Consider the following 288,358-nt stretch of genomic DNA (forward strand, 5'->3'; position numbering starts at 1 on the left):
GAAAATATAAATTCTGTGATGTTTTCCCCTACATCTTGTGACATATTTAATTAAAGGAAATACGAAAAGACCAGCTTCAAAATTAATGAGATGGATCCTCTCCCTCTTACTGTTAATAATTTAAAATATCTTAGGATTTTGCTCCTTTAAAAATGTCAGAACGGAAAGGAATAAAAACATTTCTCTCAAATTCTTTTCTTTCTGTACCACTTATTTACTGCATTATGTTGCTACATATTATGCATCTCATTTCTATCCAAACTCATGGAGATAGATAATCTAGTATTTGCATCTTCGAAATCCTCTAGGCTTTTAAGATGGTGGACGCATGAATGAATGAATGACGAAATGGGGAATTGGTTCAGAGCTTGCAATGGATATTGCGAAGTTAGTGTGCGGTGCGACCACTGCCTCGACTCCAACACGTAAAGACTATTAACTTAAAGTCATGAATTAAAAAATAGGAGTTATGAATTTTTCAATGGAGGAATGAGGACAAGTTCATAATTCTGGCATTGGCATCTGGAGGTAGGCTACACGTTCTAACAAGCACGTTGATTTCATACTGGGAAAGATTATGTAGAACGTGATTTACAGGGAGCTCTATGGTACTAACTGCCTTGACGTTAGGAAACCACAGATGACACAGGCTTTGGAGGGATGCATTTGTTTTGTTTTTGGTGACGGGCGTGAAGGGCGGCTGGAGGGGCGGGAGTTCGCGGCAGCGCCCTAGACGAAGATTTCCATCCGCCAGAGGGTGTGCGTTGGACCAGAGGCAGCAGGAGGCGGATGACGCTCGGCTCCAGTACTCGGTTTCCTTGCACGTGACCCGCGCCTCCGCCGGCCTGACCCGCCCCGGCTTCCGGGTGGGTATCGGCCGGAAGTGGGGGGAGAAAAGGAGGGAGGAGTAAAAGCCATCCGCCTCGCGGTGGTGGGTGGAGGAAGAGAAGAAGCCGAGGGAGGAGTTGCCCCCGCCGCCCCCGCCGCCCCACCTCCCCGCTAGCCGCCCCTGCCCTGACTTCTCGTGTGTGACTGGAGCCTGCTCGCGTGGATTTGTCGCTGCCACGGGCTGCGTAGGGCTGGAGGTTTAACCGTAGGATAAAAGAGCCAGGTAAATCCTCTCGGCTTCCCGTCATCCCCTCTTACTGGAGAGGTGTTCTGTCCTGTCAGTCTGTACCGCCGAGCGTGGCGAAAAGGTGGTGGTAACCTGGGGGCAGTCTTCAGGCTCTCACTTCTTCATAAATGAGGTTATTTACCACGCTCATGGGCATAGGGGAGGGGAGATGAGCTCCTGACAGTGTCACTTTCTTGTACCCTCCTGGGGACGTGTCCTGATCATCCGTGGCCTGTAATTAATTGAAAATACAAGGTTTGTGTCCGGTATTGGAAGTCACATGGACTGATCAGGTCACCATTAGTAAAGAAATAACGTAAAACAATTAGATATTTTGCTTCTTGCTTCTCTGTGGGAGCGTAAGCTAAACTGAGAGCGAACACTCTTGTTTCCATTTCATTTTGTTCATCTGTCCCCTTCCCAGTGAAGTTACTCTTCATACTTGCCGTATTTTGTGGCATCTTTACCTTTAACACTTTTTGTTGTAGACGCTGAGGTTATCCTAAGCACCGACAACTCTTTCATTGTTGTATAAGTTAATATTTTTCAGAATCTTATCTTTGTTTTAATTACAGCCTCTTCAGGACTGCAGTGGTATGGCCTTGTACTGACACTTAATGTGTGCAGAACATTGAATTAGGTGGTACTGAAGTGTGGGGAGTGGTAGGAGGTATACACAAGAAATAGGAGAGTCCCTGGCCTCACGAGAGTTTAAGTCTTGTTGAGTTCAAGTAAGTTCTAGCAGCCCCACTGACTGAATAACTAGGGTGCTTATCTCATGCTTTTAGGATGTTTTGAACTGAGATTTTATTTTTTATCTTTCAAACCTGTGCCTACAGTCATGACAGGGTTTGTGTGTGTGTGTGTGTGTGTGTGTGTGTGTGTGTGATGTTCTCACAATGTAACAGGAAAGATAGATACACCCTTTTAATCTAAGTAACGTTGTGTATTAGAAACAAAGTGTTATGAGAGTGCAGGAACGGGAGCATTTGAGCCTTGGAAAATGGCTAGGATTTAGCTCTGCAGGAATGGTGGTAGGGGAGGGCAGCCCAGGTAGAAGAAATTATGTGAGCAAAGGTTTGTGGTACTGGAAAGATGCAGGACATCCAACAACACTGTATGTCAACATACCTATTTCTAACACAGCCACATCTTCCAAGATGTCACTGGTGAAATTAAAAAATACATAGAATACAAAGTTGGCAAGCTTACAAACATATCCAACTATCTTCTAGCCAATAAAAAAGCTTGTATAGAGAAAAAAATGCATAAATAACAAAAACTGTTAATGCATAAGATTGAATTCTGATGTAAAGTCATATCTAAAAGAGAATGAAGTACAGCTGGTTATACTTTAATTCTGATTGAGTGTTGTGTCTTAAATATAATTTGGAATCATTTTTTAAATTGCGAGGAACAATAACAACATAGTCTAAAGCCAGAAGCTGGTCCAGGTTTTCCACAAGGAATTTCTTCATTTCCTCTTCTCCTCCAAATTGATTTTTCTACTGGTGCTCGTTAAACCTGATAGAAATTACTTTCTATCCAATCAAAGTCTTAGAAATACATTGATTATTGGCCTCTAGGTAGGGTTAAACATTAGTCCTTCTAAAGGATAGGTTAACATCTCTGGTCTCTAATGTCGAAGGTTGTTTTTCTTTGAACGCAAGCAGAAGAGATGAAATTTGTTTGAAAATGAGAGGAAGAGAGTGAACAAAAATAACCCCAACTAACACATTAGTCTTCTGTGAAGTCTCAAAGGCCATACATTCCTTTCTGTAAATTACACATTAGAAGTGCTTCTATATATATTTAAATGCTCCACAAACTTTAATCAAGACTTTTAACACCCCAATGAGTGAAAATAATCTTCATTTGCCACTTGGGAAAGTAAATCGTGAGGGGAGATTTTTTTGTGTGTGTATGTGTTCACCGATTTATATTATTTATTTATTTATTTTTATTTTGGTATCATTAATCTACAATTACATGAAGAACACTATGTTTACTAGGCTCCCCCCTTCACCAAGTCCTCCCCCGACATACCCCTTCACAGTCACTGTCCATCTGCATAGTAAGATGCCGTAAAATCACTACTTGTCTTCTCCGTGCTGCACAGCCCTCCCCGTGCCCCCTCACACTATACATGCTAATCATAATGCCCCCTTTCTTTTTCCCCGCCCTTATCCCTCCCCTCCCACCCATCCTCCCCAGTCCCTTTCCCTTTGCTAACTGTTAGTCCATTCTTGGGTTCTGTGATTCTGCTGCTGTTTTGTTCCTTCAGTTTTCCTTTTTTCTTATATTCCACATATGACTGAAATCATTTGGTACTTGTCTTTCTCTGCCTGGCTTATTTCACTGAGCATAATACCCTCTAGCTCCATCCATGCTGTTGCAAATGGTAGGATCTGTTTTTTTCTTATAGCTGAGTAATATTCCATTGTGTATATGTACCACATCTACTTTATCCATTCATCTACTAATGGGCACTTAGGTTGCTTCCATATCTTGGCTATTGTAAATAGTGCAGCGATAAACATAGGGGTGCATCTGTCTTTTTCAAACTGGAGTGCAGCATTCTGAGGGTAAATTCCTAGGAGTGGAATTCCTGGGTCAAATGGTATTTCTATTTTGAGCATTTTGAGGAACCTCCATACTGCTTTCCACAGTAGTTGAACTAATTTACATTTCCACCAGCAGTGTAGGAGGGTTCTCCTTTCTCCACAACCTTGCCAACATTTGTTGTTGTTTGTCTTTTGGATGGTAGCCATCATTACTGGTGTGAGGTGATATCTCATTGTGGTTTTAATTTGCATTTCTCTGATGACAAGCGATGTGGAGCATCTTTTCAGGTGTCTGTTGGCCATCTGAATTTCTTCTTTAGAGAACTGTCTATTCAGCTCCTCTGCCCATTTTTAATTGGATTATTTGTTTTTTGTTTGTTGAGGTGTGTGAGCTCTTTATATATTTTGGATGTCAACCCTTTATCGGATCTGTCATTTATGAATATATTCTCCCATACTGCAGGGTACCTTTTTGTTCTATTGATGGTGTCTTTTGCTGTGCAGAAGCTTTTCAGCTTGATATAGTCCCACTTGTTCATTTTTGCTTTTGATTCCCTTGCCCAGTGAGATATGTTCATGAAGAAGTCACTCATGTATATGTCCATGCCATTTTTGCCTATGTTTTTTTCTAAGAGTTTTATGGTTTCATGACTTACATTCAAGTCTTTGATCCATTTCGAATTTACTTTTGTGTATGGGGTTAGACAGTGATCCACTTTCATTCTCTTACATGTAGCTGTCCAGTTTTGCCAGCACCATCTGTTGAAGAGACTGTCATTTCCCCATTGTATGTCCATGGCCCCTTTATCGAATATTAGTTGTCCATATCTGTTTGGGTTAATGTTTGGAGTCTCTATTCTGTTCCATTGGTCTGTGGCTCTGTTCTTGTACCAGGACCAAATTGTCTTGATTACTGTGGCTTTGTAGTAGAGCTTGAAGTTGGGGAGTGAGATCCCCCATACTTTATTATTCCTTCTCAGGATTGCTTTCGCTATTTGGGGTCTTTGGTGTTTCCATATGAATTTTTGAACTATTTGTTCCAGTTCATTGAAGAATGCTGTTGGTAATTTGATAGGGATTGCATCGAATATATATATTGTTTTGGGCAGGATGGCCATTTTGACGATATTAATTCTTCCTAGCCAGGAGCATGGGATAGGTTTCCATTTGTTAGTGACCTCTTTAATTTCTCTTAAGAGTGTCTTATAGTTTTCAGTGTATAGGTCTTTCACTTCCTTGGTAAGATTTATTCCTCGGTATTTTATTCTTTTTGATGCAGTTGTGAATGGAATTGTTTTCTTGATTTCTCTTTCTATTAGTTCATTGTTAGTGTATAGGAAAGCCACAGATTTCTGTGTGTTAATTTTGTATCCTGCAACTTTGCTGAATTCCTATATTAGTTCTAGTAGTTTTGGAGTGGAGTCTTTAGGGTTTTTTATGTACAGTATCATGTCATCTGCAAATAGTGACAGTTTGACTTCTTCTTTACCAATCTGGATTCCTTGTATTTCTTTGTTTTGTCTGATTGCCATGGCTAGGACCTCCTGTACTATGTTGAATAACAGTGGGGAGAGTGGGCATCCCTGTCTTGTTCCCAGTCTCAGAGGAAAAGCTTTCCGCCTCCAGCTGTTCAGTATGATGTTGGCTGCGGGTTTATCATATCTGGCCTATATTATGTAGAGATACTTGCCCTCTATGCCCATTTTGTTGAGAGTTTTTATCATGAGTGGATGTTGAATGTTGTCAAATGCTTTTTCAGCATCTATGGAGATAATCATGTGTTTTTTGTCCTTCTTTTTGTTGATGTGGATGATGTTGATGGATTTTCGAATGTTGTACCATCCTTGCATCCCTGGGATGAATCCCACTTGGTCATGGTGTATGATCCTTTTTGTGTATTTTTGAATTCGGTTTGCTAATATTTTGTTGAGTTTTTTTGCATGTACGTTCATCAGGGATATTGGTCTGTAGTTTTCTCTTTTGGTGGGGTCTTTGCCTGGTTTTGGTATTAGAGTGATGTTGGCTTTGTAGAATGAGTTTGGGAGTATTCCCTCGTCTTCTATTTTTTGGAAAACTAAGCAGAATGGGTATTATGTCTTTTCTGTATTTCTGATAAAATTCCGAGGTAAATCCATCTGTCCCGGGGGTTTTGTTCTTGGGTAGTTTTTTGATTACTGTTTCAATTTCACTGCTGGTAATTGGTCTGTTTAGATTTTCTGTTTCTTTCTGGGTCAGTCTTGGAAGGTTGTATTTTTGTTGTCCATTTCTTGGAATTTCTTTCTGGGTCATTCTTGGAAGGTTGTATTTTTGTTGCCCATTTCTTGGAAGTTGTCCATTTCTCCTAGGTTTTCCAGCTTGTTAGCATATAGGTTTTCATAGTATTCTCTAATAATTCTTTGTATTTCTGTGGGGTCCATTGTGATTTTTCCTTTCTCATTTCTGATTCTGTTGATGTGTGTTGACTCTCTTTTTCTCTTCATAAGTCTGGCAAGAGGCTTATCTACTTTGTTTATTTTCTTGAAGAACCTGCTCTTGGTTTCATTGATTTTTTCTTTTGTTTTATTCTTCTCAATTTTATTTATTTCTTCTCTGATCTTTATTATGTCCCTCGGTCTGCTGACCTTAGGCCTCATTTGTTCTTCTTTTTCCAGTTTTGATAATTGTGACATTAGACTATTCATTTGGGATTGTTCTTCCTTCTTGAAATATGCCTGGATTGCTATATGCTTTCCTCTTAAGACTGCTTTCGCTGTGTCCCACAGTAGTTGGGGCTTTGTGTTGTTGTCATTTGTTTCCATATATTGCTGGATCTCCATTTTAATTTGGTCATCGATCCATTGATTATTTAGGAGTATGTTGTTAAGCCTCCATATGTTTATGGGCCTTTTTGCGTTCTTTGTACAATTTATTTCTAGTTTTATACCTTTGTGGTCTGAAAAGTTGGTTGGTAGGATTTCATTCTTTTGGAATTTACTGAGGCTCTTTTTGTGGCCTAGTATGTGGTCTATTCTGGAGAATGTTCCATGTGCACTTGAGAAGAATGTGTATCCTGTTGCTTTTGGATGTAGAGTTCTATATATGTCTATTAGGTCCATCTGTTCAGTGCCTCTGTGTCCTAACTTATTTTCTGTCTGGTGGATCTGTCCTTTGGAGTGAGTGGCGTGTTAAAGTCTCCCAAAATGAATGCATTGCATTCTATTTCCTCCTTTAATTCTGTTAGTATTTGTTTCACATATGTTGGTGCTCCTGTATTGGGTGCATATATGTTTATAATGGTTATATCCTTTTGTTGGACTGAGCCCTTTATCATTATGTAATGTTTTTCTTTATGTCTTGTTACTTTCTTTGTTTTGAAGTCTCTTTCGTCTGATACTAGTATTGCAATACCTGCTTTTTTCTCGCTGTTGTTTGCATGAAATATCTCTTTCCATCCCTTGACTTTTAATCTGTGCATGTCTTTGGGTTTGAGGTGAGTCTCTTGTAAGCAACATATAGATGGGTCTTGCTTTTTTATCCATTCTATTACTCTGTGTCTTTTGATTGCTGGATTTAGTACATTTACATTTAGGGTGATTATTGAAAGGTATGTACTTATTGCCATTGCAGGCTTTAAGTTTGTGGTTACCAAAGGTTCAAGGTTAGCTTCTTTACTATCTTACTGTCTAATTTAACTCACTTATTGAGCTATTATAAACACTGATGATTCTTTATTTCTCTTCCTTCTTATTCCTCCTTCTTCATTCTTCATGTGTTGGGTGTTTTGTTCTGTGCTCTTTTCAGGAGTGTTCCCTTCTAGAGCAGTCCCTCTAAGATACCTGTAAACACTTGTAGAGGTGGTTTGTGGGAGGCAAATTCCCTCTACTTTTGCTTGTCTGGGAATTGTTTAATCCCTCTTTCATATTTAAATGGTAATAGTGCTGGATACAGTATTCTTGGTTCAAGGCCCTTCTGTTTCATTGCATTAAATATATCATGCCATTCTCTTCTGGACTGTAAGGTTTCCGTTGAGAAGTCTGATGATGGCCTAATGGGTTTTCCTTTGTAGGTAACCGACCTTGTTTCTCTCTGGCTGCCTTTAATACTCTGTCCTTGTCTTTGATCTTTCCCAGTTTAATTTTTATGTGAGTTGGTGTTGCCCTCCTTGGGCTCCTTGTCATGAGAGTTCTGTGTGTTTCTGTGGTCTGAGAGGCCATTTCCTCCCCTAGTTTGGGGAAGTTTTCAGCAATTATTTCTTCAAAAACACTTTCTATCCCTTTTTCTCTCTCTTCTCTGGTACTCTTATGATGCGAATGTTGTTCCTTTTCGATTGGTCACACAGTTATCTTAATATTGTTTCATTCCTGGAGATCCTTTTATCTCTCTCTGCATCAGCTTCTCTGCGTTCTTTTCTCTGTTTTCTAGTCCATTAATGGTATCTTGTATCTCGTCCTTTCTGCTTTGAAGTCCTTCCAGAGATTGTTTTATTTCTGTATTCTCCCTCCTTAGTTCTTGCATATTTCTCTGCAAGTCCATCAGCATGGTTATGACTTTTGTTTTTAATTGTTTTTTCAGGAAGATTGGTTAAATCTACCTCCCCAGATTCCTTCTCAGGAGAGGATGTTGAAGGTGTCTGGGTTTGCCTGGTCTGGATCAAATTTTTTTGACTTTTCATGTTGATAGATGCAGTGGTGTGCTATTGACTCGTCTGTCAGCTGGGACAGCCAAGACCTTTTCCACTTGCTCCTGGCCTTTCTTTACTGGAACAACGGTGACCCCTAGCGGCTTGTGTTGTGCAATTGCGTGTAGACTGGGTCTTTCTTGCCCAGCCGCTATTGAGGAAGCTCCCGTGCTGTGGGCATGGCCAGCCTCAGGCTGCTGCTCTGCTATGGCTGGAAGCTGTAGTGGGAACAGACGGGGGTGCAGTTTATTGCCATGAGGGGTCTCAGAGCTGCTGCCCAGGGGGTTTGGGTGCCCGGAGTTTCCCTGGATTCCCAGCTGCTGGGCTAAGTGTCCCAGGACGCTTCCGTCCATCTGTGGGGTCCCTGTCCCTTTAAGACTTTCAGAAAGCACTTGCTTTTCTTTGTCCCAGAGGCACCGACTGTGGGGACCTCCTCACAGGTGTTACTGTCCTGTTTCCCTAGTATCCAGCACCCCACGCCTGGGTGCGGATGGCTAGGGTTGGCTGTTTAGCAGTCCTGGGATCCCTCTCCCTCCCTGCTCCAACTCCTCTCCTCCTGCTGGGAGCTGGGGTGAGAGGCGCTTGGGTCCCAACAGGCCTCGGCTTGTATCTTACCCCCTTTGTCAGGCACTGGGTTCTCGTGGGTGTGGATGTGGTCTGGCTGTTGTCCTGTATCTTCTGGTCTCTCTTTTAAGGATAGTTGTATTTGTTGTATTTTCAAAAATATATATGTTTTTGGGAGGAGATTCCCACTGTCCTACTCACGCTGCCATTTTGGTTCCGCCCCCGTGAGGGGAGATATGTCTGAGGTAATATAGGCACTGGCTTAGATGAGAATAATATTTGGGAGTTTCATCTCAAAATTCCCTTTACTTGTCTTTGTTAAAGGCAGCAGAGTGTTTAAAGATTTTACAGAGTTTTGTTTTTAAACAGTAATCTTTTCTTAGGACATAAATCAAGATGGGGTGGAGGAGTTGGGTGGGGGAGACAGGCAACAGTTAGGCGGTCTATGTCAGTTCAATCTACCATCCCAGCAATCATTTTTTTCACTTATGATTTAAATCTCAGCCTTCATGGTGATTTAATGTGATATAACTTGCTTACTTTCTTGCTGAGATAGTATGGTAGGAAAAGTATCACAGTACCTTTAGAGTGTGTTTCCTAAAAGTGAAAGGGTAAGATGTTTCTGTTTCATAAATATGTTCCTAGTTTCTCCAGCACTGTTAAAAAACTGAAATGATTTCTTCATTTCTTTGGGCTCAAATGTGTGGGATATTGGTAGATTACATCACTTTCCAGATAACTTCTTTCCCTGAAGGAAATGAGGATAAAATATCCCTGTTTTGAGCCAATTAGTTGCACTTTGTCCCATGTTTTCTGTTCACAGAATTATACAGCTATGGCTCAAGGGTTTAATTTCTTTTTACTTATTTTTACTTTATAATTCTCTGGTATAGAAGGCCAGTTTTCCAGACCTATAATCAGGAGTACATTTTAACAATTTACTAATTGAAATAACTGGGTATTCTTAGGTAATCACATCTTAGGAAAATTTTTTTAGCCTGATCATTTACCTTAGCTGATTTTGTTTGTAAAAAATTGTTTTATGTTGTCATTGCTGCTGATCCTGCTTGTACATTTGATGTCTGAACCAAAGTAGATAGGGAGGGAATAATACTGGGATTACCTCCCTTCCCTACTCCCACCTGAGTTTGTAGAGCACTGTGTACTTTGAATTGTGATGAAAATGGTTACTGCTGCCTTGAATGTTCACCTGAAGCTTGCTACCTGCTACCCAGGAGAAGGTAGCATTAAGAAGTCTCTGTTAAGACCTGAAAAACTGTCAATAGAGATATAAAAACAGAGAAAACATTTCCACAATGGAGAGTCCTCTAAAGAAAATTCTCAGGACAATTTAGGATAAATTTGTATTTAACCTCTGGTGTCATGAAGACAGTTAAGAGTTGATGCTTGACAGAGAAGACAAGTAGGGACTCTGTGGCATCTTACTACACTGATGGACAGTGACTCCAATGGGGTATAGAGGGGACTCAATAATATGGGTGAATGCAGTAACTACATTGTTTTTCATGTGAAACCTTCATAAGAGTGTATATCAATGATACCTTAATTAAAAAAAAAGAGCTGCTGCTTAAACTAACAAAAGCCTATAAAGAGTTTAGTTGTTTAGAGTTCTAAGTGTAATCTTCTTTGTTGATCCTTGCACTTACATGGTAGGAAAAGAAGGTATAATTTTTTTGGTGATGATAAGATTATGTGCTCTAAGAATTCTAATTGAGTCATCAAGTTAATTATTAATCTAATAGTATTAAATATTACTAATCTAATAGCATTAAGTTAATATATACTATATTTATTAATAAATATTTTCATTATGTGATTGAAACACTAATATTAAGTTATTGTATACACCTGGTTTCATTTGGGACAATAAATACTTTTTCTTATTTTACCAATTCTAAATAACACTTTTTAGTTCAGATATATATCCACAAAACCCTGGTATTAATTTCTAATCACAACTGTAAATGCATTTTTATATATTAGTAGATTGGTGTCATATGTCTTCAAGCATTGTCCATCTAAAGCCAAATGTTTTGTCTAGCTCATTTTTTTCTAACTAGGTGATGACAATGTTAATTTTAATCATAAAAGGCTAGGTAGTCTTCAGATAGTTTTAAAGCCTTAAATTCATTGTATGATGATGGATAAAGGAATTATTTATTTAGTACAGTATGTTATTTGACCTTGAGTGTCAGGGTATGATTAGGATTACCTAAGAGTTTTATTACAAAAATTATCATTTATTACAAATTACTACAAAAGCAACCCACAAATTCCTGTTTCTTAACTTTATGGAAAGTGGTAAGTCATGGCATCTTGAATCTTTCACTATTATTTTTTTGTAGTGCTTCTAAGTGAAGGACACCAGAACTGTTCCTGTCTGTAGTGAAAAAACAAATCTGGTATTGTCTGTTGTTTGCACTTTGGTGAGAGTTGACATATTCCTTCTAGGACCAAATTTTATTCCTAGACCTAGCAAGTGGCTACGCTGAGATTTAAAGCCAGTTAGTCTGGCTTTCGAATCTGTGCTCTTACCTAACATAAGGGAACTGTATTTTTTAAAAGTAATACACATTTGAGCAAAATTAGGTTTGTTGGAATTAAGTTCCTTATGTGTCCTAAAGAGAGGAACACTCATTTATCTTCTTTGAAAGGGTCAATGGGAAAATTGATTTGATGATTAAAAATTGAAGTATTGGCCGATCAAAATTTCCTTGGTACTTTCAAACTAAATTCAAAAGTAAGCACCCATACTTTTATTTTTAGCTTAATTACATTATATAAAGATATGCTAAGGGACTTAATGTTTAAAATGGTGTTGGTCTTAGCTTATTTGTGTTCTCAGTCTCCCAGGGAGAGAAAAGACATGGTCCACGTGTGTTTTTTTATCTTGGCAGTAAACATATCTATGAACTTGGCTAGACTTTGAGATTTATAACAGGTTTAGAATTTAAACCATACTAAAAGAACATATAGTAAAAGTTGATAAGCGAGTGTAAATTGGAACATTGCTGGTTACATTTTCTGGACTACTGGATATCATTCTCTTGATAATTTCAAGATATCCTAACTTCACCATTGTGTTGTAATGTACAGTTTTGGGGAGGCAGTATAATGTAGTTTTAAGAGTGTGAACTCTGGTGTCATACTGGCTGGGTTTGAATCCCAGCTCCTCTACTTACTACTTGTATGATTCTGTGCAGATTTCTTACCTTTGTGCTTCAGCTCCTTCAGATTCCTAAAATGAGGAGCATAACAGTACCTACCTTACAGAACTGTCAATGAGTTAATACATATACAACCCTAAGAGCAGTGCCTGGCAGGTAGTAAACATACAATAAAGTTTGATTAATTTATTCTTTTAATATATTATTTACTGTGAAAGTAGTTTTAGCAACCTATATAATACTGTAAATTATAGTTTTGCTGTACTATAAATTTAGTATAGCAAATTTATAAATGTACTATAAAATTACTACAGAGGAATATACAAATCAATCAGTTCCTGCAAGGAATATTTAATTTCTAAACTGCACCACAGTAAATGGAAGACTCAGATTGGGAGATAGCCTACAGCACACCTATAGTATGCTAATATCACATCTCAGAACTATGAGAACTATGATAGCTAGCAAGTCAAATCACCCTGATGTACTCATTCTTCTTCTCTGCCAAGAAAACTTATAACAGTCTGCGTGCATAATTTGTGAGCCACAGACTCTGGCCATTGAGATTTTCTGGATTATTTTTAGTTGCCAAATGCTGAACCATACTTGTTTCTGAAATATACAGTGTAGGCAATGGAAAAGGCTTTGTGCATGTCTGACCAACCATCAAAATAGTGGCATTCTTACAAAGTTGTATGTAAATTGAATTTTCATAAATTACATTAGCCACTCCAATTAATAATTGTATATCTACTATTTACATAGGCCCTGTAAGATATACAGAGAAGCATAAGGCATATGATCCAATGTCTAGCCAGAGAAAGAAGACTCATGCCAAACAATTACAGAGAAATTGAGTACTAATCTATGATGCTGATTCTATGGATTTTCAGAATTCAAAAAGAAAGTGGGTCTGAGTATTTGACATTATTTTTCTTGGAGGGGGTGGGACTTGGTTTCATTTACTCACTCAGCAATTATTTGAGTAGCTGTCATGTACATGCATGGCCCTGGGGAAATGATAGTCAATACAACAAATGTGGTGCTGCTTTTGTGGAGTTTACAGATGAGTGGGGTGATAGGATTTAACTATGTGGAAGAGAACATTCTAGGTGAGGGGACTAGTCTAAACAAAGGCATAGAAAGAAATGGCAAGCAGGGGCTGAATGGCAGTAAGAGCACTTGCCTGATGGTAGTAGAGATTTTATGTTGGGGAGGAGTATTGAAAGTGTTAGTTGTGGGCCATCTTTCGAATGCCTTGAACAGCTATTTAAGTCTGTGAGAAGTAGGGTGGCAACAGTATTGTGAGACTGAGCCCTTCCTCTGTGGAATCTTGACCACATCTCCAGGGAGATAATGTCAGAATTGAGTTGAATTGTAGGACGCTCAGCTGGTAGCACTGAGAATTGCTTGGTGGTGGAAACCACCCCCCACACATTTGGTGTCAGAAGTATTGTGAGTGTAATGGAAGAACAACAGAGGGAGGACTGGGTTTTCCAATTCAGCCATTTTTTGAATGCTTTGAACAGCTATGTAATCTGTGGTAAATTCCTTTGTATACGCTGTTTTGGAGAGGGTTAAGAGCATGGGCTTTGGAATCACACTGCCTAAATTTCATCCCGTCTCCACTCTAATTTGTTTCCTGAGTAGTTTAAATTTTGTAGTAAGTTTTCTTAGTGACACAACTATACAGACAGTTAAATGATATTTACGCGGAGTAGCTGGGGTCAGTAACCCTAGTAGCTTGAAGTAACTCTAGAGAGCAATGTGCACATCAATTTGCAGTGGGAAGTCTAAGGAGAAGTTGGGAGATGTAGAAGGGGGTTAGGCAAGGGAAGAGAAAGAAATATATTTTGTGATTGTTGGTAGAATGCCATCAGAGATGTCTTCAAGCAAAGCAGAGTACATTTGCCTAGCCTTTGTTTTCAGTTGTGTTTCTGTAAGAATAGTGTGTTTCCTTTGTTGAAATATGAGGCAGGGACCCTTAACTGCAGTTATTTGACATGGTCATTTGAGGACTACGAGTGCTAGTTTTAGGTCCTGTTCTACAGTTGAAGCATCTAATCAGTTTTAGATTATCTTCTTTATTTGAAACATCTGCATAGACCATTTGTGTCCTAGTTTTGTGTTGTACCAAAACACAATTTGCTCAGAAATTTATGTAGTAAATTTTGTTTGTAATCTGTTAGTATTCTGTTAATTTGATTTAATGCATGAATGGATTGCCAAATGAATACCTGTTATGACCTGCCTTTTTACTCTTGTTACATTTATAGTTAATGTGAGTATTATCATGTTCTAAGAAGGTTTAACAGGATTATCCTGGCACTTTTTAGAATTTTTGTCCACTATGCAAGTAGAAATGGACACATGAGACCATTTTTGTCTCCTCCCAATCCTTTATTATGGTGATCTCCAACTTTATCATATGGAGGACCTTCAGTTAATCTGAGTCTTAAGATCAGGACAGCTACAGTAGTCCCTGAGCAGTAGTTTCTGGCTGTTCTTTTTCCTCTTTACTCTGGGAATATCAGCTGAAACATGTGGCAGAAAGCGGGTATAGCAGAGAGGAGAAGACATTATTGGGAATCAGCTTGGTTAGACGTCCATGAGGCGAGGTTCTAGATCTACCAGTAGATCCTGATCTATGGGTTGTTGACTCCTACTTTATTTAAAATTCCTACTTTATTTTATACAACTCCAGGGGGCAGCAATCCTACTGTTAGCCTGTAAAAATTATGACATGTAGTTATGCAATTTGGTAGCCCTGAAACTTACCCAGACCACCTCTATTTCTACCCCTTTTCTCCCCTCAATATCTATTATGTTCAACCATCCCAAATCCATCACTTGAGTCTCACTTCCCACCTTAAGGCCCTCCTTTAATCCAACAGATGAAAATTAGATATTTGTCTGAGGATCTTAAGTAGTTGTATTAATTTTCTTACTCTAAGTGTACTCATTGGTCAAGTGATAATGATGCCTGCCTGTCCTGTCTAACTCATAGGTTGTTAAGAATACTGAGTGAAATAATGTATGTAAAAGCCCTTTGTAAATTATAGAGTGCTATACAAATATAAGATATTATTCTTTCTTGATGTGTTGTGTTGTAGTGGAAAGAGTACCTAAGTTGAACAAGGAGTCTGATGTTCAAGTTTCAATTCTGCTTATTACAGTCTATGACTTTGGACAAATTACTTTGTATTTCTGGGCCATCCTTTTATGTATAAAAGAAACTAATAATGCCATTCCTCTCTATCCAGAAACTCAGGTTTTACTTTTTCCTTATCCCATTTTCAGTCAATCACCAAGTCTATTTTGCAATTTCCTTTTATTTATTAAGGTATCATTGATACACTCCTTAAGAAGGTTTCACATGAAAAACATTGTGGTTACTACATTCACCCATATTATCAAGTCACCCCCATATCCCATTGAAGTCATTGTTCATCAGTGTAGTAAGATGCCACACAGACACTACTTGTTTTCTCTGTGCTGCACTTTCCCGTGACCTGCCCACACCATGTGTACTGATCATAATACCCCTCAATCCCCTTCTCACTCCCACCCAAGCCACCTTCCCCCATCCTTTCCCTTTGTTAACTTCTAATCCCTTCTTGAAGTCTGTGAGTCTGCTGCTGTTTTGTTCCTTCAGTTTTACTTCCTTGTTATACTCCACAAATGAGGGAAATCATTTGGTATTTGTCTTTTTCCGCCTGGCTTGTTTCACTGAGCATAATACCCTCTAGCTCCATCCATGTTGTTGCAAATGGTGGAATTTGTTTTCTTTTTATGGCTGAATAGTATTCCATTGTGTATATATACCATATCTTCTTTGTCCATTCATCTACTGATGGACACTTAGGTTGCTTCCATTTCTTGGCTATTGTAAATAGTGCTGTGATAAACATAGGGGTGCATCTGTCTTTTTCAAATTTGGCTGCTGCATTCTTAGGGTAAATTCCTAGAAGTGGAATTCCTGGATCAAATGGTATTTCTATTTTGAGTTTTATGAGGAACCTCCATACTGCTTTTCAGAATGGTGAAACTAGTTTACATTCCCACCAGCAGTAGGGTTCCCCTTTCTCTGCATCCTTGCCAGCATTTGTTGTTCCTAGTCTTTTCGATGTTGGCCTTACTAACTGGTGTTAGGTGATATCTCATTGTGGTTTTAATATACATTTCCATGATGACTAGTGATGTGGAGCATCTTTTCATGTGCCTGTTGGCCATCTGAATTTCTTCTTTGGAGAAGTGTCTGTTCATATCCTCCACCCATTTTTTAATTGGGTTATTTGCTTTTTGGGTGTTGAGGCATGTGAGTTCTTTATATATTGTGGATGTTAACCCTTTATTGGATATGTCATTTATGAATATATTCTCCCATACTGTAGGATGCCTTTGTTTTCTACTGATGGTGTCCTTTGCTGTTCAGAAGCTTTTTAGCTTGGTGTAGTCCTATTTGTTCATTTTTACTTTTGTTTCTCTTGCCCAAGGAGATGCGTTCAGGAAAAAGTTGCTCATATTTATATTCAAGAGATGTTTGCCTATGTTTTCTTCTAAGAGTTTTATGGCTTCATGGATTACATTTAGGTGTTTGATCCATTTCAAGTTTACTTTTGTGTATGGGGTTAGACAGTAATCCAGTTTCATTCTTACACGTAGCTGTCCAGTTTTCCCAGCACCAGTTGTTGAAGAGGCTGTCTTTTCCCCATTGTATATGAATGGCTCCTTTATTGTATATTACTTGACCATATTTGCTTGGGTTTATATCTGGGCTCTCTATTCTGTTTCATTGATCAATGGGTCTATTCTTGTGTCAACACCAAATTGTTTTGATTACTTTGGCTGTGTAGTAGAGCTTGAAGTCAGGGAGCATAATCCCCCAACTTTGTTCTTCTTTCTCAGGATTGTTTTGGCTATTCAGGGTCTTTTGTGGCTCCATATGAATTTTAGAACAATTTGTTCTGGTTCATTGAAGAATGCTGTTAGTATTTTGATAGGGATTGCATTGAATCTCTAAATTCCTTGGGGCAGGATGACCATCTTGACAATATTAATTCTTCCTGTCCGTGAGTACAAGATAGATTTTAATTTTTTGGTGTCCTCTTTAATTTCTCTCATGAGTGTCTTGTAGTTTTCAGAGTAAAGGTCTTTCACTGCCTTGGTTAGGTTTATTCCTAGGTATTTTATTCTTTTTGATGCAATTGTAGATGAAGTTGTTTTCCTGATTTCTCTTTCTGCTGGTTCATGTTAGGATATAGGAATGCAACAGATTTCTGTGTATTAATTTTGTATCCTGCAACTTTGCTGAATTCAGTTATTAGTTCTTGTAGTTTTGGAGTAGATTGTTTAGGGTTTTCTATATATAGTATCATGTCATCTTCAAATAGTAAGAGTTTAATATCTTCCTTACCAATTTGGATACCTTTTATTTCTTTGTATTGTCTTATTGCTGTGGCTCTTAGCCTGTTTTTTAAAAAATTTTTTATTAAGGTATTATTGATTACACTCTTATGAAGGATTCACATGAAAAAACAATGTGATTACCACATTTACCCATATTATCAAGTCCCCACCCATACCCCAGTGGAGTCACTGTACATCAGTGTAGTAAGATGCCACAGATTCACTATTTGCCATCTCTGTGCTACACTGTTTTCCCCGTGATCCCCAACACCATGTGTACTAAACATAAGACACCTCAATCCCCTTCTCCCTCCCTCCCCACCCACCCTCCCACACCCCTCCCCTTTGGTAACCGCTAGTCCCTTCTTGGAGTCTGTGAGTCTGCTGCTATTTTGTTCCTTCAGTTTTGCTTTGTTGTTATACTCCACAAATGAGGGAAATCATTTGGCACTTGTCTTTCTCCACCTGGCTTATTTCACTGAGCATAATGTCCTCCAGCTCCATCCATGTTGTTGCAAATGGTAGGAATTGTTTCTTTCTTATGGCTGAATAGCATTGTGTATATATACCACTTCTTCTTTATCCATTCATCTACTGATGGACACTTAGGTTGCTTCCATATCTTGGCTATTGTAAAAAATGCTGCGATAAACATAGGGGTGCATGTGTCTTTTTGAATCTGAGAAGTTGTATTCTTTGGGTAAATTCCAAGCAGTGGGATTTCTGGGTCAAATGGTATTTCTATTTTTAGTTTTTTGAGGAACTTCCATATTGCTTTCCGTAATGGTTGAACTAGCTTACATTCCCACCAGCAGTGTAGGAGGGTTCCCCTTTCTCTGCATCCTCGCCAGCATTTGTTCTTAGTCTTTTAGATGCTGGCCATCATAACTCATGTGAGTTGATGGCTCATTGTGGTTTCATTAATTTTTTTATTTTTATTTATTTTGGTATTTTGTTATCATTAATCTATAATTACATGAAGAACATTATGTTTACTAGGCTCCCCCTTCAGCAAGTCACCCCCACAAACCCCATTGCAGTCACTGTCCATCAGCGTAGTAAGATGCTGTAGAATCACTACTTGTCTTCACTGTGATGCACAACCCTCCCATGCCCCCCCTATATTATACATGCTAATCGTAAGGCCCCGTTTCTTTTTCCCTGCCCTTATCCCTCCCTTCCCACCCATCCTCTGCAGTCCCTTTCCCTTTGATAACTGTTAGTCCATTTGAGGGTTCTGTGATTCTGCTGCTGTTTTGTTCCTTCAGTTTTTCTTTGTTCTTATACTCCACATATTAGTGAAATCATTTGATACTTGTCTTTCTCCGCCTGGCTTATTTCACTGAGCATAATACCCTCTAGCTCCATGCATGTTGTTGCAAATGGTAGGATTTGTTTTCTTCTTATGGCTGAATAATATTCCATTGTGTATATGTACCACATCTTCTTTATCCATTCATCTACTGATGGACACTTAGGTTGCTTTCATTTCTTCGCTATTGTAAATAGTGCTCCAATAAAACTAGGGGTGCATCTGTCTTTTTCAAACAGGGTTGCTGCATTCTTAGAGTAAATTCCTAGAAGTGGAATTCCTGGGTCAAATGGTATGTCTATTTTGAGCTTTTTGAGGAACATCCATATTGCTTTCCACAATGGTTGAACTAATTTACATTCCCATCAGCAGTGTAGGAGGGTACCCCTTTCTCCAAAATGTCGCCAACATTTGTTATTGTTTGTCTTTTGTATGGTGGCGATCCTTACTGGTGTGAGGTGATATCTCATTGTGGTTTTAATTTGCATTTCTCTGATGACAAGCGATGTGGAGCATCTTTTCATGTGTCTGTTGGTCATCTGAATTTCTTCTTTGGAGAACTGTCTGCTCAGATCCTCTGCCCATTTTTTAATTGGATTATTTGCTTTTTGTTTGTTGAGGTGCATGAGCTCTTTATATATTTTGGATGTCAACCTTTTATTGGGTCTGTCATTTATGAATATATTCTCCCATACTGTAGGGTACCTTTTTGTTCTATTGATGGTTTCCTTTGCTGTACAGAAGCTTTTCAGCTTGATATAGTCCCACTTGTTCATTTTTGCTTTTGTTTCCTTTACCTGGGGAGATATGTTCATGAAGAAGTCGTTCATGTTAATGTCAAAGAGATTTTTGCCTATGTTTTTTTCGAGGAGTTATATGATTCATGACTTACATTCAGGTCTTTGATCCATTTCGAATTTACTTTTGTGTATGGGGTTAGACAGTGATCCAGTTTCATTCTCCTACATGTAGCTGTCCAGTTTTTCCAGCACCATGTGTTGAAGAGACTGTCATTTCCCCATTGTATGTCCGTGGCTCCTTTATCATATATTAATTGACCATATGCATTTGGGTTAATGTCTGGAGTCTCTATTCTGTTCCACTGGTCTGTGGCTCTGTTCTTGTGCTAGTACCAAACTGTCTTGAGTACCATGGCTTTGTAGTAGAGCTTGAAGTTGGGGAGTGAGATCCCCCCCACTTTATTCTTCCTTCTCAGGATTGTTTTGGCTATTTGGGGACTTTGTTTCCATACATATTTTTGAGCTATTTGTTCCAGTTCATTGAAGAGTGTTGTTGGTAATTTGATAGGGATTGCGTCAAATCTGTATATTGCTTTGGGCAGGATGGCCATTTTGACGATATTAATTCTTCCTAGTCAAGAGCATGGGATGAGTTTCCATTTGTTAGTGTCCTCTTTAATTTCTCCTAAGAGTGTCTTATAGTTTTCGGGGTATAGGTCTTTCACTTCCTTGGTAAGATTTATTCCTCGGTATTTTATTCTTTTTGATGCAGTTGTGAATGGAATTGTTTTCCTGATTTCTCTTTCTATTAGTTCATTGTTAGTGTGTAGGAAAGCAACAGATTTCTGTGTTTTAATTTTGTATCCTGCAACTTTGCTGAATTCCTATATTAGTTCTAGTAGTTTTGGAGTGGAGTCTTTAGGGTTTTTTATGTACAGTATCATGTCATCTGCAAAGAGTGACAGTTTGACTTCTTCTTTACCAATCTGGATTCCTTGTATTTCTTTGTTTTGTCTGATTGCCATGGCTAGGACCTCCTGTACTATGTTGAATAACAGTGGGGAGAGTGGGCATCCCTGTCTTGTTCCCAGTCTCAGAGGAAAAGCTTTCAGCCTCCAGCTGTTCAGTATGATGTTGGCTGCGGGTTTATCATATCTGGCCTATATTATGTAGAGATACTTGCCCTCTATGCCCATTTTGTTGAGAGTTTTTATCATGAGTAGATGTTGAATATTGTCAAATGCTTTTTCAGCATCTATGGAGATAATCATGTGTTTTTTGTCCTTCTTTTTGTTGATGTGGATGATGTTGATGGATTTTCGAATGTTGTACCATCCTTGCATCCCTGGGATGAATCCCACTTGGTCATGGTGTATGATCCTTTTGATGTATTTTTGAATTTGGTTTGCTAATATTTTTTTGAGTATTTTTGCATCTACGTTCATCAGGGATATTGGTCTGTAGTTTTATTTTTTGGACGGGTCTTTGCCTGGTTTTGGTATTAAGGTGATGTTGGCTTCCTAGAATGAGATTGGGAGTATTCCCTCCTCTTCTGTTTTTTTGGAAAAGTTTAAGGAGGATGAGTATTATGTCTTTCCTATATGTCTGATAAAATTCCGAGGTACATCCATCTGTCCCCGCGGGTTTTGTTCTTGGGTAGTTTTTTGATTACTGTTTCAATTCCGTTGCTGTTAATTGGTCTGTTTAGATTTTCTGTTTCTTTCTGGGTCAGTCCTGGAAGGTTGTATTTTTGTAGGAAGTTGTCCATTTCTCCTAGGTTGTCCAGCTTGTTAGCATATATGTTTTCATAGTATTCTCTAATAATTCTTTGTATTTCTGTGGGGTCTGTCTTGATTTTTCCTTTCTCGTTTCTGATTCTGTTGATGTGTATTAACTCTCTTTTTCTTTTAATAAGTCTGACTAGAGGCTTATATATTTTGTTTATTTTCTTGAAGAACCAGCTCTTGGTTTCATTGATTTTTTTCTATTGTTTTATTCTTCTCAATTTTATTTATTTCTTCTCTGATCTTTATTATGTCCCTCTGTCTGCTGACCTTAGGTGTCATTTGTTCTTCTTTTCCCAATTTTGATAATTGTGACATTAGACTATTCATTTGGCATTGTTCTTCCTTCTTTAAATATTCCTGGATTGCTATATACTTTCCTTGTAAGAGTGGTTTTGCTGCATCCCACAGAAGTTGGGGCTTTGTGTTGTTGTTGTCATTTGTATCCATATGTTGCTGGAACTCCATTTTAATTTGGTCATTGATCCATTGATTATTTAGGATCATGTTGTTAAGCCTCCATGTGTTTATGAGCCTTTTTGATTTCTTTGTACAATTTATTTCTAGTTTTATGCCTTTGTGTTCTGCGAAGTTGTTTGGTAGGATTTCATTCTTTTGGAATTTACTGAGGCTCTTTTTGTGGCCCAGTATGTGGTTTATTCTGGAGAATGTTCCATGTGCACTTGAGAAGAATGTGTATCCTGTTGCTTTTGGATGTAGAGTTCTAAAGATGTCTATTAGGTCCATCTGTTCTAGTGTGTTGTTCAGTGCCTCTGTGTCCTTACTTATTTACTGTCTGGTGGATCTGTCCTTTGGAGTGAGTGGTGTGTTAAAGTCTCCCAAAATGAATTCATTGCATTCTATTTCCTCCTTTAATTCTGTTAGTATTTGTTTCACATATATTGGTGCTTCAGTATTGGGTGCATGTATGTTTATAATGGTTATGTCCTGTTGTTGGACTGACCCCTTCTTCTTATGGAGTGTCCTTCTTTATCTCTTGTTATTTTCTTTGTTTTGAAGTCTATTTTGTATGATACCAGTATGCAACACCTGCTTTTTTCGCCCTGTTGTTTGCATGGAATATCTTTTTCCATCCCTTGACTTTTAGTCTGTGCATGTGTTTGGGTTTGTGGTGGGTCTCTTGAAACAGCGTATGGGTGGGTCTTGCTTTTTTATCCATTCTATTACTCTGTGTCTTTTGATTGGTGCATTAAGTCCATTTACATTTAGGGTGATTATTGTAAGATGTGTACTTATTGCCATTGCTGTCTTTAGATTTGTGGTTAACAAACGTTCAAGGTTAGCTTCTTTAGTATCTTACTGCCTAACTTAACTCACTTATTGAGCTATTACAGACACTGTCTGGTGATTCTTTATTTTTCTCCCTTCTTATTCCTCTTCCTCCATTCTTTATATGTTTGGTATTTTATTCTGTGCTCTTTTGTGTTTCCTTTAACTGCTTTTGTGGTTAGTTGATTTTATTTTTTGCCTTTCGTTAGTATTTACTTGGTCTGCTTTCTTTGCTGTGATTTGATTTTCTCTGTTGGCAACTGTTTTGCCTTAGGAGTGCTCCCATCTAGTGCAGTCCCTCTAAAATACCCTGTAGAGGTTGTTTGTGGGAGGCCAATTCCCTCAGCTTTTGCTTGTCTGGGAACTGTTTATTCCCTCCTTCATATTTAAATGATAATCATGCTGGATACAGTATTCTTGGTTCAAGGCCCTTCTGTGTCATTGCATTAAATATATCATGGCGTTCTCTTCTGGCCTGTAAGGTTTCTATTGAGAAGTCTGATGATAGCCTGATGGGTTTTCCTTTGTAGGTGACCTTTTTCCTCTTTCTAGGTGCCTTTGAAACTCTGTCCTTGTCCTTGATCTTTGTCATTTTAGTTATTATGTGTCTTGGTGTTGTCCTCCTTGGTTCCCTTCTGTTGGGAGTTCTGTGTACTTCCGTGGTCTGAACGATTATTTCCTCCCCCAGTTTAGGGAAGTTTTCAGCAATTATTCCTTCAAAGACACTTTCTATGCCGTTTTCTCTCTTCTACTTCTTCTGGTACCCCTATAATGCAGATATTGTTCCTTTTGGATTGGTCCCACAGTTCTCTTAATATTGTTTTAATCCTGGAGATCTTTTTGTCTCTCTTTGGGTCCGCTTCTATGCATTCCTGTTCTCTGATTTCTATTCGATCAAATGCCTCTTGTATCTTTTTTTATTTTTTGTTTATTTTTATTTTTTATTTTTTTAAATTTTGGTATCATTAATCTACCATTTCATGAAGAACATTATGTTTACTAGGCTCCCCCCTTCACCAAGTCCCACCCACATTCCCCTTCACAGTCACTGTCCATCAGCGTAGTAAGATGCTGTAAAATCACTACTTGTCTTCTCTGTGTTGTACAGCCTTCCCTGTGCCCCACACACACTATACATGCTGAGCCTGTTTCATCTTATCCATTCTGCTTATAAATCCTTCCAGAGATTGTTTCATTTCTGTAATCCTCTTCTCGACTTCATCCCTTAGCTCTTGCATATTTCTCCACAAGTCCATCAGCATGGTTATGTCCTTTATTTTGAATTCTTTTTCAGGGAGATTGGTTAGGTCTATTGCCCCAGATTCCTTCTCAGGGGAGGATGTCTGGCTTAGTCTTGTCTGTATCAAATTCTTCTGCCTTTTCATAGTGATAGAGGTAGTTGTGGAGAGATGGTGCATGTGTTGGCTGGGACAACGTCCTTTCTTTCTGGTTTGTGGCCTTCCTCTCCTGGGAGAATGGCGACCCTTTGCAGCTCGTGCTGGGTAGATGTGTGCAGACAGGGTCTCTGATTCTTGCCTGGCCGCTCTGGAGTTAAGCTTTGTGGTTGCTGTCGGCTTGACCTGCCTCAGGCTGCTGCTCCACCATGGCGAAGCAGCGTTGGAGTGAAACTGCTGAGAGGCTGTTTATCTCTGTGAGGGGCCTCCGAGCTGCGCTGCCGCCCAGGGGGTTAGGGCGCCCGGAGTTCCCCGGGATTCCCAGCCGCTGGGCTAAGTGTCCCAGGATGTTTCTGTCCACCTATGTGGTCTCTGTCCCTTTAAGTCTTTCAAAAAGCCCTCACTTCTCTTTGTCCCAGGGTCACTGGCTGAGGGCACCCACTCGCAGGTTTTACTGTCCCGTTTCCCTAGTATGCAGCACCCCATGCACTGTGTGTCTGTGCTCCAGTGTGGGTGGCTAGGGCTGGGTGTTTAGCAGTCCTGGGCTCCCTCTCCCTCCCCGCTCCGACTCTTCTCCTCCCGCTGGGAGGTGAGGTGAGGGGCACTCGGGTCCCGCTGGGCCACGGCTTGTATCTTACCCCCTTCGTGAGGTGCTGTGTTCTCCTAGGTGTAGATGTAGTCTGGCTGTTGTCCTGTATCTTCTGGTCTCTCTTTTAGGGATAGTTGTATTTGTTGTAGTTTCAAAAATATATATGGTTTTGGGAGGAGATTTCCGCTGCTCTACTCATGCCACCATCTTGTGTCTACCTCCATTATCCTTTTTTTATTGTGGTAAAAATATACATGATATAGTATTTACCTGTTAAACTATTGTAAGTGTAAAATTTAGTGGCATTAAGTACATTCACAATGTTGTGTAGTTGATACCACTGTTCATTTTCCAGAACTTTTTCATCATCCCAAGCAAAACTCTGTACCAGTGTAGCAATAGTTCCTCAGTTCCCTCTCCTCCACTCCTGGTAACCTTTATTTTACTTTCTTTCTCTATGAATTTACCTCTCCTAGGTACCTCTTATAAGTGAAATCATACAATATTTGTCATTTTGTATCTGGTTCACTTCACATTATGTCTTTAGGATTCATCCATGATGCTGTTATATGTGAGAATTTCAATTCCTTTTTATGGCTGAGTAATTTTCCATTGTTGGGCAATAGGCTTTTAACTTTCTTCCTGACTCTAGTCTTGCCCCTTTCAAATCTATCCTTTGTATTATGACTTTACTTATCTTTACAACCTCCATCTTATCCACGCATGCCATGCCAGTCGTCAAAAGCACTCCTTCTAATGTGCATGTTGTTAAGCCTCCATGTGTTTGTGAGATCTTTTACTTTCTTTGCCTAATTTATTTCTAGTTTCCTACCATTGTGGTCTGAGAAGCTAGTTGGTACAATTTCAATCTTTTTGAATTTACTGAGGCTCTTTTTGTGGTTTAATATATGATCAGTTCTTGTAAATGTTCCATGTGCACTTGAGAAGAATGTGTATGCTGCTGCTTTTGTGTGGAGTGTTCTGTAGATGTCTGTTAGGTCCATGTGTTTTAATGTGTTGTTCAGTGCCTCTGTGTCCTTACTTATTTTCTGTCTGGTGGATCTGTCCTTTGGAGTGAGTGGCGTGTTGAAGTCTCCTAGAATGAATGCATTGCATTCTATTTCCTCCTTTAATTCTGTTAGTATTTGTTTAACATATGTAGGTGCTTCTGTATTGGGTGCATTGATATTTATAATGGTGATATCCTCTTGTGGGACTGAGCCCTTTATCATTATGTAATGTCCTTCTTTGTCCCTTGTTACTTTCTTTGTTTTGAAGTCTATTTTGTCTGATACCAGTACTGTAACTCCTGCTTTTTTCTTCCTATTATTTGCATGAAATATATTTTTCCATCCCTTCACTTTTAGTCTGTGTATGTCTTTGGGTTTGAAGTCAGTCTCTTGTAGGCAGCATATAGATGGGTTTTTTGTATTTTTATCCATTTAGTGACTCTATGTCTTTTGATTGGTGCATTGAGTTTATTTGCATTCAGGGTGATTATCAATAGCTATGTACTTATTCCTATTGTAGGGTTTAGATTCATGGTTACCAAAGGTTCAAGGGTAACTTCCTTACTATCTAACAGTCTAATTTAACTCACTTAGTATCCTATTGCAAACACAATCTAAAGGTTGTTTTTTTTCCCTCCTTTTCCTTTCTCCTCCATGCTTTATATATCAGGTATCATATTCTGTACTCTTCCTCTATCCTTTGAGTGACTTTGGGACTAGTTGATTTGATTTTGCATCTGCTTAGTAATTAATTGTTCTACTTTCTTTACTGTGGTTTTATTTCCCCTGGTGATAGCTATTTAGCCTTGGGAACACTTCTATCTATAGCAGTCCCTCCAAAATACACTGTAGAGATGGTTTGTGGGAGGTAAACTCTCTCATGTTTTGCTTATCTGGAAATTGTTTTAATTACTCCTTCAATTTAAATGATAATCTTGTTGGGTAGAGTACTGTTGGTTCGAGCCCCTTCTGTTTCATTGCATTAAGTATATCATGCCACTCCCTTCTGGCATGTAAAGTTTCTGCTGAGAAGTCTGATGATAGCCTGATGGGTTTTCTTTGGTATGTGATCTTTTTCCTCTCTCTGGCTGCTCTTAATATTCTGTCCTTATCCTTGATTTTTGCCATTTTAATTATTTTATGTCTTGGTATTGTCTTCCTTGGGTCCCTTGTTTTTGGAGATATGTGTACCTCCATGGCCTGAGAGGCTATCTCCTTCCCTAGATTGGGGAAGTTCTCAGCAATTACCTCCTCAAAGACACTTTCCATCCCTTTTTCTCTCAATTCTTTTTCTGGTATCCCTGTAATACAAATATTGTTCTGTTTGGATTGGTCACACAGATCTCTCAATATTCTTTCATTCCTAGAGATCCTTTATTCTCTCTGTGTCTCAGCTTCTTTGTATTCTTCTTCTCTAATTTCTATTCCATTTACCCTCTCCTCTACTTAATCTAATCTGATTTTAAATACTTCCATTGTATGTTTCATTTCAGACACCTAATTTTTCAACATTTGTGTCTCATTCCTTAATTCTTGAGTTCTTGTGTATTTTTCTGTCGCTCCATGAGCCTGTTTATATGATTTCTAGTTTGAAACCTCTTTCAGGAAGATTGATGAGTTCAGTTTCACTTGGCCCTCTTTCTGGTGTTTGTGGGATTTTGGTTTGAACCAGGCTCCTTTGAAATTTCATATTTGCATGTGGCGCCCTCTAGCGCCCAGAAGCTCCTCTTTTTGGAGCTGCTTTGGCCCTGGAGCGATGTCGGGCTTTGCAGGGGCTTGGCGCTGGTGCCCTGTTCTGTGAGGTCTGTTCTTTTTTCCAGTTGTATGTAGTCTGGCACAGCCTTCTTTCCTGTTGCTCTTTTAGGATTAGTTGTAATAGCTATTTGTATTATATGTGGTTTTGGGAGGGGGCCTCTGTCTTATCTCTCACGCAGACATCTTTAAGCCTTCTAGCTGTATGATAATTTATCTGACCAAGTCCATATTGATATTTAGGTTGTTCCCAGTTTTTTAATCATATAAAAGAATGTTGTGATAAGCACCCTTAGCTATACTTCTTAGTACAGTTGTCTGTACCCTTCTCTGGATGTCGAATTGTTGGGTTAAAGGCATGCACATTTTAAGGCTTTTGATAAATATTGCCAAGTTGTCTTTTAGATACCTTGTAGGATTTGTTTTAGTTTATACTCCCATCATCAGTGTATCAGAATTCATTCACTGAAAACTATTTTTATATGAAAGTTTTTATATAAAAGACATTACAAAATACATCAAGTATTTCATTCAGCACTTTATTGCTTTCCTTAGCAGAATACCAGTACTTGGTTTAATTATCTGTGAAAGACCAGACATGACCTCCAATGGTTATTGCTGTCTGTTCTTGAGTTGAGGACAGGCAGCACTTAACCCCTACCAGTAAGTGCCTCCATGAGGCAAAGAAGTCTATTCTCGAGCTGGCAATGTGAACAGGAAATGTGTCTTTTGGTATCTTGATATCTTAATTGGAACTCACTTTTCATTTTCCCATAAGAAATAGTGTTAAAGTTCTGTTAATATATAGTATTTGTATAAACTTCTGAAGGCCAATCTGAATCTCACCAGCATGTATAATCTTTCTATAAGAAATCATGTTTCATCTTCAGAATCACCTGGGAACTACTGTTCTAGGAATCCATTTTTAAGTCAAAGGTATTCATTCAATAAATATCTATCGAGGACCTACTGTATGTATGCAGAGCAAAGATATATACTAGGCACTCAGCAGTTATTTCTTTCCTTGATAATGCAGTGTTAAGGCCTAGTCACCACTTGTTTTGGTCAGGGCAGGACAACCAGTTGCAATTAGAACTCAGGGAAGTGTGTTTGTGCTAGGCAGGGGACTAGGGAGTGGGGGCATTCTGCAGAGCTTTGGGTGCCAGGATCAAAAGAATGGCTATCCAGAAGAGGTAGAAGAAAAAACCATGTACGAAATGGTAAGGAAGTGGGAGAATAGGAAAATTTGTGTTTGTTTTAGATAAGGGAGGAGAGGATACCTTTTGAAGATCTCAGAATGAGTGAGGATAGACATTTGGGTTGAATTGCATCTGTTACCAAATTGCCATGCATATGAATATTAGTATTTGCATGTATCTGTACAGAATTGCTTGTCAGTGTTCTGTTTATGCTTGAAAACAGTGTCACACTACTGCTATAGTACATCCAAAGAATCTTGAATCCACCCTCTATTCCAACTTTAATGACTGTTAACTTAGTTCAGGTCCTTATCTTATGCCTGAACTGTTCTTACAAGACAACATAAAGTAAAGGAAAGAACATACTTTCTGGATTCTAAGAGGCATGAGTTAGAATGAGACTATACCATTCATTAACTATTTCCCATTAGGCAAAGAAGCTCTCATTACGTCTCTGAACTTGAATTTCATCTTTTCTAAAAGGAGGACTGTTTGACATTGTTGTTAGGGTTAAAGTGTTTTAAAATGCCTGGCATATGATGGGAACTTGATAAGTCTTAATTCCTCTTCCCTATTATTTTCATACCTTTCATTCCATATTTCTGCCTACTACCAGCATCATCTATTTTTTCTTAATTTGAAAAAAAATCATTTTAAAAGTAGTATATGGGTTTAAACACAGCCACCTGACCATACGTGTTGATCTCTTGTCCTCCTCAACTTCACTAATACAACAGTGAAGAAATTTTCAAACGCTTAAACCTGTAAGGACAAAGATAGCAGGAGAGAGGGATATCAGCAGAAGAGTGATTTGAACACATCATTGGAAAGTAGGCAGAGGAAGAGGGGGAACCTGCCTGCAGAGCAGAGGGGTCTATCAAGAGACGTGAGTTCTCTTATCTCACATTACCCATGTGAGGCTCAGAACTTGAAGGTAAGTGGTTTTCCCTGAAAGGTGAGGAGGTGACTCAGGGCTGAAAAGAGGGGAAATGTTTTAAAAACCAATAGAATGGGGTTGGACCCCTCAGGGCTCTTCCCTTTCCTGCTGAAGTAAGGTGATCCCCCTACCTGCCCCACTGCCACCATCTTACCTGCTCTGGGGGTTAGGAGACCAGGAGGAGAGTCTTTGGCCTAAGTGAACCTGAAAGGCTCTAAGCTCAGACTGTGGGCAGAGTGGAGGGCATTGAAACTCAGTGCTGAGAACAAGGATATTCAGCGGAAGTCTGCAGACTGAATGGTGAACCTTTTCCTCTCAACTTGCTCCAAATGTAGCTAGCAGCCTGATATATGCTTTTCAGGTAGGACACTGGAAAATTCTTCTCTTAAAAAACAAATGACCTCAGAGTAAAGAATTACAGATAATAACATGTCAGGGTTCCACAGTGAAAAAGACAGCTAGCTGCCTTTTACCCTATGCTGAAATGCATAGTGGTTAAAAGCATGGGCTTTAAAACTAGATTTCTTGAGTTTGAGTTCAGACTTAGCTACTTACTAGCTATGTTACATTGAGCCAGTTACTTAATCTATTCATGCCTCAGTGTTCTTGTTTATAAGATGGGGGTAATTGTAGTGTTTGCCTCAAGGTTGCTGTAAGAGTTACATTATTTAATACATGCAAAGTATTACTCATAGTAATCTTTTGATAAATGTTATTGGAGGAAGGAGGTGGTACCCAGGTACTGCCCTGGCTGTCAAAGGCGGCTCTAGAATATAGATCATGTTCCTTGGTGACCAGCAGCCTTTTCCACATAGGGTGGAAGATTGGTCTGAACAGAGACTCTGACCCCATAAAAGGCACCTTTTCCCAGTCCCTCTCCCTTGTTCCCAGATCTGTCTTTTAGGAGTGTTCTTGAACTGTAAGACTGACTCCAAATGGGGCATGGAGGTCTTAATCATTTATGCAACAAATGTTTATTGAGTGCCTGCTCTGTGCCAAGGACTGTTCAAGCTGCTGGAACAGTGGTGGTGAACCAGGTCAATCATAATACTAACATTTATTGAGTGCTTACTGTGTGCTGGGTTTCACTATGTGCTTTATATATATTATCATTTAATTCTCATAATAACCATATGAAAGAGATGCAGTTATTATCCCTGTTTTACAGACAAGAAAACTAAGACACGGAGCTTAAGCAACATGCCCAAGGTCACATAGCTAGCAAGCAGCAGAGAGGAATCAAGCCCAGTCATCTGGCTCTTAAGTCCATGTTTTTAACTGTTGTACTTCCTGCTCTCATGGAGCTTACACTTTGGAAGGGGGATACAGACAGTAATTAAGTAAAAAAAAATAGATATCAAGTAGTGATAAGTGGCATGATAAAATATGAAACAGGAATATTGTGATACAGAGTGACTAGCAGAGAGTAGCTTTCGATGGAGTGGTTAATGTTTATGAGCACCAGGGAAGATAAGTTATAGTTCTTTAAGAAGTGATTACTTAGCGTATTGCTGTCTCTGCAGATTTTCAAAATGAACTTTCTGTGATTTGATTTCTAATGTTATTCACACATTTTAATATTGCCAATAAAAAACACACCAGTTCATGTGCATTTGATGACTTATGCTCTATTAAAGGACTGTACTAAGCAATTTGTATAGGTTGTCACATTTTAACTTCACAGCAATGCTGTAATTATTCTTATTTTTCAGCCATAGAAAACTGAAGTTTAAAGAAACAAAGTGACAGGCCTAATGCTTTAAATTCAGTAAGTGACAGAGCCAGGATTCAAACAAAGGTAGAAGCCCTGATTCCAGAGCCATTCTTTTTTTTTTGGTATCATTAATCTACAATTACATGAAGAACATTATGTTTACTAGGCTCCCCCCTTCACCAAGTCCCCCCCACAAACCCCATTACAGTCACTGTCCATCAGCGTAGTAAGATGCTGTAGACTCACTACTTGTCTTCTGTGTTGCACAGCCCTCCCCGAGCCCCCCTCCCCACATTATACATGCTAATCGTAATGCCCCCTTTCTTTTTCCCCGCCCTTATCCCTGCCTTCCCATCCATCCTCCCCCATCCCTTTCCCTTTGGTAACTGTTAGTCCATTCTTGGGTTCTGTGATTCTGCTGCTATTTTGTTCCTTCAGTTTTTCTTTGTTCTTATACTCCACATATGAGTGAAATCATTTGGTTCTTGTCTTTCTCTGCCTGGCTTATTTCACTGAGCATGATACCCTCTAGCTCCATCCATGTTGTTGCAAATGGTAGGATTTGTTTTCTCAGAGCCGTTATTCTTAAATGCTTATTTTATAGATGAAGTGATTTGTCCAAGGTAATTATTTTTATAAACAGTAATAGCTAACTTTATTATAGAGATTGAAAAATATTCTAAGCATTACTGGGTCTGTACAGTATCAGTGAGTCTTACCTATATTTTGGAGCTTCAAGATAGGATAAGCAACATATTTGAATAAACAGACTTCTAGTGCTATATGATTTCATCACCCCAAATTGGATATTCTTTTTGTGTGAACTAAAATGTGTAAGTTATTTCAGCCTGAAGCCAGAGCCAGGATTTAACATCAGGCCATTTGTCTTCAGATACAGAGCTGTTAACCACTCTATTGCAAAGTAAAAGATACTGTGTAACTTATCTTTGTTCAGTATAGTATGGGAAACCAATCTAGTGAAATGACATTTTACAATCACCCAAGAATGTTTGTTAAATTATTTGTAGATTGGCAAAACTTTTACACTTCTCAAAAGCTGAACAAAAATTTTTTTCCCAGATTTGGAGACAGTACAAGGAATGATGCTGAGTGAGAGCTCTGGGGTCAGATTGTCTGGTGGCTTCCTCCTTGATTTACTGATTTAAGAATGACCTTCAGTAGGCAACTCTGCCCTCCAAGCCTTAGTTCCCTGAATTATGAAAGAAGCATAGTATAGTATCTTCCTCATAAGATGAGTAAGAGGACTAAATGAGACAACCTTTCTTGGAAATGGACCCTCATTCATCATAATGGATCCCAAGTGAAGCTTTGGCTCCGTGGCCTTGCTTTCACCACTGCCTGAAGTGTTCTAACACTTGAATTTTAGAACGAAGACTACCTTGACGTACTGTTGTTCTGTGGCAGTTTTATCCTTTTATGTGATAAAATTATATAATAGAACTTAGCATTTTAACAATTTAAGTGTATAGTTCAGTAGCAGTAAGTGCATTCACATTGTATGCAACTGTCATCACCAACCATCTCCAGAACTTTTTTCATCTTCCCAAACTGAAACTCTGTACCCATTTAACAATACTCTTGGCAGTTTTATAGAAATCTTTCTCAGCTTTGTGACTGAAGTTGCTAGTTAGGAGAATGATTAGTCTATATGAAGAAAGACATGAACAAAGAAATGTGATTAGAAATCTGTATTATCCCAAAAGCACAATCCATAAAAGAAATGGACACATTGGACTTTATTAAAATGAAAACTTTTGTTCTCTGAAATAAAATGAAAACACAAGTCACAGACTGGAGAAAATATTTACAAATCACATTTCTGACAAAATGTATCCAGAATAAAATTTGAAAACCCTCAAATTTTGACACTCAGGAAATAAACAACCCAGCAACAAAATGGGCAAAAGATATAGATACTTCCCCTAGAAGATAAACAAATAACAAATAAAGGAAATGCAAATTAGGTAGATGCAAATTAAAACCATTAGAGAAATGTAAATTAAAATCACAGCATTATTTTCATGATGTACATACATCATGATGTAATGAATGTACCAATCTAATTCCAGGTGTTGGTAGTGAGGGAGGTAGTGCATGTGGAGGGGCAATGGGTAAATGAGAAATCTCTGTATTTTCTGTTCAGTTTTGCTGTGAACCTAAAAGTGTTCTAAAAAACAAAGTAAGGTATCACAGTGCAATACCACTATTGCTATTAGGATGTCAAAACAAAATAAAACAAAACTGGCAATACTAAGTGTAAATAACAGGCAGAGCAACTGGAACTTTGCTACAATGCTGGTGGGAATGAAAAATGATACATCCTCTTTGGAAGACAGTTTGCTAATTTCTTATGAAATTAAACATACATCTACCATATTACTCAGAAGTCCTACTTACAAGTATTTATCCTAGAGAAATGAAAACTTATGTTCACACAAAAGCCTATATATTAGTATTTATAGCAGCATTATTCAGCATTAATCACCGAAAACTGGAAAAAACCCAGTTATTTCAACTGATGAATAGATAAACAGATTGTTGTATATCCATACCATGGAATATTATTCCATGACAAAACAGGAACTACCTGTTGACTCATATAATAACATAGGTGAATTTTAAAATTCATTTAACTAAGTGAAAGAAGCCAGACTCAAAAGGCTACATAATGTATGATCCCATTTATATGACAATCTGAAAAAGCAAAACTATAGGGAAGAAAGCATCAGTGGGTGCCAGGGTTTTGGGGTATAGAAAAGTGCTGGTTATAAAGGGGTTGCACGAGGGAAGTTTTGAAGTGATGAGATGGTTCTCTCTCCCCACCTTGCCAACTGTTACTAAACTAATAGGCATGTGGTTAGTGTTAATATATGTTCTGATCTGTCAGCTCTCACAAGTAGAGATAAAGGCACTAATTATTTTCCTCCAAATCGTATTATCAATTTGGTAGCATGTAAATAAAGTGCAATTAAATTAATGAAAATAAATGTAATCTTATTAACCCTTATGTCATATGAAAAGTCATAGAAATCCTTTTTTCTGTTAAAAAATGGGAATCATGTATTAAAAAAAGCATAAACACCCTTAGTCATTTCACTGGAATTTGCTGGTCATACCAGATAAACTTAAAACAATTTTTAAAAATTTTATTCAGGTATCATTGATATACACTTTTCTGAAAGGTTTCACATGAAAAACACTGTGGTTACTACATTCACCCATATTATCAAGTCCCCCCCATACCCCTTACAGTTACTGTCCATCAGTGTACTAAGATGCCAGAGAGTCATTACTTGTCTTCTCTGTGCTACACTCTTTTCCCCATGATCTCCCCACACCATGTGCACTAATCATAATACCCATCAATCCCCTTCTCCCTCCATCCCCACCCACCTTCCCCCACCCCTCCCTTTTGGTAACTGCTAGTCCCTTCTTGGAGTCTGTGAGTCTGCTGCACTAGATAAACTTTTATTGCTACTTGAGCATTCAGTAGGCTGTTTGTGTAAGTTAATGATAAATTTTGTACTGTAATACTTACTTGAGTTCTTCGGACTCTGTTACAGAAAAACATTTATCTTGCAGTCCAGGCAGCCCAGAATAGAAGTGCTAATGAAGGTAAATGCTTTCCTTTTACAAATATCTCAAAATTTTAAATGTTACAGGGAACAAGATTTTAACATAAATTTTCAGAAAGTGTATTTGGTTTTAGTGCCTTTTTCTAAAAAATTTTAATCCTCTTGAAAACATCACGTATCATATGACCTTTTGGAAACAGCCTGCTAGAACTAGATGTAATCCAGGATTCTTACAGGATTGGGTTAACCAAAGTGGGATCTGAACTTGCTTGAGAAATATACATGGGCAATAAGCTAAATTGTGTAATTCTGGGATTTATGGGTTTAACCCCACATGGGTTTCAGTAAACAGTATGTTCATTGTAGAAAACTTGATGAAATTTTCTCAAAAAGGCCAGCAGAAAATCAAAACACAACTACCACAATGACTACTCTCCAAAGTAACTAGTCTTCTGAACTTTTTCCTGTGCAAACATACACACTTGTGTCTGTGTGTGTCTCTGTTTAAAAAAAAGGACTTATTATTCAGCATATTACTATCTTCGTATGTTAGAAAATTTAAATTTAACAGCCATCTAGTATTCCATTGAATATATGGGCCGTCATTTATTTTACCAATCCTCATTTACTTAGTCATTTAACTTGTATCCAATATTTTGTGATGAATATTCTTATATTTGTATCTTTAGTATCTCTCTGTTTATTTCCTTAAGATATATCCTGAAAGCAGTACTGCAAGGTCAGAGAGTGGTACTTTTGCTAAGCTTATTTTTTATACCAAAAGTAATATATATGTTCCGGGTAATAGAGTCACAAGGTAGAAAATGGCATGTAAGTAAAAAGCAGTATGCTCTGACTTCCCAGGCCCCTTCTCAGAGAAATTGTTAGCAGTTTCTTGTGTGTTCTTCCAGCAATTTTCAGTGCATTTTCAGGCCTATGTAATACCTATCTCCCTTCATTTTTTCTCTACCCACATGGGATCGTATTTTTTATATGTATATATACATATACTATTATGAGCCTTACATCAGATCCTTATGAGCATATCTTTTATTTTTAAATTTCTTTATTGTATCTTTAGAATTCATTGTACACCATTAAAATACCTTTATCATACTTGCTTATAAAATTTTCTCTTCTTTTAACTGCTTGTTTTCCATATTTACTTTATATGGGTGCAGTTTTCTTTTTGCAGTCATATTCCTTCTGCCTGAAGAACTTTTAATATTTTCTGTAGCATTGGTTCATTGATTATAAATTCTTGCACTTTTATATGTTCTTTATTCTCCTTTATTTTATTTTATTTTGATATTGTTAATGTACAATTACTTGAACAACATTATGGTTACTAGACTCCCCTTATTATCAAGTTTTTCTCCCTTATTTTTTAATGCATTTGCTTTTGTTATTTTTGGTTATTTTGGTTATTGTTTTGTTACTAATAACTTAAATTTTGATTGATATAATTAATTCAGATAATTAGTAGATTTTTATTAGATTCACATGCAGTTATAAATAGTAGAGAGAAAGGATCTGTATCCCTTGCCCACTTTGCCCCAGTGGTAACATTTGGCAAGGCTGTAGTGTAATATCCATCCATGTTGTTGCACATGGCTTTCATTCCTTTGTATATCTGAGTAATATTACATAATATATATGCCACATCTATGTATTTTATATATATATATATATAATATGTATATATTTCCCATCTTTATCTGTTTATCAGCAGGTATCTAGTTTGTTCCCATTATCTTGGCTATTGTAAATAATGCTGCAGCAAACATTTGGGCACATATTATATATCTTTTCAATTTAGTGTTTTTGTTTTCTTGGGGTAAATACCCAGAAATGGCATTAATGGGTGGTATGGCATTCAGTTTGGCATTTGTATTTTTTAATTTTTTGAGGAACCTCCGTATTGTTTTCCGTAGTGGCTGCACCATTTTACATTCTCCCCAATGGTGCATGAGGGATCACTTTGAGCAGGTCTTTTAGGTGGAATTGCTACATCAGAGGGTATGTACATTATAAATTTTGTTAAATAGTTGCAAACTGCTCTCCAGAATAGTTGTACAAATTTGTACTACCACTAACAGCATATAAAAGTGGTTAGTACTTTTTTTTTTCCCTAACAACTACTACGCTGAGGACATTTCCTTTCCTTATTTGCCACCCAGATATCCTCCTTGCTGAAGAATCTGTTCAAACCCTTTGCCTATGTTTAAATTGGTTTTTTTTTCGGATTTTTAAAAAATTCATTTTATTATCATTAATCTACAAGTACATGAAGAACATTATGGTTACTAGACTCCCCCTTCACCAAGTCCCTCCCCACAAACCCCATTATAGTCACTGTCTATCAGCGTAGTAAGATGCTGTAGACTCACTACTTGTCTTCTCTGTGTTGCACATCCCTCCTTATGCCCCCCCGACATTATACATGCTAATCGTAATGCCCCCTTTCTTTTTCCCTGCCCTTATCCCTCCCTTCTCACCCATCCTCCCCAGTCCCTTTCCCTTTGGTAACCGTTAGTCCATTCTTGGGTTCTGTGATTCTGCTGCTGTTTTGTTCCTTCAGTTTTTCTTTGTGCTTATACTCCACATATGAGTGAAATCATTTGGTACTTGTCTTTCTCTGCCTGGCTTATTTCACTGAGCATAATACCCTCTAGCTCTATCCATGTTGTTGCAAATGGTAGGATTTGTTTTCTTCTTATGGCTGAATAATATTCCATTGTGTATATGTACCACATCTTCTTTATCCATTCATCTATTGATGGACACTTAGCTTGCTTACATTTCTTGGCTATTGTCAATAATGCTGTGATAAACATAGGGGTGCATCTGTCTTTTTCAAACTGGGCTGCTGCATTCTTAGGGTAAATTCCTAGAAGTGGAATTCCTGGGTCAAATGGTATTTCTATTTTGAGCTATTTGAGGAACCTCCATACTGCTTTCCACAATGGTTGAACTAATTTGCATTCCCACCAGCAGTGAAGGAGGGTTCCCCTTTCTCTACAACCTCACCAACATTTGTTATTGTTTGTCTTTTGTATGGTGGTGATCCTTACTGGTGTGAGGTGATATCTCATTGTGGTTTTAATTTGCATTTCTCTGATGACAAGCGATGTGGAGCATCTTTTCATGTGTCTGTTGGCCATCTGAATTTCTTCTTTGGAGAACTGTCTGTTCAGCTCCTCTGCCCATTTTTTAATTGGATTATTTGCTCCCATTTTTTTTAATGATGTTTAGAGACCAAGATCTAGGAACTGGGTGCTCATTTTTTCCTTTTTATTTATTTATTTTATCTTTTCTGTATCATTAATATACACTTACATGAACAACACTGTGGTTACTAGATTCCCCCCATTATTAAGTCCCCACCACATACCCCATTACAGTCACTGTTGATCGGCGTAGTAAGATGCTATAGAATCACTACTTGTCTTCTCTGTATTATACTGCCTTCCCCATGCCACCCCCCCTACATTATGTGTGCTAATCCTCTGTCCATTTTTTAATCAGATTATTTGCTTTTTGTTTGTTGAGGTGCTTGAGCTCTTTATATATTTTGGGTGTTAACCCCTTATTGAATATGTCATTTATGAATATAATCTCCAATACTGTAGGATGCCTTTTTGTTCTACTGATGGTGTCCTTTGCTGTACAGAAGCTTTTTAGTTTGATATAGTCCCACTGTTCATTTTTGCTTTTGTTTCCCTTGCTGTGGAGATATGTTCATAAAGAAGTTGTTCATGTTTATATTCAAGTAAGTTTTCCCTATGTTTTCTTCTAAGAGTTTTATGGTTTCATGACTTATATTCAGGTCTTTGATCCATTTGGAGTTTACTTTTGGGTATGGGGTTAGACAGTAATCCAGTGTCATTCTCTTACATGTAGCTGTCCAGTCAGTCTTGCCAGAACCAGCTGTTGAAGAGGGTCATTTCCCCATTGTATATTCATGGCTCCTTTATCATATATTAATTGACCACATATGTTTGGGTTAATATTTGGACTCTCTATTCTGTTCCACTCGTCTGTGGGTCTGTTCTTGTGCCAGTACCAAATTGTCTTGATTACTGTGGCTTTATAATAGAGCTTGAAGTTGGGAAGCGAGATCCCCCCTGCTTTATTCTTCCTTCTCAGGATTTCTTTGGCTATTCGGGGTCTTTGGTGGTTCCATATGAATTTTAAAACTATTTGCTCCAGTTCGTTGAAGAATGCTTTTAGTATTTTGATAGGGATTGCATTGAATCTGTAGATTGCTTTAGACAGGATGGCCATTTTGAGAATATTAATTCTTCCTACCCAAGAGTATGGAATGAATTTCCATTTATTAGTGTCCTCTTTAATTTCTCTTTAGAGTGTCTTGTAGTTTTCAGGATATAGGTCTTTCACTTCCTTGGTTAGGTTTATTCCTAGATATTTTATTCTTTTTGATGCAATTGTGAATGGAATTGTTTTCCTGATATCTCTTTCTGCTAGTTCATAGTTAGTGTATAGGAATGCAACAGATTTCTCTGTATTAATTCTGTATCCTGCAACTTTGCTGAATGCCGATATTAGATCTTGTAGTTTTGGAGTGGATACTTTAGGGTTTTTTATGTACAATATCATGTCATCTGCAAACAGTGACAACTTCTTCCTTGCCAATCTGAATGCCTTTTATTTCTTTGTGTTGTCTGATTGCCGTGGCTAAGACTTTCAGTACTATGTTAAGTAGAAGTGGAGAGAGTGGGCATCCTTGTCTTCTCTATCTTAAAGGAAAAGCTTTCAGCTTCTCTCTGTTAAGTATGATGTTGACTGTGGGTTTGTCATATATGGTGTTTATTATGTTTAAGTACTTGCTCTCTATACCCATTTTGTTGAAAATTTTTATCATGAGTGGACACTGAATGTTGTCAAATGCTTTTTCAGCACCTGTGGAGATGATCATATGGTTTTTGTCATTTTTTATTGATGTGGTGGATGATGTTGATGGATTTTTGAATATCATACCATCCTTGCATCCCTAGAAGAAATTCTATTTGATCATTATGGATAATCTACTTGATGTACTTTTGGATTTGATTTGATAATATTTTGTTGAGTATTTTTGCATCAATGTTCATCAGGTATATTGGTCTGTAATTTTCATTTTTTGTGGTGTCCTCTCCTGGTTTTTGGTATTAGAGTGATGCTGGCCTTGTAGAATGAGTTTGGAAGTATTCCCTCTTCTTCTACTTTTTGGAAAACATTAAGGAGAATGGGTATTAGGTCTTCACTAAATTTTTGATCAAATTCAGTGGTGAAGCCATCAGGTCCAGGTATTTTCTTCTTAGGTAGTTTTTTGATTACCAATTCAATTTTGTTGCTGGTAATTGGTTGTTCAGATTTTTTGTTTTTTTTCTGGGTCAGCCTTGGAAGTTTGTATTTTTCTAGAAAGTTGTGCATTTCTTCTAGGTTATCCAGTTTGTTAGCATATAATTTTTCATAGTATTCTCTAATAATTCTTTGTATTTCTTTGGTGTCCATAGTGATTTTTCCTTTCTCATTTCTGATTCTGTTTATGTGTGTAGACTCTCTTTTTTTCTTGATAAGTCTGGCTAGGGGTTTATCAGTTTTGTTTATTTTCTTGAGGAACCAGCTCTTGCTTTCATTGATTCTTTTTTTAATGTTTTTTTATTTTTTATTTTTTATTTTGGTATCATTAGTATACAGTCACATGAACAACATTATGGTTACTAGGCTCCCCCCATCATCAAGTCCCCACCACATACCCCATTATAGTCATTGTCCATCAGTGTAGTAAGATGCTATAGAATCACTACTTGTCTTCTCTGTGTTGTACAGCCCTCCCTGTGCCCACCCCCTAAATTATGTCTACTAATCGTAATGCCCCTTTCCCCCCCTTGTCCCTCCTTTTCCACCCATCGTCCACAGTCCCTTTCCCTTTGGTAACTGTTGGTCCATTCTTGGGTTCTGTGAGTCTGCTGCTGTTTTGTTCCTTCACTATTTTTCTTTGTTCTTATACTACACATAAGAGTGAAATCATTTGATACTTGCTTTTTTCAGCCTGGGTTTTTGTTTGTTGTGGTGTGTGAGCTCTTTATATATATTTTGGATGCGAATCCTTTATCAGATATGTCATTTATGAATATATTCTCCCATACTATAGGATGTCTTTTTCTTCTATTGATGGTGTCCTTTGTCGTACAGAAGCTTTTCTGTGTGAAATAGTCCCACTTGTTCATTTTTGCTTTTGTTTCCCTTGCCCGGGAAGATATCATATGTTCATGAAGAAGTTGCTCATGTTTATGTCCAAGAGATTTTTGCCTATGTTTTTTTCTATGAGTTTTATGATTTCTAAAACAGATACAACAAGCAAGTTGTTCAGGGTGATAGAATCATATGTTCCTGATTCTGGATATTGCTCACATCACCTTTACTGGTCAGTCTTCTTTTTTGTAGTAATTATGGGTCATATAACTTCATTATTACTTGGTTATTCATTTACAATGTTGAATGCACAATATTCTACCCTTTAGTATACTATACCCGTTTAGTTCTCTCATTATCTTCAGGAAAAAGCTTAGAGAAATGTGTCTGAATCTGAATGCCAGGTTTCTGAAGAACTGGTGTAAATGAAGTTCACAACATTTCCTTTTTTATATACAGTTTAAAAATAAGCACATCCTGAGCCAGGAACACTTACTAATGATCTGGTGATGCACCTAATCTGAATCTCTTTGAACTCATTCCAAGTTATTGTATAAAACTATAAAGTTAGTTATTCATAAAGTAGGGCTCAAAGCAATAATACTTCACATTTAAAGTGCATATTGTAACTGGTTCTTGCCAGAAAATCAGTATATAGGGAAAAATTTCAGGAAATATTAGATTATACTGTAAATGAAATAAAATAACAATGAAATGACTGATAATGAAGGGTCATAGCCTTTCATCTGTTTCATATTTTAGTTTTGATTCTCTAATACTTTGTTGAAATTTCTGACGTATAAAAAAGGAAGTGTGTTACTACTTCATACCAAAAGGGATAGCTAGTATTAAAAAAAGCACACAAAATAAAAACAAGTGTTGGCGAGGATGTAAAGATATTAGAACTCTTGTGCATTGCTGGTGGGGATGTAAAATGGTGCAGCCATTGTGGAAGACACTTACTCCAAAAAAAGTTTAGAATTACTTCATTATCCCACAGTTCCAAATCTGAGTTTATATCCAAAGAAATTGTAAGCAGGGACTTGATCGGGTAATTGTCCAACAGTGTTCATAGCAGCATTATTCACAATAGCCCAAAGGCAGAAAAAACCCAAATGTCTATCAGCAGATGAGTGGCTAAGCAGAATATGGTATAGACACACAATGCAATGTTATTGAGCCTTAAAAAGGAATGAAATGCTGACATGTGATACAACATGGGTAATCCTGGGGATAAAGGGGCACAAAAATTCTCAATTGTAATACAAGTTGGTCATGGTGATAGTACAGCGTGGAGAATATAGTCAATGATTCTGTAAGATCTATGTTGACAAATAGTAACTGCACTAGTGGGGGTGAGGATTTAATAATATGGGTAACTGTTGAACCACTGTGTTGTATATTTGGAACTAATATGAAATTGTGTATCAATTATATTTCAATAAAAAAGGCAATTACATTATCAAAAAATAAAGTTGTTTAATGGTTTTAAAAAAGATACTATGCTAAGTCAAACAGGCCAGACAAAAAAGGACAAATGTTGTATGATTCTACCTGTATGAAGGACCTACATTAATCAAATTCATAGAGGCAGAAAGTAGAATGGTGGTTACCAGGGGCTGGGGGGAGGAGGAATGGAAGAATTATTTTTTAATGGGTACAGTTCCAGTTTAGGAAGATGAGCAAGTTCTGGAGATGGATGGTTCGTGATGGTTACAGCACAGTGTAAATGTACTTAATGCCACTAAACTGTACACTTAACAATGGTTAAAATGGTTAATTTTATGTGTATTTTACCACAATTAAAAAAACTTTATAGGAAATTATAATTTTGCTATAGCCCATAAATTTTTTTTATTGAAATGTCATTGATATACAGTCTTATATTGGTTTCAAATGTACAACACGGTGGTTCAACGGTTGTCTATATTATTAAGTCCTCACCCCCTCTAGTGTGGTTACTGTCTGTCATCAGAAAAAGATGTTACAGAATCATTGACTATATTATCCATTCTGTACTGTCATTCCTGTACTAACTTATGCTGTGATTGTGAGTTATTGTGCCCCTTTATCCCCCTCATCTTCCCCATCACCCACCCCAACCCCTCCCCCTTGGTAACCACTGGTCATTTCTTAGTGTTAATGAGTGTACTGCTGTTTTGTTCCTTCTGTTTTGCTTTGTTTTATATTCCATAAATAAGTGAAATCATATGGTATTTGTCTTTCTCTGCCTGGCTTATATCATTGAGCATAATACCCTCTAGATCCATTCATGGTGTTGCAAATGGGAGGATTTCTTTTCTTTTCATGGCTCAGTAATATTCCTTTGCGTATATGTATCACCTCTGCTTTATCCATTCATCTACTGATGGACACTTAGGTTGCTTCCATATCTTGACTATTGGAAACAGTGCAGCTATAAACATAGGGGTACATATATCTCTTTGAATCAGGGATTTTGTTTTCTTCAGGTAAATTCCTAGGTGTGGAATTACTGGGTCAAATGATATTTCTATTTTTAGTTTCTTGAGGAACCTCCATATGATTTCCACAGCAGTTGAACCAATTGGCAGTCCCACCAGCAGTGTAGGAGGGTTCCTATTTCTCTGTACCCTTGCCAGCATTTGTTATTTCTTGTCTTTTGGGTACTGGCCATCCTAACTGGTGTGAGGTGATATCTCATTGTGTTTTGATTTGCATTTCCCTGATGATTAGTGATGTGGAGCATCTTTTCATGTGCCTGTTGGACATTTGTATTTCTTCTTTGTAGAAGTGTCTTTTCAGGTCCTCTGCCCATTTTTTGATTGGGTTATTTTTTTTTTTGGGTGTTGAGGCATATGAATTCTTTATATATTTTGATGTTAACCCTTTATCAGATGAGTTGTTTATGAATATATTCTTCCATACTGTAGGATGCCTTTTTCTGCTGATGGCATCCTTTGCTGTACAGTTTGATGTACGTTTGGTCTGATATAGTTCCACCTGTTCATTTATCATTTTGTTTCCCTTGCTCAAGGAGACGTGTTCAGGAAAAAATTGCTCATGCTTATGTTCAAGACATTTTTGCCTGTGTTTTCTTCTAAGAGTTGTATGGTGTCATGACTTTCATTCAGGTATTTGATCCATTTCAAGTTTACTTTTGTGTATGGGGTTAGACAGTAATCCAGTTTCATTGTCTTACATGTAGCTGTCCAGTTTTCCAACACCAGTTATTAAAGAGGCTGTCTTTTCATTCTGTGTTCATGGCTCCTTTATCATACATTAATTGACAATATATCTGTGGGTTTATGTCTGTATAACCCATAAATATTTTTAGAGAAAAAACGAGTGTCATGTAAGATTTATGTGAGGAAAATCTTCTCTAACTTCCACTGAGGATTGAATGGCAACAACTTAAAAAATTGCAGCATACCATATTGGATATAGCCATTATACAGGCCATTGCATTTCATGGCTTTGTAGGACAAAGGAAATTCAATGATGGGAAGAAGGTTCTTCAAAGTCTGGATTTTAGCAATGTCTTTGTTAAGATTGCACCTTCTCAATCCTGCCTTATTATTCACCTGTTTGTATAAGCTGGCATATGACTGGTTTTAGTCAAGGCTGAAAATGTAAATTTCTAGGGCCCTTTTAAAAGAAAATGGAACCAGGTTTTTCTCCCCTTTGTTCTGTGGTATTTTCCAGAGTCTTCCATCACAGAAGATGGAAATGTGGTAGAAACCCCCCTAACTGTCCAGTGGTTGGTCAGTTGAAGAGAGGAACCATAAAAACGATGTATATGGATGGAGCTAGAGGGTATTATGCTTAGTGAAATAATCCAGGTGGAGAAAGACAAGTACCAAATAATTTCACTCATTTGTGGAGTATAATAACAAAGCAAAACCGAAGGAGTAAAAGAGCAGCAGGCTCAGACTCCAAGAAGGGACTAGCAGTTACCAAAAGTAAAGGGGGTTGGGGAGGGAGGGATAAGGGGATAAAGGGGTATTATAATTAGTACACATAATGTAGGGGGGTCAAGGGGAAGGCAGATAGCATAAAGAAGACAAATAGTGACTCCATAGCATCTCAATATGCTGATAGACAGTGACTGCAATGGGGTGTGTGTGGGGGGCTCGATAATATGGGTGAATGTAGTAACCACAATGTTGCTTATGTGAAACCTTCAGAAGATTGTATATCAATGATACCTTAATAAAAACAAAAAACTATATATATATATATTCTATTAATTTTTTTAAAAAACCTTAAACATATATTTATTCATTCTCCAATAGTTATATGTGGGGCCAAGGCCTTTTCTTTGCATATGGCTCCTCTGGAATTTTCTTTCTTGATTAAACCACATCCATATTGTTTCATTCCAGATTTCCAGATACTCTTGTTTGGTTTTGTAAAGGTAGAAAACAAAATTATTTTAGAGTTTATTGACTTTCTGTCCAATCTCTTAAAGTTGCTTCATGTACAGCTGTTCTAGCAGTTTACTGCTCATCTTTATTGAGTGTTTCTAAAGCATTCACTGTCATTTTCATACAAAGGACAACTCTCTTTTATACTCATTTAATCAGTTTACATAATATTTAATTAAATCACATGATTATAAGAAGCTCAGTGGGCATAAATAGGCCTGGGAGCAAACATAGCTGAATCTAAGTGTGCCAACATACTACTGGTAGGACAAGGATTGCATGTAAGCATGCTGTGGACATCTGAATGTTTTTGTAATAGAAAGGAGACCATATGTTAAATCCATTGGAAGTTGGTTAAGAGAACTTTTTGCAGAGTGAAAATTTTCTTTTTCTAAATGAAGCCTTACATTTTTCCTGTCTGTAAATGCAGATCTACATCATTGTTTTTAATGGCCACATTGTATTTATTATACATGTATTAGGCTGAGTTCTTGCTTGCAAACAACATGAAGCAGTTCTGACTTGCTTAACTAAAGAATTTATTGGTAGGCTATTAAGATTGCTTGTAGAGTCAACAGGGAAGATGGTCAGCCATGCTTGGAAAATGGGCAGGAACCCAGTGAGGCTAAAACAGGCCAAGGTCATGCTCCAGGAAGTGTCTGGTAAGGACCTCTCCAGTGGCACTGCCTTTCTCAGGACTTTTGCCACCACTACTGCTAGCATCTTGACTTGGCTGCTGCAACTATTGTGAATTCTCTATCACTGTTTACTGGTGTAAATTCCTCAGGATTCAAAACCTGGGTAGAAGCATCTGCCCATCTGGGTCTAAAGTCACTTAGCAGCATCTCAGCTTCAAGGATGAAGGACAAGGTAATATTCCCCACCTCCCACTTTGGCTCTAATAATGGGGGCAGGGTCCTGTTGCCCATTGCCAAGACGCTCACTCACAGGAGGGAATTTCCTTAACCTAGGATGTGTGTTTGGATTCTGGGTAGCCAAAAATATGACAACTATCTGTAATAGTATGGATACACTAGAGTTTGTTTAATTAATGTCCTACTGTATAAAAATTAAGTTGCTTCCTATTTTTTTCTGTTTTGAGGTACCTGGTTTAATACACACATTTTCCTAATCTAGAAGGGGGAAAATATTGTATCATAGTTGTTTTAATTTATAATTTTTAAATGTAAATTTTTATGTGTTTATTGGCATTTTTGATTTATTTATTTTGTCAATTGATATGTTGGGTTTTTTAAAGATATAATTTGCATACCATAAAATTCACTCTATTGAAGTATATAGTTCAGTGGTTTTAGTATATGATTTAGTATATGATTTAGTATATGATTATATGAGTATATGATTATATACTAAAACCATTATCACTATCTAATTCCAGAACATTTCATAACCTCAAAAAGAAACTCCATGTGTATATGTTTTTGTAGTTTGTTTACATGTTCTTTTTGCCACATGAAATTTTTAAATGCCGTATAATTGAGTTTTAAGATCTTTTCCTTTATAGTTTCTGCTTTTGGCACATGCTTATTAAAGGCCTTTTGCATCCCAAATTTTGTCATTGCTCTTGTTAATTAATATTCACTTTTATATCTTTGTAGCATTTTTTATTTTCTTTTTACATTTTAGTCGGACTTACTTTGGTATTACATACTTTTGGGATCTAAAAGTATTTACCTCACATGGTTAGCCAACACCACTTATTGATTTCCCCATTGATTTGAAATGTCCATATTATATACTGAATTCTTATATATACACATATACACTTTCTGTTTGTTGGAAGGATCTGTCTATTTGACATTAGTACAAGACTTTTGAATAATTAAAAAGTTTAGAGACATTTTGATGTCTGGTAGGGTAATTGGCATCATTATTCTTTCAGTGATGGTTTTTGTAAAATTAATAATGTACTTGAAAAGTCTGGTCAAACTGATTTGTCATTTTCAGCTTCACCAAACTTCTATCATTTATTTTATAGTTTACATGTTCTTAATCAATTATAACAAATATAAAAGAAGTACTTTTTAAACTTATTCTCTACAATAATTAAATACTGACAGTTGTTTTTTAGTTTTCATAGGTATTTAATGTGTTTTCATCATTGGTTTGGGGGCACTATTTTATCTTAGAACTAAGGTTATAAGGTGGATTTTATCTTATGAAGAAAGTTATAGCATTACAAACAATCTGTGATTCACCTACAGATTGTATCTGACAAGCCTGAATCAAATGATTGTTTTGATGGGAGGAAAAAAAGCATGCCAACTACCAAACGATCTTGGAACTTAAGATAGACTACTTCACCAAGACCATATTGAACCCATAGTATGGTTGGAAAGTAGCTGACACATTTTAATGTCAAGTAGTTGAATGCTACTTCCCACTTACTTTTTTAATTTTTGCCAGGATCAATGTCTTTTTATCAATGTTTGTTTTATCTTTATCCAGAGATAAAAATGGCCTTGTCTGAGGCAAGAAAAAGTTTTCACCCATATTAAAAACATGTTTTTTTCCTCTAGTCTATTATATTGACATGGTGGCAGATGCTCATATAATGTCTATTATATTACCCAGGTGGAAAGGCACCTGGTAATTTGAGCACTATTTCTTACTTTTTAAGTAATCTCTCCCCACCTGTCTTCATTGCAGGACACCAATAATTTTTCAAGACACCAATAATTTTTCAAGCATTTTCCCCACCTTTGGCTGTTTTTATTTTATGCCTTTTGCAAACATTGCCCTATTAAATTCACCTCTTTGAGGCTATTGTTAGCTGTGGACTCCAGCGTAATTGGCTATATGAGTGTGGGTGAGTCCGAGTGTTAGCTTCCTTAATTTTCAAAGGAGGCTATTACCTTATTTACATTGCAGAAATTCATGTATATGAAAGTTTTATCAACTATGCAATGCTTTAGGAATCTGAAATTTCTGTATTGTTTTCACAAGGGCAATAGATTAGCTCAGGACTCAAAAAATGGCCAGCAAAGCATGTTGCTTTTTCTTAATTTGAATGTTCTGTTCTTTTTTGACCTTACAAATATGTCTTAAATATTGACTTCTAATCTTTTGGGAATAGTCAAATGAAAAGAACAATCATGCTTTAAAAAATATACACTTGTGTGCTCCATCTGTTTCATCTGGAATCTTAGTTCTCTGTTTATATAGTGACAATTGTCTGATGAAAGAAATTAGGCACTCAGTATTTTAAAAACAGGTTAAGGAGTAAGACCAATTTTCATTTTAAAGGCTTAACACAATTGAATGAAAGAGGTGCATTATATAACATAATAGAGAAGCTAATGCTTTTCCCTTTTGTTTTCAATTTAGAGGTGAAAGTGAGTTTAAATAAAATCAAATGGGTGGGAAAAAAATGACTTGGAATAATTATATAGATACCCTTAAGGCAACTAGTTCTATGTTGTTTGCTTAGCTAGAAATCATTAATTTATTTAACAAAATGGTTGTTTTTATAGCCCTGTTATAATAGACTGGGTGATTTTGACTGTCTATATATATGTTTGAGTTTATCATTGGTCTCACTGAATTATTTCAATTTTAGTAACTTTTCTTTTAATTTCTAAACATTTCCTATTTTTTCTTATTTCACCCTAAAATGGGCTGTTTTTTTTTAAGTGAAGTACAGTTGATATACAGTATTATTTTGGTTTCAAGTACACAATACAGTAATTCAGTAGTTACCTACATTATTAAATCCTCACCCCTGCTAGTGCAATTACTATCTGTCAACATAGAAAGATGTTGCAGTCACTGACTATATTCTCCATGTTGCACTTCCCTCCTTGTGACCACCTTACATTATGATGAGATTTTTCTGCCTCTTTATCCCCCTCACCCATCCTACCCACCCACTCCAATCCCTCTCCCATGGTAACCATCACTTCGTCTGTTCTTTAAAAATCTTTTTTTCCTCTAGCTTTATTGAGGCATGATTGAAAAATATAAATGTATGTATTTAAGGTGTACAATGTGATGTTTATGATCACCACAATCAAGCTAATTAACATATCAATCACCTCACAGTTACCATTTTTTTGTTGTTGAGAACAATTAAGATCTCAGCAAATTTCAGGTATAAAATATTAACTGTAGTCACCATGCTGTACATTAGCTCTCCAGTGCTTATTCACCCCACATGACTGAAACTTTGTTCCCTTTGATCAACATTTCCCCATTTCCTCCATCCCCCAGCCACTGGTAATCATTGTAGTCCCTGCTTCTAAGAGTTCAACTTTTTTAGATTCCACATATAAGTGAGATCATGCAGTTTTTGCCTTTCTGTGTCTGGTTTATTTCACTTAGCATAATGTCCTCCAGGTTCATTTCCTTTTAAAATTCTTATGAAATAATTTAGGCCTATAAAGATTATAGGGAACCCTATAACATACTTGTGTATCTGCTACCCAACTAAGACATTAAACATTGAATATATATTTGAAGTTCCCCTTTGTGCTCCAAGCATATCCCATCTTCCTTCTGCAAATTCCTGAATTTGGAGTTCCTCATCCTGTGGACATTTTTATATTTTGACTAACACTACTACATATGTGTACATAAAAATCTATGTGGTTATTGTTTTATATTTGTAGACCTTTGTATCCTTCTGATACTTTTTTTATTTCCTCAACTATGTTAATGAGATTTATCCATGTTGCTATTTGTAGCTCTGGTTCAGAGTTTCTCGACCTCTACTCTTTTGACATTTGGGGCCAGCTAATTCTTTGTTGTGAGGGACTTTCTTGTCCATCATAGGATGGTAAGCAGTATCCCTGGCCTTTACCCACTAGATCCAGTAGCATGTCCCCCAACCCTGCAGGTATAAAAAACAAAACTGTCTCCAAACATTGCTGACTCTGCCATTGGTGGTGAAATCTCTCCTCCCAGTGAGAACTACTATTCTAGTTCATTCATTTTAACTACAGCATCATGCTCCTCTATATATATACCACCACCTATTTTTCATTTTCTGGTTGATAGACATTTAGGTTATTTCCAAAGCTTTAACTATTTGGAGCACTATTGGAATGAGCATTCATGTTCATGTTTCCTGGTGCATATGTGTGAGACTTTCTCTATGGTAATATGCCTGGGAGTGAAAATGTTGAGTTCTAGTATATGCATATCTTCCACTCTACGAGATATTGCCAAGAGCATGTTCCATAATAGTTGTGCTACTTTACATTCTCACCAGCTGAATAGGAAAGATCCTGTAGCTCCACATCCTCTTCAATGCTTGGTTTTGTCAGATTTTGGAATTTTTGTCTACCTGATGGGTGTAAATAATATTCATTGTGAATTCATAGAGCTGTACACTTTGTGCATTTTATTGTACATACTTCAGTTTAAAAAATAAATACAAAAATAAAAACAAAGAAAAACAAGGTGCTTCAGGGATGCTGATAAATCTTATGTCCAAAATCCAGAGCTGAAAACTGAAACAGCTATTGGCTTGGTGGCCTTAATTCTGTTTGAATAAGTATCTCAATCTCTATAGTTTTCCAATTAATATATAACAATGCAAATCCAAACTATTGGAGCTAGAGAGTGATTTAAGTGTAAATTGTCAATCCCTACTATCCCACTAGTTGCTTTTATTTGTTTTTTTCATGTTGCAACCTCAGTGTAGCCTAAGCATGGATTCAGCCAAATTAGAATGTGTGTCTGTGTACAAGCAAATCATGTGTTGGTGTAGTGAGACTTGTGTAGTTTCACTCTTGGAATTGTTAATTGAGTTTGAATTTGGAGTAAAAATAGATGAAAAGAACCTTTGTTAATTACATGTGGGCACTGTCTGGAAGTTGTTAAATAGGTAGAGGCAAATATGAATTTTAAAACATCAAAATGAAGATCCCTGGAGAATTAGTATTAAGGTAGACATGATTTATTTTAAAAAGTAGTTGGGAAACTTTCAAGGTAAATTCAAATGCCTGTGCCACAAAAAAGTTATAGTAAAAATGATAAATAATTTTAAAAAATTCATTGTTTTAGTTTTCATTATCTTGATTACCATAGTGATTAAAAGTTATCTGGGTTGAACTGTATCAAAAAAGTAATTGAATTTTACTGTATAATTTATTAAGAATCCAGAAACTTTTCCCAAATTATGAGGACTAATTATTTTAGAGGGATTTTGAAGTAGTGTTTGAGCTTCTGTGATCAGCTTTAAGAAGTGGTTTGAGCAGACTTCATCTGTGTCATGTTTGTACTCAACTTCTGCAGTTTCTGTTTTCAAACTAGACATGATCTAGTCATAATGCCTTTCTTCCTCTTAGAAAATGTTGTTACTGATGGTGACTGCCATCTGTGTTTAGGGAGTAGCTCAGAATACTTTGATAATTAGAAGTTATTTCCCTCAGTTTCATTGGATGCTTTTGTTCTCAGAGTCACCTCATGACTAATAGCTGCATGCCAAATTTGTTTATTTGATACTGTGATCTCCCAGAAGCATACATGTTTTTCCATACCATATAACATTGTTTATTCTCTTACTGTTCCCTGAGCATTTTGCTAAATGCAGTGGGAGGTTACGAAAGATGTTCCTGACTTTGTACCTATCTTTGAGACATTTAAAATTCAAGAGATCGACATAATATATATTACAAAATCAATTAGAGTTGTGCATGTATGTATAGGAGAGTAGTCATGAGGGAGATAGAATTCCTCTAAGACTTTGTGTGTAAAGTCCAATTTAAGTAGAGTTTTGAAGAAAAAAGTACAGGTAAAACAATGAAGGCAGAAAGAAATACATATTACTCATGGATGATTTGATATGCTTAAATCAGAATGTAGTACGAAATGTGGCTGTATAAATGTGATTTTCGTTTGTGCTCAGAAATTCTTTCCTCCTCAATACATACTTCCAGGGTGAATTATCCAGTTACTTTAAAAGTGCCTTTGTGCTCAACTAGTCTCTTTCAGTTCCTCAGTAAGCCTGAGAGATACTCCAGGTCTGAGGCATACCTCATAGTAAATCTGTATTTCAATTTTACTGTCTAAATGACTGGGTAAACTAGTCTTGCTCTGCTGAGGGTATTGTATTCCAAGTTTTTTGCCAGTTCTGTTGTTGTGATTTGGCATTTTCCCATGAAACAGTTTAGTCAGTTTTGGTAATATACTTAGATCAGCCCTCAAAAACCCTATTTGACCCATAACACATCTGAGTTATATTGTACTGAGTCTGAGTGTTCTGTCTTGGAGGTTCTGTTTATGGTATCCTTTGCTGTACAGAAGCTTTTAAGTTTGATGTAGTGCTGCTTGTTCATTTTTTATTTTGTTTTCCTTGCCTGAGGAGATGTGTTCAGGAAAAAACTGCTCGTGCTTATAGTCAAGAGATATTTGCCTATGTTTTCTTCTAAGAGTTTTATGGTTTCATGTCTTACATTCAGGTCTTTGATCCATTTTGAGTTTACTTTTGTTTATGGAGTTAGACAGTAATCCAGTTTCATTCTCTTGCATGTAGCTGTCCATTTCCCAACCCCAGTTATTGAAGAGGCTGTTTTTTCCTCTTTGTATATTCATGGCCTCTTTATTGTATATTAATTGACCATGTATGTGTAAGTTTATGTCTGGGCTCTCTATTCTGTTCCATTGATCTGTGGGTCTTGTGCAGTGACAGCTTATTTTTACATATAGATTGTTTATAAGTCATAGATTACCAGATGTGAAAATCTTTGGCAGTGTCATTCACTAGTGATCATGAATTTTTGACCTTGAATAAAGGCTGCTTCAAGTCATTAAAAGCAAAATTTAGAAAAAATGTGTTCTTCTATATTGAATAGATATTGTAAGTCTTTATGTAAAAATAGGTAACAGTTTAACACTAATTTATCAGAAAAATCAGTGGACATAACTGAATTGTTAACTGTTGTATCTGGAATAGCTTTAGCTGTAACTTTAAAAGTAAGTAACAATTAAACTAATTACTATGAATCTTTTTCAGATCACGTGATGCTATAAATTATAATTATTCCAGCATCAGTTGAAATTAAGACTGAAAATGGTGGGCCTAGGGATGAATTTTTCTGTCAGCTTTATTTAAGGTTAAATTTTTTTTTAAAGTTGGATTAAAGTTGATATATACTATTATATTGGTTTCAGATGTACAACATACTGACTTGATAATTGCATACATTAATAGGTGCTTGCCATGGTAAGTCTAGCTCCAGCTTCTGTAAGATCTTTATATTTTAAAAATGAATAGATATGGAAAACAGTGTGGAGGTTCCTCAAAAAATTAAAAATAAACTACCATATGATCCAGCAATTCCACTTCTGGATGCTTATCTGAAGGAAATGAAATCTACCTTCTATCTCTATGGATTTGCCTATACTGGTTGGTCATTTTGTTAAAATGCATTCAATATGTGGCTTTTTGTATCTTGCATTTTTTCACTTAGCATAATACATTCAAGGTTTAGCAATATATGGAATGCATTCATACTTCATTGTTTTCATCTTCCATCCTTTAATGCAAAAAACTTTTAATTTACAGGAACCCAAGTTATACATTTTTTTCTTTTGTTGCTTGTGTTCTTGGTGTCATATCTAAGAAACCACTGCCACATCGAAAGCCATAAAGATTTTAGTTCTGTTTTCTTCTAAGAGTTTGGTATTTTCAGCTCTTATATTTAGGTCTTTAAATCCATTTTGAGTTAATTGTTGTATGTGGTATGTGAAGGATGCAGCTTATTACATTATTTTACATGTGGATGTCTAGTTTTCACAGCAGCATTTTAAAAACAGCTTTATTAAAATGTATTTCATGTATCATATAGTTCACGTATTTAAGGTGTAGAATTCAGTAAGTGTTAATATATTTACAGATATATTGTTAATGTAGGACTCTCTCCACTGTCAATTTTGCAACATTTCCATCACCTCAAAAAGAAACCCCATGCCCTTTTGCTATTACCCTCCCACCTCTTAAGTCCCCACCCGAAGCTGAGCAGACATCTGGAAGAAGAAAGCCCAACATCAAGGGAATAGCTAAAAAGCAAATGCCCTGAGATGGGAGTAAAATAAGGTGAGAGGAAAGAATGCTGACCATGTTTTACTAGCAGTATATTTTCTGTTGGGGAGGTGGGGGGATAATTGAGGAAGGATTATTTCCATGGCTGAAATTAATGGGTTCACTGTTTCTAATAGGAATGTAAAGAAGAAGTCAAAATGGATTCAAGTATGGGTGTGAATTCTGTCACCATTTCTGTTGAGGGGATGACATGTAGTTCCTGTGTTTGCACCATTGAGCAACAGATTGGAAAACTAAATGGTATACATCACATTAAAGTAAGTTACTCTTTGGAAATGTCAAGTCAAATGCTATTGACTGGAATTTTTCTAGGAAATTACTTTTAACACTGAGATAGAAGCAGACATACTGACACATTTTCAGTAAAGACTAATAAGTCTAATAGGACTAATACATTTTCTTTGCCCCTTTAATTTCTTTTTTTATTAAAAAAATTAAATATTCAATTTAAAAATATCTGAAGGTGGACTCTTGACAATGGTGGCTGTATGTTTATAGATATATAAATATATAGATGCTGATATACTTTTTATTACTCTGAATCTCATACTGAACTGAATATATATTCTGAGAGAAAGGGTTGTGGTTTCTCTTATATAACGTGACAGTTATTAATGTTAAGTAATCATGTAGTCTTCCTTAAGCACATGCATACAAGCTTTAAGGGTAATTTTCTAAACATTTTCACTTTAATTTTTAATTGCAAAAGTAAAACAGGCTTTTGTTAGACCTTAACATATTCCTGCTATATTTCATTTCAGAATCTTATTTAATGAAAAGGATTATTTTATGTGTGTATTCCAATTTTTCTGCAAGGAACATGACTTATTAATATAATTATTATAGATAAATAAGAAAAGCTAAACAGCTTCGTTCAGTACCTTCTAAATATAAGACTCAAAAGTACCAAAGTCAACACAAGACTACCCCAAAGGGAATATAATAATACCATCCTCCCTCATCCTGTAAAAAATATATTTGAATGTTCCCTGTGCTCATTTTTTGCCATAGACGTAGTATATTAAAGGTTCAAGGGGTCCTAGGTATGACTTAAATAGTCTTACCCTCTCATTTTATAGATCAGTAGGCTGAAGTCCCAATAATGAAGTGACTTACGCTAAATTATAAATTACCCAGGTACCTAATACCGAAGCAAAACTAGAATTCAGGTTCCATGATTCCTGGGCCAGTGTGTTTTCTGGTCATACAGTGTCTACAGATGCATTTTAATTTGCATACAGTTCTCATACTTGTCACCTCCAGTTTTTTCTTTCACATAACTTTTGGAAAAGCAACCTGGTATTTCATCATAAAGGTGCCTTCTACTACCAAATTACTGTTTAGCTCTGCATCAAATCTCTAAGTTCTCCTTAGAATAATTCTAGTATTTTTAGTATGAGAAACCTTGAATTATGTTTTTTTCATTCCCTTTTTAATCTTTTCATTTTCATGTTCATTAAAAATGTATTTCTTTAAAGCCTTTAGTGTAAAAAGTGTTTTGGTTAATTTTTAAAGAATAGTGCAGATTTCTCAGCCTCAGCCCTATGGACATTCTGAGCTGGGTAAACCTTTGTTGTCCAGGCTGTTCTGTGCTTTGCAGCATGTTTAACAGCCTACCTGGCCTCTGCCCATCACATACCACTAGCCTCTTGTACTTGTGACAACCAGAATGTCTGCAGACACTGCCAAGTCACGGTTGTAAGTCCTTCCTCTGAGAACCCATACACACCCTTTGGCTATCCAATTAATAATTGATGATGGTGAATTGATTTATCCGACAGGCTCATGTGCCCCTTTCTCTTGATACTAGCTTCTTTCTCATGGTTCTTTTTTGCCAGTGACAGGTATACTGAGCATGAGAATCACCTGGAGGACTTGTTTGAACAGAAATTGCTAGGCCCCATTCCCAGAGATTCTGTTGTAGTAGGTCTGGATGGGGCCTGAGAATTTCTGTTTCTAGCAAGTAACCAGGTAACTCTAACAGTGTTGGTTCAGGGACCACAGTTTGAGAACCGTTGTATTGCTGAGATATACTAAAAATTAAGATTATCTGAAATTTAAATTTGACTGGGTATCTTGTGGTTTTTTTTGCTAAATCTAGTAACCCTACTTTGAAGTCATCCTTCTCCCTTAATTTTTCCCACCATTATTTTTGTCCCTGTAAGTTTTACTTTTTAAAGACTGCCATATAAATGGAATTAAACAGTATATAGCCTTTTGAATCTAGCTTCCTTCACTTAGCATTATGCATTTGAGATCCACCCGTGTTGTTGTATTTATCATTGATTCTTTCGTTTTTGGTGCTGAGGAGTACTCCATTGTGTGGAACGACCACAGTTTGTTTAACCATTCACTTTTTGAGAGATGTTTGGATTGTTTCCACTTTTTTTGTGATGGTGAAAAACAATAGTCTGAATGTTTACGTACAAGCCATTGTATAGACCTATGTTTTGATTTCTCTTAGGCAGATTCCTAGGATTGAATTTGTTCCATCATATGGTAAGTATGTGTTTGTTTTTTTGAGACAATGGCAAATGATTTACCACAGTAGCTGTACTATTTTATCTTCCCATCAGCAGTGTTTGAGGATTCTGCTTTTTCCACATTTTCGTATGCTTATTAGGCATTTATATACCTTCTTTGATGAAATGTCAGTCAAACCTTTTATCAAATTTTTAGCTGGTTTTTTTGTTTTTTTTCTTACTCAATTTTGATTGTTTTTTATATATTCTGAATATAAGTCTCTGAGACACATGTTTTCAACATAGTTTTTCCAGTCTGTGGCTTGTCTTTTCATTCTTAGAGGTGTCTTTCCTAGAGTGGAAGGTTTTGCTTTTGATGAATTCTAATTTATCCACATTTTTCCTTTCTGGATTATGCTTTTGGTGCCTTATCTAAGAAATCTTGGTCTCACCCAAGGTCACAAAGATTTTTCTCCTATGTATTCTTCTAAAATTTTTATCATTTTAGGTTTTACTTTTAGAACAATGATCTAATTTGAGTTAATATGTATACATTATGAATTATGGGTTGAGGTTAATTTTTTTGTATGGATGTCCAGTTTTCCCAAGCTCCACCATTTGTTGAAAAGTCTATTCTTTCTCTATTGAATTACCTTTGCATCTTTGTTGAAAATCAACTGAACATGTATTTGTGGGTATGTTTCTGTATGCTCTGTTCTGTTCCATTGGTTATTGTAACTTTATAATCTTAAAATCAGGTAGTGTGATTCCTTAACTTTGTTCTTTTTCAGAATTGTTTTGGTGATTCTGGGTCCTTTCCCTTTCCATATAAATTTTAGAATCAGTTTATAAGTTTCTATAAAAATATCTGCTGGGATTTTGATTTGGATGTGTTGATTCTTTTGATCTATTTGGATTGAAATAACATCTCAACAATACTGGGTTTTCTCATGATATATCTCTTCATTTATTTAGGTATTCCTTGATTTCTTTTATCAGGGACCTATGTTTTCAGCAAACAGATCCTGCACATATTTTGTCAGATTTGTCTTTAAATAAATAAATTTATTTTGGTATCATTAATATACAGTTATATGAGCAACATTGTGGTTACTAGATTCCCCCAATTATCAAGTCCCCACCACATACCCCATTACAGTCACTGTCCATCAGTGTAACAAGATGCTACAGAGTCACTACTTGTCTTCTCTGTGCTATACTGCCTTCCCCTACATCATGTGTGCTAATTGTAATGCCCCTTTTCCCCCTTCTCCCTCCCTTCCCACCCACCACCCACACCCAGTCCCTTTCCCTTTGGCAACTATTAGTCCATTTTTGGGTTCTGTGAGTCTGCTGCTGTTTTGTTCCTTCAGTTTTTGCATGGTTCTTATGCGCTACAGATGAGTGAAATCATTTGGTACTTTCTTTCTCCACCTGGCTTATTTCACTGAGCATAATACTCTATAGCTCAATCCATGTTGTTGCAAATGGTAGGATTTGTTTTCTTCTTATGGCTTAATAATATTCCACTGTATATGTACCACATCTTCCTTATCCATTCATCTACTGATGGACACTTAGGTTGCTTCCATTTCTTGGTTATTGTAAATAGCACTGTGATAAACATAGGGGTGCATCTTTTTTCAAACTGGGCTGCTACATTCTTAGGGTAAATTCCTAGGAGTGGAATTCCTGGTTCAAATGGTATTTCTATTTTGAGTTTTTTGAGGAACCTCCGTATTGCTTTCCACAATGGTTGAACTAGCTTACATTCCCACCAGCAGTGTAGGAGGGTTCTCCTTTCTCCACATCTTCGCCAGCATTTGTTGTTGCTTGTCTTTTGGATGTTGGCCATCCTAACTGGTGTGAGGTGATATCTCATTGTGGTTTTAATTTGCATTTCTCTGATGACAAGTGATGTGGAGCATCTTTTCATGTGTCTGTTGGCCATCTGAATTTCTTCTTTAGAGAACTGCCTATTCCTCTCTTCCCATTTTTTAATTGGATTATTTGCTTTTTGGTTGTTGAGGTGTGTGAGATCTTTATAAATTTTGGATGTCAACCCCTTATCAGATATGTCATTTATGAATATATTCTTGCATACTGTTGGATGTCTTTTTGTTCTACTGATGGTGTCCTCTGCTGTACAGATGCTCTTTAGTTTGATATGGTCCCACTTGTTCATTTTTGCTTTTGTTTCCCTTGCCTGAGGAGATATGTTCATGAAAAAGTTGCTCAGGTTTATATTCAACAGAGTTTTGTCTATGTTCTCTTCTAAGAGTTTTATGGTTTCATGACTTACAGTCAGGTAGGTCTTGGCTCCATTTCGAGTTTACTTTTGTGTATGCAGTTAGTATAATCCAGTTTCATTCTCTTACATGTAGCTGTCCAGTTTTGCCAACACCAGCTGTTGAAAAGGCTGCCATTTCCCTCTTGTCTGTCCATGCCTCCTTTATCATATATTAATTGGTATACATGTGTGGGTTTATATCTGGGGTCTCTATTCTATTCCATTGATCAATGGATCTGTTCTTGAGCCTGTACCAAATTGTCTTGATTACTGTGGCTTTGTAGTAGAGCATGAAGTTTAGAAATATAATCCCTGTTGCTTTTTACTTCCTTCTCAGGGCTGCTTTGTCTATTCAGGGTCTTTTGTCGTTCCATATGAATTTTAGAACTATTGGTTCTAGTTCATTGAGGAGTACTATCGGTATTTTGATAGGGATTGTATTGAATCTGTAGATTGCTTTATGCAAGATTTTGACAATATTAAGTTTTCCTACCCAGGAACATGGGATGTATTTCCGTTTCTTAGTGTCCTCTTTAATTTCTCTCATTAGTGTCTTGCTTTTGTTTCCCTTGCCTGAGGAGATATGTTCATGAAAATGTTCGTTTCATGATATAGTTCTTTCACTTCCTTGGTTAGGTTTTTTTGTAGGTATATTGTTCTTTTTTTCCCCCCCAGTTTTCACTGATTATTTATTTATTTTATCTGTCTGTCTTTTTTTTTTTATTAAGGTGTGATTGATATACACTCTTATGAAGGCTCCACATGAAAAAACAATGTGGTTATGACATTTACCCATATTATCAAGTCCCCACCCATACCCCAATGCAGTCACTGTCCATCAGTGCAGCAAGTTGCCAGAGATCCACTATGTCCCTTCTCTGTGATACACTCTTCTTCCCATAATCCCCCATACCATGTGTCCTAAACATAATACCCCTCGGTCCCCTTCTCCCTCCCTCCCCACCTGCACTCCCACACCCCTCCCCTTTGGTAACCACTAGTTCATTCTTGGAGTCTCTGAGTCTGCTGCCATTTTGTTCCTTCAGTTTTGCTTCATTGTTATGCTCCACAAATTAGGGAAATCATTTGGCATTTGTCTTTCTTCACCTGGCTTATTTCACTGAGCATAATGTCCTCCAGCTCCATCCATGTTGTTGCAAATGATAGGATTTATTTCTTTCTTATGACTGAATAGTATTCCATTGTGTATATGTGCCACATCTTTATCCACTCATCTACTGATGGACACTTAGATTGCTTCTGTATCTTGGCTATTGTAAAAAGTGCTGCGATAAACATACGGGTGCATATGTCTTTCTGAATCTGAGAAGTTGTATTCCTTGGGTATATTCCAAGGAGTGGGATTCCAGGGTCAAATGGTATTTCTATTTTTAGTTTTTTGAGGAACCTCCATATTTCTTTCTACAATGGTTGAACTAGCTTACATTCCCACCAGCGGTGTAGGAGGGTTCCCCTTTCTCTGCATCCTCGTCAGCATTTGTTGTTCTCAGTCTTTTCGATGCTGGCCATCCTTACTGGTGTGAGGTGATATCTCATTGTGGTTTTAATTTGCATTTCCCTGTTGATTAGTGATGTGGAGCATCTTTTCATGTGTCTGCTGGCTATCTGAATTTCTTCCTTGGAGAACTGTCTCTTCATATCCTCTGCCCATTTGTTAATTGGGTTAATTAGTTGCTTTTTGGGTGTTGAGGTGTGTAAGTTCTTTATATATTTTGGATGTTAACCCCTTGTTGGATATGTCATTTAAAAATATATTCTCCCATGCTTTAGGATGGCTTTTTGTTCTGTTGATGGTGTCCTTTGCTGTACAGAAACTTTTTAGTCTGATGTATCCCCATGAGTTCACTTTTTCTTTTGTTTCCCTTTCTTGAGGAGATGGGTTCAGGAAGAATTCTCTCATGCTTTTATTCAGGAGATGTTTGCCTATGTTGTCTTCTAAGAGTTTTATGGTTTCATGACTTACATTCAAGCCTTTAATCCATTTCAAGTTTACTTTTGTGTATGGGGTTAAAGAATAATCCAGTTTCATTGTCTTGCATGTAGCTGTCCAGTTTTGCTAACACCAGCTGCTGAAGAGGCTGTCATTTCCCCATTGTATGTCCATGGCTCCTTGATCATATATTAATTGGCCATATATGGTTGGGTTTATATGAGGGCTCTCTAGTCTGTTCCATTGGTCTGTGGGTCTGTTCTTGTGCCAGTACCACATTGTCTTGATTACTGTGGCTTTGTAGTAGAGCTTGAAGTTGAGGAACGTAATTCCCCCTTCTTTATTCTACTCAGGATTGCTTTGGCTATTGGGGGTCTTTTGTGGTTCCATATGAATTGTAGGACGATTTTCTCTAGTTCGTTGAAGAATGTTATTGGTATTTTGATAGGAATTGCTTTGAATCTGTAGATTGCTTTAGGCAGGATGGCCATTTTGACATTATTAATTCTTCCTATCCATGAACCCGGGATGTGTTTCCATTTATTGGTATCTTCTTTAATTTCTCTCTTGAGTGTCTTGTAGTTTTCAGAGTATAGGTGTTTCGCTTCCTTGGTTTGGTTTATTCTGAGGTATTCTAGGTATTTTATTCTTTTTGATGCAATTGTGAATGGAATTATTTTCCTGATTTCTCTCTCTGCTAGTTCATTGTTAGTGTATAGGAATGCCACAGTTGTCTGTGTATTAATTTTGTATCCAGCAACTTTGCTGAATTCAGATATTAGATCTAGTAGTTTTGGAGTAGATTCTTTAGAGGTTTTTATGTACAATATCATGTCATCTGCAAACAGTGACAGTGTAACTTCTTCCATGCCAATCTGGATGCCTTTTATTTCTTTGTGTTGTCTGATTGCCATGTCTCAGACCTCCAGTATATGTTGAATAAAAGTGGGGAGAGTGGGCATCCTTGTCTTGTTCCTGATCTTAGAGGGAAAGCTTTCTGCTTCTCGCTGTTAAGTATGGTGTTGGCTGTGGGTTTGTCATATATGGCCTTTATTATGTTGAGGTACTTGCCTTCTATACTCATTTTGTTGAGAGTTTCAGTCATGAATGGGTATTGAATTTTGAATTTTGTCAAATGATTTTTCAGCATCTATGGAGATGATCATTTGATTTTTGTCCTTATTTTTGTGATGTACTGGATAGTGTTGATAGATTTTTGAATGTTGTGCCGTCCTTTCATCCCTGGAATGAATCCAACTTGATGATGATGTATGCTCGTTTTGGTGTATTTTTTAATGTGATTTGCTAATATTTTGTTGAGTATTTTTAATCTATGTTCTTCAGGGATATTGGCCTGTAATTTTCTTATTTGGTGGTGTGTGTGCCTGCTCTTGATATTAGAGTGATGCTGGCTTCAATAGAATGCATTTGGAAGTCTTCCCTCCTCTTCTACTTTTTGGAAAACTTTAAGGAGGGTGGGTATTAGGCCTTCTCTAAATGTCTGATAAAATTTAACAGTGAATCCATCTGGTATGGAGGTTTTGTTGTTAGGTAGTCTTTTGATTACTGATTCAATTTCATTGCCTGTAATTGGTCTATTCAGGTTTTTGTTTCTTCCTTGGTCAGTCTTGTAGGGTTGTATTTTTCTAGAAAGTTTTCCATTTCTTATAGGTTATCCAGTTGTTAGCATGCAATTTTTCATAGTATTTTCTGGTGATTCTTTGTATATCTGTGGTGTCTGTAGTGATTTTTCATTTCTCATTTCACTTTCTGCTTATGTTTGCAAATTCTCTTCTTTTCATGATAAGTCTGGCTAGGGGTTTATAATCTCAAAGAAGCAGCTCTTGATTGCATTAATTCTTTCTATTGTTTTATTTTTCTCAGTTTTTTTTATTCCTTCTCTGATCTTTTTTATGTCCCTACTTCTACTGACTTTGGGCCTCATTTGTTCTTCTTTTTCCAGCTTCTTTAATTGTGAATTTAGACTCTTCGTTTGAGATTGTTGTTCCTTCTTTAAATAGGACTGAATTGCTATATACTTTCCTTTTAGAACTGCCTTTGCTGCATCTCACAGAAATTGTTGCATTGTGCTGTTGTTTTCATTTGTCTCCATATATTGCTTGATCTCTGTTTTAACTTGGTCATTGATCCGTTGATTATTTAGGAGCATGTTGTTAAGCCTCCATGTGTTTGTGAGTGTTTTTGGTTTTTTTTGTATAATTTAGTTTCATATCTTTGTGATTTGAGAAGTTGATTGGTACATTTTCAATCTTTTTGAATTTTCTGAGTCTCTTTTTTTGGCCTAGTGTGTGATCTACTCAGGAATATGTTCCATGTGCACTTGAGAAGAATGTGTATCCTGCTGCTTTTGTGTGAAGTGCTCTTTTGATGTCTGTTTGGTTCTTCTCTTCTATTGTGTTGTTCAGTGCCTTTGTCTCCTTACTTATTTTCTGTCTGGTTGATATGTGATTTGGAGTGAGTGGTGTGTTGAAGTCTCCTAAAATGAATGCATTTCATTCTGTTTCCTTCTTCAATTCTGTTAATATTCGTTGTACATATTTGGGTGCTCCTGTGTTGGGTGCATAGATATTTGTAATGGTTATATCCTCTTGTTGGACTGACCCCTTTACCATTATGTAATGTCATTCTTTGTCTCTTGTTACTTTATTTGTTTTGAAGTCTATTTTATGTCATACAATTATTGGAACTCCTGCTTATTTCTCCCTGTTATTTGCATGAAATATGTTTGTCCATCCCTTCACCTTTAGTCTGTGTATGTCCTTGTGTTTAAAGTGAGTCTCTTGTAGGCAGCATGTAGATGGGTCTTGCTGTTTTATCCATTCTGTAACTCTATGTCTTTTGATTGGTGTGCTCAGTCCATTTACATTTAAGGTGAATATTGATAGATATGTACTTAATTGCCTTTGCGGTCTTTAGATTTTTGTTTACCAAAGGTTCAGGGACAGCTTCTTTACTATCTATCAGTCTTAACTTAACTTGCTTATTACACTATTTTAAACACAATCTGAGGATTCTTTTTTATCCCTTCTTTTTCTTCCTCCTGCACTCCTTAAATGTTAGGTGTCATATTCTGTACTCTTTGTGTCTCCCTTGACTGACTTTGTTGGTTGCTGATTTAATTTTGCATTTGATTAGTAATTAATTAGTATACTTCTTTTAATGTGATTTTATTTTCTTTGGTGACAGTTATTTAGCCTTAGGAGCACTTCCACCTAGAGCAGTCTCTCTAAAATACACTATAGAGATGGTTTCTGATAGGTAAATTCCCTCAATTTCTGATTATCCAGGAATTGTTTAATCCCTTCTTGGAATTTAAATGATAATCTTGCTGGATAGAGTATTCTCAGTTTGAGGCCCTTCTCTTTCATTGCATTGAACACATCATGCCACTCCCTTCTGGCCTGTAAGGTTTTTACTGAGACGTCTGAAAGCCTGATGGGTTTTCCTTTGTAGGTGATCTTTTTACTCTTTCTGCCTGCTTTTAATACTCTGTCCTGGTCCTTGATCTTTGCCATTACAATTATTATATGTTTTGGTGTTGTCTTCTTTGCATCCCTTGTGTTGGGATGTGTGTGCATTTTGTAGGCCTGAGAGAGTATTTATTTCCCCAGTTTGGGGAAATTTTCAGCAATTATTTCTTCAGAGACACTTTTTGTACCTTATTTTCTCTCCTCTTCGTCTGGTATGCCTATAAGGCAAATATTTTTCCGCTTGGACTGGGCCCACAGTTCTCTTAATATTCTTTCATATTTTTTTTCTCTCTTTTCCTCAGCTTCTTTGTATTCCTGTTCTCTAATTTCTATTTCATTCACTGCCTCCACTACCTCATCTAATCTGATATTAAATCCATCCATTTTATGTTTCATTTCAGCTACTGTATTTTTTTCATTTTTATTTTGCTATCATCCATGTACAATCACACGAACATCATTATTGTTACTAGACTCCCCCTATTATAAAGTCCCCACCACATACCCCGTCACTTTCCATCAGCATAGTAAGATGCTGCAGAATGATTACTTGTCTTCTCTGTGTTATACTGCCTGCCCTGTGTCCCCCACCCCTACATTATACGTGCTAATCATAATGACCCTTTTTCCCCCTTATCCCTCCCTTCCCACCCATCCTCCTCACTCCCTTTCTCTTTGGTAACTGTTAGTCCATTCTTGGGTTCTGTGAGTCTGCTGCTGTTTTGTTTCTTCAGTTTTTTCTTTGTTCTTATACTCCACAGGTGAGTGAAATCATTTGATACTTGTCTCTATCTGCCTGCCTTATTTCACTGAGTATAATACCCTCTAGCTCCATCCATATTGTTGCAAATGGTAGGATTTGTTTTCTTCTTATGGCTGAACAATATTCCATTGTGTATGTGTACCACATCTTCTTTATCCATTCATCTACTGATGTACACTGAGGTTGCTTCCATTTCTTGGCTATTGTAAATAGTGCTGCAATAAATATAGGGGTACATCTGTCTTCTTCAAACTGTGCTGCTGCATTCTTAGGGTAAATTCCTAGAAGTGGGATTCTTGGGTCAAATGGTATTTCTATTTTGAGTTTTTTGAGGAACCTCCATACTGCTTTCCACAGTGGTTGAACTATTTTACATTCCCACCAGCAGTGTAGGAGGGTTCCCCTTTCTCCACATCCTCACCAACATTTGTTGTTTGTCTTTTGGATGATGGCCATCTTAACTGGTGTGAGGTGATATCTCATTGTGGTTTTAATTTGCATTTCTCTGATGACAAGTGATGTCTAGCATCTTTTCGTGTGCCTGTTGGCCATCTGAATTTCTTATTTGGAGAAGTGTCTGTTCAGCTCCTCTGCCCATTTTTTAATTGGATTATTTACATTTTATTTGTTGAGGTGCATGAGCTCTTTATATAATTTGGATGTCAACCTCTCATCAGATATGACATTTATGAATATATTCTCCCATACTGTAGGGTACCTTTTTGTTCTATTGATGGTTTCCTTTGCTGTACAGAAGCTTTTCAGCTTGATATAGTCCCACTTGTTCATTTTTGCTTTTGTTTCCCTTGCATGGGGAGATACGTTCATGAAGAAGTCGCTCATGTTTCTGTCTAAGAGATTTTTGCCTACGTTTTTTTTAAGCGTTTTATGGTTTCATGACTTACATTCAGGTCTTTGATCCTTTGTGAGTTTACTTTTGTGTATGGGGTAAAAAATAATCCAGTTTCATTCTCTCACAGGTAGCTGTCCAGTTTTGTGAATACCAGCTGTTGAAGAGGCTGTCATTTCCCCATTGTATATCCATGGCTCCTTTGTCATATATTAATTGACCATATATGGTTGTGTTTATATCAGGGCTCTCTAGTCTGTTCCATTCATCTGTAGGTTTTATTCTTGTGCCAATACCAAATTGTCTTGATTATTGTTGCTTTGTAGTATAGCTTGAAGTCAGGGAGTGTAACTCCCCCTGCATTATTCTTCCTTTTCATGATTGCTTTGACTGTTTGTGGTCTTTTGTGGTTCCATATGAAGTTTATTTTTTTTAAGTGGCTTTCTTTTTTTATTATTAAAAAAATTTTTTGTAAAGGTATTATTGATATACACTCTTATGAAGGTTTCACGTGAAAAAACAATGTGGTTACTACATTTACCTCATTATCAAGTCCCCACCCACTCCCCTATGCAGTCATTGTCCATCAGTGCAGCAAGATGCCACAGATCCACTATGTGCCTTCTCCGTGCTACACTGTTCTCCCCATGATCCCCCACACCATGCATACTAAATATAACACCCGTCAATCCTCTTCTCCCTCTCTCCCCATCTGCCCTCCCACACCCCTCCCCTTTGGTAACCACAGTTCCATCTTGGAGTCTGTGAGTCTGCTGCTATTATGTTCCTTCAGTTTTGCTTCGTTGTTATCCTCCACAAATGACAGAAATCATTTGGCACATGTCTTTCTCCGCCTGGCTTATTTCACTGAGCATAATGTCCTCCAGCTCCATCCATGTTGTAACAAATGGTAGGATTTGTTTCTTTCTTATGGCTGAATAGTATTCCATTGTGTATATGTACCACTTCTTCTTTATCTATTCATCTACTGATGGACACTGAGGTTGCTTTCATTTCTTGGCTATTGTAAATAGTGCTGCAATAAACATAGGGGTGCATATGTCTTTCTCAAATTGGACTGCTTCATTCTTAGGGTCAATTCCTAGAAGTTGAATTCCAGGGTCAAATGGTATTTCTATTTTGAGTTTTTTGAGGTACCTCCATACTGCTTTCCTCAATGGTTGAACTAATTTACATTCCCACTGGCAGTGTAGGAGGGTTCCCCTTTCTCCACATCCTCACCAACAATTGTTGTTGTTTGTCTTTTGCATGGTGGCAATCCTTACTGGTGTGAGGTGATATCTCATTGTGGTTTTAATTTGCATTTCCCTGCTGATTAGTGATGTGGAGCATCTTTTCATGTGTCTGTTGGCCATCTGAATTCCTTCTTTTGAGAATTGTCCATTCATATCCTACACCCGTTTTTTAATTGGGGTATTTTCTTTTTTGGGTGTTGAGGTGTGTGAGTTCTTTATATATTTTGAATTTAATCCCTTTTCGGATATGTCATTTTCAAATATATTCTCCCATACTTTAGGACGCCTTTTTGTTTTGTTGATGGTGTCCTTTGCCGTACAGAAACTTTTTAGTCTGATGTAGTCCCATGAGTTCATTTTTGCTTTTGTTTCCCTTTCTTGAGGAGATGGGTTCAGGAAGAAGTCACTCATGCTTATATTCAGGAGATGTTTGCTTATGTTATCTTCTAAGAGTTTTATGGTTTCATGACTTACATTCAAGTCTTTGATCCATTTCGAGTTTACTTATAGGTATGGGGTTAAAGAATAATCCAGTTTCATTGTCTTGCATGTAGCTGTGCAGTTTTGCCAACACCAGCTGTTGAAGAGGCTGTCATTTCCCCATTGTATATCCATGGCTCTTTATCATATATTAGTTGACCATATATGGTTGGGTTTTTATCAGGGCTCTCTAAACTGTTCCATTGGTTTATGGGTCTGTTCTTGTGCCAGTACCACATTGTCTTGATTACTGTGTCTTTGTGGTAGAACTTGAAGTTGGGGAGCATAATCTCCCCAGCTTTATTCTTTCTTGTCAGGATTGCTTTGGCTATTTGGGGCTTTTGTGTTTCCATATGAATTTTAGACCGATTTTCTCTAGTTTGTTGCAGAATGTTGTTGGTATTTTGATAGGAATTGCACTGAATCTGTAGATTGCTTTAGGCAGGATGGCCATTTTCACAATATTAATTCTTCCTATACATGAGCATGGGATATGTTTCCATTTATTGCTGTCTTCTTTAATTTCTCTCATGAGTGTCTTGTAGTTTTTAGAGTACATGTATTTCACTTCCTTGCTTAGGTATATTCCTAGGTATTTTATTCTTTTTGCTGCTACTGTGAATGGAATTGTTTTTCTGATTTCTCTCTCTGCTAGTTCATTGTTAGTGTATAGGAATGCAACAGATTTCTGTGTATTAATTTTGTATTCTGCATCTTTGTTGAATTCAGATATTAATTCTAGTAGTTTTGGAGTGTATTCTTTAGAGTTTTTTTATGTGCAATATCATGTCATCTGCAAACAGTAAGAGTTTAACTTCTTCCTTGCCCATCTCAATCTCTTTTATTTCTTTGTATTGTCAGATTGCTGTGGCTTGGACCTCCAGAAGTATGTTGAATAAAAGTGGGGAGAGTGGGCATCCTTGTCTTGTTCCCGATTTTTAAGGAAAAGCTTTCAGCTTTTCGCTTTTAAGTATAATGTTGGTATGGGTTTGTCATATATGTCCTTTATTATGTTGAGGTACTTGTCCTATACCCATTTTATTAAGAGTTTTTATCATGAATGGATGTTGAGTTTTGTCAATGCTTTTTCAGCATCTATGGAGATGACTGTGTGGTCTTTCTCCTTCTTTTTGTTGATTTAGTGGATGATGTTGATGAATTTTCGAATGTTGTACCATCCTTTTTTCCCTGGTATGAATCCCACTTGGTCATGGTGGATGATCTTTTTGGTCGATTTTTGAATTCGGTTTGCTAATATTTTGTGGAGTGTTTTTGCGTCTATGTTCATCAGGGATATTGGTCTGTAATTTTCTTTTTTTGTGGTGTCTTTGCCTGTTTTTCGTATTAAGGTGATGTTGGCCTTGTAGAATGAGTTTGGGAGTATTCCCTCCTCTTCTACTTTTTTGAAAACTAAGGAGTATTAGTATTAGGTCTTCACTTCATGTTTGATAAAAATTCAACAGTGAAACCATCTGTTCCAGAGGTTTTGTTCTTAGGTAGTTTTTTTATTACCAGTTCAATTTCTTTGCTGTTAATTGGTCTATTCAGATTTTCTGTTTCTTCCTTGGTCAGCCTTGGTAGGTTGTGTTTTTTGAGGAAGTTGTTTATTTCTTCTAAGTTAACCATTTTGTTCCCATATAATTTTTCATAGTATTCTCTTGTAATTCTTTGTATTTCTCTTGTGTCTGTAGTGATTTTTCCTTTCTCATATGTGTATAGACTCTCTTTTTTTCTTGATAAGTCTGGCTAGGGGTTTATCTATTTTGTTTGTCTTGAAGAACCAGCTCCTGCTTTCTTTGATTCTTTCTACTGTTTTATTCTTTTTGATTTAATTTATTTCTGCTCTAATCTTTATTATGTCCCTACTTCTACTGACTTTGGGCCACCTTTTATCTCCCTTTTCTAGTTTCATTAATTGTGATTTTAGATTGTTCATTTGGGATTGTTCTTTTTTCCTGTGGTAGGCCTGTATTGCAATATATTTCCCTCTTAGCATGGCCTTTGCTGCATCCCACAGATTTTATGGTGTGGAATTATTGTGGTCATTCGTCTCCATATGTTGCTTGATCTGTTTTTATTAGGTTATTGTTCTGTTGATTATTTAGGAGCATGTTGTTAATCCTCCATGATTTTGTGGACTTTTTCATTTTCTTTTGTGTTTTATTTCTAGTTTCATATCTTTGTGATCTGAGAAGCTGGTTGGTACAATTTCAATCTTTTTGAATTTACTGCGGTTTTTTTGTTGCCTAGTATATGATCCATTCTTTAAAATATTCCATGTACCCTTGAGAAGAATGTGTCTCCTGTTGCTTTTGGATGGAGTGTTCTTTAGATGTCCGTTAGGTCCATCTGTTTTAATACATTTTTCAGTGTCTCTGTCTCTTTACTTTTTTTCTGTCTGGTTGATCTGCCCTTTGGAGTGAGTGGTGTTTTGAAGTCTCCTAAAAAGAATGCATTGCATTCTATTTCTCCCTTTAATTCTGTTAGTATTTGTTTCACATATATAGGTGATCCTGCATTGGGTGCATAGATATTTATAATAATTATATCCTTTGTTGGATTGACACTTTTATCATTATGTAATGTCCTTCTTTGTCTCTTGTTACTTTCTTTGTTTTGAAGTCTATTTTGTCTGATACAAGTACTGCAACTCCTGCTTTTTTCTCCCTATTAGTTGTATGAAATACCTTTTTCCATCCCATTACTTTCAGTCTGTGTACGTCTTTTGGTTTGAAGTGAGTCTCTTTTAGGCAGCACATAGATGGGTCTTGTTTTTTTATCCATTCAGTGACTCTATGTCTTTTGATTGGTGCTTTCAGACCATTTACATTTAGGGTGATTATCAATAGGTATGTACTTATTGCCATTGCAGGCTTCAGATTTGTGGTTACCAAAGGTAAAAGGGTAGTTCTCTTACTATCTGTCTAATTTAACTCCATATGGTATTATAAACACAACCTAAAGGTTCTTTTTTTTTCCTTCTTTTTCTTTTTCTTCCTCCTTCATTCTTTGTATGTTATAAATCATATTCTTTACTCTTTGTCTGTCTCTTGGGTGACATCTGTTTAGCCTTAGGAATACTTCCATCTATAGGAATCCCTCAAAAATGCACTGTAGAGGTTGTTTGTGGGAGGTAAATTCTCTCAGCTTTTGCTTATCTGAAAATTGTTTCATTCCTCCTTCAAACTTAAATGATAACCTTGCTGGGTAGAGTATTCTTGGTTCAAGGCCCTTCTGCTTCATTGCGTTAAATATATCATGCCACTCCCTTCTTGCTTGTAAGGTTTCCATTGGGAAATCTGATGATAGTCTGATGGGTTTTCCTTTGTATGTGATGTTTTCTCTCACTCTAGCTGCTCTTAAAAGTATGTCTTTATCCTTGGTCTTTGCCATTTTTATTATTATATGTCTTGATATTGTCTTCCTTGGGTCCCTTGTGTTGGGTGGTCTGTGCACTTCCATGGCTTGAGAGACTATCTCCTTCCCCAGACTGGGAAAGTTTTCAGCAGTTACTTTCTATCCCTTTTTCTCTCTTCTTCTTCTTCTGGTACCCCTATAATATGAATATTATTCTGTTTGGATTGGTCACACAGTTCTCTCAATATTATTTCATTCTTAGAGAATCTTTTTTCTCTCTGTGAGTCAGCTTCTTAGTATTACTCTTCTTTAATTTCTATTCCATTTACCGTGTCTTGTACTGCATGTAATCTTCTTTTAAATCCCTCCATTGAATGTTTCATTTCAGATATGAAATTTAATGGTTGAATCTCCATCTTAAATTCATTCCTGAGTTCTTGAATATTTTTTGTACCTCCATAAGCATGTTTATTTTTATTTTGAACTTTCTTTCAGGGAGATTGTTAAGTTTAGTTTCATTTGGCCCATTTTCTGGGGTTTGTGAGATTTTGTTCTGAATCAGGTTCTTTTGATGTTTCAGATTTCTGTGTGGTGCCCTCTTGTGCCCAGAACCTCCATTCTCTGGAGCTGCTCATACCCTAGAGTGAGGTTGGATGTTGTTGGGAGTGGCACTCATGCCTGGGGGGAGGAAAGAGCTGTTTCGTGATTCCCGGCTGTAGTGCCTGTCTCCAGTGCTAACAGCCTGTGGGCCAAGCACACAGGTGTTAGCCTCTGTGCTTGGCGTCTCTAGCTGTTGTTGGTGGGGCCTCCCTCTGGCTGGCCTGATGCCAGTGCAGTGACTGCTGGTTTGCGAGCCTGTGCTGGCAGGCCAGGAGGAAGGCTTGGCATGCTGCATGTCACAGTAGGGGGCCTTGGAGCTGAGCAGCCAGCCAGGGGGTGGAGCACCTGAAGCTTCTCAAAGATCCCTACTGGCTGGGCAGAGTGCACTCAGAGTACCTTGTCCAGCTCTGCCTTCTCCTGTGCAACAAACTCCGTTCACACCCCACCCCTTCAGCAGCCCTCTTGCTCCTAGGATGCCTGTCAAATCGCCTGCCTTTCCCCTGTCACAGAGTGGCCAGATGTGGATCCCATCCTCCACAGATGGCTGGAATGTTAGTCTCTCAGGCACTCCACCTGTCCCAGCTCCCCATCCTCCAGAGCACCACACAGTGTAGGTTTCTTCTCGCAAAGCAGATCTCCAGGGCTCAGTGTTCAGTATTCCCAGGCTTTCACCCACTACCCACTCCATTTCTCTTCCTCCTGCTGGTGAGCTTGGGTGTGGGAAGGGCTTGAGTCCCACCAGATCAAGGCTTAAGTATGTTACCCTGTTTCATGAGGCCTTCTCTGTTCATGATGTCTATGCAGTCTGGTTCAGCCTTCTTCCTGTTGTTGTTTTAGGGTTAGTTGTATTAATTAACTACATTTTTGTAGTATTTGTGGTTTTGGAAGGAGTTCCCTGTCTCACCACTCACGCCACCATCTTGAATCTCCTCAGCTACTGTATTTTTTAAGATGTCTGTCTGCCTCCTGAATTCATCCCTTAGCTCTTGAATATTTTTCTGTAGCTCCATTAGCATACTCATGCCTTTTGTTTTGTATTATTTTTCAGGAAGATTGGTGATTTCCATTTCCCTGAGCCCTCTTTCTGGTGTTGGAGGGATTTTGAATTAACAAGGTTCTTCTGCCTTTTCATAGTCCTATTGGATAGTGAGAAATATGTTTTGTGTAGCGCCCTCTAGTGCCCATATGCCCTGCTCTTTGGAGTTGCCCATTACTTGGAGTGATGGCATTGGTTGCAGGTGAGTGGTGCTGGTTCCTACCCTAAAGTGCGAGCCCTTTCCTGCTTCTTGGCCACAGTGTCTGTCTCCACTGTCAGTCCAGTGAGCATGCGCAGGGAGCAACCTCTGCGTTTAAGGCCCTAAGCTGCCATGGATGAGGCTGCCCTCTGGCTGGCCTGGGCGATGGTGGGGTTTGCTGGCAAGTGGTGCCAGTACCTTCCCAGAGGACAAAGCCTTTTCCTGCTTCCCTGCCACAGTGCCTGCCTTCGCTGTCAAGGCCAGTGAGCCACACCCAGGGAGTAGCCACTACTTTAATCCCTAAGCTGCTGTGGGCATGCCTACCCTCCAGCTGGCCTGGAGTGATGGCAGGTGTCACAGTCGAGAGGAGTGGGTGTCTGCCAGGAGGATAGAGCCCTTTCCTGCTTCCCGGCCACAGTGCCTGCCCCTGCTGTCAGGCCCAGTGAGCTGTGCGCAGGGAGCAGCTTGTGTTAAGCCATGTAGTTGTGTAGGTGGGGCTACCCTCCAGCTGGTCTGGAGCGATGGCGGGGGCAGTGGGTTTGTACACAAGTGCTGGCAGGTAGGAAAAAGCGTCCACCTGCTTATTGAGGTGGGGTGCTTGGGGCTGCATTGACACCGGGGTGGGGGTGGGGGGGAATCGAGCACCTGAAGCTCCTGAAAGTTCCCAACCTGCTGGGCTGAGTGTTCTGGGATGATTTTGTCCACCTGTTTCTTCTCCTGAACCCTTGCCCCTTTAGCAGCCCTCTCTCAGTGCTGAGAAGTCTTTCAAAGTGCCCGCCTTTCTTTTGTCCCCAGGCAGCTGGTTGTGGGAACCTGTTCACAGTCTCAGTCTCTGACTTTGGTTTTCACCCCCCGTAATGTCCAGAGCACCGTGCAATGTGGGTTTGTGCTCCAGAAGTAGATTTCTGGGGCTGGGTATTTAGCAGTCCTGAGCTTCTCCTCCCTCCTGGTCTGATTTTCTTCTTCTTGCCAGTGAACTGGGATGGGGGCAGTGCTTGGTCCCACCATTTTGTAGCTTTTTTTTTTTTTTTTTTGAGAGGGCATCTCTCATATTTATTGATCAAATGGTTGTTAACAACAATAAAATTCAGTACAGGGGGGTCAACGCTCAATGTACAATCATTAATCCATCTCAAGCCTAATTCTCGTCGGTCTCCAATCTTCTGAAGCATAACAAACAAGTTCTTACATGGTGAACGAATTCTTACATAGTGAATAAATTCTTACATGGTGAACAGTACAAGGGCATTCATCACAGAAACTTTCGGTTTTGATCATGCATTATGACCTATAAACAATCAGGTCAAATATGAATATTCGTTTGATTTTTGTACTTGATTTATATCTTGATCCCACATTTCTCCAATTATTATTATTATTTTTATTCTTAAAATGCTGAAGTGGTAGGTAGATGCAAGATAAAGGTAGGAAACATAGTTTAGTGCTGTAAGAAGGCAAATGTAGATGATCAGATGATCAGGTGTGTGCCTATGGACTAAGTATTAATCCAGGCTAGACAAGGGCATCCACGGATGCAGAAGATTTCTCTCAAAGCAGGGGGGGTGAGGTTCTGAGCCTCACCTCTGTTGATCCCCAAATTCTCACCTGATGGCCTCCCTGCGACTGTGCCTGTCTTAGGTTGTTCCTCCCTTGAGGAATCTTACCCGTCTCTGGCTAACCAGTCATCTTCCGGGGCCATACAGGGAAATGTAAAGTTGGTAAGTGAGAGAGAAGCCATATTGTTTGCAAAGGTTAGCTTTTTACTTCTTTGCAGATTTATGCCCTGTGGCTTCTATGCCCAGCACTTGTCTCGAGGTATCTTTACCACCTGGAGGAATTATGATACTCGGTAAATTCGATATGAGGCACGAATTCTATTTAAGGGTTGTAATTAGGAAGGAAGAAGAAAAGCTATAGATGTAGCATATGAAGGAAACATGGGAGGATTGATTATTTCTTTGACATATCTTCTTGTATAATACCTTAAGTATGTATAGGTTTTAAACTACTAATTTGCACACACATATTAACATAATAGGAATACGGTGACATAAACAAAGCAAATCTATAATTACCATCCATCTCCAGTGAAGCCAAGAAAACCATTTAGGCACTCTAGGCATTTGTGAAAATTTATCTATGATATGATTGATATTGTCCAACTGTACTTGAACCATCAGACAAATTTCTGGATCTGTTCACATCCCATATGTTCTTTTAACCATAGATAGTCTATAGTCATGAGATTTTGGAGTGCTACAACTTGCACCCCTCCCAACTCCTGGTTGAGTTCCAACAGTACAGATCCGGTCAAATTCGTTGTCTCACTGTATGCACATGCCAGCCTAGACATCTCCCTCCTCATTCCTATGGCAAGTCCAGGAGACGGTGGGCTGGATGCAGCCACAACCGCAGCATCGTCCGGATCCCTGTGGAGGCTTTTTGATGATCATCCCCCGGCACAAGTCCTCCAGAGAGTGCTGATGCCGGAAGCTCCTCCTCATATCATATCTTAGTTCATTTTCTGGGTATCCAAGCTAGGCCGTGATCTTCTGCATAGAAACAAACAGACCCTTTGCCCACACTTTGACATGCCCTCTATACCACTGTGCAGAACTCATTGGAGGTCAGCACACAGTAACCGCTTTTTTTTTTTTTTTTAATTAAGAGAAAGGAATATTATCAGAAAAGAGTACCTCCATAGCTGATCATCTGACACCCTTTAAGTGATCAACATTAAGGATATTTAAAGCATGCGTTGATCTTTGATTTACCAATAGTTTTATCCTGTTAAGGAGTAATCCCCCTTTTCTTTCTTTCTTTCTTTTTTTTTTTTTTTTAATTTTTAATCTACACTTACATCACTTACATGAAGAATACTATGTTTACTATGCTCCCCCCTATATCAGGTCCCCCCTAACGACCACATTATGGTTACTGTCCATCAGCTTAGCAAAATGTTGTAGAGTCACTACTTGTCCTCTCTGTGTTGTGCAGCCCACCCTCCCCTTTTTCCCTCTCCCCCATGTATGCTAATCTTAATACCCCCCTTCTTCTTCCCCCCCCTTTTCCCTCCCTGCCCACCCATCCTCCCCAGTTCCTTTCCCTTTGGTACCTGTTAGTCCATTTTTGGGTTCTCTAATTCCGCTGCTGTTTTGTTCCTTCAGTTTTTCCTTTGTTCCTATACTCCTCAGATGAGTGAAATCATTTAGTATTTCTCTTTCTCCGCTTGGCCTATTTCACTGAGCATAATACTCTCCAGCTCCATCCATGTTGCTGCAAATGGTTGGATTTTTCCACTTCTTATGGCTGAGTAGTATTCCATTGTGTATATGTACCACATCTTCTTTATCCATTCATCTACTGATGGACATTTAGGTTGCTTCCAATTCTTGGCTATTGAAAATAGTGCTGCGATAAACATAGGAGTGCATCTGTCTTTCTCAAACTTGATTGCTGCGTTCTTAGGGTAAATTCCTAGGAGTGGAATTCCTGGGTCAAATGGTAGGTCTGTTTTGAGCATTTTGATGCACCTCCATACTGCTTTCCACAATGGTTGAACTAATTTACATTCCCACCAGCAGTGTAGGAGGGTTCCCCTTTCTCCATAGCCTCGCTAACATTTGTTGTTGTTTGTCTTTTGGATGGCAGCTATCCTTACTGGTGTGAGGTGATACCTCATTGTAGTTTTAATTTGCATTTCTCTGATAATTAGCGATGTGGAGCATCTTTTCATGTGTCTCTTGGCCATCTGTATTTCTTTTTTGGAGAACTGTGTTCAGTTCCTCTGCCCATTTTTTAATTGGGTTATTTGGTTTTTCTTTGTTGAGGCGTGTGAGCTCTTTATATATTCTGGACGTCAAGCCTTTATCGGATCTGTCATTTTCAAATATATTCTCCCATACTGTAGGGTTCCTTTTTGTTCTGTTGATGGTGTCTTTCGTTGTACAGAAGCTTTTCAGCTTAATGTAGTCCCACTTGCTCATTTTTGCTGTTGTTTTCCTTGCCTGGGGAGATATGTTCAAGAAGAGGTCACTCATGTTTATGTCTAAGAGGTTTTTGCCTATGTTTTTTTCCAAGAGTTTAATGGTTTCATGACTTACATTCAGGTCTTTGATCCATTTTGAGTTTACCTTTGTATACGGGGTTAGACAATGGTCCAGTTTCATTCTCCTACATGTAGCTGTCCAGTTTTGCCAGCACCATCTGTTGAAGAGACTGTCATTTTGCCATTGTATGTCCATGGCTCCTTTATCAAATATTAATTGACCATATATGTTTGGGTTAATTTCTGGGGTCTCTAGTCTGTTCCACTGTTCTGTGGCTCTGTTCTTGTGCCAGTACCAAATTGTCTTGATTACTATGGCTTTGTAGTAGAGCTTGAAGTTGGGGAGTGAGATCCCCCCTACTTTATTCTTCTTTTTCAGGATTGCTTTGGCTATTCAGGGTCTTTGGTGTTTCCTTATGAATTTTTGAATTATTTGTTCCAATTCATTGAAGAATGTTGCTGGTAATTTGAGAGGGATTGCATCAAATCTGTATATTGCTTTGGGCAGGATGGCCATTTTGACGATATTAATTCTTCCTAGCCATGAGCATGGGATGAGTTTCCATTTATTAGTGTCCCCTTTAATTTCTCTTAAGAGTGACTTGTAGTTTTCAGAGTATAAGTCTTTCACTTCTTTGGTTAGGTTTATTCCTAGGTATTTTATTCTTTTTGATGCAATGGTGAATGGAATTGTTTTCCTGATTTCTCTTTCTATTGATTCGTTGTTAGTGTATAGGAAAGCTACAGATTTCTGTGTGTTAATTTTGTATCCTGCAACTTTGCTGTATTCCAATATCAGTTCTAGTAGTTTTGGAGTGGAGTCTTTAGGGTTTTTTATGTACAGTATCATATCATCTGCAAATAGTGACAGTTTAACTTCTTCTTTACCAATCTGGATTCCTTGTATTTCTTTGTTTTGTCTGATTGCCATGGCTGGGACCTCCAGTACTATGTTAAATAACAGTGGGGAGAGTGGGCATCCCTGTCTGGTTCCCGATCTCAGAGGAAATGCTTTCAGCTTCTCGCTGTTCAGTGTAATGCTGGCTGTGGGTTTATCATATATGGCCTTTATTATGTTGAGGTACTTGCCCTCTATTCCCATTTTGCTGAGAGTTTTTATCATGAATGGATGTTGAATTTTGTCAAATGCTTTTTCAGCATCTATGGAGATGATCATGTGGTTTTTGTCTTTCTTTTTGTTGATGTGGTGGATGATGTTGATGGATTTTCGAATGTTGTACCATCCTTGCATCCCTGGGATGAACCCCACTTGGTCATGGTGTATGATCCTTTTGATAAACTGTTGAATTCTGTTTGGTAATATTTTATTGAGTATTTTTGCATCTACATTCATCAGGGATATTGGTCTGTAATTTTCTTTTTTGGTGGGGTCTTTGCTTGGTTTTGGTATTAGGGTGATGTTGGCCTCATAGAATGAGTTTGGGAGTATTCCCTCTTCTTCTATTTTGTGGAACACTTTAAGGAGTATGGGTATTATGTCTTCTCTGTGTGTCTGATAAAATTCCGAGGTAAATCCATCCGGCCCCGGGGTTTTGTTCTTGGGTAGTTTTTTGATTACCGTTTCAATTTCTTTGCTTGTAATTGGTTTGTTTAACTTTTGTGTTTCTTCCTTGGTCAGTCTTGGGAGGTTGTATTTTTCTAGGAAGTTTTCCATTTCTTCTAGGTTATCCAGCTTGTTGGCATAAAGGTTTTCATAGTAGTCTTTAATAATTCTTTGTATTTCTGTGGAGTCTGTCGTGATTTTTCCTTTCTCATTTCTGATTATGTTGATTTGTGTTGACTCTCTTTTTCTCTTAATAAGTTGGGCTAGAGGCTTATCTATTTGTTTATTTTCTCAAAGAACCAGCTCTTGGTTTCGTTGATTTTTGCTATTGTTTTATTCTTCTCAATTTTGTTTATTTCTTCTCTGATCTTTATTATGTCCCTCCTTCTGCTGACTTTAGGCCTCATTTGTTCTTCTTTTTCCAGATTCGATAATTGTGCTGTTCGACTATTCATTTGGGATTGTTCTTCCTTCTTCAAGTGTGCCTGGATTGCTATATACTTTCCTCTTAAGACTGCTTTTGCTGCATCCCACAGAAGTTGGGGCTTAGTGTTGTTGTTGTCATTTGTTTCTCTATATTCCTTGATCTCTATTTTGATTTGTTCATTGATCCATTGATTATTTAGTAGCATGTTGTTAAGCCTCCATGTGTTTGTGAGCCTTTTTGTTTTCTTTGTAGAATTTATTTCTACTTTCATACCTTTGTGGTCTGAAAAATTGGTTGGTAGAATTTCAATATTTTGGAATTTACTGAGGCTCTTTTTTGAGCTAGTATGTGGTCTATTCTGGAGAATGTTCCATGTGCACTTGAGAAGAATGTATATCCTGTTGCTTTTGGATGTAGAGTTCTATAGATGTCTATTAGGTCCATCTGTTCTAGTGTGTTGTTCAGTGCCTGTGTGTCTTTACTTATTTTCTGCCCGGTGGATCTATCCTTTTGGGTAAGTGGTGTGTTGAAGTCTCCTACAATGAATGCATTGCAGTCTATTTCCCTCTTTAGTTCTGTTAGTATTTGCTTCACATATGCTGGTGCTCCTGTATTGGGTGCATATATATTTAGAATGGTTATATCCTCTTGTTGGACTGAGCCCTTTATCATTATGTAGTATCCTTCTTTATCTCTTTTTACTTTCTTTGTTTTGAAGTCTATTTTGTCTGATATTAGTACTGCAACCCCTGCTTTCTTCTCACTGTTGTTTGCCTGAAATATGTTTTTCCATCCCTTGACTTTTAGTCTATGCTTATCTTTGGGTTTAAGGTGAGTTTCTTGTAAGCAGCATATAGATGGGTCTTGCTTTTTTATCCATTCTATTACTCTATGTCTTTTGATTCGTGCATTAACTCCATTTACATTTAGGGTGACTATTGAGAGATATGTACTTATTGCCATTGCAGGCTTTAGATTCGTGGTTACCAAAGGTTCAAGGTTAGCTTCTTTAGTATCTTACTGCCTAACTTAGCTCGCTTATTGAGCTGTTATATACACTGTCTGGAGATTCTTTTCTTCTCTCTCTTCTTATTCCTCCTCCTCCATTCTTCGTATGTTGTGTGTTTTGTTCTGTGCTCTTTTTAGGGGTGCTCCCATCTAGAGCAGTCCCTGTAGGATGCCCTGTAGAGGTGGTTTGTGGGAAGCAAATTCCCTCAGCTTTTGCTTGTCTGGGAATTGTTTAATCCCTCCATCATATTTAAATGATAGTCGTGCTGGATACAGTATCCTTGGTTCAAGGCCCTTCTGTTTGATTGCATTAAGTATATCATGCCATTCTCTTCTGGCCTGTAGGGTTTCTGTCGAGACGTCTGATGTTAGCCTGATGGGTTTTCCTTTATAGGTGACCTTTTTCTCTCTAGCTGCCTTTAAAACTCTTTCCTTGTCCTTGATCCTTGCCATTTTAATTACTATGTGTCTTGGTGTTGTCCTCCTTGCATCCTTTCTGTTGGGAGTTCTGTGTAATTCCATGGTCTGTTCGATTATTTCCTCCTGCAGTTTGGGGAAGTTTTCAGCAATTATTTCTTCAAAGAGACTTTCTATTTCTTTTCCTCTTTTTTCTTCTTCTGGTATCCCTATAATACAAATATTATTCCTTTTGTATTGGTCACATATTTCTCTTAGTGTTGTTTCATTCCTGGAGATCCTTTTATCTCTCTCTATGTCAGCTTCTATACGTTCCTGTTCTCTGGCTTCTATTCCTTCAATGGCCTCTTGCATCTTATCCATTCTGCTTATAAATCGTTCCAGGGATTGTTTCACTTCTGTGATCTCCTTCCTGACCTCTGTGATCTCCTTCCGGACTTCATCCCACTGCTCTTGCATTTTTCTCTGCATCTCATCCCACTGCTCTTGCATTTTTCTCTGCATCTCATCCCATTGCTCTTGCATTTTTCTCTGCATCTCTGTCAGCATGTTCATGATTTTTATTTTGAATTCTTTTTCAGGAGGACTAGTTAGGTCTGTCTCCCTTCAGGTGTTGTCTCTGTGATCTTTGCCTATAATTTTGCCTTTTCATGGTGATAGAGAGAGTTTGCAGAGCTGGTACAAGTGATCGCTGGAAGAGCTTCCCTTCTTTTTGGTTTGTGGCCTTTTCCTGGGAGAATAGCGACCTCTCGTGGCTTGTGCTGGGCAGCTGTGTGCAGACAGGGCTTCTGCTTCCTGCCCAGTTGCTATGGGGTTTATCTTCGCTGTTGCTGTGGGCTTGGCCTGGCTGGGGCTGTTCCTCCAAAATGTTGGAGCCCCGTTGGAGGGCGAGCGGCCGGGGGGCTGTTTATCTCTGTAAGGGGCCTCTGTGCTCCCTGCTGCCCAGGGGGTTAGAGTGCCCAGAGATCCCCAGATTCCCTGCCTCTGGTCTAAGTGACCTGTCCAGCCCCTTTAAGACTTCCAAAAAGCACTCTCCAAACCAAAACAACAACAGCAACAATGAGAGAGGGAACAGAAAGAAAAAAAAGGAAAAAACACACGATTTTTTTTTTTTTTTTTTTGTCCTCAGGTGCCGGTCCCAGCACCCGCTCACTGGTCCTGCTGCCCTGTCTCCCTAGCACCTGTGTCCCTGTCCTTTCAAGGCTTCCAAAAAGCACCCACCCACTGGTCCTGCAGGGAAGGAACGCTCGATATTCTTTGTCCTCAGGCGCTGGTCCCAGGCACCCGCTCACCACTCCTGCCACCCTGCCTCCCTAGCACTGGGGTCCCTGTCCCTTTAAGGCTTCCAAAAAGCACTTGCCAAACAAAAAAACCGCTCCGGTTTCTTTCCACCCGCCGGGAGCCGGGGGGAGGGGCGTTCGGGTCCCGCCGGGCCGGGGCTTGTATCTTACTCCCTTCGCAAGGCGCTGGGTTCTTGCAGGTGTGGATGTGGTCTGGATGTTGTCCTGTGTCCTGTGGTCTCTATTTTAGGAAGATTTTTCTTTGTTATATTTTCATAGCTGTATGTGTTTTTGGGAGGAGATTTCCACTGCTCTTCTCACGCCGCCATCCTGGCTCCGCCCCCATTTTGTAGCTTTTTACATTACCCTTTTCTGTGAGATGTTCTCTATTCCAGATATAGACTGGCTGGTGGAATCTTATTTCTGGTCACTCTTTTAGGAATAGTTTGTATTTGTGTATTTTCATATTATATGTGGTTTTGGGAGGAGATTTCTGCCTCACTTCTCACACCGCCATCTTTTTTCCTCCCCAATCTTGCAATTGACTTTTTAATGTTGACTTTATAGCCTGAACTTTGCTAAATTGAGTTATTAAATCTTTTAGCTTTTTTTTAGATACCTTGGGATATTCTATATAAGCAATTATGTCATCAGGGCATACAATAGTCTTATTTCTTCCTTTCTAGTCTATATGTCTTTTATTTTTTCTTCTTACTGTATTGAACTGTCTAGAACCTCCATTACAATTTTGAATAGGAGGGTTCAGTGTGGACATCTGTCTCCTTTCTGATCATAGGGGGAAAACATTCAGGCATTCACCATTAAGTCTTGTATTAGTTGTAGGATTTTTGTAGGTGCCTTATATCAGGTTAAGGATGTTGCTTTCCATTCCTACTTCTCTGACAGTTTTTATTTTTAATCATGAATAGATGTTGAATTTTTTCAAGTGATTTTTCTGCATCTAGAGATGATTGTATTCTTCTTTAGGTTTTAATATGGTGAATTACATTGATTGATTTTCAAATCTACCAGTCATGCATTCCCAAGGTAAGCTCCACTTGGCCAAAGGGAGCTTAATATTCTAAAGGGAGTTTTGTCTAGCTGCATATCAGATATAGCACAAGATTTAAAATTAGGGATCTGGTGGAGTCTTTTACTTACTGATGTATAGTTGATATGCAATACTATATTGTTTTCAAGTATACAACACAGTGGTTCAACAGTTATCCACATTATTAAAGCCCCACCCCGTCTAGTGCATTTACTATCTGTCAGCACGGAAAGGTGTTATAAATCATTGGCTATATTCTCCATGGCATACTACAATCCCCATAACTAACTTATATTATGATTTTTGTGCCCCTTCCCCCGCCTCACTACACCCACCACCCTAGCGCCTCCCTCATAGTAACCATCAGTCACTTCTCAGTGTCTATGAGTCTAGTGCTACTTTGTTCATTATATTTTGTTTTTATATTCCACAAATAAGTGTAATAATATGGTATTTGTCTTTTTCTGCCTGGATTATTTCACTGAACATAATATCCTCTAGGTCCATCCATATTGTCACAAATGGCAGGATTTCTTAATTTTTTTAATGACTGAGTGATACTCCATTGTGTATCTGTATCACATTTTCTTTGTCCATTTTTCTATTGCTGGACACTTAGGTTACTTCCCTATCTTGGCTATTGTAAATTATGCAGCACTAAACAGGGGTGTATATATCTTTTCAATCAGGGAACTTTTTTCTTCTGATAAATCCTTAGAGTAGAATTACTGGGTCACATGGTATTTTTATTTTTAGTTTTCTGAGGAACCTCCATACTTGCTTTCCACAGTGACTGCACCAACTGACATTCCCATCAATAGTGTAGGATGGTTCCTGTTTTTCCACATCCTCTCCAACACTTGTTATTTCTTGTCTTTTGGATTATGGCCATTCTGACTGGTATGAGGTGATATCTCATCGTGGCTTTGATTTGCATTTCACTGATGATTGGTGATGTGGAACATCTTTCCACATGCCTGTTGGCTAACTATAGTATTCTTTATGATTCGGACTTCTCATAAGATCTTGAGCAAATTGGCTGCAATTTGCCTTTTCATTACAAAAAAAATTGGCTAATTGGCACAGTGATCTTAATGAAGTTTGATATAAAATTTCCTTAGTTCAAGATTTAATGTGAAGTGTGCCAATAATGTGAAGTGGACAGTTCTTTTCCATATCTGAAACTAGGTGACTTTTTTCCATGTCTGAGTTTCATAGTCATTTTGGCCAGAGAGGGCAAAGTAAACTTGGGATCCACTTTACTATTTGTATGGGGGAAAGCAGTATTTCTCCCTTGTTGACTACATTACACATTCTAGTCAGTTAAGACTGTGTTGATGGTTGTGGCTAGAAAAGCTTTGTTTTGATAGTGTATTATGCTTTCTAAGTTTTCTTTCCTGTAGGCATCCATGTGAATACTTAGATTTTAATTTTCCACTTTCCCCATGCTCCAAAAGTAGATTGTCTTTTGTATTCCCCATCCACCTTAGTATAACTGTTGTTTTAGCATAACTTCCTCATTGCCTCTTCTCCCTGGTGCAAGGATGCTGCCGCCTTTCATTTGCTTTGGGGAGAGAGTCAAGTTGGAAAAACTGAGAGGTTACAGGTAACTATTTCATTTACTAAACTGCAGGTTTTCTCAAATGAGTTTATCCTCAAAATAGTCAAATTTATAAAGACATTTTGAAATTTTTTCAAAATTTGGTTACTAGTCATAACCAAACGTTAGATGAATTATTTTGTATTCTATCATAGAAAAGGGGATGACAAAGTAGCTCTGCAGCCTTCAATCCCAAAGCTTTAAAAATGACTACTAATTTCCATGAGCAAAAAGTATGGTACCTGCACTTGATTTATCTTCAGATGAAACCAGTTAAACCTCCTACACTTGATCTGAGGTGGCTGGTGCTGGAGGCCAGAATGGAAGCTGAATCTTACTAATGTCTGTGCTAATAACAGTTAAAACTATTTTAACCATCTAGAAACTAGTTCACATATTTTTCTCTAAGTGACTTAGGTATTTTCTGTCCACTCACAACTAATGCATTTTCCAAAACTCCCAACTGTTTGTCTGGCAAACGATGTTAGATTAATATTTGTTTTTGTCAACATATCCATGTATAACTAAAGGACTAGATTCTACTTTGGCATTTGCAAGTACATTCCAGTATGGATTTTCCAAAAAAAGGTGTTGCACCCCACTCAAATGTCAGGCTGCTATTTCTATTGCATCTTCCCAGAATTCACCTCTGCTTAATAAGGCCTAGTTAAAGTCAGAAAAATGCAGTTGAATTAGATTAAGTCATAAAGGAAAAGTTGCAGCAATATAATATGAAAGCATTTTGTGTTATCAACAGTGATTTATACAGATCCCAGTGACAGTACTTAAGCCTATACTTTCCAGGGCACATTCATAATTTGATTGCTAAAAATAAAAGGAAGCACACTTTTTCCAACTCTGTTTCTCCTCCTTCAGTCAAAAGCGCATATGATACAGAGTATATTAGTGATCTTTCTTTTCTCCTTCCTTTAAAAAATATTTTACTAAGTGTTAAGTCTAGTCCCAGAGACAAATTTATGGTGAAGTTAATGAAGCCTAAGTTTCAGAGGCCCTCACTTGCATTGACCCCTTCTGAGACCCTGCAGGGAGTGTCAGCAGTGTGCTCACATGGTTATGTGTTTTTGCAAAACAAACATTTTAACCACAATCGTTTAAGTCCCTTGTCTACTTCCACTTCCACTCCCACCCTGTTAGACTTCCCCTTTGTGTTGGGTGGCAGTGGATGTACCATGGGCATTTTGGGGATCTGGTTAAGGGGAGATTGAGTTGGGGATGTTTAGTTGGGGGTTAGTAGGCTATTTGACTATATGTGATTCTTAGTCACTTCTGAGTATAGTGAACTTTTTGCCAGGAACTCTGGTGTGGGAATGTCTTCCAATAATATCTCTTCCACCCTTGGTGTTGACTCATCCAGCATCATGACATAAAGGTATAGAGCCCAGTGTGAGAGTGATAAATGAGTACTATCAATTCAAAGAGTATTTAAGATTAATCACTATACAAGTTTTCTGAAATGCCCTGAAGTCTTAATGGCTTGTATATGAGCGATTTAAGAGTTTTACCAAATTTGACAACTCTAAAAATTTATCAATATCTAGTTGTAGCATTGAAAGAAACTTTTCTAAATTGTCATTAATAAAAAATATTTTGATGTATAGGAAAGACTAAATTATTTATTTTCTCTACATAGAAAATGATTTTACAGAATCATTGTCAAATGAAGCCATAATCAAGAGTATACAACCAAAAATATAGGAAAGGAAAATATTGTAAAGGTGTGTCAGGATTTTATGGTATTTGGTAGCTTTTAAAAATATGTGACATTTTGTTTTTCAGAATACATATTTTTGTATGGAATTTTGTTATTTGTAGTTCTGTATTCTTCTTCTTAAGGCTTCTTAAAATGTGTTTCAGACCCTACAAAAGGTAGATTCACCTCTTTCTAGACACCATATAGAAAATTATCCTTGTCCAAATGTAATTTATATTATAAAAAATGGTAAAGAATGCAGTTCATCATAATAGAACATAAATATTAGTCGCTTTTCAAAGAATGTTAAGGTTTAAAATTTCTGAATCAGACACTATAATTAAGACTAATGTGCAGTCAATTTAGAAACCAGATTTGGAAAGAACGTTGTTTTGACTAAGGAGCTCTTATAGTGTTTGGAATAAAACTAATATGAAGCAATGTAATTGTTAAATTGAGTAGAGTTGCTTTATTGAAAAAAAATTTTACAGTGGAGCAGATTACACTGTTATTAATGGAATTCAAGGAGAGTGAACAGTAAAGAAGTCTCTGATTTTGGAATAAATAGAATGAATATGATTATTACTCTTTGAAGCTTCAGCATTTAAATACATTTGGGAAATAATTGTGTAGTTTATAAATGAGTGTAACACTCTTGTTTGTCCTGCCAGTGTCAAGACTGTAGACTTTAAGGGGATTATCCTGAGGTTTAATTTAATCACCCCAATGGTCTGTTCAGGGAAAAATGGGCAGATAATGTGAAGGTCTTTCTCTGGAATTGTTAGTCCTTTTTGATAGTGGAAATGTAGACATATATTTAATTAGATATAAGTACTGAATAACTCCAAAGGTTAATGCCTTATTAACAAATTACTTCATCTTTGAAACTTATACAGCCAACTTTCTGACTGCTTTACCCCTTTACTCAGATAAAGGCTGTAGTTCATTCTCCTAATATAGACTATCTTAAAAAATGACCATGTAGATTAGATGATAGTTACTGAATTCATCCTGTAGATAAAAACATTCCTTGCTCCTCTTAATTATTGAAAAAGTTAACACCTTCCACTTCCTTTCCTGGAGGCTGTGGCGGAGACATGGGTAAGACAACACAAGCAAGACTGGAAGTTTTAAAACTTTGGAAAGCCACATAATTGGACTTATTAACATGTTCAGCAATAATTAGACATTAGGGGAAAATATATAAAATGAATCATTACATTCTGGAATGTTCATGGAAGACATTTTCATCATGCTAATGCACAGATACGAGTAGTAAAATCAGCAGCTGAGAGAATACCCACATTGTATCTAAATAAATGAAATTAATCCTATCAGATTAAGCTGGTCCCACAGTGTTAATACCTATGGAGAAAACAAGAGTCTGAATCAGGACTGAAGCCTGAATTAAGAGGAAAGTACATAAGAAATGTTATTGTGATACATATTGTAGCTCCAGCGGGGAGGGTATTCCCAGCCCTGGGGTGAATCCCCCTATGAAACCCATGAAACCAAAATAAGGGAAAGGATAGTGTCTTGCCAATGGGTTTCTGCCTTGGGCAAGTTCACTATGGATTCAGTGTGACCAAAGAAATGACAGTAGAACGCTCTTGGGGTGAAAGGGTTATACCCAATTTTATTTCCACAGTGGCAGGTCAATCACCAAAATCCCATCCACTAAGAGTGAGTCTGCACACAGCAAGCCAGTCTCTGCCTCTGGGCCTCTCTACCCACGCAGCCATCCTCTGGGCCTCTCTGCCCGCACAGCTGTCCTCTGGGCCTCTCTACCCACACAGCTGTACTCTGGGCCTCTTTCCTCAGCACTGCCACCACTCCAGGCTCTGCTGTGCTCTCCTGCAGCCTTGCAGCCATGCCACCATGTCGCCGGAGCTCTTTATATAAAGTCAATAGCAACGTATTGCTCACATGTGTGTAGTGAACAAGCCAACCAGGGCCAGGTGAGAATCCTGGCCACAGGAACTTTCATTTTATCCATGGATAGGTTGTGAGAACCCGTTTTTACTGCTCACAGCTTGCTCCAATTTACTAGCTTGGCCTAGCCCCCTCCAGCTCTTCATACACTGCCACCTCTGTGTGCTATTCCCTGCCTGGCCACGCCTTCCTGGAGGAACTCCTTTGACGGGTCCTTGGTGACTGGCAGACGCCAGACCAATTATGTACCAGTACCAGAAGCCATTACCTCTTCATCCCTTGCCCTGGAGGCTGCAGGAGGCTGCAGCGGTAAACACTTACTGATAGGTAAATGGCTAAGGCTAGGTGGAAAATTCTGGAAATTCTGCAGTTTACCCCGCACATCAAAATCTCCTTTGTGTCCTTTAAAAGTCTGTTGGACTTAAATGAGTCTGTCATTTTGTCCAGATACGATGACAACAATAGCAGGACTAACAGAACAGAAAGATATCTCCTGAATCAGATGATTCAGCGTGTTCTTCCTGCACACCATCCTCTGGAAATGTAGAAACAGCTCTAAATGAAGATACCTCCAGGGTGGAGCATGAACTAAGAAGCATTCCAGCAGATTCAGAGTTAAACCCAGTCACATTACCAAGAAGAGCAAAAATGAAGTACCAGTTTGATAATTCTATTACCATCACATCTCTAAATGTCATGAATGATATCTCAATAAATTTTAGTTAGCATTATATCTTTAAGCTGTAAGTTGTTTTGAAGATACAAGTCCAAACTGCAAAAGTGTACCAATAGGACCACTCTCGCTATAAAGAGAGCGTATGCTTTTCTGTTGAGATTTTTACCAAGATACAACTAGAACTGAAAAATGACCCTGTAGATATTACTTTAAATACCAGTGTCCTACCTAAATGTGAATGCTAAAATATCTGAAAATTACTGGTAGTGTTTCTACAGATGATACCAGCAATTTCTCAAAGACTGAGAATAAGCCCTCAAAGAATAAGGATAGAGTTTGGAATAATTGCAAAGGAATAAATACATTAACAATTCTGGAAGTACAATATATTATTCTATTATTTCAAACTGGCCTTGATCCTCTGGTAAATATAGTATTTGAAAGTATTATTACTAATTTCGATATAAACAATAATGTTTCTAATTTTTCTGTGGAAATTCCCTTTGGAGAAGCCATAGCAAATGTGTTGCCTGTGAAGGGAACATCAAAGGAAGGTATGTGCAGAAAGAAAACGAAATTTGAAGTGGGTCCTTTGAAGCTAAAGTACAACTTTGAGATAAACCAGAATTCCAGTGTCTTGCTGAGGAATAAACTAGAGAAAGCCACACCATTTCCATTGGTCTTATAAAAACAAGATTGATGGTATTATCAGGCACCTCTAAGGGATAATGTTATTAATGAGGACCTCCATTGCCTCATCATAAAAAAAGTGAAAGTATTTCTTAATGATACTATCAGAGATTTTTATTTGAAGTATAGAGTTTGGAAGTTGATTTTTCCACTAAGCTTTTAGGAAGTCTTTAGCTCTCTGTCATGTTGTATGTGTTTGCTTCCTGGTATCAAACTATCTGTGTTTTGAACTCTAGAACTGACACCGTGTCAATCTGTCGCTACCTGTTTCCTTATTTAAAAAATGGGAATAACAATATCTGTTGTTATTCTTAACAGGGTTGTTGTGAGAATTCAGTGAGATAATATATGTCAAGCCCTAGGACAAGTGGCTGGTACATGTGAAGTGTTCAATAAATGCTAGCCTATTATGTTGTTATTGTTATAATGTTGTAAGCCTTTAGAAAAAGATGTTACTCTCTAGATTAGGTAGTAATTTATTGAGCAAGTACAAAAGTATGATTTCATTATTTCCTTCAAATATTCTAAGTGCAAAAAAGTCACCATCACTATCATCATCTGCATATTTATTGTCTTATGGGAGGATATGCTTCTAGCTAGTCCCAAACCACCATCAAGATAGTACAGTACAAATTATTTGGGAAGAGAATCAGAACTCTGTGCCTCTTTTCTGCTCCAAAACATTTGTTATTTGATTACTCAAAAGATCATTATTAATAACCCCAACACTCACCATAATATTTAAGGTATAATTTATATAAACATGAATAACTGGAGGAGATACTGATTTAGTTTTGCCCATAATCAAGTCTTGCCAGCAGATTAAGGTTCAGTTAATTCTTGTGTACATTGCCAAAATTGTAAACAATCTTACTGTGAAGATATGTTTCCATTGTGTATATGTACCACATCTTCTTTATCCATTCATCTACTGATGGACACTTAGGTTGCTTCCATTTCTTGGCTATTGTAAATAATGCTGCAATAGACATAGGGGTGCATCTGTCTTTTTCAAACTGGGCTGCTGCATTCTTAGGGTAAATTCCTAGAAGTGGAATTCCTGGGTCAAATGGTATTTCTATTTTGAGCATTTTGAGGAACCTCCGTACTGCTTTCCACAATGGTTGAACTAATTTACATTCCCACCAGCAGTATAGGAGGGTTCCCCTTTCTCCACAACCTCGCCAACATTTGTTGTTGTTTGTCTTTTGGATGGTAGCGATCCTTACTGGTGTGAGGTGATATCTCATTGTGGTTTTAATTTGCATTTCTCTGATGGTTAGCGACGTTCACCATTTTTTAATGTGTCTGTTGGCCATTTGAATTTCTTCTTTGGAGAAGTGTCTATTCAGATCCTCTGCCCATTTTTTAACTGGATTATTTGCTTTTTGTTGTTGAGGTGTGTGAGCTTTTTATATATTTTGCATGTCAACCCTTTATCAGATCTGTCATTTGTGAATATATTCTCTCATACTGTAGGATGCCTTTTTGTTGTATTGATGGTGTCCTTTGCTGTACAGAAGCTTTTCAGCTTGATATAGTCCCACTTGATCATTTTTGCTTTTGTTTTCCTTGCCCGGGGAGATATGTTCATGAAGAAGTTGCTCATGTTTATGTCCAAGAGTATTTTGTCTATGTTTTTTTTCTAAGAGTTTTATGGTTTCATAACTTACATTCAGGTCTTTGATCTATTTCGAATTTACTTTTGTGTATGGGGATAGACAATGGTCCAGTTTCATTCTCTTACATGTAGCTGTCCAATTTTGCAAACACCAGGTGTTGAAGAGGCTGTCATTTCCCCACTGTATGTCCATGGGTCCTTTATCATACATTAATTGACCATATATACTCGGGTTAATATCTGGAGTCTCTATTCTGTTCCACTGGTCTATGGCTCTGTTCTTGTGCCAGTACCAAATTGTCTTGATTACTGTGGCTTTGTAGTAGAGCTTGAAGTTGGGAAGCGAGATCCCCCCCCCCACTTTATTCTTCCTTCTCAGGATTACTTTGGCTACTTGGGGTCTTTCGTCATTCCATATGAATTTAGAACTATTTGTTCCAGTTCGTTGAAGAATGCTGTTGGTATTTTGATAGGAATTGCATTGAATCTGTAGATTGCTTTAGGCAGAATGGCCATTTTGACAATATGAATTATTCCTAGCCAAGAGCATGGGATGAGTTTCTGTCTGTTAGTGTCCTCTTTAATTTCTCTTAAGAGTGTCTTGTAGTTTTCAGGGTATGGGTCTTTCACATCCTTGGTTAGGTTTGTTCATAGGTATTTTATTCTTTTTGATGCAATTGTGAATAGAATTGCTTCCCTGATTTCTCTTTCTGCTAGTTCATCATTAGTGTATAGGGAAGCAACAGATTTCTGTGTATTAATTTTGTATCCTGCAACTATGCTGAATTCAGATATTAGTTCTAGTAGTTTTGGAGTGGAGTCTTTAGAGTTTTTTATGTACAAAATCATGTCATCTGCAAATAGTGACAGTTTGACTTCTTCTTCACCAATCTGGATGCCTTGTGTTTCTTGGTTTTGTCTGATTGCCATGGATAGGACCTCCAGTAATATGTTGAATAACCGTGGTGACAGTGGGCCTCCCTGTCTTGTTCCCAGTCTTAAGTGAAAAGCTTTCAGCTTCTCGCTGTTAAGTATGATGTTGGCTGTGGGCTTGTCATATATGGCCTTTATTATGTTGAGGTACTTGCACTCTATACCCATTTTCTTGAGAGTTTTTATCATGAATGCATGTTGAATTTTGTCATGCTTTTTCAGCATCTATGGAGACGATCATGTGATTTTTGTCCTTCTTTTTGTTGATGTGGTGGATGATGTTGATGGATTTTCAAATGTACTATCCTTGCATCCCTGAGATGAATCCCACTTGATCATGGTGTATGATCCTCTTGATGTATTTTTGAATTTGGTTTGCTAATATTTTGTTGTGTATTTTTGCATCTATGTTCATCAGGGATATTGGTCTGTAATATTCTTTTTTTGTGGGATCTTTGCCTGGTTTTGGTATAAGAGTGATGCTGGCTTCATAGAATGAGTTTGGAAGTATTCCCTCCTTTTCTGTTTTTTGGAAAACTTTATGGAGAATGGGTATTATATCTTCTCTATATGTCTGGTAAAATTCAGCAGTGAATCCATCTGGTCCCGGGAATTTTGTTCTTGGGTAGTTCTTTGATTACCACTTTGATGTCGTTGCTGGTAATTGGTCTGTTTAGATTTTCTGTTTCTTCCTTGGTCAGTCTTGGAAGGTCGTATTTTTCCATGAAGTTGTCCATTTCTTCTAGGTTTTCCAGCTTATTAGCACATAGATTTTCATAGTATTCTCTAATAATTCTTTGTATTTCTGTGGGGTCTCTTGTGATTTTTCCTTTCTTATTTCTGATTATGTTTATGTGTGTAGATTACATTTTCTCTTAATAAGTCTAGCTAGGAGTTTATCTATTTTGTTTATTTTCTCAAAGAACTAGCTCTTGGTTTCATTGATTTTGTCTGTTGCTTTATTCTTCTCAATTTTATTTATTTCTTCTCTAATCTTTATTATGTCCCTCCTTCTGCTGACTTTGGGCCTCATTTGTTCTTCTTTTTCCAGTTTCAATAACTGTGAGTTTAGACTATTCATTTGGGATTGTTCTTCCTTCTTTAAATAGGCCTAGATTGCTATATACTTTCCTGTTAGAACTGCCTTCGCTGCATCCCAGAGAAGTTGGGGCTTTGTGCTGTTGTTGTCATTTGTCTCCATATATTACTTGATGTCTGTTTTAATTTGGTCATTGATCCATTGATTATTTAGAAGCATGTTGTGAAGCCTCCATGTGTTTTTGAGCCTGTTTGTTTTCTTTGTACAATTTATTTCTAGTTTTATACTTTCGTGATCTGAGAAGTTGGGTGGTACAATTTCAATATTTTTGAATTTGGTAAGGCTCTTTTTGTGACCTAGTGTGTGGTCTATTTTGAAAAATGTTCCATGTGCACTTGAGAAGAAAGTGTATCCTACTGCTTTTGGGTGTAAAGTTCTGTAGATGTCTGTTAGGTCCATGTGTTCTAGTGTGTTGTTCAGTGCCTCTGTGTCCTTACTTATTTTCAGTTTGGTGGAACTGTCCTTTGGTGGGTTAATGTCTCCTAGAATAAATGTATTGCATTCTGTTTGCTCCTTTAATTCTGTTAGTATTTGTGCCACATATGTCAGTGCTTCTGTGTTGGGTGCATATATATTTATAATGGTTATATCTTGTTTTACTGCCTCCTTTATCATTATGTAATATCCTTCTTTATCTGTTCTTACTTTCTTTTTTTTTGAAGTCTATTTTGTCTCACACATGTACTGCAACACCTGCTTTTTTCTCCCTATTATTTGCATGAAATATCTTTTTCCATCCCTTGACTTTTAGTCTGTGTATGTCTTTGGGTTTGAGGTGAGTCTCTTGTAAGCAGCATATAGATGGGTCTTGCTTTTTCTCCATTCTATTTCTCTGTGTTTTGATTGGTGCATTCAGACCATTTACATTTAGGGTGATTATGAAAAGATATGTACTTATTGTCATTGCAGGCTTTAGATTCGTGGTTACCAAAGGTTCAAGGGTAGCTTCTTTACTATCTAACCATCTAACTTAACTCTCTTATTAAGCTATTATAAACACAGTCTGAGAATTCTTTATTTCTCTCCCTTTTTATTCTTCCTCTTCCATTCTTTATATGTTAGGTGTTTTGTTCTGTACTCTTTTGTGTTTCCTTTGTCTGCTTTTGTGGATAGCTTATTTTATTTTTTGCCTGTAGTTAGTATTTGTTTGGTCTGCTTTCTTTGCTGTGATTTTATTTTCCCTGGTGACATCTATTTAGCCTTAGGAGTGCTTCCATTTAGAGCAATCCCTTTAAAATATCCTGTACAGGTGGTTTGTGGGAGGCACATTCCGTCAAGTTTTTCTTGTATGGCAATTGTTTAATCCCTCCTTCAATTTATATGATAATCATTCTGGATACAGTATTATTGCTTCAAGTCCCTTCTGTTTCATTGCATTAAATATATCATGCCATTTTCTTCTGGCCTGTAAGGTTTCTGTTGAGAAGTCTGATGATAGCCTGATGGGTTTTCCTTTGTAGGTGATCTTTTTTTTCTCTCTGGCTGCCTTTAATACTCTCTCCTTGTCTTTGATCTTTGCCATTTCAATTATTGTATTTCTTGGTGATATCCTCCTTGAGTCCCTTGTGATGGGTGATCTGTGGGCTTACATGGTCTGAGAGACTATTTTGTCCCCCAGCTTTTGGATGTTTTCAGCGATTATTTCTTCAAAGACATTTTTTATACCTTTTTCTCACTGTTCTTCTTCTGGTACCCCTATAATGTGAATATTATTCGGTTTGGATTAGTCACACAGTTCTCTTAATATTGTTACATTCTTGGAGATACTTTTATCTCTCTCTGCCTCAGCTTCTCTGTATTCCTGTTCTTTTATTTCTATTCCATTAACAGTCTCTTGCACCTCATCCAGTCTGCTCTTAAGTCCTTCCAGAGATTGTTTCATTTCTTTTATCTCCCTCCTGATGTCATCCCTTAGGTCTTGCATATTTCTCTGCACATCCACCAGCATTGTTATGACCTTTATTTTGAATTCTTTTTCAGAAAGATTGGTTATATCTGTCTCCCCACATCCTCTGTCTGGAATTATCTGAGTGATTCTTGACTGGACAAGATTCTTCTGCCTTTTCATGGTGATAGAGTTGGTCGTAGGCAGGTGACGCATGTGTCAGCTCAGAGAACAATGTCCCTCCCTGCTTGCTGGTCGCCTTGCCCTTCTCCATTGCCTGTGTCCATTACCTGCAGGCACGGAGCTGTCTGTGGGTTAATTTCCTCTGTTGCTGCATGCAGGTCAGCCCTCAGGATAGCCCAGAGCCCTGCAGGGAGTGGCAGACGCGCTGGTTGTGTTCTCCTGTGAAAACGGCTTCTCTTCCTGCATTCCAGACCTTGCTCCGGCTTCCTGTCTGTGTTGGGCAGCTATGTACCTGTGGCAGCCTTTGGGTCTGTCCCAGTTAGCTGCACACTGGGAGGAGACTTTGTGGTTGCTATGGGTGGGGTGCCTATCCGGCTGCCCTGCCACTCTGGCAGTTCAGCCAGTTTGCTTGTAGCACCGGCCAGGGGGAATGAATGGCATGCTGGTTATCACCATGAGAGGTTTTGCAGCTGAGTTACCTCCCAGGGGATTGGGGCACCTGAAGTTCCTTAGCATTCCCAGCCTGCTGGGCTGAGTGTGCTGGGACTATTCCATCCAGCTGTTAATCCCCTGTCCCTTTAAGACTTTGAAGAAGTACCCACTTTTCTTTTGCCCCAGGGGCGCCAGCTGTGGGAACCCACCCACAGTGTCCATCTAGTATTTTACTTTTCCATTTCTCTAATATCCCTTACACCACACAATGTGTGTCTGTGCTCCCAGTGCAGATTATTAGGGCTGGTTATTTAGTAGTCCTGTGCTTCCACTCCCTCCCCACTCTGACTCCTTTCCTTCCACCAGTGAGCTGGTGTGTGGGGAGTGCTTCAGGTCCTCCTGGATTGCGGCTTTGTATCTTACCCTTTTTGTGAGATGCTGAGTTCTTGCAGATGTAGATGTAGCCTGGCTGTTGTGTTGTATTTTCTGGTCTCTCTTTTAGGCGTAGTTGTATTTGTTGTATATTCAAAAATATGTATGGTTTTGGGAGGAGATTTCCGCTGCCCTACTCATGCTGCCATGTTGAGCCTGTCTCCACTTGTTCATTTTTTTATTGTTTCCTCTGCCTGAAGAGATGTGTCCAGAAAAATAAACATTGCTCATGCTTATGTTCAAGTGATTTTTACCTATGTTTTCTTCTAAGAGTTTTATGGTTTCATGTCTTATATTTAGATCTTTGATCCATTTTGAGTTTACTTTTGTGTATGGAGTTGGACAGTAATCCAATTTCATTCTCTTTCATGTAGCTGTCCTGTTTTTTTCAACACATTATTGAAGAGGCTGTTCTTTTCCGCATTGTATATCCGTGGCTCCTTTATCATATATTAATTGACCATATGTTTGGTTTTGTTTCTGGGCTCTCTATTTTGTTCCATTGTTCTATGAGCCTGTTCTTGTGTTAGTACCATTCTGTTTTGATTACTGTAGCTTTGTGGTATAGCTTGAAGTCAGGGAGCATAATTCCCCCAGCTTTGTTCTTCTTTTTCAGGATTGCTTTAAGTATCTGGGGTGTTTTGTGTCTCAATATAAATTTTAGAATTACCCTTGTTTTTTGTTTTTTTTTGTTTGTTTTTTTGCCTCTTGTGTTTTCATAGGGAGTGCATTGAATCTGTAAATTGTTTTCAGCAGGATGACCATTTTGGTACTATAAATTTTTCCTATCCATGAGCACAGGGCAGATTTCCATTTATTGATGTCTTTTAATTTCTGTCATGTGTGTCTTATAGTTTTCGCTTTGTTGATTAGGTTTATTCCTAGGTATTTTATTCTTTTGGATACAATTATAAATGGAATTGTTTTCCTGATTTCTCTTAATGCTAGTTGTTAGTATATAGGAATGCAACAGATTTCTGTGTATTAATTTCATATCTGTAACATTGCTGAATCCAGTTATTAGTTCTAATAGTTTCGGTGGAGTCTTTAGGGTTTTCTGTGTCTAATATGTCATCTGCATACAGTGACAGTTTTACTTCTTCCTTACCAATTTGGATGCCTTTTATCTCTGTGTTGTCTGATTCCTGTACCTAGGACCTCCAGTACTATGTTGAATAAAAGTAGTTAGAGTGGACACCCTTGTCTTTTTCTGATCTTAGAGGAAAAACTTTCAGCTTTTTGCTTTTAAGTATGATGTTGGCTGTGGGTTTGTCATATATGATCTTTATTATGTTGAGGTACTTGCCCTCTATACCCATTTTGTTGTGTGTTTTTTCATGATGGGTGTTTAATTTTGTCAAATGCTTTTTCAGCATCTATTGAGATGGTCATGTGGTTTTTATCCTTTTTGTAAATGTGGTGTATCACATTGATCAATTTATGAATATTGTACCATCCTTGCATCCCTGGAATAATCCCACTTGTTTGTGATACATGATCCTTTTGATGTATCTTTGAATTTGGTTTGCTAATGTTTGTTGAGGATTTTTGCATCTATGTTCATCAGGGATATTGTTCTATAATTTTCTTTTTTTGTGGTATGTTTGGTTTTGGTATTAGAGTGATGCTGGCCTTATAGAATGACTTTGGAAGAATTCTTTCCTTTTCTATTTTTGGAATGCTTTAAGAATGAGAGGTATTAACTCTTTAAATGTTTGGTAGAATTCATCTGGAATTTTCTTTCAAGGGAGGTTTTTGATTATCAATTCAATTTTGTTACTGGTAATTGTTGTCTTCAGATCTGTTTCTCTCTGGGTCAATCTTGGAAGGTTGTATTTTTCTAGGAATTTTTCCATTTCTTCTAGATTGTTGAATATATTGGCATATAATTTTTAAACTCTTAAATCAGCTATAGAATATGAGGAAGCATAGGGAAACTGTTTAATACATACTTTAAGGCAGATTAGACCTCTTTGTAATGCTGGAAAATATAAAAATGTCACAAATCTACCAATCTGCTGGCTTACTTCCCAAAATTCTACATTTAATATTTCAAAATATATTCTTATTGCTCAGCGTGAAGGACCCTAAGGCCTCAAGAGCAAACCCTATCGTAATCTTAGCCAATAATTTTCCCTTTCAGCAGGAACAATAAAGTTTAAAACAGTGAATATGGAGATGTGAATGTTCTAACTTTTCTTGTAGTTGTATAATATAAAAAACTCAAAGCCACTACATTAGTGTTCTTTCTTTTGTGATCTCAACTGGCCGCATTCCATAATATAGGACCAATCTCAAAATGTACCAGTAGGTGGTTTAACAACCATCAAATTCGTGGCTCCACATGCAGAACCCCTGTCCCAGACCTTAAAAGCTAAGCTCGTCCACTTCAAGGTAGGAGCTTACCTGTCCGGAAACAGTTATTGTGTGTTTGATGATGACGTTAATGAGGAAGGCAAATCAGGAAGTTTATCAAGAAGTTTCATCATGAAGACTAGAAAAAGGTAATATATTAAAAATATATTAAGAATAGGATACAATCAGAATAAAGGAATTTTTACAGATAAGAGAAGAACCAAAATCCCAGTTAGGGCTAAATAGTGAGAAAAGAGATGAGATTTGAGATGAAAAGTTTCTATGCTAATAGCATAAAAAAATAAAAAAGGAGTGCAAATAGATCATGGATTTAAAAAAATGTGTGTTTAAAAATTGAAAATGTAAAATTTGGAGTAATTTTTAGGAATAAAATTAAGGCCTTGAAAAGTATACAATAATGAAATAAAAGATAAAAGGAGAATGGGGAATGTATTTTTGAAGTAATAAAAATATGTTTGAAAATTAGAAAAAAATAGGTTAAAAAAATTAAAATACACTATTAAAATAGTGGAAATGAAATGTTTGGAATAACAAACTAACAAAATCTCTGCATTGTTTTCATTTAAAGATACTTGGTTTTTGAATTTTTTTATTGTTTTTGGGCTATTGTCTTAGTCTCTAAGAATTGTCGTTTGCTGCTTCATAAATTGACTTAGTCATTTTCATTGGTAATCTTTATTTAGATTGGTCAAATAAGATAAGTATTAAAGAGCTTGATGACTTACTCTTATGATATTTTAATTTTCAGTATCCTATATTGAAGCATCAGTATAGAGTGTTACTTGATTAATATACACATTATTTTTTCAACAAACAATAAAAGGATTTATATTGAGACATGTAATATAAATGGGATTCCTATTATGTATTATAGTTTTCACTTGAGTCAAAATATATTGTGGATGGTGAACATGTTAGAAATTCAAGATAACTAATAATCATTTCACTTTTCTGACTGAAGTCTTTAAAATGATAGAATTCTTTCAAGCTTTCAAAACTTCTGATTACCTTTACATTTAGTTGTTATGAAAATGTAATAAGGTGGACTTTAAACTATCTGAAGACTCCCACACTGCGCAGCATGCTAACCTGAATTTATTGTGATTACATATGTAAATTAATTACTGGGGGGATAAAAAAGGAATTTCAGTACACTAAAACTTTAGCAAAGGACCTTTCCCAAAGTGACTTTTAAAAAGGGGGAAATGTTAGAATGTGCTAATTGTCAATCTTGCTAAAAATCCATAGAAATATGTTGTCTAAGTAATTTTTAATTTAAACCAGTATGGGAGAAGATATGAAATGTAAGAGGAAAAACATAGGAGTAAAATTTAATTCAAACACTAGAAGTATTCCATGCTTTTCAGGTGTTTTTACCTGTCAGCCAAACAACGCTCAGATCACGGGCATAGAATTAGAGTTTTTCAAGGAAACTGAAGAATATCTAGCCTTATCATTTATAGATGGAAAGAGCATGGACTTTGGAGGTACACAGACCTTCACTTGAATCCTACTTCTTTCATTTTCTTTTTTTTCAGAATTAAATTATTTTGCATTGATAGAAACCATGAAAAAGATTTACATTTTCCCACATTACAGCACATTTCAGCACATTTCTTTCCATAAATCAGATCTTGTTAACTTGTACAACTGAAGCAATAATTTATATTCCTCAAAGTAAAGCAAAATGACTTAGTAAATAATTGTTTGAAAACTTTAAATCTAGACACAAACATATGGCTTCATTATTAACATTCCTTATAGTCCATTACTAAATTATTTCTATTATCAATTAGCACCCATTTCTAAAGATGCATTCCTAACATTGTTTTAGTCAGTTGGAATACAGCAGAAAAATAATAACAGTTCAAAAGTATCAAGCATGCATTTCTGCTACATATTACATTGTGTGGTAAGTATACCATATGTATTGAGTGAGCTCTGACTTTTACCCATTAATTTGTTTTCAAATAAGTTATAAAAAATTATTAATAATAGTCAATAATCTGAAAAATTTGACTATTTAAGATCAAGTAACAGCTTTCACAATTGCATCAAAAAGAATAAAATACCTAGGAATAAAACTAACCAAGGAAGTGAAAGACCTGTACCCTGAAAACTACAAGACATTATTGAGAGAAATTAAAGAGGACACTAATAAATGGAAATTCATCCCATGCTTTAGGGTAGGAAGAATTAATATTGTCAAAATGCCATCCTGCGTAAAGCAATCTACAGATTCAATGCAATCCCTATCAAAATACCAACAGCATTCTTCAATGAACTGGAACAAATAGTTCTAAAATTCATATGGAACCACAAAAGACCCCGAATAGACAAAGCATTCCTGAGAAGGAAGAATAAAGCAGGGGGATTACACTCCCCAACTTCAAGCTCTGCTACAAAGCCACAATAATCAAGACAATTTGGTTCTGGCACAAGAACAGAGCCATAGACCAGGGAAACAGAATAGAGAGTCCAGGTATTAACCCAAGCATATATGGTCAATTAATATACAATAAAGGATCCATGGATATACAATGGGGAAATGACAGCCTCTTCAACAGCTGGTGTTGGCAAAACTGGACAGCTACATGTAAGGGAATGAAACTAGATCATTGTCTAACCCCATACACAAAAGTAAATTCAAAATGGATCAAAGACCTGAATGAAAGTCATGAAACCATTACAATCTTAGAAGAAAACATAGGCAAAACTCTCTTGAATATAAACATGGGCAACTTTTTCATGAGCATATCTCTCCCCGGCCAAGGGAAACAAAAGCAAAAATGAGCAACTTGGACTATATCAAAGTAAAAAGCTTCTGTACAGGAAAGGACACCATCAGTAGAACAGAAAGGCATCCTACAGTGTGGGAAAATATATTCACAAATAACATATCCGATAAGGGGTTGACATCCAAAATATAAAAAGAGCACATGCACCACAACAAACAAAAAGCAAATAATCCAATTAAAAAATGGGCAAAGGATCTGAACAGGCACTTCTCCAAAGAAGAAATTCAGATGGCTAAAAGGCACATGAAAAGATGCTCCACATTGCTAATCACCAGAGAAATGCAAATTAAAACCACAATGAGATATCACCTCACAGCAGTTAGGGTGGCCAACATCCAAAAGACAAACAACAACAAATGCTGGCAAGGATGTGGAGAAAAGGGAACCCTCCTACATTGCTGGTGGGAATGTAAATTAGTTCAACCATTGTGGAAAGCAGTATGAAGGTTCCTCAAAAAACTCAAAATAGAAATACCATTTGACCCAGGAATTCCACTCCTAGGAATTGACCCTAAGAATGCAGCAGCCCAGTTTGAAAAAGACAGATGCACCCCTATGTTTATCGCAGTGCTATTTACAATAGCCAAGAAATGGAAGCAACTTACGTGTCCATCTGTAGATGAATGAATAAGGAAGATGTGGTACATATACACAATGGAATATTATTCAGCCATAAGAAGAAAACAAATCCTACCATTTGCAACAACATGGATGGAGCTAGCGGGTATTATGCTCAGGGAAATAAGCCAGATGGATGAAGACAAGTACCAGATGATTTCACTCATCTGTGGAGCATAACAACAAAGCAAAAACTGAAGGAACAAAACAGCAGCAGACTCACAGAACCCAAGAATGAACTAACAGTTACCAAAGGGAGAGGGACTGGGGAGGGTGTATGGGAAGGGAGGAATAAGGGGGAAAAATGGATATAATGATGAGCATGCATAATGTAGGGGGGTGCACGGGGTAGGCAGTAGAGCACAGAGAAGGCAAGTAGTGACTCTATAGCATCTTCATATGCTGATGGAAAGTGACTAATGGGATATGTTGTGGGGACGTGATAATGGGGGGAATCTGGTAACCACAATGTTGCTCATGTGATTGTATATTAATGATACCATAACAAAATCAAGTAACTGCTACTTTTATGTTTATACAAAAACTAAAAAATCATGTCTAAAGTGAAAATTTCAAGTAGGTCCTTTGGCAGAAAGAAGTAAAGCAATTTTTTCTAATGGATTGTTCATTTCTTACAGTAGTTCGTTTTAAGTATATATAAAAAAATAAGTAAACTGAAACTCTATGCTACAAGGAGAATCATTTTAGAGCCAATCATCTTAGAAATTAGTTTTTAAGACCAGTCTTAAATATTTCAGGACATACCAGAATATGATGTAATTATTATTTCATCTGACTGTGAAAAATACAACCACAGAGTAATTCTCATTACCTGGACAGTCTGAAAACTAAATAGGTCTAACTTTGGACTAGGATGTGACTTAAGAAATAGGTAGTGTAGGAGGTCTGAAGTGATGTCTGCTTTTTTTGTAGAAGTATAAATACATTTTAAGTACCATCATGTCTGTGATTGAGAATATCAAAGTATAGCATGTATTGACAGGAGATATCTATGGCAAGGGGGCAATATTTGGTCTGTTATTAAGGATAAAAAGAAAGAACACATTTATAGAGAGGAAAAAAGATACTAAATAGAAATAATATTCGGTAAAGTTCTGGTCCCCAAAATAAAAGGGTTGTTAATCAAGTAGAGTAATATTACTTTTCACTGACACTTAGCGGCATTATCCCTATTATTAGGAATAATGTAATAACACCTCATTCTTACTATGTATTATAATTGCTAACTGTATATTAATCACTAATCCCTGTATAAAAATAGAGACACTGCATGATGACTAAGTCATTCTGGAATAAGTCTATAGACTACATCACAGCATGCATGAATCATTTATATCTTAACTGCACATTTATAATCTGAACCAGTTTTCATTTAGCATACTGATAATTTTCAAATGTTAAAAAATCTGGTTGCAGTGTTTTATTATTTTGCTAAATTACATTGGGGCAAAGAAGCTAGGTGCTTCTCCTATTTTAATGCTAGTATATTCTGGATCATATTTTACAAATACATGCATAAGTTTCCCTCAAGGAGATAGTATTTAGTCTGTGACACTGGTGTGTTTTTGCAAACATTGTAACACTGCAAGCATGAGAAGTTTTAAAACCAGAAGATTTATACTCTAGTGCAATGATGCTGGTGGTACTTCTATACAAGGAGTCTTATTGATGTCAGTTGTGGAGGTAGAAGTCTATCAATGAATTGCTTGATATCCAGTATTTTTTGTTAACATGAACTGCATCATGCCTCGATAGGTTTTAAAGGTTACATTGGCTGGATTTACCAATGTTTTTAGCTTTTCAGCAGTAAAAGAACCAGATGGTAAGGTAAATAAAAGGTTGCGATCTCCATGGCACTGAAGAATAGGAATATCTCTGTTAACACCACTAATAGGACCCTGTGGAAATGAAATGCATAGTGGAAGCCAGCAACTGAAAACAGTGACACCTGCCAGTTTTTGCTCTGTGGTCAGAGTAACGTGTAAAGATAAAGCCTCTCCCTGAGAAAATACTCCTAGAATAATTCTGTTAGAAGGCATGCCATTCTTCCCCTGTCAATCTCTCAAAGCCTTTACATTATCTGCTGATTGTTTAATTCCAGGTTCATATTCCCGTGAATCTGGTGAAAGGCCAATGGCATCAAACCAAGAAGGCATAGCGATGTTCATATTAAATGTTACAGGCATAACTGGTGCATGTGATTAGATATATTTGGTATGTGAACTTCTCATACCTGTAAATTCTTATGCCCATCCACACCGCAATGGTGACCTTGCGGGCGGCGGGCACAATGGCCGGAAGCGGAGCAGACGTGTTACTGCCGCACCTACTCCAGCAGCACTGACAGTGCGTGTTGCAAGTTGAAGGAAAAGCGGGCGCCCAGCCGCGGCCCAAGGGCATGTGAGTGTTGTGTCTCCACCTGACCCACTGGATGCCCCCTTGTTCTTTCATTTAATGGCTAGGTTTCTTGGGCAATTTATTGAATTTCCTGGTCTCCATAAAGGAAACTGGATCACCTTTTATTGTCACATCAGAAGGAATTCTAAAGAGAAAAATGTACTAATGACAATCCAGGAAGGGGTGGTAACACAGCCTGTATAGAAAGAGCTAAAAAGGATTATCTAGTCCAGTCTTTAAAGGAACTCAAGCCCTTACAAGTTAGGGTGTTTTGTCCAAGATTCTAGGTTTTCATCTTGCTGGAGAATAGGCAGTGCAGCCCTGTGCATGTAAATTGTACCGAAATCACATGCAGATAAAATATATCGTGCTTGAATTTAATGTTTTAGACATTTCAGTAAATAAAGAACACCATACAAATTAAAATAATGTATCTTTATAGTCCCTGTGGACAGCACCCTCTACACCACTGCTAGGGCAAGAGGGGTACAGAGTACATTTGATGTACTTCTCTCCCACTCCTGACTTCATCTAAATATAGTGAAGTCTTACACTTTGAGGCCTTTCTATGAGCCACATTCATACTTTGTAGACTATTAGGCATTTATTTTCAGAGACACTGTTGACATAATGGAAAAGTAGTCTGTCTGAAAATAAAATAACAGCATTGGTTCCTAATGAAAGATTCCGAGAAAAAAACAAGCTGTTGACGCCTTGGAACAATGTGAGGAGAACACGGAGGTGGTGGTATTCATTGGCGGGGACGACGTGAAAGGAGAGCAGCGCAGACCCGTAATCAGACTGCTACCAGCAATTTCCTGCTCTACGGAGTCTGTGCCTGTTTTTGCTCACCACTGTATCCCTAGAGCTAGCAAAGTGCCAAGCACATAATAGGCCCTCAGTAAATATTTGTTGAATAAGTAAATGCTATTTTAGCTTTCTGCCCAAAGATTTGGCATCCAGAACAGTATTGTGATAATCACTGTGTATTTTCTTCTAAAAGAAACAAAGGCGCAGCTTGTTTTTGTTTCCTTTGAGACTTTAGACCTGAAAAATCTCTTTGCAATCTAACATTCAAAGAAAAAGTTTTCTATTACTATCCCAAAGGGGAATATTTTTGTTTGTGCTAAGTGTGGTTACCCAGATTTAAAACACCTAAATAGAAGTTACTACATAAGGAAGTGTGTTCCAGTCTGCAGCATGAAAACAATGTAGGATAATACAACTTTTTTCCGTAGTATTTATATACATAGTTTCTGTATTTCCTTATATCTTTTATAAATAGGAGGTACGCTAAAGCAGTAGAAAGTATATCAAACCATCTAGTGAAAAACTGTTTTTTGCTTTTGAAATAAGTGTTAAGAACAATTTCTCATTCAATACATTGATAAATTCACTTCATTTTGGGAAAAAATAGCTCAAAACCAGGTCTTGTTTAAGAGATACCAGATACAGTGTATTTAAACCTTAAGGAAAAAAATCCCTCTCCTTTTTGAAAAAGTTTTGTACTTTATCAGAAAAAGTATAGTACTGTCCAATGGAATGTTCTTTTCTACTCTGTCTTGTATGGCAGCCACTAGCCACCTTGGCCATTGAACACTTGAAATAATGCTACTTCTATTTTTTAAAAAATTCTCATACAGTAAAATTGGCTTACTTCCGGTATACAGGTCTGTGAATTTTTTTTAGTTTGGTGAATTTTAACAATTTTTTAAAACTTTGCCAAATGTATAGATTAATTAATTACCACCACAACCAGGTTAGCATAGTCCCATTGCCCCCAAAAGCTCCCTTGTGCTTGCCTCTTTGTAGTCACTCCTCTCCCATCCCTCATCTGTTCTCCATTTTCCCCTTCAGTTTGAATGTTTATATTTTTTAAAGATGCAAAGACACAAAAGCTTTCATTTTATAGTGGCTATATTTATATTTCATCTCTTTCAAAAGCATATGTCTGAAGTATATGTGGTTTGGCTATTCTGCAGCTTATTCATAGGAAATTTTATATAGTGTAATCCAAAACAAAATATATATTGTTTTCCTGTTCTTCTGTTTTAGATCATTTATGCTGGTGATCTCTTTTATAACTAAGAGCAAGCTGATCAACCAGAATTATCAGTCTTAGAAACTTCCAATGCCCTGGCACATGTCAAGATTTCACCAAATACATACCCAGATAACCAAAGCTAAAGGAAGAAATAAATATATGAAGTCCATTAAAATGAGCGAAATATTTAACTATAAAACTATTGTAGACCATTTAAATGAAATTTCCTACTTGGAATTACTTTTAATTATATTTTGGTGATATTTTCATTTTATGGAGCAAAAATTTTCACCAGAAATCTCTAATAATAATATTCATATTTTAACTGTCTTTAGAATTTTAATACCTTACTGCCTCTCAAAATCAGCAGGTCTAAAATTTAATTTATCACCTTGCTTTCCCTCCACTCTAATGTAACTTCCTCCAGTTTCCTCCTGTCTTCGGTAGCAGTTGATGGCATCACCATCCCTCTACTGACTCAAGCCAGAAACCTATAAGTCATCCCGTCATCTCCTTTGCCCTCTGTAATCTCCTTACTAGATCTTGCTTCATGTATCTTGGAACTTCCCTGTTTCTCTTTGCCCAGTGTTCAGTCCTCAATTCAGACCTGTTGTACAATTATTGCAATTGCAAAAGTCTCCTAGTTGATCTCCTATGTCATTCCACTACACCCAAATATCATCTTCCACAGTGCCTCCAAAATGATTCCTCTCTGAAGTACTTTTTCATGGCTCCCTATTACCTTTAGGATAAATGAGACCATTATTGGGTAAATTAGTCACAAGGATGTAAATGCAGCATAGGAAATACAGACAGTAATACTGTGACATTTTTGTATGTTGTCAGATGGTAACTACACTTATTGGGGTAAGCATTTAATAATGTAGATAAATGTTGAATCACTATGTTGTACACCTGAAACCAATATAATAGTGTATTTCAACTGTACTTATTAAAAAAAAGAAGCAATTATTGGCCTTAAAGAGGCCCCATAATAAAGCAGTTGTCTAATTCTCTAGCCTGTCATCCTTCTTGACTTTTGTGCTTCCATTTGTCTGGAATTCCCCTGCTTCATATATTTCTGTCTGTCCTTTAACATTCAGGTATTATATCTCTCTTAAGCCTTTTCTGACCCATATTCTTAGGGATGAATCAGTGTCTGTTTTCTGTATTCTCTGTTCTAGTACTGCTCCCTGTGACTGTATTATGCTCAGCTTTGTATCCTGAGAATCCCAGTTCCTGGCATATATAAGTGCTTGATTAATATTAGTTGTTCAGTATTTACTTTTATGTAACTCTCTGCTACAGAGAACTTCTTTCCTATGTATTTATTCCTAAGATCCTTAGAACAACCATGGAAGGTATATTTCCCCATTTTTCATATGGCAGAACTAATGAGTGTAGTGGGCTAATAAGTGAATAATTGATACTGGAATTAAGATCTTTTGACTTCCAACTCAGTGTATTTGTGACTACATCAAAAATCTTTGTAAGATGTCAGCCAAAGAGATGCTTGCAGTCATGGTAGTAGTTGAACTATATATAGTAGCTGAGCTTTGCAAATACAGTCATTGTTTAATAATATGGGTAGTTGTTGAACCACAGTGTTGTATACTTGAAACCAATATAAGATTGTATATTAATGATACTTGAATAAAAAATATACAATCATTGTTTTGATAATTGAATCAGGCAAAACAAAGATGCTCTTATTTTGAACAAAAGTAATATTAGGCTATAGTAACTGAGAAGGATATAGGAGGAATATATGCTGCAAAATCCTATGAATATATTGCCTTCATTCATAAACTAGCATGTTTATATCTTTTCTTACCAACAAAGTTACCTTAATTGAACACTTGGAAAGTTTAAATTTCGTATCATCCTTTGTTTTCTGTAGCTGATCCTGTTTCCTTTATTACCTTTTGAATTGGTAGAGAGTGAGGTGTTAGAGTAATTTGTGAAAGAAAATAGGAAAGTAGTTTGTACTTTGTTGTGAAATTCTAGGTTCTGTTTGTCCATGTGTGTGTTTCAAATGCCTGATTCATACCTGAGTCATGTACACCTACACATAGCTTTATCATTCCTGTAGGTACTCAAGACATTTTGTGTTCTTTCCAAAGAGAATGCTAAAGATGAGAACTAATAGAGAAGGTCCATTAGATTGAATTGTTTAATTCTTCTTGAATGTGGTACAGTGATTGTTATTTTTAAGTTTTACATGATGTAATTTAATTAAACTGTCTTTTGAAATTTCCTTCCAAAAGGTTTCACTGGAAGAAAAAAATGCAACTATTATTTATGACCCTAAACTGCAGACTCCAAAGACCCTGCAGGAAGCTATTGATGACATGGGCTTTGATGCTATTCTCCACAATCCTACCCCTCTCCCTGTTTTAACTGACACTGTGTTTCTAACTGTTACTGCTTCACTGGCTCCCCTATGGGACCATATCCATAGCACATTGCTCAAGACCAAGGGTGTGACAGACATTAAAATTTCCCCTCAGCAAAGAACGGCAGTGGTGACAATAATCCCTTCTATAGTGAATGCCAATCAGATAATAGAGCTGGTTCGGGATGTCAGTTTAGATATTGCAACTCTGGAGAAAAAGTCAGGAACTTGTGAAGATTACTGTATGGCTCAAGCAGGTGAAGTCATACTGAAGATGAAAGTGGAAGGGATGACCTGCCATTCATGCACTAGCACCATTGAAGGAAAAATTGGGAAGCTGCAAGGTGTTCAACGAATTAAAGGTAATATGTCTGGTGTTACTTGTTTGATTCCTTTGTAAGGATTAGTTTTCTGTTTTGGCCTTTTAACTTTTGCTTGCTTCTTAGGCATTAGTTTTGAATTCGTGGGACTAGAATGCTTACTCTTACTGTATCATTTAAGTCTAAGGGGCAGCGTATTCCAAGGATTAATGTCAGTGAAGTTAATGACTATAATTAAAAGTTGTGTGAGTCCTGAACTAACAGAAAAGGCAGCTGGTGTGTCAATTCATGGAGTTCAGGGCTCTTAACATGCGTGGGTTTCTCTTTACCTCAAAGATACTTCTATTCAGGCATGCGGAAACTTGGAGACTGCAGACAGAGTGGTCATATCTTTTCCTTTTTCCAGTCTGTGTCAGTAACATTTTCTGAAAAGAGCAGAATTGTTTTAAGAAAGGATAAAGACAACGAGAAAGAAACAGTTATGTATGGCATTGATTTGGTCTACAGTGTTTTCTGAAGTAGCACAGGAATAACTGAATTAAGTAGTTCTTTTTCTTTTTATTAACTAGTCTCCCTGGACAACCAAGAAGCTACTATTGTTTATCAACCTCATCTTATCACAGTAGAGGAAATAAAAAAGCAGATTGAAGCTGTGGGCTTTTCAGCATTCATCAGAAAACAGCCCAAGTACCTCAAATTGGGAGCTATTGATATAGAACGTCTAAAGAACACACCGCTCAAATCCTCAGAAGGATCGCAGCAGAGGAGTCCATCATATAGCAATGAGTCTGCAGTCACTCTCATCATAGATGGCATGCATTGTAAATCATGTGTATCAAATATTGAAAGTGTTTTATCTACACTCCAATACGTAAGCAACATAGTAGTTTCTTTAGAGGGTAGATCTGCCATAGTGAAGTATAATGCAGACTCAGTCACTCCAGAAACCCTGAGAAAAGCAGTAGAGGCCATATCACCAGGGCAATACAGAGTTAGTATTAAAAGTGAAGTTGAGAGTACCTCAAACTCTCCCTCCAGCTCATCTCTTCAAAAAATTCCTTTGAAATTAGTTAGCCAGCCTCTGACTCAAGAAACTGTGATAAACATTGATGGCATGACTTGTAATTCTTGTGTGCAGTCTGTTGAGGATGTCATATCAAAAAAGGCAGGTGTAAAATCTATACGAGTATCCCTTGCAAATGGCAATGGGACTGTTGAATATGATCCTCTACTAACCTCTCCAGAAACCTTGAGAGAAGCAATAGAAGACATGGGATTTGATGCTACCCTGTCAGGTAACTGTCACTTTTTTCTTTGATTCCCCTAATATTCCTTCATCTCCATTTTGCTGATTGTTTTGGCTTTTAGCAATGAGAAATGAGTAACAGGCACTACAGTTCCATTTCTCAGAAATAAGTCTTATGGAGTTAGTCAGCAATGTATATGAAGATGTAGAAGGATATTTGTGTAATTTAAAATATTTAAAAACTAGAAACATTAAATAAATCAGGATTTCATCCATATGATGAAATGCTACAAAGCCAGAAAAAAATGAGTGTCAGGTATTTTGTTAAATGGAAAAAAAAATAAAAAGCTGTATATTTAGTAAGATCAAAATTTTATAAACACGTGATAAGGATTTTACCATGTATATATGATTATAAAATATAATCATATATATAATGTTATGAATATAATGTTATTTATGTATATGAATGAATATTTCTGGCAGAACATAACTAAAATTTGAACATTGGTTACTTGTAAATGGTAGGATAAAGGTGATTTTTGTTTTCATTGTGCTTTCCTATTTAAAATTTTTTATTTGTGACAAGGATATATTTATGTATTTATGTATAATTGGAGAAGCAAATGTTATTGTAAAAAGAAAAATAATAGAATTTTAACTGTATTTTTTTTGGTATCATTAATACACAGTCACATGGGTAACATTGTGGTTACTAGATTCCCCCCATTATCAAGTCCCCACCGCATACCCCATTACAGTCACTGTCCATCAGCGTAGTAAGATGCTGTAGAGTCACTACTTATCTTCTCTGTGCTATACTCCCTTCCCCGTGCCCCCCCCCACATTATGTGTGCTAATCGTAATGCCCCTTATTCCCCTTCTCCCTCCCTTCCCACTCACCCTCCCCAGTCCCTTTCCCTTTGGCAACTGGTAGTCCATTCTTGGGTTCTGTGAGTCTGCTGCCGTTTTGTTCCTTCAATTTTTGCTTTGTTCTTATGCTTCATTGATGAGTGATTGGTACTTGTCTTTCTCCGCCTGGCTTATTTCCCTGAGCATAATACCCTCTAGCTCCATCCATGTTGCTGCAAATGGTTTAACTGTAGTTTTAAGTTTAAGCGTTCAAATTAAACTGACTCCAGAACTGGCCCAAAGTCTTCCTGACAGCTCTTACCTTGAACTGAAACTGAAAATATGTATCTAATAGAATTTGCCTCTTTGAGCTTGTTTTGAACTGTTTAGAATTGAGCCGAGCTTTAAATTAAACTAGAAATGTCCCAATGAAATTTACTGCTGTAAATAACAGTGGAAAAGTTGAACTAATTTTCAGATAATGTCATTAACCCTTGCTGTTCAAAAGAGAATCAAGGATATCAAATAGTAATATTCTCCTTTCAAGCTCACTTACATTGAGAAGAACAAAAATTATGTTAAACTCATGGTTAAATTATTATGGCAGATAAAGGTCAGTGAAGGAGAACCCACAGACTTACGAAACATTCTTATTTTTCATGTTCAAGACAAATGGCAGGAATGATAGAATTCTTACTTTTAAAAGTGAAGATATAGATCACATACATTAAAATTTACCCTTACACAATTCAGTGAGATTATGTTATATTCATAGAGTTTTGCAACAATTTCTACTATCCGATTTTAGAACATTTTCATCACTCCCAAAAGAAATCCCATACACATCAGTCACTCTGTATTTCCCCTTCCCTCCTTTAGCCCCTGCTATCTATTGTATTTTCTGTCTTCATGAGTTTGACAACTCTAGGTACTATGTAAATGGGCTCATAGAATATTTCACCTTTTGTGTGTAACTTCTTAAACTTAGCATAATGTTTCCAAGGTATACATATGTTCATCCACGTTCATAACATGTATCAGTACTTCATTCCTTTTTATTACCGGAGAGTATTCCATTATATGTATGTACCTCATTTTGTTTTTCCATTCATCGGTTGTTGGAAATTTGAGTTGTTTCCACTCCTTGGATATTATGAATAATGTTGCTGTGAACATTTGTATACAAGTATCTTCATGAATATATGTCTTGATTTCTCCTGGGTATATACGTAGGAATAGAACTTTTGGGTCATATGGTGAATATGTTTAACTTTTTCCAGGAACTGCCAAACTGTTTTCCAAAGTGGTTACACCATTTTACATTGCCATCTAGTATTCTCACTTTAATAAATAAAATCTCAAAAGACCAAGATTCTTGTGCTCTAAAAGAGATATATAATTCCCTATTAGAAAATTCATGCAGAATACTAAAATGTCAAAGAGCCTCCTGTACTACAAGTGTGAACAAACTATAGGAAATCTATAATTTCAAAAGGAAATAACTGTGGAACCAGAAGAAAAAAATTAAATTAGAAAATACCGGAAATGAAACTATCCATAAAATGAAAATTAGCCATAAAAAATGACTAAAATTAGTTTTTGCAAAATCAGTTGTATCTATCATCACCTACAATTTTTTGAAGTATTCAAAGTGACGGTATTTAAAACTATATTCATTCACACTTCACTAATTCCTAATGTTGAATTAGTCCTCAGGGTTTCTATTAATACTTAGGCACACATAGACACTACATAAGTAACTTTAATCTGCATCAGTATCAGTCAACCAGGTCATTTACACTGTGTTAGTTCTATGCCTCTTACATATAGGAACTTAAATCATATCAATCTTATATCACATATGGTATAAAACTGAAATATTTTTCATGATCAAATCTGTTATCTGTCATTACCATAAGCAAGGACCTCACAAACTTTCCGACCGCAAAACAGAATTTGTCCTGTTCACTTGGTTCTGTATTTTTGCAACTGAAAGTATGGCTCACAGATCTGCAGCATCAGCATTACCTGGGAGCTTGTTAGAAATACAGGCTCTCTGGCCCACTGCAGACCTATTAAATCAAAATCTACACTCTAATTTTAATAAGCTCTCCGGGTAATTTGTGTTAACGTTAAAGTTTGAGAAGCACTGGTTTAAATGATTTGCTTTACTGACCTCTAAGAATAAAATTTCTGAATTAAATTATGTTAGCATTGTTATCTAACATAATGATAATATAACATTAAATAATATAACTTAAAATAGCATTTATTAGGTTTCATATAACAAATATAAGCAGAGCAAAAGCAACTTTCCAATTACCTTAGGTGGCGTTGCAGATGGAGTAGTACTCTTGCACCATATCTACCTTCAACCTAGTCCTCAGGGATGATGAATTAAGCATGTTCAGTAACTTTTAACAGTGGCAAATATCTCAGGCTACTATTGTCCAGAGGCTCAGGAATCAATTATTCAACAAATAATTACCAGGAGCCTGTTATGTGTCCTGAATCTGTTAGGGCTTACAGCAAACACATTAATGGCCATGATGAGTAGGTAAAAAAAAAACCTTGGCAGTGAATAGCACCATAAAAGAGCCTAGAGCTGTGACTACAGTGATCCGTATTATTGGGATAAAACGTTGATGCCAAATGATTGTGTTCCATGTTTCTGCTAGGTATCAGAGTTAAAGATGCTTCCAGAATTGCGGCTACTTGTCAGTGCTGATCCAATGGTAGTCTGTGACCCACTACCACTGTGACTCATTCCCAGACAGACAGGGCACAGCACATTTTGCTTGCATATCATACTAGTCCTGGGTGGGCTCTAAATGTTAGAGGAGGTAGTGAGAAAAATGAGAGGTGCTTTTTATTATGACCATTAATTTCATCATTCTCTTAAGAAGACATATATGAAGTTAAGTCTTTTCTAACCAATTATAGCAAACAAATAATTACATTCCGTTCCTTTTTTGTAAGTTCTAAATCTTTAATTTCAGACTTGCAGAAAAGCTGCAGGAATAGTATAAAGAATTCCTGTTTACTAACTTCACTCAGATTCCCCAGTTAATATTTTACCACATTTGTTTTATCATTATTTCTCTGTAGACAGATATATACATACGCACAAACATATATAGATGACTTTTTGTGAATCATTTGTAAGTTACAGACATGATGTTGATCGTTGTTTTTAAGTTACTTTCTGATTATGTATTTACTCTTCTCATTATTTCTGGCACTGAAACTACCAGTCTTAAAGATCAGATTGGAAGCTCCTGAAACTTTTGGAGTCTTTTCTGATTGTTGCCTCAAGTGTAGGAAAGTTAACCTTCCTTTTGAATTCATTTAAGCACAAGTAATATTGCTACAGCCTATATAGAAAAGCTAATTTAAAGAAACTAACCAAGTAATTCATTGTGGCTTTTTAACACCTGCACTGCCTCTGGGGAAGACAGAAGCTTTTGCTTTTCTGCTTGCCTCACTCACTGGGGTAAAGGTCACGATTTTATGAATCTCTGTTGAGAGGTCATGCATGCCAAGGTAGCCAAAAGGAACTACTACTACCTTAGTGACTTATTTTAATACGGGACTTCTAGACTCTGAAAATTGTAGATGATATTTTGGACCACCGCTGGTACCTGAAATAACTTAATTTCTTTGGAAATTTTCCTGAAATCTGGGATGGGCGGTATTAAAACCGTAAGTCACTTCCTGGCAAGTGTAAAGATAACATTGCTAAGAGCTCTAGGTACTTGCTGGTTTTAAAGGAATGAATTGATGGTGCCTGGAGGTGTGGATTGCAATGAAGTATGCAGCTGGAGAACACCAGAAATGAAAAGACTCTTTTCCTGTCCACCAGATACAAATGAGCCCTTGGTAGTAATAGCACAGCCCTCATCAGAAATGCCACTTTTGACATCAACTAATGAATTTTATACTAAAGTGATGACACCAGTTCACGACAAGGAGGAGGCAAAGACTTCATCTAAGTGTTACATACAGGTTACTGGCATGACTTGTGCTTCCTGTGTAGCAAACATTGAACGGAATTTAAGACGAGAAGAAGGTGAGACACTCTTAAAAACGATTATTTTGTGTACTAGTTTGAGAATTCGGTTCTTTTGTTCTCTTATGTGTTTTGTAACCATTTTTATGATTCTTGCAAAGGCCCATAAAGACTATCAGTGATGTGCAGGACAACCTTGACTTCCTGACAGCCAGTTTTTGTTAGTGTTTTGTTCCCTTAGATACAGTTCCTATCTTGTTTACCTCAGGATCACATTTTAATATCAGTGAAATTTGTAGGAAAATAGCAGAAGGAAATACATAAGATTACTATTCTGTATGGATCTTGGCTGCAGTGGATTTTAAGAAACATACCAATTTTTTTGATAATGGCTATCTATGGTTATTTAAAACTAACAACTAGAATCCCTGAGTTTCAATATTATTATACCTGGACCAAGCACCAGACCATAATCAAGTTTCTTTAGAATTATATTGTTCTCTTCCAACAGTTCAATTGCTAATCTTTGTTGGCAGTAAAAATGTTCAAAAATACTTAATGTTGTGTATAAGTTTTAATTATAGGTTATAAAAAATAAGAGCTATCCATTAACAAACTACTACTCCCAACCTGGTGTTTGCAGTAGAGAAAAATGGCTGGGAGAACTTGATATAACCAAGATTTCAGCCTCTACTGTATCTAATTAGAATGCAGTCAAGGCTAAAGCTTATGTTACGCCTTGTTTAAATAAAAAAGAAAGGGAGGGAGGTTGCAAGCAAATGAGAGCAAAAAGAAATTTGCTAGGTTTCTGTTTAATTTTAGAATCAACTATTTTTGGGTAATTCAGAGAGAGCCCTTTTCAGGTGGCAAGCAATGCTTATGTAATTACAAATCCTTTTTTAAAAAAATCCATTGAGCAGATTCTTCCAGTTAGTCCCTACTATCCCCTTTACCACCTCTTAACCCAATTAGGAATACCATTGGCCTGGTGGGGTCACTGCATTCACTTTTTTTTTAAACTAAGTAAATACTACTACTCTCAATTTAGTTTGCATAATGTTTCTGAAAATGAATAGAAAGACTTCTAATTATAGCTTGAAGTGATAATTTTTTAAATTTACAAAATTTATGTAAGTATGAAAACTTTTTGAAAATTGAAAAGTCAGATTTTCCCTTCTATTTCTGTTTGGCTATAAATTACATTCAACTGAAGCAGTAAGATTTTTCCTACTTTCTCTATACCCTTCTCTTATTCCTGACACTTTCCTGTGAACAGATCCTTTGAATTTATTTTGGTACCCACAAAACCCAGAGTGTAAGTACTCTAGATGGAAAACATAGCTTATGTTAGGTACTTAATTTTCTTACTAAAAACCATTATTAGATTAATACTTGGATATTTTTCTTCTTGTCAAACCCCCGAGGTGAACTATGGACTGTTGATCCCCATTTCCTGTCAGGTAGCCAACAAGTGCCACAGATTCTTAGAAGGAGCAGCCATTTCTGCTGTGTGGAATTAGTTTTCTTCCTGGCAATAACAGCAGTGACTGGCCTAGAGAAGTGGGGTGGATTACACCAGAGAACAGCATGACTGCCCTAAAATGAACTCCTTTGTTCTTTTAACAAGTTATGTGGCACTTTTTTTTCTAGGAATAAGAGCATTTTAGATTAGTGTGTACCAGATAGTAAAACTGGAGAATTTTAAGAAATGACCATTATTTGATAATATTATAATGTGTATATTAAAACATTCTTGGGTTCTTTGCTATAATTGCAGTGATTCCTAAGTGTATGAGTTCCTTTCTCTGAGACTCTGTCTTATTAGTTTCTAAAAATGCTGTATATTTACATGATAATGTCTCAACTGATTATAATTCATGGGCCTCATTTAGATTTCAATTCAAACAAACAAACTAATACACAGTTATTAGATAATTGTGTAAATGTGAATACTGTCTGGGTATTGGGTGATACTGAGGAATTATTTTAGGTGTGATAATGGTATTATGGCAGTTTTTTAAATATAGAAGAGTATTTTTTAGAGATATATATTTAAATACTTACATATTAAATGATATGATATCTGGGATTTGCTTCAAAATAATCAGTGTAGAGGGCAGGGAGTAAGTGGGTACAAATACAGATGAAACAATATCAGCCCAGTATTATTGATAATTGTTGAAGCTGGGTGATGTACATGTTGGGTTTATTATGTTATTCTTTCTTTTGTCTATATGATTGAAATTTTCCATATTAAAAAGTTAAAAAATTAAGGCCCCCCTTTTCAAATAGTTCTATTTGGTTTGGCCTCAAGATTGTGTATAATTAGGTAATAAAATTCTCCAGATTCACTTTAACCCTTTCACAGTTAATTTAAAAATGATAAAACTTACAGCATTACTCTTTCTTATAAGGAATGTTTTCTGAATTTTCTTATCAATGCCCTAGGAATATATTCTGTACTTGTGGCTCTAATGGCTGGCAAGGCAGAAGTAAGATATAATCCTGCAGTTATACAACCCCCAGTGATAGCTGAGCTTATCCGAGAGCTTGGATTTGGAGCCACTGTGATAGAGAATGCTGATGAAGGGGATGGTGTTTTGGAACTTGTTGTAAGTAAGAATTTTTGTGATTAACAAAATTTCCTGGAAAAACTTAGTGAGGATTCAGAAAAGATAGTTCCAAAGATAATTAAAGGTTGGGAAAATGAGATATAAAAGGAAAATTAAGGAAACTGGAAAATGGTAGGATAAGAGAGGACTTAGTGGTGGCCTTCAAGCATGGAATGTCAAAGATAATCACATCTCTATTAAGAACCAAAAAAGAATTGGGTTTGAATGAATAAATGAAAATCAGCTTTTAAAATATAGTATGATTCCTACCTAGTAGCTTATAATAGAATAAATTCCAGATGCATTAAAGACTTAAATTTTATAAATGAAATAACAAAACCCAGGTATAAGGTGTATCGGTTTAAAATGCACATTTTATTCAACCCAGCAACTAAGTCTTATTTGTAAAACTTAAACAATTCAAACAAAAAAATTTGACCCTGCATCAAAATAAGTTCTACCTCAAACAAAAATTTGAATGAGAAAAATGAAACCATGAAATTACTATAAGAAATATTTGGAGGTTCTTTTTTTCAATATTTTATTACAAAAATTTTAGACATCAGGAAACTGAAAAGAATTGTACAGTGGACACCCTTATAAATACCACCTATTAACATTTACTGTATTTGTTTTATATTACATCAGTCCATTAATTCATTGGTGGAAATAATTTTAGACTAACAAATAAGTTGCAAAAGTAGTACAGAGAATTTCCATGTAGCCTCTATCGAGCTTTCCTCAAGGACAACATCTAACCCATCACTTAAGAAATGTTAGAATAAGGAAGGGCCTTTCTAAATATATAAAATCCATGAAATAAAAGATTGATAAATTCAGGTACATAAAATTTTCTTCTTGGGAGAAAAATACCATAAAGTCAAAAGGCAAGTAAAATAATTGTAATTCATATGAAAGATGAAAGTTAATTTTCTTAATATATGAAGAATTGTTATAAATCAGTAAGAGCTAGCAACCCAAAAGAAAGATGATAAAGGATATGAACTGACAGTTTACAGAAAAGCCAGAACAGTACCTCTGTAAACATAAGAAGATGTTTAGCTTCATTTGTAATAAGAGTAAAGCAAATTAAAATTGCATTGTGCCATTTTTCACCTATTAAGATTGGTAAAGATAAAAAACAATTTTGTGAACACTGTGTGTATGACCTTTCTTGTTGGTGGAGTACCAACTGATAAGGCTCAGCAGAGGAATTCGGCAGTATCTATCAAAAGTAAAGTTGCACATAGCCTTTGACTCAGAAATTCCACTTGTAGGAAGTTATCCAAAAGACATATTTGCATATGTATGAAATGATGTGTGCAAAGGTATTCATTATAGTATTGTTTTTTTTTATTTTTTATTTTTCAGAGGGCACCTCATATTTATTGATCAAATGGTTGTTTACAGCAAGAAAATTCTGTATAGGGGACTCAATGCACAATCATTAATCAACCCCAAGCCTAACTCTCAACAGTCTCCAATCTTCTGAAGCATAACAAACAAGTTCTTACATGGTGAACAAGTTCTTACATAGTGAATAGGTTCTTACATGGTGAACAATGCAAGGGCAGTCATATCACAGAAACTTTCAGTTTTGATCATGCATCATGAACTATAAACAATCAAGTCAGATATGATTATTCATTTGATTTTTATACTTGATTTATATGTGAATCCCACATTTCTCCCTCATTATTTTTTTAAATAAAATGCTGAAGTGGTAGGTAGATGCAAGATAAAGATAGAAAGCATAAGTTAGTGCTGTAAGAAGGCAAGTGTAGATGATCAGGTCTGTGCCTATAGACTAAGTATTAATCCAAGCTAGACAAGGGCAACAAAACATCCACGGATGCAGAAGATTTCTCTCAAAACAGTGGGGGGTGAGGTTCTAAGCTTCGCCTCTGTTGACCCCCAATTTCTCACCTGATGGCCCCCTGTGACTGTGCCTGTCTTAGGTTGTTCCTCCCTTGAGGAATCTTACCCATCTCTGGCTAACCAGCCGTCCTCCAGGGCCATACAGGGAAATGTAAATTTGGTAAGTGAGAGTGAAGTAATATTGTTTGAAAAGGTTAGCTTTTTACTTCTTTGCAGATTTATGCCTGGTGGCTTCTATGCCCAGCACTTGTCTTGAGGTATCTTTACCACTTGGAAGAATTATGATACTCGGTCATTTTAAATATGAGGCACGAATTCTACTAAAGGGCTGTAATTAGGAAGGAAGAAGAAAAGCTGTAGAAGTAGCAGACAGAAGAAAACATGGGAAGATTGATTATTTCTTTGACATAACTTCTTGTAGAGTAACATAAGCAAGTATAGGTTTTAACACACTACTAATTAGATTGCATACACACATTAACAGAATAGGAATACAGATGCATAACAAAAGCAGACCTACAGTTACCGGCCATATCCAGGGAAACCAAGAAAACCAGTTAGGTAACCCAGGCATTTGTGAAAACTTATCAATAATATGATGGATATTGTCTAACTGATTTTGAATTGTTTGAGAAAAATCAGACAAATTAAAACAACACATTCCTGGAAACTGTTCACATCCCATGTGTTCTTTTAACAATAGATAGTCTATAGTAGCACGATTTTGAAGTACTGCAACTCACACTTCTCCTAATTCTTGGTTGAGTTCCAACAGTATAGAATTAGTCAAATTTGTTGTTCTACTGTATGCACAGGCCAGCTTAGATATGTCCTTCTGCATTCCAATGGCAAGTCCAGGAAGTGGCAGGATGAATGCAGCTACAACTGCAACAGCGCCAGGATCTTTATTGAATTTTTTTGATGGTCATCTTCTGGAATGACTCTTCCAGAGGATGTTGATGTTGGAAGTTCTTCTTCATATCGTGTCTTAATTTGCTTTCTGGGTAGCCAAATTAGGCTTTGATCCTCTATAAAAACACAAACAAACCCTTTGCCCACACTTTGATATGACTTTTATACCATTGTGAAGAACCTATTGGAGACCACCACACAGGAACTGCTTTTTTTTCTTATAGAAAGAAATACTATCACAAAAATGCACTTCCATAACTGATCATCTGGCACCCTTTAAAATATCAAAATTAAGGATATGTAAAGCATGCATTAATCATTGATTTGCAGTTAATTTTATCCTATCATGGAGTAATCCCTCCCCTTTTTTGTTATCGTTAATCTACAATTACATGAAGAACATTATGTTTACTAGGCTCTCCCCTACACCAAGTCCGCCCATAAACCCCATTAGAGTCACTGTCCATCAGCATAGTAAGATGTTGTAGAATCACTACTTGTCTTCTCTGTGTTGCACAGCCCTCCCCTTTCCTCCATTCCCCACATTGTACATGCTAATCATAATACCTCCTTTCTTCTTCCCCGCCCTTATCCATCCCTACCCACCCATTATCCCCAGCCTCTTTCCCTTTGGTAACTGTTAGTCCATTCTTGGGTTCCATGATTCTGCTGTTCTTTTGTTCCTTCAGTTTTTCCTTTGTTCTTACACTCCATAGATGAGTGAAATCATTTGATATTTGTCTTTCTCCGCTTGGGTTATTTCACTGACCGTAATACCCTCTATCCACATCCATGCTGTTGCAAATTGTAGGATTTGTTTTCTTCTTATGGCTGAATAATATTCCATTGTGTATATGTACCACCTCTTCTTTATCCATTCATCTACTGATGGACACTTAGAGTGCTTTCATTTCTTGGCTTTTGTAAATAGTGCTGCAATAGACATAGGGGTGCATCTGTCTTTTTCAAACGGGAGTGCTGCATTCTTAGGGTAAATTCCTAGAAGTGGAATTCCTGGGTCAAATGGTAAGTCTATTTTGAGCATTCTGAGGAACCTCCATACTGCTTTCCACAATGGTTGAACTAATTTACATTCCCACCAGCAGTGTAGGAGGGTTCCCCATTCTTAACAACCTCACCAACATTTGTTGTTTGTCTTTTGGATGGTAGCAATCCTTACTGGTGTGAGGTGATACCTCATTGTGGTTTTAATTTGCATTTCTCTGATAACTAGTGATGTCGAGCATCTTTTCATGTGCCTGTTGCCCATCTGAATTTCTTCTTTGGATAACTGTCCAGCTCCTCTGCCCATTTTTAATTGGATTATTTGCTTTTTGTTTGTTGAGGTGTGTGAGCTCTTTATATGTTTTGGATGTCAACCCTTTATTGGATCTGTCATTTACGAATATATTCTCCCATACTGTAGGGTACCTTTTTGTTCTATTGATGGTGTCTTTTGCTATACAGAAGCTTTTCATCTTGATATAGTCCCACTTGTTCATTTTTGCTTTTGTTTTCCTTGCCCGGGGAGATATTTTCATGAAGACGTCACTAATGTTATTGTCCAAGAGATTTTTGCCTATGTTTTTCTCTAAGAGTTTTATGGTTTCATGACTTACATTCAGGTCTTTGATCCATTTCGAATTTACTTTTGTGTATGGGGTTAGACAGTGATCCAGTTTCATTCCCTTACATGTAGCTGTCCAGTTTTGCCAGCACCATCTGTTGAAGAGACTGTCATTTCCCCATTGTATGTCCATGGCTCCTTTATTGAATATTAATTGACCATATATGTGTGGGTTAATGTCTGGAGTCTCTAATCTGTTCCACTGGTCTGTGGCTCTGTTCTTGTACCAGTACCAAATTGTCTTGATTACTGTGGCTTTGTAGTAGAGCTTGAATTTGGGGAGCGAGATCCCCCCAAGTTTATTCTTCTTTCTCAGGATTCCTTTGGCTATTCGGGGTCTTTGGTGTTTCCATGTGAATTTTTGAACTATTTGTTCCAGTTCGTTGAAGAACATAGTTGGTAATTTGATAGAGATTGCATCAAATCTGTATATTACTTTGGGCAGGATGGCCATTTTGACTATATTAATTCTTCCTAGCCAAGAGCATGGGATGAGTTTCCATTTGTTGGTTTCTTCTTTAATTTCTCTTAGAGTGTCTTATAGTTTTCAGAATATAGGTCTTTAACTTCTTTTGTTAGGTTTATTCGTAGGTATTTTATTCGTTTTGATGCAATTGTGAATGGAGTTGTTTTCCTGATTTCTCTTTCTATTGGCTCATTGTTAGTGTATAGGAAAGCCACAGATTTCTGTGTGTTAATTTTGTATCCTGCAACATTGCTGTATACCGATATCAGTTCTAGTAGTTTTGGAGTGGAGTCTTTAAGGTTTTTTATGTACAATATCATGTCATCTGCAAATAGTGACAGTTTGACTTCTTTTTTACCACTCTGGATTCCTTGTATTTCTTTGCTTTGTCTCATTGGCATGGCTAGGACCTCCAGTACTATGTTAAATAACAGTGGGGAGAGTGGGTATCCCTGTCTTGTTCCCGATCTCAGAGGAAAAGCTTTCAGCTTCTCGCTGTTTAGTATGATGTTAGCTGTGGGTTTATCACATATGGCCTTTATTATGTTGAGGTACTTGACCTCTGTGCCCATTTTGTTGAGAGTTTTTATCATGAATGGATGTTGAATTTTGTCGAATGCTTTTTCAGCATCTATGGAGATGATTGTGTGGTTTTTGTCTTTTTTGTTGATGTGGTGGATGATGTTGATGGACTTTCGAATGTTGTATCATCCTTGCATCCCTGGGTTGAGTCCCACTTTGTCATGGTGTATGATCCTTTTGATATATTTTTGAATTTGGTTTCCTAATATTTTATCGAGTATTTTTACGTCTACATTCATCAGGGATATTGGTCTGTAATTTTCTTATTTGGCGGGGTCTTGGCCTGGTTTTGGTATTAGGGTGATGTTGGATTCATAGAATGAGTTTGGGAGTATTTCCTCCTCTTCTATTTTTTGGAAAACTTTAAGGAGAATGGGTATTATGTCTTCTCTGTATGTCTGATAAAATTCTGAGGTAAATCCGTCTGGCCCGGGGGTTTTGTTCTTGGGTAGTTTTTTGATTACTGCTTCAATTTTTTTGCTTGTAATTGGTTTGTTTTACTTTTGTGTTTCTTCCTTGGTCAGTCTTGGTAGGTTGTATTTTTCTAGGAAGTTGTCCATTTCTTCTAGGTTTTCCAGCTTGTTAGCGTATAGGTTCTCATAGTCTTTAATAATTCTTTGTGTTTCTGTGGAGTCTGTCGTGATTTTTCCATTCTTGTGTCTGATTCTGAAAAGTTAGTTGGTAGAATTTCAATCTTTTTGAATTTACTGAGGCTCTTTTTGTGGCCTACTATGTAGTCTGTTCTGGAGAATGTTCCACGTGCACTTGAGAAGAATGTGTATCCTGTTGCTTTTGGATGTAGAGTTCTATAGATGTCTATTAGGTCCATCTGTTCTAGTGTTTTGTTCAGTGCCTTCGTGTCCTTACTTATTTTGTGTCTGGTGGATCTGTCCTTTGGAGTGAGTGGTGTGTTAAAATCTCCCAAACTGAATGCATTGCTTTCTATCTCCTCCTTTAGTTCTGTTTGTATTTGTTTCACATATGCTAGTGCTCCTGTGTTGGGTGCATATATATTTATAATGGCTATGTCCTCTTGTTGGACTGAGCCCTTTATCATTATGTAATGTCCTTTATCTCTTGTTTCTTTCATTGTTTTGGAGTCTATTTTGTCTGATACTAGTACTGCAACCCCTTCTTTCTTCTCTCTGTTGTTTCATGAAATATCTTTTTCCATCCCTTGACTTTTAGTCTGTGCATGTCTTTGTGTTTGAGGTGAGTTTCTTGTAAGCAGCATATAGATGGGTCTTGCTTTTTTATCTATTCTAATACTCTATGTCTTTTGATTGGTGCATTCAGTCCATTTACATTTACGGTAACTATTGAAAGATACGTACTTATTGCCATTGCTGTCTTTAGATTCATGGTTACCAAAGGTTCAAGGTTAGCTTCTTTAGTATCTTACTGTCTAACTTAGCTCGCTTTCTGATCTGTTATAACCACTGTCTGGTGATTCTTTCTTTCTCTTCCTTCTTAATCCTCCTCCTCTATTCTTTGTATGTTGGTTGTTTTATTCTGTGCTCTTTTGTGTTTCCTTTAACTGCTTTTGTTGGTAGTTGATTTTATTTTTTGCCTTTAGTTAGTATTTCGCTGGTCTGCTTTCTTTGCTGTGATTTTATTTTCTCTGGTGAAGTCTGTTTAGTTTTAGGAGTGCTCCCGTCTAGAACCGTCCCTCTAAAATGCCGTGTTGAGGTGGTTTGTTGGAGGCAAATTCCCTCACCTTTTGCTTGTCTGGGAATTGTTTAATCCCTCCTTCATATTTAAATGATAATCGTGCTGGATACAGTATTCTTGATTCAAGTCCCTTCTGTTTCATTGCATTAAATATATCATGGCATTCTCTTCTGGCTTATAAGGTTTCTTTTGAGAAGTCTGATGATAGCCTGATGGGTTTTCCTTTGTATGTGACCTTTATCCTCTCTCTAGCTGCCTTTAAGACTCTGTTCTTGGCCTTGATCTTTGCCATTGTAATTATTATGTGTCTTGGTGGTGTCCTCCTTGGGTCCCTTCTGTTGGGAGTTCTGTGTACTTCTGTGGTCTGATCGATTATTTCCTCCACCAGTTTGGGGAAGTTTTCAGCAATTATTCATTCAAAGACACTTTCTATCCCTTTTTCTCTCTCTTCTTCTTCTGGTACTCCTATAATGCAGCTATTGTTCCTTTTGAATTTGTCACACAGTTCTCTTAATATTGTTTCATTCCTGGAGATCCTTTTATCTCTCTCTGCATCAGCCTCTGTGTGTTTCTGTTCTCTGGTTTCTATTCCATCAGTGACCTCTTGCGTCTTATCCATTCTGCTTATAAATCCTTCCGGACATTGTATCTTTTCTGTAATCTTCCTCTGGACGTCATCCCTTAACTCTTGTATATTTCTCTGTGGCTCTGTCAACATGGTTATGAGCTTTATATTGAATTCTTTTTCAGGAAGACTGGTTAGGTCAATCTCCTTCTCAGGGGTGTCCTCTATGATTTTGGTCTGCTTCAAATTCTGCCTTTTCATGGCTATAGAGATAGTTTGTGGAGCTGGCGTGAGTGACGGCTGGGAGAAAGTCTCTTCTTGTTGGTTTGTGGCCTTCCTCTCCTGGGAGAGCAGCGACTTCTAGCAGCTTGTGCTGGGCAGCTGCAGGCAGATGGGGCTTCTGATTCTTGCCCGGCCGCTGTGGAGTTTTGCTCTGCAGTTGCTGTGGGTGTGGCCTGCCTCAGGCTGCTGCTCTTATATGGCGGATCCGCACCAGAGGGGAAATGGCCGGGAGGCTGATTGTCTCTGTGAGAGGCCTCTGAGCTGCCTTGCTGTCCAGGGGATTAGGGTGCCCAGAGTTCCCTGGGATTCCCATTCACTGGACTAAGTGCCCCGGGACACTTCCATCCAGATGTGGGGTCCCTGTTCCTTTAAGACTTTCAAAAAGCACTTGCTTTTCTTTGTCCCAGTGGCAGCAACTGCAGGGACCTGCTCACAGGTCTTACTGTCCTGTTTGCCTGGTTTCCAGCACCCCACACATGCACTGTTTCTGCCCTCTGGTGTGGATGGCTAGGGCTGCATGTTTAGCAGTTCTGGGCTCCTTCTCCCTCCCGGCTCCGACTCCTCTCCTCCCGCCAGTAGCTAGGGTAAGGGGCGCTCGGGTCCCGCCGGGCTGCAGCTTGTATCTTACCCCGTTCGCCAGGCTCTGGGTTCTCGCAGGTGTGGATGTAGTCTGGCTATTTTCCTGTGTCTTCTAGTCTCTCTTTTAGGAAGAGTTGCATTTGTTGTATTTTCAAAAATATATGTGGTTTTGGGAGGAGATTTCTGCTACTCTGGTCATACCTCCATCTTGTCTCCACCCATAATTCTGTTTTTAATAGCAAAACAAAAAAATGAAATGTCAGTCATTGGGGACTACATTAATTATATGTTCATACAGTGGGATACTGAGCGGCTATTAAAAGGAATGGGTAGATTTTTATTTTTTAAAGACTTCTAAGAAGTAATAGCTTTATTGAAATGTAATCAACATGCCATAAATCTCGGCATTTTAAAGTGTACAATTGGGTGGTTTTAGTATTTTCTCAGAGTTATGTAACTCACCACTATCAAATTTTTCATAACATTTTCATAACCCTAAAAAGAAACCCCATACTTATTAAGAATTACTCATTCTTGATATTAATCATTTGAGTCTTTTTTTTCCTTTCATTAGTGTAAACAAAAGTTTGTTAATTTTGTGTCTTTTCAAAGAACGAACTTTTGGTTTTGTTGATTTTCTCTATTTTCTTCTGTTAATTTTTACTCTAATATTTATTATTTCCTTCCTATTGCTTGCTTTAGTTTGTTCTTCTTTTTCTAGTGCCTAATGGTGGAAGATTAGGTTATTTATTTGAGATCTTTCTTGTTTTTAACTTTTGTGTTTATAGCTATAAATTTCCCTCTAGTCACTGCTCGTATTTCAGAAATTGTACTGTTCAACTTGACTTTTCATGTACTTTACTATTAATCTCTCTTTATTGATATTCTCTATTGATTGAGGTATTGTTATCATACTTTCCTTTAATTCTTTAGACATGGTTTCCTTTAGTTCATTAAGTATATTTAAAATGGCTGATGTAATATCTTAGTCTAGTAAGTCCAGTGCCTGGGCTTCTTCAGTGACAATTTCTGTGGCTTTTTTCCTGTGTATGGACCATACCATTTTGTTTCATTGCATATCTCACAGTTTTTTGTTGCAAATATAATGTGGCAACTCCAGATATAAGATTCTTCACCCACACCATCAGAGTTTGTTGTTGTTGCTCTTTGTCATTGTTATTATTTGCTTAGTGACTTTTCTGAATGAATTCTGTAAAGTCTATATTCTTTGTTCTGTGTGGCCACTGAAGTTTATGCTTGGTTACCTCACTGGTCAGCTAATGATTGTACAGAGATTTCCTTAAATACCTGGAACCAGTAAGTCTCTCAGTCTTTGTTGAGATGCTCTATATAAATGTTGGGGCTTGCCTTCAAAACATTAAGCCATGCAGTTGTCAATTTTTCCCCTAACCTTCTCTTCCTGCTTGTGCAGAGCCTAAATGTCAGCCTGAGGTGACAGGTTAGGACTTTCTCAGGTCTTTTCATCCCTGAACATGTACACAACCCTCTGCTGTGCATGACCTTCTAGATTCCTAGGAATATGTTGTAGCTCTTATAGACATTTTGCTTCCCAGCTTTTCCTTTTAGGCTTTTTTTTGGTTAGCCTGTTGTTTTCCCCAACTGTTGTCCATTGGCTCAGGCAGCCACAAGGTTAAACAATTGCCTCTAATTGTTTCTGACAAATTCTCCCAGGGAAAAAGCCTTTTCTACTCACTGAGTTCCCATCAGGGCAAACATAGATATCTTCATAAGTGGGATGTTTCAGGAAACCATCAGACAGATCAAACGATGACAGTTCTCTGGGAATGAGGCTTTGAAGGAGATGCAACCCTTTTCTGATCTCTCTGGTGGCTTCCATGATTGTAAACTGTTTTTCACCATGATTGTAAACTGATTGGTCTTCATGGCTCCCATAGACCTGGAAGGCAGTGAATGGAAATATGCAAATTATAATGCCACATTACTTGCTATTTTATTAGGATTCATCTGATTTATTTGACTAAATATTTCCTGGGTTCCTGCAAGCTTTTGTTTAATTTCCAAATTTCTAAAGAAGTTGGTTCTGACAATTTTTGCCAGTTTTTTCATTGCTTTTATGGAGGAGAGAATATTTAGAGATCTGTACTCCACCATTACTGATATCTAGGGCAAAATACTTTTTCAGGCAAAGGTACAGCACTTTGTCATCCATTAACCTTCGCTAAAAGTAATATTAACAGCTGTATGCTTCAGCAGGATGCAAAAAAAATCTAGAGGGAAGCATGGCATCGACTATAAGAAACAATGATAGGTATCAAATCCTTTGTCATTGAGTAGTGACAGGAAGAGGGAGACTTTTAATGAGATCCACTATTTAACCTGTTGCAGCTGGGGCCATATTTTTTCAGTGTGATATAAAAACAGCATTCTAATGATGATACATAAAGCATACTAACAGTACAGATAAGACCTTGTGTTTTAATCCTGTTCTACAAGAGTTCTTTTAGTTTAAAGTAATAACTCATGTTTAATGGAGGAGAAGTATATTCCTGAATAACAAAGCCTTTGTCTTTAACAGGTGAGAGGAATGACGTGTGCCTCCTGTGTACATAAAATAGAGTCTACCCTCACAAAACACAGAGGGATCTTCTACTGCTCTGTGGCCCTGGCAACCAACAAAGCACATATTAAATATGATCCAGAAATTATTGGTCCCAGAGATATTATCCATACAGTTGAAGTAAGTGCCAAGACTGCATTTCTGTGTTCTTACCTATTCAATCAGCACTCCCTTGAATCACTTCTGGTTTGTATCAGATAGAGACAATGACAAAAACTGGACCCTTTTGGTTACTCTAGACGACATCTGTCTCAAAATTTAATGTAAATGTGTCTGCCTTTTTTTCTGTCTTTGTCTGGAAGAGTTAGGCACTATTAATCAGGAGCTGACTTAAGATAGAACCACAAATCACTTAAAAATATTTAGGAAATGGAAGTATAGTACAATTTGTTATGAGTAAGATTTATATTAATCATTTAGAAAGTGAGGCATCCTGCTAGATGCCTTGTTGTTTTTCATGTCAAAGCAAATTATGTATTTTTAAGTTACAATAAGAAATTTACAAGACCAAACCCTTTTCTTTGTAACAAATTCATCCTGTGTTCTTCAATAAATCTTAAGTGGTAATACACGTGAAAGTGCTTTGAAAGTTTCAATGTGATATAGCATTGGTGCCCTAATGATCTAAAGCATGTTAATAGTTCAGATAAGATCCTATTAATATAGGTAATAATAATACCATTCACATCTTATGAAGCTACCATTTTTGAGTATCTGCTATTTGCCATTTACTAAGATTGCAGAGGTTCAGATCTTAATATTCTCACAGCAGTACTGTCACCTTCATTTTGGAGGTGAGTAAATGCAGGTTAAATTACTTGCCCAGAGTCGCATAGCTAGTAAGTGTCACAGCCGGACCTAATCTTTCTGACTCAAAATCTCATACTTGCTCTTTTCACTGTACTACACTAACAAATGAAAGATGGTAGTGTTTTTGTAAGCAGTTTAAAATACAGTGTTTGTTGCTGTCTGTGCTCATATGAGTCATACTTATGTGTAGTTTTACTTAAATACTGTTTTACAGAGGAACATTTATGTTTGTGATCTTTTCTTTTTTGATAGAATAAAAGTAAAGGCTGCATGTGCAAAGCCTTGAATAACATATTTAGTATGATGCTAGGTTTTATGGCCTATCATTCAGTTTTTTATACTAGCTCAGGGGATGGATGGATAGATGTCAAAACTAAAATAAAAATGATTACTATGTATCAATACTAGTAGATAGTACTTGTCTAAATGTTAAGATTTATGATTCTACAGCTGAATTCTCTCTTTAGTAGGTCATCAAATACTGTCAGCCTGGCCAAGTAACAGACTCTGCTTTTTTCCAAAATAACTTATTGGAGACTTTAGTTTACTTTTTGATAAAATAAGAACCTCTACTGAGGACAACTGTACTTGAGTTAAATCGTTAGGTTGAGAACAGTAGGATACACATTAACTAGAGTTGAAGAAATACTCATTTTTTGATGGAAGATTAGAGACAAATGTAATTGAGAGAAGGAAGCACATCTTCAACTTTGTATTCCCCAGAGTGACTTGCACTCAGTAATTGAAGTTCTTAATAAAACCATCATGGCTTAGAATTTCTCTATGTGATACATTTATACATTCAATGATATAATTTTTCTCATGAATTTCCTTAGAGCTTAGGTTTTGAAGCTGCTTTGGTCAAGAAGGATCGGTCAGCAAGCCACCTAGACCATAAACGAGAAATAAGACAGTAAGTAGTTTAGAGTGTCAGTGATTTTGATTCCTTGTTAAAAATTTCATATATTGTTAGCATGTGAGTTTTTATAATCCTTATACTGGGTGGAGTGGTCACAATTTGTATTTCTCTATAGTACATAGAATCTTTAACCATTAGCTACTTACTGGAATTATTTTTCATTTCTCCCTAAGATGGAGACGTTCATTCCTAGTAAGCCTATTTTTCTGTATTCCTGTAATGGGCCTCATGATATATATGATGGTTATGGACCACCACCTTTCAACTCTACACCATAATCAGAACATGAGTCAAGAAGAAATGGTCAACATTCATTCTTCTATGTTCCTGGAGCGCCACATCCTGCCGGGATTGTCCATTATGAATTTGCTATCCTTTTTATTGTGTGTACCTGTCCAGGTAAGTGTTAGGAAATATATTTGTTAATAATGAAAAATAGCCAAAATGTGGTAAGGAAGGCTATTTTCAATTGCAGAACAGATTTGCCAGAAATCTAATCATTTTATGCTTTACAGAAATAATTTTAAACTGAGTGGTTAAAGTAGATAATAAATCCATTTAACCCTAAGGATATTTAGTGACAAAGCAGAGAATAAGAGTTCAGTTCATATTCAAGTATCAGTTTGGTATTCATATCTACTATTATGTATAACTTTATATTTAAAGTTATAATAAAATATATAATTTTATTTATACTTAGTGTAGATTAAGTATAAATAAATATGCATTAAGTATAATAGTAATGTACATTAAAATGAAAATTGTATTATAGTAAATATTATTAATTGATTATATAACATAAAACAATTATCATAATTATATTAGTTTTATTATTTCTATCTAACAAGCTCATTACTTTCTTTACATTTTCAACTCTTCTTTTGAGATAAACTTTTACTGTAGAACACTTCCGTCTAATAAATCTATTCTTTTTTCTGACCTCTATAAAAGGCAATAATGATTTTTAAAACATCTTAGTATATTTCCCTATAGTAATGAAAAATAAGCTTTTCAGTTATGTTTACCAATGAAAATAGCCAACAGATCCAATAAATTGTGATATACCCCTTAGGTTGAATTTTAGAAAGGGGGATGTGTGTTTTAAGTAAAAAATCCTTGTCAAAAGAATGTGATTTTTTCCCCTAGTTATTGTTTTTGCTAGCATAAAAAGAAAAATCCAGGAACCATCTGACATTCCTTATATTATGGAATATCTACTGGATCATAGAGGACAACTGTCAAGGGCTTGTACAGCAATTTGAATCCCTACACACACATATTTGCTAAAATTCAAACAGTATTGTTTCAGTTTGAAATTTCTCCATAGTGTTTATGGATTAGGTAAAAGCCAAAGAAGTTACCATTGATACTGTATCTTAGTTATTGAGGTATATAGTGAATTTCAGTATCTTTAAAAAAGGAATCATTATTGTTTCTGTATTACAGTTTTTTGGAGGCTGGTACTTCTATGTTCAGGCCTACAAAGCACTGAAGCATAAAACTGCAAATATGGATGTATTGATTGTGCTGGCAACCACCGTTGCATTTGCCTACTCCTTGGTTATTCTTCTGGTTGCAATGTATGAGAGAGCCAAAGTAAACCCTATTACTTTCTTTGACACACCTCCTATGCTATTTGTGTTTATTGCATTAGGCCGGTGGCTGGAACATATAGCAAAGGTAAAGTAAGAAAGCATGAAATTTGTTATCTTGGGTGGATAAATGACCCTAATATTTCCTAGACCAATTACTGGAAATTCACAGTTAACTATTTACTGAAAGAACTACTTTTGTTTTGGCAATATTTTAAGTTAAATATTCCTTTAGGAGATTTATCAAATCTGTGGAATTAATACTGTAGATAGTACAGAATGTCCATGTTTATTTTAAGAAAGAGACATTTGAGAAGTACTTATTTATTTGTATCACATTATTAATGGAAAAATTGATGCAAACACAAAATGTAAAATAATGATAGAAAAAAATTGACCCATAATCTCATGCTATAATGGAAATCACTTTATAACCCCATTCCACATACCTTTATATTTTACAGAGTGGCAAATGTAGTGTACATACCACTTTATACCCTACCCTTAATACTATAAAGTTTTCCCCCCTTTTTGCAGTCTACATAATTAGTTGGTATTTCTGAGTAATATTCTATTAAATCAATGTGCTATAACTTACTAAATGATTCTGGTTTTTTTCTCAATTACATTATTTCCAGTTTTTCATTTTAGATCATCCTGCATTAAACATATTCATATGTAATAGTAATTCCTATTGAATTAATATCAGGATAAATTACTACAGATATGATTCAGGGGCATAAATCTTTCTATGGCTCATGCTGCAAGTTAGAACAGTTTTTGCCAGCAAGAGTATGTTAGTGAAGTGGTTTTATTATAACTTCATGAGAATTGACTCCTATCTAAATGTTTGGTAAGTTACTAGGCATTAAATGGTATCATAGAGTTGCTTGAGTTTATATTTCTGACATTATAGTAGATATAAACGTTTTCCCACATACTGGGTATTCTGTTTCTTCTTAAATGAATTGCCTGTTCTTGTTCTTTACCCAGGTACCTATTGAGATCTTGATGTTTTTCTTATTAATGTACATTATTTATAAGTTACATCTAATACATTTTGTATTTTGTGTATATCATATTTTTGAAGTGAAACATTTTCTGATTTGAACCAATTAATATTCTTAAGGCTGTCTTCTAGGTAAATATTAAAGATCATATCTTTACTTTAGGTAAGACCTGAGCTTTTTCTTAGCATTGTTAACATGTTTGTTTTAATTTATAGGGCAAAACATCAGAAGCTCTTGCCAAGCTAATTTCACTACAAGCTACGGAAGCAACTATTGTAACTCTTGACTCTGATAATATCCTCTTGAGGTATTTATTTTCATTCTTTCCCCTTCTCTTTGTTAACTTCTTATGGGAGATATCAAACATACACAGAAATTGAGGGAAGAATATAATGAACCCACATAATCTTTCTCCCAGATTTAACAGTTATGCACATTTTGCCATACTTCACCTGTAATTTTTATTTCTGTTGTTGCAGTAGTATTTTAAAGTAAATAACCAGTTGTGTTGTTTTACTGCTAAATATTCCTGTAGTATCTCTAAAAAAAGAGTATACTCTTATATAACTGTAATAACCACATTGCATCTAACAAAATGAACAATAGTTCTTAATATCATCTAATACGTAGTCCATATTCACATTTCTCCTGTTGTCTCCAAAGTGTTTTAAGTTTCTTTGAAATGGATTCAAGCAAGGTCCATGTGTCATTGCATTTGACTGACATGTTTCTTTTAATCTAGAACAGCTCCACCCTCCTGCTCTCCCTCCCTCCTTCTTCTCTCCTCCTCCCTATCCACCCATCCTCCCTGTCCATACAATTGACCTATTAAAGGAGCAGCCATCAGCTGCCCCCTAGAATATCCTGCAGTCTGGATTTGTCTCTTTATATCTTTGTGGGGTCATTTAACTTGTTCTAAAACTCCTGTATTATCTGTAAACTGGAAATTAGAGCTAAAGATGTGATTAGATTTCATTCTTTTGTATTTCTCATTTGTATACTCATAAAATTATTTAGCTAATTTACACAATAAATAAATTGGTTAGTTAACAAAAGCCCATTACGTTATTTTCTAAAACTTTCATTTATTCATTCAATGACTATTCAGCAATATTTAGAGTGCCTACTTTGTGCCAGGTACTGAACTGCTCTCCAGTAGTGAATAGGACTGACATTGTAGTTCTATTGTAGCTTAAATGTTCTTCTAGCTTCCATTGGTAGCAATTATGGAGCCATAAGTGCCATAACAGCTAAAAAGCTTGCATGGCAAGATAAGGGTGAGAAGCATATTTGTCATGATGCCTTTTATTGTATCTCTTATCCAGTGAAGAACAAGTGGATGTGGAACTTGTACAACGTGGAGACATCATTAAAGTGGTTCCAGGAGGCAAATTTCCAGTGGATGGTCGTGTTATTGAGGGACATTCTATGGTAGATGAGTCCCTCATCACAGGTATGTTCTTTCAGAGGATCACGACATGAAAATGAAGTCAATCAAAAGTGTTAATGAAAAATAGGCATGAAAGGTGAAGAGCTTATTGTAGAAACTATGGAATAAGTAAATAGAGAGCAAAGAGAATATGAGTTTTTAGGACTGTATTAAATAAACTTCCACAGATTTACTGTGGTTTTAGTTATGCTTCTGAAGGCTCTTCTCACTGAGAATTGTTAATTACTAGAGTGTATAATCAAACGAAGTTGTCTCATTCTGCTGTAGAGCCCAGTAGACTTTGGGAATTTTTCCTGAGCAAATGCCGAAGTTTGTCTTCCTGCCCTAAAGACTAGTCTGATCTGAATTGGAACAGGACTCCAGGTTTTCCACATAGGGTCTTCTCTAAGAGAGTCGGCCTGGAGTAGTTTTAGCGGTCTTAGAGAACGAAGGCCAATCCTGAGCAGAACCAAAATAGCACCTTTCCTACCTCAACCCTCAGGATAATCATAGAAGACGCTCAGTTTATGGACCATGTGGAAAATATATGTTTCTCAGTAGGGGTGCTTTTGCCAGTACAGATGGGGCAGTTCTTAGTTCTGAGGGACTGTCTTACACATTGTGGTATGTTTAGTATCCCTGACCCTGGCACACAAAGAAAGGGGAGTAGCAGTACGCCATGCCCCACCAGTAGTTACTGCAAACAGGAACTCCCTGCCACATTTCTAAATGCTCCTTGAGAAGAGGTTGAGAACCAGTTATCAAAGACTAGGGTAGAGCTTTTAAAAGTATCTGGGCACAAGAGCTAACATACTAGGTTTTTCCAGTTTAAGATATGTATCCTTGAGTTTGGCCCAGAACTGACATAAGGAAAAAGAGAGGGCAAATTTTACCTAGGCATTTGTCCAGATTGTTTCATGAAGTAAGTATCTCCTTTGTAGATATTTTTTGACAATGAACAAATAGCGGTATATTTCAAGATGGTGTTTATTTATGCTCCCTAAATCTATCTTTACTCCTCATGTAGGGGAGGCAATGCCTGTGGCTAAGAAATCTGGTAGCACAGTGATTGCTGGTTCCATTAACCAGAATGGGTCCCTTCTTATTCGCGCAACCCATGTTGGAGCAGATACAACCCTCTCTCAAATTGTCAAACTTGTAGAAGAGGCACAAACATCAAAGGTAACTTAACTCCCTAGAAGAAACAAAGCATTTTCTTTAAAACCTGCTTAGTATAAATTTTGATCTAGTTTTTCTGTTTTCATTTGATTCATTCTAGTTGCATTAAATGGAGTTTATTAAAATCTATCTGTGCTTAGTAACAAACATACTCTGTATTCACTATCAAAAAAGGAGACTTTGATATTTGTATTATTACTATTATTTTTTAATTCTAGGCTCCTATTCAGCAGTTTGCAGACAAACTCAGTGGCTACTTTGTTCCATTTATTGTTATTATTTCCATTGTTACCCTCTTGGTTTGGATTATAATTGGATTTCTGAATTTTGAAATTGTGGAAACCTACTTTCCTGTAAGTGATTTCTAACAACTCTTTTTACCATATGGAAAACAGTTTGTGAATCTTTTGCATAAATAATTAATTGGAAAATAACTCTTTAACAATTACTGTTGTCTTTAAGGGACTGGAGTAGGAGGGTGATAAAAGAGTAACATTTGCAGTTTTGTAAATATAAAAGATTTCCTTTTGGAAAGATTTTTTTGTTATGTCTTGGAAGGTGTTCCAAAAGCAAATAGTGAACTTTTATATTTTATATTTAATTTCATTCCCAGCATGGTATTGCTTTCACAAAGGACTACAGATCTGATGAGGAAAACCTCAGGATCTCAGCTCTGCCACCTAGCATCAGTGTGGTCTAGATCAAATTAATTTGTTTCTGAGTTTCAGTTTTCTCATCTGTAAAGTGAGAATTTGATAATACCCATCTGAATAACTTGCAATTATTGTGAAAGTTAAATAAGATGATATAGTAGGCCTCAACATAATAAAGGCCATGTATGACAAACCCACAGCCAAAACTTAATAACAAGGTCTCTTCATTTTGACTGGATTTCTGTGTTTTTTCCTTTGTATTAGATGGCTCTGCTATGCTTCCTGGTCTAGAGAGTAGTGGCTTTATGAAGTAGGAGTCCTGTGGTGCCCAGAAGCTCAAGACTTTTACTCACGAGTACCTGGTTCTCCTTTACAGTGGAGTTCCAGTTGCTGTGAGTGGGCAGTGGGTTTGGCCGCCTTTCTTCCTGTCTGCTGGCAGTGGCTGATCTCAGTCCACATGGCTGGCAGCTTGCCTCACCTGGCCCTTTGTGAGCCAGCAATGGTACCTGTGCTGGGATTGTTGTGGGCAGGGCTGCGTGCTGCCTTCAGGCAGCAAGGGTGGTGCTGCTGGGCCGACTGGGTGGGTGGGGCAGGTACACAAGGGTGCTGGCCTGGGGCTGGGCTGCTAGCCAGGAGGAAGGAGCTCTCTCCAGCAGGCACCACCCCAGTTGGGCTGAGAGAGGGCCAAGAAAGTTAGGCAAGCTTCCTTCTGCCTGCCAGGCAGCAAAGTCTGGAGCTGCCGTGCCCATTGTGAGTGGCAGGCAGGCAGGTCCTATGCAGGAAGTACCTTGGGGCTGAGCTGCCCGTGAAGGGAATGGAGTGTTTGCGGGTACCTCAAGCACCAGAACAGTTGGACTGAAGGATTCCAGATAATTTGAAAGTCTCTAATAAAAACACTTACTCTAAATATGGAGCAAAAAAAGCTGACTTTTGTGTTCCTTATAATGTTCACTGCATAGTTTGTAACTCTAGAATCAGCAAAATTGAAATCTTAATTTTAAGACTGGGACTTCTTTATGAGTTATATCAGTTTCTTATATTCGTAAAAGAAAAAACGTATTTTATTACTAGCCACTAAAATGTATATGTTGATAGCTAAGTAGGATTATGTGACTTCTTAATTATGGTTTTATAGGGTTAAGCTTCGTACATTTTGTTTTATACAGCTCTAAATCAATAACCAAAATTCATACCTTTCCTCTAAAGGGCTACAACCGAAGTATCTCTCAAACGGAAACGGTAATACGCTTTGCCTTCCAAGCCTCTATCACAGTTCTGTGCATCGCATGCCCTTGTTCCCTGGGACTGGCCACTCCAACTGCTGTGATGGTGGGTACAGGAGTAGGTGCTCAAAATGGCATACTAATCAAAGGTGGTGAGCCACTGGAGATGGCTCATAAGGTAAGATAGTCCCTAGAACTAAGAATTGTCACATCCAAACTGGCAGAAGCACCTCTCTTGAGAAACACAGAGTCCTAAATTATTTCCAGGTGGTCTATAAAATGAGCCTCTTCTGGGATTATCTTGAGGGTTGAGATAGGAAAGGTGTTATTTTTGTTCAGCTCTGCATTGGCCTTCGTTATCTAAGATCTCTAAAAGTGCTCTAGGCTTACTCTGTTAGAGCAGACCCTGATGTGGAGCAACGGCTCAGACTGGACCAGTCTTGAGGGCAGGAAGACAATAGTATTTGCCACAGAAAATTTGCCCAAGTCTTTCAGGCTTCTAATTTATATGTTCATGACTCCATGTTTGTATGCATCACCCAGAGACAGTGCCTCTGGCAGTTAGGTTGCAGTTCCTTCACCTTTGCTGCCACCAGCTGACAGTTCACAGCCTATGACTTCAGGAATATAATCCTATCTCTGATCTCTCTCATATTAGGATTTCAGTGACATGTCAATCACGGTTTCTTGACTTCAACTAAAACCATGTTCCTTTATGTCCTATTATGAAGATGTAAACTATATACAGATGCATGTAGCAAACACAGAATATAGCTTAGCACAGATTTGGAACCTCATCTAGCCAGTGAATATAAGCTATTCATTTTTATAGTAATTTCTCACTTTGAAAGAATTTCAGTCTTAAAAGATGCAAGAATGGTATATAGAACTCCTGAATACCCTTACTACAGCTCTCAGGTTCCTTTCCTAAGAACAAGGACATTCTCTTGTATGGCCACAGTGCAAAGGTCAAAACCAAGAAATTGATGTTGAATAATACTATTATCTAATCTGTAGTGTATATTACAGTTTCCCCAGTTGTCTCCAATATGTATAATATCCTTTATAGATTTTTTTAGCTTTGGAAAGTAAACCTTTAATATTATACTTTAAATGAGACTTTTTTTTTGAGAGGGCATCTCTCATATTTATTGATCAAATGGTTGTTGACAACAATAAAATTCTGTATAGGGGACTCAATGCACAATCATTAATCAACCCCAAGCCTAATTCTCAACAGCCTCCAATCTTCTGAAGCATAACGAACAAGTTCTTACATGGTGAACAAGTTCTTACATAGTGAATAAGTTCTTACATGGTGAACAGTGCAAGGACAGTCATATCACAGAAACTTTCGGTTTTGATCACGCATCATGAACTATAAACAAGTCAGATATGATTATTCATTTGATTTTTATACTTGATTTATATGTGGGTCCCACATTTCTCCCTTATTTTTTTTTAAATAAAATGCTGAAGTGGTAGGTAGATGCAAGATAAAGGTAGAAAACATAATTTAGTGCTCTAAGAGGGCAAATGTGGATGATCAGGTCTGTGCCTATAGACTAAGTATTAATCAAAGCTAGACAAGGGCAACAAAACATCCACGGATGCAGAAGATTTCTCTCAAAACAGGGGGTGTGAGCCTTTATAGATTTTTTTACTCTTGTGCAGAATCATGCTTTATATATTTAGTTGTCCTGTCTCTTTTCATCTTGGTCCCTAAAGCTATTCATTTTCCAAGATTTGTATTCCAAGTTTACTATGAGGTTACTGTGTTCTCTAATTCCTTTTCCCTGGCTTGGCTGAGTTTCCCTCATTGGTTCCCTGGGCTGCCTCTTATAAGGCCAAGATTTTCATCTGACCCATAAACTCAAAGCAACCCGGCAGGTCTTATCTGGGGCTCACTTCAACTTAATCACTTATGTTTCTCTTATAATCATATGCCTACTGCCCAGATTTCCCCTATAGATCTGTAATTCATTAGTATTGAAAGCCTATCTCTTTCTCTGGAGGCACTAGAGGCACCTCTTTATCACCTATTAACAGTCAGCCCTAAACAATAAGTTCTAGTTGTTTAACATACGTCCACAATATGGCTGAACATTTGTAAGGGAGGGCTATTAGGTATATCTAAGTATTTCTTCCCTACTGTCACTTCCAAGAGTCAGTTTATTAGGTCCAATTAAGTCAAAGGTCAGTTTATTAAGAAGCAAAATAGTAATCTGTTAAACCTTATTCATATTTCTGGACAGGTGATACTAAGGATTATCAAGTCATATAGGTACACTATATTTTCCTATTCTTACAGGTAAAGGTAGTGGTATTTGATAAGACTGGAACCATCACCCATGGAACCCCAGTAGTGAATCAAGTAAAGGTTCTGGTGGAAGGTAACAGAATATCACACAGTAAGATCCTGGCCATTGTGGGAACTGCTGAAAGTAACAGTGAACACCCTCTGGGAGCAGCCATAACCAAATACTGCAAGCAGGTACAATTTTCTCCTCTTGTTTATTAATGTATTCCTCTCCTATAGGAATTACCCAGACTAAATCTAAACTGGCACTTGACTTTGATTTATGTACATGGTTGATAATGAGGCTAGAGAAACTTGTATTTCTCATTTTGTTTTATAATATGTCTTAGTTTCTTAATGGAGACATGTATAAAAATGAAAACAGAAATTAACTGTAATCTTAAGACACAGATACCTCCAGACCAAATCCAAACTGGCACTTGACTTTGATTTATGTACATGGTTGATATGAGGCTAGAGAAACTTGTATTTCTCATTTTGTTTTATAATATGTCTTAGTTTCTTAATAGAGACATGTATAAAAATGAGAACAGAAATTAACTATAATCTTAAGACACAGATACCTCCAGTTGACCAAAAAGTTAAAATAGAGGTATTACATATTTTTAGTAGGAATATTCATGTAGTTCAGAGAGTTATGGAATGAAAAAGGAAAGCCTTTTTCCTTGTGCCCTCCCATAAGTCCTCTCTCCAAAGTTTAACAAGTGTTAACCTGCTAGCAGTCTTTTTAAATACAGTAGTCTCTCCTTATCTGCAGGAGATACATTCCAAGAACCCCAGGGGATGCCTGAGACTGCGGATAGTACCAAACTCTCTCTATAGTATGTTTTTTTACCATATGTACATACATACATACATAAATATATACCTATGATTAACTATAATTTAGAAATCAGACAGTAAGATTATCAACAATCACCAATAATAAAATAGAATTATAACAGTACACTGTAATAAAAGTTATGTGAATATGGTTGGTTTCTTTCTCTGTCAAAGTCACTCATTGTACTGTACTCATTCTTCTTTTTGTGATGATGTGAGATGATAAAATGCCAGTGTGATGGAATGAAGTGAGGTGAATGAAGTGTGTATTGTCATGTAGTGTTAGGCTACTATTGACCTGTTGACAGTACATCAGAAGGAGGGTCATCTGCCTCCCGACTGCAGTAGATCACGGCTAACTAAAACTGCAGAAAGCAAAATTTAGGATTAGGGAGACTACTGTAACTGCTTTATTGAGATACAATTTGTGTACTATAAAGTTCACCCTTGTGAAATGTACAATTCAATAATTTTTAGTATATTCTCAAAAGTGTACATCTGTTTATTCATTTTTAATGCATATCACAACATGTACACCTTTATTATTTTTTAAACCACATAGAAAGGTCACACAGTGAACAATCTTTATACCTTTTAAAAAATTTTTATTAAATGTTTTTCCCATGTTAGGACATATAGATCTGCCTTATTGTTTTTATTTTTATTTTTATTTTTATGTGTTTATTTTTTTAAATGGATAAAAGCAAATTTTATTTAATAAGTACTTGGTCTGATCATTTGACTTGCTTTGTAGTTGGTTAGATTCCAAACATTAACAGCCAAACTGATGATCCCACTGCCTAATAAGCTATTTTAGTTCCAAATATGTTCAGTGAGGACTTTGTGTCACATATGGTTATCTATAGTATGTTGCTTTGCTGACTCCAATTTCCCTCTTCTCTTTTTTTTTTTGTTTGAGAGGGCATCTCTCATATTTATTGATCAAATGGTTGTTAACAGCAATAAAATTCTGTATAGGGGACTCAATGCACAATCAGTAATCAACCCCAAGCCTAATTCTCAACAGCCTCCAATCTTCTGAAGCATAACGAACAAGTTCTTACATGGTGAACAAATTCTTACATGGTGAACAGTGCAAGGGCAGTCATCACAGAAACTTTCAGTTTTGATCACACATTATGAACTATAAACAATCAGGTCAAATATGAATATTCGTTTGATTTTTATACTTGATTTATATGTGAATCCCACATTTCTCCCTTATTATTATTATTTATTTATTTATTTTTTAATAAAATGCTGAAGTGGTAGGTAGATGCAAGATAAAGGTAGAAAACATAGTGCCTTATTGTTTTTAATGGCTAGATTGTATTCTGTTTTGTGATTGGTTGTACAGTTAACATCCTCATCAGCTTTTGCAAGTGTATTTTTATGATAAATGCCTATTGAAGCAATTGCTAGATCAAAACATACATGCAGCTAAATTTTGATCATTACCAATGCTCACATGACAAATATTACCAACATTCGTATAAAGGGTTGTAACAATTTATATTTTCACCAAGTTGTAAGTACCCATTTCCCCACATTCTTACTGACACTTTATTTTTTCCAATTTAATAAGTAAAAAAATATTTACTCGTTGATGGTTTGCTTTGCATTTTCTTAATTATGAATAAGGTTGGGCATCTTTTCATATGTGTATTGACAATTTGAATTTGTTTTTCTGTAACCTGTCTTTTTGTATCCTTTGCCTGCTTTTTTCCCATAAGATTATTTACCTTTTTCTCATTGATTTGTATAAATTCTTTGTAAATTATCTCACATAATTTTAGAGTTAAATTGTGGCAATTTTCTACCATTGGTGTTGCCATTTATTTGTTCTTTCCTTTTTACCTATTAACTGTTACTGACCCTGACTTCTTAACACCCAAATCGAACAACAGAGAAGATGAAGATACAAAGAACCAGAAACAATGATGGCCACCAGAATTCTTTGGCTTACTAAGGGCACAGAATCATACTAGAGAGGCACTCTGGTAACTAAAGGCCCTGTTCTTTGTTACCCTTGGCCCTGTGCTGAATAGAAAATCTGACTTGACCATAGAATTAAATAGTTAACTTGTAATTCTCTACTGGAAAGAGCAGAGAATATTGATAAAACTTCCATGCTTTCCATGTATAAATTTTAGAGAGTGGGATTAAAACAAAGGATTCTGAGGTTCTCCTGTAACTTTGAACAATATAATGTTTCTTCATTCTTATCAAAATCCAGTCATATAGGCAATAAAAAGTGAGTTTTATTCTAAACATTTAGAATTAACCAAGCATGTAGCATGTGTCTAAACACTTAGAATTAACCAGCAGTAATATTTGATCTTGCTAATGATAACTTTGGATTATTAGAACAGCAAAGGAAATTCTGTTTCTATCTGTTAGGAGCTGGACACTGAAACCTTGGGTACCTGCATAGATTTCCAGGTTGTTCCAGGATGTGGTATTAGCTGTAAAGTCACCAATATTGAAGGCTTGCTACATAAGAATAATTGGAAGATAGAGGAAAATAATAGTAAAAATGCATCCCTGGTTCAAATTGATACAAGTAATGAACAGTCATCAACTTCGTCTTCCATGATTATTGATGCCCAGCTCTCAAGTAAGCTAATTTTCTTTGTAGTATCAATTATGAGATAGTTATTTAAAGATACCTAATTTCATAGTCCTGAACTGTTATACTAAATAAAAACAAAATTTAGCATCGTGGTGTCATTCTCTCAAATCAGTTTTACCATAGGCCTTCTGATCATTTCTCTCAAATTACTTGTACACATTTTCCAACTGTACTCCATGATTCCTCTGTAGGGTGATGAAGTCTTGCCTTATTGATCTTCTACCTTAGTTAAGCTATCTTTTGTTTCTCACCACAGCTACTATAAGCCTTTTATATCCTTCACAAGGTACTGTGGTCTCCCCCCTAGTTCCCTAAGCAAATTATCTGGCTTACTTTTCACATAGAAAAATAAGGTTATCTTATGTGTTCTTTCCATTTTTTTTGCCCAGACTAATTCCTTTTTCAAAGGAAGAGGTATGCCCCACCTTGCCTAATGAATCCCTTCATCTTTGCTGTAGATCCCACTCTCTCTTGATTCCTCAGGGACCTCACTCTGTTATATCCCCTTGCTTCTCTGTATGTAGGAACTTCTTCTCCTAAACATATAAATATTTCTTCCATCAAAATCATCTGTATTCCCATCAAGATTTTTGTCCTGTCTTTCTTTTCCTTTATATCCAAGTTTCTAGAAAAGGTAATCTAGGCTTGGTGAATTCACTCATTCACTGCACAGTCTGCCTTCTGCTCCATCCATTACTACTGAAATTATTTTTTCTAAACCCACTGATGACCTTATTCAGTATCTTTTCCAGTGGTCACTTCTCAGTCTTAATCCTGCATAACCTCACTAAGATACTTGAAAATGTCAGCCTTTTCTTCCTTCCTAAAACTCTTTTCCCTCTTGATTCCATGACTGTGCTTTCTCTAGATTCTCCTCTCACCTACTTGGCTGTTCCTTCTAATCTTCTGATTCCTCTTTTATCCTGCTGTCAAATGTTGGGTGTCCTTAGGTTTTGTTCTATGTCTTTTATTCAGTTTATATACACTCTCTGTGCAATCTCACTTACGCCTATCATTTGTTTTACCACCCATAGACTTCCACTACATCTCCAAAATCCATATCTCTAGCCAAGGCTCGTTTCCTGAGTTTCTTGTTGGTCTATCCATCTGCCCTGAAACATTATATGCCCACCTAAGTGTTCAGCACCTCCCCACCCATTTGTGCTCAAATGATTTTGCTAACATGCAAATCTGATTATATCACTTTCTGACTAATACCTTTTACTACAGATATGTATAACCCATTTTTGAATCACAAACCTTTGGAGTAATGTGATGAAAACTATGCCCATCCCTCAGAAAATTTCTATTTCAGAGGTTTGCATATATCCTAAAGCCCATCCATGGAATTCTGCAAAGGATCCTGGCTTTACTGGCTTGCTTTCTCCAGCAGGACAAAGTCTAGTGTCTCTGGACTTTGTTCAAAATCTGTGCTCCATGATGTATCTCCTGCCTCCCTGCACCATCCATCTTCTCTTTTTCCACTGCCCCTCCCCCCATATACTCTGTGTTCTGTTCATATAGCACTACTTGCATTTTCTACTTCTATTGTGTCATTTCATGCTTATTAGGTCACTTTATTTACTGTTTGCTCTGCATAATGTTATTCAGTGGCATCTATCTCATGAAATTCTTTTTTCAGTGAAGCCTTCATTGACTGACATAAATAGGCAGAGATAGTTGCTCTTTTTTAAAAATCATAACTTTACTTAATCTCTCTTATTGTACTAGGCAAACTGCATGGTTATTCTTTATTAATCTTCCTGATTCTACTGAACTGTGATCTCTTTATTATTTGTCTGTGAACTGCTAGTATCAAGCCCACTGACAAATAATAATTTTGTTCATTTGACAGCTTTTATTAAGCATGGATTGAGGCACTAAAGAATCAGCAGTGAGCAGAATAGAAAGTCCCTATCTCATGGAGCTTACATTCCTGGTGGAAGAACACAAGATAGCAAATAAATAAGAAAATATAGTATGTCTGATGGAGATAGTGCTATGGAGGACAATAAAAAAGAGTAAAGGGTACAGAGAATGCTGGGAATAGTGGGTCCTATTGTATATAGGATGATCAGAGTAGGCCTCATTGAGGGTAGTGCTTGAGCAAAAACCTGAGGAGGGAAAAGGACAAAACTGAATATCTGCAAGAGGACTGTTAAATACAGAAGCCTCGAGTCAGGAGTGTGCTTGACTAGTTTGAGGAACATCAAGGACAACAATATGTCTAGAGCAGAGTAAAAGAGTGGTAAGAGACAGGGTTTGTGAGGTAGTGTAGGACTAGATGGTGTAAGGACAGTGAAAGGACTTGGTTTTTCTACTCAGATAGGAAGCCATTGGAGAGTTTTGTGTATAACAGTGACAGAAGCTGACTTAACTCTGGCTGCTCTGGTAAAAATACACTGTTGAGGGGAGATGAGGGCAAGGGAAGAAGCAGGGAGATGAGTTAGTAGGCTATTGCCATAATCCAGGTGAAAGATAATGCTGGTTTGGATCAGTGTCGTGATAACAGAGGTCATGAGACATGGTCAAGTTCTGAATGTATCTTGAATGGAGAGCTGGCTGACAGGTGTTTCTCACAGATAAGATATGGGGTATGAGAGAAACAGGAGTCAAGAATTATACTAAGATTTGTGGCCTAAGCAATTTATAAGGATGGATTTACCACTTAAGTAAGATGGAGAAGACCACAGGAAGGGCATTACTGAGGAACACTGATTAGGAGTTTAGTTTTTGACATGTTAAATTTGAGTGCCTATTAGATATTCAAGTGAAGATGTCATATAAATGGAAATATCAAGCAGGCAGTTGGCTGCACAAGTCTGGAGTTCAAGGAAACAACTATGTTGGAGAGAGATATTTGGGAGTCATCCAGTTATAGATCTTTGCTATTTGATACGGCAGTCATTAGTTACATGTGACTATTAAAATTTAAATGAATTAAAAATTAATTTAACTTAAAATTTATCCATTGAACCATCTAGCCACAATTCAGTGCTCAATATCCACATGTTAGTGGCTACTGTATTGAACAGAGCAGATACAGAACATTTCTGTCATCATGGAAGTTTCTACTGGACAGACCTTGTATTGATGATATTTAAAGACATGAGACTAGATAAGACCACCAAGGGGTGAGAGTAGATAGAAGCGGGAAAAAAGGTTTAAGGATTGAGCCCTGTATAACTACAAGGTAAGAGATCAGGGAAATGAGGAAGGATCACCAAAGAAGGCTGAGAAGTGGTGAGTGAGGAGGTGACTCATAAAAATGTGGTGTCCTACAAGCCAAGCAAAGAAAGCGTTTCAAGAAGGGGGTAGTGATCAACTGTGTTAAATGCTGCTAACAGAGCAGGTAAGGTGAGGGCTGATAATTAGCTATTAGGTTTATTAAAGTAAAGGTAACTGGTGTACTATAGAACAATTTTTTGAAGTAGTAGAGATCAAAGATTTATTGACATGGGGTCACAGGAGAACAGGAAAAGATAAATTGGAAACAGCCCATAGAGATAACACTTTTAAGAAGTTTTGCTATGTATAGAAAAAGAAGAATTGGGCTATAGCTCAAGAGGTAAGTGGGATCAAGAGAGGTTTTTTTATGTAATGCAGAGATAAAAAATTGATTATTCAGGAGAGGAGAGAATTGTTGGAAAGATATTATAAAATAAGCAAAGGAGGAGGATCAAGTGTGCCAGTGGAGAGGTTGGCTTTAAATAGGAGCAGGGGCAGTTTATGATAACAGAGGGGAAGCTAGATTAATTTGTACGTAGACACAGGTAGTTGAGTAGATTGTGGAAGTTCTCTCTGATTTGCTTTTATTTTCTTCCTGAAGAAAGAAGCAGAGTTATTGTTTGGTATGAGAATGGGAGAAGAGAAGGTATAAAATAGCCATCTAAAAGGAATGGAGAATGAATGGATAGGGAAATTTAGTAGAACTGCCACACAGCACTGAGGGCCTGCTTAAAGTTAGTGGTCAGATGTTTAAAATGAGACATCAGTATGGTTGTATCTTTTCATCGAACCACATTCAGCTTCTAATGCATAAGAAATGTTTTGAATTTAATTCAATTGCTATGGAAGTTCAAAGGGAAAGCTTCAACAAGAAAAGTTTAACGTTTGAACTGACTCTTGAAGAACATGATAGAGGTTGGTATTTGGAAGGGAGGGTAAGGACATTTCAGGTGGAAGCAGCAACATATGGCCCAGAGGCATGGAAGAGCAAAGTATGTCCCTTGAAAATTTGGAAATGGTTGTTGTAGCCTGTGTTCTGTCAAAAATACAATGTTGTTACTGTGCAAGGTTGGACAGAAGAACATACTTCATGGGGTTGTTGTAAGTATTAAAGGAGCTCACTAAATGTTATTTCTGTACTTGCTTTGCTTTCAGATGCTCTTAATGCTCAACAGTACAAAGTCCTCATTGGTAACCGGGAGTGGATGATTAGAAATGGTCTTGTCATTAGTAACATTGTAGATGATTCCATGACTGAACACGAGAGAAAAGGTCGGACTGCTGTATTGGTGGCAGTTGATGGTAAGGTTTTTTGTAAGAACACTGTAACTCAGTGTCATGATCCCAGTTACAGTTTTATGTGTAGTTTTGAGAGACAAGCATTAGGGCTATTCAAAAGCAGCCTGAATGCAAAGTGAAAATGTTGGCAATACGTAGTTATTACTGATTAATTTTAAATTATCTTGCATTTGCCTGGCTTTGTTATTTTCCTCCCTAGCCTATGTTTTTTTCTTTTAAGCTAATAAAGTATTTTTTTAAATTAGGTAATAAAAATTAATAGCAAAGTAAAACAACTTCTGTAATTTCATCATCCTAATACTGGGCTTATGGGGCATATATATATGTGTATGTATGTATATGCATATGTGTATGTATATGTATATATATACATATACATACACAGAATATATATGCAGAATTACAATATTACTATGCATACTATTTTTAAATGGGTGTGTTTTATTGTGTGTAAATTTTACCTCAATAAAGTTGAATAAAATTTAAAGTCCCTCATATGTATACTATTTTATTTTGCTTTATTTTATTTAATAATATTCTCCAGTTTTAATGCTGCATCATTTATCAAACTTACTGTAATTAACTTAATCATTCCCCTGTTGGAAATTTAAGGTATTCCTAATATTTGATTCTTATAAATAACAGTACAATAAACATCTTGGAGGTTTTAGGTGCTTTCTTTTGTTAAATTATTTCTTAGGGTAGATTTCTAGCTGTGAGATTAATTAGTTAACATTTATAATCCTTGCTAGGCAGTATCTTACTAGAGCCTTTTTAAGTCCAGGAAGGAACAGAAAATACCATTCATTTTTGTTTTTAAAATGCAGTAACTACTTGCAGTGATTTTTTTCCCCCACTATAAAATGCCAGTTTGTCTCCATCCACCCCCCTCACCTTAGAAAGAAAAAAAAGTACTAATGTTCAGTTTTGTTTGCCTTTAAATGAGCTAAAGTGGTTGGGGTAGTTGGCCAATACTTCTGTAAGGAAAGAAAAAGAGTGTATTAGTGCCCAGTCTTTTTTTATTTTCCTATTACTACCTTCGTTAGTAACCCCTCCCTCACTCTGTGAAATGTGCACAGCCAAATATGGAGGTTTGTTGCAGGACTTGTGGTATAATGTCTGTCTCTGTGAGCATGGAAAAAATCTGAGTTAAGCAAGCCCTAACAACTTAACAAAATTCATTTCTTTCTGAAATTTTAAGTCAGAATATTATTCTGCTTTCACCATATTCCAAACTCTCGTATTTTCTGGTGATCCTATATTAGATGAGCTGTGTGGCTTGATAGCTATTGCTGATACAGTGAAGCCTGAAGCAGAATTGGCTGTCCATATTCTGAAATCTATGGGCTTAGAAGTAGTTCTGATGACTGGAGACAACAGTAAAACAGCTAGATCTATTGCTTCTCAGGTAATTGGTTTGCTTAGTTGTTGGGGTAGGGGGTATGTGGTAACTTCTAATTCTTCATACATATTTTCTTTCTTGCTTTCAGATGCTGAAAAATTCATATTACCTATTATTTTCACTATCACTGAGTAGCCATATCCGGTGCCTTAAAAAAGAATTGACATGCTCTGTGGGAAGGGCTTTGGGCTTTGTGTGTTGCTATTATAAGTAAAAAGCTATTTGCTTAGTTCATGAGATGCTTGAGTGACATCATGCAACAGTTTCCGTTGATGCTTCTTTTTAAACATTCCTCATATTTTTCACTAGTGCTGCCAGCCTAAACACTGGATCTTATTCTTTCATGTCCAAAATACAGCAATAGCTCCATGCACTTCCCTGTCTATTCCATCCTGAATGCCACTGATGGAACCACCTTCCTACACCATTTTGACATCTTTTTTTCTGCTAATGACCCCCACATATATTTTATCTCCAAAACTCTTCCCTTTTCTACTTTGGAACACCTTCTGCCCTCTTCTATTAAGTAACATAAGTAATACAGGAATACATTCTTCTATGAAAATATACAGAAGGATATAAAGTAAAAAGTTGGCACCCTTTTCCCAAACTCCCTGTCAGGTCTTACCCCCCACACACACACTTTTTCATATGCATATATGTTCATATACAAATGTACAGTGCTGGTATTTTGAACACACACTGGGTCATTTTTGTACAGATTTGTCAGTAGTTTGCTTTTTTAACATGAAAAAATATAAGCCTTGGAGTTTTGTCTGTGTTTGGAAATACAGAGTTATTTCATTCTTTCTACATTACTGCATGGAACTCCATGGTATGTATGATCATAATTAATGTGTCATAATTTAACTGTTCCTTTAATGATGGGCATTTAGGTGGTTTTGAAAATTTTGTTGTCACAGGGCAGTAATGTACAACCTTAGATATACATCTTTTTGCACATATACAAGTATGTACAACATACAATTAGAAGGGGAATTGCTAAACTAAATGATGTGTGCACCTTGACAGATGCTGCCAAACGTCCTCCAAAAAGGTAGTACCTGTTTACAGACCTACCAACAGTGCATAAGAGAGCTCATTTCTCCATATCCTTACTATCACTGGATATTACCAGTTTTTTAAATTTAGACAACTGGTGGATGGAAAAATGATGGTTTGTAATTGCTGATTCATATTTCAGAGACCAATGATATTTCTTGAAATGAATTGAATTCATCTTTCCTCACGTAGGTTGGCATTAATAAGGTGTTTGCTGAAGTTCTACCTTCCCACAAGGTTGCTAAGATGAAGCAACTTCAAGAGGAGGGGAAACAGGTAGCAATGGTGGGAGATGGAATCAATGATTCCCCAGCCCTGGCCATGGCTAATGTGGGGATTGCCATTGGTACAGGCACAGATGTAGCCATTGAAGCAGCTGATGTGGTTTTGATAAGGGTAAGTCTTATGGCCTGAACTTTGAGAGGTATGAGACTGCTCTACATGGTCAGGAATAGTGTTGTGAAGTATATCGAGCACGATTCTGTCCTAATTCCCATGCTCCCAGCCGTTGAGAGTGGGGGAATTCAAGATGTCAGTACAGAAAGTCTTCTTTTTTTTTACTTTCAGGTGTACATCAGAGTGGTTTGATTTTTTAATTAACAAATCATTGATATACATTCTTATGAAGGTTTCACATGAGCAACATTGTGGTTACTGCATTCACCCATATTATCAAGTCCCCCTCAACATACCCCATTGCAGCCACTGTCCATCAGCATAGTAAGATGCTATAGAGTCATTGCTTGTCTTCTCTGTGCTATACTGCCTTCTCTGTGACCCATCTACATTATGTGTGCTAATCATAATGCCCCTCAATCCCCTTCTCCCTCCCTCTCCACTCACCCTCCCCACCCCTTTCCCTTTGGTAATCATTAGTCCCTTCTTGGAGTCTGTGAGCCTGCTGCTGTTTTGTTCCTTCAGTTTTGCTTCGTTGCTATACTCTATAAGTGAGTGCAATAATTTGATACTTGTCTTTCCTGCCCAGCTTATTTTGGCAGTATGAGAAGTCTTTTAACTACTTCCAGATTTCCCCAATCCAGCAAAACAAATGAGAATGACAAACTTCTAAAGGAAAGAATGAGATTGAAAAATAGAATAAAATTATCTTCAATAAATAAGTGCTGAGGTTATTTTAGTGGGATTTAATTCCGATAGCAGCATACAACCCTAAAAGTGTTTTCAGATCCCAGAGAAAAATTCCTGAAAAACATCTTCCTAGGCTGACTCAAATTTTTAGCAATATCTGATATTTGTAGTTTACTCATATATTACCCTAAGGTACACATAATCTTAAATATACACAGTATCTAATATAAAAGTTATTAGTTAGGTTAGAGTCATTGATATAAAAAATATTTCTGTTCTCAGAATGATCTTCTGGATGTCGTGGCAAGTATTGACTTATCAAGGAAGACAGTCAAAAGGATTCGGATAAATTTTGTCTTTGCTCTAATTTATAATCTGGTTGGAATTCCTATAGCTGCTGGTATGTGACTGGTAACTAGTATTACTTTTTCCTCTGAAATTGTTAGAGATCTATCAGATTGTAAGTTAGTTTTGAGTTCAGTTTTTGTATGTAGCCTGCTGATGTGATGAGAGGTAATATTAAAATCAGTAATTTTGATTTTCGGCAATATTCATTATAGCCTAGAATGTGTAAGCATTCTGACAGGCTTATCTTATTTTACTTTATTTTACCCATATTTTGAAAAATTTCAAACCTACATAAGGAAAAAATGATACAATGAAAACCTGTATTCCTTTCACCAATTAATAATATTTTGCCATATTACTTACACTTTCTCCAGGTACTCTCACACACATACACATTTCTTTACTTATTCATTTACTTTTAGTTTAAGAGAACAAATTTACCCTTAATTTCATTACCCAAACACAACTACTGTTAGCATTTTAGTAATAGTTTTTGTTTTATTACATAGTTGTAACTACAGTGCACAAGAATTTTCTGCTCTTCACTTAACATTCTACTACCCAGCAGTTGTTTTTTTTAAGTTTGGGGACCAGATGAGAAAGAAAGAACTTGAATGAAGGAATATGACCAAGAAAAAGCAAGTTAGAGTTGTTTAATTAGCATCTGATAATCACCTGTACTTTGGGTATTGGTAGGAGTTAGTAATAATATAAGAGAAACAGTTATCACTTTCTTCTTGTTCTCTTAATGGTTTGAAAGCCAAAGAAAAACATGAAATGACCTGAGAGCAATTAGTATGTTGCTTATCAACAAGGACACACAAATGCTGAGAGGACAAAGAGCAAAAGGACAATCAAAGTCCAGAGAGATTAACTCATGGCACAAGTGATTTTTTAAAAAATTACACAAATAACATATGATCACTGTAGAAAAAGTAGAAAAATACAGATAGGAACACAAAAAAATTAAAAGTCCAAGTCCAATAAGTCTGTCTCATCCCTGTCATATGAGCAAACATTAAAATGTCTGTCAAAACCAAGTGTAGATAAATTTGTAGAACACGAACCTTTACACTTTTGGTGGGATTGTGATCTGGTACAGGCACTTTGGAGAGCAACTGAGAAACAAAGTTGAAGATGTGCCTGTGTTATAACCCAGCAGTTTCACCTCTAGGTATGTACCCTAGAGACATTCTCAAACATATGCGCAGGCAGACATGTAAAAGAATGTTCAGAGCAATACTCTATCAGTGAAAAATGGGTAATGTCATAAATCTCCAATAGGATGGATTGGTGAATAAATATCAAACAAGGAAATGATTTTTGTGTACATATTGGAAACACATTGGTAATCTGTTCAGTACTATCTGCTCTAACTAATCCAGACTTGTTTCCTAGGAGTTTTTATGCCCATTGGTTTGGTTTTGCAGCCCTGGATGGGATCTGCTGCAATGGCTGCTTCCTCTGTTTCAGTAGTACTTTCTTCTCTTTTCCTTAAACTGTAAGTATGATGGCTTGCTAACCTTTGTATTGTATATTCCATTTATCATGCACAGTTAGTCTTGGTAGGTTCTATTCTCATATTGATCAGTGATAAGCCCAAAATGTTAATAATTAATGTTAGTCATGTAACTATTACCTTATATAGTCTTTACATAGCAACCGCAAGCACTGAGTGGGGTAAAATCTAGTACACTGGCTCTGGGAAGTAGGATTTCTGATCATGTGACTGCATAATTCCTTTTGAGCTACTTTCCTAGCAGGAACCACCTTTGTACATTTCATGCCAGGCAAATCTCTTTCCATTTTTGAATGTAACAAGCATTTGGTCACATTTGGTTATTTCAAACTAGTGTACTTTTGCATGTGTCCAGTTATAGGAAACCAACTTATGAGAATTATGAACTGCATGCCCGAAGCCAGATGGGACAGAAAAGTCCTTCAGAAATCAGCGTTCATGTTGGAATAGATGACACCTCAAGAAATTCTCCTAAACTGGGTTTGCTGGACCGGATTGTTAATTACAGCAGAGCCTCCATAAATTCGTTGCTTTCTGATAAACGGTCTCTAAACAGCGCTGGTACCAGTGAACCTGACAAGCACTCACTCCTGGTGGGAGACCGCTGGGAAGATGACGACACCACATTGTAACAGGCCACAGACAGAGGGTGCTAACTAGCTGATGTTGTTTCGCACAGACACAGCATTCGTGATGTCACCTTAGCTTTTCAAAATACTGTGGAAGGATTTTATCTGGGTCTCACACTCTTAAGATAGGGTTTCTATTTGAGTTGTATTTGTCTAATGGGAAAAATATCTTTTTTCAGGGCATTGGCTCTGAACATAGCTTTATTTAAAATGATTCTGGTAATTGTTGCTTTCACTAGCTACAGGTAAGGTGGGCCAGTGAAGTTTACAACAAGCCCTATAATTGAAGATTGCCAAATTGTTGCTGAAGTGATAATTTTCTATTGGGCAAAAAAAGAAGGCTCAAAGAAAGGATAATTAAAATTTTGAAGATTTGAGAGCCTGATCTTGAAGAGATTCCTGAGCTCTTATCCCTGCCAGATTGGAAACAGTGGCTTTCAAAGCACTATATAAAGCATCTAGTTTTAGAAGGAAAACAGTAGAAACTATTTAAAAACAGAAATACCTTATTTATTACAGGTTTTCTTCCCCCTCTCTTTCTCCCTGTGTCTTTGATTTTGCAGTTGCTTTCTTAGATGCCCTGGTGCATTTTCTTTTGTTATCTTCTTAGCTGGTGATAGTTTTTCATTGATAAAAATAGCTGACACCTTTTCCAATATCTTGTTCCTTTCTTTAACTTGTAGCTCAAAAGATCGTAAGGGTCTGTAGAGTTCCCTGCTTGCCGTCTTCTCATTGTGGTAAAAATATATCAGATTCTTCCTTCAATGACTCTCTAGCTCTGTGCAGGCTTTCAGTTCACTCTTGTTGAGTTCAGCTACAAGTTGTTTTTAGTGTACTCTGTCAGCCTCAGTCCAGAAGCTTAAGCTTTTGAGCCTCTTTCACAATTAATTTTTAAAATAAGATTAACACTACCATCTTTAACATATACAGGTCATGTAAAATTACCTGGATTCACCAAATTTGTTCTTTAATGGAGAGAATATAAGACCTTAACTGGTATATATGATTTAATAGATTTTAGTTATCTTTTAGTGTTTTAGATAACCTCTCAAAATGACTTTAAAGTAATGCTGTTACACGAAACTGCTTTTACCAAAAAGTACAATAAATTGTAATACAGAAATGAGACTCTCCCTAGGTTGTGATACCTCTTGACCAAATCTATACTTTTCTCTAGTTTAACACATTTGCACTTGCTAGTTAGCATCGTTCACAAATTCAGGGGCTTGTTCTCATTGCCATATAGATTTAGAACATTCCCTAGTGAGTGCCTGGGAGTTAGCACTTGTGTCACTATTTAAATTTCATTTAATTTTAATTCATTTAAATTAAATTGCAAGCTGGATTTCATATGCAAAATATGTAAGTGAAGAGAACTCATAAATAAATTTCTAGTATTTTGTTCCCATTGCCAAATGGGAAGCTACTAACACATAGGATTTGTACTCAGTAAATGTTAGTCCTTTTCTCCCCTTGAGGTCAGAAATAAATACTAAAAGTCATTTTTATAGGACAAAGTCTAAAATCAGCTGGGAGTGGGGGATGGGTTTCTTCCTCTCCTACTTCCTTTCTCTCTTATCCTTTCATACACGCAAAACAGTTTACAACATTATTACATGCTATCTTTTCAGATTTGGAAAATATCTCATTTTTATCTCAGTTATAAAGAGAGAACTGAAACTTTTGATGAAGGTGCTATTAATCTAGAAAGGCAAACTCATTTTCATGAAATATGAATGAGTTTGTATATGCAGGCTCTTTTTTAGACCAATACCTCTGCCATTGTCCATGCTTCCAGTTTGAATTTTAATATTTTGAAAATTTTTAATTCCAGTGGCCCATACCACAATGTATTTCTTCTAGAAGAAACAGCTGATATGACAAAATGTAGAATAGACTTTTGAAAAAGAAGTACCTCTCTCTTCCTCATCCTCACTCCTCTCTCTCTGAAGCACTTGTACATAGCCTGTTAATGTTTTTATTATTATGCGTGTGTCTGAGTCATCCTTTTAGCCCCCACATGCCAGGGGGACCCCCATGTCCTAGGACAGTGAGAAGAGCAGCCTGTAGTCTGGGAAAAAACAAGGATATCATTTCAGCCATTATTACCAGAATAGGAAACATTTTGTTCAGAAAGAATCCTGCTTTAAATATCTGTAGTCATCTTTGAATTTTCTATCACAAGTCTCTTTTGTAATCCAGAACTCCCATTAGCTTCACAGAGCAGCTGTATTCACAGGAGAGGGAGGTGATATATGGAGGGGATCAAAAGCATTGCTTTCAGTTAGTAACTAGCTTTGAGTACCTAGTTAATAGAACAAATTTTATAAGTGTGTGTATGTGTGTGTATTCATATACATATGTGCACATATATATGCACACACATATTACTATATAGAAGGAAAATAGATTTATATTTGAATTTGATATTTGGAGTTCTTTATTTGTTGTTCCTTTATCACTCTTCGGTATTCACTCAGCAGCCATTCCCTGTCTGAAGATAACAAGGGTGTTTTGATATCCAGTGTAGGTTCAAACTCAACTATAGGGCACCTTTTATCTTAAATATCCAAAGATGCCTTTTGAATTTCAAAGGTTAAAACTCAACTAGAATATTTAGTGTTGTAGTCTCAAGAAGTATGGTTGTCAGTTGTGAAAATAGAAATGTTACTTTTCCTAGTTTAGTATCAACATTTAGAGTGTTAAATTTGATGCCTGTGAACAAATAATTTTATACTGTGCTTTAACTATTCTTTTTTCAGATGTATTCTTTGTTCATATTGCTTAACATAGCATCATAGAGAGGATGTTTCCAAAAACTGAAGCGTGCATATCTTTTATGTACAAAGCTTAAGATCAAGAATGTATGTTCTTAGAGAATTCTTTTTCCATTCCTTGTGGATCATGCTTTAAAATTATTTTTCTTAATATTTATTTTACTCTATTTTGTTATTTTCTTGCAGTGAGGCATCTGGTTACTGGTTATTTCAATAAGAATAAAAACATTCCTGGAATCACTCCGGATTTTTTGTTTATTTCTCACTTTTCTATATTAAAAAAAATACTGTTTTACCAAGTGTAAAAAAAATAGATTCATGCCAAATTATTATCAAGTTTTACACTAACTTTCTGTAGTACCTCTGAAAGTTTATCTGGTATGAGTAAGCAGATAAAGCACAAAAGTCTGACTTCTTTTTCTTCAATTAAAAGAGCTTCTGTAATGGCATTGATAATAAACCTTTTGTAGCTAAAACCAGGTGTCTCAACCTCATGTTTTTAGTTGAAGAAATGTTTAACAAAACATTGTTAAACATTGATTGTTTAATACCCCAAACAACAGTTTATGATGTTGTGCAATAATTATTTACTATAGTCAAAATATTCAGTAGTTTGTTTTTCTATAGCATGTACTTGATCATATTTCTGCCAAGGATGTGCCTTCAACTTTATAATTATAGTATTGTAAAAAAATTTCTTTTTGTCAGTGTCTCTTTTGTTAAAATCATCCAGCTCCTCTACTAGCAGTTCTGAAGTACCCTGTGGTTTTTAGTTTTTTTCTTTCTCTTTCTCTCTTTTTTACTGTTAAATCAGTGAGGGGTCAGAATTGGAGGCAGCACCACACATTTGCTAAGAATGGGAAGGAAAAAATACAGTTTCCTTCAGACTCCACTCCACCTGCTGTATCATGTCGTGAGGATGAGAAGCAAAGGAATACAGTTGTCCTCCTTTCCTTTGTAGTCTCTAATACATTCTTGATAGATTGTCTATCCTAAATGACCTTAACAGAGAATGGAGCTTTTCTTGCATTTGGGGGGCCCTGTACAGTGTGTCAGGGTCCCATCTGCAGGACATTCCCATACCAAACACTTCTTTGAATTAAGAAAAAGGTTTTAACTGATTTGTAAAGAAAAACTACTTTTCATCCTCTCCCCCCAATCCCCCCTAAATCCCTGGGATTATTTGGCATGATGAAATAGGATTGGAAAGGGAAACATGAGTAAAATACCTAAGGCACAGCCAGTAGGGTGTGTAGGTCAGTTACTGGTCTGGAGCTGAGTTGCTAGTTTCCTATTTTGAAGGGAGCTGCTTTTGCCTGTAGGAAGACCCCATAGGGCATGATGTGAAGAGCACCGAAATAGCCTGCTTGCCCCAAATATTCTCTATACCAATCACAGTCCTTTGTGTTCTTAAACTTAGCACTTTAGCCTTTCCTTTTCATCCATAATTGTTAGTCTTCATGTTGGTGCCAGTTCAAGTAAAATAATGCTCCTGCGTTGCAGCACCGTCAAGTGCATTCTTAAATTTATAGCTACAGTTGTTGGGCAAAGTCCTTGTTTCAAATAGTCACAGTGAATCAGCTGCCTCTGTTCAAAATAAATTACTCTCTTCCTTCTGAGGTTGAACCACTGGCAACATTTGCCAGCTGACCACATTTTGGCCAACTTACCTTGAGACCAGGCTTCAGTAATGCCTTCAAACCTTGCTACTCAACGTGTGGTTCCTAGACCACCAGGCTTAGCATCACCCAGGGGCTCATAAGAAATTGAAGCTATCAGGCCCCACTCCAGATCTGCTGAACCAGAACCTGTATGTTAACAGGAATCCCAGGTGATTTGTATGTGTATTAAAATATAAAAAGCACTGTTTTAAAGCTTTTATCTTCACTCTGCTTTGGGAAATGCCTCCAAATCTGTCAAGGACTCACAGTAGATACCCATCTTTCTCCCTCTCTTTCTCCAGTAAGCTCTTGGCCAAAGTTAAATTTTGCTCAGATATCCCTGTTCAGATACAGGTTTGTTCATTCATTCATCCATGCATGCATGCATACATTTAACGAATATTTGTTGAATGTTACTGTGAATGAGGCACTGTTCTGAGTATGGATGGTGACAGCAACAAACAAACAACAAAAGCAAAACCCAAAACACTGCTCCCAGGGAACTTAGATTCTGAGGTGGGAAGGCAGACGGTAAACAAAAAATACTTAGTATGTTAGATGGTAATAATTGCTATGGAAAAAATTAACAGAGGAGGGGAGATAGGGTACTGGGGAGGGGGCCGCAATGTAAAACGAGGTCAGAGAAAGGTGGCCTACTGAAAAACTGACATTTAAAGAAATACTTGAAGAAGTGTGGGAGCTTGCCACATAGATGCAAAAGAGCATTTCAGGGAAAGGATGCATTATGGAACACACCAAAACTAGAAAGTTACCTATTTTTTTATCCAAAATTCAAATTTAACTGGGTAGCCTGTATTTTATCTGGCAGCCCTAGTTAGGGGACTATGACAATAATCCAGATGAGTGACAATGGTGGTGGCTTAAGCCAAGGTGGTAGCAGTGGAGGTGGTTATATTTTGTATCTTGAAACAACAGGAGTTCTGGTTTCTGGTGGCTTGGCTATGAGGTATGAGAGAAAGATGTCAAGAATGTCTCCAAGATTTTTGGTTTAAGCATTAAGAAAGCTCAAGTTGCCATTTACTAAATGGGGAAGACAGAAAGTGGAACAGTTTGATTTGGGAGGCAGATGAGAGAGAAAGGTCAAAAGTTCAGTTTTATACATAATTTTGATATATTTATTAGGTATCCAAGAGGAGATGGCAAGGAGGCAACTGGATAAATGAAACTCAAACTCAAAAAAAATTAAGGGAAATTGTAGATTGAAATTATAAATTTGGGTGTTTCAAAAATGTAGAATTTTCAGTTTAAATGGATGAGACTTTATTTCCTGTGCTACAACACTTGCTGGCATCTTCTGTTATCCTCACAATAATCCATGTGTTCTGAAGTTTATAGCTAAAGGAAATGAAGTATCTTGACTTAGAGCTGAGGTGGTGACTTTGGCAAGCTGGAACTATATTTCACAGAATCGCCTTCCCTCTATATGGGTTGGACTGGGTTAGGGTTAGCTATGGGACACCTTTTCTGTGAGCTGTAGAAGGCAGAAGTGAAGTTGGCGTCATACATTTTTTACTCTTGGAAAGTCAGTGCAGAGCACCACGTAGCTCACGTTGCTGCTGATCTCCTGGCTCACCTTGTTGGTGTGGGGCAGTACCCGGCCCTGCGGCTCTCTAGACACCATCAGATCTCATTGTTCAGCTGCTCTAAGGCCACGTTCAAGTACAAGTGCAGTTTTGGGATGCAGGGTGCCAGCTTCTCCTGTGGTTACCCATACCATTGAGATTGGAGATGTGTGAGACAGACATGGTTTCTGTTTGTCCTCCTGAGTTTCAGTTGTCCTCGTGGCTTTCAAGTCATTTCAATTTCAAAAGATTCCAGTTTCTCCTTACTCTCATTAACAACCAGCTTTCCTCCCTGATTGACATTTTGGCTGATCTATAGCCACTGCATATCAACACTGAATGTAGAGGAACAACTTTATAACCGGCTCCACCAGCTCCCACAACAATGTTAGTTGAATCTTTAGGGTTTTTTATGTGCAATATCATGTCACCTGCAAACAGTGACAGTTTAACTTCTTCCATACAAATTTGGATGCTTTTCATCTCTTTATGCTGTCTGAATGCCATGGCTAGGGCCTTCTAGTACTATGTTTAATAAAAGTGGGGAGAGTGGGCATCCTTGTCCTTGTTACCAATCTTACAGGAACAGCTTTCAATTTTTCACTACTAAGTATGATGTTGGCTGTGGGTTGTCATATATGGCCTTTATTATGTTGAGGCACTTGCCCTCTATACCCATTTTGTGGAGAGTTTTTATCATGAATGGATGTTGAATTTTGTCAAGTGCTTTTTCAGCATTTATTGATATGATAATGTGGTTTTGATCCTCTTTTTATTAATGTGGGGTATGATATTGATTGATTTATGAATATTGTATCATCCTTGCATCCCTGGAGTAAATCCCACTTGGTCATGATGGATAATCTTTTAGATGTATTTTTGAACTTGGTTTGCTAATATTTTTTTGAGGATTTTTGCACCTATGTTCATCAGGGATATTGGCCTATAATTTTCTTTTTTTGTGGTGTCTTTGTCTGGTTTTGTTATTACAGTGATGCTGGCCTCAGAATGAGTTTAAAAGTATTCCCTCCTCTTCTACTTTTTGTATTACATTAAGAAGGATGTATGTTAGCTCTACTTTAAATGTTTGGTAGAATTCAGCTGTGGAGCCCTGTTTTGGGGGGGTTTTATGATTACCAATTTGATTTTACTGCTGGTAATTGTTCTGTTCAGATTTTCTGTTTCTTTCTGGGTCAGTTTTGGAAGGTTGTGTTTTTCTAGGAAGTTGTCTATTTTTTAATAGGTGGTTCAATTTATTGGCATATACTTTTTCATAGTGTTCTCTAATAATTCTTTGTATTCCTGTGGTGTCCATTGTGATTATTATTTCTCCATTTCTGATTTCTTTATTTATATATTCTTTCTTATTTTCTTGATAAGTCTGGTTAGGGGTTTGATTATTTTGTTGATCTTCTCAAAGAACCAGCCCCTGGTTTCCTTGATTTTTTCTATTGTTTTATTCTTCTCGATTTTATTTATTTCTGCTCTGATCTTTATTGTGTCCCTACTCCTGCTAGCTTTGGGATTCATTTGTTCTTCTTTTTCTAGTTTCTTTAATTGTGAGTTTAGACTATTTATTTGGGATTGTTCTTGTTTCTTGAGGTAGGCCTATATTGCTATGTACTTCCCTTTAGAGCTACCTTCGTGGCATCCCACACATTTTGGGCTGTTGAATTTTTATTTTCATTTTTCTCCATGTATTGCTTGATTTCTATTTTAATTTGTTCGTTTATCCATTGGTTATGTAGAAGCATGCTGTTTAGCCTCCATGTGTTTGTAGGCTTTTTTGTTTTCTTTGTGTAACTTATTTCTAGTTTCATAGCATTCCTACCAGTGGTCTGAGAAGCTACTTGCTATAATTTCAATCTTTGAATTTATTTAGGCTCTTTTTTGTGGCCTAGTATGTGATTGCTTCTGGAGACATTCCATGGACACTTGAGACAATGCTTTTGGGTGGAATGTTCTATAGATATCCATTAAGTCCATCTGATCTAATGTATTGTTCAGTGCCTCTGTTTCCTTACTTATTTTGTCTGGCTGATCTGTCTACTGATGTGAGTGGTATATTAAAGTCTCCTAAGATGAATTTGTTGCAGTCTATTTTCCCCTATAATTCTATTAGTAATTGTTTTACATATTTAGCTGCTCCTATGTTGGGTGTATAGATTTGTTTAAAATTTTTTATTAAGGTATTATTGATATATACTCTTAGGAAGGTTTCACATGAAAAAACAATGTGGTTACTACATTTAGTCCTATTAACAAGTCCCCACCCATACCCCAGTGCAGTCACTGTCCATCAGTGTAGTAAGATGCCACAGATTCACTATTTGCCTTCTTTGTGCTACATTGTTTTCCCCGTGATCCCCCACTGGGTGCATAGATATTTATAATGGTTATATCTTCTTGTTGGACTGACCTGTTTATCATTATCTAATGTCCTTCTTTGTCTCTTGTTACTTCTTTGTTTTGAAATCTATTTTGTCATAAGTAAGTACTGCTTCTCCATCTTTTTTCTCCCTTTTATTTGCATGAACTATCTTTTTCCATCCCTTTACTTTTAGTCTGTGTATGTCTTTGGATCTGAAATGAGTCTTGCAGGCAGCATATAGATGGGTTTTGTTTCTTTATCCATTCTGCTGCCCTTTGTCTTTTGATTGGTGCATTCAGTCCATTTACATTTAAGGTAATTATTGATAGGTATGTACTTATTGCCATTTTATTAATTGTTTTTGGTTGTTCTTATAGCTCCTTTCTGTTTTTTTTCTCCCTTATTATACTCTTGTCTTGTTATTTGATGGTTTTCTTTAGTGTTATGATTGGATTTCTCTTTTTGAATTTTTTTGTGTATCTATTGTAGGCTTTAATTTTGTGGTTACTAAAGGTTCAAGGATAGCTTCCTTACTATATAACAGTCTATATTAAGGTGCTGATTGTTCTATTTCAAACTGAATCTAAAGGTACCTTTTTTTTTTCCTTTTTCTTCCTCTTCCTCCACACTTCATGTATTAGATTTCATAATCTGCACTTTCTGTGTATCCAGCTGATTTTTTGTATAGTTGATTGTGCTTCTTTTGTTTTAATTTCATTCTTGCTTGTTAATTATTGGTCTAACTACCTTTACTGTTGGTTTATTTTCACTGGTGAGAGCTATTTAGCCTTAGGGTCATTTCCATCTACAGTAGTACCTTTAACATATCCTGTAAGGCTGGCTTAGTGGTAGTGAATTCCTTCAACTTTTGTTTATCTGGATATCGTTTAATACCTGCTTCAGATTTAAATGATAATCTTGCTGGGTAGAGGATTCTTGGTTGGAGGTCCTTCTGTTTCAGTACATTAGATATTTCATGTCACTCCCTTCTGGCCTATAAGGTTTCTGTTGAGAAGCCTGATGATAGCCTGATGGGCTTTCCTTTGTATATGATATTTTTTCTCTCTCTGGCTGCTTTCAGTATTGTCTCCTTGTCCTTGATCTTTGCCATTTTAATTATTATATGTCTTGGTGTTTTCTTCCTGGGGTTCCTTCTTTTAGGGGGTCTCTGTGCTTTGAGGACCTGAGTGTCTATGTCCTTCCCCACATTGGGGAAGTTTTCATCAGTTATTTCCTCAAAGAGACTTTCTTTCCCTTTGTCTCTCTCTTTTCCTTCTGGTACCCCTATTTTGTGAATATTGTTTCATTTGGATTGGTTACACAGCTCTCATCACTTTTTCATTCCTACAGATCCATTTTTTCTCTTTGTTCCTCAGTGTTGTGTTCCTCCTAATTTCCATCTCATTGAGTGTGTCCTCTGCTTGCAGCAATCTACTCTTTAATCCCCTCATTGTATGTTGCATTTCAGATACTGTATTTTTCAACTCTGAGTGGCTCTTTTCCAGCTCTTGTATGTCTTTGTTGAAATCCTCCCTGAGATCTTGAATACTTCTCTGTAAATCAGTGAGCATGTTTATGACTTTTACTTTGAAATTTTTGTTGAGAAGATTGGTGATCTCTGTTTCATTTAGCCCTCTTTCTGGTGTCTTGTCCTGTAGTTTTGTTTGGAATATATTCCTCTGCCTCCTCATTTTGTCAGGGTTTTTTCTATTTCTTCCTTTGTATTAAATGGGTCTGCTATGCTTCCTGGCATATAAAGTATTAGCTTTATGAAGGAGGTATCCTATGGTGCCCAGAGCTCAAGAGTCTTTACTTTTCAGTGCCTGGTTCTACTTTGCGGGAGCCCCAGCTGTTGTTAGAGTGCAGTCGGTGGACCCCCTTTCTGTCTTTCTACAGTGCCAGCAATTTGCCTCAGCTGCCTTTGTGATCTGAGCAGAAGCCTCTGCTAGGATCAATGTGGGTAGGGCCAAACTCTGCCTGCCCTGCAGCAATGGTGGGGCTGCAGGGGTAATGGGGTAGGCCTGCCTATGAGCAGCTCTGGGGCAGGGCAGGATGTGCTGCACTAGGCTTGGACACCTTCAGGGAGGAAGGAGCTCCTGGGGCTGGCTCCTGCAGGTACCTTCCTGGTTGGGCTGAAATGGGGCAAGAACACTGGGAGAGTGTCCCTCTGCCTGCCAGACAGCAAAGTGTGATGTTGCTGTGGGCCAAGTAGGTTGGCTTGCTGGCAATGCAAGCAGGGAGGTGCCTCAAGGCTGTGTTTCCAGAGAGGGGGATGGAGTGTCTGGGGCTCCTGAGAGTTCCTGACTTGTTGGGCCAAGGAAGGGCTGGGGAAGTATCATCCGCTGGCCCTTTCTCCTGAGGAGAGAGCTCCAACCAATCCTTGCCTCTCTGGCACCCGCCCAACCCCCCACACACACACTACTGGTAAGTCATTCAAACTGCTGCCTCTGCCTTGGGTCTCAGGAGTGGTGGAGTCTGCCTACCATCCACAAGTGGTTGGAGTCTCAATCTCCCAGAGTGTTCCAGCTGTCCTTGGTGTCCAGCCCTGATAATCACCAGAATTTCATGTAATGTGGACTTGTGCTCCTGGAGATCTCCAGGTCTAGGTGTGCATGTTTCTGGGCTCCTATCCCTCCCTATTCTGTTCCTCTTTCTCCCAAGGCTGGTGTGGGTGGAGGGTTTGGGTCCTGCTGGATTGCTGCTCTGTCATTTTTCCCTTTTCTGTGTGGTCTTATCTTCTTCTCCAGATATAGGTGTTCTCTCCTGCAATTTTCAGGTCATTTTCAGGTTTAGTTGTATTTGCTGTATTTTCTTCTTTTAAGTGTATTTTGGAGGAGGTTTCTGCCTTGCCTTCCTACTTCACCTTTTTTTTCACCCCCGAGTCACACCTCTCTTAAGCACCCTAGGTGTCAGAGCAGCTTGAGGGTTGTAGGTTATCTGTAGCTGCAGATAAAGTTTGTGAAAGCTGTGTAAAGGAAGAAGCTAATCTCTACAGAATCCAGGGGTCATTCTATTAAAGCTGCCATTGGAATATTTCAATATTTGTATTTACTAAGTACATAGATTTTTTTATTCTTTTTCTTTTTTCAAATAAAACCACTGGTAGTTCACCACTCAGAGATTAGTCACAGGGATGAAAGTACAAATAGAGAATATAGTCAATAATACTGCTACATTTTTCTTTCTATGTTGACAGATAATAATTACACTAGTTGGGGTGAGCAGTTAATAATGTGGATTACTGTTGAATTACTGTGTTGTATACTTGAAACCAATATAATATTGTATATCAACTATACTTTAATTTAAAAAAGGAAAAAAAGGAAAAAAACTGCAAAAAGAAAAAAAATCACAGTCCCATAATGGTATATATTCTTTCAGTTTGTTTCCTTTGTATATGTACAGTTTTCCCTTGAACAACATGGGTTTGAACTGCATGTGTCCACTTATGTGCAGATGTTTTCAATAAATACAGCACAGTACTGTAAATGTATTTTTTCTTTTGTATGATTTTCTTAACATTTTCTTTTCTCTAGCTTACTTTATTGTAGGAATACAGCATATAATACATATAACACACAAACATATCTTAATCAACTCTTCATGTTATCGGTAAAGCTTCCAGTCAACAGCAGGCCATTAGTAGTTGTTTTTGAGTCAAAGTTATACATGGATTTTCTCGTACATGAGGGGTTGTTGCACCCTTACCCCCTGTTGTTCATGGGTCAGCTTTATAAAGCTAAACAGAGGTAGTTTTTAACCTATAGCTGAATGATGGAGGAGATGAAAATGAAAAACAACTAATTTTTCTTTCTTTTTAGAAAATGTTTAAAAAATTATATATTTTTAGCATATTGTATATTGTATGAATTGTATATATTTAAGGTGCATAACATGATTTGATAAACATAGTGAAATGATTAATTAGTATGGTTTGTCTAATTAACATATCCTCACACAGTTACCATATTTCTGTATGATAACAGCAGCTGAAATCTTAGCATTTCCAGCATTCAGTGTGACATTAAGTATAGCCATCATGCTGTACATTAGATCTCTAGACTTGGTCATCCTACATAACTGCACCTTTGTACCCTTAGACCAACATCTCCCCATTTTCCTCCTTCCCTGCCCTGGTAACCAGATTCTATTTTTGAGCAGCAGCTAATTTTAAATCTTTGGTGGTAGTCATCTGATCTAAAGAACTTTACCTTCTGAAAGCCATTGGCTTAGTTAGCTGTAGCTCTTTGCATTAGAAAAGCAACTCTGGGCACAAAGTTATTTTAAAAGGAATTCAACTTTTAGGGACAGAGCCAAAGACTTACTATAAGAAACAAATTGGTTTGCATCCAACAAACTAGGTAGGTGCAAATTGAAATGCACTGCCCCACTTCTGTGGTCTTGGGAACATGCTAGAATAAGTGGTTGTTTTTAAGCCACTTAAAATTCTGAGCTTAAAAGTCACAGAACCTTCTGTCGAACTCTTTTTGGGAAGAAAGGGATCTTTCCTCAAGCTATGTTCTTATACTTTCACCTCTACACTACTTTGTAATTGTACCCAAGAGGATGTCTTTCTAATAAACTGTTCTACATGTATTGCTTGGTCTTCCTACTTGATGCTCCACTGTCACCATCCATCTATCACTGTACAATTGACCCCCTTCACCCTTTTTGCCCACCCCTCAAACCCCTTCCCTTCTGATAACCACCAATCTGTTCTCTGTATCTATGAGTTTTGTTTATTTAATTGGCTTGTTTTTAGCTTCCACATATAAATGAAATCACATGGTACTTGTCTTTCTCTGACTTACATCACCTAACTTAGTACCCTCAAGGGGTATTATGCCATCCATGTTGTTGCAGATGGTAAGATTTCCTTCTTTTTAATGGCTGAGTAGTATGCCATGGTGCATGTATATATATATATATATATATATATATATATATATATATATATATACACACATATCACATCTTTTTTATCCATTCATCCATAGATGGATAGTTGCATTATATCCATATCATGCCTATTGTAAATAATGTTGTGATGAACATAGGTGTGCATATGTATTTTTGAATTAGTGTTTTTGTTTTCTTCTGATAAATACTTAGAAGTGGAATAGCTGGGTCATATGATAGTTCTGTTTTTAATTTTTTGAGAAACCTCCATACTGCTTTCCATAATGGCTGCACCAATTTTCCTTCTTCCCAACAGTATACAAGGGTTTCCTTTTCTCTACAACCTCTCCAACACCAGTTATTTCTTGTCTTTTTGATAATAGTCAGTCTGACAGGTGGGAAGTGATATCATTGAGGTTTTGATTTGCATTTCCCTGATGATCAGTGATGTTGAGCATCTTTTCATATGCCCATTGGCCATCTGTGTGTATTCTTTGGAAAAAATGTCTATTCAGATCCTCTACCCATTTTTAAATTAGATTGCTTGTTTTTTGTTATTGAGTTGTATGAGTTATTTATACATTTTGGATATATTAGTCCCTTATTCGAAATATGATTTGTAAGTATCCTCTCCCATTCAGATGGTTGCCTTTTTATTTTGTTGATGGTTTCCTTCGCTGTACAGAAGGTTTTTAGTTTGATGTGGTCCCACTTGTTTATTTTTGCTTTTTTGGTCATTGTTTTTGGAGTCAGATCCAAAAAAATATTGCCAAGAGCAATGTCAAGGACTTTGCTGCCTATGTTTTCTTCTATGAGTTTTATGTTTTCTGGTCTTACACTCAAGTCTTTAATCCATTTTATATTAATTTTTGTGTATGGTGTAAGATAGTCTAATTTTGTGACTGTCCAGTTTTCCAAGCACCATTTAAAGAGACTGTCCTTTCTCCACTGTATATTCTTGCCTCCTTTGTTGTAAATTAATTGACCATAAATGTATGGGTTTATTTTGGGACTCTCTATTTTTCTCTGTTGATCTATGTGTCTGTTTTTATGCCAGTATGTCGGTTTGCAAGCTCCTTGGGAGTTTCTAAGGTGTAATCTTAAACCAGCCCCTGCATGTGGAGGGCAGGGAGAGACTGAAGAAAGAGATGGGCCACTCCAGTTTGGTAGATGACTGGGGTTTTTTTTCTATCTAATCTTCTTGACTTTTAAAAATTGAAATGTAGTTGATATACAATATTATGTATTGTACACACCGTACTTGTTGGCCAGGTGAGGCAGCACTGTCAGGTGTGAGAAGATGGACTGGGGGAAGATATGCCAGACCAGGACCTTAACCTTCTCCTCTCTTTGAATGATGCATGTTTCAGTGCAGGTATAGTGTATTTGAACAGGCCCAGCTTGCAGCAGGGCAATGGGATCCCAGTGGAGATTGAGTCATTCCCCCTTACCCAGGGTTGTAAAGTAACTCACCCATCCTGGTGGGACATCCCATTGCAAATCCCAGTAGGTAATTCCTTTTCCAGGTGTGACAGGGGTGGTGTTCTCAGGGTAGATGATGATTAAACAAGCATTTATAGGGGTCACGAAAGACCTTTAGATCTGTCTTCAAGAGCCTGGGACAATCCTGTTTTCCATGTTCCAGTTCAATAGGCGCTTACGTCCCCTGGCAATCAGGAGGCTGATGCCGTAGCTCAAGTCAAAACTTAGCAACTGACCCTTCAGTAGATATAACAAATTGGGTGCACAGAAAGAGTGGCCATCACAGTGCCCAGGTGGGATGGTGTATTGCCAAGGATGCTGGATTGCCCTTGAAATTATGACTTGGCTAATGCAGTAACAGCATGTCCTGTGTGTTCTAAACAAAGCCCAAGACAACTGCCAGAGAAGCCTGGGACCATCCACCAATGCCCAGCCAGTAAGGGATTGGCAAATTGATTATATTGTCCTCTACCCCGCAAGTGAGAGTTCTAAATACGCCTTGGTTTGTATGGACACTGCAGCTGACCTAATTCAAGCTTTCCTCTGGTGCCACACAAACCCAGCTGCCACCATTTAGGGGATTACAGAAGCTGAAGCTGAGTACCACACCTTCAACAAACAAGTAGTGATGGGATCACATTTCAAAGGTCATGATGTGCAAGAGTGGGTAAAAAGTACGGCATTGAATTCCATCACCCCTATAACCTGCAAGCAGTAGGGTTGGTAAAAAAAAAAAAAAAAAAAAGAATGAATGAATGAGTGAATGAAAGAGAAAAGAAAGAAATATTAAAGCAGCAGATTAAATTACTAAGAGGTAAAACCACATTGTCTAGGAGGATTAAAGTCCTGTCCTAGGCTTTAATACATTTAAATGATCAACCAGTAGGCATACTGGTTGCTCCATTTGGCAAACTGGGGACCTCTGCCGAGGCATGCAATGCTGTAAAGTTATGAAAGTCATGAGAAACAGCCATTGACCCAACTCTCACCATGGATCAATGTACTGTTGGACTTCCCACTGTCCAAGTCAAAGGGGTAATCCCTTTAGAACAGCTCAACTATCAGTGCAGAGGGTTAACAGACAGGGCTCCTGTGTAATCACCTGCCAAACTGCTCTGAATTCAGCCCACTAGCTTCTGAGGTTTGTTCCTATTTCCACCCAGATGGTGTCAGTGTTGACCTGAGCAGTGACTGCTGTCCATGTGGGCATGTTGCCGCAACCAGATCCATTTGTATACCAGGCATAAGCGGGGTTTTTCTGATGCCCTCTTTATAGGCTTCAGGAGCTGCCCCAAGAATAGGGGTAGGAGCATCTGGATGATCCATATATTCTTACAGGGCCTACTAGCACCTGCATTTTTAGAGACAGTGGGCTGGTAGACAAGGTGCTCCTCTGCTGCAAGTGAGCATGCTACTTAGTCAAAATGGGTTTTGAGCCATGGCAGCAGTGGGTTGGTGGAACATATTTTTTACCCACCCCTTGATAGGAAGGGAAGTTCTTAACACAACATGCTGTTCTTTAGTGAGAGGCTGTATTGGAATAGCCTGATGTAAATTGCTAGGAGCTATTGTTCTGTGGGGGTGTATTGGGTTTCTGTCTCCTTCTACAGCTGAGACCAAAATCCCAGGTATACTGTCTCCTGTTGTCTCTGCCACAGTGCCCAACCCATTCCTTCCAGAGTCACAGAAATAGCCAACTCAAATGGTAGCCCTGCATGGGAGATGCCCAGAACTTTAGCCTGTTTCACTAATATTTTTGCCTTTTAAAAGGTGGCTTGTTGCTCTGATCCCCAATCCTACACATGCCCTTTCTTTACCATGTGGTCAAAGGGATGGAGGCACTGTGCCAGGAGGTTCCAGAATAAAAGTTATTTAAGACTGCCAAATCCCATCAAAGGCTTGCATCTCATTAACAGTTTTAGAGGTTGGATGGACTTTCACTTTATCAATCCTAGTTTCTGGGATAATATAAGTCTTACCCAACCAGTGACTCCCAAAAACTTAATGGCAGTGACTGGGCCTTGAATTTTCTGTGTATTCACCACCCATACTCTCCTTTGCAGATTCTCCGGCAAAGCCTGTGGGATGTCCTGCAGCAGAGGCAAATCTTCACATGTTAAAATTATATCATTAATGTAATAGGCCCACTTTCCTAATGTGGGGAAGGAGTATAGGGACAGGCCCCAGGTATCATCCCATGGGATTGTGCAGGTAACCTTGGAGAGGAGCTTAAAAGGTCTATTGTTTTCCCTTCCATGTGAAGGCAAATTAATCTTGTGACTCAGTGGCCAGGAGTAGACTGTAAAAGGCATTTGTTAAGTCCAACACAGCATGATAGACTCCTAGAAGAATGGCCAAGGTATCTAAGATGGTGACAATCATGGGCATAGCCACATGGGTTTGGGGAATACTATCTTGTTCAGTTCTCACTAGTACACTGTCTATCCACCATGATTTTTTACCTGCCATACTGGGCTGTTGAAAGCACTATGGGTAGGATGCCCAATACCTACTTGATGCAGTTCTTGGATAGTTTCTCCTATCTCCTTATGCCTCCCAGGCAACTTATATTGTTTGACAATTACCAGTCTTCGAAGGAGTGGCAGGTTTACCAGTTTCTAGTTGGTGTTTCCCCACAGCACTGGTTTGATTACTCTAACCCAGGGTAGAGAATGCCCAATTTGTAGTGTCAGAAGGACCCTCCTGACCATAACTGTTTGCCCTCCATGATCACTGATGGTGCTGAGGGGGCCATAAAACTTTTGTGGGTTACCGTGTATTAGAATACATTCAGCTCTAGTATCCACCAGAGCCGTCACTTTTTAATTCTAGAGGACCAGAGAATAGTGAGCTCAACATTGAAAGCCTCTGTTCACCTCCAGTGGCCCTCTCCTGAAGGCAATCTTGACTTTCATTCTATACCCAGACATAGGAGGCACCCACCCTTTATAGGCCTGTGTCCCTGCTGCAGCAAGTAGGACATCAGAGATGATAAGGACAGATGGAACAGGTCTGAACTTCTGTTCAGGCTTTAAGGCTTTCCACAGGCACTTTGTGGAAACCAATACAGCACTTTGTTGCCAGTTTATCCATCCAGGTGGGGTCCCTGTAGCAATGAGGTCAAACCACATTTGCTTCTGGGTTAGTTTTACTGGATCCTACAGCCAAATGAGATAACTTTGGCTCTCTTATCTTCCTCTCTGTCTCAGATATTTCCCAAGCCTGTACCCATTCATGGTATTTATCAGTTTTCCCCGATCAATAATGGATGGGAAAACCTTGTCCCACAACTGGGCTCAGAATAGATATCAGAGTTCCAGGGCTTCTTGCTTTGCAAAACAGCATGGTAAGGTCTTTATTATCCTGCTCTCCCACCTTGTTGGCCAGTCCTGAAGCTAGCATAGTAGTGGACAACTGCATGTCCTTTTCTAACCACAGTTCTTCTTTTAACTCTTTAACTTGAGCTTCAGCCTCTAGTTGGGGCCAGCCAGTGCCCACAGTAGAGGAGAGCACACTGTGGGAGCCATGTGTTTCCCTTCTTTGCCACAGCATGCTCTGCACAGGTTCTCATACAGACCAGCTAGTGTTTTGGGTTTGTGCCAGTACTCATATCGTGGTCCATAGCATTTAACATACAGGCCACTCTTCCCCACACAGAAGTCAATGGCAAATTTGGGATATATCCCTGTGATGTCTCTTTCCTAAGGCTTATTTCTTTAGTCTCCTTGCTAGCTCACCAAATGTCAGTTCACAAACACCATGGGAACTTCCTCAGTGTGATCTAAAACAGGCTCCCAAAGGCAGACAGTAGGGAAAGGCAAAAAAAAAAAAAAAGAGGCAGACCACTCCAAATTGGTAGCTGGCAGGTTTCATAAGCAAGGAAAATCACACATGAGGGTTGTCTTGGGTGGTGGCAAGATGAGTAGATCTTAAAAGTTTATATAGAAGCCTTAACTGGATTTAGGATTTAGTCACATATACAGTCCAGATGGTCTCAGCACCACTCCCTATCTCAAGACCTATCCCTATCCTTGGAGAAGCCTCTGGGAGTGGGAAAGGCAAGCAGAACCCACATTCCAAAATAGGGGAGGAGGGAAGGAGCCTCTGATTGCCTGGGTCTAGTTCACAGGTCAACTGGTGGTCACATCCTCTTAATGACTAACTCCAACACAGTACCATACTGTTTTGATTACTATAGCTTTGTAATATAGTTCAAAACCCAGGAGTGTGATACTCCAGCTTTGTTCTTCTTTCTCATGATTGCTTTGGCTATTCTGGGTCTTTGGTGGCTCCATACAAATTTTAGGATTATATGCTCTAGTTCAGTGGAAAATGGCACTGGGATTCACTGAATCTGTAGATTGCTTTGGGAAGTATGGACATTTTGACAGGATTCTTACAATGTATGAGCATGGAATATCTGTCCATTTATTTGTGTCACCTTCAATTTCTTTTAACCATGTCTTAGTTTTTTATGTACAAGTCTTTCAGCTCCTTGGTTAAATTTATTCTTAAGTATTTTATTCTTTTTGATGTAATTTTAATGGGATTACTTTCTTAATTTCTCTTTCTGCTAGTTCATTATTTGTATATAGAAATGAAACAGATTTCTGTATAATGATTTTGTATCCTGCAACTTTACTGAATTCATATTAGTTCTAAGAGTTCTTTGGTGGAGTTCTTAGGATTTTCTATATACAGTATCTTGTCATTTGCAAATAGTGACCATTTTCCTTCTTCCTTTTCTATTTGGATGTCTTTTATTTTTTTCTTATCTAATTACTGTGACTAGAACATCCAATGTTATGTTGAATAAAAGTAGCAAGAGTAGGCATCCTTTTTTGTTCTTGATCTTAGAGGAAAAGCTTCAACTTTTCACCATTGAGTATGATGTTAGTATGGGTTTGTCATATATGGACTTTAATTATATTGAGTTGTATTCTCTAGATTCACACATTATTGATAGTTTTTATCATAAATTGATGTTGAATTTGTCAAGTGCTCTTTCTGAATCTATTGAGATGACTACAATTTTTATCCTTCATTTTATTAATGTGGTGTTATCACATTGATTGATTTATAGATATTGAAATATCCTTGCATCCCTGGAATGAATCCCACTTGGTCATGATTGTGATCCATCTAATTAATCGTTTAATTCAGTTTACTGTTATTTTTTGAGGATTTTTGCATCTATATTCATCGGGGATATTGGCCCATACTTTTTTTATACTGTCCTTGTCTGGCTTTGGTATCAGGGTAAAGCTGGCCTTGTGTAATGAAATTGGAATCTTTCCCTCTTTAGTTTTTTTTATAAGAGTTTGAAAAGGGTAGGTATTAAATCATTGAGTGTTTGGTAGAATTCACCAGTGAAGCCACCTGGTCCTACACTTTTGTTTGTTGAGAGGTTAATGATTACTGTTTCAATCTCTTTACTTGTAATCAGTTTATTTAGATTTACAATTTCTTCATGATTCACTCTTGGAAGATTATATGTTGCTAGGAATTTATCCTTTTCTTCTATGTTGTCCAATTTGTTGGTATATAGTTGTACACAGTAGTCTCTTATAATCTTTTGCATTTCTGTGGTATCAGTTATAACTTCCTTTTCATTTCTGATTTGATTTATTTGAGCCTTCAGTCTTTATTTATTGGTGAGTCTAGCTACATTTTTGTCAATTTTGTTTATCCTTTCAAAGAAACAGCTCTTAGTTTTATTGATCTTTTCTATTGTATTTTTAGTCTCTATATAATTTAAATCCTATCTGATCTTTTTTATTTCATTCCTTCTATGAACTTTGGGCTTTCTTCTTGTTTTAATTCCTTTAGGTATAAAGTTAAATGGTTTATTTGAGGTTTTTCTTGTTTCTTGAGTCTAGCCTGTATTGCTATGAACTTCCCTCTTAGAACTGCTTTTGCTGCATCCCATAGATGTTTGGATTGTTGAATTTCCATTTTCATTTGTCTTAAAGTATTTTTAAATTTTCTCTTTGATTTCTTCATTGACCCATTAGTTGTTTTTGCTGCATCCCATAGATGTTTGGATTGTTGAATTTCCATTTTCAGTTGTCTTAAGGTATTTTTTAATTTTCCCTTTGATTTCTTCATTGACCCATTGGTTGTTCAGTGACATGTTGTGTATTCTCCACATGTTTGTGTATTATTTCATACAACAAAAAGTCCTGAGGGGGCAGTTCCACAGTTGGTTATCACTGACATCAAGGACAAGATGGCAATAGCAACTCCTGGAATTACATCATTTAATAATATCCAGAAACCTTGTTTCATATATTTTTTAAACCTCTTATTATAAAAAATAATTTTAAATGAACATAGAATAAAATTGACTTTTTCTTTTGGTGTACAATTCTATGAGCTTTAATACATGTAAACTCCACCATAATCAGTATACACAAGAGTTATATCTCCCCCAAAACTTCCTCATGCTATCCCTTTGTTGCACCTTCTCTTCATTCCTAACTTCTGCAAGCACTGGTTTGCTTTCTGTCCCTATAATTTTGTCTTTTTGAGAATGCCACACAAATAGAATCATACAATGTGTAACATTTTGAGACTGACTTATCTCAGCATAATACCTTTGAGATCCATTAAATTTATTATTATGTATATTAATGGCTCTTTTTTGTTACTGAGTAGTATTCCATTACATTGATCTAGTACTGTTTGCTTATTCATTTGCCCATTGAAGGACACCTGAATTGTTTCTAGTTTTTGGCAATTATGACTAGAAGTCCTATAAACATTTGGGTATTAGGTTTTTGCATGAACATATTTCATTTATTTAGGGATGTGTTTCTTAATCAAGGGCTATTTTGCCCCCCAAGTGATATTTAGCAATGTCTGGAGATATTTTATTATCTCAACTTGGGGGGCCAGAGCTGTGCTGCTGGCCTCTCCTGGGATGACTCTACCAGGAATGCTGCTAAACAGCCTAAAAGGCATAGGACAGCTCCCCACAACCAAGAATTAGCCAACCTGAGATGTCAATAGTGCTGAGGTTGAGAAACCCTGGTCTAGCGTAAATGTTCAGGAGTATGATTGCTGGATCATATGTTAAGAGTATGTTTATAAAAAATGGCCAAACTCTTCTCCAGAGTGGCTGTGCTCTTTTAAAGTCCCACCAACAACATAGCAGAGTTGCAGTTGCTCCTCAGTTGTGCCACTTTACAGCAAGAAGAAACATTTCCAGAAGCCCCAAGCAGAACCCATCCCATATTTCCTTGGTCAGAATTGCATCACATGCCTTTTCCTAAACCACTCACAATCAAGGGGAATGGAATTATCATTTGTCATCAAGAGTGCCTGCTGTCTGAGACTTCAAAATACATAAGCTCTAATTTCTTTATGCTTTCCCCATATATTTTCATGAAATAAAAAAACCTATTACCTATAGGAAACCACATACTTTGACCCTGTCCTTGAAAAACCATGTAGGAATACCTTCTATGTCTCTGAATTTTGTAGGCGAGAAGTCAAGAATTGGCCATCTCCCATACCTATCCCTGTTCTCAGAAGGATTATCACCATACCGTAAGCAAATCAACCATTAAACTGCCATTTTCCCTCCTTCCTCCCTATAGGTATTTCTCTAGTAGTACTACCTGGCAAATTGGATGGCTTCATGTCAGACCCAGGAGAGGTGGGAGGGAGTTGTGCATGGATTTAAGAAAAGAATTTGACAAAAATAGAATTTCTTTTATTATCATAGGAAGATAATAAAGTACATAAGAATAAGTGTTCCTTCTTTATGGCATCACACTTCATTGGTTTATCACCTGTGTTTGGTTGAAAGAACTTATATAAGCAGGAGAGTGTCCATATCAGCATTCTGGTATATTTTTCCAGTAAGACAGAACTTACTCACACCATGACTTTCTTCCCCAAATTATTTACATGATGAGCCAGAGTGTGGCTTTGCCTTTGCCTTTATTGCTGCTCAGTTGGGAGAACAAATGGTTCTGGAAAGAAATATGTAAAGAAGCCAACTCTGAGTGGCAAGGGAGGGGAGGATATCTTGATGGTAGGCTTATAAAGAACTTTTTATTAAGGAAAATATTCCAGGAATAGTACTCCCAGAGACAATAAATAAGTGAATAAAAGGACTGTTTTAGGAGTGGTGTCACTTAGTGTGATTTTTTAGTCTTAAAATATTTTATGGTTTTCTAAATTGTCTCAGTTAAATATATTTTTAAAAAGGTATAGGCCTCAGAGCATATCAGGTGTTCAGAAGAGATGGCAGTGCCTTGGGCAAGTGGGATCCAGGATGCCAAGAAGGAGAAGACAGTAGTTCAACCCACCAGCAGATAAGTACATTGGATCAAGAGAGGCAACATGGGTGCCTGGATGAACAGAGATACCATGACAGTTCTGTTCCTTACTGGTTGGGTGACCTTTGGCTACTTATTTAATTATTCTGTGTCTCCGTTTCCTCATCAGCAACTTGGACAATAATATTTACCTCATAGAAGTATTTGCTACCTGCATAAATACATATAAATCATTTATTACAAGGCCTGGCACATGATAAATGTTAACTTTTGCCATTAGCTATTATTATTTACCTAAGTATAGTTGACATACAATCTTTTATTGGTTTCAAGCATACAACACAGTGGTTCAACAGTTACCGACATTGTCATATTCTCACCCCAGCTTAGTGCAGTCACTATCTGTCAACATAGGAAGATGTTACAGAATCATTGTCTATATTCTCCATGCTGTACTGCCATCCCCATGACCAACTTATATTATGAGAGCTACTATTATTTGAAAACAAGAGAGGGAATGAGAATATTGAAAAAGGCAAAGGAGAGTCCTTCACAAAGAGAGTATTTCCACAAGCCTCAGAGATCCTGCTAAGGGATATTTCTTTATGCACAAAAACAAAACAAAACAAGACAACCTCCCCACCGCCCCAAAACAAAGCAAAATAAAAAACTCAACAACTTTGTCCAGGGGTATTCCATCCCCTTCCCATTATCATTTTATTGCAAAATACAGTATTCTTGTATCTTTTTTTCTAAGTTACACCTCTCCTGAAAACTCATGGCTTCAATACTTAAAAGTGAGGAACATGGTCTATCAAAGGAGGGCGGGTTCCCAAGTTGCTGGAGTGTGACACACATAATGGAAGGCAATCTTGGCCCCTGATACTCTAGAGATAGGTGAAGGAGAGAGTACCAAGGTTAAACCACCAAGACCTACCTAGAAATTCCTCAGTTCTGCCAAGGGCTAGCCCTGTAAATGGGTTTTTGTGATGTTTCTTCCCACCCTCTCATAATTGTTTTGAATAATTTCTTGACAGTGTGGCAGCTTCAGGATTCAATCTCTTAAAAAGCTTTTCTTGGCTTTCATTAGGGGAAAGAAACAAACTCTGTACCTCAAACCAAGAAAAATGAAGGACAATGTGAGAAATCCTTCAAGTAGGCAAATGAAATTTGTGGTAGAAATGAGTCAGAGGAGAAGTAAGCAGTATCAGACAGCCTTACCACAAGGCTCAAACACAGCTGGGACCTAGAGGAAGAGGAAGCATACCAGTTTCAGGAAGGAAAGAGGGTTAGGGGGCCTCTCCATACCACTCCACATGTGCAATTCCAGGCACATTGGCTGGAATTGCTCTCAACACAGGGCTCGAACAGCTAGACAATCCCAGGAGATCCCAGGGAGCAAGAAGTCTGGAGGAACTTGTGACTGGAAGAAGGCAAACCTGTTTGTTTTGCAACACACACCAAGCAGGATGTTGGCACTTCTGAGGAAGGTCCCTCAGTTCCCCCCCACACAAAAAATGATGAGGTCTGAAGAGGAAGAAAATGGTTTTTGCTTTTGGTCACATGTCCTAAGAGCTCAGAGCAATCATCTTGAGGTTTTGAAGTTTCCCAAGAGAGATATTTCTTATTTTAGAGAAAAATCTAACTACAGAGAGATGAGCAACAGGAACATACACGAAGAGCTTCTCACAGGCATGTTGTTTACCTTGACTTTTGATTGCATCCCATCAATATACAGAGAATTACAGGAAGAAATCACTTCTCAGAATGGTACCAAGATATATATGACATTGGTAGAGACTAAGGGATCAGGAAAATAATTTTTACTTCAAAGTAGCTCATGAACAAATTCCACTATAGATAATGTTATTACATGGAGGTGGCATAGCATTTCTTTTCATATCACCCAACAAGCCTTGTTCCTTACTGCTTACACCTTTCCACCTATACCCAATGACTTAAGCAGCTCTTAAGAATTTAAGATCTGAAGAGATACCTGCACCCACATGTTCATTGTAACATTACTCACAGTAACCCACATATAGAAACAGCCTAAGTGTCCAGCAATGGATGAGTGGATAAAGGAAATATGGTATATATATATATATATATATATATATATATATATATATATATATGTACATACCAAATGGAATGTTATTTAGCCATTTTAAAAAATAATGAGATCCTGCCACTTGCAACAACATAAAGAATGGACCTTGAGGTCATTATGCTAAGTGAAATAAGTCAGCCAAATACTGTATGATTTTGCTATGTGAAATCTGAAAAAACCAGATCATAGAAACAGAGTTCAGATTTGTTGCCAGAGGTGGGAGTGGGCATGGGAGAATTACGTAAAGGTGGTCAAAAGGTACAAACTTCCAGTTGTAAGATAAGTTCTGGGGATGTAATGTACAACATGATGACTATAACTAATGATACAGTATTGTATATTTGAAAGTTTCTAGGAGAGTAGATCTTAGAAGTTCTCATCACTAGAAAAAAATTATAACTGTGAGGTGATGGATGTTAACTTATGTGGTAATAATTTCACAATACATTCATTGTGCTGTATACCTTAAATTTATACAATGTCATATGTCAGTTATATCTCAAAACTGGGGAAGAAATGAATTTGGGATTCCCATGTACATCCTAAATTGGGTGCTGGTGTAACCACTGGGCAGTATATTCTGTGAAAACTATCTCAGTGCTTTAAAAATGTACTGCCATCTCAGTCTAATAAGCCCTCGAAGGTAGCATGTGTAAGTTTAGAATTCATTTTCATTTTGACCACTGCAGCAGTTCTCAATTGGGTTTTATCACACCTCAGAAGAGGGGTAGAAGTCTAGATAGCACTCAGGGTCTGTAATTCCCAAAGTCCATGCAGTAGGCTTTGGAAAGCAGGTATGAAGGTCTGTGTTTGCTCCACCTGTGCTGAGGTGGTGAGAGCACTGGATTTTTGGATCCAGAGGCCTGGGTTTGAGTCTCAGTCATACATACTACTTATTTAGGTGCAAAGTCATACTACTTTTGTGGGCCTCCTTTCCACTTCTGTATAACTTCACAGAGAATTATGTGACAGGATTGTAGATTGTAAAGTGCTAAGCAATTTTGAGGTATTTTTATGGGCATCCAGTCCCACTGACCCCTCAGACTAGAGCATATGCTGTGGATCACCTCCTCTTACATCTCCTCCATACCCAGCTGAATTTTCAAATAATAGTGTTGTCAAGAAACTTCCAAGAGTAGAAAAGAAAGCATCCATTCCTCCCAATTTCATGGAGCAAGCATACAGTATTATTAATAGTAATAATCACAAGCTATGTACAGTTTGATTCATGGAAAGCATTCAACTGAAACAATTTGTTAGAATGCCTTTTCACAGATGATATGGAGTATTATTTGAGGGAGTGTCATACTCTTGGGCTCTGTGAGTCACAAAACCCCATTTTCTAAAAACTCTCACTAGCACTTTCCCCCATATTTTAGGAGGAAAAGTTCCTTAGTCCTTGCCCCTTTGTACAAGCTCAGGAATGCCTTTGAAGGATATTGGGTAAAAGCAGTGAGGTTATCAGACTCGGAAAAGAAGCTCAAGAGTTCTACTGAGGCATGATACTCTCACAAATATTATAAGATTAGGCTTCTGTTCTTAGAGTTAAGCTTATCTCCTGCTGGAAAATAGTTCCATTTGGGTGTTGGTGTATCTGCATGAAGACACAGTTCCCCCAGTTGCACTCTCTATTAGGTAGGCCCTAGCAAAATAGTGAAGTCAGACTGCTACTCCCTGCTGGGCCAGGCCTGCCTTGCAGGGACCAGGAGTTGTTGAGGCAAACTTTTACATTATGAAGCAGGTGGCTTCAGGTGTTTGTGTCAACCTCTGCTTAGCTATGGTGACCTTGGGAGGTTGTGAACTGATAGTTTCCTGTAGTGATACACAGGGTAGAAACTGACTTGATAACTGACAGCTGGGGCTAGTTCCAATTCCCTCAGCAGTTATTCCATGTGGGGACAAGCTGATAAAGAGGCCATGGGAACTGTCTGACACAGAAGACAAACTCAGGCTATGCCACTTGTTCACAGAGTGTGTAGTCTCTGGACCAGGAACATTAACATCATTTGGGAACCTAGGGGATATTCAAATTCTTGGGCCCCTGTCCAGAGCAAATGAATCTAAAACTCTGGGGGTGGAACTCGGCAATCGGTGTTTTGAAAAGGCTTCCAGGTCATTCCAATTCATGCTCAAGCTTTAGAACTACTCTGTTAAGGACTTTTCATCCCTGGCTACACACCCTGAGGCACTTGTTTAAAACATAGATTCTGGAGTGGGGGCCCAGGAAATCCCTGTTTTTAATCCCTACGTGATTCTGCTGCTCAGGCAGGGTTGAGAACCAAAAGTGCATTCTCCCCTTATGAATAAGTTACTTGGAACTATGCTGAGTTTTTGTCATGGGTCTTCCATACCCTTGTCTGGATTACAGGTTGGGGTTTTAGAATTAGATGGCATTTCCTGGCTTTGGGACCTGTCTCTGACAGATTGAGGCCTAATCAGAGAGTGATGCCTGTGTTTCTTGGTAGTGAAGCTAAACTGTTTCTGCCTATTAGTCTCCTTTCTCTCTCCTGCATTAAAGGTCTAGAAGAAGTGGTTAGGTGCTTCCTGTATAGAGGTCTGGAAGAAGAGGCTCTGCAGAAAGGGTGAATGGGGATGGTGATTGCTAAAATACAGCTATTGTACTCCCTGAATATTCTCTATTTCAAATTAGACATCTCTGGTTCTTTCAGTTCTTTTATAATCTCCAATTATTCCCAGCTCCACTAAACACACAGTCTGTGACCTTGGGCCAGACACTTCTTTTGGTTTCATTTCTCCATTTGAGAGGTGGGACTAATGCCTGTCATCACCCAAAGCATGACGGGCAAAGGCAGGGCTGAAGGAAGGACCAATGAAGGGAGGCTCCCCACATTTGCCAATGAATAAAATGCACACAACAATAAACCACTTCCATTGCACAGTGAAATTTTTGGAGGGGAGAAGTCTGAACTCATCATACTTGTTTTGAAAGTATTTTGCAGGGGCAAAAATTATTTTATTCATGTAAATGTTGAATCTTGGAGCAGCAGTGAGATAATGTAAACTTCTGTTTGCAGTTAAGTCAACCTGTTATTTCACATCTCTTGGCTTCTTGTCATAATAGGGGTATCCAGAAACGAGGTAATGTTCATATACATCTGGGGGAAGGCATGTTGAATGCGGGCAAGTATGGTTCCATTGAGGCTTTATGTGCTAAATATTTTACTTACATCACTATATTTAATCCTTATAATAACTTTGTGAGATTCTTATTGCCTTTTACAGAAAAGACTGAGCTTACATGATCTGACTTCCTGAAGGAGACACAATGTCAGGCAGAGCCAGGATTTGAACTCAGGTATGTCTGATTTGAGGGAGCTTTTGTTCTTTCACAGTCACCAGACTTGCTGTCTTTTCCTTGACCCTCACAGTAATGCTATTGTTTAAGAAGTCAGCCAGGCTGAAGTGGGCTCTTACTGACAGGTTAAATGCAGGTGAAGTATATGATTGGTCTAGCCAACGCACTGCGTTGACTGAAATTTAGGTTTACTGCCTGTCTTGTAAACCAGAAAGTACATCTTACATCCCTCATTGCTAGAGCAATCCCAGCACTGACCAAGAAATCAACTAAGGAGCTGGGATGTTCCTACCACTCCCTGGGTTCTGAAGTAGGGTCCTGGAATTTCAGATTGGCAAAAGATCTTTGGAAAGCCATCCAAAGGGCAAGCCATCTAAGATCCAAGCATATGGGGTCATAGTATTGGGAACTGTATGGATTAGAGCTGCAAAGTTAGTCTTCCTTTGGCTTACACTTTGGTCCAGGCTTTTTTAAAGCTTCAGTTTTGGATTTCAAAATATAAAGGGACAAAGTGAATGGGGCAGAGAGGAGAAATCATATATTTTATTTATTTGAAAAACATTTGTATAGTTTTTAGCTCTGTGTCAGGTACTGGTGCTTGATGTATTAACTTATTTAATCTTCAACAACTTTATGCATAGGTCAATTTTTATCCCCATTTCACAGAGGAAGAAATTGAGACTGAGAAATTAAATATTTGCCCAGGGCCATAAAGTGAGTGAGCATCAGAGTCAGAAGTTATACCTTAACAGTCTGGTTCCAGATCCCATACTCTCAGCCACTATACTATGCTGCCTTCCCAGTGCTGTGAGACTTCTAAAACCATAGACTGAGTTGGAAACGCTGTTAAAGGACGTTTAGTCCAGCCTTCTCATCAGTTCAGGAATTTCCTCTATGCACTCCCTGCCCTGTTTGAACATTTTCAGTGTCTAGAGCTTGCTCTCTCAAAGGAAGGCCATCCCAATATGGATGAACTCTGACTGTTGAGAAATTTGTCAGGAGAGCTGATGAAGAAAATCAACTCAGCCCATGTATGCTGAGCTCATATTATGAATAAACCACTTTATTTGGTACATACAAAGATAAGGAATATATGGTTCCTGTCCCTTACAGATTCTTTATTTTTATTTTTATTTTTTATTTTATCAAATGTACACCACAGTGTTCAACAGCACCCATCCACCCTGCCTGCGCCCACACCCCTCCGCCTTGGTAACCACTAGTCACTTATCAGTGTCTATGAGTGTACTGCTGTTTTGTTCCTTCTGATTTGCTTTGTTTTTATATTCCATGAATAAGTGAAATCATATGGTATTTGTCTTCCTCTGCCTGGCTTATTTCACTGAGCATAATACCCTCTAGATCCATCCATGTTGTTGCAAATGGAAGGATTTCTTTTCTTTTTATGGATGAATAGTATTCCATTGTGTATATGTACCACCTCTTCTTTATCCAGTAACCTAACACTTAGGTTACTTCCATATTTTGACTAATGCAAACAGTGCAGCAATGAACATAAGGGTGAATATATCTTTTTGAATCAGGTATTTTTTTTCTTCAGGTAAATTCCTAGGAGTGGATTTATGGGTCAAATGGTATTTCAATTTTTAGTATTTTGAGGAACCCCCATACTGTTTTCCATAGTGGTTGCATCAATTTGCAGTCTCACCAACAGTGAAGGAGGGTTCCTATTTCTCCGCACCCTCACCAGCATTTATTATTTCTTGTCTTTTGGATGTTGGCCATTCTAACTGGTGTGAGGTGATATCTCACTGTGGTTTTAATTTGCATTTCCTGATTTTAACAACATGGAGCATCTTTTCATGTGCCTGTTGGCCATCTGTATTTTTTCAGAAAAATGTCTATTCAGGTCCTCTGTGCATTTTTTAATAGGGTTATTTTTCTTGGGTGTTGAAGTGTGTGAATTCTTTATATATTTTGGATGTTAACCTCTTATCAGATGAGTCATTTACAAATATATTTTCCCATACCATAGGATGCCTTTTTGTTCTACTGTTGGTGTGCTTTGCTGTACAGAAGATTTTTAGTTTGATGCAGTCCGACATGTTCATTTTTTATTTTGTTTCTGTTGCCTGACATGTGTCCAGGAAAAAATTGTTCAAGTGATGTTTTTGCCTAAGTTTTCTTCTAAGAGTTTTATGGTTTCATAAGTTACACACAGGTCTTTGATCCATTTGGAGTTTACTTTTATGTATGGAGTTAGACAATAATCTAGTTTCATTCTCTTACATGAAGCTGTCCAGTTTTGCCTACACCAGTTGTTGAAAAGGCTGTCTTTTTCCCATTGTATTTTCATGCCTCCTTTATCATATATTAATTGATCATATATGCATGGTTTATATCTGGGGTCTCTATTCTGTTCCATTGATCTATTGGTCTGTTCTTCTGCCAGTACCAAATTGTCTTGATTACTGTGGCTGTATATTAGAGCTTGAAGTTGGGGAGCATAATCCCCCAGCTTTGTTCTTCTTTTTCAGGATTGCTTTCACTATTGGAGTCTTTTGTGGTTCCATAGGAATTTTAGAACTATTTGTTCTAGTTCATTGAAGACTGCTGTTGGTATTTTGATAGGGATTGCATTGAATCTGTATATTGCTTTGGGCAGGATGGCCATTTTGACAATATTAATTCTTCCTAGCCAAGAGTATGGGATGAGTTTCCATTTGTTAGTGTCCTCTTTAGTTTCTCTTAAGAGTGTCTTGTAGTTTTCAGGGTATAGGTTTTTCACTTCCTTGGTTAGGTTTATTCCTAGGTATTTTATTCTTTTTGATGCAATTGTGAATGGAATTGTTTTCCTGATTTCTCCTTCTGCTAGTTCTTTTTTCATATATAGGAATGCAACAGATTTCTGTGTATTAATTTTGTATTCTGCAACTTTGCTGAATTCAGGTATTAGTTCTAGTAGTTTTTAGTGGAGTCTTTAGGGTTTTCTATTTATAATATCATGTTGCCTGAGAACAATGACAATTCAATTTCTTCCTTACCAATTTGGACGCCTTTTATCTCTTTGTGTTGTCTGATTGCCATGGCTAGGACCTCCAGTACTATGTTGAATAAAAGTGGGGAGAATGGGCATCCTTGTCTTGTTTCTGATCTTAGAAGAAAAGCTTTCAGCTTTTCCCTGTTAAGTATGATGTTGGCGGTGGGTTTGTCATATATGGCCTTTATTATGTTGAAGTACTTACCATTTTGTTGAGAGTTTTTATCATAAATGGATGTTGAATTTTGTTGAATGCTTTTTCAGCATCTATTGAGATGATCATGTGATTTTGTCCTTCATATCCTCCTTTTTTTATGTGGTATATGGTATTGATTGATTTACAAATATTGTACCACCCTTGCATTCCTGGAACAAATCCCTCTTGGTCATGATGGATGATCTTTCTGATATATTTTTGAATTCAGGTTGCTAATATTTTGTTGAGGATTTTTTCATCTGTGTTCATCAGAGATATTGGTCTGCAATTTCCTTTTGTTGTGGTGTCTTTGCCTGCCTTTGGTATTAGAGTAATGCTGGCTTCATAGAATGAGTTTGGAAGTATTCCCTCTTCTACTTTTCGGAAAGCTTTAAGGAGGATGGGTATTTGGTCTTTTCTAAATGTCTGATAAAATTCAGTGGTGGAGCCATCTGGTTTTGATCCAGAGGTTTTGTTCTTGGGTAATTTTTTTATTACTGATTCAATTTCATTGCTGGTAATTGGTCTGTTCAGATTTTCTGTTTCTTCCTGGATCAGTCTTGGAAGATTGTATTTTTATTAAAAGTCGTTCATTTCTTCTCAGTTATCCAGTTTGTTAGCATAAAATTTTTCCTAGTATTTTCTCATATTTCTTTGTATTTTGGTGGTGTCCATAATGATTTTTCCTTTCTCATTTCTGATTCTGTTTATGTGTGTAGACCCTCTTTTTTTCATGATAAGTCTGGCTAGGAGTTTATCTACTTTGTTTATTTTCTCAATGAACCAGTTCTTGGTTTCATTAATTTTTTCTATTGTTTTATTCTTCTCGATTTTATTTATTTCTGCTCTGATCTTTATTATGTCCCTACTCCTACTGACTTTGGATTTCATTTGTTCTTCTTTATCTAGTTTCTCTAATTGGGATTTTAGACTGTTTATTTGGGATTGTTCTTGTTTCTTGAGGTAAGCCTGTGTTGCTACATACTTTCCTCTTAGAAATGCCTTTGCCATGTCCCACATGTTATGGGCTGTTGTATTTTTCTTTTCATTTTTCTCTATGTATTGCTTGATTTCTGCTTTAATTTATTCATTGATCTATTGATTATTTAGAAGCACATTGTTTAGCCTCTATGTGTTTGTAAGTCTTTTTGTTTTTTTGTGTAATTTATTTCCAGTTTCATAGCACTATGGTCTGAAATCTGCCTGATACAATTTCAATCTTTTTGAATTTATTGAGGCTCTTCTTGTGACCTAGTATGTGATCTATTCTGGAGAATGTTCCATGTACACTTGGGTAAATGTGTATCCTGCTGCTTTTGGGTGGAGTGTTTATAGGTATCTGTTAAATCCACTTGATCTAATGTATTGTTCAGTGCCTCTGTTTCCTTGATTATTTTCTCTCTTGTTGATCTGTTTCCTTACTTATCTTCTGTGTGGTTGATCTGTCTATTGATGTGAGTGGTGTGTTAAAGTATGTATTGCAATCTATTTCTTCCTTTAATTCTGGTAGTATTTGTTTTGCATATTTACGGTGCTCCTATGTTGGGTGCACAGATATTTATAGTGGTTATATCCTCTTGTTGGACTGACCCCTTCATCATTATGTAATGTCCTTCTTTGTCGCTTGTGACTTTCTTTGTTTTAAAGTCTATTTTGTCTGATACAAGTACTGCAACATCGGCTTTTCGCTCCCTGTTAGTTGCATGAAATATCTTTTTCTATGCCTTCAGTTTTAGTCTCTGTATGTCTTTGGGTCTGAAGTGAGTCTCCTGTTGGCAGCACATAGATGGGTCTTGTTTCCTTATCCATTCTGCCACTCTGTGTCTTTTGATTGATTCATTCAGTCCATTTTCATTTAAGATGAGTATTGATAGATACATACTTCTTGCCATTTTAGTAATTGTTTTCTGATGTTTTTTATGTCTCCTATCTCTTCCTTATTCCTTTTATATTCTCCTGTTGTTATTGATGGTTGTCTTTAGTGTTGTAATTGGATTTCTCCCTCTTTTTAAAATTTATTTATTTTTGTGGGTGTGTATTTATTGTAGGCTTTAGTTTTGTGGATACCAAAGGTTCAAGGATAGCTTTTTTAGTATATAATAGTCTATCTTAAATTGCTGATCACTCTATTTCAGATACAATCTAAAGGTATTTTTTTCCCTTCTTCTTCTTCCTCCTCCACATTTTTCGTATTTGATGTCATAATCTGCACTATTTGTGTATCCCTTGACTGATTTTATGTATGGTTGATTTTGCTTCTTTTGTTTTGTTTTAATTTTGTACTTCCTTGGTAATTAGTTGGTCTACTACCTTTATTGTGGGTTTATTTTCACTGGTGAAAACTGTTTAGGCTTAGGGTCATTTCCATCTACAGCAGTTCCTTTAACATATTACGTACTACTGGCTTAGTGGTGGTGAATTCCTTCAACTTTTGTTTATTTGAAAATTGTTTAATTCCTGCTTCAAATTTAAATGATAATCTTGCCAATAGAGGATTCTTGGTTGGGGGTCCTTCTGTTCAGTACATTAAATATTTCATGCTACTCCCTTCTGGCCTGTAAAGTTCCTGCTGAGAAATCTGCTGATAGCCTGATGGGATTTCCATTATAAGTAATCTTTTTTTTGTCTCTTCTGATAACACAATCTCCTTAGCCTTGATCTTTGCCATTTTTGATATTTTATGTCTTAGTGTTTTCTTCCTTTATTTCCTTTTGTTAGGGGATCTCTGTGCATCCATGACCTGAGTGTCTATTTCCTTCCACAGATTGGGAAAATTTTCAACAATTATTTCCTTAAAGAGACTTTCTATCCTTTTATCTTTCCCTTGTCCTTCTGGTACCCCTATTATGTGAATATTGTTTAATTTGGATTAGTCACATAGCTCTCTTATCACTTTCATTCCTAGAGATCCTTTTTTCTCTCTGTTCCTCAGCATCTTTGTTTTCCTGTTCTCTAATTTCTATGTCATTTACCATCTCCTCTACATGATCTAATACACTTTTAAATGTCTCCATTGTATTGTTTCATTTCAGATACTGTATTCTTCAGCTCTGAGTAGCTCTTTTCCAGGACTTCTATCTTTTTGTTGAAGTCCTCCCTGAGATCTTGAATATTTTTCTGTAGATTCATAAGCATGTTTATGACTTTTTCTTTGAAGTCTTTATCAAGAAGATTGGTGATTTTTGTTTCATTTAGTCCTTTTTCTAGTGTTTTGTCTTGTAGTTTTGCTTGGAACATATTCCTCTGCTTCCTCATTCTGCCAGGTTTTTTTTGTATTTCTTCCTATGGAGTAATAGCTTTTTGAAGGAGGCATCCTTTAGTGTCCACAAGCTCAATACTCTTTACCTTGCTTTTGTGATCAGATCAGAAGTCTCTGCTGTAGTTGCTGTGGACAGGGCCGCCCTCTGCCTGGCCTGCAGCAATGCCTGGGGCTGCAGGTGCCTAGGAACCCATGCCCACAGTGAGAAAGGAGATCCCAGGGCTGGCTCCCACAGGCACTATTCCTGCTGGGCTGAAACAGAGGTGAGAAATTTTGGAGGGCCTCCCTCTGCCTACCAGGCAGCAAAGTCTAACACTACTGCCAGGCCAAGTGGGCCATCCTCTGATTGTGTGTGCAGAGAGAAGCCTCGGGGCTGAGTCTTTGGAGTTTCTGTGGGCAGGACCACCTTCTGCCTGGCCTGCAGCAATGGCAGAAGCCTCACGTGGGTAGTACCCACTGCCCAAGGGGTGGAAGGAGTTCCCAGGGCTGGCTCCCTCAGGCACCTCCTTGGCTGGGCTGAAACAGAGCTGAGAAAGCTTGGAGGGCTTCCATCTGCCTACCCAGCAGCAAAGTCTGACACTACAACCGGGCCAAGTGGGTTGTCTGCTAGCTGTGAGCATAGAGAGGAGACTCAGTGCTACATTTCCAGTGAGGGGGATGGAGCACCTAGGGTTCCTGAGACTTCCTGACCTCTTGGGCTGAGGGCAGACTGGGGAGGTATCATCAACCTGCCCTTTCTCCTGAGAAGAGAGCTCCATTTAACCCTCACCCCTCTGGCGGCCCTCTTGCTGCTGGGAAGTATTTCTAACTGCCCACTTTGCTTTTTTCTCTGGGGAGCCATTAGAATGTGCCTGTTCTCCAAGCAGCTAGAATCTCAACCTTCCTGAGTGTTCCACCTGTCTTTGTTGTCCAGCCACACTAATCACCAGAGCACCATATAACGTAGGCTTATGGTCCTGGAGCAGATCTCCAGGACTAGGCATTAAGCGATCCTGGGCTCCTACCCCCTCCCTGCTCCATTCCTTCTTTTTCTGCCTGTGGCTGGGGTGAGAGGAAGGGCTTGGGTCCCTCTGGCTTTTGGCTTTGCCACTTTACCCTTTCTGTGAGGTCTTTTTTTCTTCCCCAGATGTAGGTAGTCATTTCTGCAGTTTGTAGGTCATTTCAACTCCTTTAACATTTTGTTTATTCCTGTATTAGAATGTTTACTTCCATGTTGAATAATTTACTTGTGTGTACAAATCTACTACTCTGTAAATTACTACTCATGGGCAGGGACTATGACCTACACATCTTCTTGACGTGAGCATCACATAGCACAGTAGTTGAAACGAAGTAGGTACTCAACAAATATGTAGGAAATGAATTAACATAAATGCATGAATTTAAGACAGCTCTATTTTCTCTTACCAACATCTCAACTATCTTAGCATTTGGCTCCCTCTTAGCCTATTTATTCTATCATTTCCAACTTGAAATGTTGACTGTTGTTGTTTTAACTTGGAAGCTAAAAATATATATAGCTGAGTAGTCTGGGTCTCTTTGTCATCTTACACATGTTATCTTATATCCTGGGTGACCAGCTGTTGCAGCCTGCTGCAGCTCAATTAATGCCTGTTACGTTTGATGCCCCCTTTCACTCTCAAAAGTGTTCCAATTTGTTTGATAAATTATGTATGGTCAATGTCTTCATGTCATCTTCTTTCTTCTTTTTGTTCAAAACACAACCTAAGTTGTTAGGTTGTCCTTTTGTCCCCAGTGTGTCTTGTTTTTATAAGCATGTATCAGTTTTACATTTACCCTAGGTAATGTATGCTATAATTTCCATTCACTTCTAGTAAAGTCAAATAAAAGAGGATAGGTTTAAGCCACAGAGAGTAAAGCCTAGAAAATCAGGATTGGGAGGAACAACTAAACAAATACTTGTGTAAACTACTGAGAGGGTCAGGACTCTCCTTCCCTGGAGACCTTGACAAATAGGCCCAGCTTCTTCTAATGTGCACTAGACATAGGCCAGCTTTAAGGTCTTGACCTATATAAGCCCCTCCCACCTCTGGCATTCTTAACTACTTTTTAAGGCTAGATTAGCAATAAAGATCCATGGGTTATATCTGGGGCTAGGATCACAGATGATCCCAGGATGGATTAAGCCATAAGGCAAGAAAATCTCTGGTTGGAAAGGAACAGGTGGGTGGCAGTCTAGGCACTTCTTAGTGGAATTTCCTGGTCCATTTTTCTCAAGCTGGGCTGTCCAACCTCATCCACAGAAATCAAGGACAATGATAGCTTATGCCTTATTCTGCCTAAGTCATGCTTCTACTCCTCACTTCCCCACCTAAGAGCAGCTGGCCTACCTTCTGGAATGGAAAAGGCCCAGGGTACCCCAAGCCCAACTTGCTCTGAATGCTCCCTAGTGGCTGGGAACTAAGTGAACCTGTTTTCTGAATCAGCCTCTTGCATAAGCTTGTTACTTAAGGTCATACCTTTCAAGTATTAGTGAGTTACAGGCCCCCTCCTTAACTGGCATGCCACCCCCACTTTCACTTCCAGTCCCACCCAGCACCAGTTCCTGTTGCACAAGTGAAACCAAGCCTTGGTTAACTCCACAGTAGCTTTCAGTTCCTCTCTTGGGTTTTGCTGAAATGGAATTTAGACATGGTTCAAGCCCCCTGTCATGGCCAAGAGAAGCTCTGCAGCTCCTTCAGCAACATGGAACATTCCTTCCCCTGCCCCTCTCCATTTGGCCATGGTTCCTCAGTTCAGTTCTGCTTTCCTCTGGGACCACAAAGAGCTCTAGCTGACAGGTAACATACCATGAGGCTGTGGGGCTCAGTGCTCATCCACAAACTTTTGGCCTGAGTAACAAGGTGGAAATTGGGCCACTAATTGCATTCTGAGTTACAGATGAGGGAACTGAGGCTGAAACTTGAACATGACTGGTAAGTGACAGAGCTGGGATTTGAAGCCAGGTTTTGCACACTTCAAATCTGAGCCTACTTCAGGTTAGTCAGCTAAAGATCTTCCCACCCCTTTTCCTTACTTTCCAGAAATGAGATGGTTGAAAAGATCAAGTTCTCCCCACAGGATTTGTGGGTGGGTTTTGGAGAATGCAAAGACTTCAAGCTTCTTGGGGTCCAGGCAATGTGCAATCAGCAATTCTTCCTGCTGAGAGATGCAGTGAGAAACTTTAGGCCTGTGTAAACTGTTAATACTGAGGCCACCTTGTGGTAGATCTTAGCAGAGAGTCAAAAACAAATCTAACTTCAATAGCTTTTTTAGAAAGACAACCTTTTCTATAGATTTTCTTAAAGGGGCAGCACGGGGTTCACAGAACATGTCAAGCCGTAAAGCTTGATAAAATTCCTCTTCTCTTGTCCATCTCTGTCCATCTCCTTAAAGTCTCTACAGCCATAATTCAAATCTCTGTCCCTACCTGTTCTCCATTCTCACTTTCTTTCTTACTTCATGCTATTCTCCATGTCTTCGTTCTCAACATGCCCCAAAATTTGTGTTTTTGCTTTCAGCCTTTGGGGACACATGTAATCCCCTGGGACATCTAATCTGGTGTTTTTCTCTGGATGTTTTTCTCCTGTAGGCAGATTTCCACCCCCTCCCCCAAATTCTGGTAAATTCTGAATTCTGGTCTCCTTCTTGTTACACCTGTATGATACAGAAATGATCATTAGGTTATGAAGATCCAGAAATAGTGATGACATTATCAGTAAATATTATGTTTTGGTAATATCAGAATAAACTTAAAACACTTAGGCTTGTCTTTCAAAGTCTTCTTGTATTTGGGACACTAAAAAGCCTCAATTCCTGCTTAACAAGAATGGATATTTATTGAGTACCTATGACAGACAGGCCATGTGCTAGGCAATTCCATCCATATTTTCACATTTAAAGTTAAAATAACTTTGTTATGTATGAATTTTTTCATTGAAGCATAGTTGACATAACATACTGTATTAGGTTCAAGTGTACAACTTAGTGATTTGGTATTTATACACATTGTGAAATGGTCACCATAATAAGTCTAATTACCATCTGTCACATACAAAGATGTTACAATATTATCGATTGAATTCCCTATGTTGTGCATTACATCCCCATGTCTTATTTATTTTATTATAATAAAATACCTCTTAGTCATCTACACTTGTCCACCCTGCCACTCCCCTCCCCTCTGGCAACCACCAATTTGTTTTCTGTATCTGTGGGTCTGTTTCTGTTTTGTTATGTTTGTTCTTTGGATTGTTTTTTACATTGCATATATATAACAGAAATCATGTTGTATTTGAAGTCTGACTTTCTCTGACTTATTTCACTTAGTATGATACTCTCTAGGTTGATCCATGTTGTTGCAAATGGCAAGATTTCATTCCTTTGCATGGCGGACTTATATTCCATTGAATATATGCACCACATCTTCTTTATCCATTCATGGGCATTTAGGTTGCTTCCATTTCTTGCTTATTATAAATAATGCTGTGATGAACATAAGGGTGCATATGTATACTCAAACTAGTGTGTTTGTTTTCTTCAGATAAATACCTAGAAGTGTAATTGCTTGATTGTAGGGTATTTCTATTTTTTTTTGCATTAGATGAAGAAATTTATTATTATTATTATTTTAAATTTTGGTATCATTAATCTACAATTACATGAAGAACATTATGTTTACTAGGCTCCCCCCTTCACCAAGTCCCCGCCCCACCCCATTACAGTCACTGTCCATCAGCATAGTAAGATGCTGTAAAATCACTACTTGTCTTCTCTGTGTTGCAAAGCCCTTGCCGTGCCCCCGACATACTATACATGCTAATCGTAATGCCCCCTTTCTTTTTACCCACCCTTGTCCCTCCCTTCCCACCCATCCTCCCCAATCCCTTTCCCTTTGGTAACTATTAGTCCATTCTTGGGTTCTGTGATTCTGCTGCTGTTTTGTTCCTTCAGTTTTCCTTTGTTCTTATACTACACATATGAGTGAAATCATTTGGCACTTTTCTTTCTCCACCTAGCTATGTCACTGAGCATAATACCCTCTAGCTCCATCCATGTTGTTGCAAATGGTAGGATCTGGTTTTTTCTTATGACTGAGTAATATTCCATTGTGTGTATGTACCACATCTTCTTTATCCATTCATCTACTGATGGACATTTAGGTTGCTTCCATATCTTGGCTATTGTAAATAGTGCAGCGATAAACATAGGGGTGCATCTGTCTTTTTCAAATTGGAGTGCTGCATTCTTGGGGTAAATTCCTAGAAGTGGAATTCCTGGGTCAAATGATATTTCTATTTTGAGCATTTTGAGGAACCTCCATACTGCTTTCCACAATGGTTGAACTAATTTACATTCCCACCAGCATTGTAGGAGGGTTCCCCTTTCTCCACAACCTCACCAACATTTGTTGTTGTTTGTCTTTTCAATGATGGCGATCCTTACTGGTGTGAGGTGATATTTCATTATGGTTTTAATTTGCATTTCTCTGATGACAAGCGATGTGGAGCATCTTTTCATGTGTCTGTTGGTCATCTGAATTTCTTCTTTAGAGAACTGTCTATTCAGCTCCTCGGCCCATTTTCTAATTGGATTATTTGATTTTTGTTTGTTGAGGTGTGTGAGCTCTTTATTTATTTTGGATGTCAACCCTTTATCGGATCTGTCATTTATAAATATATTCTCCCATACTGTAGGATATCTTTTTGTTCTATTGATGGTGTCCTTTGCTGTACAGAATCTTTTTAGCTTGATATAGTCCCACTTGTTCATTTTTGCCTTTGTTTCCCTTGCTCAGGGAGATATGTTCATGAGGAAGTCACTCATGTTTATGTCCATGAGATTTTTGCCTATGTTTTTTTCTAAGAGTTTTATGGTTTCATGACTTACATTCAGGTCTTTGATCCATTTAAAATTTACTTTTGTGTATGGGGTTAGACGGTGATCCAGTTTCATTCTCTTACATGTAGCTGTCCAGTTTTGTGAGCACCATCTGTTGAAGAGACTGTCATTTCCCCATTGTATGTCCATGGCTCCTTGATCATATATTAATTTGCCATATATGTTTGGGTTAATGTTTGGGGTCTCTATTCTGTTCCACTGGTCTGTAGCTCTGTTCTTGTGCCAGTACCAAATTGTCTTAATTACTGTGGCTTTGTAGTAGAGCTTGAAGTTGGGGAGAAAGGTCCCTCCCCCAACTTTATTCTACCTTCTCAGGATTGCTTTGGCTATTCGGGGTCTTTGGTGTTTCCAAATGAATTTTTGGACTATTTGGTCCAGGTCATTAAAGAATGCTGTTGGTAATTTAATACGGATTGCATAGAATCTGTATATTGCTTTGGGCAGGATGGCCATTTTGACGATATTAATTCTTCCTAGCCAAGAGCATGGGATGAGTTTCCATTTTTAGTGTCCTCTTTAATTTCTCCTAAGAGTGTCTTATAGTTTTCAGGATATAGGTCTTTCACTTCCTTGGTTAGGTTTATTCCTAAGTATTTTACTCTTTTTGATGCAATTGTGAATGGAATTGTTTTCCCAATTTCTCTTTCTATTAGTTCATTGTTAGTGTATAGGAAAGCCACAGATTTCTGTCTGTTAATTTTGTGTCCTGCAATTTTGCTGTATTCCGATATCAGTTCTAGTAGTTTTGGAGTGGAGTCTTTAGGGTTTTTTTTATGTACAATATCATGTCATCTGCAAATAGTGACAGTTTGACTTCTTCTTTACCAACCTGGATTCCTTGTATTTCTTTGTTTTGTCTGATTTCTGTGACTAGGACCTCCTGTACTATGTTGAATAACAGTGGGGAGAGCGGACATCCCTGTCTTGTTCCCAATCTCAGAGGAAAAGCTTTCAGTTTCTCACCGTTCAGTATGATGTTGGCTGTTGGTTTATCATATATGACAATTATTATGTTGAGGTACTTGCCTTCTATACCCATTGTGTTGAGAGTTTTTATCATGAATGGATGTTGAATTTTATCCAATGGTTTCTCAGCATGTATGGAGATGATAATGTGGTTATTGTCCTTTTTGTTGATGTGGTAGATGATGTTGATGGATTTTTGAATGTTGTACCATCCTTGCATCCCTGGGATGAATCCCACTTGGTCATGGTGTATGATCCTCTTGATGTATTTTTTAATTTGGTTTGCTAATATTTTGTTGACTATTTTTGCATCTACGTTCATCAGGGATATTGGTCTGTAGTTTTCTTTTTTGGTGGGGTCTTTGCCCGGTTTTGGGATTAGGGTGATGTTGGCTTCATAGAATGAGTTTGGGAGTATTCCCTCCTCTTCTATTTATTGGAAAACTTTGAGGAGAATCAGTCTTATATCTTCTCTGTGTGTCTGATAAAATTCCGAGGTAATTCCATCTGGCCCTAGGGTTTGGTTCTTTGGTAGTGTTTTGATTACCGCTTCAATTTCTTTGCTGGTAATTGGTTTGTTTAGATTTTGTGTTTCTTCCTTGGTCAGTCTTGGAAGGTTGTATTTTTCTAGGAAGTTGTACATTTCTTCTAGGTTTTCCAGCTTGTTAGCATATAGGTTTTCATAGTAGTCTCTAATAATTCTTTGTATTTCTGTGGGGTCTGTCGTGATGTTTCCTTTCTTGTTTCTGATTCTGTTGATGTGTGTTGACTCTCTTTTCCTCTTAATAAGTGTGGCTAGAGGCTTATCTATTTTGTTTATTTTCTCGAAGAACCAGCTCTTGGTTTCATTGATTTTTGCTATTGTTTCATTCTTCTCAATTTTATTTATTTCTTCTCTGATCTGTATTATGTCACTCCTTCTGCTGACTTTAGGCATCATTTGTTCTTCTTTTCCCAATTTCAATAATTGTGATGTTAGACTATTCATTTGGGTTTGTTCTTCCTTCTTTAAATATGACTGGATTGCTATATACTTTCCTGTTAAGACTGCTTTCACTGCGTCCCACAGAAGTTGGAGCTTTGTGTTGTTGTCTTTTGTTCCCATATATTGCTTGATGTCTATTTTAATTTGGTCATGGATCCATTGATTATTTAGGAGCATGTTGTTAAGCCTCCATGTGTTTGTGAGCCTTTTTGCTTTCTTTATACAATTTAGCTCTAGTTTTTACCTTTGTGGTCTGAAAACTTGTTTGGTAGAGTTTCATTCTTTTTGAATTTACTAAGGCTCTTTTTGTGGCCTAGAATGTGGTCTATTCTTGGGAGTGTTCCATGTGCACTTGAGAAGAATGTGCATCCTGTTGCTTTTGGATGTAGAGTTCTATAGATGTCTATTAGGTCCATCTGTTCTAGTGTGCTGTTCAGTGCCTCTGTGTCCTTACTTATTTTCTGTCTGGTGGATCTGTCCTTTGGAGTGAATAGTGTGTTGAAGTCTCCTAAAATGAATGCATTGCATTCTATTTCCTCCTTTAGTTCTGTTTTTATTTGTTTCACACATGCTGGTGCTCCTGTGTTGGGTGCATATATATTTATAATGGTTATATCCTCTTGTTGGACTGAGCCCTTTATCATTATGTAATATCCTTTTTTATCTCTTGTTACTTTCTTTGTTTCGGAGTCTATTTTTCTGATACTAGTACAGCAAGACCTGCTTTTTTCTCCCTGTTGTTTTCATGAAATATCTTTTTCCATCCCTTGACTTTTAGTCTGTGCATATCTTTGCGTTTGAGGTGAGTCTCTTTTAAGCAGCATATAAATGGGTCTTGTTTTTTTTTAATCCATTCAGTGACTCTATGTCTTTTGATTGGTGCATTCAGTCCATTTACATTTAGGGTGGTTATCGATAGGTATGTTCTTATTGCCATTGCAGGCTTTAGATTTGTGATTACCAAAGGTTAAAGGTTAATTTCCTTACTATCTAAGAGTCTTACTTAACTCACTTAGTATGCTGTTACAAACACAATCTAAAGGTTCTTTTCTGTTTCTCCTCCTTTTTCTTCCTCCTTCATTCTTTATGTATTAGGTATCATATTCTGTACTTTTTGTCTCTTCCTTGATTGACTATGGGGATCGTTAATTTAATTTTGCATTTGCTTAGTAATTAGCTGTTCTCCTTTCTTTACTGTGGTTTTATTACCTCTGGTGACAGCTACTCAACCTTAGGAACACTTCCATCTATAGCAGTCCCTCCAAAATACACTGTAGAGATGGTTTGTGGGAGGTAAATTCTCTCAGCTTTTGCATGTCTGGAAATTGTTTAATCCCTCCTTCAAATTTAAATGATAATCTTGCCAGATAAATTAATCTTGGTTCCAGGCCCTTCTGCTTCATGGCATTAAATACATCATGCTACTCCCTTCTGGCCTGTAAGGTTTCTGCTGAGAAGTCTGATGTTAGCCTGATGGGCTTTCCTTTCTATGTGATCTTATTTCTGTCTCTGACTGCTTTTAACAGTCTGTTCTTATCCTTTATCTTTTCCATTTTAATTACTATGTGTCTTGGTGTTGTCTTCCTTGGGTCCCTTGTGTTGGGAGATCTGTGGATCTCCATGGCCTGGGAGACTATCTCCTAACCCCAGATTGGGAAAGTTTTCAACAAATACCTCCTCAAAGATTCTTTCTGTCCCTTTCTCTCTCTCTTCTTCTTCTGGCATCCCTATAATGTGAATGTTGTTCCGTTTGGATTGGTCACACAGTTCTCTCAATATTCTTTCATTTTTAGAGATCATTTTTTCTCTGTGGCTCAGCTTCTTTGTATTCCTCTTCTCTAGTTTCTATTTCATTTATCGTCTCCTCCACTGTATCTAACCTGTCTTTAATACCCTCCATCGTGCTCTTCAGCGATTGCATCTGTGACCTGAATTCATTCCTGAGTTCTTGGATGTCTTTCTGTACCTCCATTAGGATGTTGATGATTTTTTTTTTGATCTCCCTTTCAGGAAGAGTAACAAGATCAATATCATTTAAATCTTTCTCGGGAGTTGTATTAATAATTTTACTCTGGACAAGGTTTCTTTGGTGTTTCATATTTGTATATGGCACCCTATAGTGTCCAGAAGCACTATTCTGGAGCTGCTGAGCCCCTGAAGCAATATCAGGTGTTGCAGGGGAACGATATTGGTGCCTGGGGGGAGGAAAGAGCTGTTCCCTGCTTCCCAGCTGCTGTGCCTGTCTCCACTGCCTGAACCAGTGGGCTGAGCACACCGATATAAGCTTTTGTCCCAGAGCAGAATCCCAGTCTCCCCAGGAACTCTGCCTGTCCCAGCTTTCCAACCCCATAATCAGAAGAGTATGATGAAAGCACCATGAAATGTAGGTTCATGCTCCCAGCACAGATCTCCGGAGCTAGGTATTCAGCAGTTCCAAGCCTTCCACTCCCTCCCTGCTCAGTTTCTCTTCCTCCAGCCGGTGAGGTGGGGTGGGGGAAGGGCTTGGGTCCCGCTGAGCCACAGCTTTGGTACATAACCCCGTTTGGTGAGGTCTGCTCTTTTCTCCAGCTGTATGCAGTCTGGTGCTGTCCTCTTTGCTGTTGCTCTCTCAGGATTAGTTGTGCCAACTATATTTTCTAATTGCTTCCCCTTTTAGGAGAAAGACTCTTTCTCTCCTCTCACGTTGCCATCTTTAAACTCTTTGCCCTGCTTTTTGTGTTTTAATTTATTCATATTAAGCTGTATGAGTTCTTTTATATATTGAATATTATCCCCTTATCAGCTATATCATTTGAGAATATCTTCTCCCATTTAGTATGTTGGATTTTCATATTGTTGTTGGTTTCCTTTGCTGTGTAAAATGTTTTTAGTTTGGTGTAATCAGTTTATGATTTTTGCTTTTGTTGTCCTTGCCTGAGGATACAGATGATAAAAAATATCACTAAGACTGTGTCAAAGAGCTTACTGCATGTGTTGTCTTCTAAGAGTTTTATGGTTTCAGGTCTTATGTTTGTCTTTAATCCATTTTGTGTTTAGTTTTGTATATAGTGTAAGAAAATGGTTCAGTCTCATTCTTTTGCATGTAGCTCTCCAGTTTTCCCACCACCATTTATTGAAGAGACTGTTTTTTCCCCAGTTCATATTTTTGCCTTCTTTGTCATATAGCAATTGACATATAAGCATGGATTTATTTCTGGGCTCTGTATTCTGTGCTACACATCTGTGTGGCTTTCTGCCATTACCTTACTGTTTTGATTACTATAGCCTTGCAGTATAGTTTGAAATCCAGGCATATACCTCCAGATTTGTTCTTCTTTCTCAAGATTGCTTTGGCTGTTTGGGGTCTTTTGTAGTTCTGTACACTTTTTACAATTATTTGTTCTCATCTGGTGAAAAATGCTATTGTTATTTTAATAGGGATTACATTGAATCTGTAGATTGCTTTGGATAAAATGGTGATTCTAATAATGCTAATTCTTCCAGTCCATGAGTACAATATATCTTTCCACTTATTTGTGTCTTCTTCAGATTGTCTTATCAGTGTCTTATAGTTTTCAGAGTACAGGTCTTTCACCCACTTGGTTAAATTTATTCCTAGGCATTTTAGTCATTTTGACACTGTTTTAATGGGATTGTTTCCTTAATTATCTTTATGATAGTTTGTTATTAATGTATAGAAACAATAGATTCTGTATACTGATTTTGTATCATGCAACTTTACTGAATTCATTTATTCTAAGAGTTTTTTGATGGAGGCTTTAGGGTTTTCTATATGTAGTATAATATAATTTGCAAATACTGACAGTTTCACTTCTTCCTTTTCAGTTTGGATATCTTTTATTTCTTGCTTACTTTCTGTGGCTAAAACTTCCAATACTATGTTGACTAGTAGTGGCAAGACTTGGCATCCTTGCCCTATTGCTGATCTTTGAGATAAAGCTTTCAGCTTTTCACCATTGAGTATGATGTGAGGCATGGGTTTGTAATATCTATTATGATAAGGTACATTCCCTCTGAACCCACTTTGTTGTGAGGTTTTATCATGAATGGATGGTGAAGTCTGTCAAATGCTTTGTCTGCATCTATTGAGATGGTCATATGATTAATTACTTTTTTTATTGTGAGCCCAACATGGAATCACTTCTGCTAGGCCAAATCACCAAACTGGGGCTTAATACCTAACTTAATTGAAGTTACATCATCAGGTGGTTTAAATTCAGTGAGGATCCTGGACATAGGAACCCCAACTTCCCCACACATAGGAATTGTACATTTCTAGTCTGCTATAGAGAATTATTTTTTTTCTTCACAATCCTCGCCTTATTTTGAATGCTATAACCAGAGGAGTTTGGCTATCTGCCCTGTTTCAGCCCTTTTAAAGGCTCTGTGAATCACACTAATTTGACAGGCCTAAAATCAAGCTGCAGAAAAGTCCTGTTTGGGTCTTTTTACAGATTCCGCCCTACTTATTTTTGACTGTCTGCTCTCTTCTCTCATCTCCCTTGCATGTTGAAACTAGTTCCACACCTGCTTCTGGAAGCCCTTCATTCTGGCTACTTTCAAGAACTTCTCTCCTCTGGATTACAGGTCTCAGCTTCTTGCTCTGGCATTGGCTTCTTTGACTGCAGTAACACCAGCAGCTTCCACTAGCATTGACCCCAAGGAACTTTTACCAAGAATATTTGTTCCTTTCTGTCTTTTGTCAGGGCAGGAAATTTGGGTATTTGGACAGATTTAGATGTTTGCACTTTTCCTTGATTTAAAATGTCCTGTAACAAACAGGGATAGATTTTAGGGATCATATTGGTATCCCTTACTTCTTGCCATCTATGAGAGCAGAGAACACATTAATCTGGCAGTGCCATCTTATGCTGTGCTATTTCCCCCAGCCACTTCACACTTATGCAAGACTTATTTATGTATACTATTTGTTCTTCTTCCTCTTCTGCACCTCTTCCTCTTTCCCCTTCTCCTTCTTCTTTATTTACTTTTATGATGAAATCTTTCATTCACTGAACCATTTCCTTCTTGTTGCCTAACAAAGTCAAAATGCCTTAAAGCATTGGCCTCCTAGAACTGAATCAATTCCTTCATCTCAGACATAAGACCAGAGGGCTACCTTAAAATTGAAATTGAAACTATCATTACAGCATTACTTTATCAATTTGCCTATCATAGACATTGAATATAGACTGTAAGTGTAAATTTAATGACACCACATTTTCTGCAGTATTTTAGAGTTTATGCACTAAAGTATCATTCTTCAAAACAATCACTGAGATAGATTAACACAAGTATCCCTATTATGTAATTATTGCTACAGATGTTTGGGGGCTCCTCTTTTTGACTTGAGGGGTAACAGAGTATAGTGGAAAGAACATCAAGTTTTGAGATGATACAGCCTTTGCTTGGAATTGCAGATCTGTTACATACTAGCTGTGCAATATTTGTGCAAGCTCCGCTCTCTAGAGGGCTTCCAGTTCCCCATATATAAAATAGAGTTAAGGCTGTTTATCTTGCCAAGTTTTGTGGTGAGTCAATAATGTCTGTGAAAGTGCCATGAATATAGTAAATGTTTGATATTTCAGTGCCTCCATACTTTATAGCCAGTTTATCATTTGAGCAAGAAAGTTGTTGTCCCTGTACACTCTGCCTTAGGTGATGGCTCTACTTTCCCTTCCCTCTTTTGTCTTCTGGTCAAACTCAACACTATATTCTTCCATAAAAAGTTAGTAGAGGAGGGACATGGGATTAAAGATGGTGGGGTGAGAGGAGAGACAGAGGCTTCCTCCTAAAACTGGATACAATTAGAAAATTTAATTGGCACAACTAATCCTGACAGAGCAACAGGAAAGAAGATGGCATCAGACTACACACACCTGGAGAAAAGAGCAGACCTCAGCTAATGGGGTAATGATACAGAGCTGTGGCTCCGTGGGACCTGAGCCCCTCCCCCACCCCAGCTCACCAGCGGGAGGAAGACAGAGCAGGGAGGGAGTGGAAGGCTTGGGACTGCTGAATACCTAGCTCCGGAGATCTGCTCTGGGAGCACAAACCTACATTTCATGGTGCTTTCATGAGACTCGCATGACTACTGGGTTGGAAAGTTAATACAGGCAGAGTTACTGGGGAGACTGGGATTCTGACTGCTTGTGGAAAGCAGGGATCCATATCTGGCTGCTCTGGGACAAAAACTTATACCTGTGTGACCGGCCCACTGGCTCAGGCAGTGGAGACAGGCACAGCAGCCAGGAGGTGCGGAACATCTCTTTCCTACCCCCAGGCACCAGTACCGCTTCCCTGTGACCCCTGACATTGCTTCAGGGGCTCAGCAGCTCCAGAATAGAGCTTCTGAACACTAGAGGGCGCCATATACAAACATGAAACGCCAAAGGAACCTTGTCCAGAGTAAAATTGTTAATACAACTCCTGAGAAAGATTTAAATGACATGGACCTCGTGACTCTTCCTGAAAGGGAGTTCAAAATAAAAATCATCAACATCCCAATGGAGGTACAGAAAGACAGCCAAGAACTCAGGAATGAATTCAGGTCAGAGATCCAATCGTTAAAGAACATGATGGAGGGTATTAAAAGCAGGTTGGATATGGTGGAAGAGACAATAAATGAAATAGAAACTAGAGAAGAGGAATACAGAGAATCTGAGGCACAGAGAGAAAAAAGGATCTCTAAAAATGAAAGACTATTGAGAGAACTGTGTGACCAATCCAAATGGAACAATATTCGCATTATAGGGATACCAGAAGAAGAAGAGAGAGAGAAAGGGATAGAAAGTGTCTTTGAGGAGGTAGTTGCTGAAAACTTCCCCAATCTGGGGAAGGATATAGTCTGTCAGGCCATGGAGATCCACAGATCCCCCAACACAAGGGACCCAAGGAAGACAACAGCAAAACACATAGTAAATAAAATGGGAAAGATCAAGGATAAGTACAGACTGTTAAAAGCAGCCAGAGGCAGAAATAAGATCACATAGAAAGGAAAGCCCATCAGACTAACATCAGACTTCTCAGCAGAAACCTTACAGGCCAGAAGTGAGTGGCATGATGTATTTAATGCCATGAAACAGAAGGGCTGGGAACCAAGATTACTTTATCCAGCATGATTATCATTTAAATTTGAAGGAGGGATTAAACAATTTCCAGATAAGCAAAAGCTGAGAGAGTTTACCTCCCACAAACTATCTCTGCAGTCTATTTTGGAGGGACTGCTATAGATGGAAGTGTTCCTAAGGTTGGATAGTTGTCACCAGAGGTAGTAAAATCACGGTATGAAGGGTAGAGCAGCTGATTGCAAGGCAAATGTAAAATTAAATTGACTATCCCCAAAGTCAATCAAGGGATAGACAAAAAGTACAGAATTTGATACCTAATATATAAAGAATGAAGGAGGAAGAAAAAGGAGAGAAATAGAAAAGAACCTTTAGATTGTAACAGCATACTAAATGAGCTAAGTTAGACTCTTAGTAAGGAAAGTAATCTGGAACCTTTGGTAACCACGAATCTAAAGCCTGAAATGGCAATAAGTACATACCAATCAATAATCACCCTAAATGTAAATGGACTGAATGCACCAATTGAAAGACATAGAGTTATGGAATGGATAAAAAAAAAAGACCAATCTATATGCTGCTTAAAAGAGACACACCTCAAACCCAAAGACATGCAAAGACTAAAAGTCAAGGGATGGAAAAGGATATTTCATGCAAACAATAGGGAGAAAAAAGCAGATGTTGCAGTACTAGTATCAGACACAATAGACTTCAAAACAAAGAAAGTAACAAGAGATAAAGAAGGACATTACATAATGATAAAGGGCTCAGTCCAACAAGAGGATATAACCATTATAAATATATATGCACCCAACACAGAGCACCAGCATATGTGAAACAAATAAAAACAGAACTAAAGGAGGAAATAGACTGAAATGCATTCATTTTAGGAGACTACAACACGCCATTCACTCCAAAGGACAGATCCACCAGACAGAAAATAAGTAAGGACACAGAGGCACTGAACAACACACTAGAACAGATGGACTTAATAGACATCTATAGACCTCTACACCCAAAAGCAACAGGGTACACATTCTTCTCAAGTGCACATGGAACATTCTCCAGAATAGACTACATACTAGGCCACAAAAAGAGCCTCAGTAAATTAAAAAAGATTGAAATCCTACCAACCAACTTCTCAGACCACAAAGGTATAAAACTAGAAATAAATTGTACCAAGAAGGCAAAAAGGCTCACAAACACATGGAGGCTTAATAACACACTCCCACATAATCAGTATATCAACAACCAAATTATAATAGAGATCGAGCAATATATGGAGACAAATGACAACAACAATACAAAGCCCCAACTTCTGTGGGATGCAGCAAAAGCAGTTCTAAGAGGAAAATATATAGCAATCCAGGCCTATTTAAAAAAGGAAGAACAATCCCAAATGAATAGTCTAAAGTCACAATTACTGAAATTGGAAGAAGAAGAACAAATGAGGCCCAAAGTCAGCAGAAAAGGGGCATAATAAAGATCAGAGGAGAAATAAATAAAATTGAGAAAAATAAAACAATAGAAAAAAATCAGTGAAACCAAGAGCTGGTACTTTGAGAAAATAAACAGAATAGATAAGCCTCCAGCAAGACTGACTAAGAGAAAAAGAGAATCAACACATATCAACAGAATCAGAAATGAGAAAGTAAAAATCATGATAAACCCCATAGAAATACAAAGAATTATTAGAGACTACTATAAAAACCTATATGCTAACAAGCTGGAAAACCTAGAAGAAATGGACAACTTCCTAGAAAAATACAACCTTCCAAGACTGACCCAGAAAGAAACAGAAAATCTAAGCACACCAATTACCAGCAAAGAAATTGAAGCGGTAATCAAAAAACTACCCAAGAAGAAAACCCCCGGGCCAGATAGATTTACAGCGGAGTTTCATTAGACATACAGAGAAGACATAATGCCCATTCTCCTTAAAGTTTTCCAAAAAATATATGAGGAGGGAATACTCCCAAACACATTTTATGAAGCCAGCATCACCCTAATACCAAAACCAGGCAAAGACCCCACCAAAAAAGAGTATTAAAGACCAATATCCCTGATGAACATAGATGCAAAAGTACTCAACAAAATATTAGCAAATCAAATTAAAAAATACATCAAGTGGATCATATACCATGACCAAGTAGGGTTCATCTCAGGGATGCAAGGATGGCACAACATTTGAAAATTCATTAATATCATCCACCACATAAAAAAAAGAAGGAAAAACCCACAGGATCACCTCCATAGACACTAAAAAAGCATTCGATAAAATTCAACATCCATTCATGATAAAAACTCTTAACAAAATGCGTATAGATGGCAAATACCTCAACATAATAAAGGCCATATATGATAAACCCACAGCCAACATCATACTTAACAGTGAGAAGGTGAAAGCTTTTCTTCTAAGATTGGGAACAAGACAGGGATGCCCACTCTCCCCACTGTTATTCAATATAGTACTAGATGACATAGCCACGGCAATTAGACAGAAGAAAGAAATACAAGAAATCCAGATTGGTAAAGAAGTGAAACTGTCACTATTTCACTATTTGCAGATGACATGATACTGTACTTAAAAATCCCTAAAGACTCCACTCCAAAAGTACTAGAACTAATATCAGGATTCAGCAAAGTTGCAGGATACAAAATTAATACACAGAAGTCTATGGCTTTCCTAAATACTAACAATGAACTAACAGAAAGGAAATCAGGAAAACAATTCCATTCAGAATTACATCAGAAAGAATAAAATACCTAGGAATAAACCTAACTAAGGAAGTGAAAGACCTATACCCTGAAAACAACAAGACACTCTTAAGAGACATTAAAGAAGACACTAACAAATGGTAACTCATCCCCTGCTCTTGGCTAGGAAGAATTAATATCATCAAAATGGCCATCCTGCCCAAAGCAATCTACAGATTCAATGCAATCCCTATCAAATTACCAACAACATTCTTCAACAAACTGGAACAAATAGTTCAAAAATTCATATGGAACCACCAAAGACCCCGAAGAGCCAAAGCAATCCTGAGAAGGAACAATAAAGTTGGGGGGGATCTCACTCCCCAACTTCAAGCTCTACTACAAAACCACAGTAATCAAGAAAATATTGTACTGGCACAAGAACAGAACCACAGACCAGTGGAACAGAATAGAGAGTCCAGACATTAACCCAAACATATATGGTCAATTAATATATGATAAAGGATCCATGGATATACAATGGGGAAATGACAGCCTCTTCAACAGTTGGTGTTGGTGAAATTGGACAGCTATGTGTAAGAAAGTGAAACTGGATCGTTGTCTAATCCCATATGGAAAGGTAAATTCTAAATGGATCAAAGACCTGAATGTAAGCCATGAAACCATAAAACTCTTAGAAAACACATAGGCAAAAATCTCTTACACATAAACATGAGTGACTTCTTCATGAACATATCTCCCTGGGCAAGGGAAAGAAAAGCAAAATGAACAAGTGGGACTATATCAAACTGAAAAGCTTCTGTACAGCAAAGGACACCATCAATAGAACAAAAAGGTATCCTACAGTATGGGAGAATATATTCATAAATGACAGATCTGATAAAGGGTTGACATCCAAAATATATAAAGAGCTCATGCACCTCAACAAACAAAAAGCAAATAATCCAATTAGAAAATGGGCAGAGGAGCTGAACAGACATTACTCCAAAGAAGAAATTCAGATGGCCTACAGACACATGAAAAGATGCTCCACATCACTAGTCATCAGAGAAATGCAAATTAAAACCAAAATGAGATATCACCTCACACCAGTAAGGATTGCCACCATCCAAAAGACAAACAACAACAAACGTTGGTGAGGTTGTGGAGAAAGGGGAACCCTCCTACACTGTTCGTGGGAATGTAAATTAGTTCAACCATTGTGGAAAGCAGTATGGAGGTTCCTCAAAAAGCTCAAAGTAGAAATACCATTTGACCCAGGAATTCCACTTCTAGGAATTTACCTGAAGAATGCAGCAGCCCAGTTTGAAAAAGACAGGTGCACCTCTATGTTTATCACAGCACTATTTACAATAGCCAAGAAATGGAAGCAACCTAAGTGTCCATCAGCAGATGAATGGATAAAGAAGATGTGGTACATATACACAATGGAATATTATTCAGCCATAAGAAGAAAACAAATCTTACCATTTGCAACAACATGGATGGAGCTAGAGGGTATTCTGTTCAGTGAAATAAGCCTGGTGTAGAAAGACAAGTACCAAGTGATTTCACTCATATGTGGAGTATAAGAACAAAGAAAAAAACTGAAGGAACAAAACAGCAGCAGACTCACAGAACCCAAGAATGGACTAACAGTTACCAAAGGGAAAGGGACTCGGGAGTATGGGTGGGAAGGGAGGGATAAGGGGGTGGATAAAAGAAAGGAGCCATTAAGATTAGCATGTATATGTGGGGGGTGGCACGGGGAGGGCTGTGCAACACAGAGAAGACAAGTAGTGATTCTATAGCATCTTACTATGCTGATGGACAGTGACTGTAATGGGGTTTGTAGTGGGGACTTGGTGAAGGGGGGAGTCTAGTAAACATAATGTTCCTCCTGTAATTGTAGATTAATGATACAAAAAAAAGTTAGGATTAGGAGGGAACTTTACTGACTTGATATATATCAAAACCTATAGCAAATATAATAATAAATGGAAAATCTTTAGATGCTGTCCAATCAACAAAAAAATTTTTCTCTTCACTGATTTAATATAATAGTGGAGGTGTGACCAGTGTTGTAATACCAACACAATGGAAGTATATAGGAAATGTACAAATATGAAAAAGAGATATATAACTTCCTTTACTTGCACAGAATATAATCGTTAACAGATAAACCTAAAAGAATAAATACATTTTTTAAACTAAGAAGAGAGTTCAGGAACTTCCCATATATTTGAGCGACAATAATACAAAAAATTCAAAACTTGTGGTAGCCTACCTAATTATAAAATTAAGTAGGAATCAATAAGGTATCCCTCAAAATAATAAGATCTAAAAGTTTCTAGGAAACAACCTTTCTTGCCAATGGGTTTCAGCCCTAGGCAAGTTTGCTCTGGATTCAGTGTGACCAAAGAAAATGATAGCAAAATGTTCTTGGGGTGAGAGGGTTATACCCAACTTTATTTCCAGGTGGCAGGTCAGTCACTAGCATCCCATTCACTCAGAGTGAGTCTGTATACAGCAAGCCAGTCTCTGCCTCTGTGCCCCTCTGTGTGCACAGCCGTTCTCTGGACCTCTCTGCCTGCACTGCCTTCCTCTGGGCCTCTCTGCCTGCACAGTCATCCCGCACAGCCGTCCTCTGGCCCACTGTCCTCAGCGCTGCCACCACGCCAACCTCTGCTCTGCTCTCCTGCAGCCTTGCAGCCGTGCCACTGTGTCATGCCCAGAGCACTGGGCAGAGCTCTCTTTTTATAGAGTCAACAGCCATGTATTGCCCACAGGTGTGCAGTGAGCTAGTCATCCATGGCCAGGTGAGAATCCTGGCCACAGGAACTCTCATTTTATCCACACAACCTAACAAAGAAAGCACAAAACTTTACAGAGAATATTTTAAAACTCTTTAAAATATAAAGGTAATTTTGACTAAATGAAGATATACCATGTCCATATTTGGGGTGATTTAACATGGTAATTGTACCAATCCACCTCACGTTAAGTTGCAAATTGATGCAGTCCCAAATTAAATTCCAGCAGGACTTTCAGGAAAAGTTGGTAGACTTACTTATATTTGTAATAGAAGACTTTTCGTGAATAGTCAGTCACTTTGCAAATCAACTTGAGAAAGAAGGGCAAAGAGAAAGTATTCACCCTATTGGATATTAAGATATACTTAAAAGCCAAAGTAATAAAATGGCATGGTACCCTTGTAGGAACTGAAAAGTAAACAAAGGAACAGAAAAGAGAGCTCAGAAATACATTCAAGTATGTGTGGTAAAGATACTCCAGTTTCTATAATGGATACTTATTTTATGATTCTTAGAATTAGAATTAGTGTTAGAAAAAAAATTTTTTTGTGTGCATATGAAAATATACACAAAGGAAAGAAAACAACCCAACTCAAGTGTAATGTTTCTCTTCTTCTATGCTTCTCAGAGCCACACAAAGATGGTGTGCTGGTGTTGGCCTTGAGTGAAGGTGAAAAGAGGGGAAAAATCTTTTAATGAACTCCACAGTATACCAGGCACCAAGCTGGGCACTTTAAACAGTCTTGTTGAATCTGCACAATGTTATGAGGGACTAGGCATTACTATTTCATTGTATGGATAAGGAAACAGGTTCAGAGAGGTTAAGTAATTTGTTTAAGGACACAGGAGAGGAGCCCAGGTCTGTCTGGGCTCATGCTCTTTTCACTACATTACCACGAGTGACTGTGGGAACTGATTGAAACTGGGAGGCAAGCTGGGGCAGCACACATCAGAAAGTAGATTGACAGATCTGAGTTTATTATAGCTGTATTTTTTCTGCTTACCAAGAATGCCATATGCTGATAATGGATTTAATTGCCTGCAAATTGTGGTGAAATGAGTGGCTTTAAAGCAAGGACTCTATATTCACTCATGTTAAGATAAAGGTGACCTGTAAACCTTGTTTTTCTTGCCCCTACCATGAATGATTATCTTTTAGATAGGCTGAGATCCATGGAACCCAAAATGCATCTCCAGTGGTAGAATTTCAGGTATCGGTCCAAACAGTGAGGGAGGTATTTTATTGTGCAGGGGTGAGATGGGGGTTAGGGAGCTTCTTGATTCTCTAAGTTAAATCAAGTGTGCAGTTGCCTACCCTGCCTCCATGTGCTAACAACTTTGATTATAGGGGAAATAATCTGTTCTTTGCTGATATAAATAGAGATTGCTTTGGAAATAGACTCATTTTAGAAGTTAACTTTGGGACAAAATTTATTAGTTTTCTTGAAGCAGCTATGAAATATTTATTGAGAGAGAAATTTAAACTCAACTTCCTTTTTTTCTTGTCAGCGAAGTCAAAATGGAAGGACCATTCTTTCAAAAATGAGCATCACACATGTGAAAGGACTTTTTTCTAATAGTTAACTCTAAGGTCTGGGGTTGACAAGATGGGCTATGAGAACCTCCTGCCTCCTCAACAGCTCTGGCTCATTTTAATTGGGATTTCTCTGCTGTCTTTGGCAGAGCCATATGGGTTCAGTAAATGCACACAGTATGAACTGGACAGTCATCACGTGTTCTGCATTCGGAAGAAGATCACCAACTTGACAGATGCCATCAGTGATATCCCTGGATACATTACTCACCTCAACCTGACACAGAACCAAATTCAGATCCTTCCTCCCTATTGCTTTACTAATTTGTCTGCTTTGGTGGACTTAAGGCTGGAGTGGAATTCCATTTGGAAGATTGATGAGAGGGCCTTTTGGGGACTTGAAAACCTGACCCTTTTGAATTTAGTGGAAAATAAGATTCAAAGTGTGAACAACTCCTTTGAGGGCCTGTCTAACTTGGTGACTTTGCTCCTGAGCCATAATCAAATTACCCATATTCATAAAAATGCCTTTGTCCCGCTTGTCAAATTGAAACATTTAAGCTTATCTCGAAACCATCTTACTGATTTTTCAAATATTCTTGAAGCAGTCCAGCATCTTCCGCACCTGGAATACCTTGATCTTACTAATAACAGCATCATCTCTTTGGACCATAGCCCCAGATCATTGGGCTCCCTGATCCAGCTGAGCCTGCAGGGGAACAAGCTAATGGGATTAAATTTCTCTGCTTTGTCACTGCCTAATCTGACCACTCTGGATGTCTCTCAGAATAATCATCAAATAATCCAGAATGTGCATCTGGAAACTCTGCCCCAACTGAGGAGCCTGAATCTAAGTGGAACATTGGTGACACCTGAGATGCTTCAAGCCAAACACCTACAGAATTTAAGGGAAATGGATCTTAGTAACTGGGAGTTTGGAGGTAGTCACTTCAACTTGAACATTGTGTGTTACCTCCTCAGAAACTTACCCATATTAGAAGCTTTGGTTTTTCGGAATAATGCTACTGATGCAGGGGGCATTAAGCACCTTGCCAACTGTACCAGACTATTGTCCCTTGACTTGAGCCAAAACAATGATCTAGTTCACCTCAATGACAGTGAATTTGATGCCATGCCCAGCCTCCAAAGGCTGAACCTAAACAAATGCCAACTCTCCTTTGTTAACAACAGGACCTGGGGTACCCTCCTGAACTTGATAGCCCTAGACCTGAGCCACAACAGGTTTAAAAGCTTTCCAGATTTTGCATTTTCACCCTTAAGGAACCTACAGTCTCTCTCTCTCTCTCGAAATCCCATCACAGAACTCAATAATATGGCCTTCTATGGGCTGTATTCATTGAAGGATCTCAACCTGGCTTGGTGCTGGATAGTGAAAATGGACAGATACTCCTTTGCTCAATTTCCAAATTTAGAGATTTTAGACCTTGAAGGCAACAACATTCGGACGCTGAAACGCAGAACCTTTCAATTTCTGAAGAAGCTACAAGTTCTGATTCTTTCCCAGAACCGCCTGAAAGAGATAGAGAAGAATGCATTTTCTGGCCTCACTTTCCTCCAAGAACTTGACCTGGCATACAATATCTTGTCAAGTTTTCATGTAGGCCTTTTCTTGGGCCTTGAAAATCTAGAAGTTTTGAATCTCAGTTTTAATAAAATTACCTACGAAACCACTAGGACCCTGCCATCTCCTCCATTTATAAACCTCAAGTCTTTGAAACAGCTCAACCTAGAAGGACAAATACATGGGATTCAGGTTGTTCCAACCAATTTCTTCCAAGGGCTGAATGGCTTGCAGGTGCTTCTCCTAGGAAAAAATCCCGTGATCTTCCTGGACCATCTCCAATTTGACTCCCTGACCAATCTCACCAAGTTGGATATCTCAGGAACAAAAGCTGGAGACCGAAGCCTCTGTTTTAACATTTCCTTATTCCAAAAACTCAAAAGACTGAAAATGCTGCGCCTGGAAAACAACAACTTAGAGTCACTGACTCCTGGCATGTTCTCTGGTTTAGAAAGCCTCCAGGTCTTCTCTTTAAGATTCAACAACCTAAAAGTCATTAATCAAAGTCATCTGGAGAATCTAAAGTCTCTAGTGTACTTTGATCTCTATGGGAACAAACTTCAGTGCAACTGTGACAATGTGTGGTTCAAGAACTGGTCAATAAACACAGTAAATGTCCATATCCCCTACCTCCGGAGCTACCCATGTCAGCAACCAAATACCCAGAGTTTGCTGATAGATTTTGATGATGCTCTGTGTAATTTTGACCTGGGAAAAGTTTACTTCTTCTGTTCCTTTAGTCTGGTCCTCACAACCATGGTCTTCTCTTGGTTCAGTATAAAGATGATTGCATCTCTATGGTATGGGCTCTATGTAATCCGAGCCTGGTACCTGGCCAAGTGGCACAGAACAGAGAAGGAGTTTATCTACGATGCCTTTGTCTCTTTCACAGCTAGTGATGAGCCCTGGGTATATAAAGAGCTTGTTCCTGCCCTAGAAGAAGGTGGCCAGCCCACCTTTAAGCTCTGTCTTCACCACCGTGACTTTGAACCAGGTGTAGACATCTTTGAGAACATTCAGAAGGCCATCAACACCAGCCGAAAAACTTTGTGTATAGTCAGTAACCACTACCTGCACAGTGAATGGTGCCGGCTTGAAGTACAGCTGGCCAGCATCAAGATGTTCTATGAGCATGAGGATGTTATCATCTTGATCTTCCTGGAAGACATCCCAAACTATAAGCTATCCAGCTACCACCGGCTCAGGAAACTTGTGAACAGGCAGACATTTATCACCTGGCCAGACAGTGCCCATGAAGAGCCACTCTTCTGGGCTCGTATTAGAAATGCATTGGGCAACAAATCTGTGGAGAAACACAATACACAGCTAATTGTGGCCAATTGACTGGAAGTCTTTGTGATCTCAAATTTGATGTTGCCCAAAGTGTGTATAGGCTAAGAGTGTGACTGAATGTAACTGCTTTGCAGGGAAAAGGGCATGGACTCCTCATGACCATGAGACCCAAGATCATTTGGCTAATGTCCACCAGGCACCTGAAAAAATGAAGGGTGCTGCTTGAGGAAGCTTCAGGAACAGTGTTCCTACTATTAGGGGATTAGATATCTTGAAAGCCTATTTTACTAAGGAGAAGGCATGGGAAACAAATCCCCTGAAAGTCTGGGGACCAGGAGGTCTCTCATATGTGCTTGAGTTATTTTATACAAATAAGTTATTGCCAAGATAGATTGAACTGCACTATAAGAAACTATAACAACAGATACACCACGTACAGGGCTCAATAAAAGCAAAAAAAAAAAAAAAGGATTCTGATGTATTCTTCTTTAGGGCATAAGATTGCAAAGGTTAGCCTTTTTCTCTAAGTTGATGTCTTGCCAATGGGTTTCAGCCCCTGGCAAGTTCACTATGGATTCAATATGACAAAAGAAAATGACAGTAAAATGGTATTGGGGTGAAAAGGTTATACCAACTTTATTTCCACAGTGGCAGATCAATCACTAAAATCCCATTCACTCAGAACAAGTCTGCATGCAGCAAGCCGGTCTCTGCCTCTGGGCCTCTCTGCCAGCAGTTGTCCTGCACAGCCATCCTCTGGGCCTCTGTCGGCACTGCCACTACTCCAGCATCGTCTCTGCTCTCCTGCAGTCCTGCAGCTGTGCCACCATATTGCCCAGAGCCCTGAGTGGAGCTCTTTATATAGAGTCAATAGCAACATATTGCCCACACATGTGTAGTGAGCTAGCCAACCAGGGCCAGGTGAAAATCCTGGCCACAGGAACTTTCATTTTATCCACAGTCAGAGTGCAACAGTTAAGATGGTCCTAGCTTGTATCCATCAACTTTACTAAAAGGGAAGTAGCCTGGAAAGTGGAAGTAGCTAGCAGTGCAATGATGGCTGTAGAAACTATTGCCTTACTGTAATAAACAGACTTCATAGAGCAATTGCTGGCAGCCATCTTAAGGCCCAGGGTGTAGACTCTAGAGGCTTCATGTTTTGGGCACCAAACACATATCAGTGTCCTGTAGCAGGCAACACCTATTGGGAGCAACACCCAGCATAGGGTCCATGGCTCTGGTATTAACCTAGAAATTCCTGTAAGAAGCAATTTCCTACAAGAAAAGGGCTACAAATTCCTAGAACAAGAGGGACCATAGGGACCTAGAGGAAATCGGGGAATAGTAGGGTACCAACACTGTCCTTTTCTGATTGTCTCTCCATTAGTGCTTGGTCTTTTATCACTGGCTTCTGCTCCAGTCTTTCCCCTTATCTCAAGACTCTAGGAAAAGTTTGTTGAGGAATAGTCCCTGAAGGGCAGAATTTTTAGCTGCTGGAGTAGCCAAATGTTTACTTCAGCTGGCCTTAGCTAGGCCTCTCTGAAACACCCCTGTGTGATGAGAGGTTGGCACATTTTGGACAGGACTTGTGGATATCTCAAGAACAAAAGCTGGAGACCAAAGTCTCTGTTTAAAAATGTTCTTATTCCAAAAGCTCAAAAGACTAAAAATTCTGTGCCTGGAAAACAATTTAGAGATAACCATTAGCAAAAAATCCAGGGGCATTTGTGTGGGAAATTGTGAGTCATCAGCTGGATGTTTGTGGGTTACAAATTACATTGTAGCAGGAAATAATTTGCAATTGCCACATGGAACATGCAAGAAATATCACATTACTTGATTTTCTTTAAACCAAATGATATCTAATTTTGAGGCCCTGTTCTGCTAGACTGGTGGAAAATTCAGTCTTAGTCATTATGGGTTCCTCACCCTCACCTGCCAACCTCTAGCCTTCTTGCATAAAGAAACAAACTTGGTGGAGGACTTTTGTAGAAAAGAAATGTTCAATAGTGAAAAAGAAAACTGATTTCTATTTTGCATCCTGAAAAAAACCATTTGGGGCAGTTTCTCTAGCTTCTGGTCCACATTGGTTCCCTCTTGTATGCTCGTTATCCAAGCTGGATCCCTGGAGTCTGACAGCTCTTCTTGGAACTTCATTTTTGTGGAAATTGGACATAGCCATTTCCTCCCGAAGTCATATCACCTCTCTGAAGATGGAGTGGGTCTTGGTTCCCACCTTTCAAGGAAACAGCACACCTTTATTCTTCTCCTTGTCTTGGGAAATCTTCAGCTCTCTGGCTGCTTTGGCCAGCACCCCTTGCCTTGCTCTCTCCCATCCCTGCTGCACCTGGTGTGATCTCAGTGAACTAAGCCAGGAGGAGAGGTTGTATTCAAACAACTTTGGAACATGTTCCCTTTGGATGGGGAGAGCTGTTCTCATTCTTCTTCTTGTTCTTCCTGATTCTTCCACAGCAGGGAAAACAAAACAAAAACATCTCTATAAATTATTCTGCCATGAAATTAGTAAGTGAAAATGACCAAGAGACAGATTATTGGGCAGCATGCCAATCAATGGCAGAATAGGACTCCTTGAAACTACAGTGTGTGATATGAGGGGCATAATACCACAAAGAGGGTGATGGTTGTAACCTAGTAGGAAATTGCACACAGGTGTATATGTGTGTAGTCCTTGGCAGGAAAGGTGTATAATTAATAACTTGAACTGGTTTGGTTTTTGAACTGATGAGGCAATCATGCTGGAACAGAGACTAAATTTTACACACATATTTTAGGAAAGCAGATGAACACAATGTTCATCTGTGCACTCAGGACTGGTTGCATAAATTGCAGGGCCCAACATAAAATGAAAACGCAGGGTCACCTGTCCAAAAATTATTCAGAATTTCAAGACAGAGATGGCAGAGCGTTAAACCAAGCACAGCAACCTTCTGAGTGTGAGGCCCCATGTGACTGCACTGTTCACAGCCCATGAAGCCAGCCCAGTCTGTGACTGTCAGCCTGCTGAATAGGCTTTGTCCCTCACAACTTAAATCTCCAAATAGTAAAACAGTATTTTCCCACAGAACATAGTAATTAATCCAGTAAACAGATGACTATTTCCTTGAACAAAATTATGTCTCCAGCCTCTGAGGTCACCTAAAAAATGGAACTGTCTTTGGTATTGAAAAAAAAATACCACTACCATCACATAGAAAATGGTGCTGCTGTCATTCTTGTTGTTTTAGCCATGGAAGGGATTGGAGCAGTAATTCGAGGCATACCCACTGTATAAAGGTTTGCATCGTGTCTTCACATGTGTCAAATATTTACTTAGCTAGAAAACAGGGAAGGTCATTTTCTAGACCAAATTACCAAAACTGCAGGCATTTTTAAATGAAGCCATTTTTTAAAGATGTTTGGAAATGATTATATAGTTAATTTCTCTACCAACCAATCTGAAGCAGTAAGAGGTTTAAATTGGAAGAGAAAAAATTTAGAGGAGAAAAAGAGAAAATCTCCTTTGCCAGTAAAGGTAGAACAAGATTGAGCTTAATAATTAAAAATATCTGAAATTTTCTTCTCTATAGATACTGCAAAAAAAAAAGAAGGATAAAAACCTCCCTGTTAAGCATTATTTCTACAGGCCCACCTGGATGATTTTTAAGCTCATCTTCCAAACTAGAGTTTCAATGCCAGCTTTGTATTTGCGGGAACAGGATAATGTCTGCCATTAGTGGATGGGCTTAAAAGGCAGACCAAAATTATTCCTTGCCACTCACAGTGTGGTCCACAGCCCAGAAGCATGGGTATGATGCAGAGCTTGTCAGAAGTGGAGACTCTCAGGCCCCACCCAAGATCTTCTAAACCAGAACCTGCCTGTTAGCAAGATCCCCGGGGGGATTCTTAAGCATGTTGAAGTTTGAACGGCACAAGGTGAAGCAATTATTACACTGAGGAAGCTCTGGGAAGGTTCTCCTAATCTTCAAATACTAACTCTTAGGTGACACAGTGATTTAAAATTTTAAATGTGATCAGTAAATATTCCTTGGATTTCTCTTCTTGTGATATTTCTTAAAAGAACAATAGTAGCAATAATATAATTTTACATGTGTGCAGAGATTTTCATTTCATTGCTTACCACCCCAAGATGCCCAACCTAATTTATATGATCTAAACTACCTACGGATGGAGCCTGCAGCTTTTTAGGGCCAGAAAGAAGATTAGGGGGTCCATGGGTTGGAGTGAAGAAAGGAAAGTTGATATCCTAAGGGGCAGAAGGTGTACTAGTGTTACGGAAAAAACTGGAAAACCTGGACTGGATCGCTGACGGAAGAACCAAGTGGCACTCGGAGGTCTTGAGCAATTTATATTATTTTGATATGTGGCATTTCGGCATGCTAAGGACAAAAGAGGCGCCCGGAGAAGGAGGGGAGGAGGGAACCTGGGAGTGCTCTGCTGACTTTGCTTACCAGAGGAAAAAAGTGGTTGTGTTGAACATTTTCCTTATCACTAGTAGAACCGGCTTCTTTGCTGCCCCCGGCACAGCACTGCCACCTGGTGCTTATTTAACTGATCATACGATTTCCTCCTCTCCCCCTGTTGTTGGCCTATGTTAACTAGAGAGAACAGAGTGAAGCCTTGTATTTGATGCCTTGTACTTGTTTGGCTGCTGTAAGAAATTACTAAAACGATAGTGGTTTAAAACCACAGAAACTTATTCTCTTACAGTTCTTGAGGCCAGAAGTCCAAAATCAATGTGTGGGCAGGGCTATAATCCCTCCAGAAGCTCTAGGGGTGAATCTGTTACTCGCCCTTTTCAGTTTCCAGTGGCTGCTGGCCACTGTTCCTGAGACTGTGGCCACATCACTCCAATCTCTGCCTCCCTCTTCACGTGGCTTTCTTGTTGATGTGTCTGACCTTCCTCTGCCTTTTACAGGGGCAGTTGTAAATGGCATTTAGGGCCCACTTGGAAATACAAGATTTTCTATTCATTTTAAGATGGTTAACTCAACTGAAATCTGCAAAGGCTCTTTTCCAAATAGGGTAATGTTCACAGGTTCCAAGGATTTGATGTGGATATTTTTGTGGTACCATTTTTTAGACTAACACTCACATCTGTTCTTTAGAATCTTTTAATTCATTGTTGCTAATTAATATATAAGATCAGTTTGCTGGCCAAGGGTAGGCTGAGAGGTTAGGATGCAGGATGTTGCATTTTGAATTTAGATGTGGGTATGGTGGGAGGAAGTTGGGGTTCCTATGGCCAGGATCCTCACTGAACTTAAACCACCTGATGATGTAACTGGCCTGTTGCTGGGCTGCTGCTTCCACACCTTTAGGCAATAAGCTATTATTGCACTATATAGAGAGCTCAACCCAGTGCTCTAGGTAGAGGTAGAGATGCTAGTGCTCAACCTACCGCTGCAAGAACAAACTGTTTAATAAACCCTCTCACCCCAAAGAACGTTTTGCTGTCAAATTCTTTGGTCACATTGAATCCGTAGCGAACTTGCCCAGGGCTGAAACCCTGGCAAAATTGGCGAGAGTCGGCAGGGTTCATTGTTGACCAAGGAAAAAGACAGGCTGCCCTTATGGGAGGGGTGCTTCAGCAGGCTGCCCCTGTGAATGCTGAGACAGTGGATCGTCCCCCAGTGGGTATGTGGTCTGAGGTGGCTTGCCTCCTAGAGGACTGGGCCCCACTCCAGGACTGGAGGCAAGTGGAGGTGACACCTGAGACAGTAGGGATGGCCCTTGGTATAGTAAGCAGATCCGTGGAGAAGCAGAGTGCCTGTGAGGCAGCAGGGACTGTGGGTTGGCTACTTCTCACAGTCTTAAAAAGTTCTACAGAAGAGACTCAAGAAACAGCCGCACGAGGACGCAAGCTGCAAACTTCTGTGGATTCCCTGAGGAGGGAAATGGCATTGATGCAAGAGGCAGCCCAAGAACGGGACCTGCAGACTTCTGTGGGTGCCCTGAGGAGGGAAATGGTATCTATGTGGGACGAGGTGGCACGAGAACATGAGCTGGAAACTTCTGTGGATTCCCTGAAGAAAGAGATGGCATTGATACGAGAGCACCGGCAGCAAGGTGCCATCGGCAGTGCTGACAGGTGTTCTGAAGGAGGAAGAGGCCATCAAGGAAAAAGATGAACTCCTGAGGGAAGCACAGGCCGAGGTGGCATGAGAAAGCCAGCTAAGAAGCATTGAGGTGAAGGTAAGAGAGCTGTTGAAAACTGAGCAAGCATTCCTGTGAGGCATGGCAGAAAAGGTAAAGGTTGTAGCAGAGGAGGTACTTGGGGGAGTGGAGAGAAAGGTGCCATCAGCTCCAGAAATGGAGGAGCTGTGGAAGGATGAAGGGGTGATGCCAGAGGCACTGGTGCATCCTGTATTGAAAGCACGCCCACTGGTTGTAAAGAAAATAAAGACCCAGCAGCTGAAAGTTCCCCAAGGAGAGCCTCCCCGGTCATGGAGCACTCTACGGTCCGCTCCTATACTCAGGCTAAACTGGTGGATTTGAGCTTCTGGTTTAGGCAGAAGCCCTTGGAGTCTATATCAGCTTGGCTCCTGCATCTGTGGGACATAGGGGTGGGTGGAATTGTTCTGTTGGGATCACAGATGGAAAAGCTGTCTTCCCTGACAGTGCAGCCTGCCTTGAGGCAGCAATTACAAAATGCACATCAGACCCCAGGGAGTCACTCCCCTCTCGACTGGCTTCTGGCTGCACTTTATGCTGTGTGGCCCAATCTGGGTGATCTACCATCCTCTCCTGTTAGATGGCAGACATATGCTGAACTCCAACAGGTGCTATGAGAGCTAGGCATAAGAAATATCATCTATAGTCCAGAGAATTATGGTCCAGATGAAGAGATTTTCACTACTGGGATGAGAAATACTATACTTCAAATGGCTCCTATATCCCTCTTTGGGTCTCTAGTGGCCATTCTTTTCCCTCACATAGCGCATCCCATAAGTGAGATGACACATACAGTAGCAGACTTAGGAGAAGCTGAAGCAATGAGAATCCAGAAATAAATAAGACCTGTTACTCGCAAGAAGAATTTACAGGGCCCCATGAAGGTTACAAAGACCCAGATGTGGGTTGATTTGATATGGACAGGAGCAGATGGAAGGAAATTAGATGGGAAGTCAAATAGGATCTTATTAGAGCTACAGCAACAGCTGAAACCAGAGCAGCAGTTCCAGCCATTAAGACCAAAGAGGCAGAGGTCAGAGACAGAGCCACAAGTCTGGCCTGTGTATTTGCAAGACTTCCTGCTGGAGAGTGAGCCAACCCCACTTGAGCCCACACACGAAGGTGATTGGAGAATACAATTTGACTGAGGGGAAGGTCAAGGTATCTGCCCTGAGGGACCAGGGGGGTACCGGAGGCCTCATGTTGAAATAACTATCCATTGGTTCCCAGTGAACATACAATGTGTCCTGGCTCTGGTGGACACTGGGGCTGAATGTTCAATGATTCATGGTAAACCTGAGCAGTTCCCGGGACCCCCACTATCATAGATGGATATGGGGGTAAGGCTATCAGAGTGAAACAAGCCCAAATCCCTTTGGGAATAGGGTATCTACCCCCAAAAGAGTATACTGTGTAAATATCTCCTATCCCTGAGTTTATTTTGGGGGTTGATATCCAGCAGGGTCTATGGTTGCAGATCACTGCAGGTGAGTTCAGACTGACAGTATGTGTGGTGAAGGCAGTTCTGAGGGGACATGCTAGGCACCCGCCCATAACTTTGCCTGTGCCTCAGTGGGTGACTAATACCAAACAATACAAACTGCCTGGAGGGTATAAAGAGATTGGAGAAACTATCCAGGAGCTGGAAAAGGTGGGTATTATAAAGCTCACCCATAGTCCTTCCAATTCCCCAGTGTGGCCAGTTAAAAAGCCAGATGGGCTCCTGGCATATGACTGTGGATTACAGAGAACTGAATAAATACCTTCTATGCATGCTGCTGTCCCCTCTATGGCAGGCCTGATGGATACACTCAGCCATGAACTAGGAACATTCCATTATGTGGTAGATCTTGCAAATGCCTTCTTTTCCATTGATATTGAGCAGGAACATCAGGAACAGTTTGTCTTCATGTGGGAAGGATGGCAATGGACTTTCAGTGTCCTCCCACAGGGATACCTCCACAGCCCCACCATCTGTCAGGGACCTGTAGCCCAGGACTTGGCTACATGTGAGAAACCACCAACGGTGTGGCTGTACCATTATATTGATGATGTCATGCTCACATCCGATTCTCTTTCAGATCTAGAAGGTGCAGCACCTAGACTGCTCTAGCATCTACAGGAGAAAGGATGGGCTGTGGACAGTACCAAGGTTCAGGGACCTGGTTTGCCTGTCAGATTCTTGGGGGTCGTTTAGTCGGGTAAGACCAAAGTTATACAGAAGCAGTTATAGATAAAGTCCAAGCCTTTCCTACCCCTACAACTGTAGCCCTGCTACAGGAGTTTTTGGGTCTTCTAGGCTATTAGAGAGTGTTTATCTAGCACTTGGCACAAATTCTGAAGCCTTTATACCAGTTGATATGAAAGGGCGTCAAGTGGGACTGGAATGAGACATGTGTAGCTGCCTTTACCACAGCAAAACGGGCAGTCAAGGCCGTGCAGGCCTTGAGTGTGATAGACCCATCAAGGCTCTGTGAGCTGGATGTTCATGTGACTGAAGACAGTTATGGCTTGGGTCTCTGGCAGCGGCTTGAACGAACTCAACAACCTGTTGGATTCTGGTCACAACTCTGGAAAGGGGCAGAGGTACAATACACTTTGATAGAAAAACAACTGGCTGCTGTGTATCACACCTTGCTGGCTGCAGAACCCATCACTGGAATGGCCCCAATAAAGGTAATAACCACCTATCCCATCTTGGGGTAGGTACAAGACTGGACCCAAAAGCCAAGGAGTAGTATGGCACAAATGCCCACACTGGTGAAGTAGGGGTGTTTACCTACAGCAGCGTAGTGCCCTCTCTAGTAGCTCCTTGAGTGAAGAACTCCAATGCTTATTGGGGCTGGTGGCATATACTAGTAAAAAGCAGGAATAACTTGCTTTTGAACCATTAGTGGCAGAGAGTCCCTATTGGGAGGGAAGAGTCCCTATACGTGAATATTCATGGTACACAGATGACTCCAGCGATGGGCAGCCCCCAAAATGGAGGGCCATAGCTTTCCATCCTAACACTGAGACAGTATGGATGGAAAATGGTGAGGGGAAGAGCAGCCAATGGGCAGAGTTGCGGGCTGTGATCAGCCAGGAGCCCTCCCCTATAGTTGTCTGCACTGACAGCTGGGCTGTTTATCGGGGCTTGACCCTGGTGCTACCAACCTGGTACCATGCCAACTGGCTGGTTGGTAACTGACCCCTTTGGGGGCAAGAATTATGGCAAGACTTATGGGCCTGTGGTCAGACTAAAATAATTACTGTATACCATGTGACATGTCATTTACCACTGGCATCCCCAGGAAATGATGAAACAGATAAATTGGCCCAGATACATTGGTTAGAAGGAAAGCCTGCCTATGATGTATCCCAATGGTTACATCAGCATTTGTTGCATGCAGGGCAATAGACAATGTGGGCTGGAGCCCATCGGTGGGGCTTGAGTTTGACCTTTGAAGAAGTTAGTAGAGCCCGGCAGGAGTATGTCGTGCACTCCAAAAGGGACTTATGCCAAGTTCCACAGCAACATGGGACAATAGCTAAGGGGCCTATACAGCTCGTCAGGTGGCAGATAGACTATATTGGGCCTCTACCTGTGTCAGAAGGATATCACTATGTGATGACTTGTGTGGACACAGCTACTGGACTTCTGGTTGCTTTTCCTACCTGTTGTATCTTAATTTTTGTTATTATCTCTAAGTTGTTGTTATCATCTGTTGCTGTTGTGGAATCTGGTTACAGTGCTCCAGCTTTCTCACACAGGGACCATTGCAGAAGATTGAAAGCATGTAGATTGTAAGATGAGAATCCTGGAGGGGTGGAGTGTGGTGAAGTTGGTGTTCGTATGGCCAGGATTCTCACTGAACTTAAACCACCTGATGATGTAACTGGCCTGTTGCTAGGCTACCACTTCCACACCTTCTGGCAATAAAGTATTTCACTACACAGAGAACTCGGTCCAGTGTTCTGGGTGGAGGCAGAGACGCTGGTGCTAATCCTACCACCAGGAGAACAAGCTGGGTAATAAACCCTTTCAGCCCAAAGAACGTTTGCTGTCATTTTCTTTGGTCACACTGAATCCATAGCAAATTTGCCGGGGCTGAAACCCATTGGCAAGACAGTATGGGATAGGGAGGGAAAGGTCTAGAGTGTCCCCTTTTCTAGGTGACACTTCTAGGGAAGGCCACTGGCTGCAGGGTGCAGTGCTGCAAGAGACTCTGTGCAGCCAGGAAGCAGTGCAGAGGACTCTGAACACATGGGTGTGGAGAAATATAGAAAAGGTAAGAAAGAGGTGGTGAGCCAACATGGAACTTTTGTTTGCTTTTGGTAAACTGAATGTGAGTGGCTGTCACCCTCCAAACCTGCTATGTGAATAAGGAAGTGGGCACTATCAAAGAAAATGGTGATGAGGCCGGTAGAATTGGTCAAATGTTTTTGGAGAACAAGTGCACATAAATATCATATACTTCTCTCCAGTAATTCTGTCTCTAGGAATTTATTTTAAGGAAATACTATTGACCCTTGATCAATATGGGTTAGGGAAGCCAACCCCCATACAGTTGAAAATCCATGTGTAACTTTCTACTCCCCCAAAACTTTACTACTAGCCTCCTGTTGATTGGAAGCCTTGCCAGTAACATCAACAATTAATAAATACATATTTTGTATGTTACATTTATTATATACTGCATTCTTACAATTAAGTAAGCTAGAGAAAAAGTGGTTTTTCAAATTGTCACAGATCTCCAGCATTTTTCCAATATATTTCCTGAAAAAAATCCACCTAAGTGGACCCATGCAGTTCCAACCCATGTTGTTCAAGAGTCAACTATAATCAGAACAGAGGAAGATTTTCCTTTTTTTTTTTTGATGGAACAAAATACATTTTATTTCCCTTATACTAGCATAGTAAGGCCCTGAAAGGCTGAGGAGTTACCCACAGAAGACTCAGCACTGGCAGGTAAAGCCAACACTGGTAGTTGGTGCTGATGGTGACCACGCAAGCCCTTGCCCCACGTGTAGGATCTGGATTGAGGCTGCCTGCACATTTGTATCCAGGTGACCCTGTGCAGCTCTAAGAAGGTGTATCCAATACATGCTATTCCTTGTTGGCGCTGCAGTGTCAGCGTGCTCTGTCTCCTGTGGGGCCTCCAACTGTGTGGATGAGTTCTGGAAGGCCACTGAGTGCCTGTTTCAGCCTTTCTGCATTATTAAGCAGTTCAGTTATCTCATTATCTTTCACTTCAATTTCTTTAATGGATTCAATACAGGAAGTTTTATGCACAAAGATGTTCCTTACATCCTTTTATTATGGTACTATTGAGTGTTGAAAGCAATTCAAATGTTTACCTTTAAGAGTGCTAGTTCAGTGAATTATGGTTCATCTATGATGGAATATCTTTGTTTTCTGAAAAAGGACATGTATTTAAATATATAAAGGACCCATAAAACACAATAAGGAAAAAACACTCCAAATAAAAAATGCATAGTTGCTTGAAAAGAAACCTCACACACACACACAGATCTAGAGAAGGCAAATGAGCCTATAAATTGAAATTGTTGGGCAGCTGTCATTAGGGAAAAATTTTTTTTAATGATATTTAGAAAACACCATACACCCATTAGTATTGCTAAAATGGTAAAACATAAGCAAAACACAACAAAAGCGATTGCTGGTCACAATGCAGAATATGAACATTCACTGTAGCTGGGAACCTAGTGATACAGCCAATGTAAAGGCACATGAAGCCATCTATTTATTACCATATGATCAACCAGTCACACGCCTAGATATTTTTCCAAGTGGTTTGAAAGCTAATGTGACCATAAAAGCCAGTGCACAAGTATGTACTGCACCTTTATTTATAATAATCACGAAACTGGAATAAACTGGGGTGTCTCTCATTAGGCTTCTGAACAACAATACTGTGGTTGTATTTATGCCATAGAATACGATCCAATGATAAAAAGGAAAGAGCTCACAAGCTATGGACCAGGCAACCAGGTTCCTACAAGGCCCATGAAGGTCCAGTTCCTACAAGAGAAGATGGGTTGTTACTGGGGTCTCCTCAAGGCAGAAGGTCAACACCCTCCCCAGTCCTCACAAACAGGAACTAGACTGAGGAGAGGTGGGTCCTGGGGACAGGTCTGGGGCAGGCTCTGGCTCTGAAGTGAGGAGAGGGCATGGGCTGTGCTCATTGCCCCCATGGTAGGATTCCTCTCCAGCCCCATTTGCCCAGCCCCCAGGAGGGCTGCTTCTGCTGAGGGAGCTGTAGTTTGGTGCTCAGTGGTTGATTTCTCTCCACCAGGGACAGTCTGCACTGTTCACTGCCCTGTCAGTGATGGACATTGAATTGGGAAGATCCAGCTCAGTGTTGGCTGTTTGGTGAGGCCCAAGGCCTACAGGCGCTTTCAGCACAAGGCCTCTTCCCTGAGGAATCCTGGGGACCAAGTGACCCCAGAAAGGAATAGAAGCAAAATTCAACTTCTACTTCACATAGGAAGAACTAAGTGACTCAGATCAACCTTTCCACTGACAACAACTAGAAATGGGATGAAATACAAAAATGATATTAATTTCAGAGACCTAGCCAGAGTGAAAATTTAACAGAGCAAAATATCTGCTAGAAGGCCTGGAACAACTGACTCCTCAGCCATTAGGGCCACAGAGAAGAAGCTTTTCATCACCATGGATATGTCCCCAGTTGTACAGAAGTCAAGGAACCTTTCCAGTTGGTTCTGCGAGAAACAATGCTCTGGTCCTCACTGTAAATATGGCGCCAGCATCTGCAGGCTGAACAGACATGAGTTCCATGCTGGTGAGAAAGGTGGGTTCAGGCACACCTTGCCGACCGTGGTGAGCATCACAGGGAACTGTAATGTTGCTGGTGGGGAATTCTCCCTCTGGGCTGTCAGTCTTGCTCACTGAAATTTAGTGTTCACATTTTGTAGTGCCATAATTTTGAAAGTTTTAACTGAAATGCAGCCATTATCTCATGCCTTGACTACAATGGATGGAGATAAAGGAGCAAAATACACAGTCAGCATACACATGGCAACTTCTTTCCTCTATATAAGCAACAGATGATTGAAATTATAAAATTTTCTCTTATCATATCACAGACAATGAAACCCTTAGGTAAATAAGAAAACAGGTGCTACTCTGCACCCAGAAAATAATGAAACATAATGAGATAAGTCACAGACAATCTGAAAAGAGAGAGACTCATTTGCCTGATTGTCTGGCTCAACTTTGAAAGGGCAATTCTTTCCAATTTGATCTGTAGACACAGTGCAATCCTCATCAATATCCCATTAAGCTAGCCTACAGACCTAGACTGTTTCTAAACCCAGAATAGCATACACAATACTGGAAAATAGCAATGTGGAGGAACTTACATGAAAGGGAATATGATACTGGTAAATAATAGACACATAGATGAAAGCAATAGTAAGGGAGCTCCAAAGTACATCCATTTAAATAGAGTCAACTTGTCTCTGTCAAATTGAACAATTAAATAAGAAATGGATAGTATTTTCAACAAATGGTAATGAAGTAATAGGACAATCATATGGAATAAGTTGAACAGAGACACAAAACTTACAACTTTCACAAAAATATTTACTTGGCATTATTCATAATATTAGGCATAAAATGCAAAAATATAAAAATTGTGAAGAAGAACATGAGAAAATTTATCTGCACTTGGGAGTTGCTGAAGAGTTTTTCTCTAAAACATGAAGAGCAAATCTATGAAAGAAGAAAAAGTCTAAGATGAACTTTATGCCAATTAAAGTTTCTACTCTGTAATAGATACTGTCAGGAGATAAAAATATAAGCCACAGATTGGAAGAAAACATTTGTAAAGTATATATCTGGGAAATAATTTGTATACAAAATCTCCAAAGACTTGTGAAACACATACACAAAAACAAGCACCCAGCTAAATATGGCAAAATATCTAAAAAGACACTTCACCAAAGAAGATATATAAAAGGTAAATTAACATGCAAGGTTCTCAACATTGCTTGAAATTAGGCAAACTCACATCAATACAGTGAGTTATCACTGCATATGAGATATTCCTACATATCTCTAGGGATAGTGCTGTATATGTAATTTCCGTTATATGTGTAGATACAATTGATTTGAATATATATATACATGTGTAATATTAAATCACTTGATTTAAATATAGATATACTTAGTCATATATAAGTTATTGGGAGTTAAGTATAACATATATAAGTATACAATATATGAGTACATCTATAATCAAATGCCCATTAGGATGTGGAACAGCAGGAACTCTCATTCATAGCAGGTGTGAATGCATAAGATAGAGACACTTAGGAAGACAGTTTTTGGCAGCTTCCTTCAAAGATAAACATAATCTCACCACACAACCCATCAACAGTGTTCATAGGTATTCACCCAACTGGTTTGAAAACTTATGTCCACATAAAAACCATCACAGAAATATTTAAATCAGCTCTATTTAAAATGGCTCATATCTGGCCATACACAAGATGCTTTTTCATAAGTGAATGGGTAGCCAAACTTTTGTGTTTCCATGCAATGCTGTACTATTCAGAGATGAAAATAACTGAACTCTGCAGCAGCACAAAGACGTAGATGATGCATATTTAAAAGTGAAAGAAGTCAGTCTGAAAAGAACACATACTGTAGGATTCCATTCATATGACATTTTAGAAAAGGGGAAACTAGAGACAAGGTAAACATATCAAGCATTTCTGGAGCAGTGAGGATTAACAGATGAAGTATTTCATAGGATTATTTGATGGCAGATACCTGCCTTTGTGCATGTGTCAAAACCCATAAAATTTTACACCATAAACAATAGACCATAAAGTATGCAAATAAAAAAATAATTTAAGAGGTTGATGTATATAATGGAACATCTTATAGTCATGATAAAGTATGTTTATGAAGAATGTATCATAACATGAAAAATGCTTTTATGTAAGATAATTTAAGCAAGTAGGAATTATATTTTTTCACAAATAGTAATTCTAAATTGATTCAAGATTTTAAAAAATACATATGACCTCTTTATGCCCATAAATATATATTAAACTCTCAGAAATTGTTGTGCATAAATATTTAGATGGCATAACATATTCTTAAAAAGCATAAGCATCATATCATCTTTTATTTTTGTATTCTCCCAGCTCAATAAAATCTTACCTCATGAAGCTAAATATTTTTCTATGTTTAGTTCAACTATTGTTCGCAAGCAGTTATGCTTAAAGATCTGTAGATATATAACGGGTCTGTGATACATACTGAATTATTACAGGAACTGCAGCTGTACATTGAGCAAATGTGGGTGAATGGCCTTGACCCTAAAGGCTGTAAGGGACTTTGTCCAGAATGCAATAGAGTGGCAGCACTGCCATTGTTCTTGAAGCTCATGGTCCTGATACAGATGAGGCTTCTTAGCAGAACATTTTGTTCATTAATCTGAAGTGTGTAAAATGAATTCATGGTGGAAACCTCATTAAAGGTCAGTATAGAAAGATGTTCTCATAGTGATATTTAAAAAAATACATGGGATTATTTCTTTTTTCTTGACCACAGTGCAACATTGTGCTGCATTGTTGTTGGATTTTGTCCATGTTTTTGTGACTTCTGAATGAAAATAATTCCAGGAAAGCACTTAAGCAAAGGTATTTAAAAATCCTTGATACATTTTCAGAAGAAACATTATATAAACAGATTAAAGATTTAAATGTAAAACAAAAGTACTAGAAGAAAATATAGCCAAACATCTACATTTTCCTGGAGAGGGTTTGGAAAGACTTTACTAAGCATAAGACAAATCAGAAACCATAAAAGAAAAGACTTAAAATGTAAAATTTCTATATGTCAAAAAAACAACCTATCATAAAACAAAATTAAAAGAGAAACATAAATGAGGAAAAACACAAGCAACATATGACTGAAACATTTAATGAATAATATTAAATGTCTTATTAATAATAAAAAGATGAATGCCACAATAGACAAAGGGACGAAGGAATTGTATATCCTTAATGCTCTTAATAAATTGAGACTCAATTCATGGAGACTTATTCACGGATGGCTCCTGAAACACAAAAAGCCTAGACTTTCGTATACAAAAGCTAAGCTATCCTTCCACCATAGGCAGAAGGGAAAAATTAACCTTATACTCCTTTAGCTGTTCTTGAAAAATAGAAAGCATAGGCTATTATTTCCATAGACTAACTGCCACATTAACAAGTACTGCTTCTATAATCAGAATATCAGAATATATTGATATGCACAAAACATAACAAAACAAATAAAAGAGAAATAAAAGCTTGAGCCCTTGACATCATGCAGTGACCTGGTTCCTTTCAAGCGCCCTGCCAGTATTGCAGTGACTGTCCCTACCAGCCAAGTACTGGTGGGAAAGTCTCTCCACAGGCCAACTTGGTACCAGTATAAATTCTTGGTCACTAACCTCAATTGGCCCTTAATTCTGCTTAACAATCTTACTCTATTTTTTTGGTCAACTCATGCTTCAATATCCAACAAACCCTTTTCACTTTTCTCAAATCTCTACTACTGATATTTCCCCCATTGTCACTCTGAGTAGTTGACCTTCTTATTTCATAGAGTAAATATCAAATGGGAATTCTCTCAACTTTTTCCTGCTATGAAACATACTAATCTGCACCCATCCTCATTTCCTTTCATCCTTTTAAAATAAAGGAGGTAGTTGTCCCTCCTCTGTTGAGTGGATATTAACTCACTCAATAAACATTTATTGAATCTATCAATCAGGAAACTACTCTGACCTGGGAATATAGGGAAAATTTTCTCTGCAATCTTGGTGGTTTTTCTGAGTCTTTCCTTTGTGTTTGTCCCAGTAAAGGCAGAGGCACTACCCAACTGTCACTAAACTGTGAGCCTCTTCAAGGCAGGGATAGGATTTAATTTATCTTGATATATTATCCAGCTCTACATTGTGCTAAGTAAGTGTGTTTGTTCAAACAGGCCTGTCTTTTGCTGCCCCTGCTGAATTCATAGAGCTTGAGAAGATTTGTTACACTTGAACGAAGTCTCAGAAGGTAAATCCTTGATCCTTTCTCATTTCTACAAAGGGCACAAGGCCTGGTTCTGCTGCTGCATGAGTTCTTAGAACCCAGAGGCCACCAGCAGGAGCAAGATCATCTCCCTACTTCTCTTAGTACAAATCACACACACACACACACACCAAACAATGATAATGGGGAAAATAAAAATAGGATGTCGAACAGTGTAGCAGGGAAAGTAAACTGTCCTCCCACCTTCTCCTGAAACGTCAGAATGTGGGCATTGAAAAACAGGAGATGAGGAGAAGGGAGAAGGACCCTATTCATTTGTTGCTAGGAAACAATCATATGGTCCCCATTCCTCCAACAAACATTGTACTTTCTGAAGGACATGCTTCTGCTGCCTCTAGGATTGAGGCAGACAATAAAATATTTTTTAATTGAAGAAAAATAGAACTACCATAGTAGAAAAAAATGGACAGGAGGTGTGAAAAGGCTAGTGACAAAACCAGAAATAAGCACATGAAAAGATGTTCAACTCCAATATTCTTATAAATAAAAATAAACATAATAACAGGATTCCATTTTTTGACTAAATAGACTGGCAAAGATGGAAAAGAATAATTACCAGTTGTTGGTGACTGTTTGAAAGACTATTATTTCTAAGCATTCCTCTTAGGGGTGCTAGTGATAAACTTTCCGTTTTTTGTACAAGGCAGTTTGACAAATAAAAGCCTCCACATTTTGCATAGTCTTCAAACCCATTCATAAAAGTGCAAATCAAAACTACAAGGACATACCATTTTTACCTTGCCAATGAACAAAGATTTAATAAAATAGTTTAATAACACATTGTGTTGGTGAGGAAATGGCTACATTGCTGATGAGAGTGTAAATTGGCAGAACTTCTTTGGAGGGCAATTTGCAATTTGTATCTATAGTTTAAACCCAAATGCTTTGACCCAGCTGGGTAGGAAATAATCCTACAGACATACTCTGTCTTTATTGCTAAGATATTTGTATAAGGGTATTTATTGCAGCATTGTTTTTAGTAGCAGAAGATTGGAAATTAATGTCCTTCAGTATGGGAGTGGTTGAATACATTTTGATACACCCAAATAATGCAGTCAGAAAAATGAGGATTTACCACTAACCTAGTCTTGTGCATCCCCAAGAGAGCCTGTTTGTGGACTTCCGGTACTGACCCCTAGTTTCCTTTTCTGACTTTCCTCTCAATCATGAAAGACAGTAGTTAATGTTGTCCATTTTACAAATAATTTCATTTACATTAACGTATATAGGTATCTATAGAATGTTGGGTAGATTTTTTGTATCACTTTTTTGAAAATGCAAAATTATGTTACTTGTAATTAACTGTGCTGAAAAGATGGAGACATACTCATACCTCTTTTTTTTTTTAGTGTGCTAAAATACACAGAACATAAAATGTACCATTTAAACAATTTTTAAGCACACAGTTTGGTGGCATTAAGTACATTGACATTGGTGTGCAGCCATCGCCACTATCCATCTCATTCTCTTTCTCATTATCCCAAACTGAAACTCTGTACTTATTAAACAATATTCACCATCCTCCTCTCCCCTGCCCATGGTAACCACTTTCTGGCCTATGAGTTTGACTACTCTAGATCCTTCATGTAAATAGAGTCTGGTTTATTTCACTGAGCATAAAGTCTTCAAGGTTCAATATTCATTTTAATATGGAAAATAAAAGAAAAAATAAGACATGGAAATCGTTCCAAGACATTTTAAGTGAAAAAAGCAAAATCATGTATACATAATGCTATCATTTATGTGAAAAGCAAAGAAGGACTTGGAAGGTATGGGGTAGGAGGGACACCTATTTTTCATTGTATATCCTTTTGTATAATCTGAATTTTGATCTATGTATGTATGTATGTATGTATGTATGTATTTTCATTAAATATATTTACAATGCCCACACTCTTTAGTATTTTGACTGCCAGGAATTTATAGTAAAGAAATAACTGGACAAATGCTTAAAGCTGTTTCCTGAACTATTATTGTATGTAATGATGAAAACTGGGAAACCATAACAGTGTTTAGAAATAGGACACTGATAATATAAATTATGATATGTCCATAAAATAGAATGCCATGCAGGCCTCATAAATAATAATATAAATTTGTTGAAATGGAAAATTTTCACAATGTATTGTAAACTGAAGAAAGCAAGTTACAAAACAGTATGACTAGGCTTATTCTGCCTTTATTTTTTAAATTTTTTCTCTTTTTAATTGAAGTATAATTGATATACAACATTATATTGGTTTCAAGATACAACACAGTGATTCAGCAGTTACCCACATTATTAAATCCTCACCCCAACTAGTGCAGTTACTATCTGTCAACATAGCAAGATGTTACAGATCCACTGGCTATATTCTCCATGCTGCACTTCCATCCCCATGACCAACTTACATCATGATTGAGATTTTTGTGCCCCGCTAATGCCTGCTCCCTCCCCACCTACTTCCCCAAACCCTCCCCCATGGTAACCACCAGTCCCTTCTTAGTGTCTCTGAGTCTACTTCTATTTTGTTCATTTTGTTTTAAGATTCCACAAATAAGTGAGATCATATGGTATTAGACTTTCCCTGCCTGGCTTATTTCACTGAGCATAATATGCTCTGGATCCACTTATGTTGTTGCAAGTGGCAGGATTTCTTTTCTTTTTATGGCTGAATAATATTCCATTGTGTGTACCACCTCTTCTTTATCCATTCATCTATTGATGGAAAATTTGGTGGCTTCCATATTTTGGTTCTTGTAAATAATGCAACAATTAACACTGGGGTGCATATATCTTTTTGAATTGGAGATTTTTTGTTGTTTGTGTAAATTCCTAGAAGTGGAATTACTGTGTGGAATGGTATTTCTATTTTTAGTTTTTTGAGGAACCTCCATACTGATTTCCATACTGGCTGCATCAATTTACATTCCCACCAAGTATAGGAGGGTTCCCTTTTTTCCACATCCTTGCCAACACTTGCTATTTCTTGTCTTTTGGATAGTGGACATTCTAACTGGTGTGAGGTGATACCTCATTGTGGTTTTGATTTGCATTTCCCTGATGTTAATGATGTGGAACATCTTTCCATGTACCTGTTGGCCATCGGCATTTCTTCTTTGGAAAAATATCTGTTCAGGTTCTCCACCCATATTTTAATTGGGCTATTTCTTTTTTTAGTGTTGAGGCATGAGTTCTTTATATATTTTGGATGTTAACCCCTTATCAGATGAGTCCTTTACAAATATATTCTTATACTATAGGATGCCTTTTTGTTCTGCTGATGGTGTCCTTTGCTGTACAGAAGCCTTTTAGTTTGATGTACTCCCACTTGTTCATTTTTTATTTTGTTTCCATTGTCCAGGGAGGATCCTGCCTTTACACATATGCCTTTATGAGTTTCTATATGAAGGGGGAATCTTTAAGGCTACACATCAGAATATTAGTAGTGATTATCACTGGATGGTATTTTGGATGGTTTAAAATTTTTATTTTTTATATCTATATTTTCTAATTTTTCCTCAATATATAGCATTTGTGTATGTGCATGTATGTATGTGCACATATATACAAGATGATTGTAACTAAAAACTTACAAAATCCTAAGCATTGGAAATACACCACAATGTTAATGGTGGCTGATGTTTGTTTTAATGACATAAGATGGGGGAGCAAGTTTGTTCATTTTACTTTTTATGCCTTCCAAATTTTCTTTTTATTTTAATTAAGGTATCATTGATATACACTTTTATGAAGGTTTCACATGAAAAACGTGGTTACTACAGTCACCCATATTATCAAGTCCCTCCCACACCCCACTGCAGTCCCTCCCACACTCCACTGCAGTCACTGCCCATCAGTGTAGTAAGATGCCACAGTCACTATTTGTCTTCTCTGTGCTATCTGCCTTCCCTGTGACCCCCTTACATTACGTGTATTAATCATAATGCCTCTTAATCCCCTTCTCCCTCCCCCACCCCTCCACTTTGGTAACCGCTACTCCCTTCTTGGAGTCTGTGAGTCTGCTGCTGTTTTTTTTCCTTCAGTTTTGCTTCGTTGTTATACTCCACAAATGAGAGAAATCATTTGGTACTTGTCTTTCTCCGTCTGGCTTATTTCACTGAGCATAGTACCCTCTACGTCCATCCATGTTTTTGCAAATGGTAGGATTTGTTTCTTTCTTATTATGCCTTCCAAATTATCTATAATGAATGTATGTTATTTAATGGTATTTTAAAAAGAAAGGTTGGGGAGTGGCATTGAGAACCAGCTTTCACTTTTTACTTTCTTCACTCCTGTATTTTAAAAATTTGTTGCAGCAAGCACATACTGTTTTGCAACGAAAAACAAACATTAACAAATGTATCTCGGACAAACTTCTGTTTTTAAATAAAAGGTAAATTATCCACACAAAACCTGCACACATATATTTTTAGCAACTTTATTAATAATTGCTTAAACTTGGAAGCAATTATTATTTCCTTCAATAAGTGAATGGATAAATAAACTGTGGTAAATTCACATAATGGAAAATTATTCAATGCTAAAAAGAATTGCGCTATCAAGCCATGAAAAGACATGGAGAAAACTGAATGCATATTACAAAGTGAAAGAAGCCTATATGAGCAAGCTATATACTCCATGGTATATACTATATGACACTACTGAAAACGCAAAATGATGAAGACAGTACAAAGATCAGTGGTTGCCAGAGATTAAGGGGGAGAGAGATGAATTGGTGGAGCACAGAGGATGTTTGGGCAGTAAAACTATTCTGTACAATACTACAGTTGTGGACACTTGCTATATGTTTGTCAAAACCCATGGACTGTACAACACCAAGGGTGAACTACAATGTATAGATGTTTGTTAATGATAATATATTCAATATTGGTTCACTAATTTTAACAAATGTACTACACTAATGCAAGATGGTAAAATAGAGGAATGTGTGTGGGGTGGGGTTTGAAGAGGGAGCACATGGGAACTTTCTGTACTTCTTGCTCAATTTGTCTATAAACCTAAAACTACTCAAAAAATAAAGTCTATTAATTTTATTAAAAAGGTAAGTTATTGTGAAGGAAGAAAACCATGGAGAAGTTCCCAAACAGTGGAGCTGACTGTCCCTCCCAGCTCTGTGGAGCTCCAGGTGCAATACTCGCAACTAATGTATTCCACAGACCTTTCTTGTTGGCTACAGTGTCTAGTGTCCTTTTCAATTTGGCAGACTGCCTCCCTTCAGTTCCATCTGGTTTTGCACCCAGGCAAAGATGGAAATACCTCAGAATAAGCAAAAGTGATAGAGTTAACTGAGCACTTTCTGATATTGAACAAGTACAAACTTATAAAGTAAATGACTGTGACATTAACTTTTTTTATAAGCAGACTATTGTGTGTCTATGATGGGAGTGTGAAGAGGAAATGAGGAAGGGCGCAGGAAGATAGGGAGGTTGATGAAAAAGGGAGAATTGCAGAAGTGCTTGAAAATGAAGGAAAGGGATGTGATGATGTGATAGGAAAGTCATGGGCAAAGGAGGGGAAACCTTAAGACAATTTCTAATTTACATGACCAGGGAGAGGTACAGTGAGGTCATGATTAAATTCTATCCCAAGATGGCACACAGTCACATTTCAATGGAGATAAATGCCTATTTGCTTTCAACATAAAAATATTTTGAGATTAACTCTGTCGCTCATTTGCTGAGAAGTGAGTGCCTAAGGGATGCCACACACAAATGGTGGGAAGGGAAACTGAGTGGTGAACCTCTTAATTGCTTAAGTAGACAGATTCTGCCCACTCTGCCCTTACTTCAGTGAGTGCCTTTGTCAAGTGGGAACAACACTTCCTTGGTTTGGTTTTTGTATTTTGCTTTTTCTGATGCTGCCTCAGTCAGACAAATGATTAACATAGCTGCTTACTTATGGGTAACCACTTAAACTTCATAATACAGTTGCATTTTCCACAAATACATTCTACAAATCCAATTGCTAGCTAATTTGAAAGTAAATAAATGGGTTTAAATTACAAAAGGATTTACCCTGAACCATTGTTTGAAGAAAGCTTTAAAATATTGTTTCTGGTGACTTTTTATTGGTATGGAAAAATTTATGTAATTCTTGTCCAGACTCTAGAGTTGGGCTGAACTGGAACAGAACTACCCTCTCAAGCCTCTTTCTTCCAGGTGAGAGGGGAAGAGAATTCTATCATAATGACTAGGAGGTAGCTGGAATGCTTCTTTCAAATTTGCTTTCCCGCTAAAACAACATACATCACTGTAAATTAAAGCAAAAAACCTTATTTATATTGATTATCTGAACACTAAAAAATAACATAAGCAGAATATTTTTTGTTGGCACATATTCACAACTTTAATCAGTTTCTTAGCCACATGTAGCACCACATTACCAGTATATTTCTGAAAATGTATTTTTTCCAATGTGGTCTTAATGTTTTTAATTTTTCCATAAAATTGTCTGCAATCTGTTTCACAGTTGAATTTTATGGTTAACAAATTAGAAATTGTAGACATCTTCAATTGATTCTTCTCTATAAACCATAATGTTTCAAACTGAGAAAATACTCTCTACAGGAGAAGAAAAAAATTCTACAAAATGGAAGATATTCTCACTACTAATTTTTAAATTAGAAATGTGTATATATTTCAGCTCAAATATAGTCACAGTTTCTGTCTTTTTGCCTCCATTCAGAGTACCTCTCTAATGATTTTGTAAGACAAAATTTGTCCAATAAGTTATCTCTATTTTTAATTCTTTTCACCATTTTAATAAATGTAGATACTGCAAAATTTTAGGATGCCTCAATTTCATTCCATTCTGGAGCAGAATAGCAATTTGCCTAATTAAAAATAGAATCCCCCTCAAAAGATTTTACCCATAATTTGAGATATCTCTAAGTACAGTTATACAATCTCAAAATCAAATGTACATCACCAAGACTTTCTGTCTCCAATCTTCCTTGACTCTACAAGTGTATATGTTAACTCTTGGTGTGATAGGTTGGTATATTCGTTTTCTATTGCTGTGTAACAAATTCAACAGCTTAAAGGGACACGTTTATTATCACACAGCTTCCGTAAGTCAGGAGTCTGGGCCCATCTTGGCTGGGTAATCTGCTCAAAGTCTCACCAGGCTACAATCTAGATGTTGGTCAGGGTGACAGTCTCATCAGAGCTTCAACTAAGGAAAGATTCACTTTTCTCAGAATGTTGGCAGACTTCATCTTCTTATGATTGTAGGACTGGGGTCAATGACATGAAAGACAAAGGAAGGCTGAGGAACTGTTCCAGATTAAAGGAGAAACACAAAAACTAAATGCAATGTATGATCCTGGATTGGATCTGGGACCAGAACAAATTGTTATAAAGGATATTATAACATAAATTTGGAAAATTTGACTAAGGTCTATATATTAGACAATAACACTATACTGAGGTTAAATTTCCTGATGTTTATAATTGTATTGTGGTTATATAAGTGAACGTCTTGGTTTTTCAGAAATATTGCCTGAAATATTTATGGGTGAAGGAGTATGGTATTAGAGAGAGAGAGAGAAAGACGAGGAGGAGGAGGAGGAGGAGGAGAAGGCAATATAATAAAATAAACATATCAAAACCTGGACAAAGGCTATATGAAGTTTTTGTATATTTTTGCAAATTTTCTCTAAATTTGAAAGTATTTCCAAAAGAAAGTTAAAAACATTTCAGTATGTATAAGCTATCTTTAAAAATCATAACTACAATAGCATTATCATACCTAAATTAAAAAAATTTTTATTAAGGTATTATTGATATACACTCTTATGAAATTTTCACATGAAAAAACACTGTGGTTAATACATTTACCCATGTTATCAAGTCCCCACCCATACCCCAATGCAGTCACTTTCCATCAGTGTAGTAAGATGCCACAGAGTCACTATTTGCCTTCTCTGTACTACACTGTTTTCCTTGGGATCCCCTACACCATGTGTACTAAACATAATACCCCTCAATCCCCTTCTCCCTCCATCCCCACCCGCCCTCCCACACCCCTCCCCTTTGGTAACCACCAGTTCATTCTTGGACTCTGTGAGTCTGCTGCTATTTTTTTTTGGTATCATTAATCTACAATTACACGAGAAACATTATGTTTACTAGACTCCCCCATCACCAAGTCACCACCACATACCCCATTAGTCACTGTCCATCAGCGTAGTAAGATGCTGTAAAATCACTACTTGTCTTCTCTGTGTTGCACAGCCCTCCCCGTGCCCCATCCCACATTATACATGCTAATCATAAGACCCCTTTCTTCTCCCTCCCCTTCTCCCTCCCTTCCCACCCATCCATCCCAGTCCCTTTCCATTGGTAACTCTTAGTCCATTCTTGGGTTCTGTGAGTCTGCTGCTGTTTTGTTCCCTCAGTTTTTCCTTTGTTCTTATATTCCACAGATGAGTGAAATCATTTGGACTTGTCTTTCTCTGCCTAGCTTATTTTACTGAGCATAATACCCACTAGCTTGATCCATGTTGTTGCAAATGGTAGGATTTGTTTTCTTCTTATGGCTGAATAATATTCCATTGTGTATATGTACCACATCTTCTTTATCCATTCATCTACTGATGGACACGTAGGTTGCTTCCATTTCTTGGCTATTGTAAATAGTGCTGCAATAAACATAGGGGTGCATCTGTCATTTTCAAACTGGGCTGCTGCATTCTTAGGGTCAATTCCTAGAAGTGGGATTCCTGGGTCAAATGATATTTCTATTTTGAGCTTTTTGAGGAACCTCCGTACTGCTTTACACATGATTAAACTAATTTACATTCCCACCAACAGTTTAGGAGGGTTCCCCTTTCTCCACAACCTCACCAACATTTCTTGTTGTTTGTCTTTTGGGTGGTGGCGATCCTTACTGGTGTAAGGTGATATCTCATTGTGGTTTAATTTGCATTTCTCTGATGACTAGTGATGTGGAGCATCTTTTCATGTGTCTGTTGGCCATCTGAATTTTTTCTTTGGACAACTGCCTCTTCATATCCTCTGCCCATTTTCTAATTGGATTATTTGCTTTTTGTTTGTTGAGGAGCATGAGCTCTTTATATATTTTGGATGTCAACCATTTATCATATCTGTCATTTATGAATATATTCTCCCATACTGTAGGATGTCTTTTTGTTCTATTGATGGTGTCCTTTGCTGTACAACAGCTTTTCAGCTTGATATAGTCCCACTTGTTCATTTTTGCTTTTGTTTCCCTTGTCCAGGGAGATATGCTCATGAATAAGTCGCTTGTGTTTACATCCAAGAGATTTTTGCCTATGTTTTTCTCTAAGAGTTTTATGGTTTCACGGCTTACATTCAGGTCTTTGATCCATTTCGAATTTACTTTTGGGTATGGGGTTAGACAGTGATCCAGTTTCATTCTTTTACATGTAGCTGTCCAGTTTTGCCAACACCAGCTGTTGAAGAGGCTGTCATTTCCCCATTGTATGTCCATGGCTCCTTTATTGTATATTATTAGGCCATATATGTTTGGGTTAATGTTTGGAGTCTCTATTCTGTTCCACTGGTCTGTGGCTCTGTTCTTGTGCCAGTACCAAATTGTCTTAATTACTGTGGCTTTGTAGTAGAGCTTGAATTTGGGGAGCGAGATCCCCCCCCCATTTTATTCTTCCTTCTCAGGATTGCTTTGGCTATTCAGGGTCTTAGGTGGTTCCATATGAATTTTTGAACTATTTGTTCCAGTTTGTTGAATAATGCTGTTGGTAATTTGATAGGGATTGCATTGAATCTGTAGATTGCTTTGGGCAGGATGGCCATTTTGACAATATTAATTCTTCCTAGCCAAGAGCAGGGGATGAGTTTCCATTTGTTAGTGTTCTCTTTAATTTCTCTTAAGAGTGTCTTGTAGTTTTCAGGGTATAGGTCTTTCACTTCCTTAGTTAGGTTTATTCCTAGGTATTTTATTCTTTTTGATGCAGTTGTAAAGGGAATTGTTTTCCTGATTTCTCTTTCTGTTAGTTTGTTGTTAGTGTATAGGAAAGCCTCAGATTTCTGTGTATTAATTTTGTATCCTGCAACTTTGCTGAATTCCAATATTAGTTCTAGTACTTTTCGAGTGGAGTGTTTAGGGTTTTTTATGTACAATATCATGTCATCTGCAAATACTGACAGTTTGTCTTCTTCTTTACCAATCTGCATGCCTTGTATTTCTTTGTTTTGTCTTATTGCCGTGGCTAGGACCTCCAGTACTATGTTGAATAATGGTGGAGAGAGTGGGCATCCCTGTCTTGTTCCCGATCTTAGATGAAAAGCTTTCAGTTTCTCACTGTTAAGTATGATGTTAGCTATGGGTTTTATATATACGGCCTTTATTATGTTGAGGTACTTGCCCTCTATACCCATTGTGTTGAGAGTTTTTATCATGAATGGATGTTGAATTTTGTTGAATGCATTTTCAGCATCTATGGAGATGATCATGTGATTTTTGTCCTTCTTTTTGTTGATGTGGTGGATGATTTTGATGGATTTTTAAATGTTGTACCATCCTTACCATCCTTGCATCCCTGGGATGAATCCCACTTTGTCATGTTGTATGATCCTTTTGATGTATTTAAGAATTCGGTTTGCTAATATTTTGTTGAGTATTTTTGTATCTATGTTCATCAGGGATATTGGTCTGTAATTTTCTTTTTTGGTGGGGTCTTTGCCTGGTTTTGGTATTAGGGTGATGTTGGCTTCATAGAATGAGTCTGGAAGTATTCCCTCCTCTTCTATTTTTTGGAATAGTTTAAGGAGAAAGGGTTTTATGGCTTCTCTGTATGTCTGATAAAACTCCATGGTAAATCCATCTGGCCCGGGAGTTTTGCTCTTGGGTAGATTTTTGATTACCACTGTGATTTCGTTGCTGGTGATTGGTCTGTTTAGATTTTCTGTTTCTTCCTCGGTCAGTATTGGAAGGTTGTATTTTTCTAGGAAGTTGTCCATTTCTTCTAGGTTATCCAGCTTGTTAGCATATAGATTTTGTAGTATTCTCTAATAATTCTTTGTGTTTCTGTGGGTCCATCGTGATGTTTCCTTTCTTGTTTCTGATTGTGTTGATGTGTGTTGATTCTCTTTTTCTCTTAATAAGTCCAGCTAGAGGCTTATCTATTTTGTTTATTTTCTCAATGAACCAGCTCCTGGTTTCACTGATTTTTTCTATTGTTTTATTCTTCTCAATTTGTTTATTTCTTCTCTGATCTTCATTATGCCCGTCCTTCTGCTGACTTTAGGCCTCATTGTTCTTCTTTTTTCAAATTTTGATAATTGTGATGTTAGACTATTCATTTGGGTTTGTTCTTCCTTCTTTAAATATGCCTGGATTGCTATATACTTTCCTCTTAAGACTGTTTTGCTGTGTCCCACAGAAGTTGGGGCTTTGTGTTGTTGTTGTCATTTGTTTCCATATATTGCTTGATCTCTATTTTAATTTGGTCGCTGATCCATTGATTATTTAGGAGCATGTTGTTAAGCCTCCATGTGTTTGTAGGCCTTTTTGCTTTCTTTGTACAATTTAGTTCTAGTTTTATACCTTTGTGATCTGAAAAGTTGGTTAGTAGAATTTCAATCTTTTTGAAATTACTTTGGCTCTTTTTGTGGCCTAGTATGTGGTTTCTTCTAGATAATGTTCTATGTGCACTTGAGGAGAATGTGTATCCTGTTGCTTTTGGATGTAGAGTTCTATAAATATCTATTAGGTCCATCTGTTCTAGTGTGTTGTTCAGTGCCTCTGTGTCCTTACTTATTTTCTGTCTGGTGGATCTGTCCTTTGGAGTGAGTGGTGTGTTGAAGTCTCCTAAAATGAATGCATTGCATTCTATTTCCTCCTTTAGTTCTGTTATTATTTGTTTCACATATGCTGGTGCTCCTGTATTGGGTGCATATATATTTATAATGGTTAATATCCTCTTGTTGGACTGACCCCTTTATCATTATGTAATGTCCTTCTTTATCTCTTGTTACTTTCTTTATTTTGAAGTCTATTTTGTCTGATACTAGTACTGCCACACCTGCTTTTTTCTCCCTGTTGTTTGCATGAAATATCTTTTTCCATCCCTTGACTTTTAGTCTGTGCATGTCTTTGGGTTTGAGGGGAGTCTCTTGTAAGCAGCATATAGATGCGTCTTGCTTTTATATCCATTCTATTACTCTGTGTCTTTTGATTGGTGCATTCAGCCCATTTACATTTAGGGTGATTATTGAAAAATATGTACTTATTGCCATTGCAGGCTTTAGGTTCATGGTTACCAAAGGTTCAAGGTTAGCTTCTTTACTATCTTACTGTCTAACTTATCTTGCTTATTGAGCTATTATAAACACAGTCTTATGATTATTTCTCTCTCTTCTTATTCTTTCTCCTCCATTCTTTATATGTTAGGTGTTTTACTTTGTGCTCTTTTGTGTTTCGTTTGACTGCTTTTGTGGGTAGTTGGTTTTATTTTTTGCCTTTTGTTAGTATTTGATTGTTCTGCTTTGTTTCCTGTGATTTTATTGTTTCTGTTGACATGTATTTGGCCTTAGGAGTGCTTCCATCTAGAGCAGTCTCTCTAAAATACCCTGTAGAGGTGGTTTGTGGGAGGCAAATTCCCTCAACTTTTGCTTGTCTGGGAATTGTTTAATCCTTCCTTCATATTTAAATGATAATCTTGCTGGATACAGTATTCTTGGCTCAAGGCCCTTCTGTTTCACTGCATTAAAAATATCATTCCATTCTCTTCTGGCCTGTAAGGTTTCTTTTGAGAAGTCTGATGATAGCCTGATGGGTTTTCCTTTGTAGGTGACCTTTTTTCTCTCTCTGGCTGCCTTTAATACTCTGTCCTGGTCCTTGTCCTTTGCCATTTGAATTATTATGTGTCCTGGTGTTGTCCTCCTTAGTTCCCTTGTGTTGGGAGATCTGTGGGCTTCCATGGTCTGAGAGACTATTTCCTCCCCCTGGTTGGGGAAGTTTACAGCAATGTTTTCTTCAAAGGCACTTTCTATTCCTTTTTCTCTCTCTTTTTCTTCTGGTACTGCTATAATGTGGATATTGTTCCATTTGGATTGGTCACACAGTTCTCTTAATATTCTTTCATTCCTGGAGATCCCTTTATCTCTATCTGGGTCAGCTTCTCTGTGTTCCTGTTCTCTGATTTCTATTCCATTAATGGCCTTTTGCATCTCATCTATTCTGCTTTTAATTCCTTCCAGAGATTCTTTTATTTCTGTATTCTCCCTCCTTAGCTCTTGGATATTTTTCTGCAAGTCCATCAGCATGGTTATGACCTTTATTTTGAACTTTTTTTCAGAAATATTGGTTAAGTCTATCTCCCCAGATTCCCTCTCAAGGGAGAATGTCTGTGTGATTCTGGTCTGGATAAAATTCTGCCTTTTCGTGGTGATAGAGGTAGGCGTGGGCAGTTGGCACATGTGTCAGCTGGGAGAACAAAGTCCCTTCCCACTTGCTCCTCACCTTCATCTCCTGGGAGAATGGTGACCCCTAGTGGCTTGTGCTGGGCAGCTGCATGCAGACGGGGTCTGTGGTTCTTGCCGGGGATGCTGTGGAGGAAGCTCTGTGCAGCTGCTGTGGCGTGGCCGGTCTCAGGCTGCTGCTCCGCTATAGCGTGGCCGTGATGGAAGGGGAACTGGCGGGAAGCTGTTTATTGTCGTGATGGGCCTCAGAGCTGCGCTACTGCCCAGGGGCTTAGGGCGCCCGGAGTGTCCTGGGTTCAGAGCTGCTAGGCTGAGTGTGCTGGAATGCTTCTGTCCAGCTGTGAGGCTCCTGTCCCTTTAAGACTTTCAAAAAGCCCTCGCTTTCTTTTGTCCCAGGGGCACTGGCTGTGGGAATCTGCTTGCAGGTTTTACTGTTCCGTTTCCCTAGTATCCAGCACACCATGCACTGTGTGTCTATCATCCCAGTGCAGATGACTAGGGCTGGGTATTTAGCAGTCCTGGGCTCCCACTCCTTCCCCGCTCCGACTCCTCTCCTCCCACCAGGGAGCTGGGGTAGGTGTGGTGCTCAGGTCCCACTGGGCTGTGGCTTGTATCTTACCCCCTTCGTGAGGCAGTGGTTTCTCGCAGATGTAGATGTAGCCTGGCTGTTGTCCTGAATCTTCTGGTCTCTCTTTTAAGAATAGTTGTATTTGTTGTATTTTCAAAAATATACATGGTTTTGGGAGGAGATTTCTGCTGCCCTACTCACGCCGCCATCTTGGCTCCACCCCCTCTGCTGCTATTTTGTTCCTTCAGTTTTGCTTTGTTGGTATACTCCACAAATGAGGGAAATCATTTGGCACTTGTCTTTCTCTGCCTGGCTTATTTCGCTGAGCATAATGTCCTCCAGCTCCATCCATGTTGTTGCAAATGGTAGGATTTGTTTTTTTCTATGGATGAATAGTATTCCATTGTGTATATGTACCAACTCTTCTTTATCTATTCATCTACTGATGGACACTTAGGTTGCTTCCATATCTTTATCATACCTAAAATTTTAAATCAAATAACTTACGACTACCAAATATCCTGGGTTGAAAATTTCCAGGTTGTCCCATAAATGTGTGTGTGTATATGTGTGTTCACAGTTGGTTTGTTTGAATTAGGATCCTAAAAGGAACCATACATTGTACTTATTTGATGTGTCTTATTTCTTTTAATCTATAGATTCTTCCACCTCTTCATTTTCTTATAAATTTTTTTGCTGATTGCATCCCGGATTGTAGTTCAACAAAGATGTCCTAATATCTATATGCCTATATTTTATACCTTATGTCTATCCAATAAGGTAACTAACTGTCCTTTAATGTAGTAAGTGATCCATCATTAAATATTCAAATAAAGGTAGATGGTTTAAAAGGAGTTTCATGTTTGGGACCTTCAAATTGCTACCAACTGTAAAATTTTTATAATTACATGCAAATATCAGCATAGTCAAGACATGGGTAGAAGTCTAGGCAGTGGTCATAATGAGTGAAATCTGTCTTTAATATTCCTCAGGTCATAAAGGAATGTGAACAAAGTTCTGTTCATTTCTTTATGGGCTAAGGAATGTGTGCTGTAGGATATCATCAGGTTTAGCCCTCAGTAAAATTAGGACCCGGTAAAAGTATCTGTGGTGGCTTTAATATATGTCCACAATTCCTCTAAATAGCTCCCTTCAAAAGGTGAAACCCAACTCCCCTATCCTCCTTCCCCAAGGGTGTGTTGGACTTAGCAGTTACTTCTAACAAATAGAATATGACTGAAATGATAGCATGTGACTTGTGAGTGTAGGTCATAGAAAATACTGTGCCTTCCTCTTTGTCCTCTCTCTTGAATCATTCATTCTGGGGGAGAAAGCTAGCTGCTATGTAATGAGGATATTCAAACAGCCTTCAAACCACATGAAGAGGTCCAGGTGGTGAGGAACTGAGACCTCCTGCCAACAACCATGTGAGTGCACCATCTTATAAATGGATCCTCCAGTCCTTAACTAGCCTTCAGATAACTGCAATGTCATGAGTGACTCTGAGCCAGAAATACTCAGCTAAGCTCTTCTTGAATTCATTACCCACAGAAACTGAGGTTTTCTTGTTGTTGTTTTAAGATGCTGAGTTTTAGGATAAACAGCAATAGATAAGCAACATACTTTGTTCTTTTGACTGCCTATTAGATGTTGTGTATGAAGAATGTAGTAATAATTTGAGGCTTTTGATAATGTTGTCTTCCTCCAGAAAGGGTTTACATTTGTTTCTGCCAGTGGACCACTAGGCTAGGGGTATGAGAAATTCCAGATCACTTTATTCAATCCAGGATTGAGATGGTAAGATGCTGAGCGTTATTCCCTGTGAGGGCTGATCTATTTTCTATGCACTCTTATTCCTAAGGGGTTGCCCTTCAGGGTTGCCACCCAAAGCTTGTGGCGTTTATCGAAATCCCTTTTCCTTATTGGGTCTGAAGTCCAATTTTTCTTCTCTAGCACAAAGAATCTAACCAAAGTTATGTCTGATCTCTCTGCTGCCTCTTCTGGAATTGGCAGATGTCCTTGTAGGGAAAATAGCCCCCAATCTGGGCTTACTTCTCTAGGTTTCCTTTATCGTTTGAATCTTGGCTTCATAATGCTTCACTGTGCTAGGTAGTTCCTTAATACCTCAAAGAGATGCTTTGAAAAATTTTTCCAGCTTTTCTACTATTTCTCAATGGGAGGAGTAGTTCCAATTACCTAGTCCAAGATTACCTCATTAGCAGAGGTGAAACTCTACTAAGGATGAACTTTTAAAAGCATAAACTTGATCATACCACTCTTGCTTACATCCCTTCAATAGTGTAGAATGATGTTTTCAGCTCTAAGCAACAGTCTACTCAATGAAATATGGCTTAAATTATAGGGTTTGTTCATCTCAATGATAAGATATTGGGTAGTAGGGCAGTAGCACTGTTGCTTAATTCAGTAGGTCATTGATGCCATTAAGGACCCAGACTATTTCAGTAGTACTGCTCTGCCATTCACAACATGGTGATTACTCATTGTGGCAAAATCATTGCTGGAACTATGTATTGGTCATCTGCTGAGGTATCAAAATACCTCAAAATTTAGCACGTTAAACATCAAACTTTTATTATCTCATAGTTTCTGTGGGTCAAGAATTTGGGAACAACTAAACTGGGTAGTTCTGGTTCAAAGTCTTTCCTAAGATTGCAGTCAGGATGTTGGCGAAGGATGCAGGCATCTGAAGGCTTGAAATGGGCCTGGAGGATCCATTTCCAAGATGGCTCATTTACATGGCTGCAGAAGAAGGTTCTTAGTTCTTTGCTGGCTGTTGGCAGGAGGACTTAATTCCTCACCACCTGGGCCTCTCCATCATGCTGTTTGAATGTCCTCATAACATGGCAGGTGGCTTCGTCAGAGTGAATGATCCAGGAGAGAGAGCAAGAAGGAATCCACAATGACTTTTATGACCTAGTCTGGAAGTCACACATAGTCATTTCAACAATTCATCAGAAGTGAATCAATAACTATAGCCCACAGTCAAGAGGAGAGAATTAGGCTTCACCTTTTGAAAGGATGAGTATCAAATAATTTGTAGGCATACTTTAAAACCACCACAAACTGCAATCGAAATGTTTTCAAAGACAGCATGTCAAACAAAAAGGTCTGAGTTGGGGCAGAGAAAAAAAAAGACCTTGCTCCTCTAGCTGCTCTCTCTTTTACCAGAGCAAAATCCTTCCCAGAAAGTGGCAGCAGATTTCTCCTTATATATCATTGGTCTAAACTGAGTCACTGCCCATTTCCAGGCCAATTCACCACAAAGAGGAATGGGATTTCCATGCTTAGTTTGGGTCAATCATGATTCATCTCTTGGGGCTGTGAGGTAAGCCTACTTTTCCTTAGTGCTTATCACTGGCCCAAAATCAAATCAGCCTTCTTTTAGCAAGGAAGGTTGTGGCTGGGGAATGGCTGTTGGGTAAGCAACAGTCACTGCAAAAGTGGCTTCTCATTGCGTTTAGAATGAAAACCATAACTTAATTATGGCTATAAGGCCCAAAGGATCTCGTCCTTGCTTTACCTTGCCTGGTCAGTATAATTGTAGACCTCTCTACCTCCCACTCTATTTGTTGTGTTGTCCCAGGCTCCTTCCCACCTTAGGATCTTGGCATCTCTGATGCTGCTTCAGATCTGTAGTGGATAAAGCTTCCTGATCTTTATGAGCTTCAATGACCTCATCTGTAAAATAGAAATAATAATAGAATTTACTCCATGAAAGTATTGTGAGAAGTAAATAAGTCATGTATGTTTACCCTTATCACAGTATCTGGTATACAGTAAGTGCTCAATAATTGGGAAGTATTATTAAATTCAGGCTGTCGGGTTGTATATTTGTTTGGTTTTGCTTTCCCTGGTGACACCCTTGCTTGCTATTCTATGTTATCCAAGAGGAATTGCTTCCCACTACCACAATGACCCAGGTAGAATGAAGTAAGTGCTTAGTGTACACAGAGCTGATTTTGGGGAAGTCAGGAGGCCCAGCTGTGCAGCATATATAGACTTGTTTGGAAGTAACGCTATGGAAGTTTCCCAAATCTACATTAATAGGATTGAAAGAATCTAATGTATTATCTTGTAATTTTAAACTTGTGTCTCATTATTGGAGTGTCTTAATACCAATGCACTGTGATTTAGTATTTCCTAAATCTTACTGGACCGAGTGCTGTATGTGGGGAAGTTTTAGGTTTATGATTCATATTACTTCATTCCAGCCAACTCTGTAAGCATGTTGGACACTGAGTACCTATTTCCTAGCAGTGTCGGTATTATAGCATAGTTAAAATGTATGGGCTCTACAGCCTGACTTTCTAAGTTTGAATCCACCACTTAAAAGATCTGAAACCCTAAACAAGTCACTAAACCCTATTTGTGCGTCAGTTACTTTATGTGTAAAATGAGGATGACAGTACCTACTTCTGAGGTTTGTGAGCACTAGTTAATATATGAAAAATGCCACGTGCTTGCCCTCAGCATTGATTGTCACAACCAAGACAATTACATTGCACTTTTCAAAAATTGAAGTATAGTTGATACACAATACTAATGGGTTTCAAGTGTACAATGCAGTGACTCGACAGTTATCTGCATTATTAAATGTTCACCCCAACTAGTGTAGTCACTGTTCACACAGATTTTACAGTATGATTGACTATATTATTATCTGTGCTGTACTTTTATCCCTGACTAGTTTGTAATTGAGGTTTTGTTCTTCTTTAAGCCCTTACATTGCACTTTTTATTATAAAAAAGGTGTGTATGTGAGCGGAGCGGGGGAGGAACCTGGGCCTTTTCCAACTTCTGAGAGGTCTTGCTGATTAAGGCCACTTAGCAGCCTTAGGTAGAATTCAATTTTGGGGAGCTGGGAAACCTGAGTTCTTTTCGGAAAGCAAGCGCCATTTGCATCGATCTTGGTAAGGCCACCGGGAAGCCCACGGCTTGGGGGTGGCGCTTTTCCCCAGGCTCCCGCCAGTTCGCGCGGCGCTGCAGCGGTCTTGGGCACTGCAGCCGGGACAAGGGCGGTGGCCTTGCGCCTCCCACTCTCTCACATCCGCCCCGGGGCGCCACCCAGCCCCCATCTCCTCCACCTGGGGCCTCCCCTTTCCCGCCCCTCATCACGTAGGTTCCTAGCGGCTCGCCGCGTGCCGGACGTGACAAATGGAAGCTGCACGTCCCACCAGGGCCCCCACAGACAGACAGCGCCTCGGAGCAATGGCAGCGCGCGGGAGCCTTTGGGCCGCGTCCAATAGCGGCTGCCGAGCGCGCCGCGCCGGGAAGGGGCGGGGCGGGGCGGGGCCGCCCGCCGCCCGCCGCCCGCGCACACTTCGGTTACGGTGTATGCTGCTGCCTGAGACTCTTGTGTCTCGCCGCCGCTCAGTTGCCAAGATGTCGCTTTCTAACAAGCTGACTCTGGACAAGCTAGACGTGAGGGGGAAGCGGGTCGTCATGAGGTAATGCTACACTCTGCCTGTGCGTCCTCAGGGCTGTGCTGCTGCTTTCCCCTCTACCCAGAGTTGCATTTAGTCCTTGGATGGGTCCCGTGAGTCCTCGCCTTGCAGGTCGAGGCTGCCCACCATTGTGGCTGAGGCTTTGCCGTGGTCTGACGGTCTCTAACCTCATTTCCCTAGTCCAGAAAGCGAGCCGTTTTGAGAGTGGTTCCACCGAGGAAGGGCTCAGAGTGCTGGGACGTAGTTTGCCCTCTTTCCTCTTAAAAGCGCAGTTCCGTCGCTTCCAGTGCTCTGTCAGCGAGGTGGGATGTAGAGCTTAGCCCGCAAATCCCTAGGCCCCAAGGAAGAGACCTTGAAAGGTCATTCGGTTAGTTTCCCTACCCCCACCGCCCCTGGCAGACAAATGAGAAACGGCCCACATTTCTAAGGTCCCAGTAGAAAAGGAAATATTTTCCAGAGGATGTTGATTTAGATGTTAAGGAGCAGAAGCCCCCAAATCATTGCGGATGGGAGGGTGAGGTGGGGCGGGACGCGGCACCCCGAAGGAGGCTTTGCAGAGCTTATGTAACAGGCCTTTGCCACTCCACCGTGTCGTTGGACTCCGGTACAGGCCTTGCATTTGCATCAGAATTGTGACACATCCTGGGTGCTGGTAGAGCAGGGTATGGCCCCACATTCTTACCATTCTTCAACCTCACCCCCACGGATGGCTAGAAAAGCGGAATATTAGAAGCGGGCGGGGGTGGTTGGGGGGGGCATGCACTTTGGGGTCTTTTACTCAGCACATGTATATCCCTGGTAGCTTACTACCAACATGGCTTTTCCTTTTATCTACCAGAATTACTAGTATGGTGTATGGAGCTTTTCCATTTATCCTTTTGGTAACCTGTGGTGCATTTGTGCCTGCTTGGAGCAAACCGCAGGAGGACAGTTAGGTATGGACCCAACTGGTGGACCTGACTGTTTATATACCTTGACGTGATCCAAGGATGGTGCTTTTTAGGGGCTGTAAGAGCTTGCATTGATAGCATTGTGCGGTCTTGGCCTTTTTGGGAAATGGTTGATGGGCAGGCATGTGAATGGTGTGATTCAACCCCTTTCCCAGTTTGGACTGGTTCAAGTGAGGGCATGTTTTGGATATTAACAGACACATAAGGTAGTAGGGGATATCCTTTTACCCTAGGCTTAAACATATGAGGGCACCCTAATTAGAAGACTGCATAGGCGTCCTAAAAGTTCATGTAGCTCTTCCTTTCCCTCTGATTTCATTATGGACACTATTAGTTTGCTATTGGCCTTCTCTGCCTTGCTATAGAAATGGAAGAACTCAATAGCTGATGGCCAAACACCTAGTGCCCACATTTTCCCAGATGACCTATAGTCCTTTGCACTTTGGACAAAGTAGGAATCACAGCCATCTTAGTATTAGATAAGGGCCCTTTCTTACTCCTCAGATCTTAAAGGACAGGGAATAGACCCTATGAAAAACAGGACAGTTGGACATTGGCATGCAACTAGATCTTAAGGTTTATTTCCTCTCACCTCCTCCATGCTCATGGCTGACCTTTTCAGTTGCATGTAACAGCTGAAAGACAAGGGGATGGGGCGTCATGCCAGTCACCTTCCTACAACTGCAGTCTTGGACTTTCTTTTACGTCTCCCCAGGGAAACCAATTTGAGGAATTAATGGGGCTGGAATGGAGTGGGACTAGAGGAGATGCTTATCTTTCCTCCCTCTAGAGGTGATATGTAATATCTTTCTGCACAAGGGCTCAAAATTTCATTTAACACAGATTAAACCTGAACCTAGAATGGTTGGCTCATCCTGTTCTGCTGATGGAAAATGACCTGTCTGACATCACTGAACTAACAAGTTGGTGGGCAGAGCCAGGACTAGAATTTGGATCTTTTTGGCTACCAACCACATCCTCTAAATACCCAGACATAGTGAACAACGACAGGTTGAAATAGACCTTTTGTCTGCTAAAGGTGGCAATCAGTAATTTCCCCCCCTACCTCAATCTGGGTAAATTGTGTTTATTTGGCCTGAGGACAGGAAGTTATTTTATCCCTTGATTGTTAATGTATCTCTTTTGAACAGTCACATTGTAGGACTACTTTTTGGAAGCACCTAGCCAGCCATGCATTGTCAGCTCAAATTTTGTTTCACTTTAAGTGCTGGTGGCTGGCAGTGTTTCAGAAATGGGGCCTCTTGAGTAGTGGCTGCTTCATTTGCCTTCTCTGTCTTGCAAAAGATAATTAAAACGTTTGCTGAGTCTTCTGGCCCCTGCTTAGATTTGCCAAGAGAAGTAGACTGATTGTTGAGGGAACTTCAGATAGCTGGAAAGCTCTGACTGGGTAATTACCAGGTTTCACCTCAATTTTTTTAGGACTCCAGTTGACTTTACAGCCCTTTGAGTAAACTTCCTGCTTATTTTTTGCTTTGTCATTTACTTTCTTTCTCACATAGGTTGCCAGTCATACTCTTGCCAACTTGGGAAGCACTTCCCTTTTGCTTGCTTCCCCACTTCCTTAAACCTCACTGCTTTTCTCTTACCTGTCATAACTTGTTAAGCAACAGCCTTGATGTAGAGGAAAAACTGAGAGCAGTGGAAAAAAAGTCTTAAGACAGCCATAATGCCCCAGTTTTTCCCAGTCAGGGGCAGTGAAGCAGGGATAGATAGGCATGGTTCCCTTGAGAACTTTTAATAGAACTGGGCCTGGACTCCTCTGAGATTTCAGGTGATAGAGACTTGGTATTCCAATTAAATCAGTATTTTTAACATTTTATTTTTAAATAATTACAGATTCACAGGACATTGCAAAGGTAGTACAGACAGGTCCTCTGTTGACCCAGTTTTCCCCCCATTGGATACATATTACATAATTATAGTGCAGTAGCAAAAGTAGGAAGTTGACATTGGAATAAAGTATTCCAATTCTTTGCTATTTTATCATATGCATAGATTTGTATAACTCCCATCAAAATCAAGATACAAAGATGTAGTTCTGTTTGATCACTACAAGTATCTCCCTTATGCTACCCCTTTAGCCTCCTGGCCCCTCTCCCTTCCTTCCTAACCCCTGGTAACTGCAAACCTGCCGTCCACTTCTTAAGTTTTGTCATTTCAAAATGTTGCGTAAGTGGAATCACACAGTATGTAAGCTTTTGGGATTTTGGCATAAGATTTATCCAAGTTGTTGCTTGTGTCAGTAGTTTATTCCTTGTATTGCTGATCATATTCTATGGTATGGATGTTCCACATTTCAGCCATTCACCCCCTGAAAGAAAGATCTGAGTTTTCCAGTTTGGGTCTACTACAAATAAAGCTGCTGTGAACATTGAACATTTGGTCACAAGTGGTGGTATAGACATGTGCTGTCATTTCTTATGGGTACACACCTGGCAGTGGAATTGCTGGATTGTATACTTAACTTTTTGAGGAATTTCCAGACTGTTTCCAAAAGCAGCTGCACCTGCACCATTTTATAGTCCCATCAGCAGCAGCGTGTGAATGATCAGTTTCTCTGCATCCTTGTTAGCATTTGGTATTGGCATTTTTTATTTCAGTCATTCTGATAGGTGACTTGATGCCTGAGGCCAAGCTCAGAGAATTGGAAAAGGAAGGGGTGCAGATTTTACATAGAATGAAACAATTGCAATGTATAGGCAAGAGCAATTTCTATGGGGGAGTCCTCAGAGAGGAGAAGCTGAAGGTAGAGCTGTTATTGGGAGTCTAGGAGATGATGAGGGGAGGTAATCCACAGGCAATGAGAAGAAAGTACAAGTCCAGTTCTCATCAGTAAGCTATACCATGGCAGTTTGGGTAGATCAGACAGATTCTTGAGTGTGTGTGCCCAGAGAGTATCCTCCCTGAAAGGACTTGGAGGTAGGGAGCAGCACTCCAGGGGTGACTTGTGACCAGGCTCTTCCCATTAGCGCTTTTGACCATAGGCCTTCTGGGAGGCACTGGTTGGGGTGGGGGGGAAGACATGGGGATACTCTGTCCTCTTTGGAATTCACTTTAAGACTGGCAAGGGCATTGCTCGGGATATTTAAAGAAGATGCTTAGAATCAGAATCAAGTATCCTGAAACCAAGTAGAGCGTATTTTTTCAGAGGCATATGGCCTTTATTTTTTTTTAAGACCAATTAAAATGTTTGATATGGAATTGTTCCCTCGGTTCACCTTTGGATGCTCTTCAGTGAGGTAGATTGGAGTTTAGGCTTAGGGAATACAGGAAATTGGTGTTCTTTTTAGTAGGTCTAGGATTTTGTGATTGCCTGCCAGGCCTCAGACTTAGAGAAGAAGAACTAGTAATGGAGTTTTATGATCAAGCTCAGCAACAGTAGTCTTGACTGGTCATACTTTCCCTGTAGTTCCTTAGCATGTAATGTTAGCTGTTTTCATTAATGGTTGATTGGCCATTTAAATCACAGAATACGTTTTGGAGGATCATTACCATATATAACAATAGCTACTACCCGTATGGCATTTACTGTGTACCACGTATTCTTCTAAGCACTTCACAGATTGATAACTTATTTAATTCTCACAAAAACTGTGAGTTAGTTACTATTCCCATCCTACAGGTGAGAAAGAAATAATTTTAAAAGGATCTTGGCAGGCACCACTTAGCTCTTACAAGTAGCTAGCACACTTTGTTGTTTTCAGTCAAATTGTAGTAGGCTGAGGTTCCAGGGACTTCAGAAGAAGTGGGGAGGAATTACCAGTTCTTAAAAATGGTGAAGTAGTAATCTGTTGGGGTTGAAAGGAGAATCTCAGTATATTATTTGCTGTGCCATCTTCATCTCTTCTAATTGCCTGTTTGTCAGGTGGGCAGGGTCACATGTTCTACCCTCTCCTTTCAGGCTTTTTGAAAGATGCCATCTTATTTTTATTGACTGTGTTTTGCTTGAAGGATACTGTGTGAGCTGAGTGTTGGCCACTGGGTTTCTTTCTAGATTCAAGGCCCCAGGCTTTCTCCAAAAAGAATGCTATTCTTCTGACATGTTTTTTTTTCCCAGTTAATTTGGCTTCTTTTGAAACCTAGCTTTACTACAGCTGAGAAATAATATCAAAGGACTTGTAATAAAGATAGGTTCCTTATTACCCTTCCTCTCTCTGGCTGCTACTGTTAATTAGATACTATCATTGCTAGGTCCACACAGAAATCTTTTTTTTTTATTGTATTACAAAATTTTATTTGATTTTTCACAATCATAAACTCAGTAGATCTTAAATTAATAAAGTTTTTTTCTTGGTTTAAAAGTTATAGTAACCAAAATAGAAATACATAGTTCAGTATGAGTATTCATGTTGATTATATTAACCAGGCTGAGTCCATTTATTTTAGCAGAGAATGAATTAGAAAATTATTATTATTATTATTATTATTATTATTATTATTAGTTTTGGTATCACTAAACTAAAATTACCTGAGGAACATTATGTTTACTAGACTCCCCCCATCACCAAGTCCCCACCACATACCCCATTACAATCACTGTCCATCAGTGTAGTAAGATGCTGTAGAATCACTACTTGTCTTCTCTGTGCTATACAGCCCTCCTTGTGCCCCCCACCCTCTACATTATGTCTGCTGATCGTAATGCCCCTTTTTCCCCCTTATCCCTCCCTTCCCACCCATCCTCCCCAGTCCCTTTCCCTTTGGTAACTCTCAGTCCATTCTTGGGTTCTGTGAGTCTGCTGCTGTGTTGCTCCTTCAGTTTTTGCTTTGTTCTTATATTCCGCATATGAGTGAAATCATTTGGTAGTGGTCTTTCTCCGCTTAGCTTATTTCACTGAGCATAATACCCTCTAGCTTGATCCATGTTGTTGCAAATGGTAGGATTTGTTTTTTTCTTATGGCTGAATAATATTCCATTGTGCATATGTACCACATCTTCTTTATCCATTCATCTACTGATGGACACTTAGGTTGCTTCCATTTCTTGGCTATTGTAAGTAGTGCTGCGATAAACATAGGGGTGCATCTGTCTTTTTCAAACTGGGCGGCTGCATTCTTAAGATAAATTCCTAGGAGTGGAATTCCTGGGTCAAAGGTATTTCTATTTTTAGTTTTTTGAGGAATCTCCATACTGCTTTCCACAATTGTTGAACTAATTTACATTCCTACCAGCAGTGTAGGAGGGTTCCACTTTCTCTACATCCTCGCCCACACTTGTTCTTTGTCTTTTGGCTGGCGGGGATCCTTACTGGTGTGAGGTGACATCTCATTGTGGTTTTAATTTGCATTTCTCTGTTGATTAGCGATGTAGAGCATCTTTTCATGTTCCTGTTGGCTATGTGAATTTCTTCTTTGGAGAACTGTCTGTTCAGCTCGTCTGCCCATTTTTTAATTGGATTATTTGCTTTTTGTTTGTTAAGGTGCGTGAGCTCTTTATATATTTTGGGTGTCAGTCCTTTATCGGATATGTCATTTATGAATATATTCTCCCATACTGTAGGATGCCTTTTTTTTTTGGTATAATTAATCTACAGTTACATGAGGAACATATTTACTAGACTCCCCCCATCACCAAGTCCCCACCACATACCCCATTACAGTCACTGTCCATCAGCGTAGTAAGATGCTGCAGAATCACTACTTGTCTTCTCTGTGTTGTACACCCCACCCCCCAGTGCCCCATACTGCATTATACATGCTAATGGTAAGGCCCCCTTTCTTCTCCCCTGACCTTCTCCCTCCCCACCCATCCTCCCCAGTCCCTTTCCCTTTGGTAACTGTTTGTCCATTCTTGGGTTCTGTGCTTCTGCTGCTGTTTTGTTCCTTCAGTTTTTCCTTTGTTCTTATATTCTACATATGAGTGAAATCATTTGGTACTTGTCTTTCTCCACCTGGCATATTTCACTGAGCATAATACCCTCTAGCTTGATCCATGTTGTTGCAAATGGTAGAATTTGTTTTCTTCTTATGCCTGAATAATATTCCATTGTGCATATGTACCATATCTTCTTTATCCATTCATCTACTGATGGACACTTAAGTTGCTTCCATTTCTTGGCTATTGTAAGTAGTGCTGCGATAAACATAGGGGTGCATCTGTCTTTTTCAAACTGGGCTGCTGCATTCTTAGGGTCAATTCCTAGAAGTGGGATTCCTAGGTCAAATGGTATTTCTATTTTGAGCTTTTTGAGGAACCTCTATACTGCTTTCCACAATGGTTGAACTAATTTACATTCCCACCAGCAGTGTAGGAGGGTTCCCCTTTCTCCACAACCTTGCCAACATTTGTTGTTGTTTGTCTTTTAGATGGTGGCGATCCTTATTGGTGTGAGGTGATATCTCATTGTGGTTTTAATTTGCATTTCTCTGATGACAAGCAATGTGGAGCATCTTTTCATGTGCCTGTTGGTCATCTGAATTTCTTCTTTGGAGAAGTGTCAGTTCAGCTCCTCTGCCCATGTTTTAATTGGATTTTTTGCTTTCTGTTTGTTGAGGTGTGTGAGCTCTTTATATATTTTGAATGTCAACTCTTTATCGGATCTGTCATTTATGAATATATTCTCCCATACTGTAGGATGTCTTTTTGTTCTCTTGGTGGTGTCCTTTGCTGTACAGAAGCTTTTCAGCTTGATATAGTCCCACTTGTTCATTTTTGCTTTTGTTTCCCTTGCCCGGGGAGCTTTGTTCATGAAGAAGTCACTCATGTTTATGTCCAGGAGATTTTTGCCTATGTTTTCCTCCAAGAGTTTTATGGTTTCATGACTTAGCATTCAGGTCTTTGATCCATTTCGAATTTACTTCTGTGTATGGGGTTAGACAATGATCCAGTTTCATTCTCTTACATGTAGCTGCCCATTTTTGCCAACACCAGCTGTAAGAGGCTGTCATTTCCCCATTTTATGTCCATGGCTCCTTTATCATATATTAATTGACCATATATGTTTGGTTTAATGTCTGGACTCTCTGTTCTGTTCCACTGGTCTGTGACTCTGTTCTTGTGCCAGTACCAAATTGTCTTGATTACTGTGGCTTTGTAGTACTGCTTGAAGTTGGGAAGCGAGATACCTCCTGCTTTATTCTTCTTTCTCAGGATTGCTTTGGTTATTTGGGGTGTTTTGTGGTTCCATATGAATTTTAAAACTATTTGTTCCAGTTCCTTGAAGAATGTTGTTGGTATTTTGATAGGCATTGCATTGAATCTGTAGGTTGCTTTAGGCAGGATGGTCATTTTGAGAATATTAATTCTTCCTAGCCAAGAGCATGGGATGAATTTCATTTGTTAGTGTCCTCTTTGATTTCTCTGAAGAGTGTCTTGTAGTTTTCAGGGTACAGGTCTTTCACTTCCTTGGTTAGGTTTATTCCTAAGTATTTTATTCTTTTTGTTGCAATTGTGAATGGAATTGTTTTCCTGATTTCTCTTTCTATTAGTTCATTGTGAGTGTACAGGAAAGCCACAGATTTCTGTGTATTAATTTTGTATCCTGCAACTTTGCTGAATTCAGATATTAGTTTTAGTAGTTTTGGAGTGGAGTCTTTAGGGTTTTTTATATACAATATAATGTCATCTGCAAATAGTGACAGTTTGACTTCTTCTTTACCGATCTGGATTCCTTGTATTTTTGTTTTGTCTGATTGCTGTGGCTGGGACCTCCAGAACTATGTTGAATGAAAGTGGAGAGAGTGGGCATCCTTTTCTTGTTTGCGATCTTAAAGGAAAGGCTTTTAGCTTCTGACAGTTAAGTATGATGTTGGCTTTGTTTCTGTCATATATGGCCTTTGTTATGCTGAGGTACTTGCCCTCTATACCCATTGTGTTGAGAGTTTTTATCACGAATGGATGTTGAATTTTGTTGAATGGTTTTTCGGTGTCTGGAGATGATCATATGGTTTTTGTCCTTCTTTTTGTTAATGTGGGGGATGATGTTGATGGATTTTCGAATGTTGTACCATCCTTGCATCCCTGGGATGAATACCACTTGGTCATGGTATATGATCCTCTTGATAGATTTTTGAATTCGGTTTGCTAATATTTTATTGAGTATTTTTGCATCTACATTCATCAGGGATATTGGTCTGTGATTTTCATTTTTGGTGGGTCTTTGCCTGGTTTTGGTATTAGAGTGATGTTGGCTTCATAGAATGAGTTTGGAAGTTTTCCCTCCTCTTCTGTTTTTTGGAAAACTTTAAGGAAAATGGGTATTATGTCTTCTCTGTATGTCTGGTAAAATTCAGCTTTGAAGCCATCTGGCCCAGGGGTTTTGTTCTTGGGTAGTTTTTTTGATTATCGATTCAATTTCATTGCTGGTAATTGGTCTGTTTAGATTTTCTGTCTCTTCCTTGGTCAGTCTTAGAAGGTTGTGTTTTTCTAGGAAGTTGTCCATTTCTTCTAGGTTTTCCAGTTTGTTAGCATATAGATTTTCATAGCACAGAAACCTTTTTAGATGGAACTTGTTTTATTTTTCCAGGTCTTCAGGGATAGTTCCAGTTATTGGAGTTTAATTCTTAAAATTGTCTCCTTTAAAGTATATACCTAGAAGGGCACAAATCAAGCTCAAATAACTATCACAGAAAGAGCACATTTATGCAGCCACCCAGGTCAAGGAACTGAACATTCCCAGAGCCCCAGAAGCACCCTCTGGTGTCCTGTCCCAGTCACTACTCCCATCCTTATCCCCAAAGCTCACCAGTTTCCTTGACTTCCAGTACATCACTGATTATTATTTTTTTTTTTTACAGTAGTCATTATTTTTAAGGTGAGTTCAAAACTCCCAAGTTATTTAACTGGTTCACTAAAAGTGCCTCTCCTAATCTTTGAGGGAACAGCAGATTCATCATGGCCCTGAATCTGAAACTTTCTTTCTTCTTTAGAGTGGACTTCAATGTTCCCATGAAGAACAACCAGATAACAAACAACCAGAGGTAAGGTCCCTGTTAAGCTTTGAGTTGAGCTTTCAGCTAGGCTTTGAGCTTGGCTGAAGATGGGTGTGGGTGTAGGTGTATGGGATGAAATGGATTTCCTTTTTTATTGTAGAACTATGGCAACTTAAGTAATATGATCTTGGCTTTCCACCAACCCACTGTCTGGTCTGCTTTCTAATAAGAATGTAGAAATTGAGAACTTTCTTTGAAAATTTGAAGGATTTAGGGTTATGTATTCTTGAAGAATATCAAAGTTTAAGATTATTTGGCTTCCCTCATAAAATGAGTAACTGTGCAAGAGAAGGATTTTTTAATACCAATAATTATTAAGTTTATGTGTAGTTGTAGAAGCCCATATTCCAGATGGCCTAGATAAAACCAGTTCTTAGTTCTTAAGAATTTTGATGTAAGAAAAAAGACTTCAGAAGAAATGTTTTCAGTCAGTTTAGGCTGTTCCAAATGTCTTGGCTCCTAGATTCAGAAGCAGAAATTTTAAGTGATAGTACTGCTCTTGCTTTTGGCTAGATTGTAAAAGAAGGTTTTTACGTTAAATTTTTAAATGAAAGGTTTCAGTTGGAAAGGTACTTCCCAATGATCTAGACCAGTGCTAATAGAAATATAATATGAGCTCCGTGCAATTCAAAATTTTCTAGTTGCTGCATTAGAAAAGGAAAAAGAAAAGGGTGAACTGAATTTTAATAATATATTCTTTTTAGTCCAGTAAGTACAAAATGATCATTTCAATATGTAATCAGTAAAAAGTTAATCAAGGGGACATTTTAACTTTTTTGGTATTAAGTCTTCAAGATCCAGCATGTATTTTACACTATAGCACATCATCTGTGCTAGTCACATTTCTAGTATTCAAGAGGCACATGTGTCTAATGGCTACCAAGTTGCACAGTGTAGTTCTAGACCCAGAACATTTTCAGATATTGGCCCTGGAATCGAGTTTGGCATTTTGCCAAGCACATCCCTACTGCACTGTAGTGGAAGGTCTTTGTACAAGGCAGCTCTGACCCTTCGGATTTTCGTTACTTTCTGCAGCACGCAGAAAATTTTGGAAATAATGCCTGTCATGGTATTTTATGAGTAAAAAGCAGAGGAACAAGTCTGAGTAGATTTTTTCATTTTCGGAAATCCATGGAGTTGATTAACAAAATGAAGCATTAGAAATAATGGAATTTGCCGATAAATGATAGCTCTGAAGATTAATTTGGTTTCGCTCGGCAACCTTTCTACCTGATAAAGTTTTCTTGTTTTGGTATAACTGAGCTTTTATATCTACCAAATAGTACTGTTTTAGAAACAAAACTTGGGTTTTTTTATTATCCCATTCTCTGCTGAAATGTCACCGTATCAGAGACTTTCCCTGGTCATCCTATCTAAAATTCCATCTACCACTGTTTCCCAGTCATTATTGTCCCCCTACCTTGCTTTATTTTCTCCTTAATCTTATCACCATCTGAGATACGTATGCGTGTACCCATACACATACATTTGTTTATTGTCTCTCCCTCTGTTAGAATTTTCACTTCCATGAGAGCAGAGACTATTATTTTGTATACTGTTATATTTTCGGAGTCTGGAACAGTATCTGGCAAAAAGAAACATATTTGTTGAGTAAATAAATGATTTTCTTTGTGATCAGTTTAAATTTCTTAAAGACTGGCAAAAATGAAAAGTTAGTATCAGGTTTGTAACAAAACACTTGATATGTTCAAAGGAAATTTAATAATATCTTGGTTATAATATAGTAAATGTGTTGTATTATGTAAAACACTTCTATATAATGCATTTATTTTATCCTACAAAAAAAACTGACTTAGCATCTATAGTGGGTGCAGAAAAAGTTACCATGTATTTTTCAGTTTTCCCCACATTTCCTCTTAATAGTTTCAAGGTTTGAGAATTTTGTATTTCTTACATAGTCACATAAGAGGGGTGTTTCAGGGGTCCCTATGACCACCCACATGTTTAGTGATTTGCTTAGAAGGACTCACAGAACTCTGCATGTGATTCTTACTGCTGAAGTTCATTAGTGAAGGGGATGTATGACAGGATTAACAAGGATAAAAGATACAGGTAAAATCTGGAGAATCCACTCATGGGCTTTTGAGGCTCTTTCCCTTCCATGAGGGGACACACAGAGTGTGCTCCTTTTTCCAGCATTGAAAAATGCAGTAACTATGCAGTTTTGCTGCCCAGAGAAGTCCATTAGAGACTTGGCTCCCAAGATTTTTATGTATATGGAGCTAGTCATGTAAGTACCCTTTACTTAACAATTACCAAAATTCCAGACTCTTAGAGGGAAGCAGGTGTTGACGTAAATCACCTTGTTTATACAGTCTAGGAATAATGAGTAGCTCTTGTCAGGGAACTGAGGGACCACTCTGAAAGTCAGGTTCCCAGATACCAGCCAAGGGCCTACCTTGCAAGCAGATCCTTCTAAAGATAACAGCTTCAGGCCAGCTATGGTAACTCTTTTTTGCACAGGGGGGCAAAACATGCTGAGATTATACAGTCCTAGGTGAACGGTCAGCATTGTAATTAGCTTCTTCCCTTGAACATGAACCTGAGGACCCCTCATTGAGTTGCCAATAGTAGAGTTGAAGGAATTTGGAAAGGAAAAGGGGCTTTCTATTTTATAAGGCCAAGAATTAAATAAATCCCACTGCTTCCTAGAAGAAACCTTGCTCTGTCTGCTGTCTCTTTTTGGATATAGGATCAAGGCTGCCATCCCAAGCATCAAATTCTGCTTGGACAGTGAAGCCAAGTCAGTTGTTCTTATGAGCCACCTGGGCCGGCCTGATGGTGTCCCCATGCCTGACAAGTACTCCTTGGAGCCAGTTGCTGTAGAACTCAAGTCTTTGCTGGGCAAGTAAGTGCCAGGCTCTGGTGCTGGTGGACTCTGTGACAGAAGACATTGTCAAGCCTGTTGTTACTGGTTCTTAACTTTTAGACTGCTCACGTGTGGTCTCCATCTTTTGCTCTCCCCAGGGATGTTTTGTTCTTGAAGGACTGTGTGGGTCCAGAAGTGGAGAAAGCTTGTGTTGACCCAGCTGCCGGGTCTGTCATCCTTCTGGAGAACCTTCGCTTTCATGTGGAGGAAGAAGGGAAGGGAAAAGATGCTTCTGGGAACAAGGTAACACTTGTGATTTTGACAGTGTGGGCAAAGAGGGCTGAATCTGTGAGATATGATCGAAGAATAGAGGAAGCTATCACAGGTGGTGGTGGGGCTCAGTGTACATGCTACACCAGGTGTTCAGCAGAGCCATTTTTAGTTTTTTTTGTCTGGAACAGCTTTTCAAAGCAACAGACCCTAGAGTATTATGGAAAGACAATCTGTGTTCTTATTTAGAAGGGAGTTAACCCAAAGCTTGAGCTTGGTACTTACAAAACAGTAAATTAAATTTGATGTAGTTGGGGTTTTCCTTACAAAAAAATTGTGTGAGCAGAAAAGGTACTTTCCTGAATCAACTGTAGAGGGACTGTTTGGGACAATTTGATTATAGTTGGGTAAATGATGGTCATGATACTGCATTGGATTTGAGGCATTTTTCTTTGAATTTCTCTTTAAGATAAGGAAGTACAGGTATTATTATTTCATGAAGAAGCTAAGCCTCAGAAAGGTAGTCATTTGACTAAAGTTAGAGGTAGTGGTGCTGTTGGTGGGTTCATATATAGCTCAGTCCATTAGATCAGCAAACGTTTTCTGTAAAAGGCCAGACAGTAAATATTTTAGGCTTTGTGGGCCGTATAGTGAGTCACAACCATCTGTCATCTCTCTTTGGAACTAATCAATTCTGCCTTTGTCATGCAAAAGCAACCATAGGAAAAAAACAAAGTAAGAGCAACCATAGATAATACACTAAACAGATTACTATGACCAGAAAAGCAGAATTGAAATAATTAAGTGATAGAGCTGGCTCTTTGAGGGTGATTTGGAATTTGTCTACTGAAAGAAGAGAGTCTTTTTTTTGAAATTTTTTATTAAGGTATGATTGATATACACTCTTATGAAGGTTTCAGATGAAAGAACAATGTGGTTACTACATTACCCATATCAAGTCCCCACCCATACCCCAATGCAGTCACTGTCCATCAGTGCAGCAAGTTGCCAGAGATCCAGTATGTCCCTTCTCTGTGCTACACTGTTCTCCCCATGATCCCCCACACCATGTGTACTAAACATAATACCCCTCAGTCCCCTTCTCCCGTCCTCCCGCACCCCTCCCCTTTGGTAAGCACTAGCTCATTCTTGGAGTCTCTTAGTCTGCTGCCATTTTGTTCCTTCAGTTTTGCTTCATTGTTATACTCCACAAATGAGGGAAATCATTTGGCATTTGTCTTTCTCCACCTGGCTTATTTCACTGAGCATAATGTCCTCCAGCTCCATCCATGTTGTTGCAAATGGTAGGATTTGTTTCTTTCTTATGGCGGAATAGTATTCCATTGTATATATGTACCACATCTTCTTTATCCATTCATCTACAGATGGACACTTGGGTTGCTTCCATATCTTGGCTATTGTAAAAAGTGCTGTGATGAATATAGGGGTGCATATGTCTTTTTGAATTTGAGAAGTTGTATTCTTTAGGTATATTCTCAGAAGTGGGATTCCGGGGTCAAATGGTATTTCTATTTTCAGTTTTTTGAGGAACCTCCATACTGCTTTCCACAATGGCTGAACTAGTTTACATTCCCACCAGCAGTGTAGGAGGGTTCCCTAGAAGGGAGTCTTTAGGCCCTTTTTAGTGCTTTCCACTTTTAAGGTCTCTAGTGTCTTTGGGAACAAGATACTCTTGAGGTCACTGTCTCAATCCCTGGTTGTGCTTTTGACATTTCCTGGGGTCATTGGAGTACCTGCTTTCAAGCAGTTTCTTTTCTTAGCAACTCAGGCCCTGGTCTTGCCTTACTCTGCCACTGGCACAGTCTTGCTTTAGTAGTAGGCGGCAAGTGCTGACCTAAAAGTTGGTGTCGTTTGAGACTGAAACTCACTGCACAGACTCCAGGGCTTGGAAGTGGCAGGGGGCAACTGGCAAATTGAGGGAAAACCTTTCATTTAGGAAGTAATGAACCAACTCCGCTAGCCTGTGATGTTTTTAGTTAATTAACTTTACATTTAGTATCCAGTGTCTCAATGCTTGAAATTGTAGGAGCCAGTCAAAGGTCCAAACTGGATTAAAAACAAAATGAGGACATAGAATTTTTCCTTTGTCCAGTGTTCCCTGCATTGGTCTTTTAACAGCATTCTCTTCCTTTTAGTTATTGGCAGATCAAGAGAAGTGTGTTCTGATTATTAATTTCTGTCACACCTTTTCCATGAAGAGCTTTCAGTTTGCCCCAGTTTTTCTCAAAACAATTCTTAAAGGAGTTATACCTTTTAATAGATGGGAAGATACCAGGGCAAGCAGCTTGCTAAAGGTTACATGGTGAGTTAGTGAAGTTAGAGCTGTGCCTAGAGCCCAAGTCTCCTGCCATTTGGGCAATATTTTCCTTACTACATGAATCATTTTCAGTCACCTGTGGCAGATGATATTCCATTCTTGAGAGATTATAGGGGTCCTACAGTCTTTAGTTTTAGCATTAGTGCCCTGTATTCTTTGTGTCATTAGAGAAAAGTCTCTGTTCTTTGTGGCAGCCTCCCTCACCTCAATACATAGGAGGATAGGAGTGGGCAGTGACTCAATGAACATCTGCTCTGAGTACTCTCCTGCACCATGTCCCCCATCATGTGGCATCCTGTGCATCTTTGCTTAGTCACCTACCAGAGACTCTTGTTTATCATACCATCTGCTTTCTGTTCACTTTGAGGGAATCCCTGCATAGTCAGCTGGTATAAGCCCTGTATTTTACTTCTACTTTTTGTTCTCTTATTTTTGGTAGAAGTGTATTTTATTTGTTTTCCCAGATGCCTGAGGAACGCTGTATAAAATTTCTCCTTTTAATCAATATAAAGTGTTTCTGAAGTTCTTATCTGTTGTCATGTTCTCATACGCCTTCTCTCCCATCCTGCCCTTGTTACTTTCATGAAGAATATATGTGAGGGCCTTTCTTCCATTTTCAGAAAGGCCTTGGTAGCCAGCAGCTTGAGTCAAGTGTAATCCTAACATTTACAGAAGAGTGAGTTGAAATGAGGAAATAAGTCCAGATAAGGAGAAGGAAGGATAATTGGAATCTTGTCCTGAGAGTTGGGGAGAGGCCAGTGGGATAATGTTAGCTTCATGTGGTTAGAAATTAAGCCACAGTTCAGCATCTTAGGTTTGCGATTTGAGGGCAGGCAGAGAGCAGAAACATGTACAAGTGACCAAAAGACCTGGAGTTCTTGAAAGAAAGAACAGATCCTGTTGGCTGGTTGCAAAAATTGCTGTCCCACCAGTGTGGGTCTTTAGAGAAGTTCAAGAGGACTCTTGGTATGAAATGCTTTTATAGTTGTCTTGGAGCCATCAACATTTCCTGTGTTGGTTTTTCCGTTATTTTGTTTTTCTCTGTAGGTTAAAGCTGAGCCACCCAAAATAGAAGCCTTCCGAGCATCACTTTCCAGGCTGGGGGATGTCTATGTCAATGATGCTTTTGGCACTGCCCACCGGGCCCACAGGTACTGACTCTTGTTTGATGTTGAGCTGGAAGCATTCTTCCTCTGTTAACTTGAGCAGACTAAGCTCTTGGTCCTTTTGGAGATAATCTGTGTTACACCATGATCTTTCAGCTTCTGTCTCTAATTGGAGCTACCAATTTGGCTGTGGCTGTTGTTGAGTATCCCTGAGCCAAAGAGGAAATAAAAGTAAAAAACGTTGAGAATTGTGAAGCTTTTAATTGAGATTCAGGGAGAGGTTGCTCTTTCTCACTTTTAATATTTCATGTGGACCTCTCCCTTTGTGTACATTGTGGGATCAGAATCTTATGCTGTCATTAGGAAGCAAACTGAGGAATCCTTTTCTGTTGTCATCAGTTGGCTTTTTACTTTTTGTGGGTAAACCCTTGGCCTGAAGACTCTTAATTGGGTGTCTTAAATTCTACTTAACCTCATTGCTTGTTACTTGTTCCCCTTGACCATGCACTGTAGCGATCCTCCTGCCCCAGCCTCTCGAGTAGCTGGGGTCACAGGCGTGTGCGCTAACCAATCGGTAGGGTGTAAATGGGAATGAACAAAAAACACAGACAACAAAGACAGACAAACAATGGCTGCAGCAGCCCTGATGTGGCGCAGCTCCTTTATTTTTATACAGCCTTTCTTGGACCTCAGCCAAATGCTGTACGTATCTTCCCCTACTCTGGGGGAACCCCAGTAAGCAGGGGCCATGTTTTCACATGTCCCCAAGGCCTCCCTGTTTGCAGCATAAGGCTTCTTGGCTCGTTTGCGAGAAAAATATATGCTTTTGTGGGCAGATAACTTCCAAGGACTGCACCAGTTGTTTTCAAGCTGGCGCTACAGGTGCTTCCCTGTTCTTCATGCAGACATGGGGGAAAACAAAGGCCGTCCCCTTCACCACACTACTGGTCAAAAAACTTATCTTGTGCCTAAGTGTTTTTGTTGCAGTTTAGGGTTGAAAGCCTTGGTCTCCTGGAATCTCAGAAGTGAAAGTATTTGAGTGATAAGGATATAGTGAATGGGAAAATTGATAGGGGTTGACTAAAATTTCAATGTCTCTGGTCTTTTTTAGCTCCATGGTAGGAGTCAATCTGCCCCAGAAGGCTGGAGGTTTTCTGATGAAGAAGGAGCTGAACTACTTTGCCAAGGCCTTGGAGAGCCCAGAGCGACCCTTCCTGGCCATCCTGGGCGGGTATGAGGAACTCCTCAAGATCAGGCTTGAAGTAGTGCATTTCTCTGCTGCTGGACCATAACTTGGGTGGTTTATCATCAGCACAATCAAATGTGGTTATTGAGGAGAACTTAATAAAGGGACTGTCTATAAAAGTGTGGGTAGGGTTTAAGGAAACCCACAAGGGACAGTACAGTAATCTGGGGCTAGCAACAGCTGTCACCTTCCCTAGGCCTGAAGGGGCAAAGGGACAAATAGTTGCTGTAATCCAGAGAGGATAGTTGTGTGGAGAGGGCCCTGTGATAGGAATTGTAGCCTTTGGTCATGTAGGGATAGTTATCTAGCAAGGAGGGAGCCAGGGAAATAACTACTGTGATGTCTCCAGTCTTCTGATGGACCCCCTCTCACCCCCAATTAGCTGCAAAGAAACTGGAAGCCAGAGGGCAAGGGAACCCCTTGATGTAGACCCTATGCAGGAACAGCCTTCTGGGACAGAGCAGGCAGGGTTGAGAGGATAGAAAACAGTTGTGGAAGAAGGAATGGGAAAGATGCACCATAGCTGGTCATCTAACAGTTTTTGAAGCACTTGACCTCTTCACATATATACAATCTGGCAAGGACTAACTATGAAGACCTCTTCAGATGTATTGAATGTGTCATTTTAGAACTCATTTTTTCAAATTGACAATCCTGTTGGGAAAGGTACCATGTAGATAATGATAATCTCATTGCTTGCTTAAAAACAAATTTCAGAATTTTGGGTTAAGAGGCTAGGAGTATAAATTTTAAGTGATAGGGTAGTGTGCCAGGGACCTGGGACTGCATGGGTAAGATACCTTCCTGCCACTTGGCATGGCTGTCTAGATAGCAGCCTCTTTATGGTTGGACACCCCTGACCCTTCTGTGAGCAGGGCTTTTTTCCTCCTTGGGATTGAACACACATAGCCTTTCCCTGTGAAAGCCAACTCTGGAGTTGGGTGTCAATTTCAGACAGCATAGTTGTCCTCCAGGCTTCATGAGCCCAGTTGCAGGGTCCTAAAAATAATTCCGGTGGGTGCAGGTTGTTATCTGTGTCTAGGAAGTGTCGCCCCTTTTGTGCACTGGGTTGTAGACTCCGATCTGTGCTTTCCAGGAGATTTAGTAATTGAGGTTCGTTTTCCAACCTTCTGTAGAACCTGGGGTAAGTGCCACCTAGTGGTTGTTATTAGGTTTTAGAATAAGTCTGAAATACTGGTTTTGGGGAAGTTGATGTGGAGGTTTTGCCACCTTTCTTGTAGTGTAGTTTGCTTAGACTTAACAATTTTGGGGAAGATTTTACGACTTATGAAAAAAACTTTATTATGGGAACACTGAAACATGTATAGAAATTGAAAGAATAGCCTAATAAGTCTCCAGTACATGTCACTGATTCAGCAATTACGACATTTTTGCCAGTCTTATTTCATGTGTCCTCTAATCCGTTTTGTCAGGAGTATTTTTAAGCAAGTCTCAGACATCATACAATTTCACTTACAATATTTTTGTATGCATTTTATAACTGATAAGGTATTTTTTTAAAATAACTACACCTAAAAAAATTTAGCAGTTTTGTTACTATCATCTGATACCCAGTCTGTATTCAGAAGTTCTTGATCATCTCAGGAATTTCTTTTTAAAGTTGGTTTGGTTGAATAAGGATCCAAATGAAGTCTGTGCATTGCAGCTTGTTGTTAGGGATCTTTTATTCTATAATAGTCCCCTCTTGCTATTTTCGTTCCATTGATTTGTTGACCAAGTAGGGCATTTGCACTATAATATATCCCACATTCTTCAGAAGAGATTGAATATTTTTTTCTATTTTTATTTCCTGTGTGTGTGTGTGTGTGTGTGTATAACAGTTAATCCATTTTTAACCCTTGGTGGTAACCCATCTTCACAAGTGAGATGAACCGTCTCTTGTCATTCATTCTCCCACATTGCTGTAATTTTGAACTTCGATTTCAGAAATCCTGGCATAGGGTCTCTCACAGGCATCACCATACTTATTGAATGAGGAGGAAAACAGGACCAAGGTGATTTGTTCATTTAAGAGGGAATTAGATGCACAAGAATGTTTATGGAAGGCAAACTATTACTGATGAGAGGGATTTAAAGTTGTGTTTCAAGTGAATTTGTTTTTCGTTAGTTTAGGTGAAAGTGATGCCTGTATTTATTGTCTTCTCTGTACTCAAAAATAAGTTCCTGAGGGGTAGGGATTTTTGGTTTTGCGCACTGATGTTTCTCAAAGATGTAGAATAGTGCTTGGCACAGAATACGTCATCAGTAAATGACACGAATCGAGTGTCCAGTGGAATAATGAATATGCCATAAAGCAAGTGTCCTAGCAATGGAGCATAGACCTAAGAGTCTGAGTATCTATTTTGCTGAGTATATATTTGTTTGCTGTATAGTCTGATCCCTGCTCTGGTGTTAGCATAGTTCTAAGTGGGCTCAAGGATCCCAAAGTCAGCATTATTGCTCAGGTACTATTAGCAATTCTGACTGATATTTCTGGGGGGAAGGGGCAAAATAGACCTATTTGGAACTCATGGCTTTTTTTAAACAATAGTGAAGCCCTTCTTGGTCTAGAGCCACACCTTTAAAGGGTTTCTTGGAATAGATTGGCCTTTTATAGGGCTAGAGAAACATAGGGCAAAGTTAGCTAATACTTTTGTCACTTTATAGGGCATTTCTCTGTTCCTGTGTCTTGTTATAAAACTTGAGGTTCTATATAATATCACTCACTTCATCCATAGTTTGGTCTTTTGATGATGACTCTTGCTTTCCCTTCTAGAGCTAAAGTTGCGGACAAGATCCAGCTGATCAGTAACATGCTGGACAAAGTCAATGAGATGGTTATTGGTGGTGGAATGGCTTTTACCTTCTTGAAAGTGCTCAGCAACATGGAGGTAGGAAACCAGTGCCAAGTGGTTGTGAAATAGCTTTCCATGAAAGATAGCAGGTTATGTAAGTTTAAAAAGAAAGCCTACTGCTGACATGAGACCTAAAAACTCCAATATTTATTTTGGCAGGTTGTTTTTCTTTTGTCTTTGAATTCTTTGTATTGTATTGTATGCTTTGTGAGGCAGTTAGTATATGTTCTTAGTGCAGAGGTTCCTCCTCATCTTGGCTCCCCTCTGTAGATTGGCACTTCTCTGTATGATGAAGAGGGAGCCAAGATCGTCAAAGACCTGATGTCTAAAGCTGAGAAGAATGGTGTGAAGATTACCTTGCCTGTTGACTTTGTTACTGCTAACAAGTTTGATGAGAATGCCAAAACTGGCCAAGCCACTGTGGCCTCTGGCATACCTGCTGGCTGGATGGTGAGTCACTTGGGTGTTTGGGAGTGTGACTGAACAAAAATATGTTGGTATCATTCATTCAAGCAACTAACAAGCATTTTAAAAGAATCTGTATGGGAGATCTCTGTTGGAGAGGGCTCCAAGTGTTGCATTGAGGCCCTTCCTGGGGGAGAATGCTTGGGGGAAAAGCAACACTGTCATTGTTGCTGGCTTCGTTAGTAATGTGAGGACAAAACCTTATTTTCTTTATCTATTTAATGTTTATTAAGAGTTTATGTGCTGGGGATGGTGCTGTGTACTTTCATTGTTGGGACTGTTCTGGATTATTTTGCTACCTTTCTAGAGGTATTATTTTGCTACCTGTGTAAAAAATTTTCCTTAAAAACAAGATAAAATAATACAGATTATAAGCAAGGGAAATTGTATGTGTTTAGGTTGATTGTAGTTTTCTCATTACCTCACATATTACCATTTTAATAGCTGTGTAAGTAACTATCATGTTGACATACTAGTTTGCTTAGTCATTTTCCTTTTGTTAGGCATGTGGGTTTTAGTTATTTTAGTGTTTCTCAAAGTGTGTGCCCAAGAACAGCCCCATAATCGTCATTGTTGGAACTTGTTAAACAGTGCAAGTTCTTGGGCCCCTCTGTAGCCTTATTGAATTAGAAACTCTGGGGCTGGGGCCCAGCAATTTGTGCTGGAACAAGCCCTCCTGGTGATTATGATTTAGTTCAGTGTTTCTCAGCCTTGGCACTGTCGACATCTTAGGGAGGTTTGTTGTGGGGAATGGTCCTGTATATTGCACAATGTTGAGTGGTACCCTACTGTTTGTCCACCAGCTGCCTGCTACCCCACTCCCATCGCACTGCCCCAAGCTGTTACAACCAAAAATGTCTCCAGACATTGCCACATGTCTCCTGAGCAGGGTACAGTTGACTACCCATCTAGTTCTTCCCAATCATAAATAGTGTGGCTAAGAATTTTTTTATCAAATAACTTTTGAGGTTCTCTCTAAGGCTTGATTTTCTATGACGGGCATGGACAGGTTTATAATTTTAAAGACTGAAGGGTATGTCTTGGTTCTAGAAGCAACTCTGGTGATAAGCCTTGAGTTCTGGTCTTAGTGGAGGTAGTACTTGCTCTTCTGAGTGGCTGTTCTTCGTAGCTTACCCTCTCTTAACTCTCTCCCTTAGGGCTTGGACTGTGGTCCTGAGAGCAGCAAGAAGTATGCTGAGGCTGTCACTCGGGCGAAGCAGATTGTGTGGAATGGACCTGTGGGCGTATTTGAATGGGAAGCTTTTGCCCGAGGAACCAAAGCCCTCATGGACGAGGTGGTGAAAGCCACTTCCAGGGGCTGTATCACCATCATAGGTAAAGGGTTCTATACAAAGACGCCAGTGTGAGCTGGCAGAATTCTGGTCACAGGAAAGTAGGAGGGAAGTGGTTCACTTTTCCTGGGTTTCTTAGTGGCTGGTGAATCATGAGAACTAGCTGGGTGTATAATTCATGGAGGAGCCTCTTAATGAGGTTCCTCAGTTACCTTTTGGGCTTGAGAGCACACTGCTTTTTAGTTTTTGTGCCAATCCTTTCTCTTTTTTTTCTCTCTCCTTTCCTCTTTTTACTTCGCTTTCTTCATTCAACAGGGGGTGGAGATACTGCCACTTGCTGTGCCAAATGGAACACAGAGGATAAAGTCAGCCATGTGAGCACCGGAGGTGGTGCCAGTTTAGAGCTCCTGGAAGGTGAGGTTCTTTGCTGTTTTTTGGCTTGTTTGGAGGAAGTTTGGGGTTTATGCAGTGAGAGGTGAGTAGAATGGAGTGGAGTTAGTAGGTAGTGTTGTCCTTAGCAGTCATTATTAGCTGGGCAATACAAATGGAGGAACTTCAAATAAAGCCCCTGGTGTCCCTTTGAAGTAGGGAGGGGATATATTTGAAGACTTATACTCAAAGAGGTTATGCGCTAGTAGACTTGGGACCCAAAGTGTGAAAGTTACTCAGTTCATGGCCTGGCCATATATCCTTAAAGAAGAACTGACATGTTATTGGGAAGATAGAAGGAAACAGATAAATGGTTTAGTGGGTCCTGTAGTAATACTGTGTGTGTGTGTGTGCTTTCTCAAAAACAGGTAAAGTCCTTCCTGGGGTGGATGCTCTCAGCAGTATTTAGTAGTTTCCTGCCTTTTGGTTCCTGTGCACAGTCCCTAAGTCAACTTAGTGTTTTCTGCATCTTCACTTGGCATTAGCTAAATACTTCCCCTATGTCAAGATTCAGCTAGTGGTCAAGAGATGGCAGTGCCAGGAACCCTTAAACAGTTGCAGTGCATCTCAGCTTATCCTTACTATGCCCTGGATTTGCCTACATTCTTCAAGATCCCATTTGAATTGTGCATTCTAGATTTGCATATATTTATATATTGCCTGTTAAAAGAAAGTGAGCTGCTTAGTTCACTTTTTGAAGTAGGTTATTCTGATTAGCTTTGTCATTGTCTTGCTACTCAGTGTGGAAACAAGATGGAATTCCAGTTGTAGGGAGGTAGGGAGATGCAGTTGGTGATCTGTTATATAAATAATAAAAGTATCCTTTGAAACTGGAATTTTTTTTCCTGTCATTCTTTGTTAGGGTGAGACCAGAACCTTGAGGAAGGGGTCAAATCATCTATGTTTCTGAATGCAAGAAATGGGGCAACAGCAACGGGGAGGTAGGGGGATTAGATAAATGTCTGTTCTTATTGAGGTCCTTTATGTCAGACACTGATAGGTGCTTAATTTAATTTATTTGCTACATGTTTTATTGAAGTATGGTTGATACACAATATTATATTGGTCTCAGGTGTACAACATAGTGATTCTGCGTTATTAAATGCTCACCCCAACTAGTGCAGTTACTGTCAACATAAGAAGATGTTATAGAATTGACTGTATTCTCTATGCTGTACTTTCATCCCTGTGACTAATTTATATTATGATTGAGATTTTGTGCTTTTCCCTTTCACCTATTTAACCACCCCCCATTCCAATCCCTCCCCTGTGGTAACCACCAGTCACTTCTCAGTGTCTATGAGTCTGCTGCTTTTTTGTTCATTTTAGTTGTTTTGTTTTTAGAGTCCACAAATAAGTGAAATTGTAAGTATTTGTCTTTCTTTGCCTGGCTTATTTCACTTAGCGTAGTACTGTCGAGGTCCATCCATGCTATTGTAAATGGCAGGATTTCTTTTTTATGGCTGAATAATATTCCACTATACTTAAATTTTTATTTTTATCTATTACCCATGACCACAATTTAAAAAGTCAAGACTTACCAAAGAAAAGGCCTCAGCCCAATCCTCCCATTTGTGGTTCCCCACAGGTGACTGCTCTCAACTGTTAGCTTTTTTCTTGTATTTACCTTCATGTTTCTGAGTACTTGTCTTGATTTTCTTAAAGAAGATATCTCTTAATTTCATACATGGGAAGATTTAGCTTTCTTACAGCTTGTGTTCCACATGTACTTCCCTTTCATCGTTCTCCCAATAGAGTTTCATCATAATTCAAGTCTTTGTTGTAATGATAAATACTAGCTAAAGCTATGTTCTATGCTATGGCTATATTATGTGCCTTTTTATTTTCTTTGGGGTTAATAACAGTTTAAGAAATGTTCTTTCTATGTATCTGTCACTTACTGATTCATTCTCAGTAAATTCAAACATACGAGACAGTCCATTTTAATTAGAGGTGCACCTCCTGGAGTCTGTGTTCCCATTCTGGTTTGTCCTCTTGCTGTACAGCTGTTGCTCTGGAATTCCCTCTTTCTGGATGAAAAGCCTCTGGGGTAACCCTCAGTTACCTTTTACCTCCTTTGTTGGGCCACCTCCCCTTTCCTGGATCCCTTGTCCCCCCTTTCTTGATTTACTCTCATTTTTGTAAAAAATAAGACTCCACTAGCTTCTTGAGAAGGCGTGCTTGGGAGGCGAAATTCTTGAGACCTTATATATCTGAAAATGTCTTTATTCAACCCTTAACACTTGCCTGTTTCATTATATGTTGAATTTCAGCCTACATACCAGTTTTTCAGACTTGAAGGCTTTGCCTCATTGTCACTATTGAAAATTTAATGACGTTCTGCCCTGGATTTTAGCCTGAAGGCCAAGATCAAGTCTGATTCTCATTCTTTTTTTGCCCTTGTACTTTCCCCCTTTGTCTTTCCTGTCATTTTAATGGGGTTTTGGGAGTCTGCAGAAGTAAACACACGTGGTTTCAAGGGGTCATTTTTAACCAGAATTTCTCTGCTGGGCATTTTATGTACAAGGTAAGTATTTCACCTTTATGGATAAAGAAATAGTTAAGCTCTTGGACAGGATCAGAGAGCTTATAAATAACAGCGGGATTCATGTCCAGGTTTGTCTGACTATAAAGGCTGCACTTTTTCATTGTGCCTCACTCCCTGAAATGATGCTTCTAGACTAGGACTTTTCTTACCTAGTCCTAGGTAGAGAAAACCTGTAGAGAAAAGCTAACTCTGTAGAGAAAAGCTAACTCTGTAGAGAAAAGCAAAAGTAAATTTTGGTGGTTACTCTGAAAAAATTTTTGAAGGTTTGAAGTTTTCCTTAATTTTATTTGTATTTTAATTCTGTCCCCATAATTGTAGTTAATTTTAAAGTGCACCATGTTTCTGCATACCTCTAATGGTACCTGGTTTGAGAAGCAGGAATTCTTACTCCAATCCTTTGAGTCCCATAGATGCTACCCATAGATACAGCAAACTAATGTCACAGCTAGGCTAGAACTCCCAACATACTGATGACTTTTCCCCTACTGATTACCTTTCTGACAGCATTTTTCCCAGCATTGTATCAAATGTACAGAGGAATGAAAATAATTGTATATTACAACCCCAAAAACCCTAGCACTTAAGACTCTACTACTGCCAGTTCATCTGTCAATCCTCAATTGTCCCTTTTAAGTAATTTCTACTGGGCTCTGCTTTTGGGATCTTTCCCTATGTATTTGGGTCATTAATCCAGGGAATAAATGGGAAAACACAAGTAAGCTAATATTTTGAGTACCTGCTTATGTGCTTAGGACATAATGAAGGTCATAAAGATAGCATTTATCAAACAATAAGGCTTCTCTCTCACTTACCAACTTTACATTTCCCTGTATGGCCCCGGAAGATGACTGGTTAGCCAGAGACGGGTAAGATTCCTCAAGGGAGGAACGACCTAAGACAGGCACAGTCGCAGGGGGGCCAACAGGTGAGAAATTGGGGATCAACAGAGGTGAGGCCTAGAATGCTCCCCCCCCCCCCGTTCTGAGAGAAATCTGCTGCATCCGTGGATGTTTTATTGTCCTTGTCTAGCTTGGATTAACACATATTCTACAGGCACACACCTGATCATCTACATTTGCTCTCTTATAACACTAAACTATGTTTTCTACCTTTATCTTGCATCTACCTACCACTTCAGCATTTTATTAAAAATAATAATAAAGAGAGAAATGTGGTATCCACATATAAATCAAGTATAAAAATCAAACGAATATTCGTATTTGAACTGACTGTTTATAGTTCATAATGCATGATCAAAACTGAAAGTTTCTGTGATGACTGCCCTTGTACTATTCACCATGTAACTTATTCACTATGTAAGAATTTGTTCTCCATGTAAGAACTTGTTCGTTATGCTTCAGAAGATTGGAGACTGATGAAAATTAGGCTTGGGGTGGATTAATAATTATACATTGAGCATTGAGTCCCCTATACAGAATTTTATTGTTGTTAACAACCATTTGATCAATAAATAGGAGAGATGCCCTCACAAAAAAGAAAAAAAGTACACACTTCCAATTGTAAAATAAATAAGTAACCGGGATGTAATGTATAGCATAAGGAATATAGTCAAAATATTGTAACAACTTGGTATGGTGATAGCTGGTACCTAGAATTATCATGTATATAAATGTTCAATCACTCTGTTGTACACCTGAAACTAATGTAATACTGTGTGTCAACTACCCTTCAATAAAAAATAATTACCTTAAAAAAAAAGATAGCATTTATGTCCTGGAGGAATTTACAACCTAATCAAGGAAAATAGTATATTACACCTAGTGAGTATATAAACTAGAATAATATAAAGATGTGCTTCCTGATTTATTATAGAATTATGAATTAGTGATGAAACCTTGCAAAAGTTTAGGCATAAGTGTTACAAGCAGATACACTTTTAACTCCCAATATATTTATGCCTATATACAGAAAAATTGCAATCTTCATGCCAAATTGAATCTCCTGAGCTCAGTGTTTCCTGCTTCCTCTTTCCTCTTTATGTCCAAAACTTCCTTCTAGCCCATGATATGAAGAGGGGTACACAATGAGAAGAGACTCCTTCCTTCCTCAGTCTTCTAAGTTTCTCTCTTTAGAAGCAACTACTGTTAAGACCAGTTTCCTTCAGTCTAGAGCTACTTAATGCATACAAAAAGCATATTACATGTGTGTGTATACCTGTACTAAAATACATATGGTGGCATACACAATGCTTCGTATCTCTGATTAGTTTTCTTTCCTACCTTGAGTACTTCCCTTCACTCTGGACTCCTTAGGCCACAGTGTGTATTACATCTTCCATTCTTGTGTGCTGGGTATATTTCCTATATTGATACTCAGATCAAAGACACTTGTTTCCAATTTATAAAAAGGAAGAACCTGGGATGACATTGTCCTCACTCCATTTATGATCAGTGTATCTTTTTTAAAAATTCCACCTAGAAGCTGCAGGACAAGAGCTGCCTTAAGTCATTCTTGAAGCTAGGTTAGGTGGTTAGGTGGGCATAATTAGGGAAGAAAGATGTGTAAGATAAAGCAGACTTCATCTGAAAGAGCACACCACCCACTGGCTGACCTGGTAAGTGAATAAATACTCATTGCAACCTCAATTATATGCACAGATTCCCACCAGAGACAGCATGCTATGTTTTTAACAAATTTAAACCCATACTCTTTGATCTTTGTTTTGCTTCACTGAGTCACATGCTGATTGCAAATAAAAGCAAGCAGTTCCCTGAGTTTTAATTCATCCATTAAATCTTAATTGCTTTCTGGACCACAGAATTACTGGGCCTTGTTCATCTTCCTTGAATCCCTTAAGTCAAAAATGAAAGACAAATGATTAATTTCAATTTTTTATTCCTGATCTTGGAACAAATACATTAGCAATTCCTTAGAGTTACATAGCAGTTTACAATTTGGAAAACTTTCACATATACTAATTAAGCCCTCACAACATCCCTGTGAGATAGGCAGGGTCAGTGTTAGGATGCCTATTACTAGTGAGGAGAACAAGGCTCAGAGGTGAAGTAAGGTCACACAGTTGGTAAATGATGGAGCCAGGACTAGAACCTAGGCATTTTGTAATACTGCCTCCCTGAGAACATTCAAGTAATGGTATCTTATGCTATACAATGAACATTTCTCTCCTATGATGCTGGTCATATCTGTTACAAGTTTAATGCTATCTTTTCCTGACATCCAAAACAAACTGATGAGACATTTCTCTCCTGCTACTAGACTATTCCTCTTTGATGTACCAAGCACCATCCTAAGATGAAACTTACAGTGTTTTGAGTTTTGAGGATCCTTGGCTACAAGTTCCAAATTATATGAAAAGTTATTTTAGAAAATTCTGCAGAAGTATTCCTTTGTTGAATATGTCAAACTTACTTAAAAACAACACAAACCTGTTTATAATTTTGAAAGCTTTGCAGTCTTTCCCAGTAAGATGTTTAAATTTGTATACATGGAAAATAGGGAAAGTAGCAACATCACAACTTTACTAGGAAACCTATGCAGAAGTGCACATAAATGCAAGTCATATTACACGAATTTATTTTTTGCCGTTGGCCTTCTAGAGGAAGGAAAACCATTAGAAAACCAGGTTTGATCCCATCTTAATTTGGGACATCCTCAGCAACAAGCTAGAAGAATGATCTGAATTATACCAGTAGGAGTGTTCAAGTGCTAGTGATCATACATACATGCAAGTAGTAAAAAGGAAGAAAACACTTGTTTCTTCAGTGGTTTTGCCTAGGACCAGTGTAAAATATGTATCAAGGCAGATTTTAAGCTATACCATCTTCTATTTAAAATCTGGAAATGTGAAATATGGTAGAGTTATCAACTCATAAGACAAACTGAATGTAAATGGCTCAAAACCACCTGTCAAAAGCAGAGTAAAACTCAATGGAATAAAAAACAAGGGATAAAATTCAATTGCTGTGGTAGGGGGAGAAATACAAAGCAAATACAAACTGTCAGGTTGAAGTGAACCATAGAATATTAGGCATGTAAAGCAGGTTTAAAAATAGGAAAATGACACTGAGCTGTATTATCAGGAATTATATTATTAAAACTCCAGCTTTGGCCTTTTAAATTTAGGAGCAATGGGTAGACACTTAAGCCTATGGGGAAGGGGTGGTGCAGAAAATGAATGGGATCTAGAAATGACATTGAGGAGGTTAGGGAACACTGAGAAACAAATACATTCAAAATGGACTTCGAATCCCTCTAAACCCATCCTCTCTAAAAAATGTTCCCTAGATTGAGAGAGATCTGGTCAAAAAAGTTGGTGACAAAAAAAGTGACTATTTTACCTTACAAAAGAAAAACATTCATATGCACATTAGATACTACACTGTTAAAGATCAGTCCACTGGTCAGGCTGTAGAAACTGAAACTTAAGTGTTGCTGTCAGTGATAAATGGCACAACACTGCTTCCAAAATAGAATTGCCCTGGTACGATTCAACATTAATGAAATTATAAGGAAAAAAGTACTTTTTTATACTGGGAGCTTAATGAAAAACATTGGTACCCTTAAAGAATCTAATAGTTTAATGTGAAAAAATTGCAGGTACATTTAAGCTTTATAAGAAAATGTGAGATTTAGAATGTTTTTTCTAGTTTAGTATACTGGGCTCAAAACCAACTACATGTTTGAAATCCATCTAGACTAGACTATATATTCCTTACATAGTATCATTGTTGTCATTGTCTTCATGTTTTCTCTTCAGTGGGTTTGATTCATTGGCCGTATTCTGTGATGAAACCATGTTGGTGGTAATAAGAATATTTTTAGGCCCAATCATTGAAGGATTAATCAGAACATTTTGAACTGCAGTTGTTGCAGGAACTGTAAACAGAAGACAAAACCCCCAAACTATGAATTACCCAGAAGCAGAAACATGGTAAAAAGTATTCAACAAAGCTGAATGTAATTCTAATAACAAAACAGAAAAACTCAGGGAATTACACTGATAAATTTTGGTGCTTTAAAGTAGTTAAGTTAGTATCTAGTACATGGTTAAAGAAGTTCTGTTTTTTTTTTTTAACAACTACAAATTTCAATTTGTAAATAGTCATAGGAAGCAGTGCGCTGGATGCATCATGGAACACACTAAAGGCAAATGTTCAAGGTCAGGAATCATGCTTCTCTTACAGGCCAAAATTTTAAATAAGTATACTGTGTGCAGTTAGGTTTCAGAAGATGTGAAATCTAAACACAAGCATTAATGAACTATGTCAAAACAGAATTCTACTTAGATTATTCTGACTGAATATGTATCCTTCCATTGAAGTGAGTAAAGGTACAATTTGCATTTGATGTATATAAAGTTGTATTATTTTCTTGAGCTTTGACCCTAAGTGCTATTCCCTGCCTTATATTTGTGGACTCTTATTTCAGTTCACAGTGTTTTTTGAGAATCTGATGATCATGCTGAGTACTCTCCCCTCCCCCTGCCAAAATGTATACATAAATGTAAAATTTAATACAATTTTAGTGAGCTCATAGACCCTGCTCTGAAGAACCCTTATTTGCAGCATTACTGCCACCTTCCTGTTATAGGAACATAAATTATAATCACAAGTTACTCACAAATTTTAAAATTCAGGAAAAATATTTTTAAAGAATCACTTATAGCACCCCTCCCCCTACCCATCACATTACCTGGTTTGACAGGTGTGGACTGAGAAGGTGGAATCTGCACGGTAAATCTTTGGCTCGTCACTGACACTGGAGGTGCAACTTTATTTGGGGCAGACACAGTTTGTGGGGTGCCTGTAGTTTTAATTAACAGACGATATTAGTTAAATGACTTCTACAGGTTCATACGTGCTCCTTAGCTTAACAGAACTACCTTCAGAGCACAGGGAACTAATGAAAGGTGAAAATCATTAGAAATAAGAGCAAAATATCTTCAAAAACGTTTCCAAGCTCAAAGTTCAGATGCTAAAATTTCAGGATAGTGTAGTGGGTAAAGAACATAGGCTCGAGTCAACTGCTTTGAGTTTGAATTCAGACTTCATCACCTACTAGCTCAGTGTACTTTTGCAAGTTATTTAATCTTTTTGTACCTTAGTTTTCTTTCAACTATTTAATGGGGTTCTTGTGAGAATTAAAATCATACACGTAAAGCTCTTCAGACAGCATCTGGCACTGAATTTTAGCTACATGAAGTCATGAAGTTGAGTGATTAAACTAGCAGAATAAAGACCCACATTTTCTATTAATAGGTGGCACTTTTAATCACTGTCACTTGCTGAGAATTAGAACATGTTATTAAGCCCATGACCCTAAATCAACAGGGATCTAACAAAAGTCTATCAAATATACCTTCTGGGTTCCCCAGGTAGCCACAAAAATCCTATTCCTTTTCTATATGCAGATACTTTTTAAGTAGAAAGGGACCTTGGAGATAACATAGTCAAACCCCCCTCATTTTAATTCTACCCATTATTCCAAAGTAGAACTCAAATACCACCCTGTTTTATAAAATATCCTTGATTTGCTATAGTCATTGCTTGCCTCTGAAATTTCCCTATAATGTCATAAGAACCTTATTATTACCATCTTATCTCATTCACTAATTTATAAGCCTTGGTTAACATGTTTAGTCCTTGTGAGCAGATGGCTTTTGTGCCTGGCTCCTAACAGGCCCTCAATAAATGTTTGCTTAATGAGTGAATTTTGCAAGACTTGACTTGTACATATACTGATGCCGTAACTCTCAAAAAATACATTTATGGAAATCTGTCTATTCCTAGTTTTTCCTTTGGGAATGCAGGCTTTCCATACATCCCTTTCCCCTGGAACCAGTGATTTGTCCAGGGATTTAGTTGCTGAAAAAAACTGTGACATCAGCTCCAGGTACAAAGGAGAAGAAAGCCTAAATGGAGGAAAAAAGCCCAAAGGTACCCACAAATCTGGTTCTAGTGCTTTCTCTCCCGAACCCAGGAGGTGAGGTCTTACTCTAACATTATCTCCATCCTTAGTCAAGTTTTCCCATATATTAAGGAGAGTTCCAAAGAATTGGCAAAGCTTAACAAACAATGTACATATTTTATTATGTTAAGAAAATTCACAGTAGGTACATGTTTTCTTGCTTATTACCATAGGAACTGTTAATATTTAAGTGTGGAGTTTAGGCTTTAAAATTGAACAGAGTAGATGCTTAGGTCTTATGCTTTAGAAAACTCATTTTAAATAAAGAAAAAATTTAAAACTTGCATCTTTAATAGCTTCAAGCAGCTCCCTTTAGATTTAAAACATCTCCTAAGACATATACAATAAATAAATGCCCAATTAGGAATGAAAATCATAACTGCTAACTAAAACTGGTTAACTTGCTAACACATGCAACTGATTACCACAGCCTAGAATTTTTAAGAAATTGGCATTCACTTCATATGAATCCACAAGTAAACAGTCTACAACCAAAAAGTTACACAAGTTAGACATGCAAATTTCTGTCTGCAAAGATCACATGCAGGTAATTAGAAGTATACAACTAATACTATACTAGTCTGGTTTTAAAGTGCAGAAATGTAAATTCTTATCCTAAGAATATGAAGATTGTCTGCACACTTCAAAAATGAAATGCTGCCTGCACTAGAGCTATAGGACATCTACAGGACTCACGTTATAAGCAGTAAGTGCCAATACATCAATACTGGTCAGAGAAAAGGGTTTTTTTTCTGGAAATACTTTATGAAAGAAATCCAGGAAGAATGTAGGACAAGAAAATCAGAATATAAACCCATTGTTTTCCTTCTTTCTTAAACAATGACATTAACAAGAAACAATGGTTTCTAAATACCATTCTCCACTAAAAGAAACTAGGGATTTTTGGAGAAATGGCTGATTCTATGACTGGGGTAAGGAAAATACAAGATGAGCATGGAACATTTTGTGCCAAAAAGCAAGAAATGTTCAAAGAATAATGACCTGTCACAAAGCATGCAGGAGACAGCTTGAAGAGGCAGTATAGTACTATCAGTACTACTTTTGAAAACGTTAGTATTAAAAACGGAATTGATTTCTTCTGTGATATCCTTAAGCTTTTTGTACATTTTACACTTTTTTCTTCTATTCTTTTGCCACTTTACTCAAATTTTCTTTAATTTCTCAGAATAAGTAGGCTGCTGCTATCAGTGTGTTTGGTAACACCCAACTTAAACTCCTATTTTTGGTCTGCTCGTTCATACCAACAACAAAATGGGGTAATGTCCAATTCGATACTCATTTGGGATCAGATATTCCTTGTGGCTTTCTCATTTTGAAATCTGATAAACTATATAGATGAGTAAACGTTATTCATGGCAACACATGGGAATTTCTAACTCACCTTTTGACTCAGATTATAGTTGAAAAGTAAGTGCTGAGGCACTTGTTTGCTAGCCACAAAAGCCTCTCTCACTCACCTATAGTAGGAGTGGTAGGTCTGCTACTAACAGCACCAACACTTAACCGTGGAACTAGTCTTCCTTGGTTAGGTCCCTAGGGGATTTAAAAAACAAATAACTTTAATGTTTAGATTTGACAGCTATACTTATCAGGAGTGATTGGGATTGTTGATGTGAGTTATTAATGGATAATCCACAGGAAGAACATCCTATCTTTGTTCCATCAGTGTTCCAAATCCAATATTTAAACAAAATATAAGGTATATATATATATATATATATATATTATATATGTATAATATATATTACAAATGCATACCTATATAAACACGGATATGAATATATGTACATCTGTGTTTGTGTAAGTATGTATAATTCTGTATAATATTTAAGACAGAGTCTCATTTGGGGATAACAGCTAACTTCCTTATGACTTTTAATCTTAGTCAATATCTTAACCCAAAATGAAACTTTCTTAGAGTGGAATTTCAGACAACAAAGGCAGCACAATGTGTGGAGAACTTTTTCAGTGGGGGTAGAGGCTTGCGTACTATTTCAGAAAGCTAGTCCAATTCCCAGTGGTATTACTCTGTCATCAGGCTTCACTAAAAAACCTATGATACAGTGGAAAGACTGGAAGGTCTGAGACCTGGGAATCAGTCCTAGCTTTGCTTAGCTGACTCCATAGATGAGTTCAGGCTCAGTTTCCTAATGTGAAAAGTGTTGGATTAGATGAACACGAAAGTTCCTTTCAGTGCTAAAAATCCTGGATCTAATATTTTGTATTTCAACATAGCAGATAATTGTAAACATGGTATTTTCAAGGCAGTAAATTAAAAAAATCCTAATTACTTTAGCCTTAAATCTACTGTAGTAGGTACAGGAATTTGCCTTTTTCTTAAAATTCTCCTAACATATCTTACCTTTTTAAAACCTAAGTTGACTAAAAATTCTCACTTCATTTATTTATTTATTTATTTGGTTCATTAATCTACAATTACATGAGCAACATTATGGTTACTACACTCCCCCCATCATCAAGTCCCCACCACATACCCCATTACAGTCACTGTCCATCAGCATAGTAAGATGCTAATTCTCACCTTTTTAATTAAGGACTTCAGCCTATAGTTTGGAGCTGTTAAGCAGTATCTGTCAGGTGGCAGTCTGGGTCCTGCATATGGCTTAATCAGTGGTAAGGGGGTTTGATTTTTTTGCCTTGCAATATCCAGTAAAAACTAAAAAAAAAAAATCCTTATTAGAACTACAACTTAAAAAAAAGTGTAAATGAACTTCAAATAAATTTGCTCACATCTCTTGGGGGAGGAGAGGTAAAAGACTGGTCAGCACGATACTGGATTGCCAGTCTCACGTCATCTGCATCAACATTAGCTTTCTTAGCATGGCTTGAATACATTTTTGCATCATCCAGAATTGTAGTCACATATCCTTTAAGAACAAAACATTATTTTCTTAAACATGAAAATAGCTTAATATTTATGGCTAGTTTTCTTAATGGAAGGTTCTGATTTCTAGAGAGGTTATGAATTTTGGTTCTAATGTCTAATTGACCTATCTATATAATCAATTTTAAACAGATATCCTAGTATAAATACTATTGCCCCTAGCTTGAGCTCCCTGTTACTGCGTTAGGCTGAACTCTATGATGTTAACCGCTAGGGGAATTTAGTTGGAAAAACGTTTTTACAGTAAAATGACCTCTTCAAATTCACAAGTCAGGCAAATACTTAGTGTTCTGTTAACTTACGGAAAGCAAATTCCAGCATTTGATTTATAACCCTTGGTTCGTACTCTGTAATTCCCATATCCTTCAGGATCTGTGCCATCACCTGTGGATTCAAATAAAAATGCCAGATGCATAAACTAGGTATTGGAAATCATGACTGGACTGAAGGCAGTATTTATGATACAAGTTGCTGCTTTTCTGGGTTCCAAAGTTGTACTCGTTCTTTTCCTGCAAAGTTAGTGACTGCCAGGATCACACCAAATACAGTCGTACCCTCTCTGCTTAAAACTTTAGATTTTTTTTGGTGGGGGCGGGGGCAAAGGGAGAAGAAAACGGTCCGGGTTGGCTTTCCCATCAGAGGTAGGGTTGGCTACAGCTGGTTGTCATTTTCGGATGCAGCGATGGGGAGAAGCCTGCATCAGGACCCTGGGCACGAGGGGGCTCGCAGACGCGGCGAGATGAGTTGGTAAGGCGGCCGGACCCGGGGCCCAGGAGACCAAGCAGGGCGGCTGGATTGGCATTCCCGCGGGCCGCTAGCCTTCGTCCGATAGGGCTGCGGAGCCAGCGGGAGAGCGCCCTGGGGGCCAGGGCACCCCCATCTCCCAGTCCTGCCCACTATGGCTGGGCTGAAGACGGCACGTGAGCCCCTCTGCAGGCCCCTCCGCCTGGGTCTGACTCCCGGGTCGCCGGCCGCCCTGAGCTTCATGTGCCCCCTCTCATCCTTCGCACTTACCAGGGCATCTCTCGGAGCGTTCTTGGGAGGCGCCATCTTGCCCGACTCCATGTTATTCGGCTCCTCGTCATCCGGGGAGCGAGGGCCGCTCACGGGCTCTACGCTCAGGCTCCACCCCTGCAGGGTGCTAAAGGCGGGGTTACAGCGACCGCACTGCCCGCAGCCGCCTCCAGCCGATCTGCCCTGCCCCATTCCCGGGGAGGCGAAGGGCAGTCCAGCTTGGCTATCCTTCCCCTGCGGAGGCTTGGAGGAGGCCGCTAAGCATTCTCCTGGGAGCGCCCAGCCAACACTTGGAAAAGCCGAGAATATCGTCTTCCCACCGCAGTTCTCCGGAAAAAGTGCACCCACTAAATGGGCCAACTTTGTCTTTTTTGTTTTGTATTGTTTTTTGTTTTGTATGTTTCTTTTTTTTTTATTTTTTTATTTTTTAATTCATTTTGTTATCATTAATCTACAATTACATGAAGAACATTATGTTTACTAGACTCCCCCCTTCACCAAGTCCCCCCAACAAACCCCATTACAGTCACTGCCCATCAGCGTAGTAAGATGCTGTAGAATCACTAGTAGTCTTCTCTGTGTTACACATCCCTCCTTATGTACCCCCCCATATTATACATGCTAATCGTAAGGCCCCCTTTTCCCCCCCCCCCTATCCCTCCCCTCCCACCAATCCTCCCCAGTCCCTTTCCCTTTGGTAACTGTTAGTCCATTCTTGGGTTCTGTGAGTCTGCTGCTGTTTTGTTCCTACAGTTTTTCTTTCTTTTATACTCCACATATGAGTGAAATCATTTGGTACTTGTCTTTCTCTGCCTGGCTTATTTCACTGAGCATAATACTCTCTAGCTCCATCCATGTTGTTGCAAATGGTAGGATTTGTTTTCTTCTTATGGCTGAATAATAGTCCATTGTGTATATGTACCACATCTTCTTCATCCATTCATCTACTGATGGACACTTAGGTTGCTTCCATTTCTTGGCTATTGTAAATAGTGATGTGATAAACATAGGGGTGCATCTGTCTTTTTCAAACTGGGCTGCTGCATTCTTAGGGTCAATTCCTAGAAGTGGGATTCCTGGGTCAAATGGTATTTCTATTTTGAACTTTTTGAGGAACCTCCATACGGCTTTCCACAATGGTTGAGCTAATTTACATTCCCACCAGCATTGTAGGAGGGTTCCCCTTTCTCCACAACCTCGCCAACATTTGTTGTTTGTCTTTTAGATGGTGGCGATCCTTATTGGTGTGAGGTGATATCTCATTGTGGTTTTAATTTTTAATTTGCATTTCTCTGATGACAAGCGATGTGGAGCATCTTTTCATGTGCCTGTTGGCCATCTGAATTTCTTCTTTGGAGAAGTGTCTGTTCAGCTCCTCTGCCCATTTTCTAATTGGATTATTTG

The 288,358-nt window shown here is 38.2% G+C and overlaps 4 protein-coding genes and 2 pseudogenes across 12 annotated transcripts; 4 read left to right on the forward strand and 2 right to left on the reverse strand.

Moving 5' to 3' along the window:
• The first annotated feature begins 922 nt into the window (after positions 1–922).
• Positions 923–156,569, forward strand: ATP7A (ATPase copper transporting alpha). Of its 7 annotated transcripts, none has more exons than XM_073228031.1 (24): positions 923–1,111; positions 34,802–34,853; positions 54,604–54,744; positions 108,733–109,222; positions 109,750–110,475; positions 115,141–115,347; positions 117,736–117,899; positions 129,019–129,180; positions 130,707–130,783; positions 130,963–131,188; positions 132,236–132,469; positions 133,607–133,698; positions 134,717–134,844; positions 135,848–136,002; positions 136,218–136,352; positions 137,859–138,053; positions 140,187–140,369; positions 143,418–143,634; positions 148,033–148,179; positions 149,442–149,584; positions 150,833–151,036; positions 152,009–152,126; positions 153,473–153,575; positions 153,949–156,569. In XM_073228031.1, exons 2-24 carry the CDS (start codon positions 34,848–34,850, stop codon positions 154,223–154,225), a joined length of 4,530 nt encoding a protein of 1,509 aa, XP_073084132.1. In that variant the 5' UTR covers positions 923–1,111; positions 34,802–34,847; the 3' UTR covers positions 154,226–156,569. The 7 variants fall into 7 exon arrangements, with proteins under 7 accessions (XP_073084132.1, XP_036877781.1, XP_036877780.1 ...); XM_037021886.2 differs by lacking the exon at positions 34,802–34,853 and adding an exon at positions 54,299–54,481; XM_037021885.2 differs by lacking the exon at positions 34,802–34,853.
• On the forward strand, positions 81,013–89,587 carry LOC140847505 (sentrin-specific protease 6 pseudogene; annotated as a pseudogene).
• LOC140847511 (acyl-protein thioesterase 1 pseudogene) lies at positions 99,329–108,724 on the reverse strand (annotated as a pseudogene).
• A 25,726-nt stretch (positions 156,570–182,295) lies between the features above and the next one.
• On the forward strand, positions 182,296–214,725 carry LOC108404785 (toll-like receptor 13). 3 transcript variants are annotated; one of them, XM_017672560.3, is made up of 3 exons: positions 182,296–182,430; positions 182,640–182,712; positions 211,107–214,725. In XM_017672560.3, the coding sequence occupies exon 3, from the start codon at positions 211,205–211,207 to the stop codon at positions 214,055–214,057; it is 2,853 nt and encodes a 950-aa protein (XP_017528049.1). In that variant the 5' UTR covers positions 182,296–182,430; positions 182,640–182,712; positions 211,107–211,204; the 3' UTR covers positions 214,058–214,725. The 3 variants fall into 3 exon arrangements, with proteins under 3 accessions (XP_017528049.1, XP_017528057.1, XP_073083725.1); XM_017672568.3 differs by having other exon boundaries at positions 182,302–182,495; XM_073227624.1 differs by lacking the exon at positions 182,296–182,430 and having other exon boundaries at positions 182,506–182,712.
• Positions 214,726–250,624: 35,899 nt separating this feature from the next.
• PGK1 (phosphoglycerate kinase 1) lies at positions 250,625–274,354 on the forward strand. The gene is made up of 11 exons (XM_017672546.2): positions 250,625–250,788; positions 260,625–260,675; positions 263,401–263,556; positions 263,676–263,820; positions 267,173–267,276; positions 268,343–268,462; positions 271,254–271,368; positions 271,603–271,782; positions 272,955–273,132; positions 273,405–273,503; positions 273,887–274,354. The coding sequence occupies exons 1-11, from the start codon at positions 250,676–250,678 to the stop codon at positions 273,925–273,927; spliced, it is 1,302 nt and encodes a 433-aa protein (XP_017528035.1). The 5' UTR covers positions 250,625–250,675; the 3' UTR covers positions 273,928–274,354.
• A 4,551-nt stretch (positions 274,355–278,905) lies between these two features.
• Positions 278,906–287,412, reverse strand: TAF9B (TATA-box binding protein associated factor 9b). The gene is made up of 7 exons (XM_017672533.3): positions 286,955–287,412; positions 286,243–286,324; positions 285,787–285,923; positions 285,578–285,712; positions 284,493–284,568; positions 281,740–281,850; positions 278,906–280,923 (listed from the first exon to the last, which is right to left on the reverse strand). The coding sequence occupies exons 1-7, from the start codon at positions 287,144–287,146 to the stop codon at positions 280,760–280,762; spliced, it is 897 nt and encodes a 298-aa protein (XP_017528022.2). The 5' UTR covers positions 287,147–287,412; the 3' UTR covers positions 278,906–280,759.
• Between the last annotated feature and the right edge of the window lie 946 nt (positions 287,413–288,358).

The sequence above is a fragment of the Manis javanica genome, chromosome X (assembly GCF_040802235.1).
Source record: "Manis javanica isolate MJ-LG chromosome X, MJ_LKY, whole genome shotgun sequence".
In the NCBI taxonomy this organism is placed as follows: Eukaryota; Metazoa; Chordata; class Mammalia; order Pholidota; family Manidae; genus Manis; species Manis javanica.

Excerpts from the sequence above, each read along its gene's own strand:
- PGK1 (XM_017672546.2), top strand. The coding sequence starts at position 250,676 with ATGCTGCTGCCTGAGACTCTTGTGTCTCGCCGCCGCTCAGTTGCCAAG. Across the intron at positions 263,821-267,172 it reads AAGATGCTTCTGGGAACAAG|GTTAAAGCTGAGCCACCCAA; the intron begins GTAACACTTGTG and ends TTTTCTCTGTAG. Across the intron at positions 271,783-272,954 it reads GCATACCTGCTGGCTGGATG|GGCTTGGACTGTGGTCCTGA; the intron begins GTGAGTCACTTG and ends TCTCTCCCTTAG.
- TAF9B (XM_017672533.3), bottom strand. The coding sequence starts at position 287,146 with ATGGGGCAGGGCAGATCGGCTGGAGGCGGCTGCGGGCAGTGCGGTCGC. Across the intron at positions 286,325-286,954 it reads ACGCTCCGAGAGATGCCCTG|GTGATGGCACAGATCCTGAA; the intron begins GTAAGTGCGAAG and ends TTGAATCCACAG. Across the intron at positions 285,713-285,786 it reads CCTCTCCTCCCCCAAGAGAT|TTTTTACTGGATATTGCAAG; the intron begins GTGAGCAAATTT and ends TTTTTTTTTTAG.
- ATP7A (XM_037021883.2), top strand. Across the intron at positions 129,181-130,706 it reads ATATTATCCATACAGTTGAA|AGCTTAGGTTTTGAAGCTGC; the intron begins GTAAGTGCCAAG and ends GAATTTCCTTAG. Across the intron at positions 151,037-152,008 it reads CTGATGTGGTTTTGATAAGG|AATGATCTTCTGGATGTCGT; the intron begins GTAAGTCTTATG and ends TTCTGTTCTCAG.
- LOC108404785 (XM_017672560.3), top strand. The coding sequence starts at position 211,205 with ATGGGCTATGAGAACCTCCTGCCTCCTCAACAGCTCTGGCTCATTTTA.